This window comes from Natator depressus, chromosome 8 (assembly GCF_965152275.1).
Source record: "Natator depressus isolate rNatDep1 chromosome 8, rNatDep2.hap1, whole genome shotgun sequence".
Taxonomy (NCBI): domain Eukaryota; kingdom Metazoa; phylum Chordata; order Testudines; family Cheloniidae; genus Natator; species Natator depressus.
This window is the reverse complement of record NC_134241.1, coordinates 89,694,324-89,925,122: the sequence shown is the minus strand read 5'-3', so window position 1 is coordinate 89,925,122 and position 230,799 is coordinate 89,694,324. Positions and strand designations below refer to the sequence as shown.

Here is a 230,799-nt window from a genome sequence, read left to right as displayed (position 1 = left end):
CTTAGAGACTAACAAATTTATCTCAGCATAAGCTTTCGTGAGCTACAGCTCACTTCATCGAAAGCTTATGCTCAAATAAATTTGTTAGTCTCTAAAGTGCCACAAGTACTCCTTTTCTTTTTGCGGATACAGACTAACACGGCTGCTACTCTGAAATCTACAGTGACCTTTATATTTAAGTTGCCTAACATTTTCCATTATAAAAGGTTCTTGCATCCTTTCTGCTACAAAAAGTTCTTGAACCTCATTTTTTGCCGCCGGCCTTTGAAATTGGCTTGGAGAAAACCCCTTAGGCTAGAGAAATGCATTTTCTTTGGCCATAAAATTCCATTCAGATCTAGCGGAGATATAAACTGTTAAAAATCATTACTTCTGTATAACTTGTGTTCTTCAGAAAAATTTTGGCTGCCAAAGTAATCTTCTAAAGATAAGAGAAATGCTGTTCAATTTTTAACTTAAGAGAAAAAAAAGGCAACACAAAGAACATACAATAAAATTATGTTAAAAGAAAGAAAAGTACTTGTGGCACCTTAGAGACTAACAAATTTATTAGAGCATAAGCTTTCGTGAGCTACAGCTCACTTCATCGGATGCATACTGTGGAAAATATAGTGGGGAGATTTTATATACACAGAGAACATGAAACAATGGGTGTTACCATACACACTGTAACAAGAGTGACCAGGAAAGGTGAGCTATTACCAGCCAGAAGAGAACCCAGAAGTCACCTACTACAGGACAGGCCCAACAAAGAAAATAACAGAACACCACTAGCCGTCACCTTCAGCCCCCAACTAAAACCTCTCCAGCACATCATTAAGGATCTACAACCTATCCTGAAGGACGACCCATCACTCTCACAGATCTTGGGAGACAGGCCAGTTCTTGCTTACAGACAGCCCCCCAGCCTGAAGCAAATACTCACCAGCAACCACACAACAAAAACACTAACCCAGGAACCTATCCTTGCAACAAAGCTCGTTGCCAACAGTGTCCACATATCTATTCAGGGGACACCATAATAGGGCCTAATCACATCAGCCACACTATCAGAGGCTCGTTCACCCGCACATCTACCAATGTGATATATGCCATCATGTGCCAGCAATGCCCCTCTGCCATGTACATCGGCCAAACCGGACAGTCTCTACATAAAAGAATAAATGGACACAAATCAGACGTCAAGAATTGTAACATTCAAAAACCAGTTGGAGAACACTTCAAGTCACTTGATTACAGATCTAAAAGTGGCAATTCTTCAACAAAAAAACTTCAAAAACAGACTCCAAGGAGAGACTGCTGAATTGGAATCAATTTGCAAACTGGATACAATTAACTTAGGCTTGAATAGAGACTGGGAGTGGATGGGTCATTACACAAAGTAAAACCATTTCTCCTTGTTTATTTCCTCTCCTACTGTTCTTGTAAAGTGCTGGAAATGGCCCACCTTGATTATCACTACAAAAGGTCTTCCTCCCCATCCCCCCGCTCTCCTGCTGGTAATAGCTCACCTTTCTTGTTACAGTGTGTATGGTAACACCCATTGTTTCATGTTCTCTGCGTATATAAAATCTCCCCACTATATTTTCCACTGAATGCATCCGATGAAGTGAGCTGTAGCTCACAAAAGCTTATGCTCTACTAAATTTGTTAGTCTCTAAGGTGCCACAAGTCCTCCTTTTCTTTTTGCGGATACAGACTAACACGGCTGCTACTCTGAAACCTGTTAAAAGAAAGTTATTTAGATTTCAAAATCCAACACTCAAAAATTAGGAGACAGGATTTATAGTTGCACAAGCAACCTTAATTGTGCCCCCTTGTGCATATGCAGAATGATTTAGTTACACTATCATATACCATTATTTTTATAGGACCCCTGTCTCAGTGCATAGGTTGGAAACATAAAGAGACAGAATTAAGGTTGCAAGGCAACCATAAATATGGGTTCTTGATTTAGCAACTTAAATAACTTTCTTTAAAATGTAGTTTTCTTGTATGTAATAAAATATAAACTGTAATTTCTACTAAGCAGCAGTGGCAATTATATGTATATTTTATTTTAACTTATTTAAATGTGTATGTCATTTTCTTCCAAGATGTGTTTTTATAGATAATTATAATAAAAAGATGACAATAAAAAGTAGTTTTACCACAAGCACGCTGCAAGAGTCAACTATACACGTGAGGGGACTACTGTGCTGTAACTGGGTTTCTTGGTTTAGTAGAAATTACAGTGTAAACAAGACCGTAGCAATACGTCTACTTTACCAGTACAGAAGAAACAGGTTAGAGTAAGCGGTAACACATTCCTATGTACCACAAAAAGTCACTATTTTAGGAGCGTACGTAAAGTTATTTTTCCTTGCAGCAGTCCCCATCAAAGATACAAAAACAAGTTGGAGATGATATGGTCACTGCACTCATTTAAGAATTGTTGGCTTAAGACTTACCTTTCTTTTTAGCTTTCTCAAGGGTGATGAGCTCCGAAGTCCAACACATGGTGAATTAAAATGTAAACATTCACATATTTAATAGTACCATTGAAATAACCAGCACTACATTAAAAACTCTTCAAAAATGCATCTGCAAATGCGCCTAATATAAATTAAATAAATGAACTAAAAAGGAAATAAATTTAACATTAGGTAATGCTATAAATAATGATAAATGCATTTAGTGTACCTTTGAGTCATAAAAATGCCTTAAAAACAGGTAAGTTTACAGCATATCACCAGTATTTTGCATACCACTGCCATTATTTTTTTTAAACATCAATAAGACAACATTTGACAATTCAGAATAATTTTTGGCCACTTAACACTTCAATGTAAGGAAGTAAATTGTGTGTATGTATGGAGTCCAGGATGAAGTCCAAGTTTTATTTCTCAATAAAACTTCTTTGATTCCCAACGTTGATAACATGGTTCGCTCTTTTCAATACCTTAAAATTAAGTGCATTTTTTAAAACTTGTTTAGATGTCCATTTTGCGAAGGCTCATTCTGCTGAAGGAGTCTCTGATGGGAATGGGGGGGGGGGAGAGAAAAAAAACAAGATAAGCTCACATTTTCCATTCTGAGTTAAAAAGTCCATGCTCTCCATTAAGATGAACAGTGCTTTTCTGTACATGATTTCTATGTTTGCTAACTTGCAAAAATTGACTTGAATTTTTAAAATTAGTTTGCTAATTTGGGTTTGCATTTTGAGAACATTTGAGTGATTGTGTTTTATTGACATGAATATTCATAAATATTCAGAGATTATGAAATTCAGAGGGACAGCACAAGCCCTGGGCACCTCTTAAATCCTATGGGAAATTTCACTCACGAAACATATTTCTAAACGTCATGTGAGAAGATCAAATCTGAAATTCACGTGAATGAGTATTTGTGGCAGAAGGCCTCGTAAGATCAGCCAGCCAGGGAACAGAACAGAAACAAAACTATGTGACTTACCTGACCAATTAAAAACAAACTAAAAATAGCTCAAATAAGGAATACTCAGAGAATGGTTCAGGAGCCATCCACAGAGTTGAGAACAAGAAAAATTTTGAATGATGATGAAACTGGAGGAATGGCAATTAGGGATAAAGAGAAGGCTAATTTCCAGAATTGCCAAGCATGCCACTTCTTCAATAAGCAAGGAATGTGTAACAGGAGACACTTAACCGCTATCCTGTTCTCGGGATTGTAGATTGAGGCCTGTCATTTGCAAGGGATTGTAGTAGTTTTGGGTGGGTGCTTTTTACCCTAAATCCATTCCACGAACTGCATACAAATTCCACTTGCTCAGTCATAATATGTGCACTTGTTAAAATCAGCTCTCATAACACTAATAGTGTAAATGGCTCCTGACCTGGTTGATACAATCATTAATGATTGTATGTTAAAACTCATTGCAGAGGAATGGAAATGGTCAGTCTGCTTCAGAAAGGTCTCCCAACATGGACAACATTCACTGGCTTTCTAATGTGAAGCTCTACAATCCATACTGTGCATCTGCTAGGATACTCACCCCAAGGGTTCTTTAGCTACCACTCAGGGGATCATTGGGCTTCACTCTCCGCAATTTTAGGTACAGAACTGACTGGACTTAGAGGAGGAGTGGTCTTGAACCTGCTATGAGGAAGGAGCATCCTAATGGAATGAGGAAAAGGGGGCCATACCAGAAAAATCTGCAAAGGCAAACTGGCCAACCAATACATCCTGAAGTGCAAGACACATGGGGAAGGGGATGGACCCACCTGCATTTCCTCTTGAAAGATCTATGGTAAGGAAAGTGGTTTTAAACACTCCCATGCCTATGTCCTCTTTATGCCATATCATTCCAGCTGAGTTTTTGTTTTTAAACATTACCCAAGCTAGGGTGAAATAGAGTAAAATTAACATCCACCTGTGGCAAGCGACAGGCAAAACTGCCTTGTATAACTGCGGGATCTTTCTATTTATCAAGGGCTGGAGCGCTTCCTTGAGCCGGTGATAGTTCCTTTCAAGCTCCCGCTGATATTCCTTTTGGTCAGGACCTATCAGGCTTTTGTTTTTGCGTAACGCATCTTCACACCTAGAAAACAAAATTTTGTAAAACTCTGGCAGACAACAGCCTGTTAATTTATTAGTATGAGAGCATTTAATACAGTTCTCCTGGCTTGACACTTAATATCCTCTATCTTGTCTTTTGGGTAATAAGAACTCAGCTTATCTGGTTGGTTTCCTTGGGGACAGGATAGTGAGTCACATTTCCATTTCCATTTTATTCATAGAGTTGTGATTCACTTTTAAGTTTAATTTGTTCTCTTATAACATTTCTCCTCTATGAGGAGGATTGGAAAGCTTATCTCCACAGCCATTTTCAGTCCAAGGGGGTTTAAAGATGGATGTTTTCACTGTCAGCCCTAGGAAAAGATTATCAAGCAGCCGACTATTAAATGTTCACTGTGAACGCTAGTATTTTGAACGATGTAAATTAAACAACGTGTCTAAAAAGGAATTGATAATATCAATGCCACTTTATTTCATAATGAATACCCAAGCTGCTTCTGGATCTACTAGCTCAGAAGAGGAGGGCAATATTGTAATTTCAATTATTTTCACCAATTGTTTAAATGCTCGTGAGATTTGGCGCTGGATTGAGACTGCAATTCTCTTTACCAGCAAGGAAGGAAAAATATAGCGGCGGCACACATGTCCTCAGAGAACTCTGCCAACATGCTTCAAGCCACTTGGAGAGGGTAATTCAGCCTCCCTGCCAAATCAACAGTTTGCCTTTTCTGTTGACACTATCAATAAAGATATTCATTAGTGCCAATTATGGTAGTAGGGTTTTTGAGATGAGGACACCTGTCCATAAGGAACTCAGCCGAGACCACCAATTCATTTCACATACACACCCATGCCTAATGACTTGGGCCACTTGACAGTAGTTCTCAGAGACAGATGGCACCAAGGAAACAGAAAACACATTTTTTAAACAGGCTTGTTCCTCGAACAGAGCAAATGGTGAGTACTGTATCTTTTGCTACATTACAAGTGTATTCTTTTAACAGGCACTGGACATCCCCTTATATTGCTATATCAATTTCTGTTTGATGCACTGAAAGGAGTTTTTGGAAGGAGTTTGAAGCAACACTCTACCTTTTTGTGAAGTCTTTGAAACAGAGCCGTAGTTTGTTATGGTGTCTGAAGAGCTTTGGATCATTGGGTATTTCAGACAAGAAAACCTGTGCAACTTCTAATGGTCCCTTTAGGAGTAGAAGAGAAAATAGTACGTTTCTCTGCACTGCCTGTCATATCCATTGGAGAAATTTCTTAAAAAAAGGAACTTTCATAAAATGCAACATTCCCTTAGAGCAGCAATCTCAAACTCAAATCACCACGAGGGCCACATGAGGACTACATTGGCCTGAGGGCCACATCAATGACACCTTTCCATATAAAGATACAAAAGCCCCCTCTCCCGCCCCCGCTCCATCCCTTCCATGAGGCCCCGCCTCTTCCCACCCCTTCCCCGTCCCCATTCCAACCCCTTCCCCAAAGTCTCCACCCCAACTCCACCCCCTCCCTGCCCCTATTCCAACCCCTTCCACAAATCCCTGCCCCTGCCCCGCCTCTTCTCCGCCTCTTCCCCTGAGCGTGTGGCTCCCCACTCCTCCCCCATCCCTCCTGGAAAGTGCTAAGCGCCGCCAAACAGCTGTTTGGCGGCGGGAAGCGCCTGGAGGTAGACAGGGGAGCAGGGACGCGGCGCGCTGCGGGGGGGGGGGAGTGGCGGGTGAGGGAGCTTGGCAGGCCGCAGCAAATAACTCTGCGGGCCATGTGTTTGAGACCCCTGCCTTAGAGGATGTTTCTTGGTGAATTGTGTCTTCTAAGTTCAGAGTAAATCACCAACTACCGTGACAAGTGAAAGCATCTGTTTGCTCAACATAATCTTTAAAGTGTGGGTCTGCTTTTGGAAAGTGACTGTAAAATACATGAGATTCCACATTTATTCTTTCTCAATGGCTTTTAAATCAAATGTGCTCAGTTGTCAAGTAAACAGACATTTAACACTGAAAACTGAACCAGTACAGTAGTTGTTTGCCAGCCCTGCAAAATGAACATAGGGTCTGAAACTCAAGTTATAATTTTTCTGGCTTGCGCATTAGTAACGATTCTGCAGACAAAAATCTTCCCTCATCTTTTACCTGTGCAATTGTATTACTTTCAATTCCATTGATATTGCAGAAACCAAAATACAATCCAGCTCACTCACTCTTAGCTTTGGTAGCTGTGCAGGGCTAACCGGAGTGAGAAATAGCAATACTTATTTTTATCAAAAAAGCAAACAGATCATCATTCAGGATACCAACAAGCGGCAGGTCAGCTGACTAAGATGGGCCAGTTTCACACAGTCACTGTATTGATCATAACCACACTTTCAACGATTGCCGCTCAAATCCCAAAATCGGTGATAGTAACTAGTCCAGAATCAACATAAAATTAATCTTGCATCTGTGGTTTGGGCTGTAATCTTACTGCAGAGGAAAGGACATTCACCACATCCATCATTTAGAGTGAGGTACCGTAACCTATTATTTACCACCTCACAGAAACATACAAAAAGCCCACTGGGGTTCCAGCGGCATCATTCAATTGTATTTGCCATAACCTAGAGCATTTGGACAGGAGAAAAATTTCTCTGGGAGCAGTTATATTAGAAGTGTCCCCATTCTATGGTATGCTTGGTTTTAATTCAGGGCACTGCAACTATTTTCCACCCATAGTTGACTTTCTGTTGCTGAGGTACTTGAGTGCTGTGTTCCCTCAATGACAGAGAGAGTAAAATCTCTTTGTAACCTCTCTGGATTTTCACTTCTCCCCTGCTAGACTATCCCTAATGCCAAAGGTGTCCAGTCTTTGCAACACAAAGGGCTAGAGTGGCAATTTGCCAGGATTACAATGCTACCTCTCATTTGTACAGTGACAACAATTTTAAAAACCAAACTATAATTACTATTTACAGAGAACAAACAATATGCTCAGTTTTGTGCAAAACACAAAGGAAGGTACAGACCATCACAATAGCCACTTTCACTTAGGTCCTTGATAGATGAAGAGAAATTGTATGTTGTTTGCATTCCCCAGCAATAAAAACCTGCAGTTGATCTGCTCTGTCCACTTCCTGCAGAGACCAAGCTTCTGGCTGCTTGATATTTTCATTGGTACTTCAATTGTGCTACTAGCTGTCAAGTATGTTTCCAAAGTGACTGCACATTTTTAAAATTAAACAAAACAAATCCAGACGAAAGCGGTTTCCACTGATACAACTTTAAGCCTCCACCATGCTTGAACATCCAACTGAGTGATATGCAACATCCGAGTGTGTTTAAAGCACGATAAAGTGATTCTCACCTGATTTACCGTTGTACCTACTGAACCTTGCAGCACCATCTGGAGCATCTTTGGGTCTGCTGGATCTTGATGAGTTGCAAAAGCTAATTCCTGTGTTTTTTTCTGCATGTCCTCTATGGCAACTTCGATGGGTGTCAAAATTATCTGCAGAGGCAAACATTAGCCAGAAATCCGTGGACTGTGTTTTTTTTTTTTTATCATGGACAAGATTTTCAAAAAGAGGCACCTAAAACTAGGCTCCTAGGGTGGGATTCTCAAAAAGCACCTAGGTGACTTGGGAGCCTAAATCCCATTAGAATTTAATAGGACTGGTGCTCTGAAGTCACTTTGGTGCTTTTGAAAATCCCATCTCTAAATAAGGGTCCTAAATAAGTGACCGGATCTTCAGAAGTGTTTCTGTGGCTGGATGCTCAGAGCTTTTAAAAATTAGGTCCCTTGTGCCTGTTGCACCACATTGTGTTCAATCAACCCACATGCAAGAAATTGCAGGATTACAGCCTTATTCAGGTACCTAATTATGCATTTAGGACCCTGGCTGTAGGTTCCTGTAGTGGAAAATCTTGTCTTAAATTATGTTGGGGACAATTCTTTCTATTAATGGCAGGCTTCTGAAATAAGTGAGGGAGGGACCCAGTGTAATTGCAGAGGTGGAGCACATGTTCCTTGAGCAAAATGGCAGAGATATACATGGCAGACTCAAAGCTTGTCTACATACACAGACTTGTACAAATTCAACTTCAGGGATGATTTTAAACCAGTTCAAATGGCTATGTGGACACACTTACTTTGGTTTAAAACAGCCTCATTTTGGTTTAGTTTAAATTGATTAATTAAACAAACAAAATAAGCTAAAATAATGAGTGTTCCACCGAGGAGTTTCCACTGGTTTAAATTTGTGTATAGAAATGGCCTCAGATAGACTAAGGTCTGAAATACTCACAAGGAACACAAACAGCTGAGTCTGGCCTCCTCAACCGAATGATGTAACCACAACTGTTAAACTTGTAGGAACTGGCTTTGTCATTCGGGATGACACCACAAAGCCTCTGGCTTTGAAGGACAGCCCCTCCTTCTTTATTTGATTCAATACATGCAGCTGGGCTTTCTGGAGCACACAAATGCCCATGATGCAGATGAACCGCTAGTGAAAATGAGTCAATTTGCCATCCAACGGGCTAAAGTTTCATTCTTTATCCCCTGCAAATTGTTCCAATAAGAACCTCTTTGTAATGTTTTAATAAAGCAGATAACTAACCATTACCCATCTTTGTCTGTAGCAGCCTGGCCTGCTTTACAGAGCTCACTATGCACAAGTCTCAGCAATGCAGGAGCGGCTGATAAGCTTATTTCCACATAGTGTATTAGACTTTTTGTTGTGGCAGTACAATGTACCACTGCCCCCCCCCCCCCCAGCCCCGCCACTTGACACTGTTCGGGATTCACAATATACCCAATACACAGGTCTCACCTCTTCTTTGTGACTAACATTTATTCTAGTTTTAATGTAAGGGAAAGCATGGGAGGTCGTCAAGATTGTCTTCCGCTTGAACTGTTCATGCAGCTCCCCGTGAGCACGTCCGTCCAGGGTGAAGGGCGTGCAGTACATGAAACGCCGCAGGTTGTAGTTTTTGTCAAAATAAGTTATCCTATCCTTCATCTCGTATGTGTCAAAGTAGGGCTCCACATAGGTTATTTGAATGTAGGCCTGGAATAGGGAAAACAAGTTTTCAGATAACAAAACACAATGCAGAGGGAAGCAAGGAGATAAATTCTGCTTCCCTCCATTTAGCTGCACAATAACCAGCCTCACCTTTAAGAAACAGGATTATTTTTTACTCTCTACTTTTTGGGGTACCTCCTGTAGACCTAACTCACTTTTTACTCTGTCCTTACTCAAACAAAGCTCCCATTGGCTTCTGTGAGAACTGGGCATGCTCAGTAGCTTGTGGGGAGGGGGAAATGCAGCCCCCCTCCACCCCATGTGTTGGTCTCCTTATCTGTGCTCATCTGCAACACTATTCCCGACTTCCCTATGGCATCCCTCTGCTGGTCCAGGGCCCTGGAGGAAGGAATGGGCAAGCCAGGTGCTCGAAGATGTGGGCAATGAATATTGCACCACCCCTTGTACACAGCAGAGATGATGAAGAACAGACAATGCAGCATGAAGCTGCATTATCTTTTTCACTGAGCTCTCTCTGCAGTGGGGATTTCAGAAGGCCCTGACTTCCCACTGATCGCCCCAGAATCCACAGGGCCATGGCACATGTCCTGCAGCCTATTCTGCATTCTTCTGCAGGAACAGTGGTGTGGGTGGAATCTCCACATGGGGATCCTCACGGGCTTGCCATCTGTCAGCCCTCTCCAAGGAATTTCATTGCAGAAGAGGCTGTATCCAGCCCAGGATTTTGCCCTTTGTGTTTTAAGTACTTAGAAATGGCTTAAACTTGACAGCTGTGCTTTGCATTCTTACCTTGTTAGGATCTAGTTTGCATTTGTCTACAGGGTTAGAGTCCTTAATCACTTCAACCACGTCTTCACCAAATCGCTCGCCGTAAAATCCCTGAAATGGAGAACACTGCGTTGAAAAACAAACACCTATCTCTGTAATCACAGCCAGAGGATTGGAGCGATCAGGCCAAATTCAGCACAGGTGCAACTCCAACTGCCTTCAGTGCAAGCTGGGCCTGGGCTGAATTTGATCTGCTGAACTGGGAGAATTAATCAGTTCAGTTCTAGAGGTTACAGCACAAAACCTGGAAGCCAGGATGGCGCTGCATCCTTCCAATCTCAGATACAGACAAATCATCTGGACTCCTTGTGAGTCTGTCACAGGCTGAACAGTGGGCACAACACAGGATCTTTTTGAAAAGCAGATGGAGCAACAGGACTGGGATTTGCTGGTTTGAATAAATTACACGTGGGGTGGGGGAATCTGAATACCCAGATTCTAACCTCAGTTACACAATTTTAAATTTGGAGCAGCTCCATTAATTTCAATTGAGTGATATCATCAGGGTAACTGAGATAAGAATCTGGCCCTATACTTGCCTCCATTTGATCAGGAAAGGTACGTCGATAAGTGAAACAAACTTTATAGGCTACAATTTCCCATGATTTTAGGTGCCTCATTTTTTTGGGCACCGAACCTGAAACACCAAAAAGGGGCCTGATTTTATTTGGGGAGGGGCAGACGTAGTGAAGGGAGGCTCATCTCTTCCTGAAAACCCGTTTACATTTGTCCATAGGGTTATATGTTGTCTCAAGTTTTTCCAGAGCGAAGATTACCACCTTTATGCAAACTGCTCTGATTCAATCTCCAAAAGCATTTCTTGAGGACATGGAAGAAATCCTAACAAGCCAAACTAATATCTCCTTTATGCAGTCTCACTAAGGGGAAAAAGATAAACACCACCTGGTTTTGGTGGAGCAACGAAACAGAAGGGCTGCGTGGGGCAGTCAGCTGAGATCCCGGAATGAAATATTAAGAGAAAGGGGGAAATGTTAATGCAGAAAGAAAAAATTTGAGAAGGATCGAGAGGAATGACTGCAATAACCATATTAGTGAAGGTCAGCTGCACTGACAAAGATTAATACACAGTACAATACACCAAGAACATGGAAGTGATGTAGCAAGTCTTGGCCTCTAGCTACAGTAAGTCAAATTATTTATTCTTTCTGAGGGGAAACGCAGGGAGGCCATGCGGGCCCCTCTCAGCACAGAGTGGGGTCACTGGTTGGAGGGAGATGTGATGGGGGCGTTGCATGCTAGGACCATTCTTAGCAGCTGAGTCACTGAGCAGGGCTCAGGGAGGGCTGGGGTAACTTAGAGCAGCTTACGTTATGCAGGAGGCTGTTTTGGTCCCTGGAGCAGCCCAGAATCAGGCTCCAAGAGGCACAATACAAAATCTCACCCACTGCCTTTGCCTAGTGATTGTTGTTTCAGCCACTACCTAAGTTTTATGATAACAATCCAGCTTTCAAGGCTTGAGCAGCTCAACTGCAATTTACAGAGGGAATTTACAGAGGTCTGCACAACAATCTCACCTCTAGTCTATGGGAAATTTCGGCTAGCTTTGTTATTGCAGGCTCCTTGTACACAAATTCTTGTTCATCCAAGTCTCCAAATTTAGTCCCGTAAAAACCAACCCGGAAGTATGTACCAAACATCCGCTTTCCATCCTACGTTTGGAGAGACAAAAGGCACTTCAGTATAAAGACTCATTCACATATGTTGTAAACTTGAGTGTTTGTAAATTTGCTCCTGACTTTGAACTGCCATTTGCTATGGGGGGTGGGGGAGGGGATAGAAGTACCTGGGCTAATCAACAAACACCACACTGAAGGTAAACTCAAAACTAATATGAAATCGACATTATTGGAGATAATTAATAGCCTGATCCTGCAATGAGTTCCCTCCCGGGGGGACCCCTATTGATTCAGGAGCACAGCCATCCCTCAGGCAGAACTCACTGCAAGATCCTGACCCCCCCTGAACTCAGGGAAGCTGTGCAGATGTACATCAGCTGATTAGCTGGCCCTAGGTTTCAGGCTAGGCCAAATCAAGCTACGGTCCTTATCCTGCAATTTGTAGTGAACAAGCAAGCGGACTGCTGCATGTCTACACAGCCCCATTAAAGTCTGAGCGGCTCCATGTCAGAGCCATCTGTTCACGCACAACTAACTGCAGGATCAGGGCCTAAGTCAAGATCCACTCATTCTGTGATTTAAAAATAATCCAAAATTTAAAAGGTGTTTTATTTATTTTTTAAACATTGCACTTTCATTCTCCTAGGGTAAACTATAGGGCCAAAGTCACTCTGAGTGGAAGCCGTTGCAATTCCATTGGATTCCAGGCACTTGATCCCATTTAAGCCAGTGGTGAATCTGGCCCACAGAATGTAACAGCCATGACAGTTAAACTGAAACACACAGGGTTTTTGTCGAAAAAGTCACACTTTAAAAAAGCGAGATTGAAAGATCGGAAGAAACATATTTAAAAAAAATAAATCACACCTCTGATTTTGTTAAGGATCAAAACAACTCATCACGCTGCATGCAGAAACTAGACATGCTTTTTAGAACATGTTCACCTTTACTCTCATGGGGAAGTGTGAGGCAGAACAGAACGCATTCTCTCTCTCAGTCTTAGTGTTTGGGTGTCAAATGGCACCTCTACAAGTCCAGCCCAGAGGGTGGGATTTGTATTCACTATTTTGCGGTGGGGCAATGCCGCAAGGCATTTTTGGCGACATTTGACTACTTTTTGAGTTAGGTGCAGAACAATTTCTGCTGTAAGTTGATCTTTTGTGGTAGTGGTGAAAACAGTCTGGATGGCAGGAAGGATACAAAACTGATAAGATAAAAATAATCTGATTCATGAAAAGTGAGCAGTCAGAGGAAAGCATTCAGATATCTGATGGGAGTTCTCCTTACTGCTTTTAAATAATAAAATTGTAGTTTAGGTACATTTCCCTCATTTCAATGACTGTATTTCTTTGTAATGAAAACACATAATTGCTCAAGAGCCACATGGTCCCTTCGGCCTTGGTGGTGGAGAGAACAAAAAGCAGGCAAACTAGGAGGGGTGGAAATGCCATTCGCACGGCATCACCTCCCCCAGCCCAACTGAACGCAACTGGGAGTTGTGGCTGCTGAGCCCTTCAGTGCAGGGAGCTGCAGCACGTGGAACGCTCAGGTCCCTATGCTCATCGCAGGAAGTGGTCTTACTGGTTCCTTGTTCAGCAGAGGTGCCTCTTCCCTGGACAGGGCAGCCAGCTGGGCTGCCTGCATCCCTAGCTCCCTGCGTCTGGTGTGCCCACAAGGCCGTGTACAGCAGAGAGCCCCCAGACAGCAGGAGCTTTGTCTATTTCCATGTTCCCCTAGGCCACAAGATCAGGAGTTTTCCATACTCCCCTAGATTACCAGAACAGAGTAGAAAGGAAGAGCTGGAAGATGCTGGAGGTGCCCATGGCTGGGGAAAAAAAAAAGTCTCTGATTTGTTTTTGATGGGTCACATGCTGGCCTTGTTACAGGGAAGTGAAAAGAGAAAAACATTCAGGTCCCACTTCAGCAAAGGACAGGGTGTAACTTTAAGCCATTGAGGAATCACGCTGGGCCCGGCTTCACACATGTGTTCAATGCTCTGCTGGATCAGTGCCCTAATGGATTACGGTATTTTAATCAAAGTATTGGATGCTACATTTGGGGACTATCAATCATGACTACATCCACATCTCTCAGCTACCCCTTATTTCAGCCCCATACCTCCTCCCATCCCACTCAGCCTTGGTGTCCCTTACTCTAACTTTTCAGACGGACACATGAAACCCAGACAATGGACAATGTTAGCTATGCTTAAGAAAACGCCTCATCATTTCCAGCTCACTGTGCTATTTGTTTTCTTCCTTCCATCATCTGAATAGCAATGCTTGCATGTACATGGCACCTTTCACCAGAGGATCTCAAAGCACTTTACAAAGAATTATTATTTCCATTATGCAGATGGGGAACTGAAACACAGAGCTATTCAGTATCTCCCTCAATGTTACGCGGAGCCTGACCCTGTACTACCTACATGTCAATGGGAATTTTGCCATTGGCTGATGAGCACAGGATCAGGCCCACAGCGAGTAAGGAACACACTTCAGGTCTCTTAATTCCTGTTCACTAGACCATTCTGCCTTCCTTTTTGGGTCTTTGTCCCATGCTACAGGCCTGATCCTGTTCTCATGGAAATAAGTGGGATTCTTGCTATGGATTTGCACTGGTAGGATTGGGTCACGTGTCTCTTCTATCTGGGCCTAGTCAAGTTGAGAGGAAAGCCCTGCATCCTTTAGCCTTAATGGTACAAAGCAATATTCCAAATAAGTTTTTAAAAGTTACAACTAGTCTCCACCGATGGCAATTCCAACGAGCACCTCCTGAAAGGCACTGGGCACCCATGGTAACAACTGAGCTCAGTGGGAGTGGAGGGCGCTTCCCACTTTCCAAGAAGTGCTCAGTATCACTACTGTGCAGGATTGGTCGCTGTGTTTCTGATCGTCTAAAATGCTGAGCACCGCCGATGAGGTGCACAGTGCCCTTAGCTTCAACTGCACTCAGTTCCCCACAAATTCATCTCTAAAACTAGCTGAATTCAGTCAGCACGAAGGGATTTGGGCCTGATACAAAGGGATATTGGCTTCATCAGTGCAATATATTATTTTAAAAAAAATATAAAACTACCAAAGCAATGGTTGCTTAAAATAAAATGTGAAAGTCCTTTCAGGATGCATGTCTATGCACCCACCTCGCAACAGGAAAAAATCAAAACATACGGATTTTTCAAAATCCAGGGCTCAACCACCTGCATGCTACTCCCTCTGAGAGGCTGTCCCAGCAGGAAAGGAGACAAAAATGGCTTTCAGCCACCTCTGTGATCTCCTGATCTTGGGGCTGGTCCCTGGCACAAGTTGGAGCAGCATTCAGGCTGCTCTATTGCGTGTAAGTTCCCAACAACCTCCTGGGTCACAGCAAGGGATCAGAGGGATCTAGGGGTATCCTGGCCATACCCTTATTCCCCAAACCATGCCGCTTCCCTACACCAGCCAAGGATTCCCCTAAGATAGAAGCAATTCTCACATGGCCAGCTTTTCCTGTTTTAGGACTGCTTTGGGTTGTTGGAGTGGAGCCAATAAGCCTTAATCTCGGGGGAAATGGTGGCTAATGATTTCAGTGGCATGATGCACTAAGCCAAGTAATAAGTGCTCGCAGGATCGGGCCCTTAGATTGTAAAGTCTGGGGGCATGGACATTGTCATAGATACTTTGTTAAGCACTAGGCACATTTATGTTGCTATGCAAATATCCAGCAGTAGGACAAGAAAATGTTGGCTGTTCATCATTGCAAAATACTGAGGCTTTATTGGGGAAATTTACTGAACCCGCACAAACCCAGCGTGATCAGGTTGTGTGTGTGCACATGTACAGGTACATACATATGGACAGGGCAGGGACGGCAAAGGCAAAATCCATCTCCCCAATCTGGAGCCAGGGTGGGGGCTTAGTACAGCCTCGCAACACATGCCAACATCCTTCACCATCAGAAAGTCCATTTACAGCGGCTTTTTGTGACAACGAACAGTGTTTTAAGCCAGAAACCAAATCACTTAAGATGAATCTCTGACTCTTGAAAATGATCCAAGCGAGACAATATGAACAGCAGGTGTGATCCCTGCCGCGTGGCTATGGCTGGCAGCGTTGGTTAGCACATTAGCCTTTCACCTCTGGAGTCCTGGATTGCAGCTCCCTCTTAGTCCAAATCAAAAACCTGCCCTGCGACGTGACATCTGTGTTTAAGACTCAGGACCTGAACAGCAGGGATGTTACAGGTCAGAACTGAGGAGCGTGGGTGGAGCTTTCATGGCGCCTTGCTGCAGGATGTGAGAGCTTCACTCCTGGGCTCCATGGGCTTTGGTTTACACAAGCCACTCTGCTGCACTGGGGTTTCAATAAAGACAGTCACACAGTTCAGTAATGTGCTTCCAAACGGAGCGAGCCAGTGTCAGTGCCAGCCCATGGTGGGCCCTAAGGAGGAATATCCCCCCTCCTCACAACACATACTAGTAATTAAGAGCGGGGGCTCTTGAGCTGCTCGGGGACCTAAGCAATTGCTTTGTCTGCTTATGCCTAGCGCCGACTCTGGATTGAGCCCATCTACATAAGCAAAACAATCATTTTCAGACACTATTTTGTGCTAAAAAGATCCTCTGGTGGGGGTGGTTTGCCTATGTGGACATATTGTTATTCTCCCTTCCATAAGCGCCCACTTCAGGCACAAGCTACATCATTAAAATGTCTTAAATGAGTGAGCGTTTCAGTAACATTTAGCCTCTGGGCAGCAGGGGCAGGATTTCTTTGAGGGTTAAATAACACGGTAGGAGTGCTAATGGCACAAGCTCTGGATCCATGTACGTGAACCCTGTAGCCGAGCTGCCCAACATGCTAAAGCACCAACTTCATCCTCCTTTAGCACCATAAAAAAGCAGGTTTCCCTGATAAAAAAAACAATGAAACATCTCCTGAAAGCCTCCTTTCGTCTGCTGTTCCCTCAGCTTTAACCACTGGTGATCTCCAATGTGCTGCCAAGTATGTCGCTTTCACTTTAAAGCCATTTTTAGCGTTGGGAGGTCAACCTTGCTAAGTGGGCACAAGATCACTGACAAACAAAGGAAACAGAGCAAAGGAGAAGGAAACACTTTAACGTTTATTTGAATTTTCAAAGGAGCATAGGGGAGTTAGGTGCCCAAATCCCACTGAATTTCAGCCTTAATGTCTATGTCCCTGTTCTCAACAATGAAATGCACAGCTGCCAGGCTTTGTGCAGTTCTGTGTATGACATGACATGCAAATTATTTGCAAATATGCAGATAAGCTCATTAAATGTGCATATTTGCAACTACCTTGTATATGATTATAAAACTTTGGTTTAAAGTCAATATACCTCTACCCCAAGCACTGTTGGGGTGCTGACAGGTGTCTGGGGAATAGGTGGGTGATATCTAGGTGGAGGTGGCTGGGAGAAGCTTCGGGGTAGTTAAGGGAGGCTGGGTTTGGTGGGAAGGCCAGTGGGGGGAGGAGGGGGGAGGGGAGAAGGGTAGCTGAAAAGCTTGAGGTAGAAGCTGGGGGCAGCTATGTCTGTGGGGTGCCTTTTGAGGGAGGGACGTTGTGGAAATATGAGGGCAGCTGGCTGGGGTAGAAGTTAGAATCTGCCAGAGGTGGGCTGGTTGGTTACCAGGTTTGGGGGAGATCTGGGACCAGTACTGAGTCCCCTTTCCCTCAGTGCCACTTGCTACTTCCTACCACCACCACCGCTGCCTCCTGAATGCTCTTTCCCTGCTGAGATCCAGCAGGGGGTACAGCAACCGGGAGCCAGCTTAGCTGCCAGCTGACTATGAACACTCATGCACAACTAATTACCCCTGGTGCAGCCACAAATGAGTATCTGCATGTGCGAACAAGACAGCTGGGTGCACACCAGCCCCATCACTATGGGCAAATGTTTAGGTGCTATTTTTATCCTTCACATATTTTAAGTAACATTGAGCCTCCTGGAATTGGGAAAAGCCCAGTTTCCAGCCTGGCTGGGAAATACCTAAGGGCTTTTGCTTGTGTTAAGCCGGTGTTTGCTTGAGTTACTATAACTAGGAGCCAAGTGAGCCAGTCAGGCAAGTGTTGATTGCTGAGTCAGAGGCAGTTACATGCAAATTTGGGATTAATCAATTCAAATCATTCAAGCCTTTGCCTAATGGCGTTAAAAAAACCAAGTCAGCCACCTAGGACAAAGTAGGAAACTGGACGCAATGGGAAGGTAGTTGTTCTTTGAATTCCACTGTCGGGTGCAAGAAAGATGACTCTCCAAAGGTGTTTGTTGACTGGGCAAGACTGAAGGACAACGTCAGTCTAGGGCATACTCAAATGTACCTCAGTAGCACCAGAAGTGAAACAAAGAATTGAATTCCATGGCTAGTCTGCTGGCAATGGGCTAGATCAGCATTTCTCAAACTGGGGTCTGCGGACTCCCTACTCCAGGGGGTCCATGGGCCCCGCTGATCAACGCCTCCCCCTTCCTCCCTCAGCTCCTCCCCTTCTCTCTCAGCGCCTCCCGCATGCTGGGGAACAGCTGTTCAGCGGTGTGCAGGAGGCGCTGGGAGGGAGGGGGAGGAGTGGGGACCGGGCATGCAAGTGTGAAGGGGCAGAATCATGTCCAGAGACGCTGGCCCCACTGATCAACTCCTCCCCCTCCCTCCCAGTGCCTCCTGCACGCTGGGGAACAGCTGTTCAGTGGCTTGCAGGAGGCGCTGGGAAGGAGCGGGGACGTACTCGGGGGAGGGGGTGGAAAGAAGCGCGCAAGAGGAGGGGGCAGGAAGAGGTGGGGCGGGGTGGGGTCTGGGGCTGAGTGGGGTACTAGGAGGTCCGTGAAAATTTTTAAATCAAAATGGGGGTCCTCGGGTTGCTAAAGTTTGAGAACCACTGGGCTAAATAACATAACCTAATCTAAAGGGTCTTGTGTTATGAGCATGTGTTGACTCTAAATTTGCCAGGATTTTCCCATAGAAATTAAATCAATTCCAAAGGCCCTGTAAACATAGTACTGAAAACAAAACAAGCAATTTTAAAATACTACATTGTTTCTGAAGAGAGCTAAAAATGCAGGTATGAGGAAGAAATTATTAACAAAGCATTTTCTCGCCTATTATTTCAAGAAAAGTAATAGGTCTTTGGTAGGAGACGAGAATGAAGGTGAACACTGAGTAGCCATTTCAGAACTGGCAGAGCAGATAACAGCCACCATGATTTATGAAGGGTTCATGATTGTTATTATGCATGGTAAACAGCTTCCAAAATCGCTGGGAATAAAGGTTTAAAGTTATCTCTTGCACACACACCAAAAGCTTTGCCAACTAGATTTAACTTATCAAAGGGCTGAGAAATTAGACACAGCAGGGGGCCATCTATTGACAACAGCGTAGTCTGGGTATAAACGCAGGCAGAACTGGCCCAAAATAGGTATGAGCAAAAATAACTCCTTCATACATGTTAGAGAGGGGAGTTCTTAACCCCAAATCTCTCTGTTATGGTGTTTGACATTTTCTTGCTGATTTTAATCCAATGTACAAAGTCTTTAGACAGTCTTGCCAACTCTTGGAGTCTTGTGATTTCAATAAGAATCTCCACTGGCTTTGTTTTTAAACCCTCACGGTTGCAGTGAAAAGCATGAAAAGGTGAATCCTAACAGCTCAAAAACCAGAAGGTAACTAAAAATATTAAAAACTCATGATTTTTAAGCAACATCTCATGAACGTATTGAGACCTGACTCCAGAACACTTGAGTTGGCAATACTGCTTTCCCTGGATCTGTTAGTTGGCATTGCTCTTTGGTAAAATGAAATTATTGAGGTCTCCACAGAGTAAAAAAAAAAAAAAAGAAAAAATCCACAAAGTAGGAACTTACCACAACAGACAATAGTAAAAGTGGGGAGTAGGGTCAGCAACCAGGGCGATAGAGGAGAAAACAGAAAGTATTTTAATTAGGGAAATTCCAAAAAACAAATAAGCAGCAACTGGCAGCAAATAAATAAATTAAAAAAAAAAAAAAAAGAGTTGCGCATCAATTAAAATATTTTAAAAAATAAGGAAAAAGAAAAACATGCAACAAACGTGAAGGCTACGAAGAAAAAGCTCAGCAAAAGGTGGCAACGAAAGTGCACAACAGTAGACAAGAACATAAACCATGGGTGTGTTTTACCATGCAATAAAACAAGACTGAATGATGTTAAAATCATAACCAATGACAAGGGGATACTTCAGGGGTCGATTTAGCATCATGAAGATTGATCAAAATAGTGCTCACAGGCTTCCATTACTTATTGGATACTGAGCACACATAACTTACATTCTACGATACAAACATTGGATTGTTGGGTCACAGTAAAAAGCAAGCAATTTACAAGGCAAGTTCTTTTACATCAGAAATTACAAGTAAACTATTGAACTTTAATTCTTGACAAGCCAGAATTAGACATGAAGTTTATACATCTCTGGCCAAAACTCTAGGTGTAATAGAAAATATGTAGGACCTCTTATATAGGCTCCAACTCAGGACCGCGTGGGCTTACGTGCTTTCCTGAATTGGGGTCTTAAAGTACTGAACAATCTCGATAGTAAGAGTGGACCAGATTGAGTTGCTTGATTCAAAGTAAAGCAGAAGCAGATATCAGTGCTTGAAAAGCTCTTTTGGGAACTGAGGAAAATAATCTAGGAGTATATTTACAAAAAGTTAAAAAAATTAAAGTTGACGCATAAGAGCAAAAATGCAAACACAAGCAACTGACCTATTAACTGATTCATCAAAATCACAGTGAACTGGTTTGTGTGAGAGATCTAGTGGACACCGTTTATTTTTAATCCAAACGAGTGTCTGTCGTGATGGATATTGTAGACATGCAAGCAGAGGGCCTCTGCTAAAACTAAAGCAGCAGAACAAAATCTCTGGCGTTAAAAGAATTGAGCTATTTTTATCCCCACCCAAAAATCTGCATTCGAAAAACGGTATTCAGCATTTGTTAATTACCAAGATGAAGTGACTCTAGTATGCGCTAATGTCTGCTTAACCATTACAGGTTTCGCTTTCGACACCTCTGAGCATAAGCACTTAAATCGACCCCTGTGGGTGGGGTGAAAATATGGTATGAAGAGATGATATTCTGTGTCAATGCTGATGAGAAGAATTATAAACAAAATATAAAAACAAACTAGTGATGATACAGTGGCTCATTCACCAAAGAACCTCATTAGTGGAACACATTGGCATCCATGCACTACCTACAGCTTCTTAGAAAGAGTTTCCTACAACTACAACAATCATTTTATTGATATTTCTTTGGTTAATGAATTCAGTTTAAACAGCAGACAGCAACAGAAATACCCACAACTAGCACATGTGGGCAAAGCATTGGCATGAGTCATCTGATCAATTAGTGTTCTTTACTAACTAAAATATTACCTACCTCCCAGCCAGTACTCTGTATAACAAAAAGTAAAAAGGGCATGTCACAGAAACAAAAAAAAATGTTTCAAAGGCCAAAAACATGACCACTAATGTAAGGTATTATTAATCTGAAATGGTCTCAATGATTATAAGTTACCAGGCATCTGCTGTGGCCTATTGTTCCCTTTGGCTGAGAAGGACATTACATGACTGATTAGAGAGAGATCAACCACACTTTTGTCCTTTATTATTCTTTTTAACACGTCTGGTCAATATCTGGAATTCTGGCACAGCCATGCCACAAATTATAATCTGGAGAGGTCAGGGCCAGATCCTCGGCTGGTGTAAATCAGGACAGTCAGTGGAGCTATGCAGATATCCATCCACTGAAGAACTAGCCCAGCTTATACCTTTATAGAAGTGTAATTAAACCAGCTGTCACACAACATACCCAGTCCATGTGAGGGCCACTGTATTGGTATTTGTTTTAGAATTGGCTGCTGAGTTCTGATGCTCCCTCACAGGAAAGGACAAGTGCTGTGGGCCAATTCTGTAAGGTAACAAGCACCTCCATCTCCCACTGAGCTGAGGTCCACTGAGCTCAGTGGGAGTTGATGCCTTTCAGCATCTTCCAAGAAGTGCTCAGCACTTCACAGGATGGGTCCCGCATGGCTGCTCTGACCCTGCAAGATGCTGAGTGTCTCCTATGTGGTGCCTTCAAATCCCACTGAGCATAGGCCTCAGTTCAGGAAATCTTCCCAATTCAGGACAACTTTTAAGCACGTGATTAACCTTTAGCCTAAAGTTAAGCATGTGTTTACATGCTTTCCTGAATTGGGGCCACAGTTTTTACAATGAGCCTAGTCAGAAGTGAGCTCAGTGATTAGCAACCTATGGCCTGATCTTACATCATTGCCTACAGTCGGAGCAGGATCGGCTATGAGGTAGCTAATGTTGCACGGAAAAGAGCAGGAGAATACAGAGAGGAGATTGCACAATGTATTTAGCTGAGGCTGCTTTCCTAATAACACAGCCCAGCTACCTCCGTCCTAAGTGTTTGCTTTTTCAAGAACATGGATAATGTTGTCTGACTTTTAGTTATACCGGTGGATACAATATTAAGGATTTTTTTTAAAATAATAGGTGTGTTCAGAATGAAATCTAATTTCAGAGGCAGGAAAACAAGGATATTTTGATTTTCTTTTGTATTTTTGTTTAACAAGAAAAAAAGATTTTGGTGAAGTTCAAAATAGCCCATGCAGCCTACAAAGAGCTAAATAAAACCCAAACATTTCTTAATGTTATTTAGTAAGCTAAATGTAACAAACCTTTTTTACCAGCATGCAAACATATTTTAAAGTCACACCTGAAATTATACATCTATAATTAGTATGCACAATGCAACTGACAGATTTCTTAATAACTCCTCCTCATTTTTGTAATTTACATGAAAAGTTTGTATGTGCAGACTTGACATCCTTGTATGATTATAAAGGTCCCTAGAGTCAATACTCATCAGCGATCCTTGCATTTACTGTGGACCATCATTTTGATGTTATTCATATAATCTGATTGAAATGGCTGTCTCCTTGATAGTTAGCTTTTGGTGGAAAACAATACTAAAACATTTCAAATATCTTCTCAGTTCATACTGCAGCTGGAAGATTAAAATCGTTACCTGATGAACAATTTTGCTGAATGCTTCTTGGAGTTTACCATGAATTGTGGACAGTTTCTTGGCATCTCTGTTAGCTTCGTGAATAGGAATAAGGACTTTGTAAACCTCGTTAACCGCTTCATACATGCCAGCCTACAAAAATAATATGTATCAGATGGATCCTTTTATCAATTCAACAGGAAAAGAAAAGAAATACACCTGGTATACAATACATGCTCACAGTATTTCAGTAACTAAGATTACAAAATTGAAGTGGTCGCTTATATGCTTACATTTATTGTAATTTAATCAGGAATCTTTTGTAGAAGAGGTATCAAATCCTCAGTAATTCATAGAACCAAAAGCATGTATAGTAACACATTTCTATTTATTTTTAAAAAACTTATTTATTACTGAAGTTGGGATGTTCTCTTAATTTAAAATACACGCACAAGAGGGGAGAGGCTGAACCAAACATTAAACAAGTCAATGGGAACAGTATCTACGTCTGAGTGCACAGTATAGCCCATTAGGTTTAGTGCGACTTGGGTCTGTGTAACTTGTATATTGCATTCTCAAACTGCATGAGATGGGACTTGTGAAGTGTCTCCCTGAAGCCTGCCAGGTGTCTGTCAAATAGCACCATTTGCCCTCTCACCCATGGTGATCTGACTAAGGTTCCACCTGTCACAGACAGATTTAGAAGGATCTGCAGAAGCACTATGCCTCCCTACTCCCTCATGGCTTTGCCAGTCCATTGAGGAAATGTGCTGCCAGGCTCTGTTGTCTGTTGCCACAGGGAATTCCAAATCACGTTGTTGTAAATAATTACCTTGTTCTTGAAAGCCTGTCTCTGATGGGTACACTGCTACCATTCCATTACCATCCCAACCTCTGCCCACTTCTAGCACCAGCCTGCGCTCTCCCTAATCATTGACCCTGCCTAGCAATCCGTGGAGGGACATCTGCAGTATGAGGACAGGGAGGCCACAAAGACATCACTCACCAGCTGTGTGTGTGCCAGTCCCCTCTACTCAAAGGGGTGGAAGGAACTACATGGTCTTTAACTAATAATGTAGAGATAATATTTGTCTTTCACTAATGGTGAATTAGAACTAGAATTAGACCTTCCCAACTAACTAAAACTCAATTACCTTAAATGATGAACTGAAAAAACCCACAAAACCCACTCAGTGATAGGCTGTGGTTGATTACAGGGGCTAACTGAGCTGCCCAGGAGAAACATTGCTACCAACACCATCAAAATAAACGAATTGATACGGCAGAATTATACAGTCTCATTTACAAAACTTTTTCCTGAATACTGCCCAGCACTATGAGTGTTGCTGAAATAGATACAGAGAGAGATTAAAATCTTCTACCATGGAGAAAGATGCTGCAGCCTGTTCCAGCAATCCCACCAGACCTGCTTCTGTAAAATACTTCCCAGAACAGATACCTTCTTCGTCTGGTGAGACAACATCATCAGAAACTGCGGATTCTTCCAAAACATTAGAAGATATGTTCTAAGGAGACACAGTTTAGATAGAGTTGAAAAGTTTTATTTAAGCAACTACATTTAATACTCCAAAAGATACAGGTAATCTGATACTGGGCCAAAAAGCTTTACTCAGTTTTTACTTAGGCAACATCCTCTTTGAAAGAGGCAAATTTCAAGTATTTTTCATTTCTCCACAGGCCTTGATCCAGCACTTACGCATATGCTAAACTTTAAGCCAGTGGGACTACTCACATGCTCAAAACTAAGCATGACCTTACATGCTCTGCTGGATTGAAGCCTGATGCTCTTAGTCACAACCTAATCACAAGAACAGTTTTCAACAACTGTTTCAGAAAAGTTATACCCTGTCTGGAACAGCAAAATCGTATTAGATGAAGCTGTTTTCAGGACTGCTTTGATTTGTACTTAGGACTTTTATTATTGCTTTGTATCTCAGCATTAGGTGGTAGAAATGCAAAATGTACAATTGGGGGGGGGGGTGGAAGCACATTCCTACCTGAAACGTTACACACCCTACGGGAAGGTATTTTCGATCCTCAAGCATGCTTAAATATTCAGCCACAAGGGCTGCCGAGTGGACCAAACACTGGGCAGATTCGGCATGATTGCTCCTTTCAGAATGCTTTCCAGCCATGTTCTGTAACCAGGTTAGTCGCAGATCTGGGGAAGTCTGATAGCCCTTCGCAATTCTAGTTGAAAATAAATGTCTCGCAATTAGTGTTTATTTACTTTTATGTATATTTTACAAGTGCCTACCCATAGTTCTAGGCTTGATATAAACAGATATGAACTAGAATAAAATACAAAATAATTGCCTGGACTTCCAAGCTAAGAAACTCTTGTTGTTGTTATCATTTCACATTTATATTGCAGTAGCACCTAAAGGCTAACCAAGTGGGGGCCCCACTGTGCTCGGCGCTGCACAAACACTGGTGTAAACAAATGCTATAGCAGTAGCATAGGAAGAAACAGGGCGGTGTTCAAATAGAAGAACTCATTTTAAAAACACTTTGACAGTTACATTAATGTTCTTGGAACATAATAATAAAGGGCTTAATCCTGGGAGGTGCTGAGCCCTCTAGCTCTGATCCAGCGAAGGGCTTAAGTACGGAGTAGTCCCCCTGGCTTCAGGTTAACCATGAACTTATTTGCTTTGCTAGATCAAGGCCACAACACTCAGCTTCGTGCAGGATTAAGCTCTACTGGCTTTGGGCTGGACCGGGCATAGTGTGGGCAGACACTGTGTGAGCTTCCCCCCTCTTCTCTGCCAATGCACTTGGAGCACAACCTGAAATACCCAGACTGATTCAGTCTGGGGGCCCTCCTGAGCAGACACTGCCCACTGGGCTGAACAGTGCTAATTTCTGTGGTGGTCTGTGGGGTGGAAATTGGGATCAGACCCCCAAGTTCACCACTTGTCACCTGACCCTTATCCAGCTCTCTTAACAGCAAACACGCTCCCAAAATCTAAGACATTTGGACCATACCTCTATGGAAACACCACAAGCTGATCAGATTCGTTCACCAGACTCCAGCACCTGGCCTCATAGTTTCAAAACAGACTAACAGCAGCCATTTTAGCAGCCTCTTTCTGTCCTGCTGATCACTCCTTTCCCTTTGCCTACTGCTCGCTATGGGGCTGCGCCTGGTCCCTCTGAAAACACTAGTTGTCTTTTACTTCTGTGGAGCTAGACTGGGTCCTGTATCCCAGACACCTTGCACTAGTACACAGGTCAGAATCTGGAATGGAAAATGTTATCCGAGGTTTTCCCTTCCGGGACTGATCTCTCTCCCAGTCTGCCCCACCCATGAGATGTCCTTCAGGTATTGCACAGCCGAGGAAGGCTGCACTGCTAATAGCTTTTGATAAGAATTCAGTGTTTCAGTGCTATTTTGGAAGCACTAATCTTGAGCATGGGAGGAAGAGGTCTGGCGAAACTCTGAGGCCTGTGGGTGAGTCTCAATGGCCTCCTGTATTTGCAGGAAAGGTGGTGCCACCAAAATAGCTCAAACTGGAAGAGAGGTCAGCACAATTTGACCTCTGCATTTAGTGAGACTGGGATGCTCAGCACCATGGGGATCATGGTAACGCAAGGAAAGCAATTTTAAATGTAAAAAAGGCGATTGCTACTTTAAAAGAAAAATCACTATGACAGCGTGTTTCAAGTTCTAAAGATGGGAAATACAGCAAGAGCTGTGATAAATTCAAATACCGTAGCTGATTGTTCAGTGGCATCCACTGAACATCTTCTGCAATAGGCATATAAACTCTACCTGTACATCAAGTCTATCAGCATTTCTGGATCTTCCTGGTGTTCCTTCATTTTCACTGTATCAGAGAGGATCATATGGAGGTTGAACACAAGATCCTGGACCTGTAATACAGAAGCTGATGTAGTGAATTGCCATCAGGAACCTCACTATACACTAACACATTAGGGCATCTGCCTACTCTGAATCTGTGCATTTGCTCCTTGTTATCAGTGGGAGCTAATCAAGGGCTTGAGTTTTATAGAGCAGCTCATGGATCCCGCTCCAGGAAATGTATCCGACAGCCCTGCTATTCGTGGCTTAATCTAAAATCAGCCCGTTTTAAAAACCTAGAATGAGCCATGCCCGAAGGATTCATGAAAATCCAGCCACTCTTTCCAGCTAAATGTAACTCTTGGCCTGGTGGTATTTCTCTAACCTGATCGGGGAATGTTGTCTCCCGGAGTTCCAGATCTTCTTCAGCGTACGTCAAAATAGTCTTCAGAGAACGTCTCAAAAATTCCTCATTGAAATTCTGGGACGTTCCCACCAGGGACGAGAGGGACATGGTCACCTGCATTTTCACTCTGGCAAAGTTCTGCAACAGAAAAGTTACTACAATGAAATGACTCCATAAGAATCGTAACTGTTCATTGCAATGCCAGCACAGTGGCGTTTGCATCCTCCCACCAGCCATGGACGCAGGATAAAAACGAAACATTTAGTAACACCTTCTCTTTCTTAAGGGGGCTGGCCAGCTGAGCAGCTTAAGGGGGCTGGCCAGCTGGACAATCCACTTGTTTGGTGTCCCTGTCACTTTGTTTGTTGTGCGTCTTTGGCTGGCATATGGCAGGGGTACTTTGTTCCAGGCCAGTGTTCTCCAGAAAAGAGCTGTTAAATTTCCCTGCCTCTTCTTGCTCCCCTCTTGAGCATGATGTATGAAATGACCTGTTGGCCCCTGTGGGACCCAGTCCCTTTAGAGGAAAAGATTACCCCATGTGTGCATGACCTTCTATGTCAGGTACCCCATTCTGTGTTGTTTCAGACCACAGGCCAAATCCTCAGCAAGAGGGTACAGAGAGGCATTGTAATTTCAGTGGACAGAGCCCTGTGATAGAGACTAAGTGAGCTTCAGTTCCCTTCCCCTTTTTGCTCTCAAATTAAGAGCATCTGAGCCCAGAAGCCTGTGCATGCTTCAGTCTCTGCTGTTCATGAACAGCAAAGATTTTATCACAAGATGAAAGAAGATCTAATCTCAGCTACAGGAACTGTATAATGAAACACCAGGTGTTTGGGGTATCCTTTGTGAGATTACTGCAGTGGTGCTGTTAAAACATTTAATAGTAAAGTGAACACTGGGAGCTCTCTTTGTAATGTAAAGTGCATTTGGGGAGAATCAGGCTGAGATCCAATTAGATTCATACAGAAAACAAAACCAACAGCACCTAATTAGTCTAGATGCATGCAGACCTTTCACAGAGGACACACTTAAGCCTTGTGATGGGACAGCCGAGGGGGCAGGTTGTGGCGGTCTCTTACAGGGGTGTGCAAGGCGGGCAGAGGGTAGTTCCTGCAGTGGCCTTAGGGGTGCCCGCTGCCCCAGAAAAGGGTACAGAGGCATAAGGAGCAGGTAGGGCCACAGAGGAGAATGCCTGCTGCACTCCCCTAGGAGGTAGTGCAGTGGTGGCATTTCCCAGGAGTGTTGTGCGTCACTGTGCACTCCTGGCCTAATGTGGCCTCACATCATCTCCTGCCAGGGGCCTGCGCCTAAGAGCCTGACCTGGCCCTACAAAAACAGCGAGTAGTAAACAAGTCATTCGGCTTGAGAAAAATTCGACATTTCAGTGGAGGTCCCCGTCCGGCTTTTTTTAAATAAGTCCCTACAAAAGAGGCAGCCTGGTCTAGGGGACACGGCATCAAACTAGAACTCAGCAGGCTGGGGTTCTAATCTCTGCACTGCCACTGACCTGACGTGTGACACACCGCAACGTCACTTCACTGCCCCATGCCTCTGTTTCCCCCTCCTATTCTTTACATGTCTTGCCTATTTAGATTGTAAGTTCTTTGGGGCAGGGAATGTCTCTCACCAGATCCAGGTACAGCGCCCCACACAGTGGGTCCCTGATCGCCAATGGGGCTTCTAGGTACTACCGTAATCTAAGCAAACACCAAATGATGCTGATAGAATGATAGCAGCAGCCTTATACTTACATTTCCAATCTCAAAGTTCTGCCTCATAAGGAGGTAAAGAGAGGCACTCGCATGGGACCGTATGGTACTAATGCTGCTGCTGCAGTGTCGCAGAAGCCTCAGGCAGAGATCAGCGCACTGCTCGGTCTCCTCTTCGAACAGCAGCTCAGGGAACTGTAGCGACAGCACATGAGAAAAGTAATTCTGCTGAGGCTGCCAGCACCAACTAACGGACTGAATTCAGAGGTGAATCTAAGGGTTCAGCTATGCGGACAATTAAACCGTGGCAAGCTGGGCTGTGAATCCACCACGCACTAGTCTGCTGCGGTCTGTCTGCGTGCGTTAACAGTTCAATAGAGTGCTCTGAGCTAGTCCACTTACAAAGAGGACTAGATCAAAGCGCTCAAACGAACTGCTAACACGTGTCAATCGGATGCACATGGACAGATAGACCACAGCTGGCTAGTGGGGGGTTAGATTCACACCCCGACTTGCTGCGGTCTAATTGTTCACAGAGGCAAGCCCTAAGTAATATTACAAGGAGTTTATATCGGTTTAAATTACTTTTTCTTCCAGTTCCCTTGGTTTCTATGTTAAGCCAGCTTTGACTACTAGCCTTTCTTACTCAAACTTCGTTAGACTCATGGATCAAAATCCAAGGTCCGAGGGTCAAATTCTGTACTCCATTAAGATATTAACGTCTACATTACCCATGTCGAGAGGGCGAAAATTACATGACGAGGAGCTGGAAGGAGAAGAAAGGTGACGTTACATTAGGATAGAGGGTCCTTGGTGTGCATTACAGCAACATGGGCACCTTTGGCATTGGTAGGGTGGGGGTAAGTAGCTCTGAGTAGGTCTCAATGAGTAAGAGAGGCGCTAACTTGCCCATCAGCTCAGTGTGTGTAGAAAAGATGTGATATAATTTTAACAAGCAGCCCAGCAAAACAAAGTCATTTTGTCCACAGTAGTCAGACCTGAAGTGTATGACTGCAGGTAGCAAACATGAAGAATAAACAGCCTCCTTCCATTCATCAAACCCCACAGCGTAAACACTAACGTTAGGAAGTACAAAATAACAGCCTTGCAGTGACATGACCCAAATACTGAAGAGAAAACCCCACTACATGTGACAGCCCCCTGCAGGACACTCACCTTTGAAACCAAAGCTCTCTGTGTGGCGAAGCAGTGTTGCAGATAAAGTGCACTCTGATTACAAGCCATGCTGTGGAGAAGAACTTTCAGCACCCCACCGAGAATGCTCTCTTTGGATTCCGTCACAGACACAGTCTGTCGTCAAAATTAAATCAAACAGTCACATGAACAAAGTTAACCCTCTGGCCGATCAGGTGGTGCTACTGTCCCGAATAATCTGCCCTGACCTATTACAAATGTGTGAAACTCACAAGTTTCTGAGCCAAATCCTCAGTGGGTAGAAATCAGGTGTCCTACTGAAGCCGATTTACACCTTCTGAGGATCTGTCCCTTGAAGAATTATGTAGCTCTAAGCTCTATTACAAATACTATTTTCGAGACACTTTGGCTGGCTCTTGTGTAGGTTTGGAAGGTGGAAGATGCTCCCAGCACAAGAGCCAGCCACAACTGGATTCTCTGTGTGAAATTCTGGCTCTACGGAAGTCAACAGAGGATTTGCCATTGACTTCAATGGGGCCAGGATTTTACCCTCTGAGCACGGGGATTTCTCCCCACTAACATTTAAACAACCTGAGAGACAAACAACAACAAGGCCATAGTCGCAGAGGGGAGCTCACTGCACCTCCTTATGGGATCGTTCTGGTGGCACCGTCCTCCGTGCCTCTGGGAAGCACAATGCCTCCTGCAGAGCCCTGGAGCAGAATGGCAAACTGGGAAGGAACTAGCAGGAATTTGTCAGAGGAAGGCAGGACGATGGAGTTATTACAGATTCTTCCAGGCATTATTTATACATTAAAACATGCAAGAAAATATTTCCTGCATTACACTAATGAGGGGGACAAGCACCTTTACAGAAAGCTGGAGGGATGTTTGTGATTTACGAAACAGACTGTTATAAGGCTTGGAAAAAAAATCACTGATCTTTTATCTGTTCTGGGATCTCAGCTCCTGGATCCCCCTTTCTCCTGCAGCAGCAAAGCTTAAATACAAACAGCAGGAGGGCATAGTTTAAGAATCTGAACCACTTAACCTGCTAGCAAATGTTATTCGGACATCAGCAAAATCCCCCTCATCCTTACCTGGACAACTATTTCTAATGTATCCAGAATAATCAGATTTGCTTCAGTTGCAAGATTTCCATCAATAAGCGCTTCATGTTCTATCTCTGCCCTTGATCTAACAGAAGAAAAGACAGCACTCAAGTTAGAGTTAGTTTAAAAATCAGGCCAGCACATTCTCAAGGCTCACCAGTGGGAAAAACCTTGTTATAAATGCACACAGTTAGTTACGGACAACACCACAAGAATATCTAAATGCATTAATATATGTAAGAGTACAGCGGGAGGAAGAATTGGGGGTTTTTTTTATTAATGTATAAAAATATTCAATGTGATTTAGGTTTATCACCCTCAGGCTGGGTCATGATAATTTCTTTTCCTTTCATTACTCTACCAGTAATCCTCTAATAACAGTGTCAGCATCAAAGTCCTGCTTCAAAGGTGGTTTAATAGCATTCTAAGGCATGCAACAAAAGAAATAAAAAAGATTTTATTTTATGTTACAGGATCTGAACACAAGATGGTGCTCTATGAGCTAGTATTTTTGCACTGTTCGCACTAGTTTGCAACTACCTAGTAGCTAGGTTGGGTCCAGTATATTGTACATAGCATGTATATCTGGTATTTATTTTTTTGCCTCTACATTATATTAAAGGTTTTTAAATATCTGCCTTCTAGAGAAAATCATATGATTGTGCTATTAAATACAATGGACCTGCTTTCCTGGAAAAGCTGACTGTGGTCCCAGTCCTACTCACACTGGTGGTCCCATGTCTTCAGTGGCACTATTGAACTTCAGTAAAATTAGCTGGATTCGGCAAATATCCAGTAGTAATTTTAAGTGTGTGATTGTGGCTTGCCTTGCTTGGCTAAGCAGGAAGGTGGCTGGGGAGGGTGCTCCCCTTGCATCCTTGTGTAGGGAAAAGCTACAGTATGGGAGGGACGCACAAATGAGCTGGCTGGATGCAGGCAAAATGCACAGGCCGTCCTTTCAAAGATGCCAGAGCTCCCGCTATAGCACTGGCTCCTCCAGGGCCCTGGGAGCAACTCTAGCTGACTCAACCAAATTTTCTCCTGAAGCTCCTGCTGCAACATGCCTGCCCCACACCCTGCCTACCATGGAAGCCGTGCTATAAGAGAATACTTTAGTCCTAAATCTCTACATTATGAAGGCTCTGGATTGAGGCATAGACTGTACCACTATTTAAAGGATATCAATTGCAAAAAGAAGGGCTGGGTGGGATCACTTCACTTGGCTACATAGAATTCTTTGTATTGAATAATACTCTACATTCATTTGTTATAAAGTGTATATTCTAGTGTTAAACTCAACGTGTCAAACTCTACCCGTAGATGGAGTATGTGCTCACAACTCTCACTGCAACAGTGGAAGTTGTGCAGAAAAGAGAGGCCAGATTTGGCTCAGAATAGAATGTGCAAGTATGACTTGGAGAGCGGGTTTATGGAGTTGTTTTAGCAGATTTTTCTTTTAAGAAAGAAAATTAAATGATCTTTTGGCTACCATGTAGTTCCATTAGAGACTCCAGCTGTTCAACAGGTATGTGAGGACACTAGCAGGGATAAGAGAGATTGTTTGGGGTACAGGACCATCAGCAAGATGATGACACACAGCTCAAAAGCCAAATTCATATCTGGTGGGTTTGTTTTTGTTTTTTTTATATTCGCTGCTATGGAATCACCCCAGGGAGGAATTTGCTCCTATGTCTCTATTTCATTGGGTCCGACAGCGCAGTTCAGCTTTGCCAATGTCTGGACATGACTGGAGGTTTGGATAAAAGCTACCTGGCTGACAAAACAAGAGGTTACATTCCTGAGTTGGGGAAAAGCAATTGGCAGAGATGGTAGAGGTGGGATTAGCCCTTTCATTTTCAGGAGCTATGTCTGTCTTTTGTTGTCAGCTGCCTGGCTGCTTCTGGATATCCAGATTGCAGCAGTAGCCAAGAGAGCCTTTTTCCAACTTCATGCAAAGTATTTTTAAGGGACCCATCGCCGTAGAATTTAAGTTCCCTTTTGCTAGATGGTTACAGGCTTTCCTTTTGGACACAGACCTCACCACAGTCATCCATACCAATGGACCACCAACATGTGCTCCACTTCAGAGAGACCTCGGAAACCTCAACCATTGCAGAGTAAGGCTGCTGGCTTATACAGGGAAGTTTCACACCTGGACCATTTCACACCTTTGCTCCACAGACTGTGCTGATTTCCCATCCATTTCAGCATGCAGTTCAAGGTGCTGATTGTGATATAAAACTCTTTGCACACAGGAGTCTGGTTGCCTTAAAGCCTGCCTATCTCTGCCTACACTTGACAGCTGAGCCAAAAATTCCTATGTCTGAGGGCTGGTGGGTGGTCTTAGTGAAGAGTCCTTGACTATCTCCTAGATCTATGTTTGATGGCTCTCAGAATGTGTTACAAAAACTATTTACTCAAGCTTTTCCTGAGAAGTGGGGAGAGGGTTAAAGAGTTCTTTTAGCATGGCTGACTTGTGTCCGTGTAGCTCATTTTGGCGCGTGTGTGTGTGTGTGTGTGTATATATACATATACATATATATACACACACACATACACACACACTTCATATTAATTCTAATTTCTAAAAACTCTTGGGTTGATGCATGTCTGCAAAATGCAACAGTGAATCTTCTGGGATTCTATTCAAAGCTTGTTACATAGACATGCTAGGGTCAAACAGCAAAAATACTGCATTTCTATTGTGCCGGTGGCAAGTGCTCTGGAGATGTCATGGAAGGAGAACTATGTACCCCAGCGTACGTCGTTGATAGGATGGGTGCTCTGAAACCTGGAGGGCATGAGGCAGAGAACATAGAATCATAGAATATCAGGGTTCAAAGGGACCTCAGGAGGTCGTCTTGTCCAACCCCCTGCTCAAAGCAGGACCAATGCCCCATTTTTGCCCCAGATCACTAAATGGCCCCCTCAAGGATTGAACTCACACCCCTGGGTTTAGCAGGCCAATGCTCAAACCACTGAGCTATCCCTCCCCCCGAGGGTTGCGCCAAGATCAAAGCACAGGGATCCACGCACAGCAGAAATCCACGGGACCACAAACGAAGGAGGGAAACAGGGTCCAGCCATGTGGGAGGAAGGAGTAGATGCACTGTGGGTGGCTTGGCCTTCCGTCCATTTGGGCTCTAAGGCTGCCATTTCCCAGTTCCTGAACACCATTAAATTAGGCTTGAATAAAGACTGGGAGTGGATGGGTCATTGCACAAAGTAAAACTATTTCCCCCTTATTTCCCCCCCCCCCCACTGTTACTGTTGGAAATGGGCCATCCTGATTATCACTACAAAAGGTTTTTTTCTCCTGCTAATAATAGTTCACCTTAATTGATCACTCTCTTTTTAGTGTGTACGGCAACACCCATTTTTTCATATTCTCTGTGTATAGCTATCTATCTATCTTCCTACTGTATTTTCCACTGTATGCATCCGATGAAGTGGGTTTTACCCCACGAAAGCTTATGCTCAAATAAATTTGTTAGTCTCTAAGGTGCCACAAGTCCTCCTCGTTCTTTTTGCTGATACAGACTAGCATGGCTACCACTCTGAAACCTGTCATGAAACATGGCTACCACTCTGTCACTTGAGCTGTTTGAAGGCCCAGCAAAAGGACTGGCCCTAATCCATGAACATCAGAGTACCACTAAGGGAGAACGGAAGCCTGTGGGTTGCAATTTTAGAAAATGGAAAACGTGCGCAGCAAAACTCACACACCGTTCCTGAGCCTTCTAGCAAAAAACAAAGTGAACTTAAAACGTAATGGGTGTGACAAGCAAAAGGGATTATTTCAGCCAGTTACACACACAAAAAACCTTCTGCCGAGCATCACAAACAGAGCTGCAATTGTTGAGAATGCAGATGTACAAAATGAAAATTACACAAAAGAGCCACACACCAATGCTACAGTACCTGAGTGGTTTGTGGCTTCTAAAAACACAGCACATGTGGAAAAACAATCAAAGGGATGGATTAGGACAGGAAAGGAAAGCATGCTTGGACAACTCCAGAATGCTCTCATGGAATAAGGGAAAGATGACATGAGACATAAATGCTATCTGTGAATATGGCTAATGGATCTTTCCTTTACATTACAACTCACTACAGGCATCTAAGAAGATAATGGAGTTTACTAGTCTGAAGTCTCATTCTGAAATGCTGAGAGAGAAATGGAAAGTGATGCGATGCCTGTCAGCATTAAAACTATTCCCCTATAATCAGCCTGTCTGAGCTTATGGCCTGATCTTGCTCACACTGAGGACAACTGGACTGTTGCCTTTGGCTTCAATGGGAGCAGAGTCAGGGCTTGAATTTTCAATGTGACCGTTCAGTTATTGATGTAGAAGGATAAGATAGAGTTACTTGTCAAGCTTTTCCGTGTTTTGACGCCAGTGAGTCATATCCTTTCTCCATCTTAGATTCTCTTGACTTCCAAACGCACTCCCAGATGGACTTCTTTCTGTTGGGTAACATCAAATTTTTTAAAAATAAATCAATATTAACTTTTTCCATGTGGCAACCAAAGACTTGGTTGCAAGTAATGTGACAGACAGCATGATAAAACTCTATAGCACGCAAAGCCGTAACACTTATCTGTCCGTACAGTAGAACTGCACAGTTACGAACACCCCGGGAATGGAGATTGTAACTCTGAAATGTTCATAACTCTGAACAAAACATTGTAGTTGTTCTTTCAAAAGTTTACAACTGAACACTGACAATAGAACTTTGAAACTTTACTATACAGAAGAAAAAATGCTGCTTTTAACCATCCTAATTTAAATGAAACAAGCACAGAAACAGTTTCCTCACCTTGTCAAATCTTTTTTTGAAACTCCCCCCCCCCCCCCTTTTTTTTTAGTAGTTTACATTTAACACACTACTGTATTGTATTTGGGGTTTTTCTGTTTGTTTGTTTTTGCGTCTCTGCTACTGCCTGATTGTGTACTTCCAGTTCCAAATGAGGTGTGTAGTTGACTAGTCAGTTTGTAACTCTGGTGTTCGTAACTCTGAGGTTCTACTGTACTTACATGGCCCCCCATTACCGTATTATCTAAGCACTTCACAATCTTTAATGTATTTATCCTCACACCACCATTGTGATGTAGAGAAATACTATTATCCCCATTGTACAGATGGGGAACTGAAATACATAGAGACTAAGTGTCTTGCCTATGTCACGCAAAAAGTCTGTGGTGGAACTGGAAATTGACCCTGGCTCTCCTGGGTCTAGTGACCTAGCCAGCGGACCAGCCTTCTTATCATACTCAATACATAGCAATATTACTCTCAATGGGGTGTTAATTCTGACACATGATGGCAATATAATTACCAAAATTGTTAACTATTTCACTGCTTATCATTTTAGCAGAAACCACCATCCATTCAGGGACTGAGTTTCCACTCTGACTCTTGACATACAGTGACAGGGTGTTGGTTCTGCCTATAAGGTCAGGCTAGCATTCCCAGACACTGTTACAGGAGTGCTCTATAAATGAGACACGTCTACACGCGTAAATAGTTAGGTAATAGATAAAGTGCCTACACATGGTGCTCACAAATATGCAGCATAGTTCCTGGGGTTTATAGGACCAATAAAACTTGTGCACTGCAAACCGCTTCCTCTGTGCAGCTCTTCAGATGGAGCTCTTAACTGATACGCATATCGTCCTGCAGCACTCTACTGGATCTGGGGGCTCTTTGGGGATAGTTTCAAGTGACTCTCATACAGGAAGGTCAGCAACAACAAGCACGCTTACTCACCTAGCTGCCCTCTGCTTCTTCGCACCATTTCTTGCCTCGCCCCTATGCTTCCCAAAATAGCTTCTTCAAGTTTTGCTCTCATGTCCTTCGACTTCTTAAATGTCAGACTGTTCATTCTTTCAAACACTTTCTTGCCCTGCAGATTTCAAACCAGAAAAGCACAGATGTTGAGGGAAGCCTCCTTTTACATGGGATGGACAAGGCTAAATGCATAGAACTCCTGTCCCTGGAGACCCACAGGGCCAGGATGTGCTGCAGGAGACGTCCAGGCCATGATGTCCTCTGCAGGGTCTGACAAGCCTGCAGCGGGGAGAGGACAAGGGAGACACGACCGAGGGAAGGAGCAGAGGATCAACCGGTGACCTGGGAAGCTGCTAAATCTCCACCGCAGGAAGTTTTCCCTGATGCCTGAGAATGAGTAAATATGACTGTCAGCTTCTCTCTTCTCTTACTTCCTGTGGCAGCCCCTGGGGTAATACATAGGGGGAGGCACCCGCCTGCCTGCCCGCCCATGGGAGTGGCAAGCTGGCAGAGCCTTTTTTTAAATCAGCCACTCTGTGATGAGGGGGCAGAGACACTTGGTGGCTGGAAGACGGGGGGAAAGGGACAGAGGCAAAGGGACCGGGGGCTGGTGTGTGTACGGAAAGAGGCACAGCCGCTAGGATTTTGAGGGTCAGGAGAAGACAGCCTGGAGAGGGTGATGGATGGAAGGGGGCTCTTTGGCACTCTGTAAGGGGCGGGGATGTCTGTTTTTCACTTTGTGCCTGGGTGCTTGTCTAAATCCCATTCCATGCCTCGAGGGAGCTTGAATGCAACTAACCAATATTTCCGTACCTTGTACTCAAAACAGGAGACGCAGAGATACAGCAAATCCAGCAAGCGATTGAGCTGTAGCACGGAGAGGTCTGTGAACCATTTCTGCAGGACACTTTCGTCGGCATTCCTGAGGACCCACAAGAGGCAGATCAAGAGGCTCCGGCTCGATTCTGCTGAGAAGGTCGAGTGCTGCCGACCAGTCTGAACAGACAGGAGCAATCACTTCAGCCACACTGATTAGTGCCCCAAATACTTTGATAGTCCATTAAAAATAGCTGCATCAGGTAACTACGCTGGGCTAACCGATCACCATCCATCAGACAAGGGCAGGGGCCAGCAGATTTGCATAAATAATCATCATGAGCGAACGTCTGAATAACCCACGTTTCCCTTGACTGACGCAACACCTTGACAGAGTCCAGATGACACAAAAGACACTGGAATTCATCCCTAGCAATGTATTTTAAGCTAAATTCAAGCTATGACAGTGTCCTCCTTTAAGTTCCTTCTCAAGATCCAGCTCCACTATGATGCTTTCAATAAATTTCCAGCTAGTTAGCAGCCTGGCAAGGGACCTCCATTCATTAGCAGAATTACAGTAGAGGGGGGGGAAAAAAAAAAACCTTGAAACCTGCAGATGATGGGTCTGTGTAATCTGATGTTCCCTTCATCCCAGACCATCACCCCCTCCACCGTCTAAGTCATTCAGCCTCTTGGGTTCGGTCTCATTAGACTGGAAACTCTACGCTGCAGGGGCTGTCCTTCCTTTGTCCGCGTGTAGCAACCAGCAAAATGGGGCCCTAATGTTGACTGGGGTCTATGGGTGCTACTGTAACCTAAATAAGGTGAAATCTACCCCTATGCAGAGGGCCAGCCCAAGGCTCACGCCTCACTCAAGCTCCATTTATTACTTGATTAAGTAGGATTTAAGTGGGGCAGAGGCCTTGTGCTGAGAGCCTTGGCAAAAGGGTGAATTTCACCTATAATGACCATAACAGCAGCCATGGTATGGCATTTTCATCAGCTTGCTTTGAGAAGGAGGAACAGAAGCTTGGCAAAACTGATCATTCTAACTATGTCCCCTCCCACCCACCGCAAGGACAGGAATAACCTAGTGCAAATGTTAGCTGTTTCACATCTCCCACCACCCCTGCCCTCCCTCCTGCTACGTGACATGCCCAGGTGCATGCTGATCTCTGTCCCTGCTGCTTTGTGATCATCACTTTCGGGCATAATCGTATAAATATCTGCCTGTTTACACGTGCTCTGAGGGGGAACACTTTTGTACCGTTGACGTGAGTAGAAAACTGCTGGGCCGGGTGAGCTGGGGGACAGATGTTCCCGCAATGGCCATGGCAACTGTCTGACTTATCATGCTTCCACCTTCGCTTTCATAATCGTCGATGGCGATGCAGCTTGGCCTTCCTCGCTGATTGTGAGTCTCTGCAGGGAAACACACGCACCCCAGTCAAACGGTGCACTCAAAAGTCCATTCGTCACAGCTCCTCTCTGTTGGTTTCATTTAACTGTCTGGTAATGGTCACTGAAAAAATTACGTTAGACTGGTATCGCTAGCAAATGGGGATGCTCTCTCTCTCTCTCTAGTTATGTAAATCAAACATATGAGACTAAGGGGAAATTTTTCAAAAATGTCTATTGAATTTTGGAGCTTAAGTCTCATTTTCGAAAGTGACCTAGGCACTATGGAGCCCACGTTTCATTAAAAGTCAACAGGACTTAGGTTCCCTAAGTGCCTAAGTCACTTTTGAAAATGGGATACAGACTCTTAAGATACTTAGGCACTTCTGAAAATTTCCCCCAAAGCCTTCACCATGTCATTTAACTTAAAGGGCTGAAATGCTCAAAGAAGCATGCTATATGCAGGGCCCTACCAAGTCACGCCCGTGCAACTCGTCACAGACCATGAAATCTGGTCTCCCCCACGTGAAATCTTGCCTTGTGTGTGCTTCTACCCTATACTATACAGGAGACCAGTGTTTCTCAAACTGGGGGTCCCAATCCAAAAGGGGGTTGTGCAGGGTTACAAGGCTACTGTAGAGGGGTTGCATTGCCACCTTTATTTCTATGTTGCCATCAGAGCTGGGCGGCTGGAGAGCGATGGTTGCCGGCCGGCCGCCCAGCTCTGAAGGCAGTGCTGCAGCCAGCAGCAGCGCAGAAGTAAAGGTGGCAATACCATAGCATGCCACCTTCACTTCCGCACTGCTGCTGGCAGCGGCGATGCCTTCAGAGCTGGGCTCACAGCCAGTAGCTGCAGTAGCCTGGGGAGGTTCCTGGAAGTTGGTCTGACCAGCCCCAAGGAGTGGCCCCTGCAGGGGAAGAGGAAGTCCCATCCCACAACAGCCCAGCCAGGACCAGCAGCTGGAGCCTGGCATATGGTAGGAGCCCTTGGCCAGGGCACCCCCAACCCTGCCCCTCCCCAGCTCCAGGCCCAGCACCCTAGCACTCAGAGGTTAAAGGGGCCTTGGGTTGGCTGTGGGTGCCCAGCTCTGAAGGCAGCTCAGCTGCCAGCAACAGTGCAGAAGTAAGGGTGGCAATACCACAACCCCCCTACAATAGCCTTGTGACCCCCTCAAAGCCCCCTTTTGGGCTGGGACCCCCCAAGGTTATAACACCGTGAAATTTCAGATATAAGTATCTGAAACTGTGAAATTTATGATTTTTTAAATCCTGTGACTGTGAACTTGACCAAAATTGACTGTGAATTTGATAGGGCCCTAGCTATATGCCAGACTATTTCATATCCAGCTTCCCCACCCTGGTCTGAAATAGCCCAAACATTCCACCCTTCAGGACACGGTCTGGCATATTGTAGGAGAGCTGCTGAAGAAGAAAACATCAGGTAATGTGTAAAGGAACATGGGAATTTGGTTTTTTGGTGCTGTCTGTTGGTACTATTGTTACATGTATGGAGCTGTTGTCTCTTTGATGGGATGTATTTTTAAGTATGTATCAGAGAGATTTAGGGTGTCTAGATAGACACTTCTTTTTCTATTAGTCTTTATAAAATAAATTGTGCCTGCAAAATTTGCATGTGGTAAAATCCTACATCCATACGGGCAAAAGGACACTCATGCACAATGAATTATCAGTTATGTGCAAACAAGTGGACAAATACAGCTTTTATGCAAGGCAATGTTGAGCATACATTTTGCAGCTGGTAGCTTACTGTGCCCACTAGCTATCTTGACGATCAATATTGTCTCATTGTTTCCCTGTACTCCCAGCCACCTTTCTGTAGCCACCAGTTGTCTCTAAAAAGAAAAGGAGTACTTGTGGCACCTTAGAGACTAACTAATTTATTTGAGCATAAGCTTTCGTGAGCTACAGCTCGAAAGCTCATGCTCAAATAAATTGGTTAGTCTCTAAGGTGCCACAAGTACTCCTTTTCTTTTTGCGAATACAGACTAACACGGCTGTTACTCTGAAACCAGTTGTCTCTAGTTTTATACGTAGATTTTAAGCTGGAATCGTCTTTTTATTCTCTTTCTATAGCATCTAGTACAATGGGTCCTGGTCCTTGACTAGGGCTCTTGGTCACTATGGTAATACAAATAAATAAATAAATAAATTAAATATACTTTGAAAATAGCAAGGCTACCACAACAGTTTGGTTGCTCACTCCAACAGGACTGACTTAATATGCTCAAAAGTTGGGAGTAATTCAACATATATGCAAAGCCTGGTGCACAAAATACCTGTAAAATCATATAGCTGAGGCACGGTTTCCATGATCACGCCAATCAGAGGTAGATACAGCATAGCCACCCGGGCCTTTACCTGTGGGTCAGAGTACCGTGGATCGGAGTCGTGACTGGACAGTAAATTGTGTACCATATTGATGACCTTCTTATGCAATCCAAACAAACTGTTAAAAGAGAGTTGAGTCATAGGGATTGGTTAATACCTTGAAAGCAAACAATACTTTGTAACTAAGTACCTTTAAAAAAAACAAGTGTTTTTTATTTTTAACCTGGCGTGCATATACACGTATCATTATGCAATATTTCTCAATCTCAGACTCATTTTGGAGACTGGCTTTTATGAATTCACTGGCAGCTAAGTAGTAATTTTAACTGTAGCACAAAGAATGTAAATGAGAAAAACTCCTTCACTGACATACAGGTCTGCAGGTCCTTCAGAACTGATACTATGTGAGTGCCCCAGAATCCTTCTATTGAAGAAATCTACTTGTGCTACGTTTGACGTACCAGGTCTTGTCTGTAGAGTCTCACAAATTTACAACTGGAGAACTAATGGGATCACATCATCACAAGACACAAAAGAAAGAAACCTGAGAAGGCCCAGGGTTTTTAGTTAGACTGTTTAAAACTTTGGTTTTTGTTAATACTTATTTAACTGAAACTTCTGACGAGCACCTTATGATAAAAATTCTCTTTATACAAGATTTGAACATGCCTGACCCTTCAGCTGAAAAAACTTTTCCCCAGTTCTCTGGTCCTCCAAGGAGTCAACTAGCGAAAAAAAAAAGGAGCTTACTTACCTGAAACTGGAAAGTCTTTGAGATGTGTGGTCCCGATCTGTATTCCACACGTGGGGGCAGGCGGCTACCATGCGCCAGAGTCCAGAAATTCTAACGAGCAGTGTCCGGTGGCCCACACATATGCAGTAGTTCTCCTTGTGCTCCAGCCTGAGCACATAAGAAGAAGTGGAGGCCAACACCTCTCCAGTTCCTCTTCTTACAGTGAATCCATAAAGATCCAAAGCAGAGGAGATGGAGGGTGGGCAGTGGAATACAGATAGGGACAACACATCTCGAAGAACTTCCAGTGACGGGTAAGTAACCTCCATTTCTTCTTCAAGTGCTGGTCCCTATATGTATTCCACACATGGGTGACGGCAAGCAGTCTTCAGACTGGAGAAGGGTGTGAGAAAGCTGGCAGGAAAGATGTCAAAAGGACTGCATCCACAGCGGAGGCTTGAACGATAGCACGTAATATTTTGTGAACGTGCAAATGGAATTCCAGATAGCCGCTCTGCATATGTCCAGTAACTGTTCTTCCTGCAGTGATGCTGTAGAGGCAGCTTGTGCTCTGGTGGAGTGTGCCCTTCTCCCGTCAGGTGGAGGGATATATGCTAATTGGTTGCAGACAATGATGCATCCAGAAATCTATGTAAAGATTCTCTGAGAGGATACAGCTTGTCCTCACAACCTTTCTGCTACGGCAAGAAATGGCCTAGGAGACTTTCAGATAGATTTGGTTCTCTGCAGGTAGAATGCTAAGGTATGTCTGATGTCAAGGGAATGAAGTTCTCCTTCCTCAGTAGAGATGTGGAGTTTTGGGAAGAAAACAGGAAAGTGACACAGAATTCCATAAGAACCTTGGGGAGGAATTTAGTATGTTATTGAAGAGAGACCTTTTCCTTGCAAAAAACAGTATATGGTTGGTCTGCCATGAGGGCTCCCATCTCATTCACCCTTCTGGCTGAGATAATAGTCACTCAGAATGCAATCTTCATGGACAGGTGGGACACGGAACTTGTTGCCAAGGGTTCAAACAGTGGCCCAGGGAGTGCTGATAGTACAAATTGAGGTCCAACGGGGGTGTAGGTTTGACAACTGGTGAAAAAAGGTCCTAACTAGGCCTTTCAGAAATCTCATTTTAATAGGGTGAGTAAAGATGGAACATCCATCTACTGGAGGAAGGAAGGCACTGATCACTACTAGATGGACCCGCAGTGAGAGCAAATGGAAAGACCTGAATGTTTTAAAAACAGAAGTCAATCTAAAACAACTGGGATACTTCCAGAATTTGGAGATGGCTGCTTATGCTGAACCCAGGCAGAAAAACGTCTCCATTTAGCTAGGCAGCAGGTTCTAGTTGAGTCTTTTCTACTTTGAGTAAGAATAGCTTGGAGGGATGCTAAGCAAAAGCATCCTAGTTCTGATGCCCATCCAAACACCAGGCCATTAGGAGGAGTAGTTCTGGATTGAGGTTTCTGCTTCTGCCCCCTTCTTGAGTAAGGAGATCCAGGAAGGGGTGGATCCTGATAGGAGGACAGATTGACATCCTCAGGAGCTCTGTGAACCAAAACTGTCTGGGACAGTCCTGACAGATCTTTCTCAAGACCTTTGTAACAGGCAAATAGGAGAGAAGGCATGCCTGAGATTGCATGTCCACAGAAGAGCATGCCCTGGGAACCGTGACCCTTAGCTCCTCTGGGGCAGTAAAAAGGAAGCTTCCTGTTCATTTGGGAAGAAATCCCATTGAGGTGCTCCCCAATGAGCGACTATCTTGCTCAGGATAGAGCTGTGTATCTCCCACTTGTGAGCTGCAGAGAAGTGCTTGCTCAGGTTGTCTGCTAAGGAGTTTTGGGCCCCTGGTAGGTGTGTGGCTTGGACAGCGATGCAGTTATAAATTATTTACAGATTTATTTACAGAGTATAGGGATAAAAGCTGGAGAAATCTGTGGACACAGGGATTCCATGTAGTGGTAAGAAGGAACTGAAGAGGCATCAGCCTGCACTGCCTCTAATGTCCTCAGTCTGGAGCACAAGGGGAACAAGTGGACACAGCTTGTTGGAATTTCCAGACTCAGGAGCATGGCATGCATGTGCAGCCCATGTGCGGAATACACATAAGGACCAGCACTCAAAGAAGAACAGGAAGATAAGGGTACATATTCCTGATATTTCTAATTTAAAAAAATCCCCCAAACAAACAGGAAAAACAAGAGCAAAAGAACCTTTCTGGTCTTCTTTATTCACTGAAAAGATGCAAAAGAGGACACAGTCTAGATGTTTTCCCCTTTTGCAGGTCACCGGCAACACATTCCTTTTCCAATATGTAAGTTATTTTTTCTCTGAACCGCAGGAGAGCCCCACTCCTTCAATACACTGACAGCCTGGGACTTTGGCAACCTTGGTGGCCTCCGTGAAAACGAAAGAAATCGGAAAAACCCTTGGGTAGCTCTACAACTGCCTGCAGAGCAGATGCAGAACCTCTCTGTCCTCTATAGGCAACAAGCTTGACCCTCCTCAACGTTCTTTGATCCAATCCATGAAGCAGGGAAGACTTTCCATGCTCCACATCTTTGTATTACACGGGCCCCAGGATTTGACTCTTAGGTATTAAAGTGACCTGTGTATTTCAGGCACCATCTACTCTACAACTATTACTAAAGCAGTGGACCTGGTTACAAAAGGCTACCATTTGTAAATAAACCTTGGATTGTCCTAATTTTTAAACAGGTTACAGGGACATACTCAGGGTGTTACCCCTGTTAGCTTATAGAACAACTGCATTGTAACTGGGTCTTCCAGCTTGGTTATATGTGTGGTGTCACTGGGATCTAACACAACTAGGGAGGAAACATTTAAAGTGTCAGGAAATTACAAATCATGATCAGAAAAAAGTTCTTTGCTATAATTGTAAAGTAACTGCCTTTATGTCCCATTAGTAAAAGCTAAAGGAAAAACTGCCTTGGAAATCACAGGATTGCCCAGCTTATGTAACACAACCAAACAGAAAAGGAGTACCAGGGAGTCGTCTCTATGTGTGGCTGAATCCCAGTGACTTTCTCTGTTGCTGAGGAGCAAACACCTCCCACTCCCCAAAGTATGTATCCGATGAAGTGAGCTGTAGCTCACGAAAGCTCATGCTCAAATAAATTGGTTAGTCTCTAAGGTGCCACAAGTACTCCTTTTCTTTTTGCAAATACAGACTAACACGGCTGTCACTCTGAAACAATCAAACAGAAATTTCAGTGCAACTTTAACTTTGTCTCCGTTCCACCACCACTTTCCATTGTTGGCATGAAGGAGATGGAAGCTGATATTCCCGAGCCATATCAGAGAATAACAAAGAAGATCTATTAGTCTTGCCAGCTGAGCTTGCATTAAATAGGTCTCGCTGCCCACAGCTGGTCTCTTTGCCATCTCAGCCCAAGATTTACCCTATATTCAGGTGTTGCACAGTTGTATTATATATTCTTTGTTTTATGGGGAGCTGTCCCAAACATGGAGGGGCAGATTCTGATTCCCTTGTGTTCAATAGTACGTACCTTCCTCCACAATTCCACTGAGTCAACAGGACTCTTTGAGGAGGAAGGTGCTACCCAACTTGAGTAAAGGGCTCAGAATCTGGCCCTTAGGCAGTGAGCAACGTGGCTATATTTTCTAAAAAAGGACTTGTCATAAATATAAAGGGAAGGGTAAACCCCTTTAAAATCCCTCCTGGCCAGAGGAAAAATCCTCTCACCTGTAAAGGGTTAAGAAGCTAAAGGTAACCTCGTTGGCACCTGACCAAAATGACCAATGAGGAGACAAGATACTTTCAAAAGCTGGGACGAGGGAGAGAAACAAAGGGTCTGTGTCTGTCTGTATGCTGTTTTTGCCGGGGACAGAACAGGAATGGAGTCTTAGAACTTTTAGTAAGTAATCTAGCTAGGTATGTGTTAGATTATGATTTCTTTAAATGGCTGAGAAAGGAACTGTGCTGAATAGAATGACTATTCCTGTCTGTGTGTCTTTTTTGTAACTTAAGGTTTTGCCTAGAGGGATTCTCTATGTTTTGAATCTAATTACCCTGTAAGGTATCTACCATCCTGATTTTACAGAGGTGATTCCTTTACTTCTATTAAAAGTCTTCTTGTAAGAAAACTGAATGCTTTTTCATTGTTCTCAGATCCAAGGGTTTGGGTCTGTGGTCACCTATGCAAATTGGTGAGGATTTTTACCAAACCTCCCCCAGGAAGTGGGGTGCAAGGGTTGGGCGGATTTTGGGGGGAAAGACGTGTCCAAACTACGTTTCCCAGTAAACCCAGTTAGAGTTTGGTGGTGGCAGTGGAGATCCAGGGTCAAAGGAAAAAATTAATTTGTTCCTTGGGGAAGTTTTAACCTAAGGCGGTGAAAGTAAGCTTAGGAGGTTTTCATGCAGGTCCCCACATCTGTACCCTAGAGTTCAGAGTGGGGGAGAAACCTTGACAGGAGTAAACTAGTTTTTACTCTGTTTTCCCTTTCCAGTTGCAGCTTCTTTGACCAATTCCAGGGACGACTCCTTGAAATTATGATGTGTGTATCATCCGAATGGAGCCAGCACATGTGAGCCTGGGTATAGAAAGCTTCAAAAGCAAATGGGAAAAGCACTTTTGAAAACGAATGGGTGAGTTACTTGAACATATGACTCAAACAGGGGAAATAATGTTTAAAGTATCTATTTGCAGCACAAAATATAATCAGCCAAATAGGCAGATCTAGTCTTAACCATCACATTAAGGATTTTTTATTTATTTTTTTACCCCTTAGACCTTCCGGACCTCACATTTTCACACAATCTGTTTCCCAGTGGCTTTCCATCCAGCACCAAGTTGTGTGAGAGTGTGTGGCTGCTCACAGTGTAAGTGACCACACTGCCAGGGATGGAGGTGAAGCTGGTCTGAGCAGTGAATTCCACTGTGCGGCAGGGCAGCTGAACAAAAGCTTGGGTCAATGTCCAGACCCACTGGAACTAGTCCATGCTTAGCACTGATAACGCTGAGGGCTCTGTGTCTTTGGGTGAAAGGGGTTTCCCATGTGAGAGAGAGCTCAGCAGGCAGGCTAGATAAGAGCAGACAGAGTGCAGAGAAGAGGAGGTTACTCACCTGTGTAGTAACTGATGTTATTTGAGTATCCCTGTGGGTGCTCCATTCCAAGTGTTGGTGCGCCCCTGTGCCTTCACTCAGAGATTTCTACAGCAGTACCTGTTCAGGCCGTACACGCACGGTGCCTGCCGCATGCGCCGGCCGTGACTCAACAGCACGTGTGCGTGGCCGGGCTCCTCAGTTCCTTCTCTACAACGGAGACCACTCCAACTCCAAAGTAGAGGGGAGGAGGGTGGATAGTGGAGCACCCACAGGGACACTCATCTCGAAGAATGCAGTTACTGCACAGGTGAGTAACCTCCTCTTCAAGAGAGAGATGTCCCTGTGGGTGCTCCACTCCAGGTGACGGAAAAGCAGTGTCTCTTAAGGAGGTAGGGACTTCGGATCTGGTAAGAAAGCTGTGGATAATACAGCCCTGCCCATACGAGTATCAGTTAGGGGTCCTCGGGTAAGAGCATAGTGTTTTGCAAAGGTATGTTCGGAAGCCCAAGTGGCAGCCTCGCAAGTATCTGCGAGGGGAACGTTATGTAGGAAAACCACAGCTGTCGACAGGGATCTGGTGGAGTGTGCTCTGAGAGAAGTTGGAGGAGTCATGTTCTTCAATTGATAACAAAGGCGAATGCAACCTGCTATCCAATTGGAAAGTCTCGGAGTAGAGATGGCTGTACCTCCGGAGCATTCCACAATGGAAACAAAGAGTTTCGGGGAATTCCTAAAGGCTTTGGTCCTGTTCAAGTAAAAAGACAAAGCTCTGCGCACATCTAGTGTGTGCTCTGTTGACTCAAAAGTGTTTGCTTTGCAGCTTAGGGAAAAAGGTAGGTAAGTGGATAGGTTCGTTGATGTGAAAATACGCGTGCACCCTGGGAAGAAATTTGGGGTGCGGTTGGAGGGTGACTTTTGTCCTTAAAAAATACAGTGTACGGTAGATCCGCCATGAGTGCTCCGATTTCTCCTGCACGTCTGGGAGAGGTAATTGCCACTAAAAATGCAGTTGTCATGGATAGGTGCAGGAGGGAGCATGTTGCTAGCAGTTCAAATGGTTTTTGTGTCAAACATGGTAGGACTAAGTGAAGGTCCCAAGGTGGAGTGAGCGGTTTAATGTCTGGGTATAGGGATTGGAGGCCCTTGAGCAACCTCTTTGTGATGGGATGAGCAAAGACAGTGGTTTCTCCAGTCTTGTGGTAGAACACCATAATTGCAACTTTGATGGAACTGAGGGAGAGTCCAGATAGTTTAAGCTCTACAAGGTAGTCGAGTATTAATGGAAGAGGTGCGGAAGTAGGAGAGGTTTGTTTCTCAGAGCACCAGAGCGTGAATCTGGTCCACTTACGAAGATAGGTGGTACGTGTGGAATGTGTTCTGCTATGTAAAAGTACCCTTTGTACCTGGGCCAATGGGAGCTGCGAAGACAGCACTCTGGGCAGAGGCAACACGCAGAGCTGCCTGGCCACGCCTCTGCATAGCAACTGAGTGAGGAGGATGGCGCCGCTTCCGGGGAGCCCCAAGGTAAGCACCACCCAGCACCCGCCTCACCCCGTCCAGTGTCCCAATCTCCTTCCCTGTCCCACACCCAAAATCTCCTGCTGCTGGGGGGAGGGGAGGGGAGGGTGGTGGCTGCTGCAGGCGCGGTGGCTGCTGCAGAAGTCACCGAGTCACTGACTTCCATGACAAACCCGCAGCCTTACCTATGAGGGAAGATTGAAAATATTGGATTTGTTTAGTCTGGAAAAGAGAAGACTGAGAGGGGACATGATAACAGTTTTCAAGTATATAAAAGGTTGTTACAAGGAGGAGGGAGAAGAATTGTTCCCCTTAACCTCTGAGGATAGGACAAGAAGCAATGGGCTTAAATTGCAGCAAGGGAGATTTAGGTTGGACATTAGGAAAAACTTCCGAACTGTCAGGGTGGTTAAGCACTGAAATAAATTGTCTAGGGAAGTTGTGGAATCTCCATCATTGGAGATTTTTAAGAGCAGGTTAGACCAGAGGTGGGCAAACTACGGCCTGCGGGACCGTCCTGCCCGGCCCTTGAGCTCCCAGTCGGGGAGGCTAGCCCCCAGCCCCTCCCCCGCCGTCCCCCCTCCCCCCAGCCTCAGTTTGCTGCGCTGCCAGCGCTCTGGCCTGCTGCTCCTGCCGGGGAGTGCGGCGCCGTGGCTGCAAGCTCCTGCCGTCTGAGTGCCATGGTAAGTGGGTGGGGAGCGGGGGTTGGATATGGATAAGGGGCAGGAGATTCCGAGGGCAGTCAGGGGGTAGGGAGCAGGGGGCAGGGAGCAGGGGGCGGTTGAATGGGGCGGGGAGGCGGTCAGGGAACGTGGGGGATTGAATAGGGGGGCAGGGTCCCGGGGAGAAGTTAGGGGGTGGGAGTCCTGGGGGCGGGGGCGGTCAGGGGACAAGGAGCAGGGGTGGTTGTATGGGTTGAGGTTCTGAGGGGGGCAGTCAGGGGGTGGGAAGTGGGAGGGGGCGGATTCGACTAGATGACCTCTAGAGGTCTCTTCCAGTCCTATGATTATTGGGCAGTATTCCAAGCTCTGAAAATTTCTTGCTGCATAACCTTGCCAAACAACTTTAAAATACTCTATGTTTCACTTTATCCATCTGTAGTACAGCTATATTTACCCGTCTTACAGGGGAGTTGTGAGACTTAATTTATATTTATAAAGTGCTTTGAGATCCTCAGATGAAAGGCGCTACTATACCTAAACCCAACATCAGACGACATTTTCTGATCCTTGAAAATTATGTTCTTGCTACTGCTGCAAAAAGCTACTTTCTGCTACTGCTCAACAGCAGCCTCCAAAGCCAATTGAAGAGTACCATTGAAAGGTTCCAATGGGAGACTCTCATCCCCTCATTCTCAGCTAGGAGAGTGTGCCTGTAAACAGGATTGGAGAGTCAGGGTTAAAAGAGATAGGAATGGGGGCAGAGCAAGTCGGAGGGGAGGATTCTTGGGTTGGAGGACTTGTTTCCTATTCCCACTCTCCTCTCAGATTATACATGTAAATTAGCTCTGACCATGGCAGTAGTTTGCTTGTGAGCCACCATCTACTTAGATTATGGTAACCTCTTGGGAAAAAGTTGAAAACTCACCCTTCAGCATCAGGATCTAAAATGACAGCCAGCTCTGTTAACACAAGCCCTGCCAAGTAATGCTGCTGGCGGAAAGGCACAGACAATTCAAACATATTTGCAATCTTCTGGTCTTGGACATTTGTAGAGAATCCAGAACTCTGTTGAAAAACCCAAGTGTTAAAAGTTGTGTAATGAGCAACTGAGGACACAGAAGATACAGTTTATGAAATACATGACAAGCCTGTCCAGAATTCAAGAAAATCTTAATGTCAGCCACTATTTCACTCATTTTTTGGCTATATATCTACTTATGTTACATGTAACTTCATTAACCTTCAATAATTCAGAGTAGATACATTTTACTTTTGTTCCCTTCTTAGTTAAGCATATGCATTACAAACCAGATGACGAGAAAACAGCTAGTCTGATGAGCAAGAGCAGTGCTACTGAACAAGGCAACGTGCTTGCTGAGAAATGACTATTTTCTGCACGTGTACTCTTTTGCACAGGATGGGACAAGGTAGTAGAATGATGCTTGGATGTTACAAAGTGATAATAAATGGACCTTGGTTATTTTAATGATCACAGAAGATCAGCACAAGCCTGAATAAAAGCCTACTGTTCTTCGCTTCAAAGAAAAATGTTCTGCTTGCACAATATGGCTAGAAGTTTAGGGTTTCAGAGACACACTTTAAGCTTTCATTACGGCAGTTCTAAGACGGGTATCTCAGCCGCAAGGAGTAATGCCAAACGTATTGCCCATAGGCCCCTCTAAGCCACTCTACCTGCATTGCCCGTACTTTTTAAATAAGTGATCAAAGAGGCATTAGCAGGAAAGGAACTTGAACATGTGTGTGACACACCTGTCTCTGAAATTTACTCCTATGAACAAAGCTCAGCTTGAATTTCCACATGTGGCCTTTTCTGCTTTGCCTACCTGAGAAGTTGCTGAAGACACAGACGGTGAGGGAGATGCAGGTGGCGTGAGTAGGCTACAGGGTAAATTCAGGGTGACGTAGTGCTCATGGCTGCAGATAATGCGGAGGAAGTCCAGCCTCAAGGACACAAGGATACTCGGATTTGGTAAGGAATAAAGCTTTGAAGACACCTGGCAAGAACAACACAGTTTATACAGTTAATAGTAATACAGCACACAAATGCAGCATGTGACTTCTGACATATCCTCCATCACCGTGTTATACAGCTGAAGGACCAGATTAAAGGGGTTTATCATGCTTTAGCTGTCATTAAATAGCAGTAAGACACACACCACTTCTTTGTCGTTTCAATTAAAAGTCTCACATAGGGGAACTGTACATTTAACATTTACCACAGCCAACACTGCTTATAACAATATAACATTTGCATAACAGGCATACTATTTACAATTAAAAATTAAGTCCCATCTACTTCACATGCGATATTGAACTCCTACTGATTTTATAGGCAGTTGCACAAATAAGATCAAGGACAACACATCGGCAGGCTGGCTAGTCACACACATAGGTGCTGGAACTAGGGGTGCTGCCACACCCCCGGGCTTGAAGCGGTTTCCATTATGTGCCGAGTTTACAGTTTGGTTCAATGGCTCTCAGCACCCCCACTACACCAATTGTTCCAGCATCCCTGGTCACACAGAAGGCAACAGATTTCAAATACTATTATCGTTCAGGCCATCTACTATGGAATGTTTTAATCTGTAGTAAAGATGAACCTGAAGCCCAGATCCAAATACCCACAAACATCATGGATGCTCAGATCCAAATTTTGCAATCAAGCCCTTTTCTAATCTCTTCCTCCATTACTCTGGTGGCAACAAGCATGGAAAGAGACTCCTCCCTCCCAGTGTAACTCCATCGACTTAGTGGACTAACTCCTGATTTAGACAGTATACCTGAGAAGGGAATCAGGCACAGAGATGTAGAAGCATTAAAACACAAGCTGAATGAGACAGTCAAGCTAATTTTTTTTGAAGACACGCTGATAATGGAATGTTGTGTTCCTGCTTCACAGCTGGTCCTAAGGAAGTTACAGTAGTGTGGTGTGACACGGAACCCAGTTAATATATAACATTTCTCTGCATTTACCTGTTTGTAGCAGGCCTTAATAAGGCTAAAGACAAACCCTCTGTCCATGATAGACAGCAAATCATTGAGGAAAAATGCAAGACTGGTGTTGAGCCTTTCAATCATTTCTGTATCCTGAACGGGAGAACAAAAAGAGAAAATGCAAGGAAAAGAGCGCTGTTATATATGGTAACAAAACAGTTTCATATTAAGGCCCCCATCTATGCTTGCTCTTACCTTCTGAAACCGAGAGACTATATCATTGGCAATTGTGCTGACCAGAGCAGCTATGTCATCCATGAAACGTTCTGGAAAACGATTCTTCCTTGGAGCATCCAGTTTGTCAGCAAAATACAAATGATGCACCATACTCTTCACCTATAGGAAACATATATTACTAGTAACGGTCATTTGTGAAAAGCATTATGCTATTAATAGTGGTGTCTGTTTTTACTAAAAACCTGGATTAATCCTGTAAACAATGGGTTTCCAATTTGCTCACCATAAGCTCAAAGAAGAACCAGGCCTGCTGTAAAGCTGCCTCCCGAACGCTTCCACTGCAGACAACCCACTGTAAGGCCAGTTCTTCGTGAAAAAGCTAAGCAGATTCAAATCCAAAGTTAGTCCCAGTACCCACGTTGGCTTGCAACACAATCCACGTGAAAAATGGAAGCCCAACACATGAAAAATATGGAGAACAATGAGGATAAGCAAAATAATAAATGTTAATGCAACAGCAGTGACAATGTCCCTTAAAGGAGCCCCCCCATTAACAATATAGGACACTGTTATGATGTGTGAGGTGAGAAACATCACGTCATTTTGGTCCAACATTAAAATTTAAGTGTTGACAATTTTCTTCCCCCCCAAAATGTTTGTTGCTCAAATTAGTTTAAAAATCTACCTTTCTGCCTGGTCAGATTCTTGAAGTAAAAGGGAGTAAAAAGGGGACATATAAAGCAATTTGAACAAAAGTGTATATTTATTTTGAGAAAGAACTTTAGCAAAATGGTACATATGGGAAAAATAAACCATATTGCGCTAACAGCCACCTTCTTGATTTAGTTTCAATTCCCAGAAAGAACAAATCACAGACGAGCAGAAGTCCCTGGTGGTGTTTTATTATTCAAAAAGTCAACAGATTTTGTGTCACTGGCATTATTTAGGAGTAGATTCCTACTCCTTTCAATGGGCGTAAATCCAGAGTAAACCCTGATGTCACTAGAGTTACGCTGGATTTACACTCATGTAAGTGAGGTCAGAATCTCGCCCTCAGTGTTAGATAGCTAACAGATTTTAATTCATTGTAGTCGAGTAAGTCAGTTACATAGCCCAACAGGAGCACTAATATTTTTTTAAAACCTATAGTAATTCCATCTAAGCAACAGGAACATTCATCAGACAAACCTCTCCTGCTGTTTTGACTCATCCTCATTCACTGGGTCAGGACATTTTATATTTGCTAGTGGTCTAGTATACAGAAGTGCTCAGCAAAAGCAGTTCCCCACTGACCTCTGAAAATCAGGTCAAAATAAAAGATAGACAATCATGTTTCAGAATGACTTGACCTCCCTGCCCCACGATATCAATTGCCTTCACTGAAATCTACCTTTTTAGTTGGTAACCGTCCTGTTAATGTTTGTAAGAAACTTGACGTCTCTGTGTGCGAAGACATACGATTACAACTTCGATCTGTAGCCTACGGAGTGGAGATGAATGAATGATGACAGCACATTAAAGTTTGCTGGGGATGGTTTCTGCAGCTCAAGGACAATGTACATTTACAAAATACTGTTTAACAGTAGATTTCACAGGTTTTTACACCTTCTCCCCCCTCTCAAACTCTTAGCCATCTGTTTAAACAAACAGAGTGACAACAATAAAAAGTATTGTTGTGGTTTGGTTTGGTTTGGTTTAGGTGTTTTTTTGTTGTTTTTCTTAGATTTACATGTTCTTTAAATAAAAGCATGTTTTTATGCACAAAGACATTTAATGCTGCAAAGCATGAAACTTTTCCATACTTATATTCTGTCAACATGCAGATGTCTGGAATGTAACATTTTTATATGTTTCAGTGTCGTACCTCTCAATCTACCAGTCCAAATGTGTGGACCCCCCCCACCCCCACACACATAAATGGGCCACCTATTAGTACAGGGAATTAGAAAATTACATGAGATTTTTTTCTTTTAGCATACACAACTTTATCCATAAACTCAATTTCAGGATTCAACACTTCTGATGGAAATAACTTGCCTTAATGCAAGTTACTTCACACTAGATTTGTGTGAGAGGAAGGTAAATTTGAGTTTACAAGGAAGGAAAGTTGAGAGGTATGGTCAAAACAATCATGCAGTGTAAAGCAACAGGCAACCAGGGTTAAATAAGTGAAACCTATCTTATGTAAGCCACTACAAATTTCATACTTTGCAACACAGAACAGCTACAGCTGCATCTTATGAATCATTGCTTCCAGCACTTCATTTTGGTTTAATTATCTCTCACTCAAACACTCACATTAAAAAGGAAGGATCAATTGAATATGAAGGATACTAAATGCTTTATGAAAATGGTAAAATGGTTCACGACGTTAAAACAAAAAGCAAACATGATGCTGCATAAAATTGTGATCAATGTTCCCATTAAATAATGTGCTTCACCTAAAATAGAAACTAATGTTAAAAAACAACAACAAAGGAAAGGAGCTGTAGCATCTAAATTTCACAAACCAGCAACTACTGAAATGAAAGGAAGGGGACATTGTTTATGCAGTTTGTGGGTTTTCATGCAGTGTGGCGGGGAGGGGGGAGAAGTGCTAATTTTAAAATAAAAAATAAAAATCGCTAACTTTTCAAAGACTGAAAAAAAGCAAGCCACCAAAACTATAGTATACACTTAAAAGGAGATGTTCTTTAGGGAAAGATCAGCCAATAAAAAACAAAAACAAAAAAACCAAAACTCTAATGTAGACACCACCTGTGTTGACTCTGCACTTGGACTGGGGTTGGATCCCCATGGGGCAGCTTTGGGACCACCAGTGTTTACCCAGGAATTGGAGCGGTCTAAACCCTGGGCATATAATAGAAAGCAGTTGGGAAAGGAAAGACATATTACACGTTGCATGCCATACAGTAGTCTAATTTAGAGATATGCAGTCCTTAAAAGAAATCAAAATGTGTTTAACACACTTGTCACCAATTAGTACTGTTAAAGCAACCTGAATTCTCAGGCACGTGTTGAGAAATTTTAGTCCCAAAGGTTATTTTATTATTTTTCAATCACACAAACACAACATAAACATTGATGAGAGCACCTGTTCAGGCTACACCTGTTGTATTTGTACTCTCCATGCACCAAAACCATTGAGACCAAATTCTGCTCTTCCTTACACCTTGAGTAAATCCAGTGACTTCAGTGGAGTTACTCAGGATTTACACGGGTGTAGCAGAACAAAATCGGGCTCATAGATGATGGGAACCACAAAAGATGGTCTGTGGGGTCTCTACATTTCTTTAGCCAGGCTACTTGCCATATAGTGTTCATAAACCCCACAAGTCCTGTTGAAAAATGTATGAGCTCTGAAGAGACATGTTCATAGCAAAGAACGCTAATATTCTGAAAAAATAGTGCCAAGCACTGGATTTCAACAAGGACCAAATGGAAAAAAAGGTGTTTTTTCTAGACCCAAAGCTATATTTGAGATATGGCAGTTAAAAAAAAAGTTAGGCTTTCCATAGCACGACAAATTTTTTTTTTCAAATTTTCATAGATTGAAAAAAACCAAACCCAGTCTAATTAATATGGAATTTGTTCCCCACATCCTCCTCCACCAAGAGACCATGCATACAACATTTCAAGTGGAAAAGAATTATGTTCCCACTCATCCATCCCAAGAAAGTTAAAGAAAATGTCAGAGCAGACAAAACTGAGCTCATTCCAGAAACCGTTTTACACCATCAATCTGATCCAAATGCGATGGGAACCTATTAACTCCAAGGGGCTTTGGATCAGATCTTATGGAATCATTACTACATAGATAGCTCCCCATAACATTCTCAAATGAGCTTCAGTCCTCACCTGGGAGAGAGGACTTTTCAATCTCCATGCCAACTTTGCTTAGATGCCAGCTAGGATGGTAGTTTTTAAAATACAGACTTTTATCAACTACAAACTGGATCCAGACCACCAATTCACTTCTCATAACCCATTAAAAATTCACACCAAACTTGAGTCCAGATTTAAACAAGTAATCTTGAGGTTATGCCATTGAACCATCCAGTATGAGAGAGCACAGCGTTGTTGTAATTTTGCTCAAATAGACTCAGGAACAAACTAACTGACAAAACAAACTGAAAAATGCTGTTTTGTTCTGAATTGTTATTCAGCAGAAACAAACAAAAGCCCTGATCATGCAAAGGCCCAGCTTTTGACTGAGTAGAAGTCAATGGGACTACTTGCAGTGAGTCAAGTTAAGCACATGTCCTGATCCTGCAAACACCTAAACACATGTGTAACTTTGCTCACATGCACAGTCCTAATGACTGCAATATGGATCAAGTGACTTACGTGTTTACAGCAGTGGGAGCCAATTTTGTTTTATATTGGAAAACGTACAAGCCCCTCCCCCAGTCACAATGTATAGAATTGAGAGTTTCTTCTTTTAAGGAGGAGTAAATACGAAGTACATACAACTTGTTAAATTCCAGGCAATGGCTGAGGTCCCAGTCCTGTAAGAGGATCTGTGTGGGTGCATCTGCTTGCTTGTGCAGATCCACTAGCAGGATTGTATTCAAGCATTATATTCATAGCAGTCAAAACCCGGATATTTTTTGGTTTTTTTCCCAGCATACATCCAACAATTTAGGAAATCTACATACTTTTATTACAAGTGCAAAATGGCATAAAGGCTATTTTGGGGGAGATGTCAAATTTGCTTCAAAAATAATAAGAATCCCAAAATAGTGCAAGACAGAAAGATTAGTATCAGATCCAAAAACTCCTGCATTATGTTGATCCAAAGCAATCCTTAAACACTGTAAGAGAAATAACTTAAAGATTTTTAGAATAAAATCAGAAATATGACTCAGTGATGGCTTATATAGAATCTACCAGATAACCCATACAACAGATAACAAATATAAGGGTTTAGTCCAAACAATTAAATGAAACAAACAAAATGATGGGTGCTTTTTAAAAATAAAAACGCCTCCCATGATTGGTCCTATTTTCAAGTGAAGGCTCTTTGGTAGGATGGTCACAAGCTTAAATCGTTCTTTGGGCAAGTACAACTTGTATTTTGCACCTATGTATCACTTTCAGCATTTTATGAAGACATCTATATTTTGACTACTGGATTTGATAGATTTAAATGTAATTATTTATCTTACATTCTGTATATTCATATCCAGCCTAGTATCTGCTGGCCAAGCTACTGGCAAGAAATATTTCCATTAACAGTAGTCTACACATTAGCTTTTTAAGCACAGAGTATGTATCTGGAAGAAAATCTCTTTCCATTTTCTATTGCCACATTATTCACTCAGCCACCACATGGAAAGCGTCTAATATCCTGTGTAAATTCCACATGCACATCGCTCCCCTAGGCATTTCACAAAAGGTCAAGGTTGTTTAATTAGTGAGACAGCTAAGTGGATCTTTAAACTTTTTTAAGTCTTCTAGTCCTTGCTTTATTTATTTATTTATTTAAAATAATGATTCACCAAACAGAACTTATCTTGTCATCTGTCTGGTGAGAAAATTACATTTTTAGTCATTCAAAAATTAGTGACATCTCTAACTGAGATCAAGCCTCCCCTGCCTTTCTTTGAATACAGGATTGACAAATGTCAAACTGACCCAGGTGTGTGACTTTACTAACAAACCTGATTAGCTGATTTTTCAAGGACTGGGTGTAAAAGTTCTTTCAAGATAGAAGGAAGAAGGAAGGGTGGTGGTGCTGGTGGGGAGGGGCTGTGACACTTTATACCAGCGGAGGGCCAGAGAATATATATAAAATTAAAAAAAGAGTCCTGCCCTCTCAGCCACCATGTCTTTACAGGGAACACTTGTCAGGCAGCAAGGTAAGATCTGATTGGTACTTGTTTCTCTCTCCTCTTAGGGGTCTTTAGCAAGTCAAATAGAAACAGTGGCATGTATTCTGGGAGCAAGATGCCGGCTACTTTCCCAGCATAGGAAAAGACACTGAAGGGGTCATTAGTAAGGATGAGTGAATATAGATTTCTTTTTGAAAGGACAAACACATTAAAGTTCCTTCTTCATTTGTTTTAAGATTGAAGAGAAACGTGGAGTTTCCTAGGAGCCTTAGTTGTGCAATCGTACCTTACTTCCAATGATTGACCGTACTTCATCATCTGGTGAGGTCGGAGTCCCAGATATATCCGGATTGCTGTTACTAAGACTCCTTGAGCGATTCAAGTTAAGGCTTGCTGGTCGGACAGCTGATCGAGCCATAGTAGCATAATGCACGGATCCCCCCAAACCACCGGGACCTACAATTTCACACAAGAGAACATCTTGTAATGTTATAAATCATGGCCACAGAGTGGCTGCTTTGCACCAGTCTGCTGCTGCAAAGCGTCTGCATACCTGGTGGATCCGGGCAGCAGGGGACTCCTCCGATGGCATAGGGTAGCTGTAGCAGCTCCTGTGCCATCCCCACACCTGGCTCTCCAGTATAGGGGATGTGGCTGGGAAAAAGGGGGCATGGTCAGAACGCCATTCTGTCCACTGATCCCTGACTATTGGAATGGCCCCTGGGGACTGTTGGCAACTGATGTAAGATAAAGCAGCTTTCAAGCTGCTCTATCTTGTGCTTGGAATCATGCTGATATTTGCCAGCCCCAAGCCCGCTTGGGGGGGCGGGGGAGGGGCGCTGTGTCACAAACATGGCTTAATGTCACATTAACTCCACTCCAGATTTGTGTCAAGCCCAGTCTGTCCAATCTGGAGAATATGGTCTTATGTGTACATTCACAAAAGAATACATTTACTCCTAAAATAAAAGCCTTCTGCTACGTATGCTTTGCAGTTATAGAACACAGCCCATCTGACATGCTCAACACACCTTACAAACATTAACTGATTAAGCCTTTGAAGTAGGCAAGTACTATTGAACCCATTGTACAGATGGGTCCACTGAGTCACACAGCAAGCTAACGACCGAGATGTAACCCAGCAGGGATGGCTGCTAGCACCTGCTCTAAACAAGGAACAATATTCTCTCTAACATTCAGCTACATATAACAAAGCTCTTTCACCAAACTCAATTCCAATTTCTCAATAAAATGTGTTTTAAAAACAAGAAGTGAAGATACCTGGTGAAGGTGAATTGGGATAGGTATTTGGTAGACGAAAAACATAATAAATATAGGAAGTGAGAAGGTTGTTTCTGCCATGCTGGTCCTGGTTTCCTTCTAAGTTTTTGTGGAGTCTGTTTATGATTGATGCCATCGCTTCAAAAGACGCTTGACCCAGGTTAACTGAAAGAAGTAAGGTGAGCAGTTTGGTCATAAGAGTTCAGCAGTACCTGTGATCACACTATAATTGCTCATTCCATTCAGAGCAGGTCATAAAACAGAAAAAGTTTCTTATGAAATATTGTACTTGAAATTTGGATCAACTCTAAAACAGTTTAAGGAGCAGATACGAGCTGCAGTGATAAGCCTCCATTTGGTTTAATATCAAATTTAATGATGTTAAGGCTCAGTCTTAGAACAAATGGGAACAGGCTCAGGCCAAGAGTTAATGAAAAGATAAAATCCTTGGGATGTTCACGGCATTCTTCTCCACTAACAGTTTTGCTGCAGTCAAGCTGCAACTGAAGTTTGAAATGTACCAACAAGAACTGCCCAGTTCTGTATCTGAACCGGTTATGTTCTAAAAATGAGTACACAGAAAACCTAATGTGGCTATAGGCTAACTAGATATGGGCAGATCCATGTTTGTAGCTGGAGCCTGTGTATGACTGCAGTTATTTAAAAGGCAGCCACCAGTTTCATGAGCCCAAAACAAAAAACACTTGTGGAACAAGAGAGCTTTTTTCAAAAATAGAGCCACTCTTCAAGTTTCAAAAACACACCGTTTCCCAAACAAATAAAAAAGAAAATGATTAGTGATTTTCAAAGACGTCTAGGGGATTTAGACAATATCTTCCATTGTGTTTACATTCATTAGATTGCTTTAAAAATCTCAACTTATAGTTTTAAACAATGAGGGCTTGAATATCATTTTCACATAAGACCTCTTTAGACTATTAGAGTGGTCTGATAAGGCTTAGGACAAATGGGACTCAGATCCTAAGATTTAAAATGGTTACTATTTGATATGCTACGTTTTAATAAGAATGGGCCAAATTCTGCTCTCACTAACACTGATATAAATCCAAAATAACTTCAATGAAGACAGTGTTGGATCTCTAAAAGCAGAATAGGACCCAATGCCTGTACTATATAAACTGACATTCACACTTGAAATCCTTCCTCCTTTTAGAAGACAAGCTGAATCTCCGAACTGGCATACAATACATATCACTGCGCAAACGGTGCAGAGGTCACTCTAGTTAATTTTCAAGTCTATTTCCCTGAAACACCTACATCATCAACCTCATCCAAAGTGTATTAATTCTATTTCTGTCTATTCAAGATATCATACCTACATACAGCATGGGTAAGTATCTGCATGACCTTAGAGCACAAGTCTCATTCATTTTCAAAGGCAGCCACCAGTAAATTCCAACTGTATATATTTATTGTGGGTGCTTCAGGAGTGAAAAGTAACTTGCTTATCAGAAGCACACCATACCTGAACAAACTTGCTCACTTATTCCACCTAATCAAACAATCCCCTGAGCACACTGTGGACAGTAAGTACAGCAGTAGCTTCTTCACCTGTGTTTGAACTGTAGGACTTTAAATACTGACAGATTCTACTAAGTGCTCAATTATGTCATTTAAGCCCACCCCATAAGAGAGCTGTGTGAAGCTGCCTTGCTCTTGGTGGAGGCAAAGGGTGGAATTACTGCTGGCAGGATCAGATTCATAATGACTACATGAACTAGATAAGTTCATGGAAGATAGGTCCATCAACGGCTATTAGCCAGGATGGACAGGGATGATGTCCCTAGCCTCTGTTTGCCAGAAGCTGGAAATGGCGATAGGGGATGGATCACTTGGTGATTACCTGTTCTGTTCATTCCCTCTGGGGCACCTGGCATTGGCCACTGTCGGAAGACAGAATACTGGGCTAGATGAGCCTTTGGTCTGACCCAGTATGGCCATTCTTATGTCCTTATGAACGAACAGCATCTAAATCTAATCTTAGCTAGGCCAAGCTTTTTCAAGGTGACTAGGGATGTTGGGGGTCTCAAACTCTCGGTGCTCGGCTTGGTGACACCTTAATAGGTCCTGGTTTTCAGAAAGTGCTGATCACCCATCCTCTGAAAATCAGGTCTCTTTAAGAATCTTAAATTGGGCACCATAACTCATAATAAGGGTGACCAGATAGCAAGTTGAAAAATGGAGACACTTTTTTTCAGGGGGTGGGGAAGGGGGATAGAGTTGCATATATAAGACAAAACCCCTAACATCAGGACATCAGGCGACCCTACTCATATGTCATTTTGGAAAAATCTTGGCCTTAGATATTTCTAGTATGTATCACTACAGATCCAGATGCCAGCATGTTTTATTTTGAGGATACATTGTATATTTGCATTCCTAAAATGTTGGCATGAATATGGGACTATTTTAATTTCTACACAATATAATAAAGTTGAAAGCATCAGTTTATCAACTGTGTTTGTATAAAACTTCAAGAAAATACCTATTTGGCCTGCAATGACAGGAGGTCTCACTACCAGAAGAATCAGCTTGTCAAGCAGGAGATGAAGAAATCGCACTACCGGCTCCAGCTGAGATGAATTTAAAGCTGAAATGCTGCTCTTCAATTCATTTTCCAAATTGTTCTCCATAATTCTCATGTCTCCTATTCGCACAGGGAACATGTGCTCATCCAGAGCATGAACAAGTGCAAAGAATTTGTCGAGGTAAGGGTCCTACACACAAATAAAATGAGATTTATAAATATGTTACTTTCAAAGCCTCAATGGATCTATTTTAAGGGAGCCATTCATTGAGGATTTATCAACAAAACAAAAAGCACATGCAAACCCCCTCCCTCCAACCACATCACACACAAAACACAATATGTAAAAACAGCCAAAAAGAAACGTGGGACTTCAAAATAAAGTATGTGAAGTATTTATGAGTCAAAAGAAGTGCAGTTTCACGTTACAGTTCAAGTACAACTGGAAGAGGATACATTTAGGAAAGGAAGAGAAAGATAAACAGGAAAAAAAATGAAAGTCTGAGATCTGAGTAGTACCGGGTATCTAAAATTTCAAGGATATAGGCCACAGGCCAAGGAGCTGAAAGTGTTGCAGGCCATTCTGTCCTTAGGTATGCACCCAAAACTCCCACTGACTTCAATGACAGTTACCAGGGTGCACTATGAGCAGAATTTGGGGCAACGGTTCGATTTTCAGTCCTCTCAGAACTTTACATCCCTTGTTACTTTAAGCTTTCACTGAAATTGACATGAGTTTATTACACGTTTATTACGAGCGGGAGATTCAATGTTACCATTGTCAAATGACTATCAAGCTACATGTGTGACTACGTCCACTATTAGTAGTTACCTGTGTGTGGATGGATGATACGGCAACAACTTCTACATTGAAAACTCCTTTGTGATTATCTACCCACTTCATTCCAGGAAGGGGCACCTATAGGAAATTAATAAAATCATTAACTGTGAGACACCTCAGGCATTACCTGCAGGAAAAGAAAAAACACCTCCTTTGTAGAGCTAACGTTCTTCTAATTAAAATACTAACTCCATTTTACTGTCAGATGATACACACGACACTTTTTAGAGTTAACAGCTTCCAAGAAATAGCCTAGGAATTTCAAAGGTTTCTATAGTTTTTTACTTATATCTTCTGCTGAGGAATTTCAGCATGAGCAATAACTGACCTCTGGAGAAAGCACTGAATAAGCCTGTGGTGGTTTTTCCAATGAAACAGGTAGGCAGAACTGACCAGTCTTCAAACGTCCATTTTGAAGCATTGGTATCCACTTTAAGAGAGGGGGAAAAAAACAACACAGTATCTTGAGTCCTACAGGGTTGAAATTCACAGCAAACACTTTTTGGATGGAAACATGGCTAACGTGTGATTAGTGGCCATTCTAGACTTTTACAAGTTGAAGCACTATTCAAATTACGTCATGTAATGATGTGACAATGCTGAGGGAAATAAAAACAAATACATTATCAATATATCCTGCTTTGGATCAAAATCTGATTTTGTTGAAAGCAAGACAGAAAGAAAGATGCTTACAGTGTATCCAACTGGTGTCTCAAGAGGAGTGTTTTGTTTTTGTTGGCAACTGACATGATAGAAAGTAAAAAGCAGGTGGTGATGATCAGTTAAAGTGGCAGGGAGTTTAATTTTGATTTCCTCATGAAAATCAGGAGATCTGTTTAGAAACAAAATCATCAACTCAGTTATCAATACAAATTCTGTAATTAGGATTATTATTGGCATTCAAATAAACCACGCTTAGCCTGGTTGCTTTACCTTTTGGGATGTTTATTTTTTCCAAAATCCTTTCTAGATTGGTTTAGATTGAACTCTTTGTGCAAAGAAGGAAATAAATGGAATACCTCAGAGGGTTACAAGTTTTACTTTCTGATCAGTGTTTGGAAAAATGTATTGGCCCAGACAATATTTGTACTGGTCTGCCAAAAGTTGTCAGAATACTTTGGACCTTAAACATGGGTGTCATCTTTTTGAATAATTAGAAAAAGTATTTTTGCTATTTCATTGAACAGTACATAAAATCTGATTAGCTTCCAGACTTTATTTTTTAATTTAACATTTTACCACGCTGCATTTCTTCTCCCATCAAAATCGGAGTGAACCCTAGATTCCCACGCTGCTGCTGCTGCCATCTGCAGTCAGGGCTGTCCTTACACATACGCAAAGTATGCAGCTGTGTAGGGCACCAGGAAATTTGCCACCAAATTTCCTGGTGCCCTGCGCAGCTGCACGCTGCTCCAGCCCCTGCCCCACCTCTTCCCCATAGCCCCCAGCCCCTGCTCCACCCTAGCCCTGCCCCCACTCCACGCTTTCCCCAAAGCCCCGCCCCTGCTCGGCCCCTTCCTGCCCCTGAGGACTAGGGTGACCAGATGATGTACGGGCGGGACGCCATTTGTCCCGATATTTTGCTTCGGCAGCATTCCGGCTTTTTTTTTTTTTTTTTTTTGCTTGGGGCAGCAAAAAACCTAGAGCCGGCCCTGGTGCAGGGGGGTGAGCCTGTGGCTGCCCCTCCATGTGTCCTGATATTTTGTTCTTGTCATCTGATCACCCTACTGAGGACTGAAGCAGGGCCGGGCTTGCACTCACTGGCAGCAGGAAGCGCAGCAACCCAGCCTCAACCACGCTGCTGCTGAGTGCTGGGGGGCGGTTCCCTCTTCCCCACCAAGCCAGCCTCACCCCCACCCCAGCAGAGGCCTGTGGCCCCACACACACACCCCCTCATGGGGGGGGGGGGGCTGCGTAGGGACCCAGAATAGCTAGGGACAGCCCTGTCTGCAGTTCTTGTTTCCAAGTTCAAGAGGCGCCCTAGAGTCTAGTGTGCCAATTAAGGCCAGTTCACAAAGCACTTAAATGGGTGCTTCACTTGAACCACATGAGCCATGTGCCACTCACACCATTGAAGTTCACTCTGTGCTTAAGGGATTTGCTGGATTGGAGCTTAATGTTTTATGCCATTTGAACGCTGAGTTTTCCAGGTTTCTGATTCTGGCTGGGATTTTTAAGGGGATGTCTTTCCTGCAGAGTTAACTTGGGATCTTATTCAGGTATTGCTGCTAACCTCATTCCCATTTACACACAGAACCCCCTCACCTGATCTGGATGGTGGATTAAGCCTGGGCTAGCTGGCCAGGCTGGAGCTACAGGCTAAAGCCCTCAGAAATCTTAGCAACGCACATGGGGGAGCTTAGCACCAGCGAGGACACAATAATTTGAGTCTGGCTTTGCAGTGTGGCTGCTCACACCTAGGGCTAGGCTGACCTGGGTGCCGATCACAAGAGTTAACCTTGCAGTGAAGCCAGACCCTAAGAGAGTGACGTGGTCATCTTCTTGTGCAGTGGTTTTCAACCTGGGATCCACGGACTCCTGGGGGTCTGCAGACTATGTCTAAGATTTCCAAAGGGGTTCACACCTCCACTTGAACATTTTTAGGAGTCCACAAATTAAAAAAGATTGAAAACCATTGTCCTAGTGAATTTCACTGGAATTTGGGCACCTTAGGCTCCTTTGAAAATCTTAAGTTTTAACAGTATTTGTTATAGCTCTAACCAGTCTAGAGACTGTGGCTTTGGAAAGAAGGTCAGAACTGAAATGGGGAAGAGGTACAACGGTAATCAGAATGATCTGATTTTTAACATGTCCTATGTCTTGTGAATCATCAGAACTGGAAATGAAGCCTACATATTTCTGGAAGGCCATAACTCTAGGCTGTACAAGTATATATAGCACACATTGTTAACCCTTGTTGTATGAGAGCTATTCAATAGTGCGTGCTGGAAAATCTTCATAAAAATACTCCCAATTTTTGATTGACTAATATTAAACATTAAAATGTTCACAGGTCCTTTGGACCAACAGCACTATTTTAACAATGGTCCACAATTTAAACAATCAATTCCTGGACCTCACGCCACCTCAAGCTGGAAGTAGATCTATAATTTATCAGCGTTTTTGCTCATTTTCATAAACATCTTTGAGTTCAACAAAGGCAATTTTCCTGTCTACTAATAAAAATAATAAAAAGTATGCTTTATTCTAAAAAGGAAATGACTAAATGAATTTGCTTTCTGGAAATATAAAGGACAATTGGAGTACATAGACCTGTTATTTAATTTCTTTTGAATGAATGTTAATAATTATAAATTAGATCAATTTTCAAATGAGATGTTCATTCTATTTACAGCAAAAAGCAAGCACATGACTTCATTTCATAGATCTGGCATGAAATCTTTGTAAAGCATCCACTGACTTCAATGAGGCCAGGATTTCATGCTTGATTTTTGTATCGAACTACCAAATTGTCTGCTTATTTTAAGTTAGAACCATACGGAATACAATTTTCACTAAGCTTTATACATTGCAATCAGAGTCCAATCCCAGCCCCGCTGAAGTAAGAGCCTTGTCCTTTAGTGCATTTCTGTAAATGTAAGAGGTTGTGAACAAATGCAGAAGAGGGGCCAACTTATGCATTCTTTGAGTACTCCTTGCCTCAGGTAGTGCCACTGGCTTTAATGGGACTATTTTCATGAGTAAGGACGATTAATTTGAGTCAGGGTGTCTGAGTTAGAACTTTTGGTCTCAGAACTGCAAGATGCCAAATACTCTGAGCATGTGCTTAACTTCAGCACATGAATAGTCCCCATTGATTGATATGCCTAACTTTACGCTTGTGCTTAAGTGTTTCGCTGGATCAGGCTGGCGTGCTCAATGTTCTGCAAGAAGGAAACGTTTAGGATTCGATTCACCTCTCACATCAGTTTTATCCAGAATACTCCTGATTTACATCCCTGTGAGAGCAGACTCCGGCCCTCAATCTCCATAAAAGTACAACTGGAATATTAGGAGCTGTCTTTATTATTTTATATATGATAAGCGCTGACTGTATTGTCAGTGCTAAATAAACAATAATGAGTCAGATTCACATTGAATTGCTCCACATTCACACCAGTAAAACTCCTCTGACCTGAGTGGAGTAGAATTGTGGTGAATTAGGCCCTATCATTTTTTAAAAGCAGCTTTTGTATTTTACCTGTTATGATATACTACAGCTGTGTATGCTTCTTTTGAAAATTCAGGACAGCTAGATTTACCAAAGATAACCTGCAGAAACACAACATAAGAAGCGTTAGAGTTTGCGCCAGAGTTCTACATCATTTGAGGCTTAGGTCCAGATCCTCAGCTGCCGTAAACTGAAGTCAGTGGAGCGGTGCCGATTTACACCAGCTGAGGATTTGTCCCTTCGTTACTACACAACATCTTTCTTGATCATTTTAAAAATTATTTCATAAACTCAGTTGCAAAAATTGGGTGGAGTGGGGCCAGCCAAAGAATGGCCCACGAAGCCATGTGGTACAGCTAGCTCTCATTCTCAGTTGGGCAACGCCAGAAGAATTCCCAGACCCTGGCAAGAGAGTGCAAGATTCCCAGTCTGCATGAGAGCAAGAGGCAGGAAGACAATAAATTGAGAAGATACCAGAGAAAGAAAAGGGGATGAGATGCAGGGGGAATCAAGCAAGTGTGACCAAAGGAGGAAGGAAGAAAGGGGAACAGAGAGAACAAAAGAATGGGAGTGTGAATGTGGGAAAGGGAGAAGGAACCCACAGAGAGATCCTCAGCAGGTGTAATTCAGCGAGCTCTGCTGGATGAGGATCTGGCCCTGAATAAGACTAGATCATAAGATTCAATTTTTTTGCCACTGAAGCAAAAATATTACATTACCAGCCTAAAGGGCGGTCACTACAGACTTCCTGAGTCTGGCGCTGGAACATCAATTGCAACTCAGCTGCTTGACAAACTGCATTTAAATGTGTGCTGTGTTCTGAAATGCTCTTATTTTAATTCCAACAGAAACAGTCATCCCAAAAGATCTTTTCAGAGAGAGTCGCTAGTTACTGCACCACCTTTCCGGCTGCGGTGCAGACGGTAACACTTTACATTGGCAGCACCCAGCCATTACAGGAACTGAAAGCAAAGCATATTCCTTACTGGCATGGCATTGCTTGGATCCTCTCCATACATAAACTGGACTTTCACAGTGATATTCCTGGCAGAGCCCTGACGATTGGCAAAGTTAAGGCTCTGAGGGTAGACGTACAGAAGATTTCTGCAAAAGACAGAAGCATTAGCATTTACCTCAACATGAAAACTCTGGGTAGCACACACAACTATTGATGCTATAATCTCCAAAAACAAGTAGAAATTCAATGGAACATATGAAGGACTTGGTATTTTTTTCCTTATATCCCCCCCCTCACTCCACCCTCAAAGGTGATTTGGTTATAACTCATGTGCCAAACATCAAACCTCAATTCTCCCAACTAAGTGACAGGCTCCGATACAGTAATTCTAGGTCATTGCCATTCTAAAGCTTTCTTGCCATTTTAAAAAGAATTCTGTTCAAGGAGTATACCACATCAACAATTCCCTTGGAAAGTGAGAGCATCAATAGGGAAGCATGTGCATGGTTTTAAATTGTCCAACACACACACCCACTCATCTCCCATGAAGCACCTGCCTTGCTGACACTTGTGAGGGGATGACGGACAAGACATTATGATAGTCTCAAAGTGCAGTTCTCCTCTGAAATGTGACTATATAGAAATGGAACCTACTTACTCAGCAGATCTGCACCCTCTGTCTATCAGTTGTAGCTGCTCACTCTGGTGACTGAAATAAGGTTTTACTATTTTTTACTCCTCTTAGGCCTGCAAAACCCATACAAGTGAGCTGGATTTTATTCTGACTCGTGCATCACCAACAGAATTGTGAACCCTAGGCTCCATTCTCTCTTATGTAGCAATTCCCCCTGAAGGGGAGAGAAGAACCTCCAGGTGACAAATTCCTCATCGTCTTGCTCCTTGTGCAGTCATCTACACCAGTGCAAAGCAAGTGTAAGGCAGATGTAGTGCATTACTATTCTGATTTGGTGGAAGTTTTTGCACTCCCTTTGCACAGGTATAAATGACTACACAAGGTGTAGGGCAAAGAAGAATCAGGCCCCAGGAGTTTCAAACACTCAGCGTTTCCTACTCATGCTTCTATTGTGGGGGAACGGTTTGCCCCAGCCCAGTGATCCAGAGGAAGCTGAGACATCCACCCACTTCACTGCTGCGAATTACACCTTGTAGGACACGCACACAACTGCTGCGAATTACACCTGGTAGGACACGCACACAAATGCTACGAATTACACCTGGTAGGACACGCACACCAGTGCTGCGAATTATACCTGGTAGGACACGCACAGTTCCTACGTACCCACCACAGCAGGGGGTCACGCACGCACGCTAGGCTGAGGCACAGAAACAAAGTCCACAACTGCAGAGTTCCCAAAAGACACTAAGTTTATTACGCTCGAGCGTGGTGCCCCCCTGCTAGCCAGGAGGGAACCCTGAATACAGATTATACAAAGGTTATATACTTTTTAGCAAAGCATGTTGCCCTCGTGCATCGGAAACCTTAGCCAATAAACAAACCCTTGTCTTATCTACCACCTATCCCTGCTTGGTGCATTCCTCGTGCTATACCAGTATGTTAATTACACAGCATGGTCCTAAAGCCATGCATCAGTAACTTTTATCATCAGGATGGGAGGCCTCACATCAAGGCCAAGAGACAGGGAGTTAGAGACTAACAAAAACCAGATACTGGGAGTCAAGGCAGGCTGGAGACAAGGAGGAGGATTTTCACAGGGATTCAGTATCTAAGGATTACTCCTCCTGGTGTATGATGTACTGGCATTTAAACAATGGTGGGCCCCATACCAAAATGGAGTCACATGTGCTAACTTTTCCTTAACATCACAGATCCACAAGCAGCAAGACCTCACTGGCCCCTGGAAAGCACAGATCAGAGGAGACCAAGCACTTTAAAGTCTCATGGCCTTACTCTCATTCACACTATGGCCCCTTTACACCACTCTCGCAGCACAGAGTCCTTACATTGGACATGTATATAATTTACACCCACTTAAGGCTCTTGTACATTGCCAAAAGACAATTAGGGCTTAGACAATTAGAGAGATAACTTGCTCTCTAACTTGCTCTCTTTATGCATCCAAAGCCCCCACTAATTTCTATAAGAATTCCGTGCATGTAGAGTGGGAATAACACTGGGCTTGAGATCGTCTGCAGGACTCTGAGAAGAGAAAGCTGCTTTTAAGGGGGTACCCACTGAAAGTCGGCTCCTGTACAAAGCAGCTCAACTCTACAGCTCCAGAATGCAACATGGGGCTGCACGGTGAACTCAGATTACTTTCCCTCTCCAGGCAGTGGAATGTGCCTACTTCTCACACGGCAAATTTACTCTCTTCAGACAAAGTCCTTCATGCCGAATGAAGCTTTTGAATTTCATCCCCATTGTTCACCATGCTTAATCAATGTTCTCTTGTTCTTTCAGAGGGTGGCTCATGCTTTTTTTGTGGCTCTGCTAAATGTCCTCGTTCAGGCACGAATACATTTGCTCTTCGATGTTCTTTTTAAAAACAGAAATTAAAATTTGCTTTAAAATGCACTTTGCTCGCAAAACTTTCATTAAATATTATTAGTGTTTAAAACAGGGATTTAATGTATTTGGGAAGCCATGCTACAAGATCCCTATATTAAAGGCAGTGTTAGGGCTGAGTTATGTAGAATAGTAGAGTTGGGCCCATGCCAAAACCCTAGATCCAAACATCCATTCTTCTCCAAGGGGCTGGGAGGAGGTGGTGGGGTAGAAGCTATCACAGCTTCTCTGTTCCACCCAAGGAATCCCCAAGCAGGGAGGGAATCCACAAGATGACTTTAGAGTGGTTGTCACACTGCAGCTGAGATCTGGCTCATCAGCTTTGGATAAATTCACAACCAAAAATATGGGGGGAAGACTATTAGTTGCTTCCTCCCCCACTTCCTTTTGATTCTCTCTCATTTAAATAAAGGCTGTTAGGACAATCATCATGTATATTAAGGGAAAATTTTCAAAGGCAGTAAGGCGTATGATTCCCATTAATAGTCACTGGGCGTTAGGTGCCTAACTCCTACTTGTGCCTTCGAAAATTTGCCCCTGACGATTAGTTGATACAGCCAGTGGTGTCATAAGTGTGCTTTGTCGGGGACTTAAATACAGTTCATAACAGGATAAAAAATGCCTAGCTATTCAATCAGAATATGATCCTGAATCAGCATGTCCTGGTTCTCAGCTCACTCACATGGCCCTGGCATCAGTGATGTTACTCCAGTGTAAAACTGATGTAACTGGAACCACTTCACTGATACAGATCTTGCACAGTAAGTGCTAGATCCCAGTTTCATCTTCATTTCCCCTTTCTCCTATCAAGTTCTAATTATTTTTCCTCTCTGCTAAGCCACCAAGCCCCACCAAGCAAGCCTTCCCTTCTTCATTAGAGTCACTTCATCATAAAGGCTCATTTCATCACTTGTTTTGCACAACGTTCTGGGCACTTTATAGACTGGCTGGGATGCTGACGATGTTATCACGTTCCTCTGAACATGCTGAGAGAATGTGAAGTCATGGCAAAGACTGCCTAGCTATGTGGGCTTTGTGCCAAGTTATTGGGCTGTTAAGGGTTAATTATTTGGCACAACTTTGTTGGCAGGGTCCCTGAAGGTCAAAAGTCTACAGTCTTAGCATGGTTTCAGAGGAGGAAAATAGAGAGACAAGACTGCGTGGTTACAGAGTAGCAGCCGCGTTAGTCTGTATTCGCAAAAAGAAGAGGAGTACTTGTGGCACCTTAGAGACTAACAAATTTATTTGAGCATAAGCTTTCGTGAGCTACAGCTCACTTCATCGGATGCAATAAATTTGTTAGTCTCTAAGGTGCCACAAGTACTCCTTTTCTCCTTAAGACTGAGTGGGACACTCTGGTGGGGCCAGAAATTTGTGTGGAGAACAGGGCTAGAGAACAGAGGGGGGATTTGCCACTGGAATGGGGCCGAGGTGCCAGTAGACATGCTCGGTCGATGATGATTAAGAAAGGACTCCACAGGGACTTCGGCTGCCAGGTAACAGTTAATACCTTGTGGTTTCATTCACAGGTTTTTAAAAGTTGCAGACAGAGGCTCTAAATCCAAAGACTTGTGTCTAGGGCTTTTACTGCAGAACATCCGCAATGCTATGCAAAATGTATGCAAAGCTTATATTATTTGCAAAGGAGCTCAAAAGTACTTTTACCTTCATAAAATGAACTGTTAAACTGCAAAGTCTTTCTCAGCCCAGGAAATTAAAGCATCAGGCAGTTCTCTAAATATTTGCGTAATGTGATTGCAGCCATTTTCTCAAATCCTTAATTTTGAATACATTTATAAAGAGGCGATCCTGAACTCTTGAAGGGATTTTCTCACCATTATTAAAATTTCCCTTTTCTCTAAAATCCAAAGACATTTTCTTTGTTTTATTCATACTACAAAAATCCTTAAAAGCTCACTTAATGAGGGTCAGCCAGGTAGCAAGACATGAATGCCCTTCAGGATCGTGTTTGTCAAATACATCTTTTTTTTCTAGCAGTGTGAGATCTCAGCTCTCAGAGACAATTTTCTCCTACAGGCTCTGAATAATCTCTTGAAACTTATTATTTAATCAGGCTGGTATTTTTCCCCTGGACCCCGGCTTGTATAAGGGTATGAATCTCTTCTGTGGCTTTGTTGTGGTATTTTGAGGGTGGGACTTTCAAAAAGTGCTTAGCATTGACCTAAGTCCAATGCTGTTGAAATCAATGGCAAAACTCTCACTGATTTTGGCGGGAATAGAATTGGCCAGTGACGAGTGCTTTGGAAAATCCCACCCATCATTTTTTTATTTTTGACTTTAGAATTTTTGACTAGCTTCCCCATTTTATTTGTTTAAATCCATTTTTTCAAAGCTTAATGTTAGAGTGATACTCATTTACACCACTTCTTCCGCCCAAGAGCACTGGACTTAATTATAGTGTGGTGTACCGTGGCTCAACTCTAGTTACTTCTTGAACCATCTCCTGAGCCTTATTGAGGACAAACTCAAGGGTCGATTCTCTTCTCCTAGGGAAAAATGGGAATACTGGAAAAGTTACTGGGGGGAAATTAATAAAAATATTTGAAAAAAAAAGTGGCTTTGTTTTAAACTCTGAAAAGGAAAGCAACTTCAAACATTTGCAAAAGTGTTTAATTTTTCAACCAGTTCTACTATTTTGTAACTTACAGAACAACCTATTTCCCCTTGTTTTTTCCTACCCCACCCCCCTCCTCAGACGTTCTTGTTAAACACTGGATTTGTGCTGGAAATGGCCCACCTTGATTATCATACACATTGTAAGGAGAGTGATCACTTTAGATAAGCTATTACCAGCAGGAGAGTGGGGTGGGGAGAGGTATTTTTTCATGCTGTGTGTGTATAAAAAGATCTTCTACACTTTCCACAGTATGCATCCGATGAAGTGAGCTGTAGCTCACAAAAGCTTATGCTCAAATAAATTGGTTAGTCTGTAAGGTGCCACAAGTACTCCTTTTCTTTTTGCGAATACAGACTAACACGGCTGTTACTCTGAAACCTTACAGAACAATAGCAGTATGGGAAAACGACAATTAGTTGTCTCCCCCTGTTACAAAGTGGTGCCTTGCTTAACTGAAACCTTTATCTGAACTGCATTCACCAAGTTAAGGGTTCAATGACTTTCAGTCTTTTGACTATATGACTATCATGGGTTTTTCCATGCATAAAATACATATGTATTTAACATGCATGTTTATCTTCCTTTTTTTAAACACTGGAAGGGGAGGAACAGGCTGGGCTAATAGGTATTATCCATCTTTAATTCCTATAATAAGGGATCTATCCATATCAATCATTTAAAATAAAACGCCACCAACGTTACAAATTAAACTGTAAGGGCCCAAAGAAATTTCGGCACAGACACTCAGGCCTCGATCTTGAAAATCCTTAAGCATGTACTTAACTTTACTCATGTGAATAGATCCTTTGAACACTATGGAGATACTCACATGAGTAAAATAATGCAGGATGTAGTTTCTAATAGGACTGAAATCAATAGGGCACCATACACATTTAATGAGTTTCTACAGAAATTAATCTGAAAATGCTTAGAAGTTAGTAGAGAATTATATTGTTCCAATAGTAGTTTTGGTCTAAAGTAACTTCTTATAGGCTGTAATCTCATGGACACACCCCTTAAAACCCTGATACTATGTGGTACAGCAATCAATCTCACTGAATCTATATAAAGCACTATGCATTCTATATCACAGTTAACTATGGTAATCATTATCATCTCAGTACAAATACGACTACTCTGTCACAGCATTATTATTATTTTACTCGCGGAGTTAATACATAACATAATCTAATAAAGGCTAAGGAAGAAAGATTAAATGGGGCTCATTTTAACAAATAGGCCAGAAGTGATTTGAGCTAACACATACTCTGTGCTGTTCCTTCAAGATTTGTTTATAAAGAATGTGTCCTGCAAGTAACGTAATTTCTTCACTCTCAGTTCCATTAAGCCACAATATTTGTGGATATGACCTCCTCCACCCATCTTGTAGCCAAGTTTGTAAGCAAGGCCACGGTCAACGTCAAAAGCCACGGCCAAAGTCATTGTTATTCAATGGATTAGCCACATTCATCACAATGTACCTGGAATCTAAAGCCCTGACAAAGCAACATAGGACATGAGCACATGCCCAACCTTTGACATGTGACTGGTTCCATTAAAATCAATGGAACTACTAAACATACTTAAAGTTATGCATGTGCAACACTTTGCTTAAATGCGTAAACTTTTGGTGTGTATATGGATTCCACTGGCCTAGGGAATAAGTGACTAGCGGCTGCTGTCATGAAAACAGCTCAGGAGACCACAATTTTCAAATTTTATTAACAATACCTCATAATACAGTACTATGAGTTTGTAGCAGACCTGGGGATAGTGAATATTTCTGTTAACTTTGTAATGATTTCTATATAGTCACCCTTTAATCGTGCAGAACAAACATCTTTAGGTAGCATTACACTTGTTGTTCTGTAGATACACCACCAAATACTGCTGACAAAAAATGAATGCACTGGTTTTATTCCCTTTTATTTTCTATACAAACAAAACAGCACAAAACAGGAACCTTGTAAAAAATTACCTGACATTTCTCTAACACTATTAATCTGAAGATCTCAAAGTGCTTTACAAACATAAATTAGGTGACAGGACTCTTATGAAGGAGAGTATTATCTCCTTTTTACAACTGAGAAAACTGAGGTACAGGCTGGTTAAGTGACTTGTCCGTGCTAACATAGCAAGTTAGAGAACCCCAGGAGTCCTGACTCCCCTTCTGCTCTCTTCATTCCTCTACACAGTCTCTCAGGGAAATACTAAACCATTCAATAAATTACAAACTACTTAACTTCTATGCTGCTACTTAACATGTTGAATATGTTGGCCAAATACACCTTCAATGCCACCACAATACTTTGTCCATCAAGACACACTGCTCTGATTTCAATGGAACTCTAGAACATCAATGCATAGCAGAGGGAATGGGACGAACAGAGGTGAAATGATTAGGCACAAATGACCAAAAATAAACTCCTTGTTTCCAATGTCCTTTCACACTGAAAAAACTCCACTGTTTGTTATGTCTGACAACAAGTGACCAGAGAGACAAGGTGGGTGAGATCATATCTTTTACTGGATATGACTTCCCCCACCCACTTTGTCTCTCTAATATTCTGGGACCAACATGGCTACAGCAACACTGCATATAACAGGTGATCAGACAGACTACATTATTGGCTGGCTGGGCTAACTGTGCATGCCTCCTGCACATAACCACAGCCAAAACTTGAACCTGGACCCTGCCTGTCACTTTACCAGGGACATCAAAAGAGAACCTGCTTGTGACATGGTTACTAGGAGCTGTGCTAAACTTCTCTCAGCTAGAAATGGCTCCTTCTATACCTTACACTCGCTTATTTCTTACCTGACTTAAAGTAGGTTCTAATCAACTAAAAAGAAACAAACCATCCAAAAACTTCTTGCGTTGAGGGAAGGTAGGGATGCATGTGTGTGTATACATGCACCTATATTCACAGAATCATAGAATATCAGGGTTGGAAGGGACCTCAGGAGGTCATCTTGTCCATCCCCCTTCTCAAACCAGGACCAATCCCCAATTTTTGCCCCAGATCACTAAATGGCCCCCTCAAGGATTGAACTCACAAACCTGGGTTTAGCAGGCCAATGCTCAAACCACTGAGCTATCCCTCTCCCCCATGATGACCATGCCTTTTGTGATGGCCACTTTTTCAGTTTTGTGATTTGTTCTATTAGGTAGAGAGACAGGCAGGGTAAAGTCACATCAGGTTAAACATGAAATCTTTTGGAAATTTGGTTATAAATTAAAAACATGTTAAGATAATTTGTGCCATGGGCTGGGCTGACCCCCAGCAGCACCGTAGACCAGAGGAACGCAGAGTGGCACAAAGCTGTCTTTGACTCCCTACCCCACTTGAGTTCTGTACTCAGCATAGCTCCATCAGATCCAAGGACTGGGCCAAAGTCCTCAAAATATCTGAGGGTAAAGAATTAAAAACCATGGATTGCCCTCCTGATATTTAAATCTTTTCTTTGCCTGACTTTTTAGATACATTTCAGGATCAAATGCCTAATTATTCACAGCCCCTTGTGATGCTATCTGTTCATTCATCCCCCTGTCATTGCACGAATGTTTCCACAAGACATTTTCTAGTGATTTGTCTCAGCACTGTTCCAAAACAAAATCCTGAAACATGGTCTCCTACTGCAGGCTCCTGTTAGCAGACTGCATTGCAGGGCCCAAGTCAGCCGGATTGTTGTGTCTCATCAAGATTATCTACTTGGGATACTATGAGAAATGTGGTTGTGGTCTGCTGTGAAGTACTGACTATTATATCAGATTATTTCTTGTTTTTTCTTTGACCATATGCCAGCCAATTTATAATGAAATTCTACTGCTCAGAACTATGGACTTTATCCAGATTCTCTCCTACCGTTTTTCTGTGGCTGGTGTACATGAGCTAATCACTCAGATTCCTACTGCTCCGATGTAATATATTACTCTAGTTATAAATCTATGCAATAGAATTTTAAAATATTTTCATGCCACTTAATATTTTATGTTTCATTGTATGTCACCAAACTTTTATCATGCAGAGGTTCAGTGCCCAGGTTAACAACTTCATTTCAATACACCTTCCTGTTTGACACGGAGTTATGTGCACATATGCAAATAAAAAAATAAATAAAGTTGAGCAACTAGGAGGCTCTCCCCACTCCAGCACGCTAAAGAAAAACCTTGAAAATCCTCCAAAAGTGCTAGAGTGCACATTATAATCAGCGTGGGCAGATTTCCTATATTTGTATGTGACTGCACCACAAGCCACTGTTAATTCAAAACTTCATTGCTCCTTGCAAACTGATTGGTTCTAAAGCAGGCAATCATTCCAGCCATAAAGCTGAACACTTTCTTCAGATCATCCTTGGAAGACTACCCCTACCCAAACTTTATTTATTTAGGGCCAAATCTAGGCCATGGAGAAGGATCTTAGGGTGAGAGAGGTCTTAGGGTATGTCTATACTATGGAAACAATACTAGCACAGCTAAATTGGAATAGTTGCGCTGGCATAGCTTCATAGTGTAGACGCAACCTGTGCTGACAGAAAGGGTTTTTCTGTCCATGTAGGAACACCACCTGCCCGAAACAATTAGCTACGCTGATGGCTAAACAGAGTGACACAGCTCTGTTTACATTGGGGATTATGTCAGCATAATTATGCCAGTCAGGTGTGTGGTTTTCCCCCCCACTCTTGACCGACACAGCTATGCTGATATAAATTTCAAGTACAGACCAAGCCTAAGTACGGCTTCGTCCCTCTCACCCACCCTTGGAATGCAGCATTTCAAAGTTTGAGGTTTTGCATAGCCATGCTAAATTAATGGCTGGCCTACACTGGGAATTTACATTGGCACAGCTACGTCTCTCAGGGGTGTGAAAAAATCCACAGTCCTGAGAGACATAGCTAGGCCAGCCTAACTCCAAGTGTAGACCATGATAAGTCAAAAGAAGACTTAGCTATCATCTCTTGGGAGGTGGATTACCTATGCTGATGGAAGAACCCCTCCCATCAACGTAGGTAGTGTCTACACCAAAGCAGTACGATGGCACAGCTGTAGCCATTTAAATGTAGACATGCCTTACGACCAGGAAAAGTTTCTCTCGGTTGCGTCATCCACAAACCCATGCAAATTCACCCTGCAAACATATGGAAACCCCTGCAGAATTTCCCGCTGAAACTCACGATGTTCTAAAATCACTCCCAGCACTTAAGAGGACTGTCCAGCATAGGCATAAAGGAAATGGTAGCATGGCTACTCAGGAAGAGGATATCACGGAAGCGGGTTAGCATGGATTGGCAGACACCCCATGCGGATGGCTCATGGTTTGCTGGAGTTTCCTTTAGGTTCCTAGGGAATCATGAGCATCAACCTTTGCCCTCCGGATCACATGATGCCTCAGAAACCCAGTGGTTCCGATTTCCACTGCTTGAACCTTGAGAAGTCATGTGCACTTGTGCAAAATGATTACGAAGTGAATCTGCCAAATCAGAATTCTTCACTCACATACACCAGTGGTAGCATTTTACATCCACTGTGCACAGGATTAAAAAACTTAGAGAAGGTGCAAGGCAGTGGAAAATCAAGCTCAATGAGTCTACATTTACTGTGCCTAGTTCTGCTGTCACTTATCCTGGGGTAGCTGAGGAGGAAATCAGTTGAAGTACATTGAATTACACCAGTGTCAAATTTCAGAGTAGCAGCCGTGTTAGTCTGTATTCGCAAAAAGAAAAGGAGTACTAGTGGCACCTTAGAGACTAACCTATTTATTTGAGCATAACCTTTCGTGAGCTACAGCTCACTTCATCGCATGCCACTAGTACTCCTTTTCTTTTTACCAGTGTCAAAGTGGTGTGAAATCAGAGTCAGGCTCAGTGAATTGCCCTTCTGTAGGATGTCCCGCCCCCTTCAGAATCTGAAACACAGAGATTGCTTCTCATTTATGCTAAGGCCCTTTTACATTCCTCTGGCAATGTAAAGAACCCTTACACTGTAATTTAGACCCTTATCCATAGTTCAAGATTATGATAAAAAAATGAACCTGTTAAGAAAGGTGTATATCCAGCAATACATCACGTTTACCAATAATTTTAACAACAGAATAGCTGGCATATTGGAAATCTAAGTACTAGTTTAATCTGCACCAGGCTGGTCACACAGGTTTATCTTTCCAGATATCAACCTGGACAGGACAGAGGTTACATTAGTTCAATTATACATGGTTTAATGATCAACTTAATCCGTTTGCCTTTTCTGAACCGAACAGGCGTATATATAGGCTAAATTCTTTAACCTAGAACCATCATACAGCAAAAGCTAAAACCAGGGAAAACATCTCTGTTCAAAACTACCTTAGGACATTGGAAACAGACACCATGAAAATAGCCCTCATCTTTCTTTTCATTGCCCCTTGTGCTATTTCAAGTAGAATTGACAAAGACTACTCTTCCTTTGATTCTGCACCTCCTGAGCCAAACTCAAGATTTGCCATGTTAGATGATGTGCGGATTTTAGCTAATGGGCTTCTCCAGCTTGGGCACGGCCTTAAAGACTTTGTCCACAAGACCAAGGGGCAAATGAATGACATCTTTCAAAAACTGAACATTTTTGACAAGTCTTTTTATGAGCTCTCACTGCAAACCAATGAAATCAAGGTAGAAGAAGAAGAACTCAGAAAAACAACTTCCAGATTGCAGGCTAACAATGAAGAGATAAGGAATATATCCCTCGAGCTGAACTCAAAGATTGAAGACCTATTACAAGACAAGATCCAGCTTCAAGAGAAAGTAGGGGGGCTGGAAGAGAAAGTAATTAAATTAGTCCACATTCAGCCTGAAGTTCAAGAACTGAAAGAAATGACTTCACTCAAAGTAAGTAGACTTGAGGAAACCCAGAGGGTAGAAAGCCAAAGTAAATCAGGATGCTATTTTAGGGAGTGATGCTCAGACAGCCATGTTTCCTCCACACATTTCTAGAAGCAATAATATGTATTTTGAGAAATAAGCTTTGTATATGAATCTGGAGAATAATAGTCTTGCGGAAATCAATTCAAGTGTCTTACTGAAATGTCACCAATTTTAAAGCATAAATCCCCAAAGAAATCAGTGAGGAAATATGCTTGAAAACAGATGGAATGATATGGCTCTACATATTTTGCTTTGTGCTTAAAAAAATAAATCAATTTCAAAGTACACTAAAGCATAGTGGTAAAACCCTTGGAAATCAGATTAACAAAACTACAGCACAATACAGCTCATTGCAAAATGGTGGTCTATGTGAATTCAGATAGGTTTAATGTTAATATTTAGTAACATTTATTTTAAAAATAAACTTTAAAAGAGGGGCTATCTACGATACTTATATGGTCCCCATTACCATAGTACCTGAGCGCCTCACAATCTTCAATATATTTATCCCCACAACACCCCTGGGAGTTAAGGCAGTGCCATTATCCCCAATTTACAGATGGGAACTGAGGCACAGAGAGGCTAGGTGACTTGCCCAAGGTCACACAGGAAGCACATGGCACAGCAGGGAAATTAACCCAGGTCTTCCAAGGCCTAACCACTGGAGCATCCTTCCTCTCTACTGGCCTAGTGGTATGTGTTATTTATATAGTTCAATTAAAAACACAAGACAGCTCCACAAAAATTCATTCTTTGAATCACCTACAGAGTGGGATTAAAGTGTTTGAAATAAAGGGCCAAATGAAGGTCTCTGAAGCTGACAGCAGTTTTGCTCAAGTAAGAGCTATATAATTTGATCCAAAATTGGTGTAGATATTCATTGCAGAGGAAAAGAGAGGATTCTACCTCACAAGGCAAGACAGGGAAGGCAAAATAAAGGAAAACGATGACCATGGTGCAGTGATTTTGCCTTTAAAAACTGACACCAATAAAAAAGGTTGGTTGAAGGCTACTTTTGCTAAGGCATTAATCTGATCTTTCTAACACAGAATGAAAGCTGTCTTTGATGAAGTTCCACTTTTTTCCCCCTCCAGAATTTTGTACAGCAACAAGACAACCACATTAGGCAACTTCTCAAAGTTGTACAAGAACAGCATGCACAACTTGATAAACAGCACAATCAAATAAAGGAGCTGGAAGAAAAGGTAGAGGAACTAGTTATCGAAATACACTTCTCCTTTCCAGAATTCACTCTGATTGTCTGAGATACCTAGGGGGGAAAATAACCCCATGAGCCAAAATGCAAATCTTGGGACACAATCTTTTTATGGGTGTGCAACTGCTAAATGCTGTGGTACTGTGGTATGTGGTTGGGGCTTAGGGCACAAGAATGAGGAGTATAAAGCTCTGCACCATGGACCATAAAACCCAAGTGGGGCATGTTTGGGGATTGTAACTTTTCTAATTTTGTTTAATTCTCTAATTACCAATCTCACTGTTTTTCCTACTCTTTCCTTTCTCCTGCTTCCCAGTGTTAAGTGATTTTCTCTTTTTCCTCCTCTCTGCTGTTATATTTATTTCAACACAGCACCATACCTCTGCACTAAAATGTTTAACCTCTGTTACCACAGCTGTGGGTACAACTGACATGGTTTTGAAATTGACATGCTCATATTTAATTGCACTCCTCAGAGCCGGCCCCAAAAGAAAAGAGTTTTTAGTGCACGGCCCAAGGGCTCCGTAAACCCTCTAGAGGTTGGGACTAGTTGTCTGAGTGGTGTTATTTAGGGACCAAGTTAAGTCCATCCACCAATCAAGATACATGTCAAATGGACAGCTAAACAAATTGGCAGCTTATCTCAGTGAACGAGTTTCATAGACAAAACATGAGTTTCAAAGAGGCATGTTAATATTAATATATTCAAAATCTCCAGGAACATTTATAAAACACTTTACATATTGTACACTGATTAGTTTGAAAGATTAAATTGATAATAAAAATGGATACAGTACCTTGGATTGTTGAACTAAGTATATGACTTTTGATCATAATTCCAAGATGCTTGGGAGATCAATAATACATAAATATGCTTCTTTTCAGCTAAGCAATACAAGTTTCCAAGAAAACACAGAGAGTTCATTTTCTCTGAAGCAAACTGAACCAAAGATCATTCCCCTTCCTTCACATAATTCCACAGCTCCAGTTCAGGAATTCAATGGTAAGATCATATAATGCTTTAGGTATGACTGTACAACGCATTGTGTTTGCAGTAGTGCATGTGTGTGCATGCATGTCCTCACTGTCAAATGGTCAGATACAGGAGTTTTTTACCTTTCTTTTTCTAGTTTCTCTATGAAGCCAGTTCTTATGAAAGGGGCTGGGTTTTCAGCTTTGGAGACTTGAGTCCTTTATTTAACCATAAAAAAGGTGTAGCAGTGCACATTTCCACATACTACCCCACAAATTTGCCTCCACTTTCATGAAGTGGGACAACTTCTAGGGTTGAAATAGTCCAGTCTTGGTAGGCAACTCAGTCTCTGGCCTTTCTTTGGGTTACATTTTGTATCACACATACAAGGCAGTACCTTTATTGTCAGTTTTGATATTGCAGGCATTTGTCCACTGGGAAATGGACTGAGACTTGGATTGACAGGACTTGGATTAGATTTTTAAAGCTGACCAGCATTTTTAGACTTCAGCAATAGTAACGTTTGGGAATTCAGTCTAATTCAAACAACCACGATTAGAACTTTGTGGAGAAAAAGAGTCATTATGTCCAACAGTCTGTTCTTAGACTATCCCTTTTGTAAGATTATCTAAATTGAAACCTTGCCTAATTGAGCAAACACCAGCTGCCCAATAGCCAGTTGGCCACTTTTCCTCTGATGTAATTTTTAGCCCTCAGAATCTAATTTGCCCATTTCACAGAAGGAACCGTCATAAAAGAACACTCCCGCTGAACTATTACAGCTTCTGTTTTGTTCCAAGAGGTTCAAAACAGGCAACTACCTCTGCAATGTTGGATTCTGTCCTTCAGGCTTCTTAACTGCAAAAAGATATTTGTAATTCTTTAATTATTGCTATTCCAGGTGTCGCTACTGATTGCACTGCCCTTTATAAGAGAGGTGAACGGACCAGTGGCATTTACTCTATTAAGCCCAATGGATCTGAAGCTTTTAATGTCTATTGTGAAATGAAATCTGGTAAGACCAGCTATGCTAGAAGCAGTAGAATTCTTCCTTTAACAGTTTACTGATAAACTGTACTGTGCTTACTGCCCTAAAATGTACACAAACTTACAGCAGACTACCCAAAAGGTTGTCATCTATTATAAAGCTGACTGCAACCAGTGGCATTCTGAATTCGTCCCGACTTTTCAAAATACCAGAGAGAATTGAAGAAAACACTTCCACTCTTTGTTCAGTCCATTCTTCACTATAAGCAAGAGGCAAATCCACTGGCATCTACGGGAAATAGCTTTTCATCCCTTCAACCAAATGACCACTAAAAAGCAATGATTACTAACACTGTATTACAAACAACTAGTAACTTTTCTAAATTAAACCAGTTAATTGCATAACACTCAGCATAGGCAGCTAACAGTGGTTATGCTTTGAATAGTTTGACACACATTCTTTATAAGGTTATTCCGGGGTACAGAACTGCCATGAGTTTATCAGGCCCCTCCATGCTATCACATTTAAATTAGTTTGTCACCAGTCAGTGACCATGTTGGATCTAAACAAGGATTGTGTCCACGCACAACATGGCTGATACATACATAATAACTATGGCAACTACCAATGGTATATCTTTGCCAGCAGCCTACGCTGGTATCTGCTTGTCTTCCTATAACAAAGTCATAATGCTGTTATTTTGTGGTACACATGCATGTGTATCACCAGTTTGGCCAGTTGTTCTTTCTCCCATTGTATCAGAGCACAGCACAGGGCCTCTCACGCTGGCAGTGCTGCTCTATGTACGTGCCCTCTTGGCTCCCTGATCTCTGGCACAGCTACCTAGCATTTCCAAGAATACACTGATGCAAACATAGTTGGCCTGTGGTTTCATTGTGAAAAGCTGCTGCTGAAGGGTCATAATTCAAGCATGTTTGTTGTATCTGGGTCAGATGAGGGTGTCATGACCTGGTTACTACAAAAAAGAAAAAAAAAATCAGTCACGCTTCATATGAATGTTAGCAAAATATCCTAAGCAGTCAAGAGCTACCACTTGAGAGAATTTTGTTGACTGTAAATGGTATTTATAAAATGCCCAGCAAAGCTACTAACATGGAACAATTAATTTCTCTTTTTATCTATTGCTCTACTCTTATCAAAGTCCAAACAAATGCTTAAAATGACCTAACAGGCTGATGGTTTCTTTCCCTTTGTCATTCACAGACAGCTCATGGACAGTCATTCAAAACAGAATCAATGGATCACTAGATTTCAACCAAACCTGGGAGAGCTATGCAAATGGTTTTGGTGATCTCAAGGGTAAAGGCACTGTTTTTACTCCTTCATTTTTTATAGGTTGTTAGCGGCTTTCAAATGCTAGAATCTTCAATGACTCTAGTGCATTCACACACCAGCAGGCAGAAACAAGCAAGCCAGTCTGAGCAGCTCATATAGCTAATGTGAGACACTGTCTATTGCATACCAGGAAATATAAGGCCCTGAATTCAGCAAAGCACGTAAGCATGTGCTTACCCTTAAACATGTGCTCAAGACCTTTGCTAAATCAAGACCAAAAAGACGTATTTCAAATGTTATTTTATTTATTTAGATTCTGCCATTTTCAAGTTCCCCATCCAAAGTTTTAGGTTTCCTTGACACAGATTTCCAACCACAAGAACACAAGAAATACACAGTAAACACCACCAAAGCAAGCAGCACTTCTTCCTCCCACCATACCACGTTTACACTAAACACCACCACATCAATTGTTCAAGCTCAAGACACCATTAGACTAGACAGTATTTTCCTCTCTACACGTCCAGTCTCCCAATCATTGGCAGCCAATCATCTTATCTGGCATGTGAATGGTGAGGAAACACCCATGTTTATATTAGTTATTCATCAACTCTAAGACCATTTTTAATGCCAAGCATTTGCTAACAGCTTGCCTATCCAACAGATTTGTCTATGCTTCTAATTAAAATTACTTGATTCTCCTTTTACAGAAAAATGACTCACTGTGGCAGGACTCAGGTGGCAGATTCAAGCCACCAATTTCCCAGTCTGGGCACAGAGCAGTGGGTAGATAGCGGCAGGATATCAACTATTGCTTTCTTTCAGATCTGCAACAGTGAAGAGTTGCTCTATTCCTCCCTCTGGTGTTGGAGCAGTAAATAGGACTGAGGCAAGCATTCTCTCATGTAGGAGGATTCTCACCTCATATTTTAAGGAATGTGCCTTACTTGGTGTAGAATTCCCACATCCCTTATCAATAAAGGGTGCATTTTGTTCCATAGATCAGAAAAATTCATGCAAAGGATCATACAAGTATACAGAGATACCAGTGTATGACTCTGGCCTGTGAAGGATTTTCTAACATGAATGTAAAATGGTGGAGTGCTGCTTCTTAAAGTATTGTCCTGTATTTTTTCAAAAGAGCTTGTCCTTTGTTCCTTGAAATGTAGGTGGGCACCTTGCTTGTGAGGCATTCACATTTGGCAGTATTGTTTTTGCTCGGAGATCAGCAATAGATATAATAAGAAGCTGGTTCATATTTTGCTAAACAATATGTTCAGCTATCAAAAAGTCCATGAAGGAGAAAAACTACTCAAATTAAATCCACTTTTTTTTCTGTAAGGGCATCAAAATCCCAATGTAGGTCCCCCACCACAACCACAAGTGAAATCCACTTCCAGTACAATTAAGTTTTATATATGCCACTTGCTTCACTTATCATACTGTTTCAGTTTTTTTTTTTTTTTTTAAATGTCTGGAGTCCCCTCTGCAGTCCTTCACAAGCACTGTGAAAATTAGGAGAGGTTCCATTTAATTTATATATCTAGTTTTTATTGATCACGAGTGTGTAATTAAAAAGATGTAAACAAAAAGAATGTTTCAGGAGACTCTCTGAAAAGATCAAGAGTTCCCAAGTCTCATACTATTGATTTAATTAAAGCAATGAATAAACCTTTTAAAATAATTGTGCTCTGTCTTAACTCCATACTAATGATATTCATGCAACCTGTCCTTGCAGGGGAATTTTGGTTGGGACTAGCGAAGTTATATTCCATTGCTAACCAAGCTGACTACACTTTACGTATTGAGCTGAAAGACTGGAAAGATAATAAACGTTACGTCGAGTACACATTCACCCTGGGAAGTCCAGAAACAGACTACACGCTTCATCTTTCAGAGATCTCAGGAAATATTCCCAACGCACTGCCTGAACAAACAAAACTGAGGTTCTCTTTGATGGATCATGACAATGCTACAAAGAGTGATTTAAACTGTCCAGAAAGATATTCAGGTACCAGTATTTGAAGCACATTCAAATTCCAGTTCCTTTGTTACAGTAGATATAACTTCATGAATTACTGGGAATCTACCTATAATGCTCAGCTGTCATGGATGTTAGAGACTGAAAAGACTAGTTCACAAAATCTCTCCCCTGCAAATGAAGAACATAAAATGAAATAATAATTATCAGCACTTATATAGTGCTTTTTGTCCACAGATGTCAGAGTCCTAAGACACCACCTAAGCATTATTATCCCATTTCACACATGGGGAAAACTGAAGCACAGAAATGCTAAGTGACTTGCTCAAGGTCATAGAGTGATTAGTAGCAGAGATAGAAATGGAACTCAGGGGTGAGTTCCTTGTTCATTTAAGTCAATAGGAGTTTTGCCACAGACTTCAATGGAGCCAGGAGTTCATCTCCCATGTACTGGGTCCTAGTCCAGCGCCCAGCCACTGGACTACATTGGCTTTCTACATATAATCCCTTCTTGCACACAACAGAAGATGGACTGGATATTAATTCCACTCTATCATATGCAGCAGACTATAGTTAAGCCTGCAGCCGAGTTTCCATTTAACGCCTGATTTTGGTGCGCTCTAAAATATACAAAATAAGTCACATTCACCTCAAAACTGATCGATATATCTAGGACAAAGGTAGAATTTTCCTACACATTTATAAAACAAAAAAACAACAACCTCAATGGGAGTTGGATCAGGCCTAGAGAAGCCTCACTTTGAAAATGCTGTCCAAATCAGTGACTAGCCTTCTGACATCAAACAGGAAAAGTAAATTTGGACTAAATGACACCAAAATATTGTTTTTAGGTGGCTGGTGGCACAGAGCGTGTGGGGAAACCAATCTGAATGGAAAATATATCAAACCAAGATCAGAAGGAAAACTAGAAAGGAGACGAGGAATATACTGGAAGCCTAAGAAAGGAAGATTCTATTTGATCAGGTCAACCAAGCTGATGATACATCCTGCGGATTTAGAAAGTTTTGAGTGAACCCTCATTCTGAAGTGTTTAATTGAACACATATTCACTGAATATTAAACATAATATGAACTAATAATCAGGGCTGAATGCCCAAATACAAGGCATTACATATACAGTATTCCATACTACTCAATGATACAACATGGAGGAGTCTACTGTGGTCTTATGGTATATTTTGAAAGTATTATTTTTTCCAATATAAATATATTTCAAGTTCAAAACTACCTACGCATCCCCACCTTTGAACACTGGTGCCTAGAAACTGGATGTGGTTTTGATATTTTGGCAGACTGTATTGCATGCGGACAAGAATTTTCAGGCCAATGCATTCATTTCTGGATTATGTAGAGGAGAATATTCAAAATGTTTCAATAAAAATAACAGACTGACAGAATTCTACAGAAAACATGTAAGTATTAGTTTTGAAGAAAAAAAAGATTTTACTTTATAAAGTAACTTACTTTCATGTTAGACTCAAGTACTATAGTCTTGGAATGTGTCTATGCATGACTGAATTGGCAGATAATTCTGCATTTTATGGTACTATGTATTTAAATGTGAACATCCAGCTGTGTATCTTGAGCCAAATATTCATTGTTGTGCTCATGCAACTATGAAAACAGCACATCTGGAAATCCAGAATGTGAAACTAACCTTTTATATTATACTTTGTAGAATAATTCTTAGGGCCTGATCCAAAGACTGCCGTTAGTTTTTTGCACGGATTTCAACTGGCTTTGAATCAGGCCCTTAAATTACCTTTTGGTATACCTTATTTATGGAATCAAATGGACAAAGTGCTGTGTTTGAAACAGACCGATTGCCTTTAATATAAATAGAAACCAATCCTGCAACCTGTACCTATGCAAGAAATCCCACTGAAGTCAATGGTGCAACTCAACTAATCACATTCGTAAAGACTGTAAGATCCTGCAGGACCTTCAGTCCCAATCCTGCAAACACATATTTGCATACATTTACTCAAAGGAGGAACCCCCAAAGTCGATGGGACTATTCACATATTTATGGTTAGGCGTGCCTGTAAGTGTTTGCATGGTGGGAGCCATAGAATGTGATTATTTTGAGTCATATTGACTTTTCTATCTTACCTAAAAACTGTACTGTATGAATTTTGTAGCATTTTAACATTTGTCGACATTAATAAAACCCACCTTTTTAAACTATGTTTTGTCAAAATGAAAACAAGGTTGAATATAATTAGCAAATTTCAGAGAAACAATGCACTAACTAATTGAATTAGAGGTCTGACGCTGTTGAAATGCACTCATTACAATCAAAGTAAGATAATCAAGCAAGAGAAACTGCACATTTGTACTGATGTCCTGGAAATGTTTAGTTGTTTATATGATACTTTAAAAATCAATAAAGAAAATTTCCAAAAAAACCCTAATATGTAACATGAATAAAAGAAGTCTTAGGCCACGTCTACACTACCCGCCGGATTGGCACATAGTGCTCGATCTATCGGGGATCAATTTATTGTGTCTAGTGTAGACACGATAAATCAATCTCCGACCACTCTGCCGTCGACTCCGGAACTCCACCACGGCGAGAGGCGGAAGCGGAGTCGACGGGGGAGCGACGGCTGTCGATCCGCTCCGCGAGGACGCGAAGTAAGTGATTCTAAGTCGATCTAAGATACACAACTTCAGCTACGAGAATAGCATAGCTGAAGTCGACATATCTTAGATCGATTCCCCCCCCACTGTAGACCAGGCCTTAGAGGGTTAGTTTTCTGTGAGTTGGTTGCACCCATTCAGAGGTTTGTCTAGTTCCAAGAGGCCAAGGAGACCCACACCAGCTTAGAGGAAAGGTAGTCTGGGGATGAGGACAAGAACAGTCTTGGAGCTGCTTATCCTCTGTGCAAATCTCAAGTCCCTTCCTGCCAGCATCCATGGAAGACAAGAAACAGCAGAGCTGTCTCACCAGTTTTTCCCACCAGCTGCTCCATCCTACCCCCAGGACTGGATCCTCACTCCCCTGTCTTGCCCCTTGTAACAATGCCTGAGTGATAGATCTACTGTGCAGCTAATTAGACTGTACTTTGAAGCCCTCCAACTTCAGTGATCTGGAATTGGGTTTTTTCATTGCTAGTAGACCAGAGCTGGCCAACCTGCGGCTCCAGAGCCACCTGCGGCTCTTCAGAAGTGAATATGCCGCTCCTTGTGTAGGCACCGACTCAGAGGCTGGAGCTACAGGCGCCAACTTTCCAATGTGCCAGGGGGTGCTCACTGCTCAACCTCTGGCTCTGCCACAGGCACCACCCCCTTCCCTGAGCCTGCCATGCTCTGGCTCCTCCCCCTCCCCGCCTCCTGAACACCATGAAACAGCTGATCAGGAGGTTTGGGGAGGGAAGAGGAGGTGCTGATCGGCAGGGCAGCCTGTGGGCAGGAGGTGCTGGGAGCAGGGGGGTGGAGCTGCTGGGGGGGCTGCGGACGTATGACTGTGGCTTTTTGGCAATGTACATTGGTAAATTCTGGCTCCTCCTCAGGCTCAGGTTGGCCACCCCTGTAATAGACTAATTCATAGATACAAACCAATTCACTTTCCAGTCAAGAAAAGTCATTACTTCCTGTTAAGCCCCAGTCACTAGATCCACAGAAGATTGCCAAACATCCAGAAAAAAGCAATGAGCGATGTCCTGTCCCTGGGGAGCAGGAAGTTGGGTCTGTAGAAAGGCTAGAACATACAGGCCATGGGAATTGTGGGATAGCACTGGCAGCCTATTCAAACATGACCTCAGCAACACATGCTTTAGCTTCATCCTCATTGCAAAGTGAGTGGGCTGAGATACAAATTTCATTAAGACATAGTTATGGGGTACCTATACTCCTGGTCAAGCTAGCATGCATGTATTCTGAGGACTTAAATACAAGTGTCAAGGGCTTTATGTATGGATTGTAGGATGGGATTGGGCTAAAACATGTGTCAGACCTGCAGTTTAGACACACCTTCAATGGACTTCAGCACTAGCTACTTCTAGCAAAAGAGCCCAAGAGTTCAACTCCTTGGTAAAAATCCTCTAGCAGGAGAGAAGGTCTTGACTGACAGGTATAGTCCCATGTTTTAGAACCCCAACACCTGACCCTTAGTGTTCTATGATGAAGAATGTGAGATGGGTTTTCATCTCTCTACTTTCACTGCCTCCATCTCCTTTCCCCTCTATCCCAGCTGCAAAACGAGCCTTTCCCCACCTCATCAGCTCCATCCCCCATCCCCAGTCTTTGAAAGTGAGACTCCTGAGTGAGCAGAGACTATCATGCTCACAGACCATCACCAACTCCTAATGGCCAGGCTTTGAGCTAACAGCTGTGTCCTGGAGCCAGGTTAGTTATGCCCAGCCCACAGTTGCCCAATGACTGCAGAATTCCAGCATGAGGAAAGGGATGGAAAAGATTACAAAGGGGAGGCAGGGCAGATAAGGATGGTCAGCTAGGAGAAGAATGAAGTAATTTTGAAGGGCAGAGAAGGACTGTCTCTCCCCAGAAGAACCCAGCCTCTCTTCCCCATAAAAACAGCATGTCCCTACCCAACAGGGGTATAGTGAGAATAAATCCATTAAAGATTGCGAGATGCTCAGATACTATGGTAATGGGGACCATATAAGTACAATAAATGAAGTAGCTAAAGAATATACTTTCAGAAACAGTTTAAATGGGTAGCTGGTAATAAAAATGTTTGTTATATACATACTACAGGGAACAAAAGAACATTTTAGTCTTGTAATGTGAAGTGCTGCTGTTCCACATGATCTGTAGGATATCAGTATAATTTCAATGCAGGTAATTGATTTTTAAATGAGCTTAATCATTTGGCTATCCATAGGATTCATATTTGAATATGTATCCAAGTGCTATGAACAGATCAACAAAGTATTTACTGTGACTATATTTAAGCAGATATTAGAGATCTATGAAATATTTATACTAAAATGTAATGCAGATATGTGAACTGGTGAAATGACTCAGCAGAAAAGGACAGTTCCAGTCAGTAAGGGTAGTTTATAAGAAAAAAGCAAAATAAGTTAAGATAGTACGAAAGTAAAGACAGCAAATCTGTCCTCCAGCTTGGAGGGGAGCTATGGTTGGCCAAAAATGGTAATAATTTTCTGCAAGAATTATTATTATTTAAATTGATCTTTTCCAATTTTTTTGGTGGATTATCTTCTATTTCCTGTGAAAAATAAAAATAAATGTTCTTTCTCCTCCCTCCCTCCCCCCCCCCACCACCACCAAAAAAGGGGTAGGAGAGGAGTAAAAGTGAGAAAAAGTGAGAGAAAAGTGTTGGGAAAACCAAAATACTGAAAACTGAACACACAACATTTTGTGTTTTGTTCTGGTGCAATATTTTGAATGATAAACCCGCAATGCACCATGTAGTTCTGTCGACACATCAAAGGGCTGGGTTGAACCTAAAGCTGGTGGAAATTTTTTCTTTTAAACATTTTTTTCCAATTAAAAATAGCTTTTCAAATTATAGGAAATTTTTCTCCTAAAATTTTCATATTGTCAAAGACATTTTGCATCAAAAATTTTTTTACAAGAAACATTTTTGATCTCTAGGTCCAGCCCAATCCTATGGCCCCTGAGCATGTGACCCTATCTTCCCAAAAGGCATTCTCTCCCTTCTGCCTTCCAAGATGTCACTCTTACAGCACCTCCCCATATCATATGTGCAAAAGGAGGGAAAAGATGTGCTGAAATTAACCCCTTGTTCACTGATACCATGACGCCGATTTACTGACTCAGTTGTAAAACTCAGCTGGATTTGAGTTTCATTATGTAACTGAAACACTCAGGTTTATGGTTTCATGTTGGGACTGTGCTGAAGTAATTATGATTTTAACACAAAACCACATGAAACGTGTGAGGTTTCAACTGAAATTTCCTTTGAGGTTTTTGGTTGTTTGTAACCGAAACTCAAGCAAACCTCATATAGACTAAAAATGAAGAAAGATCACTCAGATATCCCCACAAATTGCTGCGTTTTATGCAGCTAGGTCTACTAGGTTCTGCAAAGAACTGTTCTACAGCTGTTTATTTTTTGCCATAAGAGTCTGACTCCTTATGATGTCTTTGGCACAGAGGATCTGATGCTGTGGCAAGTTTTGCAGCAAACCAGCATGGATAAGCGTGGAAGGTCTGGACCTGCTGATCTCATGGGGACTAAAATGTATTTCAAAAATCTTACCTGTAAGTAGTATTTGGAATATACACATCCCTAGCAGGAAACTCCAGTATTTCTCTTGTAGGTCTAACTCTGCTATCTGGGTAAAGTTTGACTTGCAGCAATTCTGGAGTTAGACAGTAATGAGGATTCTCTGGGGCTGGAGATATGTCTATCTTCAGCTGAGCTATAGAAAAAAAAATCATTACAATAATTGAAAGAAAAATACAAATTCAGTATGCATATTAATGCTGTTTTCTAGAATGGAGAAGGTTAATATACTTGCCTTTCACTTCTGAAACATATCCTGAAAGTAACGTCTATTAGCCTGTGAAATAATTTACTAAGGGAAACATCTAGACACCCATCACTTGGAACTTGAAATACTAGACTGGGTAATAAATATACAATCAGGAACTATCCTGAACTGCCAATGATATGGTTTACAATAGTAGGATTTTCCCATCTAAAAGATACACATAGATTCTATGATGCCACAGTCCTGAGGCAAATGCATTTGTGCAACACTGAAATAAAGGGTTGGGGGGCACAGATGGGCAACAGAGAATAAGTAAGGGGTAGGAATCAGGTGGGAGTTGTGAGGGGACAGACAAACAATCTTATAATATACAATCCATAAAGGTTTCCTTCCAGCACTTTCCATCAGGATAATTAAATACCTGTAATGGGTCTCAATCTCCGTAAAACGGAAGATGGTCTTCTCATATCTGCAAGGAACTTGTACAAATCTTCATCACTCAAGCGATCCCCTTCCTATTGTTAAAGAGAAAAAATGCTTAATACAGTGCCTGCATAAGGATGCAATTAGGAAAAAAAAATTACCTCTCGCCTTCCTGAACCTGACTCCAAAACGTACTTTCTTGGAACAAGATGGTGAGAACATTAATAGGTTATGTTAATATCATGGGCCCTTCATTATGAGAACTGGGTGAAATTTTTTATTGGAAACTTTTAAAAATAAAAATAGCCTTTTTCATATCCCCCGCCCGCAAAAAATTTCCTATTTTCATCAAAACAGAAAACTGAATTTTCAAATTATGAAATTTCAAAGGACTTGCTCCCCTTTCTTCCCTCTGCCCTTTCTCTCCCCTTTTTGTCAACAAACACAATAGAATTAATGATGTCTACGGTTTTGGGACAGGTCGAGAGAGAGCAGGGAGAGGAGTTCCACTTTGTCCTTTTTCTTTTTTTCATTTTGCCACTTTGTAACTCTTCAAAACTTCCTCAGCTTTGGCTTGGGAGAAGTTAGAGTGGCAGAGTTACAATTTCACCTTTCCTTTTGCCACTCGGTAATGCTTCAAAAATTGAGGACATTTTCTAGAACAGCAAAAAACACCCTAAATACCACCCTGAACATCATTTTATTGCACTTGGTGGCCAAAAAATAAAAAATAATAATAATTACCTCATACATTACTTAATTGAAAACAAAATAGCTTCCATTTAAAAAATAGTCCAGCCTCCCTTACCATCCTCTTATCCTTAAATACTAAATGTTTTGAAACCTTTCCCTCGCTGCTGTTCCTCAGGGAAATCCCCAGCCTCAGCTGAGGAGAGCTGACATCAGCACCACAGTATTAGAAAGGATCTGTTCCACCATGGAATCTGAGCTCCAAATGCTGAGAGAATCCCAAGAACTGCTGGCCATTCTTATCTCCCACTGCAGAGCATGGTCTTGCTTCTATTGAAATCAGTGGCAAATTGCCCATTGAATTGAATAGGGTTGTTTCAACAGAGATTGAGGGCAATCTAAGAACTGAGGCCATTATGTGTGAGCTGATGACGCAACCACCATGGTAAAGCTTATGCTACAGTTCATGGCCAAGAGTAGGTCAAATACATCAACTATCCTTTGGCACATATTCACTCAAATAAAAATAATGGATTCTCACTGGCTGCTTTGTGATTTCTTCTGTGATTATTCGAGCAAACAGGTATACTGCAGGAATGTTCATGAAAACAGTGAATTTTATATGTTTATTAGAGAACACTGGAGAAGAATGAACTAATATTCCCCGAGGAAACCTGTTTCTATTAGTTACACTGATACAGTCAGGGAACAGTGACAATGCCATGTGACCTAAGGGTCCACTCAGAACAAACTGACAAAGCTCAAATTTCATAAATCAATTTTTCACAATGAACTTCTCAGAAAGAATCCACAGATCATGACAAAACTATTTGCAAAAATGTGTCTGTAGAATAAACTTCCAGTAATATAAATGAAATCAGGTGCTGCTCAAACATAATCCGTGAATGGGAAAGCAAGGCTAAATTCAGTCAATGGATTATGAATTATCCACTCAGCTCTACTCTGACCTCACCATGAGGGTGAACCAAATCATGCTGTGTCATGGGAAACACTGCAATGACCATGGCTCTTACAGTACCTGTTTAAAGAAGTTTGTCACCGTAAGAGTAGCTGGTCTAAAGCTAGTAAGGTTGCAAGTTTCATCTCCACTGGTTGTCCTTTCTAATGAACGCCTTCCAACAATACTGGAATTCCGTCTCTCTGACCAAGATCCTTTGCGTTCTAAAAGAAAAGGAAGAAAAACAAAGAGAACTACATTTGTTTCAAGCAGATTTTCTACAGAGGAAGACAACTGCTGCATTCAAAAATTATGCAATAAGCATGATAGAAGAGGTGGTTATGCTAAGACAATCACACTCCTGAGGCATCAGGAAGCTATGAAGCACAGCTGAATACCTCTGCTCCTTTCATAGCAACCTCACCCCAGTGCCTTATTGCTATTATAAAAGTCTTTATTGTGTGGAGATTTATGTATTTCTCTTGTGCCGAAAGATGATGAAGTTGGCAGTTTTGGGGATGCTGAAGAGCAGTTTCAGATGAGCTGTGTGGTTCACAAAGATTAATCCACTCCTTTGGAAAATGTTCATCAGCCTACAATGCTCTTCAGTCTTAGCAGCCTGGGTATAAATAGCATATAACAGATGGTTTGCTTGTAAAATTCTTGAAAGATAAACCTATTTGTTACCACAGCCTTGTCCTTTTTATTTCAGCCCTTTTCTAGGACTGTTACAAAGGCGCGCGTGGGGGAGGGGGGTGGAAAGAGAGAGAACAAGCTGATAAAAGGAAAGAGCAGTGGCCATAGGGCCTGATCTAAGCTGATTTAGCTCAGGCACCTATTCCCTTATGAAAACGCAGGATATACTTAACCTCCTGTGCCAATTTCAACCTCTGTGGAATCTCTCTCCAAACTTCCAGCACTGCTGACTATGTTCATTAAATGAATGGCTGTCCAGGCAAAAGGCATTCGATATTTGCCGAGTCTTTGGCAAAACTGCTCTGCTTGGCTTTTCAACTTTTCCAATTTCTCCTTATTCTGCAAACAAAACATTAATTCCAACACATTAAAAAAAAGGAAAGGGAAGCCAGCCTCCGCTTATCAAAAACGTTTCCGGGTGCTTTGTCCATGCAAAGTAATAATAATGACTTTTACACCGATCCCAAGTATAATAAATAAATAACTATAATAATAATAATACTTTGCACTTCCATAGCACCATCTATCTCAGTATTCCCAAGTGCTTTACAAACAGTAAGGAATTGAGCCTCAGAACACTCCCATCCTGTAGAGCAGTGATGATCTAAAAGAGCAGCTGATTTAATGTTCCTAAGCTTCCAGAAATTGCCAGTTCAAATCACTTGGCCCTCTGCCCTCACAAGGCAGCTAAATTATACTCCAGGAAGTCCACTAGGGATTTCATTATTGCTATTGATTTTATGAGGTGATACTATAGTGACAGGAGCAGCATAAAACCCTAAAATAATAATACCACCAGCTACCTTTTACATAGCACTTTTCCTCAGTAGATTCCAAAGTGCTTTACATAGGACATCAGTCTTTGTCCCCATTTTACATATGGGGAAGCTGAGGCAGAAAGCAATTAAAGGGACTTGCCCATGGTCATATATAGTCTGTGGTAGAGCCCGAAATAGAACTCAGGCTTCCTGTCTCTCAGTCCTGTGCCTTTAACATGCAGATCCCGATTTATCAAGGCATGACTTTAACCACATGAGTAGTCCTTCGACTTCCATGGAAATCCTCACATGCTTCAAATTAGACATGTGCTTAGGTACCTTGCTGCAACGAGGCCTTACAAAACACCACTTGCCCAAAATTCACAAACCACCTGTCTGATTCCAAAATACAATATACATGCAGGGTCACCTCACTCATCACAGGAATGGAGGCCCGTCTAGCTTAGAGTTTATACTGCCACCCATCACCATGGTATCTGAATGCTTAGGGAGCATCATTGCATAAGAGTTCAGAAGAGAAAGTGAATATCAACTTTGCCAGCTGGAACTATGAAGGAATTTAAATAGCAACCAGAGGTTTGCAGTCTTAGCTCTTAGAAAATGTATGGTGACAGATTTGAGGGTCACATGCAGGCAGAACATCCATTCTATGGTGCATCCAGGCTTCACCATTTCCTTTTGCTTTTCACTTCATCTGCAACACTCATTCAGGAAATCAGAAGTAAATTAAATGATAAGCAAGAGAAGATGCCACGCACCACCTCATTCTATATTCCATTAGGTCGGGGACGGGGGGGAGGGGGGTCTTTCTTAAGATGGCTGTGAAATCGGTTTTTAAAATTAAATTGTACAAAAACTGACTGAGCTTGGGTAAAGTTTTACAGCTCTAAACTGTAGCTCTTCTAAAGATAAAATGGAGATTTCCCATTCTATAGCCATTGCTGATCTTGGAGTAACCTACAAAAGGACAACATCAAAGAAATGCCACAGCACAAGTTGTCTCTTATATGCTACTAGTATGCCTGTCTGTTCCAGAAAGCCAGCAAAAGAATGCACTCCCTTCTAGCCTCTGATCCACAGTGATTTACCAGATCCAGGCTTGCACAACCACCACTTTAACAGCTCAGAGTTCAGTAAAAATTATGGTATTCTTCTAAGCTATGAAAACTGCAGTTCCAAGCCTTCTGCACCGTAGGTAGGATTTCCACAGTAAAGTATCTAGTTGTTTGGGAGGGAAGCAGAGGCGGAGACGTAGGAATTCAACTGGAAGTGTGGGCCAAGAGGCCAAGCCTTTTGCTGCGCTTCATTACACATAACTAAAAAAATATTAGAGACAAAAATATACATTGTCTCTCTTTGTTCAGTTGGCTATTTTGTACACGCAACAGGAGCACTGGGATTACAGTTTTTTTCATGGTAGTCAGTCCCCCCCCCCCCGCCCATGTGTGGGTGGATCTTCCACACGACATCAGAAGAGAGAAAAACATTTTAAGAAAACAGGAAAACATGGTTGTAAAAGCACCACAATTCAAATGCTAGCAGGGGAACTCCCCAGCAGCTGTGATACTGGGATTATTTTATAATTCCCTTTTAGAAGTTGACAAGAATCCTAGTTAAAGGTATCGTTTTAATAACAGGAATAGCAGGAACCGGGACGAACCACAGTAAAGGGAAATAAGGTCAATACATTTAATTAAAATATGAATGATTAAACTTCAATATCTTTGGAAGTATCAGTGCCAACATTTCCTCTAAACTTCTAAAAATCCTTACCTTTGCTGCATCCGCTTCTTTAAAAATCATATAGGGCTCTGCGCATTCGCCAATATCCCCCTGCTGTAATACTTTTTCCAGCTGTGAAGAAACAACGGGTGCTTGTGAGGACAGGGACATGTATTTATCAGAGAATGGCAAATTAATAGAACACTCTATGTAGCTTAGACATGTTCTGAAGAATAGACATTCAAAAGAGCTGAAGCTCGTTTCCCTTTTGCACCAGCAAATTTAACCATAGGTGTAAATCAAAGAACATTCTCCTTGACTAGATAGTCGGAAGTGTGAGTAACACAACTGAACTGCGGGTGAAAACTGGAAGTGCAAAAATGAAGCTGCAGATTACAGCCTTTTGAACGTTTAGCCAATTGCCAAGGGCTTTTAAAGAGTTATGTGTCAGATTATTACTTCATGATTCTTCTGAATTTGGTTCTTCTCAATGTTATTTTATCTATATCGCAGTAGCACCTAAAGTTCTCGACAAGACTGGTGTCCCGTTATGCAAGGCCCAGTACAAAGGTATAGAAAATTACTGTCCCTGCCCAAAGAGCCTGAAAGCTAGGAGATGAGACAAAACAGGTGGCTCACACGAATGAGCAGTGAAGAGGGCTGGGGACATATCAATTGGTTTAAAAAGCACCCCTGCCTTCACAAGCTAACCATTGCATACTTGCCATTACTTAGACTGTCAGCTGTTTGGGGGCATCTTTTTGTTCTCTGTTTGTACAGTGCCTAGCACAATGAGGCCTGGCCCATGACCAGGACTCCTAGGTAGTACCATAGTACAAATAATAAAGAAGAATATTTACCATCATCCTTTGCATGCCCAGATTAGCTAGGATGATTAGTTAGAAATGTTCAGATGCATAGCTAGTGATTTCATAATACATAACAAAGCTAACACCTATGTGAAAATTCAACTGAAAAGGCAAGCTATTTTTCTATCTTATTTACTATTATCACATGATAAAAATCAAAATGTCACTGTTAAATAAATGGCTACCAGCTGTGCTTACCTCACTGGGTTTACAAGTCCTAATGTGCAAACACAAACTCTTCTGGCTAGATCCTGATCTCAGTTATATGGTGTATATCTCTGCCTCTCAGCTTGTAAAAATCAGCTACTGTGCAAACACAGACCCTGATTTTACAAGATATGCAATGACACATGTGGCAAATCTGAGATCAGAATATGACCTAAACTACCAAACTCCTTGATCTTTCTTGGGACAATTTTGATTGAGCCACCGTATTAACTTACTTCCAAAAGCTTAATCTATCTGTGCATACGTTCAGAATCAATTTTTAACACATGGCTTGCTATAGGGTGATGTAACCAATGGCTGTAAATACAAAGGGCATGTCACATTCCCTTTTCTCCAATGGGAAAGAATTCATTCTGGGACTGAGGTAGAGAACTGATCCAATTGCCAATTTCAGCCAGCTGGGGAATGAATGTCCTTCCCATTGGGGTGTTCTTCTAACCAAATGAGAGGAGGAATAATGTTTTTCATCTTCACGCACCTTATTCCTGAAGTTACCAACGCTACATTTTATGGGTCTAATTTTCCACCTGGCCTTATCCCAGCCTCCCTCCAGGGGCCCACAATTTTGCAGGTGCCAATAAAAAGTAGATGCAATGTATATAATTTAGATATTTATCTACCTGATCATGCTCACAGATCTGGTACTTAGATATCTTACATGACATATATGGTTCTTTCAATTACTGACCAGGTTTGAAGATCAAGCCTTTTTAGTTTTTTGCAGCTTATATTTGCTTTTGTAAAGTCTGCTATGGACAGCATACTAGGATGTATTCATTGACATATAAGCGGTTTCACTGTATAAGTAACTATGAATGAAATGTATTAGCACCTCAAATATACATTCAATACCAAATCAGAATACTTTTTAGAACACTGAAGCCTCTGTGCATGATAACTTTGAAGTCTATTTAAGGAAACTCTCCCCCTTCCAACTGTTAAATAGGATGCCAACATTTATTTAAAAAAATAAGACGTATGCTGAAAAGAGAGGACATGCAGCAAATGTAAGAAGACCCTCTTAGTAATTTCTATAGAAGTCAATATTTGCCTTCCAATCAGTAATAGGGGAATAATTAATAATAATAATAAAAAAGACAGTTATTTCATATACAACAGACAGATACAACAGCTGAGCTTTTGATAACTAGATGCATGTGTGTGAAAGGAGAAACTGTTAAAATGATACACTAACTAGGCAATAAATGGCAATAGAATCGTGGGATGAAATGCAACATTATTGGCACACCACATACTTAGGTCACAATTAAAAAATTATATTTAACTTCAATGGGATTTAGGCTCCCAAGTGTCTAAATCACTTTTCAAAAGGAGATTTAGGCTCCAAAATCAGTTAGGCATTGAACGCAGCAATGCCTAAGTATCTAGCTATCTGGGGCTCAGTAGAACTTCAGTGGGAGTCTCCTGATAAGATGGTTTTGAAAACGCTCCTAGGTGCCTATCTACATCTTTAGGTGCCTAAATATCTGTGAAAATCTGGCCCTAGAGTATCTGATATAAAAAATGTTTAACATAAAAAGAGCTATTGATATGAATCAAATTCTCAGACGCTCCTATGGGAACACCCCACGACCATCTCCTAGGGACAAAATTTGCCTCAATACATTTGAGTCACAGGTCCGTGTGGTCTACAGGTCCTAGTTTTTTATTTAAAATAAACAAGGAACAATGACATTTCTCTCTCTCTCTCTCACCCCTCCCCCCCCCCACACACACCCTTCTTACCTTTATTACCAGAAAAACATCCTGAGAGGGATAAGTAATAGAAAAGATGGCTGATCTGGCCAGAGTGGTAATGGCAGCAGGTGGGACATGAGGACGCAGCATTCCTTTCATTTGTTCAGAGTTTAAATCAAAGTAGAAGTTCTCTGAAATCTAAGGGAAACATTAGCTAGCTCTAGATGTTTGTTACACTTTATAGTGAACTCTTCACGAACACCCCCGGCAATTTGAAAACATTCCTGAAAAAGACTGCACAATGCCCTCTGTTGATATCACTTATTTAGCAAACAACATTACCAATCCATATTGTCTGAAGTCCAAAACAATCAGTTTCATAAAGGCAGATGATAAGGGGAAGAGGAATGCAAAAAGAAAAGAACAATGTAAGTTATTTATAAAACCTACTGTACCTCTCTCAAACATGATCCCTTGATTAACTATTACAACAGTTTCAAAGTGTCAGAGAAGGAAAGGTTTCAGAGTAGCAGCCGTGTTAGTCTGTATCCGCAAAAAGAACGAGGAGTACTTGTGGCACCCTAGAGACTAACAAAGTTATTTGAGCATAAGCTTTCGTGAGCTACAGCTCACTTCATTGGATGTATGCAGTGGAAGTATCTATAAAAGAGTAGTGTCCCCAGTCTAGGTTGAAACACAAAAATTGCATGGCATGGGGCTGAGTAACCTTAGTACATTGAAACATTCCACAGAGACATCAAATACCAGTGTCTGTAGTAAGATTCCAATGCCAAAGGAGTAACATGCCATTATCAACAGTAGAGGTCACTAAAGCCACTTCACAAACATAGGTTTCAGAGTAACAGCCGTGTTAGTCTGTATTCGTAAAAAGAAAAAAGAAAAGGAGTACTTGTGGCACCTTAGAGACTAACCAGTTTATTTGAGCATGAGCTTTCGTGAGCTACAGCTGAAGTGAGCTGTAGCTCACGAAAGCTCATGCTCAAATAAACTGGTTAGTCTCTAAGGTGCCACAAGTACTCCTTTTCTTTTTTCTTTTCACAAACATACTACATGAAAGAAAATGACTGAAACGATAAGATGGTCAAAACTGGCCTGTGAAATGTGACTGAAAAATTAAGCAAAGTTTACAAAGTCTACCTACTCACATTTAAAAAAGACTATTTGAGATATTCAAGCATTGAAGGGACAGTGTCAAAATAAGACATATACTTTATTTTTAAAAATATCTTTACCTTGGTTACTAACAGTATCTTGGATTATAAAAACCAAAAGAATTTTCAAAATCTAGCTTACTTCTCACTATTTACACTCCGTTCACCTTGCATTTCACTCAACTTGAACTACAAAAACAGACTGGTCAGTTTTGTTTCTAGTCAGTTTCCTATTCTCATGCACTAGCAAAATGTTATTTGGATTGACAACATGCCAGGGCAATGTTTGAATCACTCAAAAAAAAAAAATCTTTATTTTTAAAAAAATCATTTTTTAGTTTAAATTTTCCATTCATACATTTTGAACCTGAAACTAGCTGACAGTGTGCCTTTACAGATATGCAGATTTAAGTTGCTTGCATATTTTTAGAAAATCATGTATGTTTTAACTGATGTGTCATTAAAGACAGAGAGAATGCAGCTTTTTGAAATTTCTGTAATACCATAAACTGGGTGCCTGAGCCTGCAAAATGTACATGTTTAAATATACGAGCAGTGCAACTGAAACCTATACTTTATACTGGATGTCGTACTTCCTACCATAAGTAGTCCCATTGGCTTCATGATAGGAAGTATTTGCAGGATCAGGGCCTTCAACCATAAGTGCTTTGGACACATATCTTTAATGCCCCATACACAAACATGTCATCATGTAAGTAAAAAATAATAACTACATACCTTTTTCTTTTCTTTAACATCATACAAAGCCAAACTTGCAAAAATGGGTTCAATTTCAATTTCAAATCTTTAAGGGAAGAGACAAATAAATAAATTGATTTGACTTGAGTTTGACTCAAAAACAAAAACCTCACAGGGTCCTAGAGCCCAGGCTCCAGCCAGGGCCTGGAAAATCGACACAGCAATTCAACAGCACCACACCCTGAGCCGTGGGTTTTTCTTTGCTGTGGAGACATACCCAAAAAGGACCAGAATCTTATTACAGAATTCTTTCAAATGAAACCAAATTCTGCAGACACTCATGGGGCTACCAAAAAAGTGTTACTAGATAGCCACCAGCATTAGCTCAGTCTGACTACCAGATATATGAAACTTAATAGTATCCTTTTTTGTCCGGCTTCTCTCCCTTCCTCAGTTCGCAACTCAGGAAAAGATACACAAGTGGAATCTGAAACAGCTGTCAGCAGGCAATGAAAACTAGACTATTTCTTCTTTCCTAGGAGCAACTGATCAGAGAAGAATTCCAGGGGCTGATCCTGATCTCGTTGATTTGCAGTGGTGTAGGATCAGAATCCTAAACTCAAGCTATTTATTTGGTTATCATCTGCTGGTGCTATTGGAAGCTAAGGAAAGCACTCTAGTGGTTTCCTTGAAGAAAAGCAAATGATTAACTGATATAGCTGGACCATTGGAAATGGAGGAACCTTAGCTTCTGTGATGAGAATTCACTGTGCACCTAGACATCATCAAAATGGCTCATTCAAAATAGCTTGACATTGTCAAAGTGACACTGTCACTTTCCAACCCTAGTTATCAGGAAGCGTCCCTGACTTTCCTGAAAGAGGAACTGTTAGAAGTAAGGTTTCAGAGTAGCAGCCGTGTTAGTCTGTATTTGCAAAAAGAAGAGGAGTACTTGTGGCATCTTAGAGACTAACAAATTTATTTGAGCATAAGCTTTTGTGAGCTACAGCATCCGATGAAGTGAGTTGTAGCTCACAAAAGTTTATGCTCAAATAAATTTGTTAGTCTCTAAGGTGCCACAAGTACTCCTTTTCTTGTTAGAAGTAAGACCTTGGGTTTTGGCTTCTGGGTTTTGGTTTCCAATTACTGTTGACAACTAAGTAAACAGAAATCTTTTAAAAAAAATGTTAAGTGCATGTTTCTATATACAGCAAAAATAGATAATTACAAGGATAAAAATCAAAGGGACGAGGCTCACTCTTCATTAGAGGGACAGGGCTGTATATTCCCAAAGAGGAATATTCTCAAAAGACTACAGCAAAGTAGAGGTACGGACATTATGGACAGTCTAATAACCCTTTACCTTTACCTTTTAGATAGAGGAAAGCAGGGCTGGCTTAGTTGTTGGCTCCTATTTGACTCAATGTATTGCTTGCAATGCTTGCCTTTTGGTTTGCATTTCTGCAGTGTGGGATCAGACTGAATGCTGACTTTGTTTCAAAGTATGAAATCAGCCCAAAGACTTTTATTTATTGGTACCACAGCATATTATAATACCAGAGGTTTGATGTTTGAGACACACTTTGAAACACTAACCCTTCTAATCAGCACAGACTAGAATTGTGCCCTTCCCAGGAAATAACCCACCTGGCCCTCCCAGCCAATCATCTATTGCTTGCACAGTAAAGATGGAGGCTTTAGGGTCAAATTCTGTCTTTGGTTGAACACACGGGCCTGTAAGAAGAATCTGGCCCGTTGGGATCTCTTTCATGCTGGGGAAAACTTTCGAACAGAAATTAATCTAGGTCTTATTCTTTGTATAGCTTTTCTTGCCACACTTCCGAATTAACAAAAGATAATTTTTTCAAAAGATATATGGAGGAGCTGCTGTGTGTCTAGTGATTGGAGCAGGAGACTGGGATTCAGAACGTCTAACTTAGAATTGGTAGAATTTCTTACACAACCAATTTCATCTGAAAAGTTTCTAATTTTCAATGGAAACATTTTTGCCTAAATTTCCTGACCGGCTCCATGGCTGGTTAGAAAACCAAAAACAATTTTTCTAAGGATTTGCATCAATTTTTTTTTAAAACTCTTGGCATCTGAATTTTTTTCTTTCATGAGAATTTGGCACCTAGATCTCTTTTATTCCCAGATCTAGCTCTGACTCAACATGTGGTCTTGGACAAGTCACTTAATTTCTCTGGGCCGATAACCTCCCATCTGTAAAATGGTAAAATAGCACCTACCTTATGGTAGTTTATATTTGTAAATATATAGTATGCAATATATACCATCTATTATTACAGATGGTATTATATTGTTATATTTGATGGCATCTTTGAAATCCCTGGATTAAAGATTCTAACAAAGTGCAAATAATCATGGTGAATAATAATCAAGTGTCCATCTTTCATCAGAGGTGTCATGATACTCCATTGATGAAATTACATTCATTCCAATGACAAGTCTGATGCCACTATTCAAAGTTATGACTTTGCTGTATGGCCATGTAGTCAAGGCTGTTGAGTATTCACAACTGGCAAGGGAACACAGCAAATGATTGTTCAAGTTAGTTACTGTTGGGTAATTGTTCACTTCTCTAGTTAGACCCTGTGTGCCCTTTCGGAACCTGTCTGGTTCGCTTTGGTATATGCTTTTGAAATCAATGAAAGGTCCCAAGAGCAAAGGCATATTTTAATAGATAAGCAGCAATCTGGATTCCTGTATCAGAGAGCAGCATGGTGCTCTTACGGGCTAGTCCTACAAAGTGCTGAGCATCTCTTGGGAGACCTAAGTCGCCTCAGCTCCTTGTGAAAGGAATGATGGCCAACTGGTTAGGGCACTAACCTGGGATTGAGAAAAACTGGGTTCAATTCCCTGCTCTGTCACAGACTTCCTGTGACAAGTTGGGCAAGTCAGTTAGCCTCTCTGTGCCTCAGTTCCTTCTCTGTAAAATGGGGTGTGATGCTAAATATGTTAAAAGATTCGGAGGCATTCACATACCACAGTACTGAGAGCTATATCAACAGAATGAGGCAAATAGGGATGGAGCACGTTCAGCAGCTCATGGGAGGCACACAGCACCTTGCAGGAAGGAGCCCCTAAACCTCCGCATGCAGCATCATTTCTCTGTAAGAATCATACATAACATGAGCATCTGAATTTGACAGTTCTGCACTGCTCCTAACAATGAGGAGTGGAATGTCTTGGAGCAGAACATAAGAAAGGTAATTTTCCCTACATTTGCAATAAGGTCTGTCTGGCTCTGCCTGACAATGGTCCCAGGTTACAGTCCTGCTTGAGGTTTGTTTTTTTAATTGCTGTTACCCTTGTCCTTCCTCATCCCCCCCTCCCCGCTGTTGGTTTGCCACCATTCATTAAATCACCTGTAGCTTTAGACAGTAAGCTCATTGGGGCAAGGCCCATGCATCTCTCTCTCTACCATGAAGCATCTAGCACAGTTTTGGGTGCCATAAAAATAACAAACAGTAGCACAAAGTACAAACAATCTTTGTATTAGGGGCAAATATGTTTTTGATAGATTTGCTATAAATTTACAACATACAAAGGATAACCGCAAATAGCAGAACTCATTAATTTCTAAAATTTAACTTACTTCCATTAAGTACAGCTATTTTTGGAGAGGTAGCTCCTCTGCTACTGCATATTAGGTTGTTCTAGCTCATGACATCACGCAGTAAAATAAAAGGCTGAAATATCAGCTCATCTCTAAGGCTACATCAGGCCCTGAAGTGTTTTACCTGCAAGAGGTAAGTCCCACATATGTCTCAGTTATGAGGGGCAATGTAGTCTAACTTGAGCTCTCTAACAGGAAGGCTTGATCTAACTGAGGACACAGAAGATGAATACAGCAGTGTGGAAAATCAGTTTTGTACTTTATTTCTCTAAGGGAATAACAGTAAAATTTTACCTTGTGTTAATAGAGAAGAGTTATAGGCAATGATCCAGCAGCAGGTAACCCTATATTCAGGAGCTTCACTTCATTAAACTTGTTTAACAGGTTTCTGTTCCTCCAGTTAAAGCTTGCTAAGTGTACAAAGACTTAGCTTTTAAAAGGATACAGTCAAGGTTGTTGAGCCTGAACCTTCACATAACCCTGCCAGTTGTCTCACACTGTAAAGCCTTATCTTAAAAATCTGCAGCAAGGTTTTCATTGTGATTTAAAAAAAACAACAACAACAAAAAAAACCTTTGCTACAGGGCAAAAAACAAAATGCCTGACTTACTCCAAGGCCCAATGTAACAAATTGAGCGTGTATGGGCTCATGATAGGTGATAGGGCACATCCACAGATTTGTCTTCAATGGATCTACAGTGAGCCAGGGAAACATGAGTGTTTTCCGTTTCACACACTTACCACAAAGGTTTGACACATAAAATTGGCTGATGTGAGTTCCATAATATTGCACAACTAATGACAATATAATACATGCCTTTTTAAGCCTCAGAACAATCTTAACTGTGTCCCTTTAAGTAAGGGGTAATCAACGGAGTTACTCCCATTAAACATTGGTATAACAGCTGAATTTGACCCTATATTAAAATAATACTTACTTAAGAGACAAACACTTCACAAGAAGTCTCTGACCAAAATGTTCTTTGGGTACTTCTGGGACACAAAGCCGTTCAATAGGCTCCTCCTGGAATTTGTCACAGAAGCAGTCATTTACACATGGGTCATTGTTACACTCCAATAGTATCATTAAAACGCTAATCTAGGTTCAGATTTTTTTTCTTCTAAAACATAAGTAACAATTTAATCCTCAAGATTTAACTGCATGTTGCATTCACTGTGACTATAAATAAGAGCTACGGGATTTAATTTAGGGTATCTACATAATAGGGGACTGGAGATCTATAAAGAAAAAAGGTCTTTGGAAAGTAATATCCTTGGCTAGTCCACATGCTCAAAACATACGCTACTACAGGCAAATTGGAATACAGTTTTATGGAAATTAAATTGAGATGATCTTATTTCCTTAGTACTTTAAATCCATGGTAATTTGACTTTGTCCCACATTCCCCTTACTCCCTATGTTTTCTTTCTAGACTAGTTCACTCCACGTTCACTCAAAATACCTCATCTGGTGCTGGATGCAATGCAAAAAGCTCCTTGTGTCTGTTTGACTTCCTCTGATCATCATTTTGATGGTCGATTTCCTCATTTGGGGTTCGGTCAAGTAGGTTTGGAAGGAGAGCATCAGGAAGGGAGTTCTTCAGATCAAAAATACTGCATGCCCAGCTGCCCCGTGGAGTATCATCTATTGACATTGAACGTCTTTTAAGGTCATCCTGAGATTTAACAAATTAAATGTAATTAATAATGCAATAGGGAAGGAGTCGTATTTTTAAAACATGGCTATTATGTAGCTTTTACATGGCAGGGTTTTAAGGCACATTACTTGTTCATCTTGGTAACTGTTGCCATCTGGAGCTTCATCCGACTCAAAGATCTGTTTGGGGAGCCCTTTTTGCCTCTCTTTCTGTTTGTCTAATGTGTTGGGATTAAATCCGGTTCCCAGTTTGTGATATCTATTCAAAACAGAATATTTCAAGTAATTTTTATCCTTCTCACCCCCATCTCCAAACAAGCATACTTGAGCATATACAGTATTATCTCAGCACCATTTTAAATTATAAATCACTCCCAGAAATATTTGTTGTCATGCTTAACAGTAAGCTTGTAATGATGTGTGCTGCTGTGTGGAAGACTCAGGTTTATTTCCCGTTCTCGGTCACTTCTTGCTCTGCACTGGACTGGGAATGATTCATGTCACTCCACAGCAATATGACTCCTTTAAGATACAAAACAATACTGACTAGCTTTGAAAGGAAATCCTATGTAGGCCCAAGTAACCTGGGTGGAAAATATGGTGATTTTAAAGCTGGACCTAAAGGCAGAGTGGGTTAAACTGGCTAAAAGCATGGGGATGAACAGCCTTTGGGGTTCTATCAGGGACACAGATAACCAGGCTAGGGAAAACATGGATGTCTTGAAATCTAAGGGCCAACTTCAGGTCTGATCCTATGAAGTGCTGAGTAATATGCTGAGGGACCTCAAATTCCAATGAAATTTGAATAATACAGGCCCTGGTACTATTACAAATTACCAGTTAGCTACACAATGTTTTACCCGGATTATCTGAATGTGCAAAGCAAAGACTCAAAAGTATTACATTTCAATCACGGCTTAGCTGATAAAAGTAAAATTTGGTTTAATCTTAGCTTCATTCAATGCTTTCTAGGATAGCTGCCTCCAGTGTAGGGTAGCAAATTACTGCAAAGGTCAGCATTAGGAAACCCTATTATTTTTTCAGATAATTAGAGAAAATGTGTTTACAATTAGAGCACTCACTCAAGAGAACCAAGGGCCCACTAAATGCTCTGGGCACAGAGAACTGCAAACAAAGATATTGGAATAAGGGATTTCTCCCCCATTAGGTTCTGCAGGATCAAAAGGGAGACATGTCAGAAGCCCCTTTTTATAGCATCCTTCTAATCTAGATAAGAAGGGCTGGATTTAGCTCCAACCAAAGCTAGTCAATGCCACTCTAACCACTGACCTGAAGGGACTGCTTATGAGCAAGTCTGTTACTGCCCCTCTTCATGTACAGCAAGCTACCCCTGCAGCAGTCACAACCCTGACAACCCACAGAGCAAGCGACCATACTTGGAGATTTAAACTCGGTCCCTCCCAACTAGGCAGTCAGACTCTTCTCCCGCTTCACACACAACCCTGCAGCCCTTATTCAGGCAAGACACCCGCTGTCTCCCACCAGTGTTTCATCTGCACTGTTGGAACTGCACTGAGGGTTCAATCTGCAAGATTCCTATCAGTTCCTGGAGGTGCAGAGCACCCTCAACTGTAGGTAAGGGGAACTGGGTGCACTCAGCACTTCCAGGAGCTGCTCCACACTTGTAGGATCAGGCCTTCCAAGCCCCCACCACCACTTTGCTGTGGCGATAGAGCATACCCTCTGCAGAGGGGGGTGGGGGAGGGGGAGGGTGGATGTTACCTCCAGCAGTTGGTGGCTAGTATGCATCAGCTGGACCACAATCTGGGAGGGTAATTTTGTCTGTGCTACTTCTGGTCTCAAAGGGCTTAGTGATGCCTCTAGCAAGACGGAGTTGTGCCGAGGAGTGGGAGGAGGCCCACCACTTCCATGGCAGAGGTTGGAGACATTATGCCTTTGAAAGACACAATGTCTCTTGGGCACTCAGCATGCTAATCTGTACAGGGAACACTTTCCTCAGGGCAGCCACCTGGGTCCACAACGTGGGAGTGAGAGCCAGGCCTTGTCCTCACCCAATCAGACACACCTAATTTTGTGCTGTTAACCTCCAGTGGCTATGTCTATTCTGAATACCCAGTGTTGGGAGTCAGACTTGTTTGCTTCCTGTATGAGTGGGGTAGTACTCCTTGCACTCTTTCCCTCTCTGGTGCACCCACATAGGGGAGGGCAACATTTAGACATGCACATTTGGAAACAGTGAAAACCTTTGTTAAATTTAGTGATGCGTGTCTGCTGGCTATGTGGGTTATGCTGCCCCAGCATATGGCGGAAACTAGACTATTTGCTTACAAACACAGTGAGTAAATAAAGCCCCCCCCGCCCCCCCCCCCTTTTTTTTTAAATTACAGACCTTGTTTTTATTAGGCTATGCTATCTCTGAAAAGCAAGTCTTCAGCATTCCCTACAGTGGTGCCTGGGACAATATTAAATCCAGTGAACTGTAGCAGCTGCCACAAGGACATGGCAGCAGCTATCGTAGTGTCATTTTTAGGTGATGTAGCATCACACGGATCACTTGCTCCTTGGCCGCGATTCTTTTATAGTTGCCAGAACTTTAGTCATTCAAGACACACTTTTAAAAGAAAAGCTACCCAGACATTTTCCTACTGATTTGCATAAATTAATCAATTTATGTTCAGGCTCTAAACAGTTAAGTCAAAGCATTATGTAAATGTTGGTAGAGTTTAAATATTACTAAGCATTTTTTAAAGTAATGTACAACTGCAGAACCTCTTTGAGAACACATGATTATTACTTTAGACACCTTTTGACACTAAACCTTCCCAACCCTATTTTCTTTTTGTAAGAAACTGATGCCGAGAGAGAGAGAGAGAGAGATATTTGACCTGCATGTTTATATTCCCTAATTTTTTCCTACCGTCCAATACCTAAAGGAAGTTATCACTGATGACAAAAGGGATTTCTGGTGCTTCAGATTCTGGGCATGGAACATCAGATACCTTAGAAGGGCCTGATTTTCAGAATGTGTTGAGCATCCACTTCACTTGGTTTAGGAAGCCAAATATGGAGAGGCACCCAAAATCCTAGTCACTTCTGAAAATGTAGGTCTGCAGTTATTATTCAGTTTGCTCACACCAGAATCCACCTTGAAAGATCAGGACCTTAAATCAAAATGATAAATATCACATTGTAACTTACTTTCTGTTCACAATTGCCCAATCTTCTGTGTAACTTCTTACACAATCCCTCACATGAGGGTCCATTTCACTGTAAAAGAATAAGACAATCTCTTCAAATCACAAAAACTTAATTTTTCTAATGACATATCGACTTTTCACTTCATAGTACATTAAAATACGATCTTTTTCATGCACATGGAAGAAGTTATTATAAAAGAAAAAGTTGGCCCCCACCTCGCAAACACTTATACCCCAAGCAGCTCCTTTGAACTCAATGGGGTCCACTTCCGTGGGAAAAGATACATGTGTTTGCAGGTCAGGCCTGCAGTTTTCTGCACCTTACCTCTCTTCAGGTACAGCTGACACAAGAGTCCTACATTCTCGAGGACTGTACACAACTTCAATATCATCTGGAGGAAATTCAAGCAAGTCCCTCAAAGGCCCGGAATCCATTGCAAGCGGATGTGTAATAAGATATTCTTCCAAATCCACTGGATCCACAGCTTCCGTAAGTGGAACCTAAGAGAAGTTAAGCCGTGGGAGAGTTTTTAATGAGAACAATCAAAAGCAAGTCTTATTTTCTACTGCACTTTTAAAACCAGATTGACCTCCCAACTAAAACAGCAGCTTGGCCTATTGCCAGACTGCAGTTAGTCTTAACCAACATACAGTATGAAGCTAATTTTCACACCCTATGTTTTATCCAGCTCTCTCTCCTGGTATGTATATTATGCTAATCATTATAGTATCACTGACATTGCTTCTACCACATTTTCCATAAGAGCTGGAAATTCATTAGTTTAACTCAAAAGTAAATCTCTCATTTTATTACTGGTGATCTGTCACTTTCTCTTTGATTACCCACAAATCTGAACTACTACCAAAAGGTCACTCTTTGACTCAAGAGACACACACAACTCATTTACCCTGGGGAATGCAGATACAGTTGCTAAATCAGTATAAACAGTGAAGGGAACACCCCTATGAAAGCTAACACTGTCTCCATGTAAATGTCTTCTCTCGGGAATGCAAAACATAATCTACTCTTCCCCCTCAAAGAGAGTCCCACGGACTTATACTGAAGAGTAAATTAGATTCATTTGCTATGCACTAAATCCTGTAGTCTTTTCCCCAGCTCCCCAAAGGAGTTTTACTTGTGTAAGATCTGTAGGATTTGCACCAACCACAGCAACATGAATGGCAGATTCCGACACGTGGCTATCCCTTGACAGCATGTGATCTCCAAAATTAACAGCGTTCCATATCCCCTACACAACCATCAGATAGTGTAGGCCCAAACACATGCCTGACCTGAAAATGGTTATAACCTGGATACGGAACGTACTCTGTATGAAAAAGAATGACTCCTCACAGATTCTCAAACGGAAAAGTCTCCAAAATGAAAGCTACCTGCCTCTGTTGATCTATTCTGGACTATATCCTATTCTGTATTGGTTCTTATATCACACTTATCATCATAGTATCTGAGTGTCTTCCAGCAGTGCACACCAACCAGTTTTTTTAATGCGTATGCAAACGCCACCTGGCTAAGGGTTTTTGGGGGGCACAAGCTGGACCTACTGTCAACACCCACGGAGTATGTCTACAGTGCAATGTAAGCCCAGGCTCAGACTCAGGCTTGAGCCCAAACCTCTCTTCCATCTTGGACTCAGGCTCAGACACAGGGTCCTAGAACCCCAGGAGGATGGAGGGTTTGAGCTCAAGTCAAACAGGGACCCAGGGCTCAACCACTATTGCTTTGCAGTGTAGACTCCCTCCTCCAGACTCAGGTCCTGGGAGTCCACCAAAGGTATCCCACAATCCCATGGGCCAACTTCCTCTGTCCTCTCTATCCTAAGAATCACCAAGTGACTTCAGGGAAATGGAAGCAAGCCCCCTTACTGTAGTGCAGCAGCTCAGCAAGTCAGCGTTTAACCCTTCCATATTTTTTTTTCTAACTGCTGAGCTGCACACACACCTTTGGAAAACCTGTTGTGTTTGCAATGGAGACTGACCAGAAGCAGTCCTCCGCAAAGCGCCCTGCTTCATGGTTGCGGGTGCACAGCCAGATTGTGGTTAATCTCAGGTGCGAGGCCAGCAAAACAGTGGACGGCAGTAAGAGTACCAGGAATGACCACACATACCAGCCAATAGCAAAGAAGCTGGCAGTGTTGGGAATTTACTGGACTGGTAACCAGTGCAGGGAGCAAATTAAGCAGCTCAGGACCAAGGACCAGAAAACTGGGGACCAGAACTGCATCTCGGGCAACTCACAGACATCCTGCCCATTTTACGAGGAGTTTGACCAGGTGCTGGGTAGTGCACTGAGCACAAAGCCAATGGCGCTGCATGATGACCTGGTTAGCAAAGTTGATGACCTGCTGGCCCCAGAATCCAGCATGGGAACTGATGGAAGCCAGCAGCAGGTGCTGAATGAAGCTAGTGAAGTGACTCTGCTGCTGACACCAGTCCCTGAGGAAGCTTTGCCACAGGAGCAGCTGCAGCATATCCTGGGGCTTTACTCTGAGCCACTTTTTGACGTTCTCTCCCTCCGCCCCGAGGAACAGCCAGCTACGGAACTGGCATCAGAAACAGAAGGGACAGAAGCTGCCCCAGAGCCTGGTATGTTTATTAATACAGAAACGGGAGGAATTTCCATTCTATGAACCAATGCAAAAGTTATTACAAGCCCCGGCTAGCAACATATATCTGCTGATGATGGATTGTATGCCAACGCCTTGGCGTCCCCCCAGCCTACCCACCCACTTCCACCATGTGGAATTAAAAATGGTAACTAGGAAATGCAAACAGTAAAAAACGCCTTGAAAAGTGATTTTTTAGTGGAAAGGCACAGATCTTTCCTGTTTGTTAAAAATAATAGCCTTACATTGCCATGCCTGTAAGGACGCTACTCTGTAACCACTCAGCGTGGTAGGTGTAACGTGCTGCCTGAAAACAGTGAACTGGGGAGCTGGGGACAATGGAAATGTGTTCCATTTATAAATCTGTTTTGCAATTTTTAGGAAAATAAAAAAGCAGCTGTGATTTTTTACTTACCATTGTCTCTGCACTTCTTTCGCTGTGATGAACCCGGCTGTGTCCAGGGAGCTTCTGTGGTCTGAAGCAGCCCTCTCACAATATATTGAAGTTCAGTTGTCAACAGTAACATTTCATGTCCTTGATATTCCACAAGGATTTTTTCTGCACTGACACTAACTCTGTGTGTCTTGTCCTATTCCAAGGCCCTGTGACCTCTACAGCCTGCAGCACCTTCACAGCTCCCCCACATTGCAGCAGAAGCCTGGGCCAACACAGCTTCACGGACCGTTCCAAGAGGAAGCATTTCCGTGGTGAACTTGTGGTTGAAGTTCTGGACAGGGCCAACAAGCAGCCCCAGTACCAAAGACAGAGGGACTGACGGCGAGAGGAAAGGCATGGGCGAGAGGAGACAGGAAAGACTCAGGCTAGTTGCACAGCTTGAGGACAGGGTTTCAGCGTGGGAGCAGGCACTTCCTTCACAGTTCCTGGAACAGGAATGGCAACTAAGGGAGGATGCCAGAGCTCAGCAGAAAGAACTTTGGAGCAGCTGCTACAACTAACGGTCACAAGAGCATTGGCTCCTGTTGCACCTACACCACAGCCTGAGTCCCCTGCATGGTACCCTGGGATGTAGTCCAGGAAAACCTTGGACAACTCCATGCCTGGGTGGCCCATGCACTCAGACCTTAGGAGCAGCTGGGCAGGGCAACTGTGTCCCATGCAGTCTTCCATACTGACCCCATCCCCTGTGACTGCTTCCACCCTCCTCCCCTGGTATCAAGCGGACAGCAAACATGGAAGGAACGGAAAGGAGAATGGGGGACCAGGGACACGAAACAGTAGCGGCTCTGTCTTAGACACGGTTTTACTGTTTGCATTTGTTCATGCACTTTTTTTGAGGTTGTGTTGTTACTGGTGTTTTGGTGTGGAAACGGCAGCTGGTCTGCCCGGCGGGGGGTAAATATTGTATTTTTCTAATAATAGTTTATAAAGTGTATTGCTATCACTGCATCACCTCTTACAATGTGTATTTCAGATAATAAAGATGAACACACCATCAGGGAAAATTGGGAATTTGTATACAAACACTGTTTCTCAATACAATTAGTTACATCAATCACTTCCTTACACCAATTCATACTGTGAATCAACCTTCCTCTACCCCCCGTTTGATAAATGGTCAGGTCATTCATAAGTATATTGCATGGCAATCAACCCCCCAGGCACTGAAACCCCTCTCAAGCAATCAGCCCCTGTCCCCCACAGTTACATTCATAAAAGCTACTATTCCCCCCTCTTCCACTGGCCCATGCAAGTCCCTAATGGGGCAGCACAAAGCATCTCTGACTTCTGTTGCCCAGGTGCATCCAGCTCCAGCTGTGGTAGGTAAACTTTCTGGCTGAGTGCACTGGCTCTGCCACCACTTTACCCACAGCTGATCTTCCAACACCAAACTGGTTGGCAACAGACCTGTAGCAATCTGGGGTAGCCAGCTTCCAGACAGCTATAGCAACTCTTTTCTAGAGCGGCATGGCTGCCCTCATACACATGTCTTTATGCTGGAGGGTTGGGGCAAGCTGCTCACAGAGTTCCAGAAATGTAGTTTTCTTCATGCAAAAGCGCTGGATCCACTCCTGGCCATCCCAGGTCTGCAAAAGGATGTTGTCCCCCAGTCCATGCTTATGGTCTACGTAAGCACTGGTCGACATAGGGGGCATTAGCAGATATACCAAGTGCCCTGAGGAGCATCAGCCAATTTGAGTCTGCCATCTCTGTGTCCTCCTCCTCCTCCACCTGCTTTGCCATTAGCTTTGTCACGTGCCTTCAGTGGGTCAGGAAACACTGCCAGAATATCCACCAGCAGCTTGTGGAAGCTCTGCCCATTTCCTGACACAGAAGTGAAAGCTCAAGCGAGAGAAGTTCTTCAAATGCTGACTCCTGCATATTGCTGGCTCCGGTTGCTGGGAGCACACAGACCAAAATGACAGCATGTCAGGATGTGCTGGGAGACTATTCAAACTTCCTGTAACGTGTAGGGTGGACAGTTTTCCCGCACTGCCCCATGAAGAAAGGGATAGAATGGCCACATTTTTGGAGGGCGCTCGGAAGTCTGGGATACAGTTGATTGGACTCGCGTCTGCATACTGTTCGAGGCCCGGGTTAAAAAAATTCTTAACCTAGAGTTGGCAATCAATGTAGATACTCAAGCCCTGGGTTCTCAAACTCAGGCTCTGCTGAATTGAGTCCCACTAAACCTGGGCTTACATTGCAGTGTAGATACAGTGCCCTTCGAGAACAGGACCCTGGCCTTCCATGATGCCCAAGCTCGAAAGGTGGAGAAATATACCCCTCTGGCCGAAGAGGGCTAGGGTTACCAGGTTCAGACACACGGGCTGTTCGTTGGAGCCTTGGGCGCATGGGACCCCAGTAACTAGTGAGTGTTGAAAGAATGCGGAATCGGTCAAGACTACGCTTGGCTGATGTGGCAACTCATGGTGCTGGACATCATCAGGTGGTCGAGGGACATATACATAGAATGCATCACCGGACATCGGCAATACCAGGAGGGATGAGCTGGAATGCCAATTAGAAGTGCAGACAGGAAAGTAACTGAAATACTTTCCTCCTGGATTGTATTATCTAAATGTACAACCTACCCTAAATTCTCAATTACTGAGAGACAATCTTCACTCATTGCTATATTTGCTTTCCACAGCCAAGTCTCTGAATAACTTTTCATGAGTGATTTACCCAAATACTTGTATGCTAATATCTAAACTGTATTCTTAAATGTATTCACCTAAATTTGGGTGATTGCTGATTATGCATTACATGTATCTTATGACTTTAAAAGGAACCTTTGTATTTGTGGATAATCTAAGCATTATACCCAAATGTACAAACACTCTTTTCTTAACCTGTGTATTATACAATTTTTTAACATTAGCTTTAATAAAAAATGTTATACCCTCTGCCACTTACCCATAGCCAGATGCTTACAAGCATGCTTCTAAGGCATGGGCTACACACAACTTTTGTATTGATTTAATTATGTTGGTTCAGGGGCAATTTTATAGCAATCAATGATGCAGTGGTAAAAAAAAGAAATGTGTAAATTAATCTTAGCTGAACTCCATATTCCCCAGATGAAAAGTCAGTAAATTCCCAAACTAAATTCCATATTCCCCAGACAAAAAGTGGGTGAAATCAGCTACACTACTGATACCAACATAGTTAAACCTGTACAAGCCCTAGTGTTGGTGCAGTTCTACCCGTACAAATGTCCCTTATTCCCCTTCCTGTACAGGAATAAGCTATATCAGTATAAGCACCTTTATACAAATATAAGTAGGTCCACCCAAGGAAGGTTGCACCACACCACTTTAATTAAAGTGATATGATCTGTGTGTAGACAAGGTCTTATTTATGTAAATTTACATGAATAAGCAATACTGGTGTAAGCACCTTAATACCGCTGTAACTGTGTCCACAGTAGCATATTGTTCTTCTTTTAAAATATCAGTTTCTAAACAGAGATAGTTTTTGTACTAATTTAACAATGTAGGCAGTCCCTAAAGAATGGTCTTATACAGATTTTTATGCAGCAATTCCACATGATTATGACCTGGGCATGGCCATGGAGGTGGCACAAGATTTTACTATAAAAGATTTTTCCCAGAATGGTAAAAAAATGTCACCTTGTCAGATGGAGAAGGACAGAATACAAACTGTGTAAACTGGATACACATATGCCAGTGTATGTATGAACCTCCTAGTCTGAGGTCATGAAATTACAGTACTGTATTTTGTACACACACACACACACCCCTACTATGCAAATGAAATATTAAAAATAAGTTTTCCAAAAAGAGTTAAAAAAATAAGTGACAGTGTCTCAAGAATTATTTGGCATATCTGAGAAAGCTCTTTGACTAGACTGAATATCCTAATATGAGTCATATAAAAAACAAATCAGTATTCAAGAATTTTTCACTGCTACTTCCGCTTGTCATTCAGGCCAGACACACACTTTTCATTCAGGCCACATTTTCCACTGGAGAAAACTTACATGTAAAATTCCACCCACTGTTCTGAGACAATGGAACAGACATTTAATTTGCATCCTGGAAGTTAGTTTCTCAAAGTTTTCCTATCCCCACCTAGAGACTCCACTTCTTAATCCTCTCTCTTAACAACAAGAAACTTTGCAGGTAAAAGACTTTGTTAACCTAGAGTTACTGTTAAAAGAATCTCTCTTACTGCAGCCAAAAAACTCTTAAAGACCACTAATTTTCTCAAAATTCACATGGCTAAATCTTCAGCAAATGTAAATTGGTGTATCTCTACTGAAGTGAATTGAGCTATGCCAGCTCACACGAGCTGAGGCTGAGGTCCAGAAACTTTAGAAAGTCTGGAAATTCCAGTTAAGTCTCCACAATATTAACAAAACACAGAGTATTTTAGAAGTAAAGAAATTCACCATGACAGTCACCCAAACAACCTTAACTTTCCTCCTTAACACCATTAACATTCCCCCTTAACACCATTAACCGTCTATTTCCCTCTCTAACCTTACTTTTTAGAAAACGACACTGCAATTATACAGCTTGCAGGTGGATTTTGAAAATGTGAACCATAGAGAACTGATTTTAAGTGGCTCCCTACAAACATCACCCTAATACTAAATCATAATTTCATCATACCAGATTAGGAGGTATATACTTGTAGACATACTAGCTCTGTTTTACACTTGTGCAAGTGGCACAAGTGGCATAGCTGTATGTAGTATGCTATTTGGATAATTAGGAATTCTTCCATGGACTGTATATAGCTGTACAGAAGGGCAGAGCTATTAACTAACTAACTAACTAACTTGATATGTATATAATGCTGTGCATCCATAGACCTCAAAGCACTTCATGAAGGGTGAATAAGTATTATTCTCTCCATTTTACAAACTGGGAAATCGTGACACAGAAAGGTTAAATAACTGGGCCAAGGTCACAGAATGAGCCAGTGGCACCGCTGGGAATAGAACTGAGGTTTCCTGATTCTCAGTCCAGAACCCTATCCATGTACAATCCTGATTCCCCTGGGCATTACTAAAATGAACGTACATGCAGGAAGGACAAAGGTTGTTAGAGTTTTTGGGTGTTCTCAGGGGTAGCATAACAGGGGTAAAGTTAAGGTTGTTTGAATGATCATTTATATATATATATATATATATATATATATATATATATATATATATATATATTTTACACACACACACACACACACACACACACAAACATTTTGAGTTTAAAATGTGCTATCCTTCCTTCTGCCTTCCACCCCCACACCGTCAGTTTCAATCTTCATATACCCTAAGGAGCACTGTCCCAGAGCACCTAACATTTGAACCAAAAGTTCCACCACTAAGTTACACGTGTGCACAGCTTGACAGAGCAGACCCCCTTTCTCATTTCCTCCCCATTTTTCTAAATTCCTCTCCCTCAGAAATAGTGGGGGGGGGGGGGGAACACATCACTGCACAGTTGTGGCTGGAGACTGGCCACACTGCCCAATATATATTAATTCAGTACCATAGAGAATAACTCAGAATATGTGATCTATGTAAGGATTCAGTTATGGTTGCAGGGGAGATGCATAATTTGAATTTCCTGACTTCTATGCATATAAAATCTCAACTACAGTACTCCAGTAATGTAGGTTTCTTATATTTAATAGAAGAAAAAAACCTACTACCCACATGATTGAAGGACTTCATCCTGAAAAGTGCCAAAGGACCTACTGGACACCTGCCAATGCTACTGCACTCAGTGGGAGCTGTGGGTGCTCCACATGTCTCCGGACTAAGCACAAGGTTAGGCTTAACAGTTTTTCCACTATGTCTCTTCAGATGACTTGTACCGTGAAGATGTAAATAAACATAAAAGTCAAACCCAGAAGCCTAGTATTAGAATCACCATCTGTGCAGCCAAAAATACTGTCTAGCACCTGAGTAAACAGGCCAAACATAAATTCATGGTTATAAAGAGGAACTAGTTCATGTTAGACTACTGGCAGATAAACGGAAAGTGCATTGTTTTAAGCTTTAGCGATCTGTGGGGTAAAAGGTGAAGAAAGAGGAGGGAGAAGTAGGGATGAGTGAACTCGTCTATACAAAATAAGCACCAACCCAAATCCCACCAGAAGTTTAACTGAACCAGGACAGACGCTTTTATGAAGTTCTTTAAAGTTCACATAACTTTTCCTTTGCTCTGTTTTTCACTGTTACACACCTCTGCAGGAACAGAAACAATGCACAAGTGGCTGTTCTCATGGTATTTCCAGTTTGACCCAGAGCAGAAGCTACACACGCCCGATGAACTAGTTCGCCTAAGATTTCTGGACCACATATGCAGAGCCAAGGAGTCTGGATAGTTCAGATAAGCTCTGGATAAGCATCTCAAATTTTGGTTACTTATACAACCCAAACCTCTAAACCTTGTCATTTTAGGCTGCACCGCTCCCACTGAGATGAAGAAACTGTTTTATTGGTCCAGTATTGGAAGCTACAGAACTGGTTCAGTTTCAGAGGACCCTGAGGAAAACTGTGATGCAGCGAATAGATGACTACTGATGACCTATCAGGACGTTATTATACTTTGTTTATGACTCATCATCTCCACAGATCATCTTGGTCTACAGCGGAAGTGAGGATAAATGACAAGAACACTGGTAAAAATCCCACACCTCATCACATAGTAAAGTGTTTTGAAATCTTACACTGCAGTCACTCAGGAAGCAAAGGAAGAAGCCATGAAGTCCAAATCAGTGAATCTGTTTCAGGCCATTAGACAGTTTGATAAATTCTCAATGTCTCCATCTGGAGAGAGAGTTGAGTATTATTCACTCCAAGACTACAATAAGTTGTTATTGTACTTTATGGATAAGATTGGTTTTTGTGGGAAGACAGCCAATGTCTTCTCTATTTAAGTTTTGGTCAGTTCCTCTCACTGAGGATCTAAAGGTGCTAGCAGACCTTTGGACAAACATCTGCATGTTCAACCCCCCTCCTTCCTGGCTGGTAAAGTCTAGTGGTGAAATAACAGGCTATTATTATAAAAGCTGTCAACAGTTCTCTTCAGGTGGGCACAGTGCCAGCTTCTATTAAAGAAGTGGTGAGTAGGCCTTTCCTCAAGAAGCCACATCTGGATATTGATAATCTTGCCAACAACAACCTTGGAGGTAAAAATCCAGGCCCCACTGAAGTCAATGGCAAAATTTCCATTACTGGTCTCTAACCTTCCTCTATCTTTTGTAGAGACAGTGGTGTGGACACAACTCTGGCTGTCCCTATACTCCTCAGATTTATTTCACCCAGGCCAGTACAAGTTTGGGCATAGAGACACTGTCTCTATGCCAGGGGTCAGCAGAACTAGCAATAGAGAATAACTAAGTAACCGTCCACATTGTTCCTTTGAGACCTATCAACTGCCTTTGATACCACTGACCATGTGGTCTTGAAGGGATGAACAAAACTGTACTTGAGTGGCTCCGTTCCATTTTTCTGAAAGGACTCAGAAAGTCGTGTTTGGTGACTGCTCATCTGGCCCAAGGATTCTCACATACCTTGTCATCCCCACCTCCTCAATGTGTACATGAGGCTGTTGCAGACTGACAGGTGCTATGCGTTTCCAGTATTCAGTGGACACTTTACTTTACATCTCTGGTCTATCAGACCCACTTGGCGAAGGTAATCAATTTACCACACTGTTTTGCTGGGACTGAGTCTTAGATGAGGTCAAACTGTCTGCAACTCAATCCAGACTGAGATTATGCTGGGGGGAACCAACCAGAAGAAATGGCAGAGTTGATATCGGTTCCCTCCACTGGGGCAGGCTGCCAGTGCTTTGTTACTCCAGCTCAGAATCTGGGGGTCCTGTTGTTTGTTCCAAGTAGCTGCAATGGTCTGAGGGTCATCCAGTGATGGGGCCAAGAACTTTTCTTGTCATTTACACTTGGCCAGAAGGTTGCAAAATGTTCCTTCTGATGTGAACCTTGGCCATGAAATGAATGGCATTACAGCAGAGATGGAGATAGCCCATGAAGGGCAGCGTTATTCAGCATGTGACCCAGTACTCATTGAAGTCACTTCAGTGGGCACTGGATCAGTCCCTTATAGCACAGGTTTTCAATACTGATGTCTCAAAATATGTACAGCGAAACCTGCCCTGAGATCCGCCTACAACAGCTCACCCCATGTCTCAAGAGACCTCCAGTGTTGCAGCTTGGTTTTGCCTGACCCCGAATTAAACCATATCAATTTTTGCTGATCCCTGGGAAAGTTGCTCAAGACAGACTTCATTCCATTTTGATCCCTAATGTCAGATTCTGCCATCCTTACTCACAGCAAGCAGTACCTTACTCTGCAAGTAGCCCCACTGAAATTAATATGGATAAAATGCTATTCCTGGACTAAGGTGCTACTTAGTGTGAGTAAAGGTGGTATAACCTGGCCCCTAGATAAGAGGTTGTACATCAAGTACAACATATAGATAAACTGCAGCTCCTACAACGCAGGCAGAATAAAAGAAATCACTTGGAGCTGGCTCTTTTCCAGGGCTAGGCCAATAAAGTCTTTATCTTCCTGAATCAAGCACATCACTTGTAACTAAATACTTTGCGTATATTTTTAATCTGTCCATAGACTGACACCCCTTCCCTGCTTAACTAAGATACCAGTTTGATTGATTGGGTTTATATAAACTATTATGCATTACATTGGTGTATTTGGGCCACTGGAATTAAGGCTGTCAGCACCTACATTATAAAACCCTATTTCAAAGGTTTATAACTCTACTGCAACAGAGACAGTCAAGCTTCTGTCTTTAAAGCTCCATTATTCTTCACTGTTATATTCCCTTAAAAACTTGAAAATAAAATTTTGTTTCCTATTGACTTTGTCCTTCTCTACATGGCAAACATAGTATTTTACTCAAGTTTAGTGCTCTTCCAGCCAAAATGCGGCTCCTTCCTGTTTATTTCCCTCTCTGTGCACCTGCAGTATCATTGGTTAGGACACAAATATGTACACCGCTCTGGCTATAAGAGGCCATATCCTCAGCTTGAGTAAATGGGCGCTGCTCCATGAAGGCCAATTCAGTGCTGTACTCTCAAAATGGTTCTCATAACTTATGTCGCTCCCCCCACCCGCCCAAGCGACATAAGTTACGACAACCATTTTGAGAGTGGAGTTGTGGCCTGGCTCATGGGGTTGCAGTGTCACTCGCTCAAATTTGGCCTACCCGGACTCCCATCATCACGACGGCTGGGCCAAACCTGAGTGGGGCTGGGACCCCAGAGGTTGCAATGCCTGGAGCAGGGAGGTGAGCCCAGCCAGCCCCAGCCACAGGAGCTGCCACAAGACCGTTTGAAACATTCTGGTGACCCAATTTTGGGTCCCAACCCACGGGCTGAGAAACCTCTCTCACATTCATCCCCCTACACTGAGACAGGACCAAGTATACCTAGGCTATCCCTGACAAGTGTTTGTCCAACCTGTTCTCAAAAATCACCAATGATGGGGATTCCACAGACTCCTCAGGTAACTTGTTCCAGTACTTAACTTTCCTTAGAATTAGAAAGCTTTTCCTAATATCTCACCTAAATCTCCTTTGCTGGAAACTAAGCTCACTAGTTCTTGTCCAACTCTTGGTGAACATGGAGAACAACCCCTGTAGCTCTCCACAGCAAGCGGTCACCTCCACCTGCTTGGCCCATTCAGTGAAGCCACTGGCCAGTTTCTATTCTGCCAAAATACCATACCATGAAAATGACACTGAAGTCACACAGACTGAATCATTCCACCAGTAAATGAAATTGATTGGAGACTGATTACATGGGACAAACCATGGTAATTAGAAATGATGGAAAATAAAAACACAGAACACACACATTTGTACATGACAAAATGCGGTTTTGGTTTACAATCACTAATTTGCTGAGTAGAGACAGTAGATTTTTTTACCTCCTAAACTATGAGTTAAGAGCTGTGTTCACTTTAACGGTCTAATCTCGCTCCCTTATCCCAGGTACTAATAACTAATTTTTTACATTTCATTTTACAGATGTGAGGAGGCGGCAGACCTCAATAACCGTTTCTGCATCACTATTAATAAAATTATTACAGATTATTTTTATAAAGTTAGGTTATTACAAATTTACCCTTACCGTCACTGAATTTTAAGAGATACTTACACTTGTTGTCATAAACACAATGCTTGGAGAATTCATTAAGCAACCAAAAAATAAGCTTGTGAGCTATTGTAATGAAATGTTCAAGCTATTTAAGAAAATTCCGAGAAAATCTCTGCTTTCTGTCAACTAGTGACAGGGAGCAAGTATCGAACAGGATGACATCTCCTTAGTCTTAAATCCATATTTATTACCTCTAAGTGTGTTTACAAAGATTCTGGGATGCAGCTTTATAACTTCTACTTTGTTTTAACATTCTATACTATTTTCTTTTATACTATGTTTTGAAAGCTGTAGATAAGTGTTAGTTATTGTGATTTGTGCTTTACATAGAATATCTAGTAGGCATCTTTAATTGCAAACTGTAAATGTACTACTAATGGTAGGTCATAAAGCTTGACCAAATGGTTCCTAAAGGCAATTAACCAATACCTGTGTCTTCACAAAGAACAGGACCCTGCCCGCATCTCCAACTTATCCAAAACATCAGTGTGGAATAGACATGATCTTTATCTCAAAAAAATAAAAAATTCTTGACGTTTATGTTTTAGAAAGTGATCTGGTTGTGTAAAAGAACGTAAGTCTATTCCTTATTCAGAATATTCCAAAGAGGAGTGATGCTTAGGATATGTTATCAGAGCAATAAACTAATAAACTGGGCCTCTTTACCCCTCCTCTTTGCAAAGAGAAAAGCCTTTGGTTTTTAAACTCACACAAATAGAAATATCCTTGATGAACCTGATTTATTTCTAAAGTCTTCATTCTTTAAACACTGAGACCATTTATGGTTAGGAAATGTTTTACAGATATTTAAAGATGAAAACCTTTGTTGTTCTGCAAATACTTAAGATATAGTCTTTTGAGATGCATATTTGCAAATACTTTTATCTAAATGCAAGCCTTCATATAGTAACTGTCTGATACCATTGTTAAGTAAATAGTAAGATATTTTTGGCGCAAATCTAGCAAGGTCATTTGATGCTATAACTGGTTACTAATGTAAACAGCCATTTGAGTATAGAAATATTTATATTAATTGTGGAATTAGTTATATGGCAATGCTTAAGCCACCCCTCACCAAACTCAGAAAGACAAGAGTCACCTCTCCAAGGATTCGTAAGATGAAAGAAAATACCTTCTTTCTTCACCATTTAATATTAAAGACTCCCTTTAAAATCATTTAATTTAAAAAGACTATTTCAAGAGCAGAAAGACTTTGATATAGAAAATAGGAGTGTTTTGACTTATTTGAAACAGAATTTTAACTACTACTATACCCTGAATCAACTAAAGGGATAGCTCAAAAAATGAACTTTAAACTTTTTTTTTTTTTAAACTACAGCAGAACCCCATTTATCGGAGCCTCCATTATCCAGCTCTCCATATTAACTGAACGGGGGCTGACAGCCGTGCAGCCAGGGGCTGAAGCTCTTTGCCCATTCTCCAGATTATCCAAATTTTTGATTATCCGATCCGGCCCAATTAGATCAGATAAACGGGGTTCCACTGTATCTTTAAAATGTTCTGAGAATTCCCTGCCACAAAGACAGGAGCAGTATAACCCCACAACTGAAGAATTACAACCCTGCTGCATACGCATTAGCAGGCTGCATATTCATGAGCTGAAGATGCTAGCAAAACCACCCCATGAAGGTGTTGAGCCAATGAAAGGTGAGAGCGACTGATATCTGAATCCAGACAAGCCCCTGAAAAGGTATCTTCCATCTTCAGTGAGACTGTGGAAAGAGAACAGTATAAATTCCTCTGACTTAAGAGACTCCAAAACACTTATACTTTCCCACACTTACTCTTATTACACTCTTCCAGATATGCTTTCTTACGGTTTCAGTGCTCATCTCTAACGAAAACATCAGCAGCGACAAGACAACTATCAAGAAGGAACGACCTTCCAGCCCAGCACCGCTTCTGTAACATGATGACATCACCCAGACTACAGGATGATTGGTAAAACGGAGCATACAAAAGCCCTCCCAAGGGACTAGATTTAACTTGTTCTCGTTATAATGTTAATGGGACATTGGAATGCTCTAGTAATTTCAGGTACTAACAGTTTAGTCTGATTAAACATCAGATTGTTTAAACTCTATATTCCTGGAGAGGAGACATTGTTAACTTTAGTAAACAAAGCAAAATGTGGGATTTAATCTGATTTTAAGATTCTTCATATTAATTACTATGCCTGCCTTGAATGGCTTCTTTTAAACGAGTTAAAAAACTCATTTCATGGGACTTCATTATAATCATTTACTTCTGCCCATTTATAAACTAAGTGTTCCATGATAAACTAAACCTCATTGACCAACCCTTAAATGAAATTCCTTTGCCCATCTACATGCTGCTTTGGTTCTCTCTGATATACTAAAATAGGACTCATTACTGATTTGGGGAATAATGAACTTTGGTTTACATTTACCAAAGGAAGAGTGTCACTACCAGAGAGGACCCCCTCAAAGTATTATCTCTGTTGAAAGCTCTCCACAGAGAAACAGAGGAGATGGTCACTGAAGTAACCCAGTGGTGGCTGGTGAACCTTGGGGTAAGTGGGACATATCAGGAAAATAAAAAAAAAAAAAAAGCCTTGTCCCCTGGGTAATATATCTTGGCCCTGGAGTCACTCAGTTGCACTGGGGCATGTGAAAGCTGGTCCCTGCAGTCTGGGTGTGCACTGGAGGGGTGTAAATTGTAGATTGCGCTAAAGTATTGCGCTCTACCTGCCCCATGTAGACCCAGCTGATGTGCTCTAAAAGGTATCTAGAACATGTGAAAGTAGTCCTGTTTGAAACGGAACTATGTCAACGAAAAGTATGTATCTTTTAGAGCCCGTCAGCAGGATCTATATGGGGTAGTCAGAGCGCAAGACTTTAGAGTGCTCGACAGTCACTGCAGTCTGTGGCTTGGGCAGAGAACCCAGCACCCCAAACCCCACTGAAAAATGGCAGCAGCTCTGCCCTTGATTGACCTTGACTGCAGTCTGTGCATATGCCACAGGCGCAATGGAGAAGAACACCCGGCTACTAGATATATACAGCGAACACAGAAAATCTATAGCAGGCTGCTACAGATTTGCTGTATTCAAAATCGATATGTAGTCTCTCTCATAGACTCTTTCCCTCCCACACAAGTGTTGGGTTTGTGTGCTTTGGTGAGCCCCAACACCGTCCATACATGACCTGCCACTGAAGTAACCACTGTTTATTGTCTGTGTTCTATTTAGCTTTATTTTAAATAATTTTAGTTTTAATAAAATAGCCATAGTTAATAATTGTGATTGTTTTGCTTGTCTTTAATCCTGGTGTCCCTTAAGGCCAGGCAAAGAACCTCATGTGACTAAAACAGTAGGAGTCACATCCCTGAATTGGCATTAAGCGACGAAGACTTGGTTCCTACCATTTCTTGTTTCTCTAGAGTATATATTTTTAGTGTTTTGGGGCATAAAATTACGTGGCACTCGATACCTTAGAACACCTTTTCTACCCCACGGGGCAGGCCGACGGAAAGAGGAGAGTATTATAATTTTTTCCCTAGCAGTATTTTCCATTCTTTGGCAAACATTATCTTTTTCCTCTTCTTCTGAATAAAGTTAAAATTAACATTGGTTCTTTTGTATAACTACGATATCATCTTATGTGATAATTACATCTTAGCTTCCATAGACGCTGATCTCAACGCCTATTACATCCATGGAAAGGCTCCAACTGGCATTGGCTCAGAGATCTGAAAGTACTTTTCAAAGGGAGGAAGTATCATTAGCCTCATTTTACATGGGGAAACTGAAGCACAGAGAAGAGAAGTGTTAAGGTCAATGTCACAGTGGGAATAGAACCCAGGCCTCCCTAGTCCATTGTCTTACCCCTTGGACCACGCTGCTTGCTAACATTAAACCCAATGATGCAATAAAATGTCTTTGCACACCAACATAACAAGCAATGTCAGTGCAGTTTCAGTTGTGGAACAGTATTTTGCTTGTGCAAAACCAGCTGAATGGCAAAATATTTTCCAGATCCTACAAAATGTTATTTTTAAAATGAAAAATACATATTTAAAGTCCAGACTATTTTCTTCCTACTCTAATCAAATTATAACCATTTTAAGGTATTTTAGATAAAATTTTGGTCCCAAAAACATTTTTACCATGAAATGTTTGCCTTTCCAAGTTTTGACACAACCTTACTATTCTGCAATTTCCTGCTATTGCTTTACAACGCACAAAGAGATGCACATTTAAACATACACATCAACTGAATGTTTAAAGTATTCACAAATCAGTGCATGCCTAACTATCTATTCTCATTTTAACAATGTAAATATCGTTAAACAGCAAAAGCTTTCAAAACTGTTGCTAAAAAAAGAGCAAGAGAGAGAGAGACAGACAATTAGGCTAGATGTTAGGAGATGAAGAGAAATCTTTATATTTACTGATTATTTTCCAGCTTTTGAGGGCATGGTTTGTTCTCTGTAAACGGACAATAGCAAAAATGTCAGTCAAAGAAAAACAACAACAATGGATACTTGACCCTCAACCTCAGTCAACAGGTCTGCTCTTACCAACCCAAACAAGAATAACCGCAAGCCCTTAAACACCAAACCAAAAGTCTGCACAACAAGATCCAGAGAAAGAGAAAGTCCCTGTGTTACCCAGACAATAACCAGAATTAACCCAAGACTTCTACCTAACATTCCAAACACACCCAGGTAAAACCACACCTGACATGCTAATGAATGTGTCAGCCAGGTCCCTAACTTGCCTTTTAATTCAGTGTAAAACAGCACAAATGATGAGTGCATTAAAGGCTCAGCAGTGAAAGAGTTAACAAGCATCACAGCATAATGAGTTGCTGAAAAGAAAAAGCAAACATTTAATGATGGGAAAGAAAGTGGTCACAAACAGATGAGAGTAGTCCAGACTAAACTGTTGAATTTAGCAGAAAAACAAGGCAAAGGCCTTCAGTTCTCATTGGGCCCAATCCTGCAAACTCCTCCTGAGCAAATTTCTTCAGAGGGGCTGAACACCACGAAATCAATGGGAGTTGAGGGAGGCATTCAACATCTTGCAGGATTGGTTCCCAACAAAACTCCCTCAGTAAAATGGTTGGAAGAGACAACAATCCACTTACCTGTGCAAAGGGCTGCTAATTCACCTCCTAATGATAGGGTCCAAATGCACCCAGAAGTCTGTTGGGCATTACTAATATTACACAAACTCCATCATGATGGAGGGGCTCCTGGGCCAAATTTCACTGAGTGACATTGCATACAGGGTCACAACACCACCCAGGCCTGGTCTGGCCAACCCTCGGGCCGCTGGTCCTAACCTGAGTGGCACTGCGACACCATGTGCTAGGTTGCAATGCAACTCGTTTGGGGGCTCTTTCAAACAGGAGGCCCAGAGCAAATTCCTCCTCTTGCCCCCCGCCATCCTAGGCAGCCCCGAATCAAACACTCTGAGACCTTAACTTTTATTTCTTACAGATAAATTGATAGTTGGGGTGTGTAACTGGGTTTTCAAATCTAAGGCCCTGAGCTTGCAAAGACTTATTGCTGTGACTAGTCCCATTGCAGCCAATAACAATATTCAGTGGGTAAAGTTAAGCATATGTGGAAGTGTCTGCATGACTGGGACCTAAATTTGTGAATTCCCCAAAGCACAACTAGAAAGAGCTGCATTTAAACTGGGAAGGGAGGAAGGCAGTAACTCATAGGCTCCTGTATTGTCACCTTAATATAGTTAGTGTACTTCTCCCTCGCTTCTACAAGTAGCAAAGATAGAAACAATCATGGCAATTATTTTTCCTGTTGCTCATGCAGCATGAGGATCTCGCCAAACTACAGGGAAGAGACTAGTTACATTTCAGCTGACCGTTCACTGCACTGCATCCCATACTCAACCGCCATCTAAGAGAATGCAAATGTGATTCAGTCAATGAGAAACTAAGGGAGAGACCTTGCAAGGTGCCAAGTGACTTCCATGTTACCAGGTTTCAGAGTAGCAGCCATGTTAGTCTGTATTCGCAAAAAGAAAAGGAGTACTTGTGGCACCTTAGAGACTAACCAATTTATTTGAGAATAAGCTTTCGTGAGCTACAGCATCCGATGAAGTGAGCTGTATCTCACGAAAGCTTATGCTCAAATAAATTGGTTAGTCTCTAAGGTGCCACAAGTACTCCTTTTCTTTTTTCCATGTTACCAACTCCTTCACAAAGGCATATTGTTTTATAGAAAATGCCTACACGTGTCATAAGACTATCAGGATAATTACCCGCAGCCATTGCTAATGAGGAAATTGCCAAGACCGGTCAGTGGCGTGACCTCATTCGGATCGTAGCCATCTACAAATACAACTGAGCAGGATGTCTTTAATATTACAGGCTGTGTCTATGCTAGCATTAAAAACTCCTGCAGACTCAACAGTGGGAACACTAGTGTAGACCTGCTGCCAATGTTTGAGTCTCCACGTTGAGGCAGCATTGTCTACTGGACAGGAAACGGGGCTCAGAGTCTAGAGACCTGGGGTGTATTCCTGGTACAGACAGTGAGCTGTATGACCTCTGTTTCCCCTCCCACCTTTTATCTCTTTCAAATGTAAGCTCTTTGGGGCAGGGATGATCTCTCACTAGGATTTGTGCAGCACCTGGCACAATGGGGTCCCAATCTCAGTTGGGGTCTCTAGGCACTAACTCTAATATTATAAGTGATTAATATGTGGTGGTTGGACATGCCTTGTCTATACTAGAGCTACCATTGGAGACATGCATCAGAGGGAAATATTAAGGAAAAAAAAATAGGGTAGATAAAGCCAGTGGGGGCCTTCACCAGTCCTCTTCATTAATCCTGCTGTACACCAAAGTGGGCTACAGCAAATGTTTAAAGACACTTCTCCAATATGAAAAAGTAGAAGAATTCATTAACCTTTTCATACCTAGATGAAACAAGATTCAATAAATGAACTCATGCTTATTTAATTTTCCACCAGACTTTTTCACAACCTCTCTGGTGATTGGGCAACAATATATTAAACAATAAGTCAGATAATTCACTCAAGCAATTACACTATCAAATGTATCCAAAACAGCAACTTAGGCCCTTGTCTTGCAAGCTCGTGTGTGTGTGAGTGTGAGTGAGAGTGAGAGTGTGAGTGAGAGAGAGAGAGACTGGCTATGCAGGATCAGGGCCTTATAGTTTATTCTCCAGAACACACAAACCTTTCCCAGAACAAAGACTATTTCTGCATAACAAAGACAACGTCTAAGGGTGTGGTTATCATAAAGCACTCCCTCTAAGGGAATTTAATGCCCAAGGCCATGCCCAGCTCTTTCTAGCATCCCAGAGGTATAACACTCAGCTGAATTCTGCCCCGGACTCATGCATGACTCCCACTGACTTCAATGAGAGCCTGTCATGCATGCCCAAAGAGCAGAATTTGGCCCTAAATTCTTTACAACCAAGTCCCTGTCGTATTATCTACACATTCAAAAAGAAAGATTCTTTACTTGCCCAGCCACGTCCTGTCACCATGCCCACTATCACTTTGAGATAATCTTACTTCTGAGTAGCATCTAGGCTCAGTGTAGAATTTAACATGACAAGCACATCAACCATTGTGAAGTGAAGTCTGATATGAAATGCTGAGCTTTCAAGCAGTGTGCCATTTTCTGAGATTCTTGAGATCCTGTTTTACATTTCCACTGACTCCCCATATACACACACAGACACAGGATGCCACAGAAGTACAAGTACAAAATAATTCACTAGGATTGATAGGAGGGAGCAGCGGGGGATGACTTACAGCAACACACTAGTAAGGCAACATACCCTAAGGACCTGATCCTGCTCTGAAAACAGCATAGGTAGATCCCTGTACTAGCAGAGTCCCCACAGTGTCCGCTCATACATTTCTCAGCATAGCACTGGAACACTGAATGTTTGTTTTGATGCCTGCATGATGGAAAAATCTTACAGAAGAAAGAAAATCAGAGGATACAATGCAGCTAGAAGAAAGATGACAGAGAAGAAGAAATGATACCCAGATTTACCAAGGTATGGTCAGCTGAGCAGCATCTGGGATAGGTGCAGGAAGAGATCTTACTTATATACCTACTTCTGGATTACAAGATAGATCCTATGGGACTGGCTGGGTCATGACTGCTCTAACCTGCTCCATCTGCTGCCATAGCCCCCATGCGGCTTGCAGCAGTCCAGGACTGCCCCAGCTAAGGGACTCCTGCCATCAACCCTCTCCTTCTTTCTGCCTCCAGCCTGGAACACCTCCAGGGCTTCTGTGGCACTAGCACAGAGCTAGCCCTATAGTCCCTTTGTGCCTGCATAACCAACATCACTGACAAAAAGGGCCCGTAAGGCAACTATGGATGTAGCCCTCGACATTTGTCGGTGATCGTGGTGCTGCAGCGGCTCCACGTGAAGCAGAGGAAGATATCACAATTACTGCAGGTACCAGGAATGATAAATGTGGTGCTTTGAATAAAACTTCAAAAGTATTCCCAGCATGAAGCTAACTCACTTCTTTAAGCTGGAGGTTATCCCTGCCTTCTGCGATGCAAGCATGGCCTTTTAATGTTAGGTTGACTCTAAGGAAGTATGTGTGCTCTGGATGAGAAAGCTGGAAAGGTTTTAAATGCATCACAGGGGATGCAGACTAAAGTAGGAGGTGCTATATCAGAAGCTGATCCTCAGTAGGCCCTTACTGCAAAATAGGATGGCCACATCGTATCCCAAAAGCATGTGTGCCAGGGTTCCATGCTCCAGGGAGGATTTCCAGCAACTGATATTACACAGAAGAGAACACTTCACTGCACAGCTGGTATGAAAGATGAAAGGTTACAGGTATCTAGAACTTGGAATGCAACAGTTAAGCAGACCCATTTTATGAGGACAGGGTGATGCAATGAATTACTTTTAACATAGATTGGTCTAACACAGAGCAATGATGTAGGCATCATGAATGTTTCCCAGAATGCAGTTCCACCTTGAGCAAGTACATGGGAATTTTTACCCCCTCTGTATCTGATGACTTGGATTTATGTCCAAAGAGCTGGTTCAATTCTGAAATCTGAGCAGAAGATGGTGAGTATAATTTGCCTCAATGTGGGCAATGCTGACAATTTTGTTTCCAACATTCAACTGCTCTTAAAAAAAAAACCAACCTCAGCTCATCTGAATAATTTCACACATTTAAATAAATGCACACTCCTAAGTGATAACCATCTCCAAACTCTCACCTTCCCTTCTAAAGCATTTTATCAGGGAAACTTATTCCATTTGCTGCCATTCCATCCCCAAAGACCAAGACAAGACTCCAACTTTCTAAGGCCATGTGTACACTACCCACCGGATCGGCGGGTAGTGATCGATCTATTGGGGATCGATTTATCGCATCTGGTGTAGACACGATAAATGGATCCCTGATCGCTCTGCCGTCGACTCCGGAACTCCACCACGGCGAGAGGCGGAAGCGGAGTCGACGGGGGAGCGGCAGCGGTCGCTCCCGCGCCGTGAGAACGCGAAGTAAGTGATTCTAAGTCAATCTAAGATACATCGACTTCAGCTACGCTATTCTCGTAGCTGAAGCTGTGTATCTTAGATCGATTCCCCCCCCAGTGAAGACCAGACCTAAGGCCCTGACCCTGCATTAAGCTGAGTGGACAGAACCCTGCATACATGCAGCGCTGACTGCAGGACTGAGACCTTAAAGGGATAAACAATGGCTACGGTCCTACAAAGGGAGCCACATGAACATGTCTTTGGAGTATCCACCCATGCAGACTGTTTGCAGGATTCAGACCATTGATCTAAAGAAAGGCCAGCCTAATTGCCTCTGCCATCCCCTTCCTCCTCCTATGCACCAGTGGTGGAGTGCAGCTGGCACAGAAGCTGGCTATGCTGCTTTGTGCCTGCTGAGAGCTCCCCTAAAGGAATTCTCAGCTAGCCAGTTAGGATCAGATTCTCTCTTTTGCACTGCCTGAGTTGTGCAAAATGGATGGAATTTGGTAAGAGAATCTGGCCCCATGTCTCAGAAGAAGGCCTCTGGTCTAGATTCACATGGGAAAATTCAGCTGAGTACTGCAGGACCTAATAGGTGGCATTCACAATTCTGAGTGAGGCACCGAGGCTCCCCATGCATTGTATGGGGAGAATTAGGTGCCTAAAAAAGGATTCACAGAAGCCAGCAAGCTGAGGAAGGGCTGCCTAAGCTAGCCAGTAGTAAATTATTTGCCTAAATGTTTTTATTATCAGGTAATTCATTAAATTGTTATCACTTATAGAACAGTGGTTTTTTTTTCCTGACTTGCAATCAAAACAACTTGCATCTTCTTCTTTACTGTGGCACTGTATAAAGGAAGAGCGTTACTTACAGTTGTATGATGGGAGACACTGCCTCCAATACTAAGGTTTTTGAGAAGTTGAGGAGACCCGCCATACTGCCCCGAGATCTGCTTCCTGACTTCTGCTGCCACAGTTCTGAAACAAGAGAGGAACAATTTAACTTTTGTAAACCAGGGCAAAATGTCAGGTAGGTGCTTCTGCTGTAGGAATATTGTTGACCCGTGAGGACGGAATGTGTGTATGAGACTTCCCAGTACTTATAGAATCTACTGCAGGACAAAAAAATTCAGATTCTTAACCCAAATACAAACATTTTCCTCTTGTGTGGTGCATTTCCAAGCCACAACAAAATGAGACGTGGCATCCAACTGGCTGAACCCGTCCCTAGCAAGCTCCTTCCACTTTTCCTGTGCGGAAAGACCTTCTGCAGCACTCTCGGTGCCCCCCAGCAGTTCAGACCTCAGTCACAAACCAGCTCTTGTATGTGCTCGCTCACTCATTCCTGAACCGTGTGTGTGTGCCATGACTTCTCTTTCACCTCAATGATTACAGATTGGCAGAGACTTCTTCGCTGAAGTCCAACCCCCACCGCCCCCGGAATAACTGTGCAGCCTAGAAAGTGGGTTGGGATAGCTGAGGAGGCGACACCTGGAAAATGCACTGACTAAGCCCTGGACGGCATTTAAAGCCATTTCTCCCAAGCTCGTCGAAATCTTAGGGGAGGACAGCAAAAGTGCCGCTGTGATGGCTCTGTAGCTAGAGGCTGAAACAGGCCCACATCTTCTGTGGCTCAGGCACAGAAAAAGACATGTAACGTACACTGACCCGCTGGGCTGTACTGCCGCATGCTCTCTGCTACAGGTGAATCCCACCATTGCTTTCCTCTTGGGCACAGGAGAATGCAAATTATGCCCCTCTGTGCCTGCAGGGTGAATCAAATACAATGTGTCCCCTTTACTTTTTTTATGTTCCTAGACGAGCATCCCCCCCCCCCCCCATCACAGGATAGCATTAAAACATAAGACAGCTTTATTTACAAACAGTAGCAAAGGGACAGAGACAACATATGGAAAAACATGGGTAAAAAAAGGAACATCCCTAAAAACAACACTGGGCCAAATCCTAGGCCTTAGGTTGTCCACAGTGCTTAGCCCTGCAACCCACTGGAAACTTTCCCATAACCTTGGAAGGGGATGGAGATGGAACACTCCCACCAGAAACTGAGCTGGTCAAAGCGTTTCAAATTTTGAAAACTTGACCAAAAAAAAATAAAATAAAAAAATAAAAATTGTTGAAAAATAAAGTTTTGTCAAAAGAATGTCATCCAGCTCTTTGCAATACCCTTTCTCAGGAGCCCACCCCACTAGCCGAAGGCAATGCCCAGCTTGCCCAGCCTCAAGATAACCCCCAAAAATCTTCCAACATTTTTTCAAACACAGCTGGCTCTGTGGTGTAAATCAGCAGAGTCATGGCTAATTGAACGAGCTCTGACTTAACTCTTAGGTAAGCTACCATAGGGTGTAGGTGGAAAGAAGGGTTAAAACCTTTCTGAGCAAGGACTTGACAACAGGGTCTGCTCTCATTGTTGGGATTGCCAAGGAAGTTAGCAATGGCGGAGTGCAATGGGGCTGGCAGCAGGGGGAAGCCATTGATGTCAAGGAGGGAGGAAAAATTTATAAAAAAGGAAGAGGCTAGAACAACCAGGCCTAGTGTGGAGAGCAGATGTTTCCTCGGTCCAGAGAATGGGGGTAAGATTAGCTAAAGGAAGCACTATTTTACCTTAAAAATAACTTGGACTATAGAAAACTGTTTTTATGCACTCTGGCTGCAAGAAGTCATTTGCTTCATGTTTGACTTTACCACAGGAAGCTTTGTTTTCACTTCCAGAAGCTGAAAGTTGAATGTAGACCAGCCAGCTCCTGCTGGGGACTGACAGGCAGCCTATTCTCGTCCATAAGGATCTATCATCCTTGTGTTGGTTTTTCCCCTATCTACTTGGCTGTTAATAGTCATAGAAAAGTTTGGAATGTACTAAAATTAGTCTTAGACCTGGAAAATATTGTGCATCTATAGCTGATGAGAGACTTAAAAGCATGCCTTATGTTGCAGATGATCCTGGCTTTAAACCTGATCCCTTACTTGTTGCATGTTTTGAGTAATTCCTCAGGCAACATAGAACAGAGCTCTTCATTGCATGGCTGGTATGGAGGCTACAGTTATCTAGGACTTGGAATGCAACAGGAGGAGGGGAAAAAATCTGTCCGCAGATTTACAGATCTAAATATTGTTTCTAGATGAAAAGTTTAGCCAGAGGAGCAAATTTATCTTCAACTGTGAAGCCACAGCTGATGTCTAGATATGTTACTAAATGTTGCACCTTTGGCTGTGTGGTGGCTTCTTTAAACTTGACTCCATCATGTAACAAGCAACCCATTCTATTCTGATGTAGTTCTTGGTTCTGTTCTTCTTTGTAGGTTCAGCTCTTGCATAATAATGACCTGGGTGTTTGGGAATTCTTGCAGTGGTAGGAGGGCAAAAATGGAGATTTGTCCCAGTTTCAAGCAAGGGCCAGCTACACTACAATTGCGGTGTTGCCTGGGTACACGAGTTTGCATGGGTGCAGTTATGGCGGTTGAAATAATCAGTACTGACAAGGCCTTAGCTCGGTAAGTCAGTGCAGTACAAGCCTGCATGGAGGGTAGGAGAAGGGACAAAACATCATAAAACAAAAGGGAACATTGCTATAACCATGAGATGGTGCTTCTTTGAAGGATTCTCTACTACTATCATCCTAATCTTCCAACTATTCAAACGAAGACCTAGTTAAGTACTTCTGCCCAAGAAACTAGAATTCTTTTCTCACAACAGAGAATAGTGACAAGACTAATAGAAAAAAACGGAACATAAGTCTAGAAGCCAGAAATCGTGAAGTGTTTGGGATGATTTATAAATTCAATGGAGTCGTGATATCTGAGCCCCCAGCAGGAGTACAAAACAATAAAGGAATGTGCTATATCAGATAGGCTAAAAAGGCTGCAATGCTCCAAAGCTAATCAGAAAAAGCTTTCCTGACACAAGCCTCTGATTCAAAGTCTCTTGTGCTGGTATAAAATGAACAACAATGGTAAAGCTTTTAATTGGAATGACAAATCAAGAATTAGTTCTACCGTAACCATCTGACACTAACATCATACTTAGTTTATCTGGAATTCTTAAACAAATATTCCACAACTTTGTCACAGGACACTGTCACATGACTGACTATGCTTAAAGTATACTTTTTCCTAGTAACACTCTTTCTGATCTTATTCTTCACTGGATAATTACTGTGAATATATGTAATATCACAAAAATACAGAATATGCCAAAGGAGGGGGGCAAATCCCCTAGGAGCCCGTTTTTAAAGAAAAACAAAACTAGTCTTTTTTTGAAAGTACTATCACTAACTAGACAATGAGCTGCAAGCAAAACCAAACTTGATTGCACTTTAGAAACTCATTGTTAACATATGTCCTGGATATCATCATATATAATCATGTGTCTATTTGCTGGTGTTATTCACTTCTAAACTAGAATCAAGTTGCTAAATATTATAAAGCCCATACATCACCCTTCACTTCTCCCTAAAACATGCTCAATTTTTACTCACATTTTAATATGAGATCTTATTTTGTCACGTAGTTTGAGGAAGTATCTTTCCCATAGTTCTCCATATTTTGAACTGTGGAATACAAAAATGTCTGTTTCTCTCTCCCATCAAGATTGTTACTCTTTCTGGCTTTCCAGTTCTTTTGTTGTCTTGTTTATGATCCTTAATCGTGTATTTGGTGATGCTCTGCCTACAGTATTTCACTGTAGAAAGACAGTCTTACAGTAAAGTGTCCTTGCAGATCTATAACAATCAAGCTGCTTCTCTTTCAGCAGTTCAGAGAAATCTGTTCAATGTTTCTGTTTTTAAAAGGATTTTGAGCATTGTTCATTTCTCAGTTGGATTATTTGTAGCATGGCTTTGAACATCAGTGCATAATGTTATTCCACTCCCAGATCTGAAGTGTATTGGTCTTCTAAGCTTTCTCTACACTGGGGATAATTTCTGGAAGATTTTTCTGGAGGGAATATAACTGTTTCTAAATTTGATAAGAATCTGAGGAAAACTTCCACGGTGCAGATGGGTTCCAACTGTTCTGGAATAAGAGTGCGTCTTGATTAAGATGATACCAGAACTAGGTATCTTGTGGGGTTTTTATATTGGTTAGCAGAGGAAAGACCCTGTTCTAATACTACCAATATAGTAAAACCAATAGATTTCTACAAAGGCAAACAACTGTCTCACCCTTCATCCCTGAGCTGCAGTGGGGAGAGGTGTAGCCCAAGTTACATTCTTGTAAGGGGTTTCCCCAATGAACTTATCAAGATCCTCCACCAAGGAGGGAAATTACTTCTAATATGAACTCTCTTACACCAGGAGGAAGCAACAACAGAAAGGTTAGTCTTTTGTTTTGAGGTCCATCTTTAGTGATGAACTGTTCTCCTTGCCCTTATTCCATTGACCAGTCAGTCATTTTTCTGAACTCTCTCTAGAATGGTGTACACTCAAACACGTTTGAAAGCCAAAGGTTAAACAGGTGCAAAAGTCCCAGCACTTATTGTCTCTCTTTAGGGACTGAGGGTCTGAGGTTGGGGAGAGGGAGTGCTGATGCTTTCACTAAAGGCACCTTACACCTTAGCCTCTTCTAGTTTGCTGCATTTGTGATAACAGTTATAAAGCTATTTAATGTGAAGACGAAATTGCCATCATTTGGTGGCTGGTCCTGTGCCCACTGAAGCCAATGAGGGCTTTGATATTGGTTTCAATAGGTGCAGGATCAGACCATCTCAGCATGTGAATTATTTGGGCTAAGAACAACCCTCAATCTCTACTGGACCTAAGCAGACTAAAGACTGAGGGCCAGAGACTCACAACTTCATCAGATACATGGAGTGGAAAATACAGAGGCAGGTATAAATACACAGCACATGAAAAGATGGGAGTTGCCTAAGGCAATATATAATGTTGTTATACCTGCCCCTGTATTTTCCACTCCATGCATCTGATGAAGTGAATTTTAGCCCACAAAAGCTTATGCCCAAATAAATGTGTTAGTCTGTAAGGTGCCACAAGGACTCCTCATTGTTTTAGCATCCACAGTAGAGTTTATACTGATATAACTATATTTTTTTCTTTTTTTAAATCACATGCCTAACTGACCTACATATACTGTTACAACTTCAAGGGCAGACTAGGCCTCAGGCATTAACTAACCCACCTCAGTCAGTTGGCTCAACACTGAGGCCTTTTTAGATAGGGTGAGGGAGGAATAGTACATACATAATAGTCATAGTGCAGACCAAGAATTTTGCATCTTTGTGAACACTTCCAGTAAGAGAATGTTGCACTGCAGTGGTAAGAAAGGCATTTTATAATAGAGATATTGAGAAGTGTTGTGAAACAGTCTGGCACCACTTCTGTTGCTCATAGTAAAATAACCTCATAGTGATGAACGTATACCACTGATGGGACTCCTATTCTGCATCCACTTGTGAGGTAGACCACATTGGTTAGGGGAAATAGTAGACAATGTATCAGTGCTATGATGACTAGGAAGCACAGAATTACCTGGATAGTATTTCAGAAAAAGTAATAACGAAAGTCTATACACTTCCTCACTCAGAAAATTCTTCCCCAAAACTACCCTAAAATCCAACCCAGAATCCTGCACACACTCTGGCAGGTAATCCTACAAATTGTATTCTGCTTTAATATTACTCAAAGTGTGTGATAGCTACATGAACACACTCACTACAGGCCAAACTTTGATCTGTGTGACTAGCTCTATGAGTATGGCAAACAGGATGTCAATGTGTGAAAAATGTATCACGGATAGTCTACTTCAAACAATGGCATGAAGATTAAAACAAGAGAAGTCTTCCGACAGCCACAGGGAAAAGCTCTAGGAACCTACAAGTGCAAGCAGTTTGCCAGAGTTCAGATTCTAGGACTCCACAACAGCAATGTTTTGAGGAGCCATTTGTGTATTGGTGTAAGTACAAAAAATAAGTTACCTGGCTTCAGAATTCCTAAATACTGCTCTACCAGAATAACTAGACATAGGGCTTATCCAGTCATTTCCATTAACAGTAGTTTTGCTCTAAGAAACTGTCAGTGTAGTGTACTATATTAACCTGTCCATGTGCAGGTAAAATTTGCATATAAATCACATACTCCATGTCAGAAGGTCCATAACTCTTCTTTGCAAGTGTCAGAAAAGAAACATCTGTACCTGCACAGTGTCATTTGATTGCTTTAAAACACAACAAATGGCTACAGCACTGCAAGGTATACAAAGATGGCATTATAGCAATTTCCTCCCCTTCCTATACTGTGAGGTTAACATCTGTACCAGTGATTTGGAAACTTAAAAGCTACTCAACTAGAGCCAGACAGAGACGTCACAAAGGCAGGGCGGCAAACTATTGTGTAGACTCTTCACCAGAGCTGCAGAACTCACAAATTCTTACTCCTGACTTTCCTAGAATTCCTGCCTCTCATGCAGCTGTACCCATGACTGCAAGTTAGAACCAGGAAAAGTGCCCTGATGGCAAAAGCAGCTCCCGCCACACCATGTGATGGAAAGAGGTCTGGTGAAATTCTTGGGTCATCGATTTTTCACATCAGTCTCTGACTAGCACAGTCTAATAAATCTGAAGCCCCTCTTCTCTCCTGCCTATGCCCTAAGAAGGAAGGAGCACAGAGCTGCATTCTTTCCTGTAACCCCTACAATGGGAGGGATAGCACTCTTCCCCTCCCCCACCTTCTCCCATGAATCACTTCAGTAACTGCTTCTGTAGCTTTCTGATTCTGAAAACTGAAAGTGACATTCAGTTCATGGCTGCCCAGAGCCATCTGAATAGCAGCAGTGAAACTGACCAGTCTAGATAATTTCACTCTGCTGCTTGGGAAAGGAAGGAGCAGCCACAGAGACCCTTAACCAATCTGTTATCAGGCTCTCAAAAACAGCACTGCATCTGTTCACACTTGGAAGCATGTGTGTGTTTGTGGCTGGAAATGTAACTTTTAAAAAGGCTATAGAAAGTTGCTAGTGGAATTCTTTTAAATTCTGCTCTGTACAAAAAACCATTCCATATTAAAATGTTATATACACCTTAGTGTTTGCACAGGTCTCTAGACGCACAAACCTAGCTGGCTTATCACAGCATGTATAAGGAAGGGGAGAAGGGACTGAGGCAGAGGTTAAGTGACTCTCCCAAGGTGTCCGTGCTGAGCTGGTGCTAGAACTCCATGGGATTCCAGACCCATGCACCTTCCCCTAGGCTAATCTGCGGGACATACATTTGGTCAGTAGAGGAAGAATTATATTCCAGTAGTAGTTCTAAATTCTTGATACAATGTCTGAGTAATATTTTATATTAGTACAGCCCTAGCATCGTACCCCTATATCTAGACAGCACACATGGAACAGCTCTAATTTTTCAGAAGACTTCAGAGCCACCTGGTACAAAAGCAGAGGTGAAATGCGAGGGTGCAGAATGCTGTCAGCAAGACTTGCCCAATGTGTGTTTAACCTAAAGAGTTTTAATGAATTGAGGTGACACCATGTACACATATATAAACACACAATAACAACTGCAGATGGAGCTTAGCCCAGGGATCTCCTTCCCCCACCCCCTTTTGTGGCGGAATGAGGAAACACAATCTCCACAGCAACCCCATTAATTGCTTTTGTTGTTTTGATTAAAGCAGACCCGTGGCTAATTTAAGCCTTCTCTTCCCAACGGATCTTCCCTGCTGCCGGGGGCGGGGAGGGGGATGTCAAAAGGCCAGGAGCAAAAAATTACAGAAGTGTTTTGCTTCTTCACGCTGGACATCTCGCGCTGCGCCCTTCACCCCACCCAGCCCGCCGCACTGACAGCGCCAGCCAGGGCGGCGTGGGGGAACCTGTCAGCCTGCACAATGGGACTGTGGCCGACCCTGGGTGTCTCTCCAGCATCCAACGCACGCAAACAAACCTCCCCAGACCCTCCCTGGGAGCACAATGCACCCGAGCCCCCCTGGCGGAGCGCGATGCATCCCAGCCGCTCACGCCCCCCACCCGCGATCGGGACCACGCACAGACACAAAACCAACCGGCCCCAAGCGGGCCGGCGGGTAAGCCGGGACTGGGGAGCCGAACCGCCAGGCGGGTGAGCTGGGGCATCCCCTGCCCCGACTAGGCCCCTTCTGCCGCTACCGGCCCAGCCCGGCGCTCAGTGCCCGCCCAGCGCTGCTCCAGCGGGAGGCGGCCGCGGTGCACACGCCTCCCGGGAGCGCGGCGCTCCGCGGCGGCCCTTTACCTGCTGATCTTCTGGGCGAAGGCGCGGCGCTCGGCCATGGCTGCAGCGGCTCGGGCTGGAAGCCAAACGCTTCTCCCCTCGCCGCTGCTGCTGCTCAGCCGGGAGCAGGGAAGGAGCCGGGAAAGGGCGCCGTAATGCTGCGGAGAGACACGCAGCCGGAATTTGCCGGCCCAGCATGCAACCACGATTCCACGCTGACAATCCCACCCCACCCCTTCCAGGCAAGGCAGGCGGGGGGAGGATGAGCCGCTCTTCGCCGATATGCGGTACGGCGACGAGGGGGGGGGGGGAAGGCCAAGGGCTGTCTGAGGAGTTATTGTCCCATTGTAGGGCGGGGGTTAGGGCAGAGCGGCCCCAGGCCCCCGAATCTCCTCTTGGGGAGTGACTGGGAGTCGCCCTCGCCAGCGCCGGGAATAGGGACCTCAGGGGAACACAGCGTCGCGCCCCTGAAGCCCACTGAAATACATGGAAGAGGGGAGCCGGGCAGCTTTGCAGGCGGACGCGGCACGGGCAGAGATTCTGCTGGAAAAGGCAGGGAGCGTCCCTCGCTGGCAGATGGTCGTTTTCCGGCCTTTCCCAGTGAGGGCGGTTAGACAGATTGGGTCGGAACCCACACCCCCGACCCAAGGGGCGTGGCAATCCAGCCCCTGACTTGGGCCCCACAAGGCACGGGCCGCGCTTTGTCCCACAGCGCCAGCCTGGAGTCAGTCTGTCCGCTCTCTGGGCAGGGGCCCTACTTCTGTACATGGCACAGGGTTCAGCGTGCTGTTTTCCCTAACCAAATAACACTGATCTCTTACCGATAAGCGGCTAACACGCCTCACAAGGAGATCTCAAAGCGCTCTGCAACCCTTCTGACATATTTAGCCTCACCCCAAAGTAGGGTTATCCTCATTTTACAGATCGCTGCGAAGGGAGGCATAGAGAGGCCAAGTGTTTTACCCAAGGTCACACATACAGTCTAGAGCAGAGAACTGAACCCAGGTTGCCTAAGTCTTAGATTTCTGCCCAAACCACTGGGTCATTCTTCCTCTCTAGAAAGTTGGGTTGCTGGCCATTCTAATTTGTGAGTGCATTCTCACAGCTGGGTTCAGATTACAGAAATTTGAAGGAATCCTGAAATATCTTTTGGTGTAGACACGACATCACGGTGCTGTGACTCTCTTACATTTTATAACTTTTGATTTAGTCAAGTGACAAGCCAAACGGTCCCATTTTTCTGCATTTTTTTTTTCATTTTATTACATCCATTCTGCCCCCTGCCCATCTGTTTTGTCCATTTGCATCTTTAAGTGATGGGGCTGTCTTCATTTGGCACACAGCACCTAGCACAATGGGTCTTGATCCTTTCACTGGGTGCTGCTGTAATACAAATTACAAATAATAGCCATGTAATGTTGCACACTGATGATCGGATACACTTTGTACTTGCCTAGCAGTTCTTCATCTAAGATCTCAGCATGCTTTAGAAAGGATAAGTATTGTTATTCCCATTTTACGGATTAAACATAGAATCATAGGACTGGAAGGGAGCTTGAGAGGTCATCTAGTCCAGTCCCCTGCAATTGTGGCAGGACTAATTATTTAGACCTTTCCTGACAGATGTTTAACCTGCTCTTAAAAATCTCCAATGATGGAAATTCTACAACGTCCCTAGGCAATTTATTCCAGTGCTTAACCACCTTGACAGGAAGTTTTTCCTAATGTTCAACCTAAACCTCCACTGCTGCAATTTAAGCCCATTGCTTCTTGTCCTATCCTCAGAGGTTAAGAAAAACAAATTTTCTTCCTCCTCCTTGTAACAACCTTTTATGTACTTGAAAACTGTTATCATGTCCCCTCTCAGTCTTCTCTTTTCCAGACTAAACAAACCCAATTTTTTCCATCTTCCCTCATAGGTCATGCTTTCTAGACCTTTAATCATTTTTGTTGCTCTTCTTTGGACTCTCTCCAATTTGTCCACATCCTTCCTGAAATGTGGTGCCCAGAACTGGACACAATACTCCAGTTGAGGCCTAATCAGAGCAGAAGAATTACTTCTCGTGTCTTGCTTACAACACTCCTGCTAATACATCCCAGAATGATATTTGCTTTTTTGGCAACAGTGTTACACTGTTGACACATATTTAGCTTGTGGTCCTCTATGACGCCCAGATCCCTTTCTGCAGTACTCCTTCCTAGGCAGTCATTTCCCATTTTGTATGTGTGCAACTGACTGTTCCTTCCTAAGCAGAGTACTTTGCATTTGTCCTTATTGAATTTCATCCTATTTACTTCAGACCATTTCTCCAGTTTGTCCATATCATTTTGAATTTTAATCCTATCCTCTAAAGCACTTGCAACCCCTTCCAGTTTGATATCATCCACAAACTTTAGAAGTGTGCTCTGTATGCCATTATTTAAATCATTGATGAAGATATTGAACAGAACCAGACCCAGAACTGATCCCTGCGGGACACCATTCATTATGCCCTTCCAGCATGACTGTGAACCACTGATAACTACTCTTTGGGAATGGTTTTCCAACCAGTTTTGCACCCACCTTGTCGTAGCTCCGTCTACGTTGCATCTCCCTAGTTTGTTTATGAGAAGGTCATGTGAGGCAGTTTCAAAAGCTTTACTAAAGTCAAGATATATCACGTCTACCGCTTCCCCCTAACCACAGGGCTTGCTACCCTGTCAAAGAAAGCTATCAGGTTGGTTTAACACAATTTGTTTTTGACAAATCCAAGCTGTTACTTAATCACCTTATTTTCTAGATCTGGGGTGCGCAAATTGTGTCCCGTGGGCCGGATCCAGCCTGCTAGTCGTTTTAATGCAGCCCTCAAGCTCCTGCTGGGGAGCAGGGTCTGGGGCCTGCCCCGCTCCAGCGGGAAGCGAGGTCTGGAGCCGCTCCACGAGGCTCCCGGAAGCAGCAGCATGGCCCCGCTCCTGCTCCTATGTATAGGAACAACCAGGAGGCTCCGCTCTTCATGCTGCCCCTGCCCCAAGCACCGCCCCCGCAACTCCCATTGGCCGGGAACTGCAGCCAATGGGAGTTGCAGGGCGGCGCCTGCGGACAGTGCAGCGCACAGAGCTGCCTGGCCGCGGCTCCACATAGGAGCCAGCGGAGGGACATGGCCGCTGCTTATGGGAGCTGTCTGAGGTAAGCGCCACACTCCTGAGCCTCTCCCCACACCCCAACCCCCTGCCCCAGCCCTGATCCTCCTCCCGCCCTCTGTTCCCCTCAATCCCAGCCTGGAGCACCCTTCTGCACCCCAAACCTCTCATCCCCATCCCCACCCCAGAGGCCGCATCCCCAGCCAGAGCCTGCACCTCTTATCCCCCTCCTGCCCTCCGAACTCCTCGGTCCCAGCCCGGAGCACCCTCCTACACCCCAAACTCCTCATCCCCAGCCCCACCCCAGAGCCTGCATCCCCAGCCAGGGCCCTCACCCCCCGCCCCCCGACTCTACTTCCCTGCCCCAGCCCGGAGCCCCTTCCTGCACCCTGAACTCCTCATTTCTGGCCCCACCCCAGAGCCCGCACCCCCAACCAGAGCCCTCACCCCCTCCCACACCCCATCCCCAATTTTGTGAGCATTCATGGCCTGCCATACAATTTCTATTCCCAGATGTGGCCCTCAGGCCAAAAAGTTTGCCCATCCTGTTCTAGATGTTTGCCATAATTAAGTCACACCTTGATTGCCATGACATCACGAGACCTTTTTTTTTTTTGCTTTAAGAAGTAATAGCCACGCATAGCTATGAGAAACCGATCTCATGTGTTGACTCAGAACTTCACTCCAGTGAATTATGTGGCTCTAATACACATTAATTTCACTTTATCTGGCTCCGGTTCCGGTTCATGTAGATTTGCATTCCCTGAGTTTGATTTCAAACCACCCCTGAAGCTCCAGCATGAATCTACCAAGTGTCACCTGGTTTTGAACTTGAACCATGAAAACTCTGCATGATTTTTAGAATACAGTTTATAATGAAACGGTAAACAGATCCAGATTCTTTCCCTTTAACAAACCTTCTGTTGAATGCTGCTGTTATTATTTGCATTGCGTAGGGGCCCCAGTCATAGACCAGGACCCATTGTGCTAAGTGCTGTACAAACACAGACCAAAAAGACGGGCCCTGCTCAAAAGGGCTTACTTAAGGGGTCTACGTATAAGACAAGCGCCAACAGATAGATATAGACAAATGGGGGAGTCCAAGCAAACAATGAGTCGTTATTGGTCAGCATGCTAGGCAGTGGTCTTTGCATACTAGCAGCCTAACCATTGTCACTGACCTATGAATTTTAAGTTTGTGATTAAACCAGTTACATTTCACTTTGTATAGCATTTGCAAAAAACTGAAACCATCTCTAGTATTTGCAACAAGGCGAAAGCCAGGGCAAATACTGAACAAATAGCTTTGACTGGAGAAAGGAGGGCTTTGTGGAGACAGCAGGAGTAGCTGAGAAGAGAGTTGCTGGGCTGCAAAACAGATGCCCTGTCTCCACAAGGGAAATCTTCTAGAACATTTTCACGGTTGCTAACACTGTTCCTGCTCACCATGTTTAGTGTAGGCTAAATTGGGATAGAGTCTAAAAACCTTGTCAGCTGCCCATCTACTAAGGCTCCTAATGATGCTAATACCAGTGATGGCAAGATCATAGTGAATGGACTCTGACTCCATCAAGGCTAATGGGGCTAGATTCTATGCTGCATCTCAGTAGGCAAAGCCTGAAGCAGTAGGCAAAGACGGTTTTCTGCCACCTTTGCACTGCCTAGATTCTGAGCTGTTGTAGAGGTTTAATGGACCCACTATAAACTAGAAGAGTCCAGGGGCAGCCTTACTTAGGCTGCCTATGGACTTCTCTGAAGCCCAGAATCCCTATAGTACTGAGTGCTGTGATCATGTCCCCTCTTACCCCGATCTGACCCCGCCCAGCTTTGCTGCTCCAGCAGCTCACCTTGGCCTGTGTCTGTGAGGAGGCTGGAGAGCATCTCACAAGGCTCCTATGCCAGGGGAATTCTCCCGTACATCTTTTATGCTGTTGCAGTAGCAGAATATAGCCCCTGGAGTAGTGGTCAGAATCCTGCCCAGTAGCTCTAAAATCTTCCCCTATATATTTTCTCTTAAACTTTGAAAATCTCCCCTTGCCTAATAGTAATTTAGAAGGGAATCAGATACATGCACCGTACTTTCAACCCAAACTAGTACAATTTGTGTTTAAGTTTACAGTATACAGTTTATAACTGTAAAAGGGGGGTGGGGCATATTTTGGTGTTTTAGAAAAAAAAAGAAAGACTGAACTGTTACCTAGGATACTTTCTAGATGGCATTGTTTCAAAGCCACTCTTTCCCAACATACTCCGTACATTAAATCTACAATGGGAAACTATTAATAGTAATCAAGGAAGTGTCCATTATACCTAGTGTTAATTCATGAGGTTCCATCTGTTTGCATTGTATTAATATTTCTAACCCACTGAGTATGCAAGCTAAAATCTATCACTTTTTAACACTTGGAAAGATACTATTTTCCAGTAGCATAGAATTATTCTGCTTCTCAGTTTATGTGCATGCACTGTATTTACATTGTGCATATGGCAGTGATAGCCAGGGCCCCAATCCTGCAAACACTTGCACACATACTCAGCTTTCTGCACGTGAGTCACCCCACTGGAGTCAATGAGTCTACTCACATATATAAAGTTAATCAAATGCTGGAAGGACTGGGGCCCGTGACAAACTGCAGAGTCATGTAATAAACTGGATGAAAATATGTAATACACACACACACACACAGTCAAAAGCAGAGACTTATTGTATGTCACTTGAAAATAGCTTCTTTACAGAGGAGGGGAAATGGATTCATTTTAGGGCACACTGAAGATGTTGTGTAGAACTGCTCAGAATATCAATCCCTTAGATTGTAGCCTCATAAAGTGTACAGGATAAATCAATTAGCTCACTCACACATGAATGATTTCACATCCAAGAATACATGAGCTAAGCAGACTTGGCCTTCTGCGATCCTGACCATAAACCCCTCAGCAGCTTCAACAAAGTGCGCAACCTGTGGGTCCTGTGGTCCATCCCAGGCACCATCGAGACCAAGCACATTTACAAGCATATCAAGACCAAGTTCTACATCTGGCCCGCCGATGGCTACGAGGTAGGTGTGCAGGGGCAGGTGTACTGGCTGTGGGTGGAGGACCTCCTGATCTCACTCGTATTGCATAACCCTGACGATGTCGACAGTACTAACTACTTTGGGGCCTGCAGAGCTGCTGCTAATGGGGGGCCTCGGTCACCTCCCCCTCCCGCCAGTGCATCAGCAGCTTCCACCTGACCAAGCGCTCCTTTTGGCAGCCAATTGTGGGCCCCATGTGCGGGTGGATGCTGACCCACGACCAGTTAAACGAGACACTCGGGTGGTTTTGCATTGCTCAGATAAACACCTTCGGGCCTTTCCCCAACAACCAGCAGTACGCGGGCAACTACAACAGCGTGTACACCATGCAGTCTGTCATAGGGGACCCCACTCGGGACTGGGCGGGCTGGGCGCGGATGATCATCAAGACACACTGGAAGTTTTGCTTTAATGAGATTCCCCCCTTTGAGAAACGGCGAGGCTTAATGCACATGCTGGAGGGCAACACCATGCTGCAGGCCCATCACCAAAAGATGATGTACGGACGCCCCTTTACCTTTGATACTGAGCGCGAGGGCTTTGAAATGCTGTAATCAATAAAATGGCGTTGTACCCAATCAAGCATGTGTGTCATCATTAGGGCCTTAAAATAGTGCCATCTTCTTTAAAGAACCACCACAAAATGTTTCCTTCTTCTCTTCCTCCTCACCATATGGAATTTCCTTTTTGAAATTCCACTAGTCTGAGATGCAGGATGGACAATATTCAATCCTGTACCAGTGGCAAATATAAGGTCCTATTTCTTTCCACTCTTCAGGCCAAATATTGTGAGACTTACACCACTGGAAAGAGAAAATTCTTATCACTACAGCAGGGGACACAGCACATGGCTCTCGTCCTGTAACTTACTGAGAGACTGGGCTTTAGAATTACAATGATAATGCATACAGAAAAGCTAATACTGATGATTCAGAGGTTTCTAAGATTCTGATTATAACTCTTCTTTCCTTCCGAATGCCGAACTATTGGACTCACAGTAACAAAAGAACCTGGCTTGGCACATAGGGACATGAAAAATAGTCCCAATTTTTTTAAACTTTCTAAATATAGGTTAAAGACTTTCTAAAATAATTTTTCTGTTAAATTTGTGGCATATAGTGAATACATAATAATGCGGTGTATAATTTTCAAAAGCACGTAAGTCCCATTGACTTTCACTGAGCCTTAGACTCCTAAGTCACTTTTGAAAATGGCACTTATGGCACTTGAAAATTAAATCTAGGAATCTAAGTCTCAATGAAAGTTAATGGGACTTAGGCTCTTAACTCACTTTTGAAAATGTTCACCTGTGGTGTAAAGATTTTATGATTGATTACTTATCAGGATGGCTTGACTTGTAGAACTTGAGTAATGCGGCTTTCCTAAATAAAACCTTTAAATATACCATTGCAAATACCTGTAATATATTCATTATGCATTCTTTCTGATTATATTTTCCCTTCTCACTGTAGCTCTAACTTGAGCATTTGATAAAGTTTGTATTATCAGTTATAGCTGGCACTCTGTGGTGTTCTTTCAAGATGTGCAGCACAGCAAGGCACAACGCAAGGGGGATGGACTACAAAAGTAGCTTTAAGCCACATTTGCATGCCTTTGATTCTGGGCTCCACTTCCAGGGTCCCTTGTAGCACTCAGTAGGCCCTGCACAGAGAGGTTGCATCCCCAATACACTGTGAAGTACAGAATTCAGGAGCTGCTCTAATTTACCATGTCCCCCGTCCAGGCTTCCTATTAACTGCTGCACAGCAGCTGATAAATGAGAATCTCTGTCACTGAATGTATAGGATAGAGCTGGGCAAATTTTTCTTTTTCTTTTAAGAAAATAGTAAAGTCACACCAAAAAATGCGAACAGTTTTAGTGCCCTGAAAAATGCAAGCTTAGGTTGAATTTGGTAAATAGTTTTGGCTGGAAAAAAGCCTGGAAATGTTTAAACATTTTTTAAATAAACCATTTTGACATTTTGTTTTGAAATGACCTTTTCAAAATGAACTGTTGATTCAAAAGGTTATGTTCGACTCAAATTACATTTTGGGGTGGTTTTGGCAATAAAAAATTGGGAAAAAAGGTCAGGTTTGGTTCAAAAAGAACCAAATTTGGGAAAGAGGGGGTAGATTTTTGGATTCAGACAGTGAACCAAGAAGTCAGTTAATAGCTCAGCTCTAGTTGGGATTCCATTCCTGCTCTGGCACAACACGTGTGAATAAACGTGTAGGAGGAGGCCTGTGCAGGGCAGCCTCTGGCTGTCCTATGCCATGCCCATGTCAGAAGATTTCTCCCTCTGCCAGCTAAGAGGCTCTTAGGGTACATCACTGCAGCAGCATACCCTACAGGGGCCAAATCCTTCCTTTTTTTTTTTTAAATAATTTATTTTGTTTTCATTCTGTTCAAGCAGGTAAATATCCATAAGTAGCAAAGTACAGAAGCAATAACAGAGATGAGAAAATCCTGACTTCATGTTATCTAATGTGTAAGATCTGCCCACAAAGAGAAGAATGTATATTTAAGTTTCCAAGCTATAAAATGAATAAAACGAATATAGTCTTGTAGCTAACGTAGATTAAACCATAATTTATATTCCCTCCGTGTAGAATTATGCACTGCAGATTGATAGGTTCTCTCCATATATTTGGTCTAAATATGAAAAAAATCTCTCAACCCAGTGAACCTCAACAAGCAAATATCAGAAAAATAATAGAAACATTTCTTGTTACTTTCCAGATAGCTACAGCCCAGCAACAAACTACCACATCAGTGCCAATGAATTTAAATCATATCAGATGGGTGAGGCTGGTAGAAATGTATACATGACCTTGTAAGGAAGGCCAACAGATACTGTAGATTGACTGTCTCAACATTTTTCAGCGCATGGAACATTAACCAACAGAATGAAGGAAAAACTGAAGATCTGTAAGAAAAGATGCAGTCTCTTTTCTAGTATGCTCCCAATAACACCAAACACTAACATTCATGTTATCAACAAATCTTTTCTCCATACTACTGACAGGCAGTCTGACTGATGTTCTGGTTCAGAACCATAAACTCTGAATTCTAATCCTAGCGCTGCCACTGACTTGCTGTGTGAGTCACTTACCCTCTGTGCCTCGATTTCCTCATCTCTAAAACTGGATATAATCTTTACTTGAAGAGGTGGTGTGGAACTAATTCGCTAAATTTTATACATTGCTTTTGAAAATATAAAGTGGTTCGTAAGAGCTAAGTAGTACTGTGATCCTGCAATAATTACTGGAGTAGTGCCATGAATAATGCTATGAAAGTCAATGGCAAGACTCGTAGAAAGCTCTACACTGGGGTAGTATGTATTTGCAGATCTGAGCCAATCATAATTAAATGAACTTGAATAAACTGTTTGTAAGCACACTTATTCTCTAAAGAAATAAATTTGTATATAATAAAGAAGAGAATGATTTTACAAACCTCACACACATAGACCTGCTAAAATGCAGTTATATTCTATGAATTGCCTCTGTCAGAATGGCATTGTGGGGATCAGTGTTTGACTTCCACTGATTCAATAACAAACTTCTTAGATTCACATTAAAAAGCTACTTTTTCTAACTGCCATTTTTGCAAATTCAGCTTGTCCTTCGAAAGCTGAGTTGTGTTCTTTCTGAAATTAAAATAAAACTGGATCCTGTAAGCAAGAAAGAGACCAAACCTAAAATCAAACTAAAATATGTTAAAGGAAATGGACACATACAAAAATTCACAGGAAAAGCTGGTGAAAATAATCAAGAAGAAACTGGTCAAGAAGGATTCCTCTATGGAGTGAAGATAAAGGAGCTGTTCGGAGAGGGACAATATATGGAACATCTCAGCTACCATCTACCCGTGCTTTTGGAAAAGCTCTAACAGGCTCATACTTTGCTGATGACAAATATCACAATTGTTGAAGACACTCTGCTTATGTCTGAATTTGCAACACCTGAGGAAGCAGATGCATCAGATGAGGTATTCAACTTGGGTAGTCGCTCTCTTTGGTTCAAAAATGACAACCTATGGCCTTGATCCTGCAAAGGCACATACACATGCTTAACTTTACACACAGCAGAGTCGCAACAAGTTGAAATTTTTATTTTCAACTGAAAGGTCAGGAGATTTTAAAAAATTAAAGCAGAACTGCTTCAGTTTCCATGGCATGCCTAGAGTAGGGGCTGAGCCAAAGTTACTGCCACAGGAGCTGACTATCTATCTATCTATCGTATCTCTCCTAGGTATTCTAGAAATTCCTGTAACTAAAGTACCTAAGGGCTGAATACATTACATTCATTTCAGTGTACACACTCTAGTCAATAGAGAACATCATAATGTAGAACTTGGGAGAAGCATATTGACCTTCCTGACTAAAGCAACAAACAAACAGTAGAATAGTGGTGTTTTGGGTCTATTTTTTAGTATTTTATGATTCACAAATGTGTTTATTCACACACACCATTGGGGCCTGGAGATACTTGCAAGCGTTTCTCAAAAGCCTGGAAATTCCTATTTCTCCCCTTTAACTCTTCCTTCACCCTTCCTCCAGCCTTTGCAATACAGTTATGGATGTGTGGGGCTTAGATCTGGATTCCTTCTGAAACAGTCTGTTAAACAGCAGCACAGTTTAGAGCAACTCTGGACACTTTCTAAAATCCTATTGGGCATGAAGCATAAATGTTGACCACATGGATACATTACATTTCAAAATCTATCAGACTAATTAAGAAAGCAGTTTAAAAGAAAGTTTCTGAGTGATGAAGTGAAGCTAGACTGCACTCACTGCTCTTCACCCAGTGACTTAGTTTCATGGGCAGAAATGTGACAATTTCTATTACTGAAAATGGAAATATGTATCTCAAGTACAGGAAACTACTAAATAACTGACTTCAAGGCACTGGCCCACTGCAAGTCAAGTGCTGCAACTTGATTTTCTTTGTTGGTGTTAGGCAGTTGAGGAAATAGTTTGCAGACAATTATTTAAGCATAAAATTAACAATGATTTCATTTTTAAATTAATGCAGCTAGTTATAAAACCTGTACTAACATGTTTGTAAATAGGAGTTATTCGTAGGGACATAGATGTTCAAGATGGAGAGATACTGGATGACCTAGCCAGTATATCTATGTGCCAGTGCAGGATTATTGCCATATATAAAGGCAGAGATGTGGAACCTCTCCACTCCACCGATCAGCAGAAGGGCTGTGAACGCTGAAACTACTTTGGAGCCTCATTGGCTGGGGATGGGCAAATAGGAGAAGCTGACCTCTCCACATCCCAGAGTCCTGGTTGGCTAGAGATCTGGCACCACCCAGAAAGCCAGGGGGCCATGCCCCCCACTTTTTAACATAAGAAACATATGTGCTATGGGAAAAACCATGATCGTACTGCTAATGGCCAAGATGCACTATGAGATCGGATCAGATGCATTCCTAGATATCCACGGCAATCCTGGATGATCATGTAATGAAAACTGCATTAAGTTTAAATTTTTTTGCTCAGCAGATATCGTATTACTTCCATCTGCTACAGCCTGTTGATGGTGTTTATTAGGTTTTCTAAAAATATTTTTTATTTTATTTTTTATAAAACATTAGAAAAAACATCATTTTATATGGTAGCTCTTAGAAAGGGACACATTTACCTCCCTTCAAAGTTGTTTGTTGTTATTTATTTTGATAACACCTTTTTCCAGGAGATTTAAAATTTAGGGTTACAATTGTTAAAACATGCATTACAAATAAACAAGGATGATTTGATTGTGATGCTACAGAATTGCAAGTTACAGTTCAATAATCATAGTGCAGTATTAATAGTGGAGTATATGCAATAAAATGATAAATGTAAGTGACGTACAATAAAATACAGACCCAATGTTTAGAACTAAAGTTGTTTTTTTGTTTGTTCATATTATAATATACCTTAAATATTATAATGTGGCTACATTTTGTATTCTGGTTATTTATTTTACAGTTGTACTCTGCAGGATATTTAAGTAATATTTTAATTCCCCTGCCACTTTGGCCTTGCCCCCGCCCCACCCCCCACTTCTATAAAGGTTCCGACACCCTTGGCTGGCAGGAAATACCACTCCTCCTTGCTGCTGCCAGTTCTCCACTGATTAGATTGCCAATCGAGAAGGGACCATGCAGGCTGCAGCAGGGAGTGCATGCTGCCACTGCAGGGATACAACAGGTTGAGACTTCTCCACTAAAGAATCAGCCACTGTCTGAAGGGAAGGAGGGGCCTTAGCCTGGGACAAAGGAGCCAAGACTGGGGCAGTCAAGATTGTTTTTGATTGATGGAGTTCGAGTTCCTTGTAGGCATCTGGGATTTCTGTAACACACCCACTGACTGTTCTTAGCAATGTCAGTGGGATTCTAATAAAGCTGATGGGAGAAAGCTGTGCCTTGGACTGATGCCTGGGTGAATTCCTGCCTCCCAAAGGCAGGGAAGAGAGGCCCCAGCACAAAGGATTAGACTGAAATGGATGTTAAGGGAAAATGAGTTTCACACAGTCTAGGCCCAAACACCTGCTGACCTAACATATAATCCTTAAAAGGCATATGCTGAAGCCCAAACCCCAGAATGAGGCTCCAAGAGAGCTCCAGTTAGTACTGGAACAAATTAATTAGGACGGTTGTGGAATCTCCATCAATAGAGGATTTTAAGAGCAGGTTAGAAAAAACACCTGTCAGGGATAGTCTAGCTAATACTCAGTCCTGGCTCAGTGCAGGGGATTGGACTGGACGACCTATTGAGGTCCCTTCCAGTCCTACATTTCTATGATATTTATGAAATATAGCCAATCTAGATTCTACCATTAAGAGTTTTTAAAACTATCAAAGACAACTTACATGGATTGTCTTTAGGCCCCATATATGTTGCAACCATAACTTCATCAGGGGCCCCCAAGTACAACATGGTTGAAGTGTAGATGGGATTTAAGTGTCCCTACAACTAGTTTAAAACTCTGAAGCGTCCAGAGCTTTAGCCTGGTTATGCTAGATAGGGCCTAATGCACTACAGCTCTTATCCAAATTATAATCAGAGTAAGGGAAAACTCTTGGTGTAACTAGCATTCCTGACTCTTTATAGTTGTAATGTAAACAGACCCTTCAATTTAATTCACTTTATGGGCCTCCAGTGTAAAGAGTGCATAATTGAGCAAACAAGCTTCTGTATTCTGGTCTAGACTCCAGCAATAAACAGGCATTGCTGGAAACCTTATCAAGAGGGAATTAAAATAGCCCAATTGTATGGTCACGAGGACAAATCTTCTTATAAGGTTGGCACAGGATTAAGAAGGGTGAAGCCTGGCCACATTGGACAATGGGAGACACTCAGGGACATAAGAGTGGGAGGGACTGACTGGGACATCAAGTCTCCCACCACCCCCCGCCGTTGCACACAACCCCATCATATAATCCCATTCATAACTTTATCAAACTCCATTTTAAAACTAGTTAGGTTGTTTGCCCCACTGCTATTGTTCCAGAACCTCACTCCTTCTAATTATATACTATATCTGACCCAGGGCCTTCTATGGGAAAAGGCATGAGCAGCAGTAATACCAACATCTTAACTAATCTGCTATTTTCAAATAAACCCTCTCCAAGAAGAGGAGATACGAGGACTATATCAATAACTTCTTCCAGCCTTCGAGACTTTTGTTGTGAGGTGCTGGGTGCCTTCACATACCCAGGATGCAACATTATCCAAAAGTTACTCCAGTACAGGGGCTGAACTTGTAGTGAGAAGATGAGTTGGGATTAGACTGCTGCAGAGATGGGCGGGTTTGAGGTGAAACAAAGTGAGGGAATAGGATAAAGAGAGAGAACAGTAGAGAAAGGAGGAACAGGAAAATAGGGATGAGACAGGTGACAGAAAGAACCAAAAATATAATTGTAAGCTTTTCAGGTCTTTTCTCTGTCTTCCTAGGCGTTTGTACAACGCTTAGCACAATAAAGCCATGATTCTGACTAGGGCTTTTGGGGGCTGCCATAATATAACCTATTTAATATTTAAAAGGAACGAGAACGAGAGGATAGGAAAGGGGAGAAAGAGAAAGTAATACAGGAATGAAAAGGACAGAAGATACAGGAGGAGAAGAAAAGGGAAGACAGAAATGGCTTGCTATAGCAGCATCCTCTCCTGTCAGGCACTATTTCATAGGCAAGAATGACTTGAAATGTGATAAAAGAGGTAACGCTGTTGCATTGTTTGGGGATAACAACAATGTTAATTTTCAGAGTAGCAGCCGTGTTAGTCTGTATCTGCAAAAAGAAAAGGAGTACTTGTGGTACCTTAGAGAGTAACCAATTTATTTGAGGATAAGCTTTCGTGAGCAATAGCTCACATCCGATGAAGTGAGCTGTCGCTCACAAAAGCTTATGCTCAAATAAATTTGTTAGTCTCTAAGGTGCCACAAATACTCCTTTTCTTTTAACAATGCTGCAATATCTAGACCAAATACAGCAACTTTGAGCGACACTATAAAGCCTGACTGACCCCAGTTGTTTTTGCCAACAATACTTTTTTAAATGTCCATATATCTTTTTTAACTGCTCTGCTGATCTTGGGAGTGGGAGAAAACTATTAACTCACGACATCAAGGGATAAAATGCTGGATGGGGAAAATCCAAATTTCTCTGCTGGGAGATTTAGCAACAACAAATTCAGGGAATGACCAATCTATTCTATGTATCTCAGAGTTATAGTTAGGTTCAACCTGTGTGTCTATATACTGAAGGTTCACACATTGACTATATCTAAGAATATCGATGTATTTATGACACTGTGGCAATTCTACTACACTAAAGGCCTTCTGCACCCAAGTGTAGTGGGATGGAAGAGAAGTAACTCAGCTATTCAGTTAGGCATCTGTCCACTAGCCAGATACCTCTTTTAAAATAAGTGACTATATTTTGTTATCTTTATTTTCTGAACTTTTTAGAGAATTTTTACTTGGTTCTTATCACAGTAGGTGAGTGACATTCTGCCAGTATAATGATGACTCATCAGGCTTGTTACCTGTGCTGTGTAGCTCTTCCACACCAGTATAAAAGATCTCTTACACTACCTTCAAAGCACTTTGCAAACACCAGTTAGGAAAAGTATTAAATAATAATAGATATTGTCTTTATTAGCCTATTCATTCAATTCTGTCGGCTATTACTGCTTGTTGTATTATTCTTACATAAAGTTCCTCAAAGAAAACACACTTTCCACTGAAAATATGTCCAGCATAACCCAAAGTGCAAATAATATAAATATTTCATTGCAAATTAAGAGAGCCATCTACTGGCAACTAGGTGAAACCTTTTAAATTCATTAAGGGCCAAATCTTGTCACCTAACTCATGCAAGTAGTTCCATTCAAGTCAATGGACTACACATGAGCAAAGTAAACTGGATAATAAGGATCTTTTCATTTTTATGTTCTTATTACATCCCTCAGATCTATCTTGCTCCTTTTAAAGATAGGTAAATTAAGGCACAAGGAGGGTAAGTGATTCAGCAAGTCAGTGACGGAACCTAGGCTTCCTGCCTCCCTGTCCCTTGCAGTAACTATTAGGCTCACGTAAGCACTGAAGATCAAGAAGTTTGGATGGTGAAGGGTGTTCTTTATCCCTCTCAACTTTCTCCATCAATACAATAAGTCAGGGACAGCTCATTAGTTTTGAATATCAAAGAAAATCATGCTAAGAAAGTTGTGGTGCAAAGCAAGCTTCTTTCTAAACCAATGGTTCCTAACCTGTGAGGCCCACAAGGGGATCATGATTCCTCTCTGGAGCAGGTACAGCGGTTCCAGTTCCATCTCATCTCAGTTGCCACTAAAGTGATGAAAAAACAGAGCGGAACTCTGAGCTCCTACCCTGCCTCTGTCTTTGGTCCCAAAGAGACTAGGAGAAGGTGGTGTTTACCAGGGCCAGCTCCAGGCACCAGCGAAGGAAGCAGGTGCCTGGGGCGGCTAATAGAAAGGGGCGGCACTCTGTCCGTCATCGGGGTGGCACGTCCGGGTCTTTGGCGGCAGGCCCTGCAGTCCCCCTCTTCCTCTTCGGCGGCAGCTCAACCAGGCTTCAGGGTTTTTTGTATTTTTTTTTCCTTTGCTGCTTGGGGCAGCAAAAAAGGTGGAGCCGGCCCTGCTGTTGACGCTGGAGCAGTGGGACTGGAGCAGCTCTCCTTTGGAGTGGCGGGGAGAAGATCTGAAACCAAAATTGCATTGGCCTCTTCTGCAGCCTATGTAAGGCCAGTGAAGTATAGAGCATCTCCCTTAACTTTTAATCTTGTTTTTGTCACAGGTTTACTATTGTTCTTGCGTGCTAATATAAAAAAGTAACATACACTTACATTATGTTTTCTATCAACAGATTTTAAATATTTACTTGCTGGTATTGCATAATTTAGCACTACTGGAGCTGGGAAGTTGTTTGTATGGAAGTTCATGCTATTACAATGCTAACAGTATAAACTTCCTCTATGACTCTTGTGTGAAGTTTGCTATATGCAAGATGTTTTCCCCAATCTCTCTTCTACAGAAATATAACTTGGTGCATCTGCTCTCAACCTTTCCAAACTACTGTACCCCTTTCAGGAGTCTGATTTGTCTTGCATAACCCCAACTTTCACCTCACTTTAAAACTACTTGCTTACAAAATCAGACATAAAGATACAAAAGTGTCACAGCACACTATTACTGACAAATTGCTTACTTTCTCATGTTTACCATATAAATTATAAAATAAATCAATTGGAATATAAATACTGTACTTACATTTCAGTGTATCATAAATAAAGCAGTATAAACAAGACATTGTCTGTATGAAATTTTAGTTTGTACTGATTTCACCTCTTGTAAACTACCCCTGGTTGAGAACCACTGACTTAGCGTATGTGAAGCAAACTAATCCACGTATATTGTTATTTATGGTTGCCTGCTGTAATTATTTTGTAATCAAAGCCTTGTTTTGCATGATCTGACAGATGCACAAAGCAGAAAATAAATATTTTCATTCTCATAACCTGGATGCCGTAGGGATTAACAGTGTATATCTAGATGGCATGTTGTGTGTCCTATCAAATCAAGACATAGTTATTAGATTTCATTGTAGGGAGGTGCAGGCAACTAATGTCAGGCGAGGGAACAGTCATTTTATTTGATACATCAAACAACTTTGTTCTTATATTGGTAAATTCTGGCCACCGTAGCTGCTTTAAACTCCATATGCAAGACCATACACTAACAGACAAGTACCCTAATCTGTCTTTGTATCTGAAAATAAAAACAAAGATTAAACTCTAAAAACATATTTTCAAATTAGGTTATAAACCATTAAGGGCAGGGACCTTGTTTTCCTCTCTTTGTACAGTGCTTACCACAGTGGACCCCCCCACTCCTGATTGGGCCTTTGACAGCTTAGTTCAAATAGCAAATAACAATAGATAAGACTACAATCCTATTTTGATTAAACATTTTATCATTTTTTCTGGCAGACAAACACATGCAGCATAAATTACTTCCAGTCCTTCCTCTTCTCTTTCTTGAGCTAAAAAAGGACAATAGAGAATTGTATGCTGCAGGTGCAACAGTAAAATAGAAACTTGCTCTTTTATAACATTTTTGATCAGTATCTCTCAAAGCTCTTTGCAAAGGAGGTTGCCATCATTACCCCCATTTTACCGATAGAGAAACTGAGGCAGAGAAAGGCAGTGACTTGTCCTACCAACCTGCAGTGGTAGTGGTAGGCGGGAATGGAACCCAGGACACCTGTGTTCGCTCTCCACTAGGTGTATGGTACTTTCATGTTTCATGTGATGCAGCATTTCTCTTGTGTGATTGTAACAAATATGTGTCTAGAGAGAACTTGGGGATCTTTTGCTCTAAAACAGCTCCAATAACATGAGACAAGTAAAATATCTATGAACTATACTAGCACTGAGTCTCATTTCCCTACATAGGTAAGCTGATATGGTCATATGTTTGTAAGGAGATCTGACATTTCATAGAATCGTAGAAATTTAGAACTGGAAGGGACATCAATAAGTCATCTAGTCCAGTCCCCTGCACTGAAGCAGGACTAAGTGTTATCTAGAACATCCCAGACAGGTATTTGTCTAACCTGTCCTTAAAAACCTCCAATGACAGAGATTCCACAGCCTCCCTAGGTAATTTGTTCCAGTTCTAAACTACCCTTATAGTCACAAAGTTTTTCCTAATGTCGAACCCAGGGGTCGGCAACCTTTCAAAGAAGAAGAGCCATTTTTTTGTTTTTGTCTTTGACCAAAATATTTCAAGAGCCACATCACACACAAAGTGTTGGGGTGCAGGAGGGGCTGAGGGATGTGGGCAGGAGTTTGGGTGCAGGAGGGAGCTCCAGGCTGGTGCAGAGTGTTGGGGTGCAAGGAGAGGGTGCAGGGTCTGTAAGGGAGTTTGGGTGCAGGAGGGGGTTCTGACCTGGCTCCTGCATGCCGTGGCCCCATGCCGCTCCTGGATGCTGCCCACTGCTGGCACGTCTCTGCACGCCCCTTGGAGGGAGGAGGGCAGCAGGTCTCCGTGTGCTGCCCACAAGCACTGCCCCCACAGCTCCCATTGGCCAGTTCCCAGAATTGAACACAATACTCTAGCTAAGGCCTTATCAGTGCAGAGGAGAGTGAAAGAATTACTTCTCATGTCTTGCTTACAATACTCTTGCTAATACATCCCAGAATGATTGTCACTTTTGGCAACAATATTATGTTGTTGACTCATATTTACTTTGTGATACATTATAGCCCCCAGATCCTTATCTGAAGTACTCCTTCCTTGGCAGTCATTTCCCATTTTGAATTTGTGCAATTGATTTCTCCTTCCTAAGTGTAGTACTTTGCAATGTTGTTATTGAATTTCATCCTATTTATTTCAGACCATTTCTCCAGTTTGTGAAGATCATTGTGCATTCTAATCCTGCATGGTGTTTTCTCCAATCCACAGGGCTTGCAGTATTGTTCACAAACTTGATATCGTTCAAAAACTTAAGTGTACTTTCTATGCCATTATCAATTAAGATATTATATAGAATCAGATACAGCATAGATCCCTGCTCTCTGAGTATTCTTTTCCAACCAGTTGTGCACTCACCTTACAGTAGTTTTGTCTAGGCTCTATTTCTCTAGTTTATTTATGAGATGATCACTTGAGACAGCATCAAAAGCCTTACTGAAGTCAAGATATATCACATCTACTGCTTCTCCCCATCCACAAGGCTTGTTACCTGTCACAGAAGGATATTAGATTTGTTTGACATGATTTGTTCTTGACAAATCCATATTGACGGTTACTTATCTTATTTTCATCTAGGTGCTTACAAATTGATTGTTGATTATTTGCTCCATTATCTTTCTGGGTACTGACAGTAAGCTGACCGGTCTATAACTTCCTGGGTTGTCCTTATTCTCCTTTTTCTAGATAGGGTACTATATTTGTCCTTTCCCAGTCCTCTGGGATCTCTCCCATCCTCCACGAGTTCTCAAAGATAATCACTTATGGATCAGAGATCTCTTCAGACAGTTCTTTAAGCATTCTAGGATGTATATCATGAGGCCCTGCCGACCTTAGGACATCTAACTCATCTAATTAATTCTTAATTTGTTCTTTTGCTATTTTACCCTCAGATTCTACCCCATTTACATTGATGTTCACTATGTTAGTTGTCCAATCACTGCTAACTTTTCTGGAGAAAACTGAATCAAAAAAAGGCGTTTAACATTTTGGCCATTGCTGCATTTTCTGTTATTGTCTTTCCCTCCTCGTTGAGTAATCAGCCTACCTTGTTCTTCCTCTTGCTTCCAATGTATTCGTAAAATGTTTTCTTTCTACCCTTTAAGTCCCTAGCTAGTTTAGTCTCCAGTTTTTGCCTTAGCCTTTCTAATTTTGTCCCTAAAGGCTTGTGGGTTTTTTTAAAATATATATTCATCCATTGTAATTCAACCTCATTTCCACTTTTTATATGACACTTCCCTGAGTTTCAGGTCTCTGAAGATTTTCACTTCCTATCTTTTATCCAGAAGAAGGGAGTAGTGCAAAGAGAGAGCATGTAATGTATTCTTTATGCACCCAAACCTGCCCCTAGTGGAATGGGAACACAAAGAATGCAGGAATCTATTACTTATATAGTATCTTTAGAAGAATTGCCAATCCCGTAAGTTCAAAAATCATGAGTCAGATGCCCCAAAATCATGAGATTGGGCCAAAAATGGCAAACAATTTTTAAAATATTCTATTGTTTATTGTCCTGTCTTTCTATTTTTTGAACTTCCTCTGCACCCCTTCCCTCTCCCCTGCTCACGAGTTTTACAGTGTCACCAAGTCTCCCAAACTTTATAGAATAAGCTGATTTTTGGCCCCTGCTGCAGGAGCTCTTACTAGAGGACGCAGTTGAGATCAAATGACAAAGATTTGTGTGAAAATGCCATCTGATGGTGCAGAACTTCCAGCTTCTCTCCAAACGTTTACTAATTCTGTGTTCCACTGCCTAGCCCAGCAATTAATTCTGCCCCACCATTCATCTACACCTTGCCCCTCAGCACATCTCTACTCCTTCTGCAATTGTGAGGGCTTTTCACCCCTGCTTCCAGGATTGGGCTGGCAGCTGCAGCAGGGGCCTCTTCTCTCCCAGACTTGATGTTGCACTGGAGGAAAGGAAAAACAGACTGACCTATTTTTTGGAGGGGTAAAAAAAAAAAAAGAGAGAGAGAACTACCTTGAACTGATGGACATTTTTTGCTGCCTCCTCCCTGGCTGTGAAAATGTTATGGGCTGCTCCCTCTCCTGCACCCAACATCTCTTCTCTGGAGGGAATACTAGCTTCCCCTGCAGCAGTTCTGATTGGGAGGCAGTGGTGCTTAGTGGATAGGGCACTAGACTTTGATTCAGGAGCCTTACAGCCAAGTCCAGGCTTTGCCATGCACCTGCTGGGTAACCTTAGGCAAGTCATTTCACCGTCCAGTGCCTGGGTTTCCCCAGGTATCAAATGGGGGGAAATGATACTTACCCTTCTGTGTAAAGAGCTTTGAGCGCTTTCTGATGAATACGCAATAGGTACTATTACGATTGGCTGCTCCTCCCCAGGAGACAGGTACGTAGGGAAGGCAGCCAACCAGAGGAGATATTCCCCCGGGGCCAGTGCTGAAAATCAAGCTTCTGGAGTTACTTGCTACTCTGGCTCCAGTGAGGCCGACGTTGCATTAGTGGCGATTACACCTGACACGTGCTGACGCTGCTCTGGTGCTTTTAACATGCAAATGAGCCGCTCTCGTCTCCAAAAGGGGCGGTGCCAGCGACGCGGAGCAAAAATGCTGTAACCGCAGCCGGGGGGGGAAACACAGCTATCCCAGGGAACACGGCTCCCGGCATGCCTCGCGCGCGCGCCCGTTGTTTCTCCCCGCCGGGACCAGGGCATGCTGGGACTTGTAGTCGCTGGCGTGTCCAGCGCGGCTGACGGCGTCCCGTGACCGGCGGCCGGAAATAGAGGCTAGGAGGTTCTGGACTCTGGAGCGTTAACGGGTCCTGCTTGTCCTCCTGAGCCGTACGGCGGCCGCGAGGGGCCAGCCGGCGCGCGGTGGCGGGGTGAGCGGCTCTCTTTTCCCGTCCGTCAGCGGGGGCGGAGGGAGCGTCCGGGTCCTGCCCGCAGGCTGGAGGGGGGCGAGCGTGGCTCCTGCGGGCCCCCATGGGGTCGGGGCAGCGGGAGGGGGTGGAGCGAGCGCCCCTCGGGGGACCGGGACAGCCAGCGCTGGGGGAGCCTGACTGTCCCTGGCGGTGTCACCGGGAGGCTGGCTGGGCGCCCCGGAGTGCATGGCTCGGTGCCTTGGGGAGGCTGGCCTTGGTTCCCCCAGTGAGGTGGGCGAGGGATGTTTAGTGAGAGGCCTGTGTCTTCCTGTCTGCTTCAGTTTTGGCGCCTGGGGAGCAGGTTAAGATCTCAACAGGCTTTTCCATCCCGGGAGACAATCCTCCCCAAGGGAAGGGGCGCAAAGGGACTGCCCTGGGTGAGGCAGTGCTTGGTGGTGGTGTAATTATGCCAGCAGGAGGGCGCGGCATAGAGCGGCTACATGGGAAACCTGTCAGCGGCGCCGCTGTGCTGCTGTAAGGTCTGTAGTTTAGACGGAGCCTTGGTGCAGTACGTCCATTCTACAAGGGCTGCAAACTTTGGTGTTCTTTAAACAAGAGCTTCAATTCTGTATAGTTGATGGCTTAGGCCTCACCAGAGAGAGCTGCTCACTTGCTGTTGATGAGTGAGCAAGCAAAGTTTTCAATACCTGCAAGAACAACGAGGAGTCCGATGCGATGGCACCTTAAAGACTAACAGATTTATTTGGGCATAAGCTTTTGTGGGTAAAAAAACCACTTCTTCTGTTATGCCCAAAGAAACCTTAGTCTTTTAGGGGCCACCGGGAGACTTGTTGTTTTTATGGATACAGACTAACACGGCTACCCCCTAATACTTAATACCTTCAAGGGTTTTAAAAAAATTAACAGTATGCGTACGTTGATATTTCATTATTGTACTATTCATCCATCTCTTCCCCTTCTCCACTCTTTATCGTTCAAAGCAAGCACCTGTAAACTTTGTTCATAAAGTGCACGTGTATCTATGATGCCTTCTAAGTACCTAGCCAGTTATATTTCGTAATACAAAATAAAGTTGTGAATAGCTCTTTATGCTTAAGAGCATAAAAAAATGCAGCGTGACACCCTTCATGCTTTCAACAGTCCGATACTAACATTCAAAAGCCTTCAGAGCAAACAAATCCCAGAAGAATCAGTATCTCTCTTCTCTCCATGAAGTTACTAACAAGGGTAGTTTGCAGAACTGGCACTAATTTCTGCCAATTTAAGTACCAAAGAATAATCTGAAACAGTTCCTAAAGGTCGGCTTGTCAAAAGCTTTTACTCAGCATTAAATCCTGAATGGGTAAAATGTTCTATCTTTGTCTGAGAAAAAAACTTGCTCTCTTCACCTGCCCTTCAAGGATACTGTTTTGAAATACCCTTTACATTTATCAGAGTGTAATTTATTGACTGTCTGAATGTGTGGTTTTTGTTAGAAAAGTGACTATAAAAATGATATTTTGGCATTCCATATTTAGTCTCTGTCAGTGACTTCCATATGAATTTTGAACACTGTCATTACTGCAAGTGCAATCTCTTCTGAAAAACAAACTGGGTTCTTTTTTCTTCTCACATCACCAATAATAAAGATCCTGGAATCCAGAATTTCTCTAACGATCTTACTGGTGATGCATAAAGCAGAGTAGATTAGAGCTTGCTCTTCTGTCGCTGAATTAGTTAGTTAATAAATTAGGCTGTTAGTAAAAAGTCAGTAAAAACTTTCCACAGTACCTAGGAGCCTGATAACACTCAGAGAATTTTGTGTGTATGGTGTCTTCTGGCACTTTGTACTGTAGGATTATATTAATAATGTTTCTTATTAGACAACTTCTCAAAATTATAATAAACCTTTCGTAGAGAACAGAAGCTCTAGGTTTTAGAGGGGGCTTGCAGCAAGCAGTGTCTGTTGGGCCTGATTCTCTTCTCATACTGATCTTTTATTGCTATAACTCCACTGATTTCAGTAGAGTTACTCCTGATTCCTATCAGCATGAGAATTGAATAGCCCAGTGTGTTTTCTCCCAAAGTGAAACATTTGACTCTTTGATCTTGGTATTCTTTTCAATACTATACTAAAGACAGGAGGATTTCTAGGAAAGAAATGTATGAGGATAAAAAGAAAAGTGTACTAGTGTGGCTAGCATCTTTTAGGGGAAAACAAGATTTATGTTTCTCTTCAGAATACTAGAATTTCTTTCATTCCCGAGGTTAAGCAGAGAGAGCTTTTATAACTATAGAGGCCATTGGTTGCCATAAATGACCATCCTTGATTGATCCTATGAGAGCAATAACAGAATCACGAAGAAGCTAATCTCTAGCTCCCTCAGATAATCACGACTATTATCCCTGTTACTTGTCCACACAAAGTCTCTTCTTTTCTTTCCTCCTTAATTTTCCTCCAAAACACACACACACACACACACACACACACAATCTAAAGGACCTGGTTAATAAAGGAAAGGATGTTGAGTTGTCACTCTTTATGAAGCTTTGATTGCTGTGTTTCTGTTAGTAAAATAGTCGTTAATTTATTTTATTTCTTGGTTTATGCGACTGAACAAAATGAAAACTAATACCAGAATTGCTCCTTTCTGTGGGGAAGAAAAAAACTTAGAAGGGGATGTTTGACAAGTTTCCATCCAAATCATTCCATGGATGGGGACGAAGAGAATAACATGACAGCGTTTACACTCTTGTGCCATAGGCTGCATTTTCACTCCCAACTGTACGGAGCTCTGGAGACACAATGCCTTGTAACTTCTCACTGGTTCTGGGGAACTTGACATCTCTTCTCCAGCCTTATCACTGACATAACTCCATCAAAGTTATGCTGCCAGGACTTTCCTTGGTGCTGGCTGCCCAGAGTTAAATGTGTCTTCCCCAAGGTGGAGGGAGTAAGGTAATACAGCCTCGTCCCATGCATTTCTGTTCCGATCCTGCCCCCAATGGAGAGCCTCTTATGTGAAGGGGAGTTTTGGCTTTCGATTTCCAAACTTTTAATGTCCATGATGGAGTTGCCCACGTCTCAAGCCATTTAATTATAATAGTAAGCCCTCTTGTTTGATAAAACACTGAGTGAATTATTCTACTTGGCTACAAAGAGGGCAATGACTATAATGATCTACCTATAATGCCAAGATCCATTTTCGAGGCTAGAAAAGTTTGGTCTTGTAGCAGGGACTGTTAATTCATTCAGCCTTTTGTTAAAACTTTTGGTCTACTTAGCATGGGCAAGAAAATGCTCCTCAACCAAGTATTTTAAAGTAAATGTATTTCTGGTGAAAGGTGCCAGCTTGACAACTATAGAAACTGAAGTCCTCTATTTATTGGTAAAGCATGTGCAATTTGAGCAGTTGTATTGTTCAATAGCAATCTTTCTTGTTAAGTGGCACTGATGGACAGACTACCAAGGGAGTTCTGTTCAGTTCTCTGACTTCTTCGGAGAAGAAAAAAACCAGGTGAGGGTAGTATGCCGCTTTTATGTATTATAAAGAAATGGGGCATTTCAAAGCTGAATCAGTTTGTGCTGCAGCTTCTAACATGTTAGTAAGTATGCACTGCATTTCTCATTGTTTGATTATTCCAGGAATCAGTTTCCCTTTCTTGACAACTTGTAAGTAGCTTTTTAAAACATTAAGTGAATTAGTTTGCAAGGTAATCGGTGCTCCCACTATTTTATGTATTCGGTCTAGTTATGTTGCTAAAATGATCACCTTCTAGCAACATAACTAGACTGAATACATAAAATATATGTACGAAAACCCTTTTTGTCTTTTGTACAAAACAAGATAAAAGTAGAAGGGAAACTGCAATTAGCCTGTACATGTGATTAGAGGTGATGTAAAGTACACTATAACAGATCTCTAGAAAATATTGATAAAATAAGTACTGTTGCAAAATAATTTTAATTTTACAATCTTCTATAACAAATTGTTTCTGTACAAAATAGTCTCAGTTCTGTTACACATAAAACCTGTTTTCAGTAACTATTTTCTTCCTTTTCCTCCACAAGCTCAACATCTTCCACTTTGTCTTCCGTCCCACCTCTCTCCCCACTCCAGCACCACCTCCTCATCAATACACACACGCGCTCTGCATTGGAAAGGTCTGGTTTATATCTGAAACCAACACTGCAGTGTCCTTTTTTTAAAAGTTATTTTTATATTATTTTTATGTGCTCAGAATCCTAGATGTGAGCAAAATAAACTTATAAAACTCTCTAATATAGGGATTCAAGCATTCCGCTCTAACTACAAATTGAAACTTGAGTGTGAGGTTACATACACTAGTGTGGTCTACGTGGTCTAGATCAGTTTCTGGAACAGAGAACCGATGGAGGACATATTTTATTTAGCTTTGTACAGTAGTTTTATTGTATATTTCGAATTAAATGCTTTTATTACACGTTCATAGAACATGTGATTGTTTTTCAGTCACTGGAAGTGGAGGATTCTGAAAGTTTATTATTGTTTCTGGTCATATTAGGTTTAAGTACCTAAGCATGCTGGTGATACTATACAATGTATACTCTATGCCCATAGTTATGTTTATTTTTTGTTTTTGCAGTGACAAATTCATGTCTTGCAAGACAGTGATGGCTTTTTCTCTAGAATTTGAATATGGAGGCCACAGGGACAGATGAAGTGGAAAAGCTAAAATCCAAGTTCATGTCTGCATGGCACAATATGAAATACAGTAAGTGAAACAGTGGATAAAATCCTGACTCCATTGAAGTCAATAGTTTTGCCATTGACTTCAGGGGGGAGCCAAGATTTCACACAGTAAGTATATTTGTATACATCTATTAATCAAAAATGTAACTTGGACTTTGAAACCAATTTGTTGTTCAACAATAAACTAAATAATCTGGGAAAACAAACTCATTTAGATATTCTCTTTCAATTTAAATATTTTAAGGATTTATTTTTTCAGTGACTGACTTAGGTCAGAAAAACAGATTGGCATTAAGCACAGATGACATGACAGTTTTGCGTAGGATCTTAAACAGAGAAGTTGTAAAATCAGGCTATAGGAATATCTACACTTGCGAGTTAGAGCACATTAAAGCAGTCCAGTGCTCCCTAACTCACAACGCATCCACGCTGGCAAGGCACGTAGAGCACCCTGACTCCGCGGCTGGAGCGCTCCTGGTAATCCACCTTCGTGATTGGCATAACGCTTGGTGCACCATGGCTGGAGCGCCGCAGTACCAGTGTGGATACCCTGGTCTGTTAATGCGCTCTGATCAGCCTCCAGAAGTGTCCCACAATGCCTGTTCTAGCCACTGTGGTCGTCACTTTGAACTCTACTGCCCTGCCCTCAGATGATGAATCGTCAGACCCGCCCTTTAAATTCTCTGGGAATTTTGAAAATACCCTTCCTGTTTGCTCAGCAAGGCGTGGAGTGCTCTCAGTGCATCTTTCCAGGTGACCATGCTTCCACGCACCAGGCGATCTCTGGTATGGAGCAATGGCAAGGTGCTGGACCTCATCAGTGTTTGTGGGGAGGAAGCTGTCCAATCCCATCTGCGCTCCAGCCGTAGGAATTACGATACCTTCAGACAGATATCAAGGGACATGATGGAAAGGGGCCATGACAGGGATGCACTGCAATGCACGGTTAAAATGAAGGAGCTGCAGAATGCCTACCACAAAGCCTGCGAGGCAAACCGCCGCTCCGGTGCTGCCCCCCGCGACCTGCCATTTCTACAAAGAGCTGGACGCAATATTGGGGATGACCCCACCTCCACTCCAAGGACCACCATGGAGATTTCAGAGCCCAGCTCAACAAAGCAGGAAGAGGAGGAGGAAAGCGGGAGTGAGGGTGCTGAAGAGGAGGAAGACACCCTGGCATCCCTAGACGCATGCAGCCAGGAGCTGCTCTCAAACCAGGAGGAAGGTAGCCAGTCGCAGCGGCCAGGGCTTTTGGAAGGACAAACACCAGAGGACATGCCTGGTAAGCGGCTTTTATTTTGGGAAGGAAGTTATTTGGTGCAGGCTCTTGGGACGAGGAGGATTAGGGCTGCATGCATGCCTAGATGTGGAATAGGGCATTGATGCGCTCTCTCACATCCTGGTAATCTGCCTCAGTGATCTCTTCAAAGGTCTCATCCAGAAGCCATGCAATGCACTTGCACAGGTTCCTTGGGAGCGCTACTGTACTCCTTGTCCTAGTCAGGCTAACATGTCCGTGCCACTGTGCCGTGAGGCAAGCTGCATATGGGCCAGGGCAGAAGCTGCATTGTAGTAGAAGACCCTCCCTTGCTTCCCAGGTCACCCTGAGCAGCGAGATATCTTCCAGGATGAACTCCTGTGGAAAATGTGGGGACAGTGTTCAGTATAGGGGCCCCCTGCAACTGTTGGCTCTCCCCAAGGCACAGAAACCGAGAGGACAGTACGGCAGTGAAACAATCAGTCCCCCTCAACCCCTGTGCTTACTCACCATTTTGGGGCTTCTGTGGGTTACGTGAGCTCGCTTTGGGCCGGGCAAATTCTGCTATTGTTTAGACTGTGCTTGTCTTTAAGTACGGGCAAATCATTGCTCTGTCTGGTGTGAACAATGCTGCCTCTGTTAAGTGTTGCATTTTGCCTTTACAGATGCAGTCTTGAGATCTCACCTGTCCGTGTTATTACCGGCCAAAAGACTCCAAAGAATTAGGAAGAGGCCATGTAGAAGCAAAGAAGACATGCTGCATGAAGTAATGCAGCAGCCCCTTCATGAAAATCAAAAAGAGCAGGAGTGGAGGGAGAGTAAAAGGAGGTTCCGCCAGCAGAATGCAGAGCGCCGGCACCAAAGAACGGAGCGGCTGATAAGCATTATGGAGTGCCAAGCGGACTCAATCCAGGAGCTTGTAGCCATGCAGGCGGAGCACTACTGCCTCCCCTCCCCCTCCCCCAGCCCTTGTCCCAAAACTCTTTCCCTTGTGCCCCCATGTCACCTCCAACCCACTTTCTCCAACATCTGGGTTCTTATCACCACCAGCTGCCTCCAACACCTGTAGCTTCACCACCCAACCCTGTAAACTACTACCATTACCCACTGCACTCAGCCCCCATCACCATGCATTTTAGCCAGCCTGAAGTGCAGCACTCATTGCACAGCACTCCAGACAGGAAGGCTGAGTATGAGAACAGGACAAGCAAATCTGTGATTGAACTGTTCCCCACCCCGTCCCCTTGCCCTTTCTGTTTCCCAAGCAGTTGTGTTTCTTTTCAATAAATGAATCTTCTTTTAAATAAATGGATTTTTTGGCTTTGAAGATATTCTTTATTATTGCATTAAGTAAAAGATACCTTAGCCCAGGAAAGCAACAGGCACTGCAAGTCAGTGTAGCAAGGACAGATTCCTACTAACATTGGAACCACTGCACTTCACTCCCGTGCAGGGCACCTAACTTTACTGGTGGCTTTCAGTCTCAAATTATTCCCTCAAGGCATCCCTAATCCTTGCAGCCCTGCGCTGGGCTCCTCTAATAGCCCTGCTCTCTGGCTGTTCAAATTCAGCCTCCAGGTGTTGAACCTCTGAGTTCCATGCCTGAGTGAATCTTCCACCCTTTCCTCTGCAAATGTTATGGAGGGTGCAGCACGCGAATATAACCGCGGGGATGTTGTCATCGGCCAGGTCCAGCTTTCCATACAGAGAGCGCCAGCGGCCCTTTAAACGGCCAAAAGCATGCTCCACAGTCATTCTGCACCAACTCAGCCTGTTGTTGAACCGCTCCTTGCTGCTGTCAAGGCTCCCTGTGTAGGGTTTCATGAGCCACGGCATTAAAGGCTAAGCGGGGCCTCCAGGGATCACAGTGGGTATTTCAACTTCCCCTGTGGTGATTTTCTGGTCTGGGAAGAAAGTCCCGGCTTGCAGCTTCCTGAACAGACCAGTGTTCCGAAAGATGCATGTGTCATGCGCCTTTCTGGGCCAGCCTGCGTTAATGTCAATGAAATGTCCACAGTGATCCGCAAGTGCCTGGAGAACCATAGAGAAATAGCCCTTCCGATTAATGTACTCGGAGGCTAGGTAGGCTGGTGCCAGAATTGGAATATGAGTCCCATCTATCACCCCTCCGCAGTTAGGGAAACCCATTTGTGCAAAACCAGCCACAATGTCATGCACGTTACCCAAAGCCACGGTTCTTCTGAGCAGGATGCAATTAATGGCCCTGCAAACTTGCATCAACACTATTCCAACGGTCGACTTTCCCACTCCAAACTGGTTAGCGACTGATCGGTAGCTGTCTGGAGTTGCCAGCTTCCAGATTGCAATAGCCATCCGCTTCTCCACTGGCAGGGCAGCTCTCAATCTCGTGTCCTTGCACTGCAGGGTGGGGGCGAGCTCATCACACAGTCCCATGAAAGTGGCTTTTCTCATCCGAAAGTTCTGCAACCCCTGCTCGTCATCCCAGACTTGCATGACTGTGGTCCCACCACTCAGTGCTTGTTTTCCAAGCCCAGAAGAGGCATTCCACGGTGGTGAGCATATCCGTGAATGCCACAAGCAATCTCGTGTCATACGCGTCATGCAAGTCGACATCATCGTCAGACACCTCGCTGTCAGTTTGTAGCTTAAGGAGTAACTCGACTGCCAAACATGACGTGCTGGCAAGACCCATCAGCATATTCCTCAGCACTTTGGGATCCATTCCCACAGAACGAAAGGGAAGACAGAGCGCACAGAACAAAAAACGTTGAAAAATGGTGCTAAATGTGGATAGAAGCACAGGGATTGCTGGGATGCGGACCTAGAATGCCCCGCACCTCCTGCCCCCTTCCCACAAGCTACAGCGCTAGAATGGGAAGAGGTGCCCTGTGGGATAGCTGCCGATAATGCACCAGTTCCAATGCCGCTGCAAATGTGGCCACGCCAGTGCGCTTGCAGCTGACAGTGTGGACACGCTGCAGCGCTTTCCCTGCTGTGCTCTCCGAGGGCTGGTTTAACGCTCAGCGCTCTACATCTGCAAATGTAGCCATGCCCTATGTGTAAGACTACAGCACCACAGCTGCAGCTATGCTGCTGTAGTGCTTGTATTGTAGATGCTTCTTACATCGATAGAAGGGGCTTTTCTGTCAGTGTAATTAACCCACCTGTCCAAGAGGTCGTAGCTAGGTTGACGGAAGAATGTATTTACACTGGGGGGGGGGGGTTAGGTCTACATAGCCATGGGACTCAGGGCATGAAATTTTTCACAGCCCTGAGTGACAGAGGTAGGCCTATCTAATTTTTAGTTGTAGACCAGGCCTCAGTATGAGCAGTTGTCATTGGTAGTGTATTTTGACAAAGTTAAGACTCTGGGTCAAATCCTGTCTCCATCAAAGTCAATGGGGTGTGGATTTCACCCTTTGTCTCTTCTCTCTCAAAACAGTTCAGAAGTAGGCAAATCTCAAAACTTGGTCACGAGGAATTAGTTAGCTTTTATCTTCCCATTTCCCCTCAAGGCCTGAGGTCAAAATTTACATCTTAAGTCAGTGGGAGTTATTTTTGAGTGAAGACTGCAGGATTTGGGCCTAAATGGGGGGGGGGGGGGGAAATTGGTGCAATGTTTGCTAATATTAACTATTCAAATCAGGACGTGCAGCAGTTAAGATTAAACATGGAACCTTAATTCTACCCTTTGTGGCTATATGTTACACTATTGTGTTTCTCAATGAAGTATGTAAGTGTTGAAGTTCTGACAGCAACATATTAACTCACCCATTTTGTGCGCATATATTTTTTTATTCCTGTTTTTCTCAAATATGCATCTTAATCTTGTGACTAAATGTATACAGTAAAACTTTGCAGGTTGTGCATTGTGGCTTTTTAGTATTGCTGTTGGAAGCTTAACTTGAGTATTTTAATATAGTAATTAAAAAAATCACAAAATTAAACTGTATAGTAATGAGTTTATGCAAAAAGGCAGAGTTAACATAAGTTCAAACTTAACTTTTGCATTTCATGACTTCAGTGCTTACTTATGAAATTTTCAGGTTGCATAACATCTTATGTGGGTGATATTGTGTTTACAATGGCTACGTTACTTTAAGCTTGTTGACTATAAATCCATTCATGTGTCTTAATAGTAGAACCTGTTTGTATTATTCAATCTATAAAATAATTCCAATTCCAGTGTGGTGTTTCCATGTTCTACTAACTTGTGTGACTTTTTGTATAATCAAATGCTTTTGGAAGTGTTTTGAAATATTTCAGCGACAAACTTTTGTTTGCTTTGTATCTCTTTTAGGTTGGGTATTGAAAACAAAAACTTACTTTAGAAGAAATTCTGCTGTCTTCTTGCTGGGAAAATGTTACCATTTCAAGTCTGATGGTAAGTGTAAAGGATTTAATTGATCCCATTTTGGCACTGCTCTGTGAAGTCTTTGTAATCATCTACCAAAATCTTTATTAATAGAGAATTAAAGTTCACAGTTTAAATATGGAAAAGCTAGAATATTCTCAGTTAAGTTTTCAAAACCAGTCTTAATACCTGCCCCATCCCACTGTTCGCACATAGGCCAGAGAACCCAGCCATTGTCAAATCAGACTTCATCCTTTGTGTGCATACGTTTTATAATCTGTGCTTGGGTTTACTCATCTGTAAAATGGGTACTGAGGCTTAATCAAAGGTACTGCATAAACTCAGCCTTGTTCAGGAGAATGAAATGGTAATACCAACATCAAAGTAACACCTTCCTTGATGAGTTCCTAGTCCCTGTTAACTCTTTCCTGTGCAAATTTGCCCTCTTATGGGAGCCGTTTTCCCAGCATGCCTTTCTCGGTTTGGCCCCTTAAATTTAGTAGGACCAAGCAGCTGCAGCCTTAAAATGGCTGTTTCAGTAGACAGCTGCTACCTGAATCATTCTTTGTTTCAGCTGCTACATACCTTTTATGTTTCTCCTCAGGTTTCGCTACTTGTTGCGAAGGAGATACTGTAGTCTCCTAGGGAATTCCTATTTTTTAATAGTATAATTTTATTTTAATTAACAAAAGTCCTGTGTCAGTTAATTTCAAAGCTGTAACTTGTGTTATGTCTGTCTTGCAGAACCCAGTGAACTCTCTCCAGATGGATCCTGCTTGGATATAGTCGACAAAGTCATTTCTGGAAATGTAGAAGAGTTTCGTAAAGATTTTATTTCTAGAATATGGTTGACTTACAGAGAAGATTTTCCTCAGATAAAAGAATCTGCTTTGACAACAGACTGTGGTTGGGGTTGTACACTGAGAACTGGCCAGATGCTGCTGGCTCAAGGGCTTGTGCTTCATTTTCTTGGTAGAGGTAAGCATGAAGAGTAGATCATTTTTGGTTTTGTCAGGAGGTAGAACCAAGCATCAGGATGCAGGTGGCCCTTTGTTAATGATGAGGAACATGTATCAGCCTTCGCATATGTATCCAGTAAACTTAGCTAGCTAAAGTGCTTGCTTGCTTTTGATTCTGGACTGCTTTTTAAGAATATAGGAATTGCTTTACTGGATTAGACTAATGGTCTGTCTAGTCCAGGAACCAGTCTCTGATGACGGTGAATACTAGCTGCTTCAAAGGAAGCTTCAGGAAACCCTGTAGAAGTTAGTTTTGGCCACAGCGAAAATATCTTCCTAACCCTTATTATCCAGAGGTTAGCTTATGGCTGAAGTATGAGAGTTTATGTCCATTTCAAAACTCCTAACTAAAAAATAAAACAAAACACGCACCTTTACTTCAATAACTGCATCCTCTTGTTATCCATGTAAATGTTCAATCCTTTTTAGAAACCTAGTAGGTTCTTGACCTCAGTGATATCTTGCGGTAATGAGTTCCACTGCCTAATTGTGGGCTGTGTGCAGAAAGTATTTCCTTCATCAGATTTAAATTTGTCATCTTTCAATTTTCTTTAATTCTTGTATCATGAGAGAGCGTTAACAGAAGTTTCTAATCTATTATCTGCACAATTCACTATTTTTTTCCCTGGTGGGGTTTGGAAAAGTTATTTTTCTGCTTCCCTTTGTGTTTTCTTATCTTAACTTTGTTCTTTCAAGGTATACTGTCTTACAGCCGCAGACTCCTTTGGGGAAAATTGACTGCTTTCTGGGGTTGAGCATATTACCTCTCATGCTCTCCCCAGTCTTTTCAAACCCAAGAGGTGATAGACTGGAAATACAAAGCTGTTTCCTGCATGGTAGTTTGTTTCAGTACCACTAGGTCTGCAAGCCAGCCACCTTCTCAGTATTTCATCCTCTTTCCTTCCATCCCTTCTATAATACATGTATCCGTTCCCTGTTGATCAATTCCTGTGCTGGGTTGGCTGTCCCCCATTGTCAAAGACCTTTCAACCCTGTCAGTCCCAAACTCTGGTTTATTGCAAGGGAGTGTGTTGTTTTGTTTACTCAGCGATTTGGTAGTCTATGAGGGTTGTATTTATAACTAACATAAAAAACATAGCATTTCGAAGGTCCAGCTCAGTAATATTTTGCAAATACTATGTAAGCCAAGAACCAGATCTTGCATGGTTCTTTAAGCCCTAAAACCACCACATCAGAAAATGCAATTTTGACTATTCTTTAGTGGTCCAGTAGCAAAATTGAACTGTGGAGTTGACATAGCTAGCATTCTTTTTGTTGTAAGCACTTTGTCTGCTTAAAATATTATTTTGTTCCCTTTGCCCCAACCCCAACATCCAAACATATGAAATTATTGTGTTTGGAGACGGCTTATTCACTGATCCTACCCCAGTTTCCCCATAAATACAGCTTTTGTTGCACATAAATCTTTTATTTAAATTTTTTTAAAACCCTGCACAATCTGGATAGAACACTAAACATGAATATGCAGGTGAGGCTGTAGGAGTAGCCCAGTTTAACATTACCAAAACAAAAGGGTCTTGACTAGTCTTAATCTAAAGTGTATTTTTTAAAAACTTAAAAATCATTCTTGTACTATCCACTATGTATCCTCAGTTGTGAGTCATGTACTGCACTACTTTGGAGCTCCCAAGCTTCCACATTTCTGTGGGAGCCCATCTGTATAGAGAAAGGAAACATGTCTGGTCTACATGAAAGTCTTCTGTCATCACCCTGCCCTTAAGGGATAGTAAATCTTCTTTAGAAAAGCTTTTGGTGAAATTGGGGTAACTGAAATGTGTTGTATTCACATCTTCATATGAAATATTTCATTGGTTATGGATCCTTTTCTGGAGCTTTTTTTAATAGTATTTTTTTTAACCAAAAAAAAAAACTTAAATGCCACTAATAGCTAAAATGCTTATCTTTCCACAGCTACGTGAAATGCTCCAAATACTGCAGTATGATGTTGTCAATGAGTTTCTATTTTTAATTTTTATGTTTTGGAAGGTTTTACATTTAATTTTTTGGTACGTAGACAAAAATGGCAGCTTGAGATGTCAAGGTTCAGGAACAACTAAGTCCTATTTCATCTTTCTGTTACATTTGCATCTTCCTTGATTTCTGAATCTTCCTCTGAAGGGCTTAATATGAGGCTAGAGTTTAGTAAGTCACTTCCTATGACTGAAATCTGTCTCTCTTGTACATATTAGAGCAGATGTTGTTGTCAAACTGTGATCCGTGGTACACTTGTTAGTGCCACAGAGCTGGCAGCTCACATGATTCGTGCGTCTTCTCATTTCCAGTTGTTTTTACAGGCCTCTTGGCTCTTTATTGGAAAGAAGAGACTGGAGGTCTGTAAAAGCATCTGCAAGCAAGGAGGAGGATCAGCTCTAATTGACTGCCTCTACCAGTAGCAATGCTACTACCTGCCTTATTCCAGCAACTGCTCTTTTAATAGTGATTCCCTCATGATGCTTCCCATCTCGAGAATGCCCCTCTCCTAATTGTCACCTCCCAAAGAGCTGTACATCCACAGACCGGCTTTCTGAGCTAACAGTGACAACCCAGACCTCGTACACACCTGTACCACCATTTATAGTCCCTCCAATGGCTTCCTCAATTTTCCTCTGGCCAGAGTCTGTCTGGTATTTGCATTAGACAAAGTGCAACAGAGGACATTATATTCAGACACAGTACACATCCTGGTAGCTTTAGTTTTTAGCATTTTAAAGCTAAATAAAACTAGAGTTTAAAAAAAATTTGTGCAATCTGACTGTATTTTATATGCAATTTACAAATGATCCGTCAAATGTTCACTTTACATCTACCACCATAAAATAGTGAAAAGATACTACTTACAAATCTTAAAGTCAGGTGGCAATATTCTGATGTCAGCATTATCATTTCCATTTGTATCCCTTGCACAGTGCATTTCTGTTAATCAATAGCCTATGTACTTTGTGGCAAGTTGGAGCTAAATTCTGCCTCAGGACTTCTGGATTCCATGGCACTCTGATGGAGGTTCTGTAGCAATTTCAGATTAAACTAAAGATGAGATTTTTATTAATATGAATAATACAATTGGTACTTTTTTTTATTTTGATACTAAATTCATTGTACATCATTCCATATCTTAAGTTTTGATGTGCAGTAGAATTTTGTATTGAAGATGCATCATAGTAGTTATTGGGAGAAGCTGGAGGACGTTATAGCATCTGGCCAGTGTCAGTTTAGGCTTTGTTGGGACCGATTGGGAGGGACCCACAAGACACTGGTAAGAGAAGCGTTAGTGAATTGTTAGTGTTGTGTTGACATGCTGAACCAGTTTACACCAACTAGGCTAGTAATGTGGACACTGCGTGTAAGGCAAACTGTTACAGAAAAAGTAGTACCAGAAACATGGACAGGAGATGCTTTGCTACAATAGCTAACCTTGAAACAGTTCTGTTCTCTAGTATAGACAGACGTTACAATTTACTTTGTTTGACAAATCTTATGTTCTGGAGTGTCACTCTGCTGACCTTTTTTTGACTGATGTGCATTTTGAACATTGTTTGGGAGAATGGTTCTTCTGTTCATATTATAAGAATTCTACATCCCTGTCTAAAAAAATAAATAAGAATTCTTCTCCATAAACTTGTCTTAGGAATCAACAAACAAGAAAGAAAAAGAATCAGTCATCAAAGGCTTTGCCTTGAATAACTATCAGTTGAACCTTTTTACATGTATTAAATAGTTAACTTACTGTGTTGATGGTATGTAAATTCCCCTAATCTCTATCTTGTAATTATACCCTAACTGGCTAAGTCTGCAGAGTCTACTATATCCTCTCCTGGAAAATCCTGCTAACATTAATGGCTAAGAAAGAAATGTAATGTGGCTAGTGTCTTCGTTGCTTCCTCCTTTCTCCCGCACAAATAAAAATAGCACAACATATTATACTGAGTTGAAATTTTTTTTGCCTATATTCTCAGCAGCAGCATTTGCATGTCTGTGTAAAGCATAGGTTATTGGTTTTATTAAAAATTGGCACTTTTTTGGTAATTATATGAAAAACTTACTGTTAAGAAGTGTAAAATATATCTTTAAGAAATATTCTGTTTCAGCCTGGACATGGCCGGCTGCGCTGAACATTGAAAATTCAGACTCTGAATCATGGACAAGCCACACAGTAAAAAAGCTGACTGCATCATTTGAATCATCACTTACGGGGGAGAGAGAACCCAAGGTCCTCTCAAATGGTCATAAAGAAGCTCTAAAGAGAGACTGTGATGACAGTGAAATGAGAGATGAAGTTTATCATAGAAAAATAATCTCTTGGTTTGGAGATTCTCCACCTGCATCTTTTGGCTTGCATCAGCTAATAGAATATGGAAAGAAGTCTGGCAAAACAGCTGGAGACTGGTATGGGCCTGCTATAGTAGCACACATTTTAAGGTAAAAAATATCTTTAAATTGTCCTTCATTATTACAATGCCTTAAGTGTTACGGGAGAAACGTTTAGAAGTGTCTTGAGATTTCTTCAGATTAATTGGACACCTAACCATTAATTATTGACTTAGCAACATGTCCATGTTACTAGCAATTTAGAAGAACTGTTTGGTTTTTTTTTTTTTTTTTTTTGCGCTATAGGAAGGGAAAAATAGCAGATTCAGGAACTGAAGTATGAGCTTCTATCCAGTCTTGTCATTTATTTCTGAAACATTCCTATTTTCCTCCAGTCTGAGCAACAAGAGACCCAAGGTCTCTCCATACCTGATCTTTAAATAGGGCTGCCTTTAATGAAATGTTCTAAAAACTAACCACTCTTTCAACCTTGGAACATGCATAATATTATAGATTTTTTTTTATATACTGTAACCTGGGGGCTGTAATGTACTGATAGTGTAATGAAATGTCAGAGCTAAAATTGATGTTTTCAGCATTTCTTTGCACACATCAAATTCTTGTGAAACTGTAAATGTATGGGACTATTAATATTATAATTATATTATAGTAAAAGTAAAGGATCTTTGACATTCAATATGGGTGTAAAAAAAAAAAAAAAGGCCAATTTCTCTATACTCTGTGCCTTTATGTGCCTTTCTTTGGATACTACTGATTTTGTTTTTTATAGTCTTATGTTCTAGGTGGGTCCCAGTTTAGCCATAAACGGAATCATTAATAAGTCACCTAAACATGAGAGGTCAAAGTTCAGATGTAATTTTTCTACATTTATGTAGATGCTGGAATAATTTCATATACAAGTATACTCTCCTTGAATGAGCCTACATTGAAATACTACAGTGTTTGTGCTATGACAGGTGACTGTTATTTATGTATGTGCCTGTATTTGTAATATTTTCTTCACGTGGTAGATATCTGAAATTGACTTTTTTGTGAAATTTCAAAACAAATATTTTCTACTACTCCATTTTCTAATTTGCAAAAGTATATTTGGCTTCAGGATCCACATGATCAAATCATGCATTCCCTTCAACATAATTCCTACCATTATTCAAACATTGCAAAGCTTTCCTTTCCTAGAACTCCCCTTCTCCCTTACTGCAGTACTGAGAATGTATAGCTCTCCCATAACTTGAGAATGTCTGTAATAAATGATTCTTCAGAATATATTGTGAAATAAAGGGATAGTGACCATTTAATACAATTACGTATCAGAAGTCAAAGGCTAATCTTTTATTTTGAGCAGTTTAATTTCTTTACAAATTTTGTCCTTCACTGGTGATCATGATTCAGACTATCGACATATATTTTCTTTTTAATCTTTAGGTTCATTACTCTTATTCTTCTGAGGCTAGTTTAGTATTGCAATTATCTTTTTAAAAGTTTCAGTGAAACCATGGGGCTGTTCAAATGTTAGTTTTTGTTCTAATAGATGTCTGAAGCTAATTCTATACATCTTTAGCTTGTCTTCTTAGGTTAGTTGTGTGAGCTGAAAAACAGTTCATACTGAGCCGATACTACTTTGAAGGTTAGTTAAAGGAACCCTATCAACTTGAAAATCACATTTCTGTTGGCAAATTTAGTATTTCCTATAGTTACAAATAAGACAAAAGATTACTATAACCAAAGGTATGTCGGGTGGTGGTGGTGTTTGTGTTTAGTTAATTTTGTACATTTAATCAGATTCCGTGTATTGTCACTTTCACTGCTTCTTCTTAATAGCCTGTCAGTTTCTGCTTTTGCTGGAAAGGCTTTGAAATATTCTACAGGGGTGGCTGAAAAAACCCCACAATAAAATAAACAAACTTCAATTTATTTTTATTTAAGGGATCCCCGTTTAAAAGGTGATCTATCAGAAACTGGAATATTTTGAAATCGGTTTCTTTTAAATTCAAGTTAATAGTATCTCTAAAAATCAAGAATCTAAATTCAGTTTACTGTTAATTTCTTGAAATGAAATACTCTAGCAAATCTTTTATTTGCACTTAGAAAAGCTGTTGAAGAAGCAAGAGACCCTGAGTTACAAGGGATAACTATCTATGTTGCTCAGGACTGTACAGGTAAGTGATGTGGCTATTGCAGGTTTTAGTCAACTTTATAAGCGCTTCACTTATGCTTTTCAGTTAGTGCTCAACAATATTACGATTTCAAAAGAAAAAACTAAATGCTATCAATGTGTTTTCAAAATCTAAAAATTGGAATCATGAGCTCAGAGTGGATATTGATTTCTGCACTATATCTTTGTCTTGATGAATCAAACATAATAAATGGAAAGGCTGGTAAATTGCTTGTTTGACATCTGATTAGGATAATGGCACTCAAAATAGTTAGATGGAAAAAAGCATCCACAAATCTGCCTGGCATGTATAATTTCACTCCGATGACTTATTATTTGTTTCTAGGGAGTCTGTTGTTCTTTCTGCTAGATCTACTCTTTAAAATAAATAAAAAATGGTTTACATTTCCCTTCCCTGTCTTCCTTTTTCCTTTTGGTGAAGTGCAGAAAGTGGTAGAGATTTTTCTTAAAAACAAAAAACTGTCAGTAAGAAAATGCATAATAAATTAAATTAAATATTAAGCTGCATTCTCTTTGCAACGAAAAGTCCCATTTCTTGCAGGAACGTGTCCATGGGAAAGTTAATGCACCAGTTTCTAGTAGTAATAAATCTGATCAGTTCAAAGATGTGATCAGTCCAATAAACCAAGCACTATGGTTACCTATTTTCTACTCTAACACGATATATAGGACATCTCACGAACACAAATGCTTTTAAATACTTGGTTGTTATCACAGGTAGGGTAGATTAGGGCTCTGGTGGATGTGCAGAAGTGGAGGGTGACAAGACAAACTAAATATGTAATAAAACTTTACGCTAATGACTATGACAATCTAGGCTTTCAAATGAAAGCATAATATATTACTTCTATAGCTGTGTTCAGTTGCCAAAATTATTACTTTTTATGATCTACTGTAACTGATCTTGGGAGATAATACAGGAATATCATTCCTTTCTATGATCAAGCTAGTTTTAAAGGGACATACTCAACTTAATTGTATATTGTAAACAAATTTCTTTACCATGTTACAATTAACACCTATGGGCAGGGGTCGGCAGCCTTCGGCACACAGCCCATCAGGGTAATCCCTGCAGCCTGCGCTGCTTCCCGCAGCTCCCATTGTCCGGGAATGGCGAACTGCGGCCACTGGGAGCTGCAGGGAGCCGTGCCTGCGGACAGTCAACAGAAACAAAATGTCTCGCTGCCTGCCAGTGGATTACCTTGATGGGCCGCGTGCCGAAGGTTGCCAACTCCTGCCTTAGGGTATTAAAAGTGAGAGAATTTTAAAAATCTAATGTAGTCTTAATTTAAATATTGGAAGTGGGGTTTTTTGTCTTTATGCACTTTCTGAGCAGAGGAAGTAAAACAATGGTATTATATTTTTGTTTAACTCAGGATCTAATACTATATTGTTTGAACATTAATGTTTTAAAAAAGCTTTTCTTTAAGATACATATTTTTAAATACAAAAGTTAGTTCTAGGACCAAATTTTAAACTACCCATTTATTTTAAAACAAATAGAAGAAATGTTTCTCTGCTCTTCTCAATAACTACTTTCCTACACCCTACATGCCACTTATCCAAACTGTTGAACTCAACAATGTAACATATCTTTCTACAAAATGCCACTTGAGGTGAGGAAAACGTGATTAGTTTCTATTAATACAGGTTTTTTCCCAGAGACCATTTAATGTGGCGAGTGTAATTTTTTCACAAATGTACAGGTTTGGTTTATCGTGCTTAAATATAATTGTGTAGGCATATAAAATTTTGTAAAAGGTATTCAGTATATTTTTACTTCCAAAAAAATTACATGTGTACCTTACTGATGCTCAAGTATTTTCATTCTTATTTTCAGTTTACAGTTTGGATGTTGTTGATAGACAGTGCTCTTCTATGGGCTCTAAAAAAGCAGATATGAAAGCTGTAATTATATTAGTTCCTGTAAGACTTGGTGGAGAGAGAACCAACATGGACTACTTGGAGTTTGTAAAGGTATGAAATAAGAGTTCATTCTCTGTTTCAAACAGTAGCACTCAGTATGAAAAGATTCTTCATGGTGGTAATCTTCTAGCCATTAAATGCATGGTGATGATTTTACAGTTGTAAGTTATAAAGTTTGACTTTACAGATTTTAAATGTCAATATTACAAGATCACACATAATTGCAGAGCACATGATGTCCTATGGCAGGGGTTGTCAACCTTTCAAAGAAGAGCCATTTTTTATTTTTGTCTTTGACTAAAATATTTCGAGAGCCGCATCACACACAAAGTGTTGGGGTGCAGGAAGGGGTGTGGGCTGTGGGAGGGAGTTTGGGTGCAGGAGGGTGCTCCGGGCTGGTGCAGAGTGTTGGGGTGCAGGAGAAGGTGAGGGGTATGGGCTCTGGGAGGGAGTTTGTTGCAGGAGGAGGCTTCGGGCTAGGGCAGGGGGTTGGGCTGCAGGAGGGGGTGCAAGGTGCAGGTCTCTGGCTGGGAGGCACTTACCACAGGTGGCTCCCAGCCAGCAGCACAGCAGGGCTCAGACAGGCTGCCTGCCTGCCCTGGCCCCACGCCGCTCCCAGAAGTGTCTGGCTGCTGGCATGTCTCTGTGCGCCCCTTGCGGGGAGGGGGACAGCGGGTCTTTTTGTGCTGCCCATGCCCACAAGCACCATGCCTGCAGATGTGAGGACGATGCTGGGGGCAGGGGCAGCGTGCGGAGCCCCTTCCCCTCTCCCCTCCACAGGGGCGCACAGGGACATGCGATCAGCCAGTCGCTTCCCGGAGCAGCATGGGGCCACGGCATGCAGGCAGCCTGCCTGAGCCCTGCTGTGCCGGACAAAAAAAAGTGTTCTGTAACGTAAGGTATTGAAGGGTCAGATTAAAGAGCCGCAGGTTGCCGACCCCTGGCCTATGGTAAAGCAGTGATAAATATTTCATTGCTAAAGTAGTTTCCTGAAAAGACACTAATGCAGTGACTCAAATTACAAATATAAATACCATAGATATACTAAATTACTATTTGTGGTGTCTTAAATGAACTTTCATATTAACAAACACTTAAAAAATATAAACCAAGCTGCTTATTTTCTTGTCTGTTTTTTTAATCTTTAAATAGCGAATATTGAAGACTACCAGCTGCACTTTCAAAGCTTATTCCTTCTACCTTTTTTTTTTCAGATTGAAGGGTTATAATCATTTGACCCAATTGACAGTTTTTGTGGCCATTATTTCATTAGCTGGAGGTTCGGATGACTCTGTATGTGGAAGAAGAGAGTGACGATTAAGAATGAAAAACCCACCAGTGTATCAAATTTCAGGACAGAGCCGGGAAACAAACAGTTTAGTGTAGGGTTTTTTTGTCTATCTTCTCATCAACAAATATTCAGCTTTTTTAACTGAATACTTAAAAATGGTCTCTAAGAAACTGGACCATAATTCTCATGCCCCATGAGCACATGTTGGTAGTTTGCTGGTTGAAGGGAAGAACTTGCGTAACTCTGTTCCTTTGTCTTTACTATCCTATTGTTAATCACACAGATTCATCCTTTTGAGTCCCATCTAAATTTGTATGATTGGACAGTTTAAGGAGCTGCTCAGTAGCATTAAGATAATCTGAGTTGGGCACTTTTTGTTACCATACCTATTTTTCCTTTCTGTTGACTATCTGTTCCATTTTATCACAAAGTTTCAGAGAGAACTATGAAAAGCTTTTATAGCCAAGGAGGAGAGAATTATGAAGTCTTCTATTTAAAGTATGAAGTAGCTGTTCTGTCTTGATTCCTTTTTTGTGTGTCTAGTTGTTTTAGAAGAGCTTTTGCTCTTTGCTGGTTAGGTCTGGCACAGTGAAACATGTCCATGGTTGTAGACCTGATCTAAGAACCCTATTCCCATTACAGTACTTCTGCAAAAGAACTTTGGAATCTCTGAATGTGGAATCATAATACCTTTATTTGTAGGCTAACACACGCGCTGCTTTTGCCTCTATTTTCATAAGGGTTTCTGATCTTGTGTGGTCACTCTTCTTTAATGTGGGCTTTTGTGTTGGTGTTGACCATTGTTTTCCTGGAAAACGTGCTGTCATTTGCAGATATATCTCACTGGGGCTAGGATAAAAGGGGCTTCAATTGCATGCATGCAATCATCCTGTCTTTGTAATTCATTGAAAGTGACTTAGTATCTTTGGTGTGGATTTAGGTATATGAAAACACAAACTTCCGAACTGAATTAAGTAAATAAGTGTTTACAAAGGATTTGGCAATTTGTGGAATCATAGTTGTTACTTGATTGATTTTATAATACCTTTATACAAGAAAAGTACCTGATTACCAAAGGGAAATCAGACCTTTGCTTTACCTAAGTAACTCCTGTTTCAATTTTGGTGCACTGGAATAGGCTGAGTGGACACAGACTGAAACTGTTTTCTCCTCTTTATCTTATATGCATAAGCATGTTTTGTAATGTTTATTACCCCTTGGTAATATTTGAAATAAGTGGTATTTCCTCCTTACTTATTTAAACCATTCAGAAGTTGGTTTCCATGTTGTTAATATCTTGGGTTAGTAATGTGATAGCTCTGCAAAAGTAGAAATTTTGTTGTTTGTTAATATTGTCTTTTAAGGCCAAATTTCTTGTTGAGAGAGAGTCTTCACAATGTAATTGATGATATGTAATGGTCTTACCTTTAGTGGCTACAGCCCTAGAAATTGGGGCATAAGTGCCACTGCCATTTTAGCTCAAATGGTAGCCTTTTGGGGGTGGAGAGACTAATTCCTCATTTTGGCCAATAATGGACATCGGAGTCCTTACCAGACTCTCTTCTATTCCCTGGTGTCTGCTATTCTGGGGGGGAATGTTTCTCCCTCTATCTCTCTACACTTCTAGAGGTTCCTGCATGAGGGGTGACACGTGTACTTCTGCCAAACCCCCTGCTGTTTACCCTCTTCAGGTAAACATATGATGTTTCTCTTCAAAACAGCCACACATTAGATCAGTGGGATTTTGGTGATCAAGAGGCAGCACTGGTGCACCTTTCTTATCTCCTCTTGTCTTTTAGGGTAACTGCTCTTAGAAGCAGCTGCAGCCTCTTCCTGTGAAGTAGGGCTTTTACCTATGAACAGGATGGAGGGACTCAGTGAAGGGCCACTGAACATAACACTATAAAATATGTAAAACTTCATGCCAGGCAGGCTACAGGGACTCCAACTTTTGTTATGTTACATTTATTCTCTTCTAAACTGTCCTGCCTGTCTTTGAACTGTGAACACCTCAGAACAGATCGGGGTCATCCCTTCTTGAATGTCTCCCAGCCCGTGGTCAGTTATGCAAATCACAAGCATTCAAAAAATTTACTGAAAAATCATGATTGTTGGTTTTTTTTAATATCAGCCTTATTTATCTTTTGATCTTTGAGTGCTTAAGGCTTACATTTCCTAGATTTTTCTCCACAACCACAAGAGCTAGATACATGTTTTAAAATTGAGTACTGAGGTTCTAATATAATTGCATGACTCCAGGAGCTGGGGCTTTCAGAAGAACACCAAATCATGAGACTTGCAATAAAACTGTAAAAGTTGGCAACACTAGGCACTTCCATAAGTCATTCACCCTGACCTCACTCTACATGTGATGGTCAGGAAAAATTAAATGAATAAAGTTACACCAAGTTACTTTAATTCATCACCTTCTTCTGTTAGCCTTTAAATCTGAATTATTTAATATTTTGTTGGCAGGGAATTTTGAGTCTTGAGTACTGTGTTGGTATTATTGGTGGGAAACCTAAGCAGTCATATTACTTTGCTGGATTTCAAGGTTAGTGTTTTAATAAGAGATGTCTCTTTAGTGTTTTCCTTTTAAAAGCTAGAAAGTTAATATAGGATCAGTGGGAAGCAGAATGATTAAAATAGCAAAATGAGTACCTTATTAATTCATCATATCTGCCAAAGTCCAGGCATTTGTCATTTGCCCCACATAGTAATTGGATTCTGTAAAATGTACATTTAATTTCCTTTGTTGCATAAACAAGGCATAATTTATCCGTTTCACCAAACTTTAGAAGCCTTTGCTGCTACTGTCTGGCAGTTCTTATTTACATATTTACTTTTTACCAGTTTAAGTAGTGCTAGTTGATGCTCAAATGACAAGCAATATGTTCTTCCTGTCAGGATGAAGTAGCACAATACATTTTTCATATGCAAACTCTAGAATATAATTGTGTGTTTGTAAAAGTAATTTTATCACCAAAAATTAAATGACAGTCTCATCACTTTATAAAAATTCTGCTTATACAAGCATATTTGATTATGCAAAAGTTAATCTGTCCTGCAAAAACCGATGCTTCCGTCAATGAATATCAGTCTGGCAAGCAGTTACTTGCTGGCTTTTTTTTTTTCAGCTGTTCTGCATAGAAATTGGATTGTAAGCAGTGTAATAATAAGGTGTTTTTTGAATTACTTGTCTTCTGTTTTGTCCTTGTAGATGACAGTTTGATTTACATGGATCCTCATTACTGCCAATCTTTTGTGGATGTCAGCATAAAGGATTTCCCTCTTGAGGTAGTGTGGATAAAGAGCTGGTACTGTTTTTTTCCCATATGAATCAAACACTAATTATTTAGAGCTGTTCTAGCTATCTGTATTTTTACAGTTTTAGTTACATGTTATTTGTCAAATTTTTGCCCTTCTTTATAGACTTATAATCAACAAAAATGACTAAAGGTTAAATACTTGATAGTGGATTTTAATTTATTATGTACTTATTACTTCATTTATCTTTGTCTGTATCTTGTTATATACCAGAAACCCTCCACAAATAAATGATCATACCACTAAGTAATTTTCCATTATAGACAGCTAGGCAGTACCAGCGAGCTTAAACATTACACATGGGTTCTCTTAAAATAATAATAATGAATTGGTGTCAGAAATATATGTTAGAGTGTAATAGGGTTCAGCTTTGTTTTGAACTTTCGGCTACACAAATTTACTCTCTGCTTCTTTGACCAGGAATTTTCAGTGTGTTGTCTGGGCAGACTTGGTGATTACCATTTCAGTACTGTTGTCTACTCGTAATTACTTTATAGTTCATATTTTTTAGTTCTTAGATCAGAATTTTCCATTGTTGTATTGCTTTTACTGATGTCTTCTATGCTGTTCCTCTCAACAGATTGTTTTATTATTATTTTTAATCAAGTTAGCTCCATGGATCAGTAGCTTTCAAGGACTTGTCAAGTCTGAAAGTGTAGTTACTGTTTCTTTTTTTAGCTATGGCATGCTGTCTCCTTCAGGTTATAGTTAATGCATCTTGTCAGGCTCTGTCTAGGTCTTGAAAAATCAGACTTTTACATTAGTATTTTCTCCCCTTCTCCTCCAACTCACATAAAAAAAAAGGAGTAAATCCAGGGAAAGGTACTAAAGAACTGCATTTACAAGCAGCCCATAGACAAGCCAATATGTCCCCAGTACTCATGCTAGAAGAGGTATTCAGTACAGCAGTTTAAAACTTCTCCTTCTGGATCCTGTAATGTCCAGCCTTACATGAACCTCTCTGAATGACACTTTATCAGCTACAGAACCCATCTGGGGCCTGCTCTTGTTGACTTCATTGCGCACCCAGGGTTCACAGCAGCTTGCAGGATCAGGCCACTAGAGCATAGAGCTGGTCTCTAGACTGTAGTTTTTAGCACTGGGGTTTTTCCAATTAAAAATTACAAAACCTAAAACACAATTTCACAAAACCACACCATATTTGGGGAGGGAGGAACATTTGCCTGCCCCCTATTAGTTGGTACCAGCAGGGTTCTGTGGCTGTGATGTCACCAGTATAATGAATACGATGGTAACACTTAAAGTTTTGCTGCAGATACTTGCGCAGGGTTGGAGGTGGGGGAAGAAATACTCTTTTAAGCTTACGTGTTGTGAGTGCATCCTTTAACCTGCTAATTGGGGAATTCAGCACATTCTTAAACTGATGACATTTAGTTAAATGTAAAACATAAGTCAAATGGTTTGTAATGAAGTATACAACTATATTGTGGCCCCAAAGCTGTTGCTGCTGTATAACAGTTGGTTTAAAAACAGAGAGAAGAGCAGGAATTATTTGAATTTCCTTGTCTAACACTATTGTGAGTAAAGTGCAGTTAACATACCAACTTCAAAGAGGTAACATGCTGAAGTCAATCATAATATCTTAATCAAAATATTATCAAATAGGGTGTTTAGCAGAACTGTTTGGACCCCTTTTAAGCTTACATAAACACTAGTAAATTTTAAAACCTAGCACGGGGTTAAACCAATAATGAAACTAATTTTAATGTTTAATTTTAACAAGATGCTTTAATTAAGGTGCTCATGTAGTCTGAGATTATAAAGTTCACCCTAGAAAACTAGTGGTTCTGAATTTAAAAAGAAATATAGGTCGTTTTTATAGTCTCAAACAAAAAAAATGTTCTATACTTAAAACTTTCTTCATTTTATAGTGCCCTTCTGAGGTCCTCAGATGGAAGTTGGTAAATGAGCTAACTTTATTTGTATTAGGATAGTGCCTGTAGACCCTAACTAGCATCAGTGTCCTATCCTGCTAAGCACTGTGCAAGTGCATAATAAAATACAGTCCCTGCCTTGAAGATCCTACAGTCTAACTAGATAAGAGGTGGGAGTCATAGAGCAGCTCAGGGAGCCAGGAATAGAACCTACATCTGTGGGCTCCTAGTCCAGTGATTTGTGCACCAGAGTGTGCTGCTGGGTGTCATTAATATGAATTTCCAAGTAATAATATACTTTAAATGTATTTTGAAGATGCAGAAGCTGCCAGCTTGGCTTGATCACTTCATATTGCTTTTCTGGATACAGGATCGTGTATCGGAAGGTCATGCTCAGTGCATTGAATAGTAATATATGAGTTGTCCAGAAGTGTCAGAAAGTAAACAGAAATTGCTCTCTTAGGGTGGATAATAGCTTGTTAGCTTTCTCTGTAGGAAATATTTTCAAAATTGACAAATTGTCCAGAATAAGTTGGAAATCAATCCACTCTGTGCTGGCTTCTAGAATCCGTTTGTTGGATGAATGAAAAAAATATGCCTATCCACTTCTCTCTGTGGTAGTGACTTTCACAGCATTAATAAGACTTCTCCTGAACATTCTACAAAACTAGTCTTAGGATGTTCCAATACCACCTTTAATGTTACTGTTCGAATGCTTTTCTTAAAGCAGACTCCCTATATCTAACCTTGATTAACTGTGAACTGCATAATATTTGGGCAGTATTAGGGAAAACACAATAAATAGGTGTCTCAGTCTTGCAGAAATATAACTTGCTAGTCTTTATTGATTTTGTAACAAAATTGAATGTAAAATGTAAACTGTTTTATTTGTAATTGGACCAGTCAGTAGTAAAGAGCAGTACATGCCAATAGTGTACAACTACCACAATGAGAGAAACCTTAAAATTTTATGTAGCAATCTGTACTCTTGCAGATCTGCTTTGTACCGAGTTCAAAAATGAAAAGTAGGAAGGTGTTAGGAAGAGGGATTCTACACCAATAGAGTGTTGGGTATTAGCTTGCTTTGTTGCTGTTTCTGTAGAGCCAGGTTAGAACTTAACAACTGTTAGTTTGACACAAGGATAAGCTAATTGAGTTTGTGCCTGATGCACATCTACATATGTATTTCACATTACTTCCTTTCATAGCGGAAGTACTCAGAGAATAAAACTACTAGTCCAGTCTCAGTAGAACATGAAATGTGGAGCACTAAGATTTGTTAGATTTAAATACTAAGCTATTATAAGAGGATTATTAGTGATTTAATGGAGGATCTGGGGTATGGATAGCTCTGAGTAGTAGTAGGATACAGAGCCTTACCCCTTTAGATCACTGACTGCAGCCTAGATCAGTAGTGACCAAATGGTTTAACCATCAGGTGGCTATATTGCGACATGTGAAATCAGTTAATGACTTTTGTCCAGCTCAGTAAACACGAAACCAACAACTGTTACCCATGTTCAGTCTCCATGCCCATTTAATTACTACAGAGCGTGAAGTGAACTACCCTATATGTATTCTTTCTAGATCCGGGTGAAGTAGTGGGGGGAAGTTTGCACCGCTAGCGCTCGTAGTTTCCATTTCAAAGGCTGTCAATGTGTCATCTATCATAAGAACAAATTTTGCATTTAAAATAAAAATCCTTGTGTGTAAAATATGAAGTGGATTTTTGTGCTTGTGGTATATTGTAGTACTCGGCCCTTTTTTTTTTTTTTAACCCACTTCTCTTGCTAATGAAAATACATTCCATCATTTCTCTTTTAGGGAGGTGTGGGGAAAAGGGGGAAATGGGAGGTGGTGGTAGAGCAGTAACTGTAAGAGTGCAATTACTGCTACAAATGCACTTTGCAGAGGAGCATTCACCTTCTCTACCTTGGAAATGTTCATAAAATGCTCTCTAGAGCCTCCAACTTTTGACAGATTTCACATCCTTTTTTGGACTGGCATTAATGTGGCCTAATGTGGAAGTTTGGTAAATAGAATATAAACAGTACTAGGTTATATGGTCTTATGAATGTCCAGGGGTGAAATAACTTGAATGTTTTGGGGAACAGAAATAACTTTAAAGCTTGTACTGGTTTTGGAGCGTATGTGGCATGGTGAATTATATGTTAAAACCATTAATAGAAAGGCATGTGCATTGATATCTGTGCCTTCCTCATGTCTTTAAAAGATATTTTAAAATGTTTTTATCTCCATAATTGCAGTCATTTCACTGTCCTTCCCCCAAAAAGATGTCATTCAAAAACATGGATCCCAGCTGTACAATAGGATTTTATTGTAGAAACATGCAAGACTTTGAAAGAATTTCTGAAGAAATAACTAAGGTAAGTGTTGAAATTATGAAATTGATATCTGTCTGATACCCACTATCAAGAACTACAATAGTATGTACTGTATATACTAAGGATAGAAAATATAGTCTTATCTATACTAAATGGAACCCATCCTGTTCTAGAAATAGGGGTTATTGATGAAGCACAAACATACAATAATTCTAGAATATTTTTACATCCCATAATATGAACATGTAAAGTCGAAAAGGAGAATAACTTCTGTAATTGTGTGTTAAGAGATGATTGCTAAGAGAAGATGAGTATAAGAGACAGACTGAAACAAACTAGTGTAGTATCTGTTATGTAGACTCAGTATAAGTTTATTCCACTAGGTGGCACTATTGAAATGAAAATATTTTTGCAGACAGCACCTTTTACAGTCATTGGATTGTCTTCTACCTGAAGAGGAATTTTTAAAATGCAATCCATCCCTTGGAGATGAAATTTTTAAGAAATGGAAATGTTTGAGCAAAGCAAAACTGTGCATTATTTCTTGTTAATATAAGTGCTTTTTTGATTACATTTAAAGATAAAGCAATATTTTTATGACTTGGAAGCATTGTTTTAAATTAGCAAAGCAGGTATCATACAGTAAACCCGCCTAATCATGTCCATTCCACTTTAAGAACATAGGAATAGGTTTAATTAGGTAGGTTTGAATTTAATTGACAGATGTTTTCTGCTAGACTATTGCAGTGTATGATTGCCAATAATGTGATACAGTGCTAATGTGTGTTGTGTTAGCTATGGTACCAAACAACCAAATGTTTTATTATCAAAAATTGCCTATAAAAGGATTCAGCAATAACAAAAGATGCATCACAATATTAATACATTTGACATAATGGTTTTCACATCTCTGCAAGGAATTGAGGTTTGTACAACACTTAGAAAATATAACTTTCTGTGTAAGTGGTAAATATTTTTATTAGATAAGGTATGAACCAATAAGTAATATCCAGATTTTAAACTTAGTAACCACATATAGTGGTCAGTAGATTTTTTGGTTAACGCTGAAGTTCTTTTTCTTTTGTATGATTCAGACATGGAGAACTAGAAAGTAGATTTAGAGGACAGGAACAATAGAGACATGGAATGAAAGTTTATAAAGAAAAGTTTCATTATGTTTAGTTTATCTGCCCTGCTGTATTTGAGAGGAGTTTTAAGAACATGACAGAATAATGAATGAAAAATTAAGATATGTAAGAAAATTCTCTTATTTTTTTTCCATTGTCTTCCTCTTAAATCTCAGGCCAGGTGAGTTTCTCTCCCCATCCATTTGTTGAATGCTCTGAAACAGCATCTAGTTTAATGTCAAAGGAGCTGATTTTAGTCTTAAAACTATTTTACTAGCATTTTGGATTGGGGCTCTTTAATATTAATATGATGACAGCAATGTAAGTATACCCAAAAATAGATCATGTATTTTCCGAAAAAATAGGAAAGTTTTCATATGAATATTGTGTGAAGAACAGTCCTACTGTCATCCTCCAGTCTGCCCCATCAGTTTGTTCATTTTTCCTGCTCTGCCTCTGACTACTACTTTTCTGTTCATTTATTATCACTTTAAGAGTAACTTAATGCCTTGAATGGTAGCACAGTGTACTTCCAAGTGGGGACACCCAGGTTAGGTTAATGAAGGACTTCAGATTCTTGCTTCTGTAGCAAGTGAAGTAATAGGGTTCTGTAGACTCAGCCTCTGAGACTTGCTGCTACTGGTTTTAAAACACAGTGTAGATATATCCTTGAAATCACAAAAAATAAAGTTGTTAATCTTTGAAAGTAAATTACTGACCATGTACTTTAAATTTTTACAAAAATTAAGAAATGTAGCTAAATTCCTGTTTTGGAGAGAGAGAGCAGTGGTTCTCGGGCTGCAGAGCTGTTTTTGCCATGCTTTTGCATCATCTCATAATTCATTCAAGCAATGATATTTCTGGTACAGGATAAAGCTTTCTCTGTGTGCACAAGTGTGTGTGTGTGTTTTGTAAGCCAACTAAATTGAAAAACAAGCAGCTCTTTGAACACTGTTCAGTTACTTTGTTCATGTTTTTTTAGAATGAATGTTTCTTTGGTAAAAATGCAACAGTGATCAAATTTGTACTATAGGTTTCCCAAAAAAAGGAGGTTGTAGAAGTGGTTGTAAAAAATATATATACATGTTTGAGAATCACAGGGATTTATTCATTTGGAAGTGTGTCCTCTCTGTCATCTATATCTATTGAGCAGATACTATAGAAATAAATGCTTTAGAAACATTGCTTAGCAGTCAGTTAATGGGACTCAGCGTGTCAAATTAATGAGATCTCTTCTGATAATTGTCTCCTGTTCACGTGAACGTCTGGGTGGAAGTATCTTCTATAACAAATGTTATGTACGTACACACTTTTGCATTAACTTTTTTGAAAGCTAGAATACTGATTAAGAAAACCCACGTCCAGAATTTGCCCATTGACTTGGAAGGTAGTGGTAGTCCCTGAGGGATATGCAATTCGGAAATAATTGCTCATTTTAATCAAGTTCCATACTGCAGTTGTTTTATGATCAGCTTTCTGCTACCTTTTCTAGTTTACTTTCTCTTTCTCTCTAATCTTTTATCATTTCCCTTAGTATTTAGTACTCGGAGAGGTGTCAGAGTAATGGCTCTAGAGAATGAAGTCTTCTGTCATCTCCCATGCTGCCTCATTCATGTATCTCAGTCCTGACCTAGAGGGACCACCTTTAGGGGTGAGACAATGGTTCAGTCTCGTTACTACTTTGGCTTCTCTGAAACTGTGGTGATGGTTTTTGTGTTGCAGACACATGTCATTTAGGATCTGGGCTATGTGTACTAACCCATTTCACAGGCCACGAAGCAGCTGCCATGTGACTGTCAGTTGCTACCGACCCAGGGCTGGCTTCATCTAATGACCTAGTGATGAAACACTCTATATAAAATTACGCAGTCCCCTGAGACCTACAGTCTTTCTTCTTGTCTAAACTTTTTTCTTTCTTCCCCAGTACTCATTCTTTTCTTTTTTCCTTTTTCATTGCCTTCTGCTCATCACAGTTGTCTGCATGTCTCTCACTTTCTCCTTGCCCTACTCTTTAGGTTTCACAGTACAATAATAGAATGAATTAAAATAATCTAGAATAAAGTGGAAAACTGCAGAGCACAGTAAAAATTGCAGAATCTGATTTTACTTAGAGCATAATTTTCCAGTGCCTTACTTTTTTTAAATAGCTCATACTGTTTAAATATCTATTTAAGTTTTTTAGTGCTTCAGATTGTTTTTCATTAAAACAAATTATTTTTGGAGTTCATAGTTTGATCACTTCAATGCAGATTATATCTGTAGACTAATGTAGCTTTGCATATACTATAGCTGTGTATCGAGATTTACTTTCAAAGGTGATCAGCAATTTTTTTTTAACTTCAGTGGGTGTTGAATCCCTTAAACAGTGGAAAGCACATTTAAGCCCTTTTGTATATGGGCCAATAACACCTACTATTAAAACTTTTTATTTGTACCTGTGACTGATCACCCTTAGTATGAATAGCTTCCTTGATAGAGGCTCAGCTTCCTCGTCTCTGAGGAGACAGGTGGTATGTCTACACTGTATTGTAAATCCAGGTCTGTGGGACATGTGCTTGTGGACTTGGTATTTCCAAGCCCACGATTGAGTGTCCACACGGCATCATAAACCTGGGTTTACAATTGCTGGACCCTGGTCTCTGTCATACTAATGTATCCATCCTGCATTGCACAGACCTTCTGACTCCAGTCTGCAGCGTGAGCTGCATCCACTATGCAGAATGACAGAGCTTGGACCTGAGTCTGAGGAATTTGGACTCTGACACACCCTCCTGGCAGGGCCTTAGGACCTGGGACCTGGGTGTTTGCTGACCTGAGTCAGATTGATTTGTGTGGGAACTGACGAGGGTCTGGAGCTCAAACCTGAATCAGAACCCAAGCTTAGTGTGCCGTGTGGACATAACCAGGGAGGTTTCTGACATGTAATTAAAGCAGTCTGTTAGCATTTTTAGTCCACTGTCAGATTTATCTGCTCTTGAGCTGGCTTATTTCCCTTAAATGTATATGTTTAAACTTAATAAAAGTATTGATGGCTATAGGTGCTCTGTCTCTGCCATAAAAATGCTTCCACAAATTCCAGAAGGTGCTAACCTGCCCACAAATCCTGCTTGCAATTCAAGAGATGACAGAAGATATGAAGATTGTTCTGCAACTTGTTCCACACGAGTGGAAGCTAATGGAGTTCTGCATGTGTAGTGGTTCAGTTTGCCTGTGTGGAACAAGTTGAAGATTGGGGCCTGAAACTCCAAGTGTGGCTATTGTTTCATGAGGAGGCTGAGTTAGAAACATATTTATTTACCAGAAGAAGTGGGCTATTGAGAGTCTGTGCAGTTTTATTCTAATGTGACAAATGAAAATAAAAACAAATACAAATATGCATGTTGTAAATTATGTGTGACTGTAATTAGATCAATACACCCAGGGACTTTATCCCTTCATTTTCAATTAACAGTTTATCCGGTATGTTATCTTGCATTATAGATGCTGAAATCTTCATCTAAGGAGAAATATCCCTTGTTTACTTTTGTAAAGGGTCATTCTAGAGACTATGACTTTGCCTCCAGTCCACTCCATGAAGAAAATGACCTTTTCTCCGAGGATGAAAAGAAAAGATTAAAAAGATTTAGTACAGAAGAGTTTGTCTTGCTTTAAGGACATTTTACAATAGGGTACTGGCAGCTGTCCAGGAGAACACTTGCCCTTAAAAAAAAAAATCACACAAGACAAGCAATATTGAAATTGATCTATTTTCATAAAGATTATCATGTCGTATATGTTCGGTCTTTAAAATGTCACTTATAAATGTAATTAATTATTTTTGTTTGTTCATTGATAGTTGGATGAATATGATGACACTTTTTGCTAGTGAAGACAGATAGCATTATTTAGAGCCAGACACAATGTAGTGTGGTTGGGTACCATGCATACCCTCCTGGATACCTCTGCCAATGAGCCTCAGTCTTGACCTGCAGTCCCCACTGCTGTTCCAGTCCTGAACAGTCTGCCAATTATGTGGTGGTTTTGTGGTGTGGACATGTCATCTAGTTTTGAGACTACTGGATTGTTTCCAGTTGTAAGCAAAACCTGAATCTAGGGCTCCTGAAGAAAAAGCCTTGTTCATTTTAATCTATTTTGCTGCCTACGCCCCTATAATGGTGAATAATGTAACCATGAGATACCTTTCTAGCATTGCACTACTCAAGATGTAACTTTGATATATCAATAGTAATTGTTAGCTACAATCCAGATGCAATTATATAAGCAGAATTGTGAGTTAAGGTACTATTTAGCAGTATGATTTTATAATGGCTACTCATTAAACTTCTTGTTGAACCTTAAAATCAGGAATGAATATGAAGTATTGGCTTTTCCCTACCATTTTTAAAGGTTATGTTATTAATATTAACTGCAACCAATCAAAGCAGATAGACCGTTATTAAATGGGAGCAGTGTTTGTTTCCTGACTCGACAATGTAATTTTGAGACTTCTATTCCTACCCGTGCAGCTTCTAAATCAGAGCATAAAACAGCAAATTGGGGGTAGACAGTAAATATTCTGGGATATGATCTTCTGGTATGTGCCATTACTGTACACTGTTTGTAGTGATTTTAGATGTACAGAACATCTAGCAAATAAATCTACATGAACAGTTTCATGCTTTAACAGAGCAAATTCAGAATTTAAAATACACATTTAACACTGCCTACAAATTTAAAAATAACTTTATTAAAGTGTGAGATTAAATGCATGTACTTTTGAACAGTAATGGTAAATTTCTCTTGTTCGAATTCTTTGAATTCTGGATCTAAAAAAATATTGAGGTACAAATACTCTAAGGCAAATTTTATTGTATTGTAAATGAGCTATTAACTTATTCTAAAGTGCCATTTAGGCAAAGAATGCACAAATGTTGTCTACCCAAACAATAAATATTCTATGTATCACTAAAGTAATTTTTTTCCTTTTATGAGAACAGCGATTAGAGTTACTAGTAGGCAGATTTTAGGCAGATCTAAGACAAACGCATGTTCGTACCAGAGTTGAGTTGTTCATTTTCACATTTATTCATTGAGGTACCACTCCAAAAAAGGGGGATTGTTTTTCAGTGTCATTGGTTTTCATTTAAAAAAAAATTCTCCAGTTGATTGGATATGGTAATCTGCTCCTTATTAAATAATATTTTTAATCAGTATAATATTACTTTTAGGTCCAGCATATACATAAGGAATCAGTTAGGGCTGATCTTGTTTGATATTTTTTCCTTAATAATCCGGAAGTAGTAGTAAAATTAACGTGTTAATGAAATGCAGATGCTAATTTGGGAAGAATTGTGAATACTAGTGAGGACTAGAAAATACTATGAAGATATTGTAGATTTGAGTTTGGCTTGCATTTTTCTAATGCTACTTTTGCTGTGGAAAAATAATGCAAAAAATAAATATTAGGGAGTATGTCCGGAAAACAAAACTACTGAACAAGACCTATGTGGGATAGTGGACAACAAATTAGATATGATCTTGCACTTAAGGGAAAAAAAGGCCAATGCAATTTTGGGCTATGTATCTAGACACTCATGTCATAAAACAGGGAGGTCATAATTCTTCCTGATCTCACTGATACTTTCCTTTCTGCTGCTGCCTCTTTACCAGGAAGGTATTAACAAATTAAAGTTCGCAGAAGAACAATAAAAATGATCAGGGGCCTGTAGGCATGGATTTAAGGCAAATTAACAAATATGTATGGCTTTGTTAATCTATTACTAAGGGGAGGGCATGACACTTCAGAAATATTTAATGTATAAACTCTGGTGAGGAGAAGAGGAATTACTTGGGTGGTACAAGAACATATAACTTTCTGAAAACTAAAGGGAAAACTTCATACAGGAGAATATTATGCTGTGTAACACTCACAAGGAAGTGTTGGAAGTCCCATCACATGTGACTATTGATACCTGACTGACCCAAACACTAACAAATGTACAATAAGGAATAATTACGCTTAAGGTGAACTAGATAAACTAATAACATCCCTTCCGTTTCCAGTGTCTATTCCTGTAATAATAAAATAATAAAAATAAATTTAGTATGCCTAACAGGCTTTAATGCTTGGGAGTTTACAAGTAACTTTTTAAGCAAGGAACCAAAAGTGGCATTTAGTTTAGTGAATATTTTTTGAAGTGGCTATCCAGTAGACTTTTTCCTGACTCTATGAAATACTTAGTTTTGATCATGGGGAATAAATGTGCTACAGTAAATATTACAATAAGGCTGTATGTAAGCATGTATATACATAAAATATCACATCTCTGTTAAAAGAAATGTCCCTCCATTTCCTATTAGAGGCCGCATTTTTTACAGCAGTAACCATAACTGAGCTGCTAATCTGAAGGATGTCAGTTTTGTCCCATGGTGGATAGCTAATAAACAGAATTAAATTTTGAAACTGGAGTGGGTTTGAGAGGGAAGGACATATTTGCAAAGTGGGAAAGATTAGGTTTGGTATTTAAACTAAAACAAAATTACCTGGGCTAGGTAACTTTATAAATCGTTCATCTAAGAGTGAGTCTGTTTGCCACAATTATAGACTTCAATTCAACAAGCCATTTCAGCATGCTTTAACTTTAAGCGTAGTACTTCCAGTTTTTATAAAACCTTCTTGCAGCAAACTTACCTACAAATGGATTATAGGTAAAAGAACCTACTGCAGTACAATGCATGTAACTTTTAACCTAGTATGCTGACTAAGGATTTCCATTTCCTCCGCCTTTGCTCCATGGCGGAAGTCACGCTTACATCAGAAAATAAAACATGCATGTAACCACACAAGATAACAGTCTATAGATATGTATGTAAGAATTATTTTATGTACATGAGAAGAATGGATTGGCATTCTGACTGCAAATAGAAATAATTTTATTGTAAATAAATGTTAAATATAAAATGTATCTAACACTTCAACAGGTTCACATTGTTCTAGGATCTGTAAGAACATTTTCATTTCTTACTCTTCTAACTTGTGAAGAAGCCCCAATGGTTGAAATACCTTAGCTAACTTAATTTTAATGATAAACCTTTTGTTCAGTGTCTTTTTATGATAGATAGGAAAACCTACGTAGCAAAACTGTCAATAATGTTAAGACAGCTGGTGATGATGTTGTTGGGTCCTTTAGTCTATCAAGATAGCTTGCCACTCAGAGCCAGCTGCACAAATTTGTTAGAAAATGGTAGCAATTTTCAGCTACCTTTTCTCTCACTTCTCCAGCTTCCATCTTGTTCCTTTTTCCATGTTGGTGATTTAGGTAAATGCCCCAAAATCTGTGTCAATAAGCATCTAACAAGGAAAGGGGAGTCGGGGACAGAAATGAAAACTGGGGAATCTTTTGAAGGAGGCATGGGGGATTTAATTATAATTCTGTGGTACTTCTTGGGAAAAGTAGGGCAGTCCAGGCCAAATTCCAGCTTGGGTACTTAAGGGAGAATTTAAGTTTTCCACTTGTACTTTCAATGAAATATGGTGCTTATTTCTGTCCTTAAATTTTTTCCCCCCATCCCTATTGGTCAGATCACTTGCAGCCTCTGTTCTGTAACCTCTCTTTCCTGTATTCCTGGCCAATTTGATCTGTTACCATGGATTTAACTATCATGTCTATGTTAGCGACTCTTGCATGTCCTTTGCTACCCATGACATTTCACCTTTGGTAGTCCTCATCTCTACCTGTCTACATAGTTTTCAAAATGCCTGATACTAGGCGTCAGTATTTTAGAAATACAGCTAGTTTCATGACTTTTCTCTGTTGCCCATAAAGCTAGTTACATAGGTCTTGAAACCTAATAGTTCAAGATTCTAACCCCTTCCAGTCTTACTTTCTGTTTAGAGCCCATTGTCCCAGTGAAAAATGGCTAGGGCACAGAAAGAAGACCTAAGAACTTCTGACACATTGGGTTTGGAAAGCATTCTAGTATATTTCCTGACTCCAGCACAGGCAAGCTCACAGGTTGTCCTCATCCCTGAAGGTCCATGTACAGTGGTGACACAAGTTAAATTACCAAGTTACTAGAAATAAATGTTTTTCTGTAACTACAGGGGACTTTAATTGGAAACTATGTTAATCGCATAGTAATTATCTTTACTTCTACTGCATTATCTCCTGAAAACTGTGCAATTAATTTGTGTCATCACTGTTACTGCTGCTGCCTTCAAACACAAACCAACTGTGCATTAGTTACTCACACACCCAGCAGTGGCCTATATTCTTAAGTGGCTTATACAAATCATTGACTGATTAGTTACTTGCTTCTTTGATGGAACCAGCCTCTCAATATCATGGAATGTGGCTTCTTTCAAATAGGCCTGTTCTTTCCCCACCCAATAAATATTTCTGCTGTTTCCTTTCTTTTCTTAGGACGGGCGCATTTTTCTTTATCAAGTCTAATAGCAGTAGGAGTCACCTCTGACAGAGCTTTGAATAACTAGCTGGGACTTTGTCTTCTGCATCTAGCAAGGGCATATGCCTCCATTTATCAAAGTGAAGCAAAGTCTTGGGGTTGTCTTCCACTCATCTCTAGGTGGTCAGTGACCACAACCCCTTTTTACACAAGCTTTCTATGAAAACCTGGTTCTGATGGCCCATGTGTTTTGTCACCACCAGTCTGGATCACTGTAAAACGCTCTATCTAGGATTGAAGGTGGATGCAATACAGAGGGTCCACCTTTGTGACTGCACCTACCTACTCAGTGAGACAGACTACCCATCATGAGCACTTCGCCCACATGTTCCACTTTCTGTTGGTTCCCAGTCTGTGTCCAGTATCCATTCAAAGCCATGGTCCTGATCTTCAAAGGCATCTGTGGGAGACCACATCATTCAGGATTTACCAAGACAACTGCTCTCTGGGACAATGCAACTTTCAAAGCATTTGTTAAATAAAAAAAAAATTCAAATTATGTCTCACTTTTTTTTTTTTTTTTTTTGGTGCCTTATTTTGGTTTCATGAGTCATTTTTTATTTTTATTATGGCTAGGGGCCTCAAAAGCTGGAAATAGCAGAAGTGAGCATGAAAGAAGGACTAAGATTCCTATCTTGGAAGCTCTCTGCTTGTGAAATGACCATAGAAATCTGTGTGGGCAGCTGTGTATTAGTTTTACAGCAATCAAGTGTGTTAGGCTTGGATGGTTGGGTCCTAATTTCTTATCTTGTTAAGCAAAGAATTTTTCAGCCCAAGGAAAGTCTTGTGAATTTTTAATCCCTAAACATAAGAAGTGTTGTTCATGGATGATATGATGCAACCTTAATTGCTGAAAGTGTAGCACTAACATGGGGGAGCATGTTTGTAAGTTACGTTAATTACAGTAAAGAATGAGCTCAGTCCAGAGACCTGCTTTATTTCCAGGAGTTATTGATGACCTGTAAAATCAAATGGTGATTGAGTTATAAAGGTCAATAATAGCAGCAATGAACATAAACAGCATGTTTAAAGTCCAGCCCACCTGGTGTTCTTTTTATGCATCGTTTGTATTGATGGACTATTTTTGTGTATGTGATGGAGCAAATAGTCTGTGGCTGCAGTTCCAGGAGCCCCCAATAGGGGCAGATTGTGCTTGATTATTTTAAGGTCTCCCCAGTCCATGAATTATCCATGATCAGGATGTGATTTTTAACAAATTTGTTCATTCTTCACAATTATTGGACAGCTAGGCCCTGATCTGGCGCTGAACATACTGTGGGTGCAGGGTGAGAGTATAGATTGCGTAACAAATTTTACCTTGTAGTTTGGTTTTGAACACCTCACTGATAGTCTGATTTTCATTTACACTAAGGGCTGTTTACACTTCTATGGCAGTGTAAACTAGTTACATCCATTTTAAAGCCCCTTTATAGCATCACAGCCATGTAAAAGAGCCTTAAGCTATGTCAACACTAGAGACCTTACAGTGGCACAGCTGCACCGCTGAAAGGTCTCCTGTTAACCGCTCTATACCGACGGGGGAGAGCTCTCCGGTCGGCATGATTAAACACCCCCAATGAGCGGCAGTAGCTATGTTGGTGGGAGAGCATCAAAAGTTTTACCAACAAAAGTGCTAGTGTAGACATAACCTTAGTGTAAATGAAAATCAGGACCTGAGTAGTTGTCATTGGACCGTACGATTGGTCACCTTCATCAAATGGTATTGTTTCTGTTTCCTCATTAGATGATACAAGCTTTATAAACAAGAGTCCCTTTCCCAGTTTGCAAGCAATCCATGGGCAGTCATAGTTGTTTGTCTATTGTGTGAATAGTAAAAAAGGATTTTCTTCATGGTCACAAGATCTCTTCTTGTGTGAAAGCTCTTGAATGTTTATTCACACGAAAATTCATGATGGTTTTGTTTTCTGCAAATGCTCTTTCAGATAAAAACTTACTCTGTTTATGAATAAAAGCAGTTGTAATTGCCATCAAAACAAGTCAGTGGTTTTTTGTTGTTTTTTTTAAACCAAGAAGATGCACAATAAATGTTTAGTGGTTTTTGCCTACCACTAGCGTGCATGTGTGTGCATATGTTAACAACCAGGGCTTTGTGAGTTCTGTGCTTAATATAAATGAGAGTAATACGTATACAGTCTTTCCTTGTGCTCGCCTTTTAGGCCCTGATCCTGTAAGCTGGTCTGCTCAAGTGAACCCCTGTGTCTGTAGGGAGCTCCATTTAAGGTAAGGGGCCTCTATGCAGGCTAAAGGACTACACATGCAAAGCAGCTTGCAAGATCAGGGCCTTGATTAGGATAAGGCTATCCTCAGTGGATAAGGTTATCCAACTTAGTGGGACCTCTACTGAGCAAGGGTTGCAGGTTTGGGCTCCTATCCTTAGACAGGTTTCAGAGTAGCAGCCATGTTAGTCTGTATCCGCAAAAAGAACAGGAGTACTTGTGGCACCTTAGAGACTAACAAATTTATTAGAGCATAAGCTTTCATGGGCTACAGCCCACTTCATCGGATGCATAGAATGGAACATATAGTAAGAAGAGACAGATAGATATAAATAAAAGTTGGAAGCTGCCATACAAACTGAGAGGCTAATTAGTTAAGGTGCGCTATTATCAGTAGGAGAAAAAAACTTTTGTAGTGATAATCAAGATGGCCCATTTAGACAGTTGACAAGAAGATGTGAGGATACTTAACTTAGGGAAATATATTCAGTATGTGTAATGACCCAGCCACTCCCAGTCTCTATTCAAACCCAAGTTAATGGTATGTACTTTAAACTAGGTTTCAGAGTAGCAGCCGTGTTAGTCTGTATCGGCAAAAAGAAAAGGAGGACTTGTGGCACCTTAGCGACTAACAAATTTATTTGAGCATAAGCTTTCGTGAGCTACAGCTCACTTCATTAACTTTATATATATATCTAGATACCATTAACTTGGGTTTGAATAGAGACTGGGAGTGGCTGGGTCATTACACATATTGAATCTATTTCCCTAAGTTAAGTATCCTCACACCTTCTTGTCAACTGTCTAAATGGGCCATCTTGATTATCACCACAAAAGTTTTTTTTCTCCTGCTGATAATAGCTCATCTTAACTAATTAGCCTCTCAGTTTGTATGGCAACTTCCAACTTATCTGTGTGTGTGCGCGTGCGTGCGTGCATGCGTGTGCATATATATATATGTTCTTACTATATGTTCCATTCTATGCATCCGATGAAGTGGGCTGTAGCCGACAAAAGCTTATGCTCTAATAAATTTGTTAGTCTCTAAGGTGCCACAAGTACTCCTGTTCTTTTTATCCTTAGACAGTAACAGTTGGCAATTATTGCAGTCCCATAGTTTCTGCAGAGTGGTACTGAGTGAATGACCGCACTTGTTTTATTGGCATGTGCTGACTCAGTGGAGCAAGGTTGCTTAGATTCTGTTTTTCAGGAAGTTGCGGGGAGGGAAGGAATTGTTGTTGCTCTGCATCAGTCAGTGGCTGTCTTAATTAAATAAGGAAGATGATCTTCATTTTTAAATGTAAATGTCAATTCCACTTAAAGACAATTAAAAATCACGGCAAAATAATGCAAGGAGAGCAGTGTAGGATGCTTGAATTAGCATGTTTATTTATTTAATATTAAACGAAGTGGGATGTTTCCTCTTTGGTTTGTCCTGTCTCCGCTAACAACTAGGTTGGTTAATAAATAAATTTAAGAAGAAGAAAAATCCCTCTATGTAAATCTAATGAAACATTTAAAAAGAATCTTATTAAAAAACAGGAGAACTAATTCTCCAAAGTTGTTACCTTATCAACAGGCCAACTTTAATCCTTAAACTGGGACAATTGAAAGTTACTTGCATCGTATGGCGGGCCACTCTGATTTTTTAAGTACCTCTCTAAAGCTTGCAGTGTGGGCATCTCTTCTAAGAGTTGCTGTGCTTTCTACACCCAGATTTAATCTGACAGTTGTCTGCTTCAAGATTTACCAGCACCCTGAAGTTCATAGTAGATTAATTTGAAATCGGTGCAGAGGTTTTAAAATCTACACAGTATTGTGATAATCCATGTTTAAACACCATACAGTGGCATCTGGCTACCTTAAATTAGAAAGGGTCTGACCCAATGGTGTGGATCAGAATTTTGTAACTCTGTAAGAAGCAGAATCCAAATGCTGGATCTGAACATACCTGAATGTACAGGTTCGAAATTCAAACCCTAATTTTGCCGATGTTTCAGGGTGTTGGGATTCAGCTGGCAACAGAGCCAATCATGAGCACTGAACTGAAATATGAACCTGAGTTTAGACTTTGTTTTCAGCCCTATTTCTCCTTCCAATGGGATGGGTAAGAAGACATTAAATTTTACAGCAGCTGTGAAAAGCAGAATGAAGTATTTGCAAAACACAGCAAGCTGATGTCTTGCAAATATATGAAGTTCTTTGGCCTTAACAGCTCAACCAGTGGTTTGTTGTTTTCATGCTAATACAAATTCTTGTATTAATAAGAGCACGGCCTTGGGTTTCTTCATCCGTATGGGAAAAAGTTACTTGTCTGCTGGTAAACAAAGAACAGAAGAATTGATTCACTGTCTTCAATTTTAAAAAGATGGTATGAAGCAATAGTGGAGCAATTTTAATTGTAACTATGTAACACTTGCGATCAGTAAGATCATTTGTGTTCTGTTTTTAGGAATTGGGGTACTAAGGAGTACACAGAGCATTAGAAATGCAAAACATGACCGCATGTTCTCAGGATTTTGTCAGTGTTACATGAAAGAGCGCTTGTGCTGGGATGCTCAACTCTGAGGGTATTCTCTGTTTAGTGTGTATTTACAGAGATGTATGAATATTTGATTAATGAGTCATGGTCTCTGGAGAAATTTAATAACTGTACTGCTGTACAAAGCCAGCTCCTTAACTGTTAACACAGCTGCCAATAGTGTCATTGACACTGAAGCCCTTTCTGCATCTAATATATTCTGTGGCGTAAATTCCTTCGTTACAAGGGGATCTGTGGGACACATTATTCAGTTATCTGTTTTGAACTGTTACAAGCTCAATTTACAGACCTTGATTTGTAAAGATTTTTCCAGTAGAAACAAGCAGTGACACATGAGCTGTAAAACAGCAGTTTCATGTGGTTATGTTTTTACAAAAGTTAGTTGGAAGGTCAGATTTACAAAGTGTTGTTTTAAAAACGTCTCTATATATTATAATAAGGTCTGGGTACAAAGTGTTATTACCTGCAACATTAATACGACGTTTGTATACTATAAAAGCATGTGCAACATAAGAATCAATTACAAATGTGGGTGTTAGTGGTTGTGTGTGTAAATATCAGTTTTCGTACAATCCAGTAAATAAAAATTGAAGTTAGCAATACTTTAAAAAATTGACCTAGTGCATCGCAGGTTGATCCTAGTAATCCTTACTCACCTGAGCAATGAATTCAGTGGGACGACTGGTGAGAAAAGACTCTTTTGATGTCATTTTCAGAGTGAGGTACTAGTTGCGGGGTTTTTTTTTTTTTTTTAAATGTCAGGACAGATTCATTATTAAATTTTTGTTGAACACTTTTCCAGAAATAATTCACTCTAATTTTACCATTTTCTCCCTTTTTATTTCTAATATCTGTGAAGAGATCAGTTCTTACTTACAAAGTTAGGTGGATATTTTAGTGGTGTTACTTCAGTTAAAGTGCTTTAAATATTAGGGGGAAATGTCAAAAAAAGATAAATTTAGTGCTGAGGCTTTTACTGGAAGCTTTAACTGCAGGTTAGAATTATACATGCTATGCAGAATTTCCTGCAACACTTCTCCTTAGGGCCACAATGCATTACAGCAGACGTATAATGAAGCTGCTATAAAATCTCTGGTAATTAAGGGGGATTTGACAGTAATTGCAACAGTGAATCAACTTAATTATTACCTGCTTCAAAGAGAGCTAACCTGATGTTATAATCTAACCTTTTCTACTTTTAAAATGAGAGATTAAACAAGTATATGTAGCATTTAAGAATTAAATCTGTTGAGATAGAATTCTATTAATATACTTTATTATATTATATATACTATATTATATAGTATGTATATACTATATATAAAGTTCTTCTCCTTTAGTTGCTGTGTACATACAGTATGAGTAAAAAGCAAAGCAGCTGAAGGAAAAGAACGGTCATCCAATGAATTAGAAACACACAGCGTGTGTTTGTTCATATAATAAGCAGAATCTTAGCCCATATCTCTGATGCAACCCTCTTCTTGACTGTTAACAGCATAGGGACCCATATAAAGACCTTTGTTATAAAATGCTACAATAAATGCAAGTCTAGTTCCTTGAAGAGCTTTGTAAAAGAGACAGGGTGAAGGTACTGTATTTGTGAACTGAATTTTAAGCAAACTATGCTGAAATATATTTCAGATGTACTGTAAAACCACAAAAGCAAGGGGATGCTGGCTTGAGGATGTCACAGCACTATTGTTTACACTCCTGTTGTGGCATTCACAATACTGTGAGATGCTATGTAGCTTTTACAAATGTGTAATACTGAAGTAAAAGTGTACACAGAATAGTTAACACCTTTGGTCAAAATTGGTCAGATCCTTTTGGAGATGTGTAATCTGACCACGTACTGGGAGGAAGACTGTTGACAGAGGAACTATTTTAACTTCCTCTTCAATATTTTGTCCAATTTTAGTATAATGACATTGTCAGCAAATTACAAACAACAAAGCAATGAGGTTTAAAGCTCCTTGGGCTGTGGAGAAGACAGGTTCCAGCCTCAAGGAGCTTCCAGTCTTCTTACTTTCATAAGATCTTCACATAAACATCAAGGGAAGAGTAGACCCTAATAATGGCACTATGAGCTCACTCATGTGCATTAATAGAAAGGATGAGTTAGTGACTAAACATCAGGGGCTTGATCCAACTCGTTTTAATATCAATGGACTCTGAGACGAGTTGGGTTGGGTCCCAGGTTTACGTATCTTGAAGCATACCTTAACTCTCTGGAGGACAAGTTCAAATCCTGGCAGGTCAACCCAGCTTTCCATCCTTCAGAGGTAGAAATCTTGAGTTTCATGGGGTTAACCAAGTATGGGTCTTTTGGAATAGACAATCAAAAAATGGAGGCCTTTTCTGCATAGATTTTAAAGATCCCATAGCATCTCACATAAGACTAACGGGTTGCCTAGAGGATATTAACCAAAATTTTTCTCCCTGCCTCTCTTGCAGGGTGCTGCCCTAGTTGATTTCTATCCTTCCTCGTAGGGGTAAGAGCATTTCATCAGTGTTCTATGTATGTCTAGTATGTGAAGCATCTTGGAGGATGAGAGGCACAATATGAAATCAAATTGTATTCTCCAAAAGCAACAGAGAACTGGGCACAATTATGATGATGAATGTTTTCCATAGCACTATCCACACCAGGGTCACCAGCCACAGAAACTAACAAATTTAACCTCTCAACACCCCTGCGAAGCAGGGATTTTACAGATGGAGAAACTAAGGCACAGAGATGTTATGACTTAACCATGTGTTCTTAGGATCATACAACTACTCTGTTATTGTTTACATCTGCTTGTTAGGTTGTGGAAAGATAAACAAAGAGATTTTTGTTTGTTTTTCTGGTGCCATAACATCCTGCCACTTACAATGTTAGTTTTGCCACTGTAGCCCTCAGTTTTCAGTAATTTGATTAGCCTGACCACTTCAAATGGCCAACTGCTGAAAACGTTCTCAACCCATGCAGCAGTTCCATGGTTTGTGTGAAAATGCCAGTTTTTCATGCACATAAAAGGAACTTAAATTAACTGCATGGCATTAAAAGGGCACATCTGTGATGTTGCCATTCTAAAACAGCCATCTCTGGGACTTGTGGTATTAGCAGAACGCAGTAGTTAAATCTCTATCCTTCAAATAAGACTTAGAACACGTACAATAGAAATAACTGCTGCAACAGCTTGTTTCAGTTTTGTTGTTTCAAAACCTAGTGCTGTTGCTGCCCAATGACTGGCAATTAAAACAAAACAAACCATGCTAGGCTATGCCTTCTGTTTAATAATGGAATAACATCTTAACCGTCACTCTGGAACTCTGTCTAGCTCCCATAGCTACAAAACTACATAGGGCCTGCAGGGTACAGGATAACTTCCTGTGGCAAAATAGAAACAGCAGCCTAGCCCAAGCTGTGAAAGCTACCTTCAGTAGAGAGAACTGAGCCACAATCCCTATGGTGTCTGCTATTCATATCTGGTACTGAGGCTTCCCCCTTATGCGATCGGGAAGTTCCAAGTCTGGAGAATCCCTTTCCCATGCCTGTAAATCAACAAAGAGTAAAGGTGTTCAAGCTCACCCTGCAAGGATGACTACTCTGTGGCATAATATACTCAAATAAAGCACCTTCTGTTCTACCACCTATCAAAGTGGCCTTGTTTATTTTACTTCGTAGCTCCCACCAAGTGACGGGCACATCACAATATTAAAAAAGTGCATGGGTGGCTCAATGGCACAGTGCTAGTACTACTTATTAACTGCCGTCATCTGCCACAGATAGCAGTTAAATGCCTGACTAAACAATTGGGCCTTTCTCCCTGCCCTGAAAGGCATCAGTCCCCAGGCTCTGGGAGTTCAGCAGAGGAAGTGAATTCCAAAAGCAAGGACCCCCTGCTGAAGAGACCCAAAACGGTTTATCTCCGAAACTGACCCTACATGTGCCCCAGTTTTTAACAAAGTGCAGAAAGGGGTGATCTCTTAGGTTACAAGGGCACAAACTGCCCAAGAGACTGGGGAGAAATCTCCGTGACCACAGCCTCTGCGAAGTGTAGTCCTAAGATAGGTAGGAACCTGCATCTTCAGCAATCATAACTCCTATCAGATTCGCTGTAGCCTGTAACCTGGTAACAGGCAATGGAAACTTGAGAACATTTCCTAGAATTCGCTTGTTCATAGCAAAAGCTAAATATGTGATCAGATGCTTTTGGTCTCTCTAGTGGCATCAGTGGCTTCCTGCTCTCATATTCATGGGGGGGAAGTGGCAGACTTTTTAAATAAATTTTCACTGATGTCTTTTGCTATTTTTACAATGCATTTTAACATAAATGAGAGATTAACGTAGGGAAAAGTACTTCAGGTGCATGCTCAGTAACTATTTTTTCATAACGTTTTAATGGATTCAGGGTTGAGCGCTACTAAAATCTGGATTTATTAGAAACGCTCCGTGCATTTCAATGGCGTTTTTCTCATGAATCTGGATATTTTACATTATTTCAATGGAGCTGACCCTCTGATTCATTAGAAATGCGCCAATATAACCAATGGACTATTTCTAATGATTCTGGTTTTACAGTAAATCCAAGGGTCAGCTGTACTGAAAACAGTGGTGCTAACCCCTAGGTTTATTAGAAAAATGCTTCAGTGTCTCAATGGAGCATTTCTAATCAATTGGATAAATAGGAATCCTGCACCCAAAAATACCCCTTCTATTGGTGAAACAGACCCATGGATTTGTTGTTCCTGGCATCCTTTAAAAAATACAGTAGGACTTTTTTGTTCTTTCTAGTGAAATTCCCTCTCTGCTGTACTCACTTCTCTGTGAGGCAGAGGAGTATTTTTCATTTCGTAGAAGAAGAAACCAAAGCACAGAGAAGTTCTGTGAGTTGCTCATAGCTGGGATTAGAACTTGTGAGTTCTTGACTTTTTAATCATGCAGATGGTTGGCGCACACCTCTCTCTGCCCTCTTCCCTAGATGCTGCGGTGGGAGCATCATCACTGGCCATTCCTGCAGCAAGTTCATCCCAGTCCAGCCTGCAGCTATTGTTCTAGATCAGACCCTTGGGGATCTGCAAGTCCTTCATCTTTCCCCCCAATTGGCCTAGGCCCACTGAAAAACTCTATTGAAATGCATGGAGTGTCCATAATGGCAGATCAATGGGAAGATGCAAGGAGCAGCCGTAGGCATCCCTCTTCAGGGGAACAAGACTATTGGTTGTCCCAGTGAACTATGGCCCCACCTTTGTAGCGGGACTTGGGGTGATAATTGCAGTTGTCTGGACTGGAGAGGGGGAGACCCCCAACCTCCTCTTTTGGGGTCTCCCCATGACCTTCTTCCCTGGACAATTGTTCCCCTGTATTCGGGAGGGTCCACTTCTAAGGAAGGAGAACTCAAACCCCACCTAATGGAGCAAAGGGCACACATCTGTGTGTGTTTGCATGTGCGTGTGTGTGTATAGACACTGCTGACACCATCCCAGAAGAGCCATGATGGGGTATTGGAGTGAAAGAACACGCACTTCCTTCTCTTCCCCCACCTTCCCAGACAGCATCCTTTCCTGGGAAGCTCTGATTTTATTATGTGACTTTAGGAGCAGGGACCCTAGTCATGGGCCTAGAAAGCCTATGTAGTAACCCAGCCATACAGGCAAAATTGTATGTGTTTTGGGATGGGGCTTGTGCAAAAAGCTGCTAGGTAGGTTGAGCCTAGTAGGATTTGTGGATGAAAGGAAAAAAACAGTCAGACCATTTTAATTATTTCAGATTTGTTTCAAATAATTTTTAGTTGAACTGATCCTATACAGGTTTCAGAGTAGCAGCCGTGTTAGTCTGTATCCGCAAAAAGAACAGGAGGACTTGTGGCACCTTAGAGACTAACAAATTTATTTGAGCATAAGCTATTTACTAAGATCCCACTGAGGTCAAAAAAGCACTGGTAATGAATCCAGATTCCTTGTCCTCTTTGTGTGAATTACAAACCAGCTTAGTCCCAGAGTGAGCAATATTCTAGCTCTCCTTGTCACACTCTAGGACATGCACCGACCAACTCATCTGGAAAACCATAAATATAAAGAAAAAGCTGCGGTGGTGACAAATCTGCAAAAATGGAAACTCCTCTTTAAAAAAGTTTAGCGTAACTTAGTTCTCTCTTTTTGGGAAGCTACATGATTTTACCTGAACGTGGAAGTGGAGAAATCCAGGCTAGAGCCAAAAGAAAAAGATTCTGTTCTGAAGTTGCTAAAATTTTGTGCCTCTGCCTAATGCTTGAATATATGATCAGTGTATTCCCTGAATGTGGGAAGACACTGAACCTGCCTACGATGCTTACTGAGAGTCCATCATAAAGACTGAGGATGAATGAGACCACCCTTGATTTCCTTGTTTCTAGGCCCTTTTGTACCCATAACAGAAGTTTATGCTTCCAGTTCAGTTGTCTTCTAACTGGTAAAGCCTTTACTGAAGAATGTAGATCCTGGTGGGAATACACTTGGTCAGGGGGATTATAGCAAAGATAGCAATGTGATTTCAAGTCTTTTCCTGCCCTAGAGGCATTCGCAAAATCACCAACAGGCAACCTCCCCCTACCCACTCAAATGAGATACAGCAGTTTATCATGTCAAGCCTCACTGCTGAGCGCAGTGTCTAGGGCCTCTGGCTGTCAGAGGCAGGATTTCATCTTGGGGTCCCTAAGGCCAAATAGAAAGCCTCAAATGTTCATTTGTGTTTCTTATTGCCTGGCCAAACCTGTGTGTGCTTAAAAAAGTTTAAAAAGCTGACCCATGTATTAATGGGGCTCAGAAAAATACCCAGTAAGTTAAACTGTTAAATACATTTTTTCAGCAAAAATGCATTTCACTCTCTCCTTACTTCTTTTGCATTAGTTGCCTGTATGATATGCTTCCTTCTGTGGTACTAGTTCTTGAAATGAATCTTTCTTATTGAAACCTTGGAAGCAATCCAATTTGAGATAAATATTAAAATATTGTTGGGCAATCTGGTTCATAGATATAACTACATAGAGGTGTGTGTGCCTATAGTGAAGTATGTGTGTATATATATTATATACATTACATTATCGTAAAGTTTGTGTGTGTGTATATGTATATTCAAGTTATATCTGTTTACGTATTTGTATGTGTATATAACACACACACGCACATTATATGTATCTCCATATATCTCTGTGTTCAAAATGTGTCTATAGATGCACATATATTTGAATTGTGTTTATATATTTATAATCCTTGGAAGGATTAGATTTTTATTTGGTAAATGTTGGAAAATATCAATTTCACCGAACACCCACAAACCAAACGAAAAAATGTCTTATTAATTTAATAATAGAAATTTACAGATAGGCAAAGTAAGAAAAATGCTGGTTGACAACTTATTAAAGTTTGATTTAAGGATATTAACGTTGTGGACATCACATTCAAAATATACAATTTGTGTTAGAAAGCTTTAACTTTTTGAATTTCAGCATCTAATGTTATTGAATAATTGTCTGACCTCTCCATTGTGTAACCCCCCCCCCCATAATTTCCCACAACTTTTAAAAATTTAGATTGATAAAAATAGGAAAAACAGCTAAAACCCATAATTCTGTGCAACTGTGAAAATTTAAATAGATAAAAATAGAAAAAACACTTAAAAATAAATATTGATATTATCCGTCAAAATTATAAAAGCATTAAAATTGAATTCTGCCAAGGGTATATATTTGTGTGTATATATATTATTATATGCATTGTATTTCTATGTAGAAAGTGTGTATATATGCATATATACTTGAGTTATATTTTTGTGCGTATCAAAAAGAGTATGTCTGTAAAATATTTACTATAGTGTGTGCGCATATGTGTATTTATGGTGTATGTAAATTTGTGTAAGGTATTTGTGCAACCATAATTTAATCCTCTGTTCAAAATTTATTTCAGTTTACAACATGAGCTCTTTGAAACAATGTTAATTGTTTCAGAACCAAAATCATTGATGATAACTCTTTTAGGAATTGTCATGTTGTCTATAAATATTTAGCAACTGGATTGCATTTGCCAGTGTAACCCTGTATTACAGATGAAAAGGTAGCATCTGCTGAAATTAAAAGTGGCCACATTTTCACTGTAGCTTAATTAAATGCCAAAATTTATCTACATTAACAACAAAGTGGTGAAATTTATTGATCAATTCACATGATATAAGTTGACAAATGGCCTGAGCAATTTCCATAATTTTCTACACGTGTTAAAATTTGTAATGAAAAAAGAATACTATATTAACATTAAATGTAAAATGAAAGGGATATTTTGTACTGGGAGCTAACGCCTGGGGCAGTGTACTTTGTTTTCCATGCCTTGTCCAGGCCTAGGCTGCTTGAGCTGTGTACAGATGGGTCTCTGACAGTCCTACAGCTGTTCTCCTAATTGTCCATTAAGTGTTCTATTGATTCTCTGATTCAAAGTACATGTCTTTCAGCTCAAGCTAGCCTGTGAAGTGGCAGGCACATTCCTTGCAGAATGACAGAGGTGCTTAAAACCTTAAAATGTGGGCTGCCACTTTCAATTGATGATCCTGCTTTCAAAGGAAAAGGCTTGGTTAAAGGAGCTTTGTAATAGCTGGTTAGGTTTTAGTTTCTAAACTTTTAGCATCAATCAATTAAAGCAGCGGCAACATGAAGAGTTTTAATTCCTTGTTAAGCATGTACAGATTGCACTTGGCTGATAAAGGGCTGTGAGTATATCAGTGCTTGCTAACAAGTGATTAGGCTTGTTTAGCTGTATGCAGATTTTTTTTCCAGACCCCTGACATGCGCAAAGATGTTCTCTTCTCATTTGACTTGCAAGTTCACTTTTTGCATTTTTTTTTAAAGCGAGATCATCTGCAATTCCAGATTATGCCAGTCAGAACCCTGTTTAAAATCATCTTCCTTTAATCTGAAGAGTGAAAGATAAGATGCATATCTGTTCCAAGGACCATAAATCTTCAAAGAAACAAATAGCCATAGATAAAACTGTAAAAGTTATTTAGTTCTCCACCGAAAGAGGTTTATTAATCTAAAATTTCCGGTCCATTGTGCCATGATTTGGTTATCACACTGTATCTCATTTCTTGCAATTGTATAAGCCTTGTATCTCAAGCAAAGAGATGATAGCTCCATAGCTTAAACTTTATCAATTGAATTCAGATATATCTCTATCTCTAAGCATATAAATAAATAAATAAATTGCAACATAAAAAATACCTTCCTAAACACAGAGATTTGGATTGTACAATGTACAGATTTTTATCTAGAATTTTTTACCCATATTTGTATATGTTGATTTTGTAATTAAATAATTTTAAGTTTCCACTTAATTTAAATTTCTGTCTTTAAAAAAAGTATAATTCTCCATATAGAATAAGCAAACAACAAGGAACTGTATATAAACTCCATTATAACTTACTACTTAGAAACCATCTGTTACTTGTGCAAAAAGTGAGCTTTTTCTAGATAATTGAAATTAGAAAACGGTCCTGTATATTTTTCTAAATGTGTATATATAATTGAAATGAGACATGAAACTGTTTCAGATAAAACTTTAAAATAAGGAGAGTTGTTTCTGTGCAAGAAGATTTTTATCCTTTATAGTTAAAGAAAAATCACTCTGGTGTGAATGTGTGATATGCTTATTCTTTAATCATGCCCTTATATTATTCCGTATTTTACTTTTTGCATTGTAGCTAGCAAAATTAACAATCATGGAAGATAGCACATTACTTTGACCCATCAATCAAATTTTTCAGAGCCTTTTAATTTAAACCAGAATCTTGCTCCTTGAATTACATTACATTATTTTTTTCTTACCTTGGCCCAGTTGTCTTTGGGATGTCAAATTACAAGCAACAACAAAGTCTGGTTCTAAGAAGCAAAAGAACTAGCCAAAAATGCAAGTGAAATTTCTGCCTATGATTCACAGGCAAAAAAAAGATGCATTTGAGATTTTATAACCAGAGTCTCTCCCTATCCCATAAAAAGGAATATGTGTCAAATTAAAGAAGTCATCTAGGAGGTTGTAGAATATGTTGTAAGGCACATAGTCTCAATTTAGGGATGTAAATTTCCACCTACATGCATGGGGCTGATACACCAAATTCCCTGTGCATCAAGAGGACAATAAACCACTGCCTTGTTTTCACCTTCAAACAGATTGAAAAAAAAAAAGTCTCTTTAATGTAATAATAAACTATATATTGATACCTGCAAAACATTTTGTGAATCTACTTAGATTCCAGCCCTTTCAATTACACTGTTAGCCAGTTTTTTAAAAAGATTTTTAGAAGCTTTCAGCTGTAGACTTTTGTCTTGTTGAATGAACTTCAGCTACACTAAATTTTAAGTAAATTTGTGATGACTGAGCAATATACATTGGCTGAGCTAGAATCCAATAACCCACAGGACAAATTAATTTTCAACAAAAAGGGCAGAAACCTCAAGTGCCATGAGTATATGGAATCTCGGTCTATCTCTCCGGAGCCATTTTTGCAAATCACTACAGCTATTCATAATCTAAATCAGTCTCCTTTAGCAGCAGAAAGATCTTTTTTCATGACAAAACAGAAGATGACATTCATTAGTGCCTAACTTGCATAAGCTACCTTAAATTTATTGGTGCTCTTATACTTATTGGGATAAGAATTCCTTTGTCTACAGCTATTGGAAAATTCCGGATGTACTACTTAAAAATATAAATTGTCACTTTTATCAGAACTTTTGGCAGTTTACTTTATTTTAGAAGTAAAACCGGTGGTTAAGGTTTTAAGACTTGCAATGGGCGTTGTTTCAATCGTGGTTAATATGCACCCAGGATAGCAATACCAGTGTAAGTGAGCGGCTGTACAAAAATCCACACTTCTGAGAGAATTGCTGCTGCTTAGAGCGAGAGGTGTAAACTCTTCACTATACGGTGTATAAATACAACTTAGGGTATTACAAATGAACTCTACAATTTATGGGTGGATTCTTGGCTGAGGGCCAAATCCTCAGCTGGTGTAGATCAGTGTATCTCCACTGACTTGTAAGTGGTATTATGCAGAGAAATGGTGTATGACAGTGCTTCTATTCTGGACCGCTCCCTATGCTGGAGATCTTCTAGTCAGTGCACTCCGATTCCCTTTCCAACATCCTACATCCTGCAGAACCTATAAAGCTTGGTTGTGTGAAAATGTATTATTAGGACAGTGTTAAAGAGTGTAAATAAATGTGCTGAAGGTGCCTGATGGTTTCTGTCCTCGCAGTTTATACTCTTCATTCCATCTCCTGGGTATAGGACTCTACATTTATTAGTATTGAATTTCCTCTTGTTCCATGCAGTCTCCGCTCTTCTCAACTTTCCAAGTCTCTTTGCAGTATGTGTCTGTCCTCTTGGATATTTGCAATGCCTTCTGTTTTGGTGCCATCCACAAATTTGAGCCCTGGGGGATTGGGCTACAACTAGCAGAAAGTATATCTGCTTCAAGAAGGACAGAAGTTCATGGGTTCTGCAGACCACTAGATGTCCATGGACCACAATTTGAGAACAACTTCTCTATCAGAGCCTTTAAGAAATGAAAAATATATTGAGATCTGTTGGAATGCATCTTTCTGATGTGGAGTTGGGGGAGCAATTTCTGCCTGCAGTTCGGCTTATCCACCTCCCATTGCCAATGGCAGCTGCCTGTGCATATTGGAATGTGTGCAAGATTGGACAACGATGTTTGTTGTCTTATTGTTATTTAAAAGCTGGCAATGTGACTGATGTGACATGAAATACATCCACCAGTGGATTCAGGGACTAAAACCACTTTAAGGATAATTCTCCCTTATCCATTAATCATAAAACATGGACAGCAAGGGCAGAATACTTAGATTAAGTGCATTAGGGCAGGGACCCTTTTATTGTTATGAATACAATGGGTCCATGGCTCCTAGGTGCTACCACCATGCAAATAAATTATAATAATAATATATTTCCTGCTTATACACGGTTAGTTTTAGGACATGCTCTTTAGTCTTGTCTCTCTTGTGATCCCTACCCTCTTTAAATGTTCTGCTAGCACCTAGAGGCAAGAGTAAATTCTTCAGGCCTCTTCAGAAAATCATGGTAACTCGTCCATCAGGAATCATCTTTGCATCTTCCTAAAGATTAGAAAGGAGGCTCAAATTTTAAAGAGAGGGAATTTGAACACTCAACAAATTTACCGAAGGATGTGGTGGATTGTTGATGACTTGAAGTCTTTAAATCAAGACTAGCTGAAACTGAAGTTATGGGCTTGATGCAGAAATTATTGAGTGAGGTTCTTTGGTCAGTGTTATGCATGAGGATTGACCACATGATCAGGCTGTAAAATCTTCTAATCTAGTCTATCTTCATGTATCACCATATGCTCCTCTATCTGTAGGCTTTAGCCAAAGTGGACATAGATATTTATATTAAAATTCTAAAAATAAAATAATGAACTGGCTTGTGTCTATGGGCACCGCTCCTCTCTTCTGGATGGAATTGGCACTGCTTGACTGTAACTTGTAGGCCCTAGACCAGGCGTGGGCAAACTTTTTGGCCCGAGAGCCACATCTAGGAATAGAAATTGTTTCATGGGCCATGAATGCTCACAAAATTGGGGTTGTGATGCGGACTGGGATGGGGTGAGGGCTCTGGTTGGGGGTGTGGCCATAAATGAGCTCAGAGTGCAGGAGGGGGCTCCGGGCTGGGGCGGAGGAGTGGGGGGGGGGTTGAGGGCTCTGGGGTGGGGCAGGGGATGAGGATTTTGGGGTGTAGGAGGGTTCTCTGGGCTGGGACTGAGGGGTTCAGAAGGCAGGAGGGGGATCGGGCTGGGGCAGGGGGTTGGGGTGCAGGAAGGAGTACAGGCTCTGGCTGGGGTGTGGGCTCTGGGGTGGGGCTGGGGATGAAGGGTTTGGGGTGCCAGAGGATGCTCCGGGCTGGGATCGAGGGGTTCGGAGGGTGGGAGGGGGATCAGGGTTGGGGCAGGGGGTTGGGGTGGGGGGGAGGCTTAGGGGTGCAGGCTCCAGGTGGCGCTTACCTCAAGCAGCTCCCGGAAGCAGTGGCCATGTCCCCCCAAGCAGGCTCCTACACAGACCTGCGGCCAAGCATCTCTGCATGCTGCCCCATCCACAGGCCCCACCCCTGCAGCTCCCATTGGCCGCAGTTCCTGGCCAATGGGAGCTGCGGGGGTGGCACTTGGGGTGGGGGCAGAATGCAGAGCGGAGCCCCCTGGCTGCTCCTATGTGTAGGAGCCATGGGGGGCCATGCCGCTGCTTCCGGGAGCTGCGTGGAGCGGCCCCCGACCCTGCTCCCGGGCTGAAGCAGCGGAGTGGGGCAAGCCCCAGACCCTGCTCCCCAGCAGGAGCTTGAGGGCCAAATTAAAATGGCTGGCGGGCTGGATACGGCCTGCGAGCCGTAGTTTGCCCACCCCTGCCCTAGACAGCTAATGGATGATAGCAGTTCTTCTTTAGCCTCAGCGGTAGGAGCCTGGTTTTGAAGTCTGAAGATGTGGATTCTGTAACTACAGCCACCATGAAGTGTTGAGTAGCCATTGTGCAATAACTACCAAGTCCTTGGAGGCCACAGATTTGTTACAATGTTTAAAAAAAAAAAAATTCTGGGTTTTATTTCTAATTATCACATCAATTCTTCTGAGAATGTCCGGGCAAGGGAGCTACAGGAATTGCTTCCTATCCAAGTACAACAAATATAACTTAACTCCAGGAAATAGTTCTCCTGGAGTTCAAATGACTGGTCTGACTCCTGTTTCTACTATGGAACTTTGATACCTTGGCTGGCTGGGCCTGGGAGCATCACACAGTTACATCTTTTTAGTTCGGGGGGGGAGGTGCAGTACCTATTGTGTAATCTAGAACAGTCTTTTTCCTCTCTTGTCTCACCCATCCCAAAAGAGGACTGTTCTAGTGGAACAAATTTGAAAAACGCTTCTCCTTTTTCATACTTTATTGAAATCATAACCCTTTGTTTCTGACCTACTGGTTTGTTACCAGGGAAATTCATAGGGCTATTGCAGATTCATCATTTTGACTCATCTGCAGGCTGTTCTCTATATATATCTAAGTAAATGGGTCTAAAATTTAATTACAAGAAACATATCAATGACATGAGAACTCACTTTCTGATCTCATCCACGTGCTTTATAAAAGCAGGGTAAGAATGAAACATCCTCATCTTGGCACAGATTTTCGAAGTTACAATAGGTGCATGCTCTTGCACATCTATGTTTGCGTGCAAATATCATGGCTGCAAATCAGACCTTTTCCCCTGCAGACATGGTTGGGTTTTCACGCTTACCTGGTCTTGTCAGTACCCGAAAATCTAATGTGCCCATGTACGCTGGGTATTTGTTTCCCTAAATTAGACATGCAATTGTATGTGAATGCCTAACTTTAAAAATCTGGCTTTTTATGGACTTTACTGGCCTCCCTGGCATGCAGCCATATTGATGTGAATCCACTTTTTGGATCCATCACAGCATACCCAAGACCTATATGTGTATTTTACTGTGCCCTGCTGGCTATTTTTTTTAAATACTAGATATGAGTTTACTAACTCCAACATGATGGACTAATCAGCATTGTCCCTGCTGTGTTCCACAAAGAGATGGGAGGCACTTCACTTTTTATCAAGTGTTTCTCTGACACATAGAACCTCTTCTTAACCACATTGCAAAACATTCCCTTTTCTCTATTGATTTTAAGCCTTTTGCAAGGTCATTAATCTTCTAGTGATGGTCAAATCTCATAAGTGTCAGAGGTTCAGATCGGCTAGTTAAGCAAAAAAGTTTGGATGTTTAACCCAAATCTGAGAAGAACTATCTGAGCATTGTAGGTCTGTAGAACCTAAGATTCTCAGTACAAACACACCTTCTGCCATAGTCTTCCATCTTGTGTAGTTCTGGTTCCAGATGGAGCCAGGAAGTTCAGATGCAGGGGTGAAGAACAGGATATGCTTGGAGGCAGGTAGAGTGGAATTCTTCTGAAGTTTACTGTTTCACATTTGGATGAAAGGTCAGGTTAGTTCTTGTTTTATTGTTTATCTCTACTAGAAAAATCAGGAGTTCTTGTTTTATCATCTGTGTTCTAATCCTGGCTTTGTGGATGACCTTGGGCAAGATTTTCCCCTCTATAAAATGGCAATAATAATATTTACTTCCCTCACAGAGATGTTGTGCGGCTTAGGGCTTGTCTAGATAAACATTTAGTTCACCACAAACTGGGGTTTTATACCCTCTACTAGCCTGCTGCAGACTAATTGTCCAGGTGGACTCTGTTGACTCACATTAACAGTTTGTTATTGTGCTTTAATCTCGTCCCATTTCAAAGAGGACTAGATCAAAGTGCATTAATGCACTGTTAATGTGCTTTAGCAGGGTCCTCATGGACAGTTAGTCAGTGGCAGGCTAGTGCAGGGTTGAGTCACACCACAGCTAGCCCTGAACGAATTGTACCTGTTGACAAGTCCTTAATGTCTGTAAAATGCTCTGAGATCCTCAAAAGGTGCTACAGTATTACCGTAGAGAAAGGAAAAGCATCCTAGCACAAAACATTTTGGAGAAAAGGGACTACTAAAAATAGCTCCTCCCCCCCCCCCCCCCCCGGTTTAGAAAGGTGCAGTACGAAAAGTGTGCAGGGAGAATACATAACGCACTGTACCTGTTCCTGAAGCCATGGGCATTCCAGGTAGAACAGCCATTTAAGCCCTGTGTTAGTTCCCAATAGCCTTGCTTGTATTCAACAGCACAACAAAATGACTCTTACCCAACCTGATGGATTTTTTCCTGGAAAGCAGCAAGCACAGCAGCAATTGGGGAAGAATCTCCCTCCTCGGTGGGGAGGGCTAGGGCCTTGTGGGGAAATCCTGTTGGAAAGAGCCTTTTCCTTGCTCCTGGACCTCTTTAATGTGTATGTCTCAGCTCTTTATGAAAGAGGATGATTTAGGAAGTATAAATGGATGCACTCTGGTGCATCATCACAGCTCAGCTACGCTTCATGGTTCTCTCGCCCTAAGAACATGGGCTACACGCTTGATCAGCCAAGAGAAGCTGCTGCATCTCCACTGATATATAGTCCAAAAGGTGCAGTGCATAGCCATGGTAACAAGAAAAGGATCAGTTTGTGGCCCCAGGGTATTAACATGTTCCTCAAACCACCCTTCCAGGAAAGTTATGACACTAGAGTACTATACAGGGGTTTTCAGGACAAATTTTTTGGTGGCCTCAGAGTGCGGCCACCAACTCTTGCTGGTGGCCTCTCTCACACTTTTCCCTAAAATATTTAATTAGTTTTAGGAAAAACAAATAAATATGCACATATTCACATCCAAATAATTTATTTATTGCTAGCTAGTAAGTCTGTTGCAAAAAAGTGATATTAGCAAACATAAAAGTATCACTTTACTTGGCCCCAGCAAGCCTGGGGACAAATTAAGCCCTGGATTGCGGGGGGCGGGGGCAGGGTAGTCAGTAGGGGCCAGGAGTGATGGAGTTGCGGGGTCCGGGGGAGATAGTGGGGGGCCAGAGCCTGAAGCCCCATGGCCAGGGGATGAGGATGGAGCCCGAAGCCCTGTGGCTGGAGACTGTCACCCCACCACACCTGGGTGAAGCCAAAGCCTGAGCCCCACCATCCCTGGGAAGGTGGGGAACTCACCAGTTGCCTGCTCCTCCAGCGATGTGCCCCAGCTATCTCCAGAGTGGGGCTGGGACCAACCCCTGCTTGCAGCCCCAGCAGACAACACCAAGCTGGTGCATCCAGGAGCAAGAGGGAGGGGCCAACACTTTGCCCCCCTTCCCCTCGGTCACAGCCCAGGAAGCTGTGGCTGCAAGAAAAGCCACTGGTGGCCACAGTTGAGAAATGCTGAGTTTACAACATATCAAACCAGACCGTAATGTTTGCTAATTATTGTTAGTTTTCAAATTGCAACACATTATGTCTCGCATCAATTTCTCCTTTGATTTGAAGCTGATTGAGAACAGAACAAAATGGCTCAATTATAAAGTTACCATAGCTGGATCTCTCTAAAAATGAGCCCAACTTAATTTTAGCTCTGCATAATACTACGGAAATCTCTGCTGTAATTTGGCAATCTTTTTAGGATGGTCCTGAGGGGGTAGCATAAAATAAGAAGGCAATTCACTTACATCAGGCTTTCTGGGTTGCAGTTTAAGTTGATATATTTGAAATGAAGGCAAGGATTTGTTTAAACCTCTTTTGGAGTGAGACCCCCATTTCCAGCGGCTGTGATATTTCAGCAGGGCATCGGAAGAAGAGTAAATCTAAGTGGGCTGAGATGCGTCACAGAAAGGTTGTTCAGATTCACCTGGGAATGGTGAAATCTCTTAAAAATGGAAGTAAATAAATACATTAAAATGGTTTACCCTACCTTCCTAACCCCTCCAAAACACAATGATCTGAAAACTAATTAGTACCACTCCCAGCCCCACCGTGCTCCGGCATGCCCACATTGACTTGCAGGGATGGGGATTGTAGCTGCAAACCCCACTGAATCCATGTAGCCGTGGGTCAAAGAGAGGCCAGTCGTTGCTAGCACACCTCTGGAGATAGCCAGCCTCCTAGCTCCTGGGTCGGAAGGATCCCACAAGAACCGCGATTCCGTTAGTTATTCTCCCTGCAGCTAGGCACTCTTCCCTGTGCCCCAGGGGTTTAGAAGGCTCTTGGGGGAGATGCTGCTGCTGCTATCAGCGGCGATGCCTAGACAGATTTCTGAAGGTGCCGCTTCCAGGTCATTTCATATGTAGAAGTAGGAAGCCTGTAGGTGATGAAGGGTAAGCATTGCAATGAATGCCTGAGAAGGCTGGCTTTCTGCCCCTGCACGTACACCACACCATCTAGCGGTTACAGTCCTCAGACAACCACTCTCGCCCCATCCTGCACTCGCTCCTCTCTCTCTCTTTTTTCCAGACAGTTCAGGAAAGTGCATGGCTCAGAGCATTAGCAATGGGATAAAAATCCTTTCACATCTAGATCACTAATTTAAATTCAGTCCTGGGGCCCACTTCTCCCATTGCAGGATGCAAGCAACTCCCATTGATTTTCAATGAGGGTTCCACTGACTTCAAAGGGAATGAATTACCTCATGCAATGGGAGACCAGGGACCAAGATTGGTGGTGACCCACATTTGTTACCACGTGAAGGGTATTTGATGGTCTTACCCATTTCCAGCAGACAAACCTCCACCAATGTCAGGACTACTCGACTGTATCTGCCATTGATTGGCTGGCTCTGGAGACTGGGTTGTCCTGTCAGCCCTTGAGGTGCTCCCATCAGGTCAAGAGTGAGGAAGCTTGCACTGGGCTGAACCTGTTTTATAGATCTAACATAGGAAAAAGCTCAGGAGATAGCACTGCATGATGACAGGCTCCGCCCAGCAGTAGTTGCTATAGGAATGTGTGAAATAGATTTCGTTCTCCATCCCTACCAATGGGTCACTTTTAATGGAAAGAACATTGTGTCAAAATTGTCATGGTTTTAGGGATTGCCTCATTTGAACTGGTTGCTCTATGCTGTCCTAATGGTGCAGTGATGGCATCTGATTGTGAAACTGGCTCTCGGCCACTCTGATTGTGCTTGTTGTCTGCAGCAGCGTTGCTGATTCCCTGCTCTCTGTGTATTGTTATGAGACTAGCCCATTGAAACTGTCAATATAGTTTATTCAGCGGCACACTTGTTCCCTCATTTGCTCCAATGCATTTGAAAATCCTTAAATATCAAGAGACATGAAATTAAAAAATAGCAACCACCAAGTAAAAACAAAGCCACAACAACCAGGGGGCCAAATTCAACCCGGATGCTGTTTCTTCAGAATAGCACCAGGGATAGAATTTAACCCACAGCCTGTCTGCATCTTGTCAGTTGAAATAAAAATGCAGCCTTGTAATAACAAACTCTGACTGTGTCACTTTCTCTAGATAAATGTAGAGGAAAATTTAAGGCATCAAGAGAAGGAGCTTAAAATCAGGTGATGCCCCACATAATACATGCTGGAGAGGGAATCCTGGCAAGAATTGGATTGTGTGTATCTATGTGTGTGTTACCTATAGGGATAGGTATATATATTAGAAATTCACAAGTATTCACAAGTCTAAGTCAAAACATCTATCACTGGATGCAAAAAAATTCCTTGCAACAAGATCAGTTTTTGCAATAAACTAAATAATACCAACCCTTTAAGTAGGTGACCATAGTTAACATTCACATTTCCTTACACTTTGCAAGTGGTGAATGGGAGGTCTGATTAAACATGATACAAAAAGAGCTTGCAAGTAGCACTGTTTACTAACATTTCAATTTCTATGCCTCATTTATTAGACTTAGAATAAAAAGGTTAGAGGGCTGTTTGGGATTGTCTTTAACCTTGATGATATTTCCACTGAAGCAGCATAATGGCTCTTAATTGCTTAAGTGAAGAGAACATGTTGACATGTCCTTCTTTGTGCTTAAAGCTCTGTGCCTAAAGCATTATGCTAATTCAAGCATTATATACACCAAAGTATTTATGGGACTGACACAAGTGATGTTGCAGGTAAAGGGCTGTGAAATGGTCTGTAAACAGAGAGAATTGATTCCAGGCCCAAAGCAATGCTGTTAAAGTCACAGACATTGAACAGCCAGCCCTACAATTTCTATCCAGATTGTCAAACTGGGTCAGACGGTGTCAGCAGGGCTGCCATTATGGATCAGATGGGTGGTTTAATAATATGTAAACCAACCACATAAATGGAAATTAACGTGGAAGCACTGAGTACCTGATTCTGGCTTTTTTTTTTTTTTTGCACAGCCGTTTTGGTTACGGAATTCTGAGTTGCAACATTTGCTAAAACATTTAGGTGTAAAAAGGTAAATCAGCATTATGGATTGTAATTGTATTTCCCTAAGTCAAGAGAGCAGCAGTGCAGCCTGAAGAAATCACAGAAGAATATGTGCATCATTTAAATCTTTGTGCAACAATATAAAATAAAAAAATCCATAGATTTGACCCACTAGTCTTTCAGTATATTTAGTTTTATACATTGTCTGCCTTTTCATACTAGGGAGTGAGGTTAATATGTAAAAGAGCACTGTTACTTTTAAAATAAAACAGTTTTCAAATATCTTCTTACATGGTTTACTAATGACCACAGGCTCCCAAAACTGAAAAAAATTTAAAAGTCTAATTTGCATCTCATCCTTTTATGCCATTTATTTACTTTTTGTATTTCACTCACATAAATCAATGAAATTAGAAAAGTTTTTTTTCTACTTATTTTCACTCTAGGTTCTGAGGTACTAGCCCAATTATTTGCTGTTTCACTTTAAACTGATACAGAAGTATGTTTAAATCTCTCACTCACATCTAATGTATTTTCATTCAACTATTTTTATATATTTTTAATGTCGTGAAAACATTTAAATTCGTACTCGAATTCATGTGTAAAGTGTAAGTTCAGACAAAAATCTTATATTCATTGTTGTTTGTAAGGAACTAGCATACTTTGGACATGATTGAAATAATACTAAATAATAATCATAAAAAAAGATTTTGTAACACCTCTTTCCTTTTTAGAAAAATCTAAATGTTGAACCTAAACTCATGTGTGTCCTTTGAAATGCTACGTGTCTCGCTCTGATTTAGAAGTGATTCAGCAAGAGGGATATTTTTGATTAAATGGACCTTGTTGCACAGGAAAAATCTGGACAAGTTGCTGCCTGTTTCTTCAAACTCCTCCTCCACAACAAGATGCTGTTTCTCTCAGCAGGGTACACTGCAAGGTATGCACCAAGGACATACCTCTTTCCCTCTCTGTGGAAAAGTTCTGTTTCAGTGCTGTTTCCTTGTTTGCAGATTTCTGCATTGTTGAGAACGTTATTCTGTAAAAACTGTACCATACCAAACGACTCAAAGACAGATTTTGGCATCATGCATCCCAAATTAACATGTCTGCCAATGGGGTTATAATGTTCTGACTGTTTCTTGGACCATTGGCAAATATTTATATGGCACTATAATATATCAGACCTATATGTGATTATAAAGAGGTGTCAATATTTGCATGTTAAACCACGAGGTAAATATTTTTAATCGTTCATAGGGTGGAATAGCAGAAATAGTCGAACCCTGGGTTGAGTCCCCTGCACACTTTGGAGTTCCCTTAGACCAGGGGTCGGCAAACTTTCAGAAGTGGTATGCCAAGTCTTCATTTATTCACTCTAATTTAAGGTTTCGCTTGCCAGTAATACATTTTAACGTTTTTAGAAGGTCTCTTTCTATAGTATATAACTAAACTATTGTTGTATATAAAGTAAATAAGGTTTTTAAAATGGTTAAGAAGCTTCATTTAAAATTAAATTAAAATGCAGAGCCCCCCGGACCGGTGGCCAGGACCCGGGCAGTGTGAGTGCCCCTGAAAATCAGCTCGCATGCCACCTTTGGCATGTGGGCCATAGTTTGCCTACCCTTGCATTAGACAAAACCCATTTACATGGGAAGGGGTTAATTTTACCCTTGCAATATTTTGAAAAGTAAAATAAATGGGCTGAGGATTTATTCTAGTATAATAATTGGAGGGGACTGATGGTCTTGGGAATACGAACGTGAACTAAGAGACACTGGAAGGTTCTATACCTATATTTGGGGGGCTACATAATAATATATTTGCATATTACACAGTGCATGATTTTTTGCATGTTTAATGCTTGAAACAAATATTTCTTGACAGATCACATATGTTGTGCTTGCTCTTTATTAGTTACGGGTTGCAGGACATTAGGCTTTGATGTAAGATTTTTAGTGCCATGATGAAACTGAGGTAAAAATATCACAAAAACAATCTTTCCATAGGTGATCATTCACTTCCTGTTACACTCCAAACCGGGAAATGGAGAGGTCTACAAAAATGGAAAAATAAAACAACAAAATTGAACCAGACTCTTTAAAAACTTCATATGGTGGATTGGTTGAGGTCAGATCTTATTTTAATGAGACTAATTTGCTTGTATGGTTTAGTATTTATTTTTACACGATGTGCACTATAGTAATATGCAATACCAACCTGGTGCAATCAATAGCATTTCAGTTCCTGTTATTAATTGGACCATAC

At 41.5% G+C, this 230,799-nt stretch overlaps 4 protein-coding genes and 1 long non-coding RNA gene across 9 annotated transcripts; 3 read left to right on the top strand and 2 right to left on the bottom strand.

The window, feature by feature from the left end:
• Positions 1–1,615: 1,615 nt before the first annotated feature.
• Positions 1,616–144,073, bottom strand: DOCK7 (dedicator of cytokinesis 7). Of its 5 annotated transcripts, XM_074961615.1 has the most exons (50): positions 143,897–144,073; positions 135,535–135,640; positions 112,209–112,384; positions 111,885–111,953; positions 108,834–108,963; positions 108,511–108,723; positions 107,986–108,071; positions 103,447–103,513; positions 101,585–101,734; positions 98,793–98,873; positions 96,414–96,579; positions 95,626–95,768; positions 93,895–93,988; positions 93,239–93,401; positions 68,498–68,615; positions 67,542–67,612; positions 64,034–64,172; positions 63,669–63,770; positions 63,332–63,418; positions 62,458–62,689; positions 59,952–60,116; positions 58,957–59,126; positions 55,594–55,686; positions 54,227–54,316; positions 53,120–53,215; positions 52,855–52,995; positions 52,639–52,752; positions 51,489–51,659; positions 50,570–50,709; positions 41,578–41,747; positions 39,150–39,304; positions 37,880–38,062; positions 37,046–37,181; positions 35,645–35,741; positions 31,262–31,358; positions 30,183–30,317; positions 29,049–29,201; positions 27,277–27,435; positions 26,862–26,962; positions 25,084–25,276; positions 24,448–24,591; positions 23,087–23,218; positions 21,428–21,442; positions 11,926–12,051; positions 10,352–10,441; positions 9,350–9,586; positions 7,882–8,025; positions 5,629–5,735; positions 4,391–4,558; positions 1,616–3,015 (listed from the first exon to the last, which is right to left on the bottom strand). In XM_074961615.1, exons 1-50 carry the CDS (start codon positions 143,932–143,934, stop codon positions 2,973–2,975), a joined length of 6,396 nt encoding a protein of 2,131 aa, XP_074817716.1. In that variant the 5' UTR covers positions 143,935–144,073; the 3' UTR covers positions 1,616–2,972. The 5 variants fall into 5 exon arrangements, with proteins under 5 accessions (XP_074817716.1, XP_074817717.1, XP_074817718.1 ...); XM_074961616.1 differs by lacking the exon at positions 21,428–21,442 and having other exon boundaries at positions 11,926–12,060; XM_074961617.1 differs by lacking the exon at positions 55,594–55,686.
• On the top strand, positions 79,954–88,329 carry ANGPTL3 (angiopoietin like 3). The gene is made up of 7 exons (XM_074962288.1): positions 79,954–80,513; positions 81,644–81,754; positions 82,651–82,768; positions 83,640–83,753; positions 84,951–85,046; positions 86,761–87,033; positions 87,855–88,329. Exons 1-7 carry the CDS (start codon positions 80,019–80,021, stop codon positions 88,034–88,036), a joined length of 1,389 nt encoding a protein of 462 aa, XP_074818389.1. The 5' UTR covers positions 79,954–80,018; the 3' UTR covers positions 88,037–88,329.
• A 16,023-nt stretch (positions 144,074–160,096) lies between the features above and the next one.
• LOC141992940 (uncharacterized) lies at positions 160,097–165,335 on the bottom strand. Its single transcript, XR_012640696.1, has 3 exons — positions 165,115–165,335; positions 163,203–163,335; positions 160,097–160,290 (listed from the first exon to the last, which is right to left on the bottom strand). It is a non-coding gene; the product is annotated as an uncharacterized LOC141992940 (long non-coding RNA).
• Positions 165,336–165,538: 203 nt separating this feature from the next.
• On the top strand, positions 165,539–200,476 carry ATG4C (autophagy related 4C cysteine peptidase). Its single transcript, XM_074961606.1, has 11 exons — positions 165,539–165,689; positions 170,295–170,423; positions 175,942–176,025; positions 176,740–176,973; positions 181,121–181,451; positions 183,450–183,520; positions 185,378–185,514; positions 189,230–189,308; positions 189,975–190,051; positions 194,244–194,363; positions 198,929–200,476. The coding sequence occupies exons 2-11, from the start codon at positions 170,348–170,350 to the stop codon at positions 199,097–199,099; spliced, it is 1,380 nt and encodes a 459-aa protein (XP_074817707.1). The 5' UTR covers positions 165,539–165,689; positions 170,295–170,347; the 3' UTR covers positions 199,100–200,476.
• Positions 171,142–172,863, top strand: LOC141992939 (uncharacterized). The gene is made up of 2 exons (XM_074962287.1): positions 171,142–171,683; positions 172,325–172,863. Exons 1-2 carry the CDS (start codon positions 171,161–171,163, stop codon positions 172,726–172,728), a joined length of 927 nt encoding a protein of 308 aa, XP_074818388.1. The 5' UTR covers positions 171,142–171,160; the 3' UTR covers positions 172,729–172,863.
• Positions 200,477–230,799: the final 30,323 nt, after the last annotated feature.

Excerpts from the sequence above, each read along its gene's own strand:
- ANGPTL3 (XM_074962288.1), top strand. The coding sequence starts at position 80,019 with ATGAAAATAGCCCTCATCTTTCTTTTCATTGCCCCTTGTGCTATTTCA. Across the intron at positions 80,514-81,643 it reads AAGAAATGACTTCACTCAAA|AATTTTGTACAGCAACAAGA; the intron begins GTAAGTAGACTT and ends TTCCCCCTCCAG. Across the intron at positions 81,755-82,650 it reads TAAAGGAGCTGGAAGAAAAG|CTAAGCAATACAAGTTTCCA; the intron begins GTAGAGGAACTA and ends GCTTCTTTTCAG.
- DOCK7 (XM_074961615.1), bottom strand. The coding sequence starts at position 143,934 with ATGGCCGAGCGCCGCGCCTTCGCCCAGAAGATCAGCAG. Across the intron at positions 93,402-93,894 it reads GAGATTGAGACCCATTACAG|CTCAGCTGAAGATAGACATA; the intron begins GTATTTAATTAT and ends TTTTTTCTATAG. Across the intron at positions 38,063-39,149 it reads GTTTTCTACTCACGTCAACG|ACTGGTCGGCAGCACTCGAC; the intron begins GTACAAAAGTGT and ends CTGTCTGTTCAG.
- ATG4C (XM_074961606.1), top strand. The coding sequence starts at position 170,348 with ATGGAGGCCACAGGGACAGATGAAGTGGAAAAGCTAAAATCCAAGTTC. Across the intron at positions 170,424-175,941 it reads ATGGCACAATATGAAATACA|GTTGGGTATTGAAAACAAAA; the intron begins GTAAGTGAAACA and ends TATCTCTTTTAG. Across the intron at positions 185,515-189,229 it reads ACTACTTGGAGTTTGTAAAG|GGAATTTTGAGTCTTGAGTA; the intron begins GTATGAAATAAG and ends TTTTGTTGGCAG.
- LOC141992939 (XM_074962287.1), top strand. The coding sequence starts at position 171,161 with ATGCTTCCACGCACCAGGCGATCTCTGGTATGGAGCAATGGCAAGGTG. Across the intron at positions 171,684-172,324 it reads AACACCAGAGGACATGCCTG|ATGCAGTCTTGAGATCTCAC; the intron begins GTAAGCGGCTTT and ends TTGCCTTTACAG.